The 288,358-nt window shown below is 38.0% G+C and overlaps 10 protein-coding genes and 1 long non-coding RNA gene across 20 annotated transcripts; 4 read left to right on the top strand and 7 right to left on the bottom strand.

Annotated features, from left to right (window-relative positions):
- Window positions 1-347: 347 nt before the first annotated feature.
- Window positions 348-19,053, top strand: LOC123321332 (protein patched). 5 transcript variants are annotated; one of them, XM_044908814.1, is made up of 5 exons: window positions 348-820; window positions 12,047-12,558; window positions 15,224-15,704; window positions 15,762-16,376; window positions 17,123-19,053. In XM_044908814.1, exons 1-5 carry the CDS (start codon window positions 698-700, stop codon window positions 18,926-18,928), a joined length of 3,537 nt encoding a protein of 1,178 aa, XP_044764749.1. In that variant the 5' UTR covers window positions 348-697; the 3' UTR covers window positions 18,929-19,053. The 5 variants fall into 5 exon arrangements, with proteins under 5 accessions (XP_044764749.1, XP_044764750.1, XP_044764751.1 ...); XM_044908815.1 differs by lacking the exon at window positions 348-820 and adding an exon at window positions 10,201-10,543; XM_044908816.1 differs by lacking the exons at window positions 348-820; window positions 12,047-12,558 and adding an exon at window positions 13,800-14,156.
- Window positions 19,054-19,083: 30 nt separating this feature from the next.
- LOC123321335 (very long-chain-fatty-acid--CoA ligase bubblegum) lies at window positions 19,084-31,704 on the bottom strand. The gene is made up of 9 exons (XM_044908825.1): window positions 31,588-31,704; window positions 29,502-29,554; window positions 22,027-22,237; window positions 21,726-21,860; window positions 21,478-21,673; window positions 21,320-21,421; window positions 20,307-20,701; window positions 19,408-20,249; window positions 19,084-19,200 (listed from the first exon to the last, which is right to left on the bottom strand). The coding sequence occupies exons 2-9, from the start codon at window positions 29,524-29,526 to the stop codon at window positions 19,127-19,129; spliced, it is 1,980 nt and encodes a 659-aa protein (XP_044764760.1). The 5' UTR covers window positions 29,527-29,554; window positions 31,588-31,704; the 3' UTR covers window positions 19,084-19,126.
- A 2,014-nt stretch (window positions 31,705-33,718) lies between these two features.
- LOC123321344 (tubulin beta chain-like) lies at window positions 33,719-37,693 on the top strand. The gene is made up of 3 exons (XM_044908839.1): window positions 33,719-33,887; window positions 35,497-36,717; window positions 37,491-37,693. Exons 1-3 carry the CDS (start codon window positions 33,831-33,833, stop codon window positions 37,533-37,535), a joined length of 1,323 nt encoding a protein of 440 aa, XP_044764774.1. The 5' UTR covers window positions 33,719-33,830; the 3' UTR covers window positions 37,536-37,693.
- Window positions 37,694-37,733: 40 nt separating this feature from the next.
- On the bottom strand, window positions 37,734-39,406 carry LOC123321343 (dolichyl-diphosphooligosaccharide--protein glycosyltransferase subunit 1). Its single transcript, XM_044908838.1, has one exon. It carries the CDS (start codon window positions 39,340-39,342, stop codon window positions 37,948-37,950), a length of 1,395 nt encoding a protein of 464 aa, XP_044764773.1. The 5' UTR covers window positions 39,343-39,406; the 3' UTR covers window positions 37,734-37,947.
- Window positions 39,407-40,626: 1,220 nt separating this feature from the next.
- Window positions 40,627-67,695, bottom strand: LOC123321333 (zinc finger protein 423 homolog). Of its 4 annotated transcripts, XM_044908821.1 has the most exons (9): window positions 67,502-67,695; window positions 61,837-62,031; window positions 51,115-51,200; window positions 50,869-51,011; window positions 49,014-49,224; window positions 43,737-44,136; window positions 43,396-43,607; window positions 43,185-43,337; window positions 40,627-42,783 (listed from the first exon to the last, which is right to left on the bottom strand). In XM_044908821.1, the coding sequence occupies exons 1-9, from the start codon at window positions 67,539-67,541 to the stop codon at window positions 41,416-41,418; spliced, it is 2,808 nt and encodes a 935-aa protein (XP_044764756.1). In that variant the 5' UTR covers window positions 67,542-67,695; the 3' UTR covers window positions 40,627-41,415. The 4 variants fall into 4 exon arrangements, with proteins under 4 accessions (XP_044764756.1, XP_044764755.1, XP_044764758.1 ...); XM_044908820.1 differs by having other exon boundaries at window positions 43,396-44,136; XM_044908823.1 differs by lacking the exons at window positions 49,014-49,224; window positions 50,869-51,011; window positions 51,115-51,200; window positions 61,837-62,031; window positions 67,502-67,695 and adding an exon at window positions 48,275-48,369 and having other exon boundaries at window positions 43,396-44,136.
- Window positions 67,696-69,485: 1,790 nt separating this feature from the next.
- On the bottom strand, window positions 69,486-82,258 carry LOC123321341 (ceramide kinase). The gene is made up of 6 exons (XM_044908837.1): window positions 81,680-82,258; window positions 79,406-79,627; window positions 76,014-76,352; window positions 74,560-74,790; window positions 73,211-73,667; window positions 69,486-70,188 (listed from the first exon to the last, which is right to left on the bottom strand). The coding sequence occupies exons 1-6, from the start codon at window positions 81,789-81,791 to the stop codon at window positions 70,107-70,109; spliced, it is 1,443 nt and encodes a 480-aa protein (XP_044764772.1). The 5' UTR covers window positions 81,792-82,258; the 3' UTR covers window positions 69,486-70,106.
- Window positions 82,259-87,092: 4,834 nt separating this feature from the next.
- On the bottom strand, window positions 87,093-107,533 carry LOC123321349 (bone morphogenetic protein 7-like). Of its 2 annotated transcripts, XM_044908852.1 has the most exons (3): window positions 104,883-107,533; window positions 101,058-101,166; window positions 87,093-88,064 (listed from the first exon to the last, which is right to left on the bottom strand). In XM_044908852.1, the coding sequence occupies exons 1-3, from the start codon at window positions 105,009-105,011 to the stop codon at window positions 87,271-87,273; spliced, it is 1,032 nt and encodes a 343-aa protein (XP_044764787.1). In that variant the 5' UTR covers window positions 105,012-107,533; the 3' UTR covers window positions 87,093-87,270. The 2 variants fall into 2 exon arrangements, with proteins under 2 accessions (XP_044764787.1, XP_044764788.1); XM_044908853.1 differs by lacking the exons at window positions 101,058-101,166; window positions 104,883-107,533 and adding an exon at window positions 92,503-92,605.
- Window positions 107,534-112,455: 4,922 nt separating this feature from the next.
- LOC123321338 (deoxyribodipyrimidine photo-lyase-like) lies at window positions 112,456-115,301 on the top strand. The gene is made up of 7 exons (XM_044908829.1): window positions 112,456-112,919; window positions 113,047-113,246; window positions 113,302-113,451; window positions 113,786-113,990; window positions 114,051-114,243; window positions 114,377-114,618; window positions 114,675-115,301. Exons 1-7 carry the CDS (start codon window positions 112,592-112,594, stop codon window positions 115,049-115,051), a joined length of 1,695 nt encoding a protein of 564 aa, XP_044764764.1. The 5' UTR covers window positions 112,456-112,591; the 3' UTR covers window positions 115,052-115,301.
- Window positions 115,302-115,859: 558 nt separating this feature from the next.
- On the top strand, window positions 115,860-119,014 carry LOC123321334 (exostosin-1). Its single transcript, XM_044908824.1, has 2 exons — window positions 115,860-117,327; window positions 117,495-119,014. The coding sequence occupies exons 1-2, from the start codon at window positions 116,122-116,124 to the stop codon at window positions 118,446-118,448; spliced, it is 2,160 nt and encodes a 719-aa protein (XP_044764759.1). The 5' UTR covers window positions 115,860-116,121; the 3' UTR covers window positions 118,449-119,014.
- Window positions 119,015-119,567: 553 nt separating this feature from the next.
- Window positions 119,568-145,173, bottom strand: LOC123321330 (VWFA and cache domain-containing protein 1). Of its 2 annotated transcripts, XM_044908813.1 has the most exons (11): window positions 144,989-145,173; window positions 139,704-139,734; window positions 123,860-124,127; window positions 123,557-123,805; window positions 123,312-123,497; window positions 123,057-123,248; window positions 122,771-123,001; window positions 122,565-122,714; window positions 122,357-122,505; window positions 122,102-122,297; window positions 119,568-121,772 (listed from the first exon to the last, which is right to left on the bottom strand). In XM_044908813.1, the coding sequence occupies exons 3-11, from the start codon at window positions 123,891-123,893 to the stop codon at window positions 120,031-120,033; spliced, it is 3,129 nt and encodes a 1,042-aa protein (XP_044764748.1). In that variant the 5' UTR covers window positions 123,894-124,127; window positions 139,704-139,734; window positions 144,989-145,173; the 3' UTR covers window positions 119,568-120,030. The 2 variants fall into 2 exon arrangements, with proteins under 2 accessions (XP_044764748.1, XP_044764747.1); XM_044908812.1 differs by lacking the exons at window positions 139,704-139,734; window positions 144,989-145,173 and adding an exon at window positions 124,181-124,665.
- Window positions 145,174-205,511: 60,338 nt separating this feature from the next.
- LOC123321651 lies at window positions 205,512-247,539 on the bottom strand. Its single transcript, XR_006538901.1, has 3 exons — window positions 247,456-247,539; window positions 247,239-247,299; window positions 205,512-205,551 (listed from the first exon to the last, which is right to left on the bottom strand). It is a non-coding gene; the product is annotated as an uncharacterized LOC123321651 (long non-coding RNA).
- Between the last annotated feature and the right edge of the window lie 40,819 nt (window positions 247,540-288,358).

Consider the following 288,358-nt stretch of genomic DNA (forward strand, 5'->3'; position numbering starts at 1 on the left):
CATCTCAAGGATATCTTGTGGATATCTTATGGATATCCATGGGATATTATTTTAAGGATATCTTGTGGATATCTTATGGATATCTATGGGATATAATTTTAAGGATATACTGTGGATATGGTATGGCAATCCATGGGATATTATTTTGAGGATATCTTGTGGATATCTCAGTCAAAATCTCGAATATATGATAATGTATAGTTTTTTTGACGAATCGGAATGGAGGCTGGGTTCTTTCGGTGAATCGCTCGATACGTAAAAGCGGCAGTGGTCCATCCCCAATACCGGGTGGAAGCCGTGAATGTGGCAACAGCGCGAAGTAGTAAAGCTATGTAGTAAAATAGAATCGGCAGCGTACGGTCAGTTTACTGAGTGAAACGATGCTAAGAAGGTTGTGTGTCGGCTTGGTCCGTCTGAATTCGTGAGTCTCTCGCTTGTCAATTGTTTATATTTACAACGCCGTCCAAACATGCTCAAGTTGAATGGACCGTTCGATAGTGCGGTGTAGTGACTTGAAAACGCAACAACCCCCCCGAAACCGAAGATTTGTTAAGTCCAGGAAGGTGTTTTCTTGGACCATGTTCGTATTACCAGTGTTACGTTTAGATGGATCGAAAAGATCGTTCTTATGATGGAATGCAGAGAATGCCAGTGCTGGTGGTAATGGGAACGAGAATGTCGGGGGCCTAGAGCCAGAATGGCCTCAGTGGTGTCTTCAGAAACGGCCCAGGAGCTCACAGATCGCCAAAGGCACGAGTCAGATCTCTACATCAGGCCTGGATGGGTGGATGCAAATGTTGCCCTTCATCAGCTGGACCAGGTGAGTCACTCTCCTCCCTTATCAAACCATTTATGACTACGGGGACACACACAAACACACACGTGTACTATGCCATGTGCCGCGCAAGTTGAATAAACGATTGACGTTTACAAACACGCTGTTCCATTTAAACCGACTTGTTTACCTCTTCCATATCATACAGCTTAAACGGTCATACATACACTATCCTTTTTAACTTCATACACAAATCGCGACAATTTAAGCTGAAAAATTCAAATTCGGCCAGACATTCTGAAAATGATACTATTCATGCTACTTTCACTTGGATGTCGTGCGTCTAATGTATCTCGAGCTCTTCTCTCGTTGACCTGATTGATCTATCAGATGGAAATCGAAAAACCTGTGAAATCTGAGAGGTACCCAAGCTCTCACACAAAATAGTTCTGCGTTAAGGTACTAAAGATCGGTTTACGAGTATGCAGCATTAAGTCATTGAGAAACTGGGTTCCTATCAGTACCTATTGGTGATAATTCGTAGAAAACTAGTAAAACCACCAGGAAGTATGAAGTAACTGATGAGTAACCTCCAAAAATTTTAATTGAGGACTGGTAAATTAAACTTGCTCAACTTATCAGATTGGATGTCATGAAGATAAGTCCATTTTCACTTAACGGCATCTATTGTAGTTATTCGTGTGCGGTCCTTCTCAGCAGTTTCCCCACGATAAATACCATTAGATCGTTGCGGAAGCTTGACATATCAGCTTTCCGGCAAAAACTGATATAATTGAGTGTACGAGTGAGATTAAAACCCCGAAATTTATCGTTTCCGAGGATTGCCTGCATTCGAATTTGAATAATACGGTCGTGAAGGCGATCCATCTCTTTCAGTTCACGCGAGTCCTTTATCGGCATTGAAATCTCCATTGATCTTACCACCACCCACGTTGTCGGCTCTCATTATACCTTTTTGTTGGGGTTGGCCGAGAAATTTTTACGATTTCAGGGAAAGCGGCCTATTCGACCGGTATGAATTGACATGACGGATCTACAATGCGAGCCTAATCAGCTGGATGGAAGCGGTTGAAACAGTTGTTCCATAATTTTCGCGTAACTTGGTACGGGAGGAAGATTTGACGTATCGGAGAGGTTGCCAACCCTGATCAGGTGTGATAGATGGATCTATAGCCAGACCTGATCTCAGAATTCTGTGGGCGAAGGAGAGATGTGCCGAAGAGTTACGCTAGCCTTGGCCGCGCTAAAGACCACACACGCCGCGATCTTGGTGGTCCCAGGCTAGCTAAGCTGCTTAGCTTTACCTGTCCCCTCTACACCCCACCCCCCGCGTATGACTGGCGCGCTGCCTCTTTTGTCCCACACGGGCATTTCCGGGCTATGCCACCCTTTCGGCTATCCTGTTCTATGGTCCGCGTGGCCCGGGTCTTAATCTGGCCGGCTTCTGTGCGTTTACGCGCATCGTGTGCTCTACCACGTCTTCCTCCATTACCGCTCATCTGCTACCATTATGTCATGAATATTAATTTCAGGAAATTGAGTTATTACCGACCTTATTATTCGATCTGGATAGGTTTGCTGGGATTCGTTTCGAATGATCCGACTCGAAAGAATTCGTAGAGAAAAACTCGTGAATAGTAGATAAAGGAGGTGGTTTATCTTTGAACTTCAACGATGATAAGGCTGTCGTCGGTTATCGTATACGTTTCACTCTTCATCTTTAAAAATAATTCTATTTAGATTTCGATTTTTCGTCGACTGAGAAGAAATGATGATCCACCCTTAATCTGATGAAATTGAGGAAGACACTTCCCCTATACATTTTTCTTACAAAAAAGACAGATGAAAATAGGATATTCGCTCTGAAGTAGCATTTTTGAGGTTATCGCAAATTTTGGGAGTGGTCATTTAACATTTTGTAGTCGTGAAATTTCCGCGAATTTTTTCTACTATTCAAACGAAAACCAGATACCTACAACGCCGAAACCATCGAATGGATGTTGCCCTTTGAAAAACTCTACCTAAAAGACTGCTTTCGGACAAACAGAACTTATTTTGAGTAAAAATAAATCAAAATTTGAACGTATGGTTTCGCTAGTGCGCTAGATTCATGCAGTGGCTACAGAATGTGACTACTCATACGCAAAACTAACAAGAAGCGGTCACATTCTGTTGTACTGCACCACACTGCTGCAGTGCACTGCTATAGAATGTGACTGTTTATTGGTAGTTTTGCGTATGAGTGGTCACATTCTGCAGCCATCGCATGTATCCGACGCACTATCGAAACCATTCCTTTCGACGTAGATAATTACGATTGCTCTGATAAGTGGCAGTGCATCTCAGTTGCACTTCAGGAAACATAATTCAAGACTGCACTACACTGCGAATTTTTTCGACTATTCAAACATAAACCAGATACCTACAACGCTGAAACCATCGAATGGATGTTGCCCTTTGAAAAATTCAACCTAAAAGACTGCTTTCGGACAAACAGAACTTATTTTGAGGAAAAATAAATCAAAATTTGAACGTATGGTTTCGCTAGTGCGCCAGATTCATGCACTGGCTGCAGAATGTGACTACTCAAACGCAAAACTAACAAGAAGCGGTCACATTCTCTAGGACTGCACCACACTGCTGCAGTGCACTGCTTTAGAATGTGACTGTTTATTGGTAGTTTTGCGTATGGATGGTCACATTCTGTATTCACCGCATGCATCCGACGCACTAGCGAAACCATTCCTTTCGACGTAGATAATTACGATTGCTCTGATAAGTGGCAGTGCATCTCAGTTGCACTTCAGGAAACATAATTCAAGACTGCACTACACTGCGAATTTTTTCGACTATTCAAACAAAAACCAGATACCTACAACGCCGAAACCATCGAATGGATGTTCCCTTTGAAAAACTCAACCTAAAAGACTGCTTTCGGACAAACAGAACTTATTTTGAGGAAAAATAAATCAAAATTTGAACGTATGGTTTCGCTAGTGCGCCAGATTCATGCACCGGCTGCAGAATGTGACTACTCAAACGCAAAACTACCAAGAAGCGGTCACATTCTATAGGACTGCACTACTCTGATGCAGTGCACTGCTTTAGAATGTGACTGTTTATTGGTAGTTTTGCTTATGAGTGGTCACATTCTGCAGACACCGCATGCATCCGTCGCACTAGCGAAACCATTCCTTTCGACGTAGATAATTACGATTGCTCTGATAAGTGGCAGTGCATCTCAGTTGCACTTCAGGAAACATAATTCAAGACTGCACTACACTGCGAATTTTTTCGACTATTCAAACAAAAACCAGATACCTACAACGCCGAAACCATCGAATGGATGTTCCCTTTGAAAAACTCAACCTAAAAGACTGCTTTCGGACAAACAGAACTTATTTTGAGGAAAAATAAATCAAAATTTGAACGTATGGTTTCGCTAGTGCGCCAGATTCATGCACTGGCTGCAGAATGTGACTACTCAAACACAAAACTAACAAGAAACGGTCACATTCTATAGGACTGCACTACTCTGATGCAGTGCACTGCTTTAGAATGTGACAGTTTATTGGTAGTTTTGCGTATGAGTGGTCACATTCTGCAGCCACCGCATGCATCCGTCGCACTAGCGAAACCATTCCTTTCGACGTAGATAATTACGATTGCTCTGATAAGTGGCAGTGCATCTCAGTTGCACTTCAGGAAACATAATTCAAGACTGCACTACACTGCGAATTTTTTCGACTATTCAAACATAAACCAGATACCTACAACGCTGAAACCATCGAATGGATGTTGCCCTTTGAAAAACTCAACCTAAAAGACTGCTTCCGGACAAACAGAACTTATTTTGAGGAAAAATAAATCAAAATTTGAACGTACTTTATAGACAATTTTTTTGGGCACTGAGGAGAATCAGATATGTTAAGAGTGGGTGGTTTCGCCTTTGGGTATATTGCAAATCAAATTTGTCAACTCCAGCCTGCATAATTATTTTATAACATCGAGAGGGATATGTATACATAGTTTATAATTGATCAGTAGCCTAGTAAGGACCTGTCCTACCAGAATCGTTATAAAAATATCTCTCAAGGCGACAATAATCAGTTTCAGATCGTAAAATAATTTTACCGTTGGTCAGTATCTTTTCATTTGACAGTAATAAATATTGGATGCGGTTAATGATTATAACAAATATATTCGTAATTGCTTTATTGCCCCTTCCTTTTTGAAGACATCGTCCTGTTAGAGATCCGCTCTGAGCTAATTTGAATAAGTAGAAGTTCACGAACTGATTACATTATTCTAACTGTATTTACAGTGATCATTTCGATGTTATATACGGGATCGACTGTTGAAAATTCGGTTTCTAACATCTGGCAGAGTCGGAAAATGGAAGAAACCTAGTTTTTGCTTCCATTCATCATTGGATCATATATCATTTTCCAAATAATTGGTTTCGGAATTCCTGATCGTTTTTACAGTGACAACCGTCGACATCTGCAGAAATTTATGGTCGAATTCCGGTTTATTCGGCAAAATCTGAAATAACATCAATCCGGCGGTGTCCCATCATCAACATGTTTTTGCGGAATATGTTACCTATCTCCACCATGGAATGTACCCTCCCCTTGATCCCAAATGTGAGGGATTATCGCCATCTGTCCCTCTATTAGTGGCACATCGTTGCCACGGTTCCCCCAATGCTCTCGGGGAAACTTTCAAAGACCCAAGATATTCTTGTTGATCTCGGACTGAAAATTAAACAAACATGTCAAAAAAATCGGTAATGTATCTGGTTTAATTTTCGATTTCAATAGGAATTCTGAGAAAAAATGCCAACTTGTTGTCTGCATCTACAAATCTGACAGGTAAACATAAAAGGGTAGAAGATACCCTCGAAATTCCATAACCTACTCAACGAAGAATTTTTTGAACGTCCGTTATTTGAACATTCCGTAGCATTGCACTGCACTTGCTGGTTTCGTTTGTGCGCCAGTGGCTGCAGAATGTGACTACTCATACGCAAAACTACGAAGAAGCGGTCACATTCTAAAGGACTGCACTACACTGCTGCAGTGCACTGCTATAGAATGTGACTGTGTGTTGGTAGTTTTGCGTATGAGTGGTCACATTCTGCAGCCACCGCATGCATCCGACGCACTAGCGAAACCATTCCTTCAGACGTAGACAAATTTAAAACATGTTAAAAAAATCGGTAATGTATCTGGTTTAATTTTCGATTTCAATAGGAATTCTGAGAAAAAACGCAAACTTGTTGTCTGCATCTACAAATCTGACAGATAAACATATAAGGGTAGAAGATACCCTCAAAATTCCTTAACCTACTCAACGAAGAATTTTTTGAACGTTCGTTATCTGAACTTGTTAACAGAAATATTCTGTCGATAGACCATTTTTCCCACAATCTTGCAGTTACCACGGCGCTTTTGAAAAAAAAACTTCATCTTCACATTTCTGTATGGAATATATGTGGTTTATTTTTTTTTCCGTAGATTTTACTACTAAATAACCTAGGTACCATATTTTGGGGATGGATAATGATCTTAAAATGATTTGACCTTGATCTGAATATCTCTAAGCATAATTTGACGTCTTCTAGAAGTTCCGAAATATCCAACTAAATTTTTAAAAATCAGTTATCACCCCCTCCCCAATTTCGTTCATTTCAAAGATCATCATAAAATCATCATGATCCTAGAATCAACCCGTTAATTTGAAGGCATTAATTAGACTCGTAACAATATTGTGGGATGAAAGAGAATTGAATGACATTGAACATAATTTCAGAATGCCTGCGAATTTCTCCAATATTGAAAATAAATGCTGCTTCGTCCGGTATAAATCGCTTCTGTTTTAGACCACCTCTGGTCAACCAGCCGGATGGTTCATGCCAACTATTCAATTTTTATTGGTGCGTAAAAAGACCTCCAGCGAGGTGTCACTTTTGAAATTCCAATTAACTCTTAATTCTCATAAAGTTGTTTCTCAATTTTATCGGTGGCCCCCCTTGCAAACGTTCGACTTTAATTGAACCGTCTTCCTCAACAATGAGTTTTCTAGTTTGTAAATGTCGCGCACAGTGGGTGTATAGGTTAAGAATTCTATTCACCATTGTGCCAACTGAACAGGTAGATTTTCCTTCGTGGAACTGATTTCGTTGCTTAGAAAGTAACATCTCTCTCTCCGACTCTGACAGCAGAACAAATTGTACCGATTTGTCCTTTGCGGGGAATTCTTAGACGATGGTGTTACGAAGATCGAGGGGCTATAGATTGCTGTTTTTGATTTATCGATCACCTTTTTCGAGTTTCGATTCTGTTGCTCGTTTTCCTGATGTCCATTTAACGATTCGACCGTTTTTTATCGAAAGGAATTGATGTATTCAGTAAATTAGAAATATTTCGCATTCTGTCTTCGACTTCTCCGAAAATAAATATTTAATTCTTGAAATAAATATCGATTCATTTCTTTGAATATTAATACGAAACGTTATGATCTGAAATTAATAAAGAAAGAAATTTTGAAACATTTTTCTTCGATTTGAAAATATTCTATTTTGGAATTGAAATTTTCAGGAAAAAAGAAGACCTGAACAAAAAAATTCTGTTTATTTTAACGGATCTTTCTTATCTTAATAATTTTTTAATTGTCATTATTTTAAATGAAAATTGAAGAAAAAAAATTACCGTTATTATACAGTAATATAGAATTTTAATTCATTAAAAATAATAAGAATAAATAAAATTAAATTTTGATTCTCCAAATCTTTCGACTCGAAAGCAAAAAATTGCCCCCTGCTATTTTTAGTTTATTTACTTAACAGACTTTTGTATTTTTCTGAACGTCAGGGTTCGTGAATATCTTGAAAATAATATAAATCCGATTTTTTCTTAGCGTATAATTTTTTTTAATTAAAAAAAAAATAAAAATCCAAATTCGAAAAATAAAAATTTCTATTTCGATTATTCGTGAAAAAAATCATAATTCAAGTTTATTTTAGTGAGAATTTGAGTGTTATTAATTTCGGCGGATATAAGTAGTATACGGCGAAACCTGATAAAATTTGCTGCGTTTTCTTGGCAGTTGGACACAATACGGTGTAGATTTCAAAATTGATTTTTGTTGTTGTTGTTGTTGCTCGTCGTTCGACGAAGTCAACCGTGCGTTTCTTGGAAATGTTTCCGGACAAAAAGAAGTACCTTGAAGATAAAGTCGCAGTTTGTGTGGCATTTTGGTGCGTCTAATGATAATGGCCGAATAACCTGTCGCATGCAACATAAATCTCCAAATATAAACATCCATCACAAAATGTCACAGCGGGCAATCTGACAGCCGTCCCAGTGTTCTCGTGGCTTTATTCTATACAAGGTGTCAGAAACCGGCATGCTGAATAGTGGACTTCCAAGAAGTCATCACACAGATGGAATAATTGAAACGAGAACTATTTGACTACTTTAGTGTCAATTTGGTGTTTCGAGAAGAAACCTTGCAAATTTTATGGCTCTATTTTCGTTCATTTTGAATGGGTTTAGTCTTGAGCGAATTAATTCTGAATACCAAGCTGTCAGCCGTTTTTGCGAAATATTTCTTTATCTTAGAAAGCACATATTTATATTTATCTTGAAATTGTTGAAATTTTACTCAATTCCAATGGTTTATCACTGAAGATGAAAAGTCAACAAGAATTCCAGTGATAAATTGGTAGATTTTCAAAAACATCACATGTGGAATTTGGCCTCCAAAAACTGTAGTTTTCAGTTGAATTTCGTAAAACAATCATAAACCTTTTTTGAAATGGAACAACAAAAACTCATCCTGATAGATGACTTGGATAGGATTTTGCAGTGATAACAAAAAAAATATATTGCCTCACTCTGTAAAAGCAGAAGTATAAAAGCTCGAATCAAAGGGGGACTCTTTGTATTATTATTCCATTATCATTTTACTATTCCGTTGGTGTTCTTCGTGACAAAGTAGCTGATGATCGAACGTGAAAAACGTTAATAGCATACAATGGACGCAATAAAATATGTCATAAAACGTCCGATAATACCTGCACAGCTGAGATTTAACAATTAAATTCGTTGCCGTGGAACTTTTTTTAAGTTTCCCGATTGAAAATATTTCTCAACGAGAAATGTTTTTTGACAGAAACATTTTCGAAATTCCAGTTAATAATTCATTATAAATTCCTAATAACTTATATTTTTCCGGTGATTGTCAACGTTGAGTAGTAATCTAATAGGTTCATTAAATTTGTGATTATATGGCATGAGACCAAATACCATTTTCGTGTCAGGTATCATTCTACATATTCTATATTTTGAATACAATAATGGTTCTTCGATTATAATAGGCAAGTTGAAAAAAATTTCCCTGAAATTCTCTGCAGATGGGTGCTAACTCCATCACTGTGTTACTTGAACATCGTTGTCGGTTGACAGTGCTTCGTTTTAGTAAAAGTAATTAAGACGTTATGACACAGAATCGTATTACGGTAATAATACAAATGTCTAATTTGATTTGCGAACCAGTCCGAGACATTCTTTACAAAAACGCAATTCAGGAAACGCAAACCACACTGTTGCCACGTTCGAGAGTGTTCACATTTAAAGAGCCTCACATTTGCTACTATGTATTTTTTTCTCGAAAAATTTTCACTACCCTTTTTCACTCTTAGAAGAAGAAATTTTTTTAATTCAATTAGTTTCTTTCATAGCTTGTCAATTACAACTTCGATTTCTGAAAATTATTTGAATTAATGGAGGAATTTGAATTTTATTTTTTATTCATGACTCCACAGCTTATGATTTTTTTTCGCAGGCAAATGAATGAATATCTTTATTATAAATATTGAAAAAAATATCATTTTTAATTACGTTACATTGTTCACTCTTAAATATTTCCAATTTTATACTGGCAATTACTTTCTGCAATAATTATTTTGAACACCTGGTTTATTACGTATTTTACGATTGAAAAATCCTCATTGATCTCAGCTAGCCCCAAACCAAACTTTCACAAAATCACATCGTGTAGTACCCCCAATAATCTAGTTTTGTTCGTAGTAGGGGCAGCCAGCAATTCGTGCGGATTTATGACCACTTGACTTTTTCTGCCCTTTCGTTTGAAGGGTTGATTTATTGTGGTATAGCCTCGGACAACTGAATTGTGGAGGGGTTTCAAAAAGTAACGAGAGCTGGCGCGCTTCTTTGGATGCGTAACGTGATTTTTAAAGCAAACAAATTTCCTCGTAATACAAGGTTCTACTTCCGAAATTGGCGTATCGGCAACGCCGGGTGCTGCTAGGTTAGGTACACGGGGAACGGCTGTCCGATTGAAGGCGCTTGGTCCTTCCTAGAAGGACCTCGGAGAGAGGAGCTCGATGATCTGTACGGTACAACCTGGGTGGTCCCCGTGACGTCACTGCCTTCATCTTGGGTGGTCCACAGGGCCGTATCGAGGGCGTGGCGCGGGTTATTTTGAAGGCGCCAATTCAATTTCACTTACAAACAAAATAGTTTTCGGTTCTGTTCCGTCATAGAGCCTTCTGTTATTCCATGTCGACGACAACTTCTTCGGTGGTGAACTCAATTATAGGTGCCTTTTTGGACTTGTCAAAAATTCGGGAAAGTGTTCGTTTTCATCTTATCCAATTTCGATGTGTATTTGGCTATGTATGAGTGCACGTTTAAGAGGTGTGATGGGATAGATAAAGAGGTTCGTTGGATTTATATAATGTTTTTTTTTTCAATTTTTAATTTTTTTTATTGTATAATTGTTCTGACTCTGTAAATAATTAAATGGAACTAGAGTCAGGCATAATTTGTTTACATGTCTTTATTATTATTGTGCCTTCAGATGTAGAAAAGTTTAGGTGTTTTTTATTTTTAATTTTTATTTTATTGAAATATTTTATTATCAGTTTCTTTTTTTTTTCCGTAATTAAGATTGATTACTAGTGAAAATTTTAACGAAAATGGACATTTCTCATTCAGTATAAATTTACTTTTGCACAACAGATCACACAGTGGGTCAAAGGTTGCGTTTTATTTGCACACCCGGGTTAATAATTCTGTAGTGTCAATCTTGAAATCGAGCGTCAAATTATTGCAGTGCACTACGCGCCGTCCTGCAAAACGAACGAGGTGATAGACACCTCAAATCGCATCAAGCATATTGTGTAGTTCACTGCATATTGATAAACATGCTGACTAATTTAATTCGCAAATACGTATTATGCACTGCGGCCAATACCGCACTACGAACAGATGTGGACCATATCGCACTGCATGCGGACAGATGTTGCGGATATGCACTGGAGATTTCGCTCGAATATTTTCGAAGTAGTGCACTACGAATCGAACCACATGTTTTTATGGAGCATTGGTAATTTCTCATGAATGTGAATTAACGTTCCGTTGAAAGCGATTTTCATTGAATAATTAGTTATGCTGTGGAATGATTGAAAAGTTGGCGGCAAATTTTCGATTTGTTTTTTCACAAGACTCTCGATGTTTGGAAGAAGTAGTTTAGCAGAAATTTTTTTTAATTTTTGAAATAGACCAAAATGAGAAGATGAGATTATTCGACGAAGTTGCTTATAAAGACCAACTTTTCGTGAAATGACCATCTAAAAGTTGTGTTGGGCTCAAAAAAAGTTCTCTTTTGGATAGTATCAAAGTTTTAAAAATCTCTTCAAAAACTTTCCAAATTCAATTAGAACGCCTTTCATGCATTTTCTGGAAACTGCAGGAGGTAACTTGAGGAATTTTAATATAAAATCGACTACCACTGCAATAGTAAAAAGTGCAAAAATTAAGAATCATATACACGAAAAGCGTTGACTCTACATTCTAGAAATTCGATTTATGTATAACTTTAATGATATTTCATATGACAGTTTTAGTAGCTAAACTAGTTTTCAAAATGAATTTCCAAATTTGTGCCTTAATTAAAAAGTGCTTGTGTGGCAGAGAAATATAAGCTTTGGCCAAAAAACTGTCGCTTTTAAGTAGCTGCCAGGTTTGTGGCTGGATTTATTCTTCGATCATTTTCAAAGAGGAAATCTTTGAATTACAACGTGGCATAGTAAAAAAAATACAGTACACAAAAACTACACGAAATACACGTTGTGTCCTCGAAGAATTAATGAATTGAAAATAGGTTTCGCATAGTAGGTACGGCACTGATAGTCTAACGCGGTTCCGTATATTGTTTCAGGGCAAAGCACGCGGAGACAGAGGCGTCCTATGGTTGCGAGGCAGGACGCAACGTCAGCTGCACTCTCTCGGGACCATCTTAGACAACCACGCTGGAAAATTCCTCTTCGTCAGCTTGCTAGCGATCGCCACCTTTTCCGTAGGCCTGAAAAGTATGATGTTCCACACTGACATCGAGCTTCTGTGGGCAGAGCCCTACACCACGCAGGAGATGCTCTCCACCCACCAGATGATCATCCAGACGTCCAATGACCCCGATGTCAACCTGCTGCAGGAGCACAGCCTCCTGGAGCATCTAGATCTAGTCCAGAAAGCAACGCAGGTCACGGTCACGATGTACGAAATCACCTGGAGGCTGAAGGATTTCTGCCAGTCGCCCAGCATACCGAACATGGACGCCCAGTATATCGAGCAGATCTTCGAGAACATGATGCCCTGCTCCATAGTCACGCCGCTGGACTGCTTTTGGGAGGGCTCGAAACTGCTCGGACCCGACTATCCCGTGACGATACCGTAAGTTCCTTCCCTTCCTCTTGATACAGTGTGGCTCAGAATGCGACCGACGAAATTCGGATTTTTTTCAAGATTCAAAAAATACTAGTTCCATTGAATTGAAACCCATTAAAACTAGTTGTAGTTTAAAAGCTCAAAACCAAAAGAAAAATGAAACAACACATCAAAAATGTCCTTTTATCAGAGTTTATCAAAAAGAGCCAACCAATACGTCGATCGAAATTGTTGAAACCGTTGATGCTCAAAAAAATTCCCGTGGAATTCTAGGAAAATCTTTTGATATTTTTTTTCCCAAGAAATCGCCACGGTCAAAAATAATGAACCGAAAAAAGTAGACTTCTTTCTCAATCTTATTGTACGTCCATCAGACGAATTCGACCGACCTATGAAGCCGAAAGCGCGTAAAAAATCCCAAATAAATCCGCATCCGCCTCCCATTGTTGGATGGACCTTCGGTCCCCAGAAATAACTGGGAAACTGATTATCCCCGTAACTATTCTATAACACCGAAAGAATTCACCGGCCGGCCTTAGGTAACGTTGGGGTGGTCGTGGTAAACACCTGTCTTTTATGGCTTTGGTAAACGTGCCACCAGAATCGCTCAGCGCTAACAACTCTATAAACGCATTGACAGTCTTGGCCAACTTCACATTTGCGTCTTGTAAATTCAGCCGATTCTCGCTCCCGAGGATGATTGAATGATCACGGGAAAGTCTCGGAGATGCCACACAGCGACAGGGTTCTCGTAGTCGAAAAAAAATAATAGTCTTCTAACGATTTACATTCATTGAAAAACCTAAACTTGGATAACCTAACCTAACACTCCAATAGTGTAAGGACCTTCAAAAAATGATTTCCAGTTGAATTTAGGATGTATTATTATCGTAGAAAAATTTCAAACTATTGACTTGGTATTTTCAATAACAAATCTAGTAAATATCGAATATAAAAGCCACAAATCAGAGTAAGAAGCACTCGGCCATATAAAGACATAAATAGAAGACATGATTAAAAAAAAATAAGCAACCATTTAAACAGATTGAAAAATGAATCGTAAAGCGTCTTATCTCGTATTCTGAATTAACAGTCAACACAGTTGAAGTTCCGTACGGACAACGTAACAAAAAAAATTTCTAGTGCATCATGAATGGTATCAAAGTAATTCGAAACAAATACTGGATACGATAATGGAATCAATCTGTTACAAATTGTGTAGTAATTCGAGGTGTATAAATCTGTGAATAATTTGCCTTGATTCTGTATGATACAGTTGCCTTCATCTTATTTCGGACCACATTTTTACTCGATCTTGCCCCAGTCAAAACAACGCATCCCGTAGTTCCTGTTCGCCTGGTTATATTACAACAATATCGTCTGCGGTGCCAAACATTTGATGGCGCTCGCGATATGTTGGGAACACACAGTGGTGTGGACATTCACCTGGTGTTGTGAAATTTCCTCGGAATTTATAGTGCGAAGAGAACTGAACGCCGAAGACGCCAATGTATTTGGCCCAAGTCGAATCATATCGAAAAGTGAGTCGTTTGCCGCACTTCTGTGTGGTCTAAAGTGGAGTTGTGTTTGCATAAAGAAATTACGTATGCAGACTCGTATTGCAATTGATTCACGTGCAAATTAAGCTGTCTATGCGGGAAATTATCATCCAATTGACATATTTTTTTCGGAATAATGCCCAATGCATTCAGAATGAACAATCGTATTTTGAATCGTGAAGGAAACGCTTAACGACCTCAGCAATGCTCAAAACACGCCTTGCGAATCCGATGAAGGGATGAACCACGAATATTAATCGGTTCCGAACAAGAGAAAAAAAAAGAATAAAAATAAAAAATTCTATTCTCATGAAACATTCAAAACGTCATTAGAAAGTGCTCAAAAACTCTAGACTCACGACAGTATTTTTCTAATTTTTTCTGCTTTATCGTGAGGTATTTTGTATCGCTTAAATCCATAGGTCCTTCGCTCTTCTCTCCAAAGGTTCCTTTATTTTATGTCTATGAAAAATATGTTTTTATTAGACGGTTCCACGAGGAATTCCGGAATGGAACCGATTCTAAAACAGACTTTCTTTTCGACGCCGCCCGGTAATGTCTACCACCCGCATGATGTCATTATCCACTTCCGGTTTACGGCATGAAAGGAGACTAGTGTTCCCCGAGTCAATCAGTGCTTCGACAGCCAAAATTCTCGGTGGGACTTCCTTTTATCATCGAATCATAAATTGATTCATTATGGTAACGTGGACGGAAATATAAAACGGTATGAGTTTTGTGATAAGCGTAAAATGAATCCTTTTTTATCGTGATTCCTATAATTTTACTCTGAAAATCATAAATAAGGCCACGAATTCATCGATGGGTCAGCTATGATAAATTCCTGGAATTGGACGTAAATTTCAAATATCCAAAAATTAATATTGGATCAAATCACATATCGTCTTTTATGATTGGGAAATTGGGCTTGGAAACAGATTTTTACTCATAATTAAATCATTAAATGAAAAATCTGTTCGTTTCTGCCGAAAACATTTTCTCATGAAAATTGCTTCCATCATTGGAAAAAAATAAGGTCTGAATTTGTCGGTCCGTATTTCCTAAAAATCTTCGATTAAACGAAGTAGTAAAATCTATTTTATTATTTTCAGTTACGGAATAGGCGACAAAGTGACGTGGAAGAACTTGAACCCCGACCAGTTGGTGTACAAAATGAAGCAGAAGCAGCCCCATTTCGACTACCACTCGCTAGAGGACTATTTCAAGAGGGCCGGTATAACCTCGGGCTACCAGGAGAAGCCCTGCCTGGACCCGCTGGACGACGATTGCCCGAACACGGCGCCGAACATGAACTCGACGAACCATTTGGACATCGGCGCCATCATGACCAACGGCTGTTACGGTTTCGCCAACAATTACATGCACTGGCCCGCCGAACTGATTGCCGGCGGTATATCCAAGAACAAATCTGGTCATATTAGGGAAGCCAAAGCATTGCAGACTGTCGTTCAGTTGATGGGCGAGCACGAGGTGTACGAGTATTGGTCTGGTCATTACAAAGTCCATCACATAGGGTGGACGCAAGAGAAGGCGGCCATCGTGCTGAACGCCTGGCAGAAAAAGTTCGCTGAGGTAAGGAATTGTCACGAGGCTTTCACGAGCCGACGATTAAAATACGTTTTTTTGCAGGAAGTAGAGCGGTTCCAGCGTAGCAAGAGTCCATCGTCATCATACTCCTTCACCTCCTTCTCCACGGCCAACCTGAACAAAATTCTAAAAGAGCACTCCAAGACCGATCTGATCAAGATCGGCGTCGTTTTGGCCGTCGGTGTGATATACGGATGGATGGTGCATTCGGGTCTGGCGGGCATAGGCGTCGTTATGCTGGCAGCGGCTTCGGCAGCCGCCTTGGGAGTTTGCAGCCTCATCGGTTTGCCGATGAACCTCCTGAGCACGCACGTTCTACCCTTCATAACGGTCGGTCTGTCCATTAGGGAGATGTTCCTGATTCTGTCTACCCATACGAGGAATTTAACGCCCGCTGAGATATTGCAAAGGACTGGACCGACGATCATCGGTGCCGCTGCCATAAATTCGGCGGCTTTCCTGTCGGCTGCCATTCTGCCGATCCCGGCTTTACGCGTTTTCTCCCTACAATGTGCTGTGATGATTGTTTTTCAAGCTGCCTCGTTGCTGGTCATCTTTCCCACTCTCTTGGCGTTAGAGCAACGTTTCAGGAAGGCCGCAGTGCCCTGCTTTCAGGCCGATGTCAAGTTGCCGCAGAACATCAACAATAATGACCCGGTAAGTTCCGACACCTTGACAGCATTGACTCAAATGGTTTATTACACAATATCTTTGGGTTTGCGTGAGCTCTTGAAATATATGAGACATGAACTGCTCGTCAAAAGTTGAGGATATTGAATTAGTATGTGTTTTCCCTTCAGATAAACCTCACTAGAGTTATTCAGGTTAGAATGATAAGCTTTCAAAGAAATGATATACACACAGTAAGAATATTTCGAAAATGCAAAGATCTATTCACTCCTAATACAATGTTTGAGCTCCCCATACATCAATAAATGCTTGAAATCTTCTTTCCTTGCTTTTAACCAAGTTATTAGAAAAACCTACTCAATTTGTTGCCAATGTTGTGGCAGAAGATCACGGAGCTGTTCCCAGCTGTGACCTGTAGGCATCAAGGGCTCTCTGTAATTGGTCCCAAACGTGCTCGATTGTATTTAGGTTGTATTTAGGTTGTATTTCTCTAGCTGTAATCAACTTGTGGGGTTTATGTGGCCAACAGAATGTCTTCTCACCGAAATTGTTAAAAAACGGTCTTCTCCTAAAGCTGTAACACGTTGTCTACCACTTCTGAATCAATATCCTTAACTATCGACGAATCTGTATTTTCTACTGATCAATCATTTTCGTTTATGCAGACTCAAAGCGTTGTTTAAACCTTACATAGGGCTGAAGATTATAGTTTATAGCTTCAACCTGAATTGAACGAAAATTAGCTCATATTTATGCCCGTTTCTTCATTTCAGGAACATGGTGCCAATCTTCTGACTGCTGAAATGGTGTGCCAACAGAAGAAGAGCCTGCTCTGTTGGCTGGTGAATAGGTACTTGACCTCGGTGCTACTGCAGCCATTCATAAAGACTGTTCTCTGCCTGGCTTACGCCGCCCTAATTATATTTTGCATATTCAACGGACTTAAGCTGGAATTAGATGTGCGATTATCTACTTTCCTGCCCAAGAATACTCAAGAGTACAAATATTTAGAAGCACAAAATAAGTTTTTTGGATTTTATAATTTTTATTTAGTCACGACTGAACTGGAATATCCCCTGAACCAGCCACTTCTGTACGAGTACCATAACTCCCTGACCCAAGTGCCCCACGTTCTCAAAGACTCGAATGGCGGTTTGAACATGAACGATTTCTGGCTGGCGAATTTCAGGGATTACCTGACGGATCTCCAAGAGGAGTTCGACGTGAACAAAATGAACTACAGCTTGAACAACGAGAAATGGTTCCAGAACGCCACAGAGAAAGCAGTATTAGCCTTTAAGTTATTAGCCCAGACTGGAGTGGTGGAATTTCCAGTTGATAAAAGTCAGATATTCAAGAAAAGACTGGTTAAAAATGGTATTATAGATTCTAAAGCGTTTTATAACTATTTATCAGCGTGGAACAGCAACGACCAGATGTCTTATTCTAGTTCCCAGGCGAATTTCTCGCCGAAGCCGTTCCAGTACTACAGCTCAAAAGCAGAATACGATCTGAAAATTCCTAAATCTCAGCCCTTAGTGTATACTCAGATGCCGTTCTACCTCAAAAACTTGAAGACGTCAAAAAGCATCGTGAATACCCTGAAGCAGATAAAGCAAATCTGCGAGGACTTCAACAAGAGAGGCCTCAACAACTATCCCGTGGGACTCATATTCGCGTACTTCAACCAGTTCCTAATGCTAGATCAAATTCTGGCTAGTCAATTAGGTTTGACTTTGATCGGAGCAGCGTTCGTAGCTTGCCTACTTGTGCAATGGACAAAACTGTGGTGCCCGGCTATAAGTACAATATCATGCATGTTGTTGTTGACGTTTGTGAATATCAACGCTTTAACAGGGACTATAGGTGGATTACACTTTATTATAATTTCAAGGAACATTTTACTTCTCTTAACCGGGTTCCTCAGTGCCTTAGGTAGTCGAGAGAGAAGACTGCGTATGTCTTTAGAAATTAGTTCAGAAGCAATAATAAAAGGTGACGTAGGACTTTTGATTTGCGCTTCAGTATTAGCTACCTCTCAGTTTGAATTTATACATTATCATATATTTTATGCCTTGTTGATTTCTGTTGGAGGTTCCTTAGCGAATTCTTTGATATTTTTTCCGTTATTGCTTGCCTTGATGGGTCCAAAGTCAGAGTTACAGCCCATCGAACATATCGATAGGATTTCAACGCCTCCACCTCCCGTTCCTCCTCCTACTCCGATAAGGACACCCACCTATTCCAAACCTCCAAGGAGAACCACTACCACTAAAGCAACTCGGGAGCCAAGCTTGACCACAATAACCGAGGAAAGCTGCAACCAAAGCATCGTTGTGGAGCCGCAAGTTACTGTGGAATACAGCAGCCCGGAGTCAAGTTCTAGCGGTCCTTTCACTACCAAAGTAATGGCCACTGCCAATATCAAAGTAGAATTAGTTGCCAATGTACATAGATCCAAATGCAGTAAATGCCACCGTTCAAGGTGTAACCGAAGACGGCAGCAGTGCCGATGTTGTAAAAATGATTCTGATAGCAGCGACAGCAGTGCTGATCCGGACCACTGTCCTAGCAGCTAACACTTCGTTACCATTTAAGAATTTGTGTAAATTATGTCTATATTGCATATATGTGTACCATTTCATTTATTTATTTAAAACCAGTGTAAGATAGTGAATAAGTTAATTGTCTAATAACGATGGTATTATTTATTAATATAAGTAAAAAGTATTTAAAAAAAACGTGCTTTATTTCCCAAAATATAATTTTACAGTAATTCAACTGTACATTGAATCGACAAGGTGCTTGTATTTCTCTATCACAATTCTCCTCTTCAGTTTCATGGTTGGACCTGCAACAAAAATAATGTTTATTTTCAATTTCCAAATACAAGGTGTCACAACTGAGTTCAGTTGGGAAACCCTGTATAAACATGGTATATGCGCCCCATTCACATTCAAAACGCAATGCTTTCAGTTTTTTCTTCACCTTTTGGAGCCCTTTCAGGGAGCTTTGAAAGGTTAAGAATCAATCAGATGATTTATTATAGATAACTTACCCAATTCCCCAGTTGCAACTGAAAAGTCTGAAGGAAGTAATTTGAATTTCTGTATTTTTTGGGCGTTGGACGTGGCTTTTTCATTGACTTTATTGATGCCTTCTTGAATCGCATCCAATAACTTTTGATCGGGCCCCGCATTGAGCACTTCATCGATGGTTGTTGCTGGACATCCCAAACTCTTCAACCAGTTTTGCACAGCCGGTGTGAGAACTGCAGTCGGTGCCCCTGTTGAAGGGTCAACCTCCGTTTTGAGCGCTATCAGGAGCGAGAGGAATTTTTTCTTGTCGCCTATAAGCATTGCGTAACTGATATTCGGCAGTTGACTCTGGACCATGTGTTCGATTGGTACAGGAGGAACGTTTTCACCACCAGCAGTGATCAGCAATTCTTTCAATCTTCCTGTTATGTACAGGAATCCCTTATCGTCTTGCCGACCCAAATCGCCACTGTGCAACCAACCTTCAGAATCTAAGGTTTCCTTGGTTTTTTCTGGTTCGTCCAAGTAGCCCATGAACACGTGTCTTCCGTACATACAAATCTCCCCTTGGTCTTCCTCTGCGTTCGCAACTATTTTCGTTTTGACGCCAGGAATTGGTCCTCCGACGGTGTCCAAATTGAAAGCTGAGGGTATGCCCAAACAATGGGCTCCACTAGATTCAGACATTCCGAATGCGTCCATCAGCGGTATATCTAGACTAAGAAAATATTTCTTCACGTCCATTGATATTGGAGCGGCCGCTGATACAAACAGATCGCATCTGTCTAGTCCCAGCGCCTGTTTCACCTTACTTAAGATGAGGCTCGATGCTATGCTATATCCCCAACTGCTGGAAGTTTCGCTGAAACACAAAAATTAATCGTAGGATAACGATTGTTTATTAGTTTGTTTCGATTACCCCTGAATTTTTTTGAGATGATATTCTAATGCATGTGCTTTGGCCCAGCTCGCTATAGATTTCTTGAGAAAGCCACTCTGCGAACCAATATGCAGCATTTTCTCCTGTATCTTCTCCCACACCCTAGGTACGGCTATAAACTTGGTAGGTCTGGCTTCTTGCAGTGTTTTCAACAAGGAACCTTTCAGTGCATCCTTGTCGGCGAAGTATAAGGTGGCTGCTGCTGTTGTGGCAACGTACATGTCTATTATTTGAGCTGCTACATGACTGAATGGTAGATAGCTGACTAAAACTTCCTTTGGTCCTATATTGATACGTTCGAAAATCGATCTACTGTCAAATACCAAGTTATCGTGGCTTAACATAACAGCTTTCGGGTTACCCACTGTACCAGACTGCAAATAAATAATTATACATCTTGTGAAATGAATAAAGTAGAGATATTGAGAATATTAGGCAGTTAGTATTCATTGCGTTATGCACATCAAGACATTATTCCAACTGGATGACCGTGCTTGGGCATTAACTTGTTGGAAAAATGAGCTTGCGGAGGGTTCGTAGTAAACGACAAGCAGACGCCACTGCTTGCTTCGTGAAAGGCAACAGTGTGGCGCCCATGCCTCTCCATAACAGCTGAATAATAAAACGTTTAGCGATATTCCACAAAAACCGGTCGTTTAACATATGATTTCGGTAGTGTAGTGCATCGGATGAATGCAGTGAATGAATGTGATTGCTCATACGCAACTACCAATAAGCAATGCTGCATCAGTATCTGACTGCTGATTGGTAGTCGCGTATGGGCAATCACATTCCACAGTCACCGCACTACCGCGTCAGATACTGATGCGGCACTGCTGATTGGTAGTTGCTTATGAGTACTCTATTCGACAGGCGCAGCACTCACATTCTGCAGCCACTGAATTCATCCGACGCACTACCGAAACGATACCTTCAATTTATTTTGAAATGTGATGTTTTAATGTTTATATCGTTAAGGGTTGTATACTCACTGTGAAAATCAGGGTGCAGCATTGATTGATGGCAATTCTTTTCAAGGCATTGTCAAGAAGTGTGTCGTCTTGTTTGGCACCAATTTCCATCAGTTTATCCCACTGAAAAAATTAAATAAAATAGCTCTGGCTCTAAATTTGAAAATAATCCAACTTACGGTTAAGACGTCGGAATTTTTTGGGGTGCCGGAATATTGAACGACTGCCTTCAACAGGGGTAATTTCTCACGTATTTGTTCGATTTTCTCATATTGTTTCTCATCTTCTACAACGATTACGTTAGCCTTACTTAGCTGGGCGCAGTGCAAACAAGCTTCAGGTGAATTTGTAGCATAGATTCCTGTAGAGATGCCTCTGAAAATACTCGAAGTTGAATAAGGGAATAGGAGATATTTTTTTCACGTACCCTGCGAAAATAGTTGCCATATTTGATATGATCCATTCGGGTGAATTGAAACCTATTATTGCTACGCCATGGCGTGGTTCTAATCCTAGATGAATGAAAGCTTTCGCACAATCTCGGATTTTTTGCAGATATTCTCTGTAATCATAATTCAGAACTAATCATCTTGCATAAAAAGTTAGGGATTATATTGAAAAAAACCTCCCTAGTAGAGGATCCCTGAAAAACTCTTAATTTATCCATGAAAAGTCAAAATAAAAATTCATCGTGGTTAAGCATTTTTTTTCGGTGGCGAAATACTTACTTATAAGTGACTTCCACAGGTTTACCCTCCAAATTTTTATAGATATACGCTATGTTATCTGGATTTTTCTCGGCAGTAGTTGTTAATAGTCCTGGAATTGAAATTGGTTCGACAGTTTCCACAGCTGTGCCTGTTTTTGGAATCCTTAATTTCACGTATCCATATCTGTCTGTTGTTATTTCTTCTGTAGCCGGTACGACCTGACATGGACCTGTTTTGGAAAATAGAATTTATAATGGTTTATAACTTATAACCTGAATTTTACAATAGTTCATTTTATGAAATGAAAACAATTTTTATGTTATAGCAATCAAACATTTTAATGATGGAGATGTTTATTTGAATATGTGATTAAACTGTGACAGTTGATATGAGAACTCCTCATTACATGAATTTACGAATGAAAAATTGGATAAACTTGATTCCAAAAAAAATACGTCTCGAATTTGGTTCGAAGTAGGGTTTTTTTACGTATAGAAAAATAATAAAGGAATAATATATGATTGTTTATTTTTTATACGTAAAAATATCCAATACTTCGTAGAAGATTTTGAAAATTCCAAACTTCGTTCAGTATGAACTTAAAAGAACAAATATGTATTCAACTTTTTTTGTCCATTCATTCAAGCAAAGGTACTAATTGTTGACTATTCTGTTTCAGAAATAGTCGAAATTCTACTCCGTTGTTCCTATTTTTAGCAGAACGGCTGGAGAAACAACTTCAAGATCCTAAAGTGTATTGTGTAGATAATTGAATGAAAAATCGTGAACGGTGAGTTTTGAGCAGAATATTCCCCTTTTATGGACAGTTTTTATATGCACATAAATTAAAGGTTGAGGAATATAATTTTTCATGCAATGTACTGTTGAGAAATTACACGCACTTTGCAGAATTTCATATCCTGAATTACAAAGTTCATGAGATGGGGAAAAGTGCACTATTAAATTCCTTTCGAAATAAATAGAATCCTAAAAAAATACGACTAAGATATGTAATTACATAGAATTTATTCTTTTAAATTTCTACTTGTACTCGTAAACTCAATATTTCCTGAGATTGGAAATAATATTCAATTCCTCCCAAGTAGATCCAAATGTGATACATACTCTGAAAGAGCAACTTTTCTAGTGACAAATATCGAAATTTCATCGAGCTCGGTCCAACCGTTTTTAAGTTACCAAATCTTTTTCGGGATTTTTCGAAGGTCAAATTTTGGAACGCGTACCTGCCAGAAAAATGATCGTATACCTGAAAGTGTTACATATTCTAAAAGAGAAACTCTTCTTGTAATAAATCCCGAGATTTCATCGAGTTCAGTCGAACCGTTTGATTTTGACGAATATTTAAGTAACATGATTTCGGTAGTGCTTCGGATGCGAGCAGTGGCTGCAGAATGTGACTCCTCTCATACGCAACTACCAAGAAGCAGTCACATTCTGAGGCAGTGCACTGCGGCAGCCGTGGTGCAGTACTACAGAATGTAACTTTCTCTTGGTAGTTTCGTATGAGCGGTCACATTCTGAAGATTCTCACTGAATCCATACCAAAAGGAGTTTATACCACGGGACTTTCTTGCCATTCGTATAAGGCGTAAAGGGGAAAAGACTACCACAATGTGGAGTGTTGCAAGAACAATTGATCGATAAGTAGAAGTTAGGAATATTACAATAGTTTCCACTTTCGTCGACAATATGGCAGCACTCAACGCTTTTTTTCCGTTTCACCAGAATACGAATGGTCGCTGAAGGCGAGAATTTCGAGAAATTTTTTCATGTGGAAATTCATAGAAGAGATAATTTCACCTCGGAAAGTTAATCATAAATGAAAAAAAAAATTATTTTTCTTTCCGTTTGACGAATAAAAAAATGTCTGACTTTCCGAGATAACGAACTGATTGAATCTAATTATGATGAAAACCCCATATAAACTAGTGGTTTCTGACGTCAGATATTCATTTTCTCTTTTTGAACTGACCACTGAAACGGTATAGACCTCTTTAAACCCCATCTTTGTGAGAATTTTTCGAAGGTCAACTTATGACACGCGTATCTGCCAGAAAAATAATCGTAGACCTGAAAGTGATACATATTCTAAAAGAGAAACTCTTCTTGTAATAAATCCCGAGATTTCATCGAGTTCAGTCGAACCGTTTGATTTGGACGAATATTAAAGTAACATGAATTCGGTAGTGCTTCGGATGCGAGCAGTGGCTGCAGAATGTGACTGCTCTCATACGCAACTACCAAGAAGCAGTCACATTCTGAGGCACTGCACTGCGGCAGCGGTGGTGCAGTGCTACAGAATGTAACTTTCTCTTGGTAGTTTCGTATGAGCGGTCACATTCTGAAGATTCTCACCGAATCCATACCAAAAGGAGTTTATACCACGGGACTTTTTCTCCACCCGTATAAGGCGTAAAGGGGAAAAGACTACCAGAATGTGGAGTGTTGCCAGAACACTTGAACGATAAGTAGAAGTTACGAATATTACAATAGTTTCCACTTTCGTCGAAAAGATGGCAGCACTCAACGCTTTTTCTCCGTTTCACAAGGATACGAATCGTCGCCGAAGGCGAGAATTTCGAGAAATTTTTTCATGCGGAAATTCATAGAAGAGATAATTTCACCTAAGAAAGTTAATCATGAATGAAAAAAAAAAAAATTCCTTTCCGTTTGACGAATAAAAAAATTTGTCTGACTTTCCGAGATAACTGATTGAATTTAATTATGATGAAAACCCTATATAAATTAGTGGTTTCTGACGTCAGATATTCATTTTCTCATTTTGAACTGACCACTGAAACGGTATAGACCCCTTTAAACTCCATCTTCTTGAGAATTTTTCGAAGGTCAACTTTCGACACCCGTATCTGGCAGAAAAATAATCGTAGACCTGAAAGTCATACATATTCTAAAAGAGAAACTCTTCATGTAATAAATCCCGAGATTTCATCGAGTTCAGTCGAACCGTTTGATTTTGACGAACATTTAAGTAACATGATTTCGGTAGTGCTTCGGATGCGAGCGAGGCTGCAGAATGTGACTGCTCTCATACGCAACTACCAAGGAGGAGTCACATTCTGAGGCACTGCACTGCGGCAGCGGTGGTGCAGTACTACAGAATGTAACTTTCTCTTGGTAGTTTCGTATGAGCGGTCACATTCTGAAGATTCTCACCGAATCCATACCAAAAGGAGTTTATACCACGGGACTTTTTCTCCACCCGTATAAGGCGTAAAGGGGAAAAGACTACCAGAATGTGGGGTGTTGCCAGAACAATTGATCGATAAGTAGAAGTTACGAATATTACAATAGTTTCCACTTTCGTCGACAATATGGCAGCACTCAACGACTTTTTTTCAATTTCACCAGAATGGTCGCCAATGGCGAGAATTTCGAGAAATTTTTTCATGTGGAAATTCATAGAAGAGATAATTCCACCTCAGAAAGTTAATCATGAATGAAAAAAAAAATATTTTCCTCTCCGTTTGACGAATAAAAAAATGTCTGACTTTCCGAGATAACTGATTGAATGTAATTATGATGAAAACCCTATATAAATTAGTGGTTTCTGACGTCAGATATTTATTTTCTCATTTTGAACTGACCACTGAAACGGTAAGAACTTCTTTAAACCCCATCTTGTTGAGAATTTTTCGAAGGTCAAATTTCGACACGCGTATCTGGCAGAAAAATAATCGTAGACCTGGAAGTGATACATATTCTAAAGGAGAAACTTTTCTTGTAATAAATCCCGAGATTTCATCGAGCTCAGTCGAACCGTTTGATTTTGACGAATATTAAAGTAACATGAATTCGGTAGTGCTTCGGATGCGAGCGAGGCTGCAGAATGTGACTGCTCTCATACGCAACTACCAAGAAGCAGTCACATTCTGAGGCAGTGCACTGCGGCAGCGGTGGTGCAGTACTACAGAATGTAACTTTCTCTTGGTAGTTTCGTATGAGCGGTCACATTCTGAAGATTCTCACCGAATCCATACCAAAAGGAGTTTATACCACGGGACTTTTTCTCCACCCGTATAAGGCGTAAAGGGCAAAAGACTACCAGAATGCGGGGTGTTGCTAGATCACTTGATCGATAAGTAGAAGTTACGAATATTACAATATTTCCACTTTCGTCGAAAAGATGGCAGCACTCAACGCTTTTTTTCCGTTTCACCAGGAAACGAATTGTCGCCAATGGCGAGAATTGAAAAAAATAAATATTTTCCTTTCCGTTTGACGAATAAAAATATGTCTGACTTTCCGAGATAACGAACTGATTGAATTTAATTATGATGAAAACCCTATATAAATTAGTGGTTTCTGACGTCAGATATTCATTTTCTCTTTTTGAACTGACCACTGAAACGGTATAGACCCCTTTAAACCCCATCTTTTCGAGAATTTTTCGAAGGTCAACTTTCGACACGCGTATCTGGCAGAAAAATAATCGTAGACGTGGAATTGATACATATTCTAAAAGAGAAACTCTTCTTGTAATAAATCCCGAGATTTCATTGAGTTCAGTCGAACCGTTTGATTTTGACGAATATTTAAGTAACATGTTTTCGGTAGTGCTTCGGATGCGAGCAGTGGCTGCAGAATGTGACTGCTCTCATACGCAACTACCAAGGAGTAGTCACATTCTGAGGCACTGCACTGCGGCAGCGGTGGTGCAGTACTACAGAATGTGACTTTCTCTTGGTAGTTTCGTATGAGCGGTCACATTCTGAAGATTCTCACCGAATCCATACCAAAAGAAATTTATACCACGGGACTTTTTCTCCATCCGTATAAGGCGTAAAGGGGAAAAGACTACCAGAATGTGGGGTGATGCCTGAACAATTGATCGATAAGTACAAGTTACGAATATTACAATAGTTTCCACATTCGTCGAAAAGATGGCAGCACTCAACGCTTTTTCTCCGTTTCACCAGAATACGAATGGTCGCCAATGGCGAGAATTTCGAGAAATTTTTTCATGTGGAAATTCATAGAAGAGATAATTTCACCTCGGAAAGTTAATCATGAATGAAAAAAAAAAAATTTTTTCTTACCGTTTGACGAATAAAAAAATGTCTGACTTTCCGAGATGACGAACTGATTGAATTTAATTATGATGAAAACCCCATATAAACTAGTGGTTTCTAACGTCAGATATTCATTTTCTCTTTTTGAACTGACCACTGAAACGGTATAGACCCCTTTAAACCCCATCTTTATGAGAATTTTTCGAAGGTCAACTTTCGACACGCGTATCTGCCAGAAAAATTATCGTAGACCTGAAAATGATACATATTCTAAAAGAGAAACTCTTCTTGTAATAAATCCCGAGATTTCATCGAGTTCAGTCGAACCGTTTGATTTGGACGAATATTAAAGTAACATGAATTCGGTAGTGCTTCGGATGCGAGCAGTGGCTGCAGAATGTGACTGCTCTCATACGCAACTACCAAGAAGCAGTCACATTCTGAGGCACTGCACTGCGGCAGCGGTGGTGCAGTACTACAGAATGTAACTTTCTCTTGGTAGTTTCGTATGAGCGGTCACATTCTGAAGATTCTCACCGAATCCATACCAAAAGGAGTTTATATCACGGGACTTTCTTGCCATTCGTATAAGGCGTAAAGGGGAAAAGACTACCAGAATGTGGAGTGTTGCCAGAACAATTGATCGATAAGTAGAAGTTACGAATATTACAATAGTTTCCACTTTCGTCGACAATATGGCAGCACTCAACGACTTTTTTTCAATTTCACCAGAATACGAATGGTCGCCAATGGCGAGAATTCCGAGAAATTTTTTCATGTGGAAATTCATAGAAGAGATAATTCCACCTCGGAAAGTTAATCATGAATGAAAAAAAAATTATTTTCCTTTCCGTTTGACGAATAAAAAAATGTCTGGCTTTCCGAGATAACGAACTGATTGAATTTAATTATGATGAAAACCCTATATAAATTAGTGGTTTCTGACGTCAGATATTTATTTTCTCATTTTGAACTGACCACTGAAACGGTATAGACTTCTTTAAACCCCATCTTCTTGAGAATTTTTCGAAGATCAATTTTCGACACGCGTATCTGGCAAAAAAATAATCGTGGACCTGAAAGTGATACATATTCTAAAAGAGAAACTCTTCTTGTAATAAATCCCGAGATTTCATCGAGTTCAGTCGAACCGTTTGATTTTGACGAATATTTAAGTAACATGAATTCGGTAGTGCTTCGGATGCGAGCGAGGCTGCAGAATGTGACTGCTCTCATATGCAACTACCAAGAAGCAGTCACATTCTGAGGCAGTGCACTGCGGCAGCGGTGGTGCAGTACTACAGAATGTAACTTTCTCTTGGTAGTTTCGTATGAGCGATCACATTCTGAAGATTCTCACTGAATCCATACCAAAAGGAGTTTATACCACGGGACTTTTTCTCCATCCGTATAAGGCGTAAAGGGGAAAAGACTACCAGAATGTGGAGTGTTGCCAGAACAATTGATCGATAAGTAGAAGTTACGAATATTACAATAGTTTTCACTTTCGTCGAAAAGATGGCAGCACTCAACGCTTTTTCTCCGTTTCACCAGGATACGAATTGGAGCCATCAATGGCGAGACTTTCGAAAAATTTTTCATGTGGAAGCATTGAACTAAAGTTGAACTTTAGTTCAATGTGTGGAAGGGATAATTTCACCTCGGAAAGTTAATGACATGAATGAATATTTGTTCTGCAATGGCACCCATAGACCCAACTGGAACCGCCCTTGCTATTTCGAAGGATCTAAGCTGGCGAGACCATGATCAACTTTTGCCTTTTGCCAAGAAGCCTATTGCAGTGTTCATATCTGACTTCTCAAATTCAACCAATAATATAGAAATGCGGTTAATACGTCACGTGAGGCGCGGACTGAACATCGTTTGAATTTACACGTACGTTTGATATAAATCAATTTATCCTTATTGAAGGGGAATAGATAAAGTGGACTATATGTTTGACTGCATCATGCATTTCGTGAAAAACTAAGAATGCCTATCGTTGATCTGATATCAACATTTCACATGAAGTCGTTCAGTCAGTACGCGTTTCATCGTAAAATAACACGTGGTGGAAGAATGTAGATTAAAACTGAGTCGATATTTGAACAACGTTCAATATGTAGTAATCCTTCCCATGCTAAATAGGATCAGTCAAAACGATAACTCTGTTTATTAGATAACCTAGCAATCATTCAAAACAAGGAGGTTCGATGGAATAACGAAAAGTTGTACGATTTCTTGTTATTAATGAATGAACTGTTTATGGAATTCAGATGCCTTGGTATCAGGTGATTTACCCAGAATCACTTGTCAGGCAATTTACAGAATGCGAGTTATTCCAAGAAATTTCTTGTGTTCATCAACGTATAATAATTCAATGGGTATGAAAACAACATTTCGGAGAAATTTACATATAGAATGATAGATATTTGTACTCACCGTTCAAAAAGTTCATCTCCTCCATTCTAGTCCCTTAGATGTTTTTTAGGTTCCTGAAAACGAGAAACGTTTGTTGACAAAACAGCACCAAGAAGGAAAGCGTTTTGGGTCGCTCCAAAACCATTTGAAACGTTTCCGAAATTATCGGAAATGTTGAGCGCTTTGCCCGATTTCAAAGGTTGTTTGATTCTACAGTTCGCGCTCGACCACGTAAGAAAATTCGAAACATGATTCTGTCGCCGAACAGTTCAACTTTTAAACCGCGTCGCGAATAAACTGCACGGGTATATAGTGAGACCTTTCAGCCTAGAAATCGACGAATTAACAAGTTGCGCATAAAGTAGACATGAGCGTTTTATGTGCTTCCACTAATATTTATTGAAATTTGATTTAGGCGCGTATCGACGAAAATATTTCTCGAGAAGTGCGTTTTCATGGGCGACGACACGTTCTGGTAGAAGGGGATGATCCCTTCCACCTGGTCGAATACTACATGTTCAAATATACAGGAAAAGTGTTTTACCCGTAACTATTCCAAAAACCAGTATAGATAATGAAAAGCCACTATAAATATACCGTATGGTTATCATAATACTAAGCAGACTTAACTGGTTGACTTAACACGACATCGAAGATAAGATTATGTGCTCTTGCGCTCTGAAATAGGAGGTCATCCGATGTCCGTCCTGTTTTTCACTCGTTTCATGCAATCTTCGGATGGTCTCTGAGTGCGTTCTCCACATCCTAGTTCGGAAAAGTTCAGTATCTACACGTTTATCTTTATCGGTTTAGTTAACGATCGAAGCTTTCACGCTGTATCTTCTCCAACCCAACACCGATTGAATTTACCGATTCCCTTCACAAGGAGTCCAACTCCTTGTGAACCCTTAAATATCGCTTCGATAAATTGTCATAATTCCCCCAATTGGCAGCAGACCAAATAATACATCACGTAGAAAACACTCGACTGATACATGATCATCGAGAGTGGAGAGATTTACTAGAGACCCCCTGTATATCTGGGAACATAAGATCTCTCAGAAAAACTATTTTAGGCTGGGATTTCACGCAGCAACAGTTGTTATAATTAAAAAATTATTCCTTATTCCCTTTGTTTTGAGGGAAATCAAATTGGAAGAAAATTTTTCATAACACGCCTTATTTCATTCATCTGTCTGTTTTTTTTATTGAGAAAGTTTTAATCGCCTACCTTTCTGTCATCAAGATAATAAGTCTCATTATTTGAAAGATCATATCCCTTAAAATATCGCGTACATCTAAAAATCTCTTCTAGTTTTTTGTCTTCTCTTTTTATTTTTTGTTAAGTCAAGTTGAAAAAAATAGAACAGATTTTTAGATGTATGCGATATTTGGGAGAGAAAACCAATGAATTTCGAGAAAAAATCCCTGTTCACTATTTAAGAAATAGGTCTTCCATTATTCTTCAAGAATGTGTACAATGTGAAGACTTTTCAACCTTCAGTGCTTTCTAATGTGCAATTATGATAGTGATGACATTGAATCCACCTTCACCCGTCTCATGTTCATAAACCAAAAACTTGAAAGTGCTCTCGATGACCAAGTTTTCGCGAATTTTTCCATATTTCCGATAAATTTTCCGAATGAAAAATGTCGCGTATAGATACCATACTATTTCCGCAACCCACAAAAAATATAATCGACTAAAGTGTGCAGAATAATGTCAGCCAATTTCATTTGTGATAACATTCAATCGATTTGTTGATATGTACTCACCACGAAAAGTTATTGAATAGTTTAAATGTGGAACGAGGAAAACAGGATGCATTATTGCGTGTTGAGAACTTACCGAACAAATTTCCCCAATGATCACTTCAATATAAAAATATTGTGATCTGCTGAAAAAATTCCCATCACCTTGTATCATGAACTACAATTAAACTTTGCTCTTTTGCATAATTGATAAGAAATCAGAATTTTTTCAGTTAGTTAATGAATATTTTACTTCTTTGACTTCCGTACCTATGCTACTGATTATTAGAGGAGTAGCAATCGGTGTCACATGCATGCATTTTGTATTCAAAGGAGAAGACGTTTAAGTACATACCGTTATAACAAAAAGAAAGCACCAAACTGAGGATGAATGTATTGGTCATATTACAGATGATGCTATACTGTTTCTAATGTTGATAAACTGAAGGTTATGTTCAATTTTCAAAATGTAATCTTTAATGTTTACCACTAAGCAACAATATCAGAAATGCCGATATAATTAGATACCTATTGCTATTTCAGACTAATTGAGTTCAATATAAGTGCATATCATTTGATTATCGGCATGTGGAAATGTCTTCCAGGCAATTCGGAAGTTTGAAACTGTTCCTACTACCAGTGAAAGTTGAAAGTAATTACAAAAAGTTACCAGGTGGAAAAATTGCAAGGTTAGAGAAAGAACAAAATATCATCAAGTACATTTCCGAATCGGAACAAAATACAGAAGCATAAAAGAACTTGTTCAGCTTTTGATAATAAAAAAATTCAGCTTTCGATCATACATGAAAATTATTGAAAAACATGGTTTCATAAGTTCTTGTTCTCATTCACTTTTCCATTATTTTTTCCTTCACCTTAAAATTCTTGATTATCTTTCCTAATATTATTTTAATTTTGTGTTATACCTATGAAAGAAACATTTTCAACGGATTCCGCTATCGGTTATTCAAGAAGAAACTGTAAAATTTACTCACAGTGAATCAAGGAACAAAGCAACACTCTTAAGTCCTCTATGTAAAATGAAGAATTGAAGCTCGATACAAATTTCATATAATAGGTGTAATATTTATGATTCACTTAAATAGGTTGCTCATTTGCATTGTTTTAAGCGATGAAACATATAGATTCATAAAATAGGAACTTTTTTATCTGAATATTTCGCAGGACTGTACTGACATCCAACTGAACGAAGGTGTTAATAATGCAGTCATCATAAATCAGGCTGCCAATTTCACCTATCGGTTTGTTAATTTCGGAGTCTCTACTCCAAATTACTCCATTTTTTGCTGTACATACATGATTGATAGTTTCGGAGATACAGAAAGCTGAAAATTATTTTCTCATTTTTTTTACAATACCAGTGGAATTTGAACTTAGTTACTATGTAGTCGTAAAAGAAAAATACGAATAGGTACATTTGCGAAATTCCGTGAAGATCGTATCATGAGGAAATAAAAAAAATTGAAAAAAATTCTGAGAATTTTCTGTATCTTAAACACTATCCATCAGATAGCACTCAAATTTAAAACTAGAACTATCCTCAAAACCTTGTTTTAGAGCGAATAACTTGTTTTCAACTAGGATCTGAATTCTGGAATATTTGTAAAATATTTTAATTTTATGTTTTCAATTACCCTCTGTCAAATTTTCTGTGGTTAATGATTCGTGGAAATTCTGGGGTTAATTTTTGAATTTCGAGTAGGGATTCGTTCTTCCAAGTATTAAATTTGCCATGCTTCAATTCTGAAAAGGGTAAGTTCGTTCCTGTATTTTTGGAACAATACGTATTCGCTGATATTTCTTTCACGTGCTACATGATAATTTAATAATGGGGAAAATGGTCATGGGAAAAGATTGTCCATTATTAATTGACAATACAACGTTCCCAAAAATATTTCGTCACTTGTTTCCGCCCGAAGACATTGAAACTTTCATTTGGAGAAACAGCTAGTCGCATTAAATATTTTTTTTTGGATATTTCATCCACTCAGTGGAAGAAAATTTATTCCAGATAATTGGATAGGATTTAATGTGATGTATGACTAAGTAATCGCTTTTCTGGTACCTACTCCAACATTTATTCAGTAGCATAAAATGATTTACGTACAATAATTACTTTCTATACTGTTGTGTTGTTGACGATGGAACAACATGTCACTCTACTGAACACTGCACCCAATGAATTATGGAATTTTTCGAGCTATCTTTCTAATGGATTATACGAAAGCAATGAAAATGTGATTCAGTTTTAAATTAGCGACAATTGAACCCAATCTTTCCTCATAAGACAATCCTATCTCACCCTTAATAATAATCTATAAATTCCAACGTATATGTATGCTGAAAAATGTGTACAACCTAGGAGAGATCACTGAAATGATTTTTATATCAAACTCAAACAATGTCAGATAATCATAGTAGATTGTAGATTTTTATTTTTATAATGGTATCTCGAATGATAAGGTGAACGCAGGTATTTTATCATCATATACGAAAACAAATTTAATGCCTTCAAACATTGCAACTTCCAATTAAAAAATGTGTCAAGATATAACGTGTTGAGAAAGTTTTACCACGATGAGAGAAATAATTCAGATTCAAGCTGGCCAGTGCGGAAACCAAATAGGATGTAAGGTACGTATGGACATGAATAAATAGAATCAATATCGTGATGTATTGAATGGATTCATCAGGCTAATTTCACGAAACTAATGTAAATTTTCCATATTTTCAGCAGTTTTTGCCTTTAAACGCTTGAAATTATGGAATTTTAATCGTAAATCCTATTTAACATTGTTACATTTTGTAATTTTATTGCAACTCGTTGAGGTACAAGGGTTCAAATTCCAGATCGTTATATTTCTAGAAATGAATCATTCTGTCAATCAGGTGTGAGAAAATACCAATCAAGTTTTGATGTTCCATGGAATATGCATCTCGAAATGAGACCGTTTTCATTTTATGATGATTAAATTAGAATTGCTACAATTTTCATGGTCTATTTTGGTTCAATATTTCCAAAAATAACCTTTGGAAGCGAAGTTGAAAAAAAAACCCTCATTATGCCTAAGATAGTACTATATAGATTTTGTAACACATTATCGAGTATTTTTCGAGATATAATATTTGAATTTTATATGGGGGTTTTAATTTTTTTTCGGAATAGAATTCAAACATTCATTATTGGAAATAATGAACCAAAAACGACTACAAATACATTTCCGATTATTTTTCAGCCGTGCAGGTTGAAACTGAGATTATTCTGAGACCACTTGGTTTCCTCAGCTCTCAATAACCATTTGATCAATGATTTGGCCACCTATATCTCCAGATATACTGCCAGTGGTTTATATCACTATGTGAGTACCTGGAGCAAATGTTATCACTATTTCAAGACATAAATGGTCTCAGACCAAAGGGTTGGATTCATTGAAGAACCTGACCGTTCTAGTTATGAATTTGAGCAAACGCTCAAAATCTCCATCATCTTTGCTATTTCAAGAGCTCTAGGATACTGAACCTAGAGAAATATACTGAGATCGAGAATCTGACAGATGGAGACCCTTATTGTGGATTCTGTCAGCTTTGGGAGAATCCAATAAGAAATTCCTCAAAAATTCTTGAACGAAAACCCTCATCTAACAAAATGAGAACCTCATCACCAAGTGATAAAAGTAGTTCAGTAGAAAATGGCGAACGGAGCTTCTGTCATAGGGAATGCTCTGGATGTGCAATTGTAAGAGGTGTCCTTCTTTGGCATACTTTATTTTAGACCCGTCAAAATGAAAGGGATTAGGTTTATGTTTATGTTATAGTTATGGTTTGGTATGGGGGTTATATTTCACTGCGACCTCAAGGTCTATTGTGCCCCCATGGGAGCTGTTCTCACAACCATCACCATCTGCAGCTCACCAAGCTGTCTATGTTACTTTGTATCTTGAAGACTCTTCTACTTTCAATTTAGAGACGTTTTTCGTTAATTAAACAAGAAACGGAAAAGATCAGTACGTGAATTTGAAGCCATTTAGATAATCGCCAGCTATTGAGGCAAGCTGCCCACCATTGCCACCTGGCTACGCCCAGGGTGTCCTTGAAGCCATATGAGTTGCTGGTGGATGGAGCACTAGGTATCTCCTGAGAGTCCATCAGGCATCTCAAGAAAGAGACACTGTTGGATATCAGATCTCAAATCTTATTTTCACCAATTCGTGTACAATACAAGCTCAATTTTGGTGTTTTTCAGTTTTGGGAGACAATATCCCAGGAGCATGGCATAAACCCGGAAGGATTTTACGTCGGGGACAACCCTCAACAGCTGGAGCGACTCGAAGTCTACTTCAACGAAGGCCGCCAAGAGAATTATGTACCTCGCGCTGTCCTCGTGGATCTGGAGCCCGGAACCATGGCAGCTGCCAGGAGCGGGCCGTATGGCAGACTCTTCAAGCCCGACAATTTCATCTTCGGGTTGAACGGGGCAGGAAACAACTGGGCAAAGGGTCACTATACGGAGGGTGCCGAAATATCGGACGCCGTCTTGGATGTGATCAGGAGGGAAGCTGAGTACAGCGATTGCCTGCAGGGCTTCCAGCTGACCCATTCCCTTGGCGGCGGCACCGGCTCCGGTTTCGGGTCGCTCCTTTGCAGCAAACTGCAGGAGGAGTATCCCGACCGGATTATATCGACGTTCAGCGTGGTGCCTTCGCCAAAAGTGTCCGAGGTGGTGCTCGAACCTTACAACGCTGTCCTATCCACGCACCAACTGGTCGACAGCAGCGATTTAACACAGTGCATCGACAACGAGGCTCTCTACGACATATGCTTCAGGACATTGAGGCAGACGAACCCAACGTACAGCGATCTGAACCATCTGATCTCCCTGACCATGTCCGGCATAACGACCTGCTTCAGATTTCCCGGACAGCTAAACGCTGATCTGAGAAAACTGGCGGTTAATATGGTTCCCTTCCCTTCTCTTCATTTTTTCGTGCCAGGCTTTGCACCCCTTTGCTCTAAATCTCACATGGTTTATCGAAAACTTTCGGTGAAGGACGTTACGGAGCAGATGTTCGATCCCAACACGATGATGGCGGCTTGTAACCCCATGCACGGGAGGTATTTGACGGTGGCGACGATCTACAGGGGTCTCATATCGACCAACGATGTCGAACAGGTGATAATGAACACCCAAATGAGGAATTCCTCGTATTTTGTCGAGTGGATACCTCACAATATCAAAGTTGCCGTCTGCGATATCCCTTCGCCCCATGCCAAACTTTCGGGAACTCTGATCGCTAACACGACGGCTGTTCAGGAACTGTTCAGGAGGATTCACGAACAATTCGTAGCCATGTTCAAAAGGAAAGCGTTCCTCCACTGGTATTTGGGCGAGGGAATGGACGAAATGGAGTTCAGTGAAGCGGAGAGTCATCTGATTGATCTCATATCCGAATATCAACAGTATCAGGTAACGATTTGTTTGGAAATTACATTGAGAACGCCCAGGAAAATATCAGCATTTTCGGTCTACATACATTTTTGTTTTATTCAAAACACTAATAATGGAGGTTGAGAAGGTTGCTTTGCACATAAAGTAAATAAACGGAGGTGTTCTTTGGCTTCGCAGATGATAAACTTGTCCACCTCTCCCTATTTTCGGTAGTTTTCTTCGAACAGAGCCTTCAGAATTGAGCAAGAATAGTGTAAAACCCACTTTTAGTACGACCCGACTTTTCATGAGCTTACTTTTTCAAAACATCCAAAATAAACTCTTCGTTAAAAGTTAGAGATGCATATTTTATCGAGTTTAATCACTTTTTGTCCATGTGTGTCAGAAATGCACATTTTAATGATTTTCTCTTCAGTCTGTATTTAGTTCTGAGCAATTATAAATCGAAAACGAGAGAAAAGTTCCCATTTCTTCACGAAATATTAATGTCTTGAAGCAACCATCATCTTTAATAAACACCCTGTGTATTATTCAATTATAAATCCATGCAATACTATCAAAAAATTTATCCCTAGATGAATATTGAATTTACACAAACCCCACAACGTTATTTTAGGGCGTAATATTAGTTTTTTTTGGGAGTGACCACTCCGTTTATGAATTTGAACAAGCGCCCAAAACCTCCACGTCAGTGCTTACCTCATTTTATTAATCTCGAATTCTGATATTACTGGTTGCTCTCATTGTAAAGCCAGTCAATATGGATAATTCATTCTGTGTATTATTTTCAGGAGGTAGAAGGTGAAGAATATGAGGATGAAGATACAGAACAATAAACATTTATTGACAAAAACTTAAACACATGAAGTCTGATCCATAATCTAAAATATTTATTTTGTGTTCAACGAATGAAAACTAGATTACACCAGATGGACTACAGGGAAAATCTTTCAATTTGAAAAACTAATTGAATCATAATAAATATTTTTTGTTATTAAACTGGTTTTATTGGGTTGTGTAAGAAAGTTATGAAATACATATAAATATATATTTGATCTATTCATATAAATGCTTTATTCATTTCGTATTTCAGTACAAAACCTACTATTACTAATGTCATCGAGGAAATTTTGTAATCTTCCTGAATTGTGATCACCGTTCTATAAAATAACGAAAGCTTTTATCAATCGGAACAAAACTAGAGTGTAACAAAACTGACACAATTTCATTCACTCTGTGAATGAACTACTATTCCTTCTTTTCAGACTTATGGATAGAAAAGTCTAATCTCACATAGATTATAACAATAATGAACAAAGCAAAAAGTGCCAATGCTAATAGTATAGGCTCGTGTATGAGAGTGATCGTATCCCATTGGTATGTGATTTCCAAATCTTGTATGTGCTGCTCCACTAAATTTGTTTTCTTCAGCCTTATAACAACACGACCAAGATTATCTAAGTATTTGTATGTCTTTCCATCTTCCAAACGATGAACGTCGTAAGGAGTTGATAATTTGACGTTTTGTACACCAACAGGAAGAACCACATCTGTTTGAAGTTCTTCAACATGCATATCATCGTATATGTGATCCAGAAGTCGCATGGAGAGTACGTATTCATTTCCTCCTTTCTTATACAGATACTGGTAACTAGGAACGTTGTATCCCAAAGTATAGGAACTTTTCCAACCTCCAAACAGGGGGAATCTTGGTCTGAGCTCTAGTTCAATGTAGTCTTTTCTGGGACGAACAGTTGATGTGGAAATATTTCCATTACTATCCCTATAGTAAATATTATAAGCTGCAGCTGGTAGAATGGTTTTATAGGACTTAATACTGTGGTGATTACTGCTTGTATCTCTTTGATAATCATATCTGGAGAAAGGTCCCTTCAATTTTGCTCCACTGTGCACAACATCGATATTTTCTTCAACTGCAATGTTTCCCCAGTGAGAAATTTCGATCAATCTGTATAAACGAGTGACAGTCAAGAACGGAGAATTGTTTTCATAATGAATACTCATTTCATCGAAACTGAAAGGTGCTATGTCAGTGTAAGGACCATAATTTATTGTGGAATCTGACTGTGATACTGGTTTCAATTTAGTGTGATTCTCAATATTCCTTGAACTCAACGTAACAGCAGTAGTTTGTTTATTCGTCTGATAAGGAGTGTAGAAGTAATGGCTTCCGAAGTACCTCACGAGTTGCTTGTCCTTTTGGGCAATTTCACTAGGATATGGAACTAGGGCTCCTGTGAGTACACTTTCCAAAAATATTACAGCAGTTCTAGATGCTCCAAGAGGCTGTTTCAACTGAACATTGTAGAACACCTTATCTTTGTGTCCAGCAACAACTACTGCTTTTATTTTCAATTCTTCTTTAAGGGCATCTTTAACGGATATAAAAGAGAGATTACCTGCAGTTTCAGGCTCAAGAACTACGAGATAATTGGAAATCGGCGATGATCCTGTGTTTTCTAAGGTTATCGTTGCTGTTAATTTGACCAAGTGAGAAGTTAAATCGATCGTACGTTCTACATTTTTGTTAACGAGCTTCGGTTCAATCTGAACCTGTGCATTTACTAACAATATCGATGAAAATACTAATAGGGAAAATCTAAGCATTTTATAAATCGTCATCACTTCTAACAACTTCCAACAACTCGAAGCTGAGCTGACCGGTTTGACTGACAAGATGACAAGTCAGGTTAGTGTCAGTGTTCGTAGCTTTCACATAGACTTTATTTACTTCTTTTTCTCGGATGATTCGAAGATGGGATTTTCAATCTTCAATTTTCATTTCCTTAATGAGAAAATGAACGTTTTAAATATCACTTTCTTCTTTTTGACTATTACTTAGAAAGAGCTGCCAGCAGAAGAGGGTCAGCTTTGTTAGCTATACTTCTTAGAAAGGGTACCCTCCAAAGCACTACTTGAATTTTTTTTGTTGGAACTTAATTTATAATTATTTTCAGTAAGAAGTATAGTATATATATTCAAGAAATCAGAAGAATTGAAGCTTATCATAGCTAATCGAAAAATTTTCGAATGTAGTGCCTACCTATCTACTACGTATTCTTGCCAAGGTTTCCTTGCTGAAAGTTTGATATTATTATCTCCAATTCAGATACGACTCTCCTGGAAAATACACTGAATATTCTTGAATTAAATAAAAATGCTTTGGTTGAATAATAGTTATATTTGTGGAAACATTACAAAACTATTTGAATATAAAAATTAAGTAGGAAAACCTAATTAAAAATCTTATCTACATACAACAGCAGACTCATGAAGAAGTATCATGTTTTGGCTTACATTGATATTTGGATCATTTTCCTTTATTTTTGTAGTGACACTTTCTTCATACGCCTGCCTAATGAATTAACAGTACTTAAAGTAAATAACTGGAAAATTTTGGACGGCAGTACAAGTTTCGTTCGAAAGCTATTTCATAATGTTCAACTTAAAATATATTCTTAATACCAATGAAAATCAACAAGTTTGTTATAAATATCAAGAAATTATTCCTTAAAATTTTCAAAGGATAATTTTTTGAAATTAAATATTCAGGGTTTGACTGGAACTTATAACAATTTCACATTTTAAGTACAATAACTAGAAATGCTAACTTATATACTGGAATGTTAAATCAACGAATAAATAAAATATTCGATTACATAAGTCTCATCATATCAGTCCTATTGGGTATACATATTCTTTGGGAAATGTTGAGGTATTCACATTTAAAAAAAATCAAGCGGAAATTTTTCTCCTGAAAAAAAGCGTTTTCGTTATTCTTTTATCCTAACTGTTGTTTCGGAATTGAAAAATAAAAAAATATCTGATGGCTGGATCTGTTCATTTCTGAATGAAGTTTTTGAGATCTTAAGGCTCTTTTCATCTAGATGTAAAAAAAAATTAAATTTTCGAAATGTATTCATTCATTTATAGCAGTCTTAAATTGAAATGATTCCGTTTTTTACGTGATGTATCTGCTTGTAATACTGAATAACCCAACAAAATCAACTTATGGATAATAAAAAAATGAATCCCCATAATAAAGAACAAAATTAAACCTAGATAATAATACAATGGTTGCATATTCAGCCAACACCTGCCCACTCTTCATTTTTTTCACTGTAAAAAAACAGAAATGAAATTAAATTAATAAGTAAAAATAATGAAATAATCAAAAAGTATTTGTAAATTGATGAAGAACTTTCGTGACAGTATGACCCAAATGATTGACTTGAATTTAGTAATGGTTATGGTAAACTATATACGGGGTTTTTAAGTGATTGTAACATCGTAGTGGGCGTCAATTTTGAAATTCTGTCCCATTTAGTAAACCCTTTAGCGAGGAGAAGTATAGAGTAATTCAAAGCCAACTGCTATGATACGATCACTTTTAAACACCCTGGACATATAATACGAAAAATTTTCCTTCAGATCCTTTCGGTTGCTTGAAGAAGAGGTTAAGGGTAAATCGAATACTGTTTACGATGAATTAGTTTCAATTTATCTTAATTCCATAAACGGAAAGGAAAAAACAGTAATCAAAGATTTTTTTCACCAGTGAATGTGTATACGCAATTCTCGCTAACACTTCATGTAATCAAAATATTTCGAATTTTTGGAACAATCGTTACTACATAGAAGTTTCTACAATTCTCTTCACTAAGTACAAAATATATATTTCGATCCACTACTCCCTCATTGTTTGTTACTAAAATCCGCAGGGTCAACATTTTCTTGTTTGATTTTATTGTCCTTGACTGCATTATTCATTTCTATTCTCACTGTACAGTTCTTAAGGTGATCGATAAAGAAGGAATTTTTCGAAAACACATTTCGGCAATACATGCATGTTTCGTACTTATTGGTTTCTTTGGCGTCCGTCAGAGATTGTCTGTCTAACGAAAAATTATTATTCGACGTATTGTTGGATGCTTGATCGTGTATAACGATGTGGTTATCTAGTTCAGTCCTAAAAAAATATTTCAGTTCGCAGAACGGACATTCGTAAGGCTTGCTCTGGAATCCATGTCCTAACATATGGTTCCTCAAACCATCGGCACCAGTAAAAACCGACGAACAAATGTAACAACTGTATTGGTTCATCCCGACGAAATTATGCTCGATTAGATGCGTTTGGAGTTTTCCAGGGGAGGGAAATACCTGTTTGCACGATCTACACTCCAAGTTGTTCTTTTCGTTAACAGAAACACTTTGGCCATTTTCGTAATTGTATCTTAATTTTCCTTTGGAATCCTTGGTATCGGTGTCTCTAACGGCTGGGAACCTCGGACCTTCTTCTGTCGAGCATTTGGAGCAAATCGAGAGCACATGGTTGAATATTTCCTTCTTCTGTTCGCCGTTCTGATTGGATGGGGCATCGAAGGTTTCGTTACAAACGGTACAAATGTGCTTCCGCAACAGATGCTTCAGGTGGAAACTGGCGTGGTTGTTCAACTCAATGGTGTTCTGCAAGGTCTGGCAGCAAATAACACAATTCGCTGGAAAACCGATTTGGGAGTTGGTTTTGGCCGGGTTGGTCGAGTGTAGCAACTGGTGGTCGTAGAATGACTGCTCGTCCTTCAGGGACCCCTTGCACTGGACGCAGATGCTACCCTCGATTATTTTGCAATGGGTCAGTTTGTGATCGGCTAAAGTGACAGAAGAAGGGAATATCGCGTCGCAAATGTTGCATTTATGCTTGCCTTTCCCATACACCACCTGGTGGTTCTTCATGTGGCTTTCCAGTTCGTTTCGTGACTTGAACGTCTCCTTGCAATAGGCACACTGCAAACTCAAGGCCCTAGTTTTCGATTTGGAATGCTGCAGTTTCTTGTGCGAGTGTAATTCAGCCTCAGATGGGATATCTGTGAGATTGCAAATATCACAAGTGTAATTTTTTGGGGGACTCCTCTGATATGCGCCATCTGGGGTATCTATATTAGCGTAGAGAACACCGGAAGATATTGACGATGGTTGGGTTAAAGGCTGAGGGGTTAACGATGGAGCAGGCAGCGCTTGAGGAGATTGGTGGTATATGTTATTTTCGGATGTGTAACTTTGCTCCTGAAAAAAGAAATTTGTGATGTTCATGACATCCGGATACCTGATAGAAAAATGCGTGATTTACAACTTGATATCCACAAGATGGATATTCAATGCATGAGGTTTGTTCGTAGAGTGGTTTGCAACGGTTGTGAACTGTACAGAGCAAGCGTAATTCCATTTTAGGGTAGCGAAAATCCATTTGCGCTTGCTCTGTACAGTTCACAACCGTTGTGAACCACTCTACGAACAAGCCTATGGTCAATGGTCATCCGAATACCTGATGGATACCAAATGGATATATGGAAAGGATGAAGGATTGTTGTTTGGAATGCAGGATCTACGATCTACGATCTTGAAAATCAGCATTTTAAAGTACGAGTTAAGGTGAATTTTTTGTGTTTTTCGGAGGGGATACTCACTTGGTCGTTGGCGTTTTGGTTCCTGAAGCACTGCTTGAAGTGGACCATCGAAATATGGAACTGGACAGAGAGCCTGTCTTGAAAAATCAAATTCGGACAGAGTTTGCAAGAAGAGTGGCTGCAGTATGCTTTATGATGCCTGCCGTAGTGTATCTTGAAGAATAGAGAATTCGTGAGCAGGCTCATAGAAGAGATAAATAGATAGAATTACCTGCAGGGCCATGCTGTTCTCCAAAACCTCGCCGCAAACGATACATCTGAACAGAGATATAACGTGAACTTCTTGATAGTGGTTGACGCTTTCCTCCTCTGTCTGAAAGAGTATTCTACAGATGGTACAGCAAAAACCGGTAGATTGCACGATGTAATGGTCAAAACAATGGGTAGTGTACGCCTCAACAGTTTCACTGGTTTCTCCACATGCTGGACAAACGATTAAATGGTTGTTTAGTCTTGTTATATGAGTTTCCATGTGACGGATGAAACTATGAAAGTTTGGATGTGGCGAACCACAACTGGGACAAATACAGGTTTGTAGATGAACATGCCTACCATAAGGAGACGCAACCATATCGCTGTCCGTTCTTCTCCGTTTCATAACTGTTGCTCCAGTATCATTGTCTAGCTTCGTTGTCAAGTCTGTTGGTTCCGTTTGAGGACGAAAATCAAGCGGTTTAGGTCTTGTTATCGTGCAAGGTCTTGGTGTGGCGTTTCTGACTGAATATAAGAAAGATTCTCTCGAACTGTTGTTCACTAAACCATTTCCCGTTTGCGGTTGACCAGAAGAAGCTGACGATGACGTTGGGGTAGCTCCGTTTCGACCATCCTGCGGGTGTCTCACGCATATGTGAGCTTGTAGTCTTTCTAGGGAGGAGAACTCTCTAGAACATAAGTAGCAACCGATTTTGATCGGAATTGCAGTGGCGCTTAGTGGTGTGAAATTCGGTGGGTCCTGGAAAGAATGAAAAAAATATAAAAATGAGAGGAATGAGAATAGACTAAGTGGTATTGGAGTAAGAAGGTGCTTCCTGAGGCGATAATGCCTTGTAAGGAGGTGAAGATTCCCTATACTTAGATTTTCGCAGTGTTACCAAGGAACTTTTTGGAGGGTTCCACAGTAATTCTTCTCCTGAAACTGTTTCTTGCAGGTTACCTTTGATTGCTAATAGACTAGGAACCCAGACTAAACAAACCTTGTTATTCTTGTCTATTTCGTTGTGTTTTCTTCGTAGCTCCCATACCATCTTAGAATCGATGACATGGGTGCTCTGACTGTCAGAATAGTTTTGTCTCATTTCTGATAGTTTTTTCTAGGTTTTCCACGCATTTTTCGATATTGCTGCCTGAAATACGCTTGTAGAGAGAGAGAGAGAGAGAGATAGCCAGCATCAGGTGCCAGTCCTTGTCGTGGTTTTCAAACCATCTGTTTAGTTTACCATTCAATGGTATGTCTTTTGAGGATATGGGGGTTGGGATCCCTTTCCCAATTCTCTTTTTTACTTAGCATCTCGTCACTGGTACCTTTATTCAAGAATATGTGACTAGATTCTAACTTATCGCTTACACATCCCTCTCTAAGAAAAGCTAAAGAAAATATATAAATGCCGAAATTTTCAACCTCACATTGTATGCCCTCCTAAAAATTCAGCTAAATCAACGTTTTGCAACAACTATAATTTTTGGGGAAACCTGGAGATGGCTTATTCCCACTCAGAACTATTTAAAATGTTTCAAAAAGTTTAATTCTGTTCAAAAATAAAATCTACTCTTTCAATGTTCAATTTCAGTTTTTACAACTGGCTTTTTCTATGTTCCATTCTGATGAAAAATACCATCGACTCAAAACTCTCAAAAGTGTCAACAATATTTTGCCACCCTTGCTTGAGATGATTAGTAATTGTTCCTCGTGCATTGGAATAAGCCCTCACGAAACAGAAATACTCGAATTGTTTATTTTCTCTCTAGCAAGAAACGGAAACGCATGAAAAAACTCGTTTTGCGTGAACTGATAACACTGATTCATTCGGCGATTCGTAGACGGGTTTGCTTAGAGCATCTGGCTGGTGATTTAAGTCAATCGATGTTTAGCCTACGTCGCAAATATTCATGATTTTCTGATAAATTGAGTTTTTTCTGTGGATGAACCTGTCAAAAATCTAGCTTTGATTGAAAGTGAAAACGAAGATTAATAAGTGGAAAACCAGTGTGTAAAATCTTGCAGGGTGAGTGATTGATCATGAATATGTACATATCTAGCTAATCCATTCTTTTATTTTGGAAATTGGGGTGGTACCAAAAAAACTTCTTTGTGGATGCTCACATAGTGCAAAATCGAACATTCGTTCTGGATTTCGAGCCATTTGGAGTAACTCAAAGGTGTCGAAGTACTCAGACCAAACGTTTTATTATATACAGGTGTCCCCAACTAACCCCCCTCTCCATTTTCGAACATTTTAATATCCCAGAACTTTTCAGAGTTTGGAGGGGCATGCGTTTTATCCACCTAGCGCCCAAAGGGGAACTCTAAGACAAGTTTTTATGTGGTTTGAGTGACATATGATTTCAAATATGTCTTTTGTATGCAAATGTACCTACTTTTTCACACTTTGATGTGTGAACGTTGAATGTTTGATTGTCAGGGGAAGGAAAAATTTCATCAGGTCTTCAGTATAAACAATTATCTTGGTAGTTGAATAGTTCTGATGATATTTTCATATATTTGTGGAATGTTCAGAAAGATAGATCATGTTTATATCTACTTTGGAGCCCGACCTTGTGTTAATGTCCAATGAAATAATTTCAATTCGTGAATGAATTGTTAATCAATATAATATCGTTTGTGAGTCAGATAAAAATATCCAACAAGAAAGAATGTCAGACCATGCGATGAATTGGAATCGATAGCAAAACTCATAGTCGATTCAAAAACTGCGTTATAATAAAGGGATAAGACGTTTATCATTATTCGTAAATGAAGATACCTTTGCAATGAAATACAATAAGTTGATAAAATACTGGCTGATAATATATGGAACCTTATCGGTTACTGAAAATTTAATTTCAATATTTTTGCTTCATTATTTCCAGTTATTATAATCGAACAAAAAAAAATTCGACGTTTGAAATTTTTACATTTCTTGTCATAAGGCATGTAGTTACCGAAAACCGTTGCCAATTTTATGCATTGCTATATCAACTGATTTTTCAATACAGGCTTCTTTTTAGTTAAGGTTTATATTTCTTCTTTAATTTTTCCTTTATTTGTCGAATTCACATAGGTTTTTATGTATTGAATGAAAAATAACGAGATTTCATAATTTGATCTGAGTAATTTCGACAATTATTAATTCTTTTTTTCTTATTTTCAGGCGAGTAGGCCGAAGTAGGAGTCCGACCAGCATTTCATCTATCGAGTAAGTTTCACCGAGTTTATTTTGTCTCATGTTCATAAGGGATTATTATAATTTTTGCACCACCACGCATTTCTACAAATTTGAAACAAATCACCAGTCGCTAGAATGTGTGCTGTGTTAACTAATTACTGTCCATTTCGAGATTTTCTTAATGTATAGGATGATACCATACTAAGTGTCCCTCTTATTCAGATTCAATTTGGAGATTTCCTATTAAGAACTCCTCCATATTTCTTTTTACGTTTTTATTAGACAGACAATTCATATAATCAAGAATAGTTAAATTGGGTATTCATACATCAAGCATGAGAGTTTTTGTATTCGGTGCTGTGCTAAGTGGTCGTGAGTTTATTCAACCGAAATTTTTTTGCAAAACTCCAAGCCAATGAAAATCGTCATTTTGTAACCAATGATCGAAAACAACCAATCATAACATAATTATACAGCGAATGCAGATTCCAAGGGTAGTTATCGCTTATTGACGTTACATGGAAATGTTTCGGTTCAGTTCAATAATAATAATAATTAATTAACCGTTCATAAATAAGAAATGTCACAATGTGGAACTGACACTTGCTAATTTGCTTTGTTCGACTTCGAATTCATCAAAACATCTTCTTACGAACAACCCTAGAAGGGTGACGAATGCACAATAATTCTATAATTACCCTCTCAAGCACGTTGCTTTGATGCAACAGATAGACGCAGTTTCCAAGCAACGTGCTCTCGAGTACTCATTTCGATTTTTAATATTCTTGGTTTCTCACTCGTGAAAATTAATGAACAGTTGTACTATAATAATATAAAGTTGAAAATCTATCGCGTATGGTGAATTCCCGATGAAAACTGCTGCATTTTCTGGTCTTGACTGTGGAAATTCAAATCGATATTTCAAAAACAACATATTTTTTACCTTATAAATGGGGTTGAGGCAGACGCGCTCCCTGAGGTTGATGATTTCAGTGCGGCAACTATTTTTTTCACGTCGATTGTTCATTGCGAAGAACCTGAATTTCAATTCTGGTAAGGGCCACTTGAGATTTCGACATTCGTTGGAATTCTTGCGAGGGAGTCGGAGCAACATTCAAATCTCAACTAGACGTTGGTACTTATGAAGAACCTAACCTGTTTCCTTACCCGATAAATGTTTATATTTGAGGAACAATAAGCGTTATCGCGACTTTTGCAGAGCAACCTCATTTATACTGTGTTATATTACAGTTATTTCATCGATATGTAGATTTTGTAATCTGATCCAACAGTAAAATGCTTCGAATTATTGAACTTCTGAAACTACCTGATTTTCGTTTGTATGAGCTTTTTTGGTGGTAAAAACTCATCCCTGGGGAAATCAGGTGCATACAGAGTGTGCAAGTTGTCTCTGGCCAAATATCACATATAGAGATATGAAATATACGATTTTCATTAACGACTACCAAACTACACGTGTTTCGGTATCCCTGTAGCTTCGTCAGGCTGATGAAGGTGTCGAACAGCCTGGTTTTTTCTTTAAAATACTGGATGATCAGATGTTGTGCAAATTTCACATTGAATTGGCATGAATTTGTTCCGGTTTGTAGGATTTGAAAGTTCGCAACTTTTTTGTGGCATGGTGTGGTTAGATTGATCTGTCAATAAATGGTGCGCATTCCAGGAAAACAAACCCATTCTACTCACCCTGCTGGTACTCGCTTCTTGATATAAAGGGTTCACGGTTATGCGTTGTCTTTTGCCATCAGTTTCTGGCTTCTCATTTTTGTTCTCCATTTTAGAAAAACCGGAAAGCAGTACTGATACAGTCCCGAATTCACCGCAAAATTTACACAACGACTCAGTTGAAAAGTCTTCGAATAAATTGCATATCTGAATTGAACACATCGAAGAACTGAATTTAGCCCCCTACCAATAAATTGTTTATATTGAAGAAACAATGGCTGTTATCGTATAGATTCGAGGAGCAACATAATTTTTCTTGGTACTTACGGTATCTATGACAGTTCCTCTGAAGGTAACATCGGAATGGCAATATTTTAGACTTTTCAGTATTCTGTATCACTAAAAGAATTCTCAAAAATATCTATATCTCAGCATCTATTTGCCAGATGACTCCCAAATTTTGTACGTACCTTCAAAACGTTATTTTAGAGCATAATTCTAGGATTTTGGCAAAAACTGATTGAATACCAATCACACATAACTTGGGGCTAGCAAGAAATGCAAGATTTGATAGAATTCAACCACACAGAACGTTTCAATTAGTTCAGTTATAGTTGAAATATACTGTTGCGAATTTTCCCCAAGAAAAATATAGAAATTATATACAAAATACGATGAGATGGTCCCTGGATACTCAATGTATCTAGAATCCTCTGGATAATTATTCCAGTTGGCTAAATATGAAGTTTTATCAACTTACCTGCGCAAATTCCTGCTTGACGAAGCTCTCAATGTTTGCACTTGGACTTGGTGTACTTCTACTGGTGCGGCTTCCAGAACTTGTTTCCAATTTTGTGTGAATTTGCAGATGCGTTGATAGAGCTGCCGCCGAGTTATATCCCCTATTGCATGTTTCACATCTGAAAGGTTTTTTACTATCATGGGTCCTCATGTGTATCTTTAAGTGGTCACTGAAAAATACAAGCCTTGCAGAAAGACGTTTAGTTCGAAGTAGGAGTATTGTTCGATCAACTTTTAACCTGCCTTGGAGTGTAGGAAAATGAATCCTTTTCGAGAGAGGATTCAGAAAGACAGCAACAGTTGAGATCTAGCTGAGAACTGAAACTGTTTCGTTACCTTCAATAATATTATGAATGTTAAAGACCGTGCAAGTTATTTTCATATTTTCCAATCTAGCAAAATCTTGCATGAGAGAATCTGCATTTCAATCTCAATAATTTATTCTGCTTACTTCCTATAGGCTTTTTGAGCATTCAAAAAAATTCAATCAAACAAATAATTGTTTGGGAGGTTTGTATCGGAGCAATCCTATGATTTGTTCGGCCGATAATGAGTGTTGAAAACACGCTTCGAAGACAAAGTATATTTGAACAGGCAGATGTTATTAACGAACCATAACCCACGAAGTGATCACCCATCTTCAGTCGACATCTGCCTTTTCGTCAAGCTTTGATTCTCCCAAAATCGCGTCCACAATATTGACTAGCACCAGACAATACTCGATATCTGATATATCGGAAATTGAAGGTGCATGTCATCACCGATCTCGGGTATATATCGAGACTGGTCAAGTTGCCCCATACTTTGGGCTCGGGCTCGCTCACCATCCAATTATTCAAATACGTTGTCCAATGTTTGAAAGGTTTTAATCGTTAATTCTCGAGGGGGAGAAGAATTTGAAGCCAGAGATTTCGACGACTGTAGGACGCAAATGTGTAGAGACTATGAGGAAAATCTTGGAAATACATACTGAGAAATTGAGGGAAAACTTTTTGGATAAAATGAAAAAACTACTTGCTGCTAAGAATACTGGTTTTTGGTTCTTCTGATCATAATATCGATATATTATTCAGGTTCAATAGAAATGGAATCACTGATTTTCAGTTTAGGCTTTCACCCTCATTCTTCGTTTGATGGTATCCTTAATTTTATTTCATCTTGATCATATTTCGAAATTGTTTCATTGCTTTTGAAAAGGGTGGTATGATATCTCAATTTTGGCTGACAATTGTCCAACAAAAAACTTCATATTATTATGATCTATTGTAACGATTCGTCATCCTGATAAATTTTTAGTCGTATATTATCATAATACCGTTTAATCGATTGCTATTCATAATTTAGGTTGTAACGATATTGAAAGAATGCCATTGAAAAAAGATATTCAGTATGATTTGAACATCGATAATTTCCCATAGTCAGAACGTGATTACACCTGAGAAAACGTAATAATTCCTGCATAATTTTTCGATCCAGTATAGGTCATTCTTCGAAGTCAATCCAGCATTTTTAAATTAGATGTTTTTTTTTCGGGAAATTGAATGAAAAACGATTTCATTGAAGGAATCAGATCCTGTGATTTTTCTCAGACATTCACTTCGGATATCTCGAGGAATTTTTATTCTTAGTAAGAATTGTATTAGGGGCAGTTCCAGAAAGAACTGACGATAGTTTGTGGACAGTGATTAGGTATAGCACGTTTTTCTTCTTGAATTTCATCGGTCCCATATGACAGGTGAAGATACCCCTCAATGAGTCGGCAGTACTGATCATCAGTTCTTCGTGAAACTTCTCTTGGAATCATAATTTCTTACCTTCTGGAAAATGCTGAATCGCAACTCGAACATTTATACTTTTTATCACCAGTATGTAGTTTCGTATGTCTATCTCTGGACCGTTTATGCTTGAAAAGCCTCGGGCAATAGGAACATGTGAACTGTAGATGGTCGGTATGACTCTATTAAAATAGAAATAGGGGTTTGAAAAAATGATTTACAGTTATTATTTTTGCCAAAGTTTATCTTCTCGTGTGAACGGTTTATGGAAATTGATAGGCTCACCTGCATATGTACGTCCAGAGCCGTGGATCTTGAGAATTTAAGGTAACAAACGCCGCATTCGTAGGGTTCCTCCAACCTCGACGTCTCTGCAACAGATTAATCGCAATTACTCCCTAAATTCGACAGTATGATTTACATATACATATCTCGTATACGCACACGTTGTATTGCAGTGAGGCGTGAGGATGCTATGAATGATTTAAAAATCCAATTTCCAATTTTGTCCGAAATGAGAATATCGCATAGCAAGTCAATCGGAATTTGCGAATAATTTTTTTTTTATTTGGGAATTGTAAATGGTCCATACCTGCATGGAACGTCATGATTTAAATGTTCCTATGCAGGTGACATTCCATCCGTTTCGTACGGTTATAATTATTAGGGAGTTGTTATTGTTTTCATTTCGACATATAGTGTGACACATTGAAAAAGGGGATATAGAAAAAAAATCTGGATTTCTTTGGGTAATCAACATTTCATTTTGCTCTTTCGCATAGAATAGAAAACCGTTCAAAGTTTTTTTCGGAATGTGAGATCCTTTTTTGGTGTTTTTCATTATATTCAAGGTATATTTGTTGATAATAAAGGGGGAAAAGTTGAGTACTTAGGGTAGAGCAAAATGGAATAAATACAAGCAAATAATCAAATTGTACTCCACTCTATTCCATATGAATAATACTGATCAAATTTTCACTTCGATTTGTAGAGCATTTCAGGACTGAAGCTGCATTAACAATAATAATCAATTATGAAAATTATTCGGATCGCAAATTCGAATTATTTGACAGGTAAATTTGCATTGTTAATTAACTAAAAGGTTGAATATGTTTTAGAGTTGAATAGTTCGAAAAATATAAACAAAGGTGAATCTCAACCCCTCGAAATATTTTAACAGGGTTAAAGTTGCGTAGTTCATTTATTATCTAGAGTTGAATAATCTGCGTATTTATGCAGTATTGACCGTTCATTATTGATTTTCAATTCTGAGACTCGACAGTTTTTATTATTTTTGGATTAATCCCATCGAAACTTGAAAAATGAAATTATTATTAGGAAACTATTGAGACTACAAAAAAAAAGAAATTTCCTTTGACATACCTTTTCCCTCTGGTAAAACTTCCTTATTGCCCTGTAATTTTTCAATCACTAGTTCCAGTCTTGTACTGTTTCCTTTGAAAAGCATTTTCATAACTACCCGAGAAGTGTTGAAACAATATCAAATCAGTTAAGACCGACTTAAAAAAAAAATTCACGAAAATTCACCAAAAATACATCTATCAACCTAACTAGGGCAAAACCCTACTGGGTTACTGAAGAGTACTTGATTAAAGCTGTTGATTTCAAGATTGTTTCTCCCACTATCGTGCGTAACACCCTTTTTTCAAGGCTGAGTAACTCCCATGGTGGTATTGTACACCTATTAGATTTCGGATTTGCTACCTTTATCTACAGGCTGTGCTCACAGTCGAACTCCGTCGCATAAATTCGTTTAGAATTATTCTTATCGATAGTTTCAGTTATTTGAAACCCTAAAAAAATTCATTTTTCATGGTCGGTTCCAAATTTTCATAATTGGAAATTGAATGATGTATTTTTTCAACGGATATCTCAGAAAATTACTGCGCATTTAGAAGTTCCTTTTGTGCTTGTCACATTTTAGAACAATATCGTTCATAATGTGGATAGTAATAGGTTTTCAAGACATAATTATAATCATTATTGTTCTAGGAAGATTTATCGATGATAATGAAATAATTAATAAGATATCATTGACAATTATTTTCAAAATGATGGGCGGTTTTAATAATAATACATTCCAAGTCGTTTTTCCTGACCTTTCAAATTCCTGTCTCGTTGAACTACGGGTAATATTCAAGTGGGTAAGTCTGAAGGAATTTTCTCCGATTCCTTAACTGAAACCGAATCCCACAGGACAACGTCAGTCCTATTCTCCCGATATGAAAATAACGTTTCTAATACGCTCATGCACCATTGAACCAAGGAAAGTATAGAATTACCACGTTCCCATTCTTTTTTTTTAATTGTAGTCAGGTGCAAAATGAATGGTTAATCCCTTCACCGAGGGATGAAGTAACACGACACCGGCTCAGTTGAATGGGGTGCTCGAAAAACAAGGATTAATTCCAAACAAAACTCCCACTATTATAGTTCGGGTTCAGTTTTCGAAACCGATTTAATCGGAAAATGCATCCGCGATCGTTATTTCTAACGCTGTTTGAAGTTCCGGAGACTATTTCGAATTTTCGATTAATTATTTCCACGTGAAAACATATTGAGTTGGACACATCCACGATTTAAGTTTTAAGAGTTAGATTCCGAAAAAAACCTGCTGATAGGAGATGGCAAACGTAAATTTTCCGTGAGGGTGTATCTCTCCTCATATCAAACGACCCGTGGGTGGGTTGACAAGGGCTGAAGACACCGGAATGAAAAAAACGATAGGTGAGGAATTGTTGAGGCTGCTTCCGTCGCAATCATGGAGAGATTCAATTATCTCGGAGATAGTTCAGCAGGCGCTAGGTGATATCTGCGTCAGGATAAAACTTAAAAAATTTATGGCTGTAAAGTTCAGGAAAATAGCATTGACAGGCTCGGATATGTGCTATCCGTAGCCCAAGGGGACCGATCGACCCGCTGTTGTATTACAGTCTAATTCAATGCATTACTGGTGCCTTGTAACTGGCCCCTTGGGTCGTATTGGCTCGTTTTGGGCATTGTGCAAATATACAGCGTTATCGACGCCATATAAAGGCGCCACCAACCATACTTAAAGACATAACCTGCTTTGGATATTCATGAAAGTGCAACTTGGGATGTCTTCATCTCGCGGATTAAGTCAAATGCTGAAAGCCGCAACGCCCTGCGCAAAACCGACATCTGTTATGATGCATCGACAATTCTGCGTTCTTTTTCTCAAGTCTCAACACTACCAAGTGTTTGGGGTAAAATTCTTAAAGAGAAGCTCTTCTAAGAATAAATCTTGAAATTTCATGGACCTCGGTGCAACCGTTTGGTCTTGAGGAGCTTCTAACTGAACCCAACTTTTTGGGAATTTTTCTGAGGTCAACTTACGAGTAGTTTTTCTTCCAGGAAAATAATCGTATAACTAAATGTGATACATATTCTGAAAGAGCAACTCTTCTAGTAATAAATCTGAGAACTTCATCCATTTCTGTAGCACCGCTCGCTCTTGACGAATTCTCAAGTGAAATTCGCAATTTTTTAAAAATGGCATTTCCGAGATGAAAATCTAAACGAAGGGAGATAGGGTTTCGAAATTGCTCGTAATAGATTCAGCGTGTTCGAAAACCTATATTTTCATACCAAATTTCAAATATCTGGCTCTATTTAGGAGAAAATAAGTTTTTTAGTTTTTCCACTTTTCATTTTCGAGTTGACTTCGAAGAGCTCTCTGGAGTGCAATTCTCGATTGAATAATTAACTGTTTGGTTTTCTAGAATCTTCGAAACAAATTCTATGCACTCCATATCCTAAGACAGTACTAGAACACCCTGGTTTTTAGACAGAGTAACAAATAGGTCATTTTAGGGGGGTCTAACCCCTTGCTCATTTTTGACCGAAAAAATCGAGATTTTCGAAATCGAGTTTTTGTGCTAGGGTGGAAGCCCTGGCAATGCTGATTATATAACTGAAAATCCCAATTGAATCAGACGAATATAACAGGAGATATCGCAGATTGAAAATTTGCAATTTTTGAAAAATGCCATTTCCGAGATGAAAATCTAAACGAAGGGAGATAGGGTTTCGAAATTGCTCGCAATAGATTCAGCGTGTTCGAAAACCTATATTTTCATACCAAAATTTCAAATATCTGGCTCTATTTAGGAGAAAATAAGTTTTTTAGTTTTTCCACTCTTCATTTTCGAGTTGACTTCGAAGAGCTCTCTGGAGTGCAATTCCCGGTTGAATAATTAACTCTTAGGTTTTCTAGAATCTTCGAAACAAATTCTATGCACTCCATATCCTAAGACAGTATTAGAGCCCCTCGATTTTTAGACAGAGTAGCAAATAGGTCATTTTAGGGGGGTCTAACCCCTTGCTCATTTTTGACCGAAAAAATCGAGATTTTCGAAATCGAGTTTTTGTGCTAGGGTGGAAGCCTTGGCAATGCTGATTATATAACTGAAAATCCCAATTGAATCAGACGAATATAACAGGAGATATCGCAGATTGAAAATTTGCAATTTTTGAAAAATGCCATTTCCGAGATGAAAATCTAAACGAAGGGAGATAGGGTTTCGAAATTGCTCGCAATAGATTCAGCGTGTTCGAAAACCTATATTTTCATACCAAAATTTCAAATATCTGGCTCTATTTAGGAGAAAATAAGTTTTTTAGTTTTTCCACTCTTCATTTTCGAGTTGACTTCGAAGAGCTCTCTGGAGTGCAATTCCCGGTTGAATAATTAACTCTTAGGTTTTCTAGAATCTTCGAAACAAATTCTATGCACTCCATATCCTAAGACAGTATTAGAGCCCCTCGATTTTTAGACAGAGTAGCAAATAGGTCATTTTAGGGGGGTCTAACCCCTTGCTCATTTTTGACCAAAAAAATCGAGATTTTCGAAATCGAGTTTTTATGCTAGGGTGGAAGCCTTGGCAATGCTGATTATATAACCGAAAATCCCAATTGGATCAGACGAATATAACAGGAGATATCGCAGATTGAAAATTGCAATTTTTGAAAAAATGCCATTTCCAAGATGAAAATCTAAACGAAAGGAGATAGGGTTTAGAAATTGCTCGCAATAGATTCAGCGTGTTCGAAAACCTATATTTTCATACCAAAATTTCAAATATCTGGCTCTATTTAGGAGAAAATAAGTTTTTTAGTTTTTCCACTTTTCATTTTCGAGTTGACTTCGAAGAGCTCTCTGGAGTGCAATTCTCGATTGAATAATTAACTGTTTGGTTTTCTAGAATCTTCAAAACAAATTCTATGCACTCCATATCCTAAGACAGTACTAGAACACCCTGGTTTTTAGACAGAGTAGCAAATAGGTCGTTTTAGGGGGGTCTAACCCCTTGCTCATTTTTGACCAAAAAAATCGAGATTTTCGAAATCGAGTTTTTATGCTAGGGTGGAAGCCTTGGCAATGCTGATTATATAACTGAAAATCCCAATTGAATCAGACGAATATAATAGGAGATATCGCAGATTGAAAATTTGCAATTTTTGAAAAATGCCATTTCCGAGATGAAAATCTAAACGAAGGGAGATAGGGTTTCGAAATTGCTCGCAATAGAATCAGCGTGTTCGAAAACCTATATTTTCATACCAAAATTTCAAATATCTGGCTCTATTTAGGAGAAAATAAGTTTTTTAATTTTTCCACTTTTCATTTTCGAGTTGACTTCGAAGAGCTCTCTGGAGTGCAATTCTCGGTTGAATAATTAACTGTTAGGTTTTCTAGAATCTTCGAAACAAATTCTATGCACTCCATATCCTAAGACAGTATTAGAGCCCCTCGATTTTTAGACAGAGTAGCAAATAGGTCATTTTAGGGGGGTCTAACCCCTTGCTCATTTTTGACCAAAAAAATCGAGATTTTCGAAATCGAGTTTTTGTGCTACGGTGGAAGCCTTGGCAATGCTGATTATATAACCGAAAATCTTATTTGGATGAGACGAATATAACAGGAGATATCGCAGATTGAAAATTTGCAATTTTTGAAAAATGCCATTTCCGAGATGAAAATCTAAACGAAGGGAGATAGGGTTTCGAAATTGCTCGCAATAGAATCAGCGTGTTGGAAAACCTATATTTTCATACCAAAATTTCAAATATCTGGCTCTATTTAGGAGAAAATAAGTTTTTTAGTTTTTCCACTTTTCATTTTCGAGTTGACTTCGAAGAGCTCTCTGGAGTGCAATTCTCGATTGAATAATTAACTGTTTGGTTTTCTAGAATCTTCAAAACAAATTCTATGCACTCCATATCCTAAGACAGTACTAGAACACCCTGGTTTTTAGACAGAGTAGCAAATAGGTCGTTTTAGGGGGGTCTAACCCCTTGCTCATTTTTGACCAAAAAAATCGAGATTTTCGAAATCGAGTTTTTATGCTAGGGTGGAAGCCTTGGCAATGCTGATTATATAACCGAAAATCCCAATTGGATCAGACGAATATAACAGGAGATATCGCAGATTGAAAATTGCAATTTTTGAAAAAATGCCATTTCCAAGATGAAAATCTAAACGAAGGGGGATAGGGTTTAGAAATTGCTCGCAATAGATTCAGCGTGTTCGAAAACCTATATTTTCATACCAAAATTTCAAATATCTGGCTCTATTTAGGAGAAAATAAGTTTTTTAGTTTTTCCACTTTTCATTTTCGAGTTGACTTCGAAGAGCTCTCTGGAGTGCAATTCTCGATTGAATAATTAACTGTTTGGTTTTCTAGAATCTTCAAAACAAATTCTATGCACTCTATATCCTAAGACAGTACTAGAACACCCTGGTTTTTAGACAGAGTAGCAAATAGGTCGTTTTAGGGGGGTCTAACCCCTTGCTCATTTTTGACCAAAAAAATCGAGATTTTCGAAATCGAGTTTTTGTGCTAGGGTGGAAGCCTTGGCAATGCTGATTATATAACTGAAAATCCCAATTGAATCAGACGAATATAACAGGAGATATCGCAGATTGAAAATCTGCAATTTTTGAAAAATGCCATTTCCGAGATGAAAATCTAAACGAAGGGAGATAGGGTTTCGAAATTGCTCGCAATAGATTCAGCGTGTTCGAAAACCTATATTTTCATACCAAAATTTCAAATATCTGGCTCTATTTAGGAGAAAATAAGTTTTTTAGTTTTTCCACTTTTCATTTTCGAGTTGACTTCGAAGAGCTCTCTGGAGTGCAATTCTCTATTGAAACATCAACTGTTTGGTTTTCTAGAATCTTCAAAACAAATTCTATGCAGTCCATATCCTAGGATAGTAATAGAACCTCCTGATTTTTAGACAGAGTAGCAAATAGGTCATTTTAGGGGGGTCTTACCCCTTGCTCATTTTTGACCCAAAAATTTGAGATTTTCGAAATCGAGTTTTTATGCTTGGGTGGAAGCCTAGGCAACGCTGATTATATAACCGGAAATCGCAATTGGATCAGACGAATATAACAGGAGATATCTCAGATTGAAAATTGCAATTTTTTGAAAAATGCCATTTCCAAGATGAAAATCTAAACGAAGGGAGATAGGGTTTCGAAATTGCTCGCAATAGATTCAGCGTGTTCGAAAACCTACATTTGCTCACCAAACCTTCGGATATCTAAGACTATTCAACAGAAAATCAAATTTTTCCATTTTTCAACTTTCGAGTTAGGTGGTGTCTAGCAGAAAAATCATATAGATTTTAACGTGATACATACCCTAAAAGAACAGCCTTTCTAGTGATAAATCTCGACAATTCATCCACCTCGGCGAACTGTTCGCCGGAAGTTTTAACTGAACCTAACTTTTTGGGAATTTTTCGAAGTTCCTCTTTCGAGTTATTTATCCGAGTAAATGTGTGAAGAAATCTCTTCTTTTTTCATCTGCGCAAACATAATTTCGAACGAATTGGTAATTACATATATTTTAGTGACAGAATAACATAGCGCATGTAAATATTTTTGCATCTTTCGGAATGAATGTCTTTCTCTGGAATCCGGGCGAACACCCTGTGCAGGGTGCGCATTATGAAGAATAACCCCGGAATATAAAGCGTAGCGGGAGGCCACCACAAGGAATTCCCGGACTCCCACCGCAGAATTACTTCGAATTCCCCCTACGCCAGTCTTATAAGGACAGTATAAGCTTTTTCAGGGAATCTGGCATGTTTTTGATTGGCCGGGCAGTCTGGCGGCCCCCCTAGCGACCATAACTGCCCAAACGGCCCTCCGAACACCCATAATACCGTTGCTAATGTTTTCTACCTTTGAATCAACCTGAGGAATACGGATGTTGGTAATTAGGGCGGCAATACTACTTTTTTCTCATTCTCGCAGAACGTCGGAGGACGGACAACTGCGCACAAATAGGAATTTCGGACTTTAGCGGTCCATTTTAATCTAGTCTAGACTGTGCTCAATTAAAATATACAGGATGTAAAGAGTGTAAAGAGACGAACTCGATACAAAACAACCCCATTGTTTTCAAAGGTGAGGCTTTTTTTGAGAGAAGGTAGAACTCATCAAAATGAGTCGTTTAACCGAAAATTGTCCATATAAAATATCCAAGATGGCTGAGATACAACCCCTAGAAGTTCTACAAAATTTCATTGAATTTCAAGTACTGTGGAAGGTGACTCTGGCTTCGGAGAAACGAAACAAAACATAAACATATGGCTGGACAATGAATGGTTCAGTACCAAGTTCATCGGATTAGATGCATCAGGTCACTTCTGAGAGAATCATAATTTTTTTATCGTGCAATTTAGGGTGAGAAAAAATGTTGAAAATCGAGGCAGTTTCTTGAAGTGCTTATATGTTAGTTATATTGAGAAAGTGCTATAATGTTTCCCTATTTCATCCCATTTTTACGACGATTGTTGGAATGTTCGAACAAGGAGATTGTGATGCCCATTGTGAAAAAAATCGTGAATGATTCAGACGAATTTTATCGGTGAGATTTTGAAGCATTATTCTATTTTTTACACTTGTGCCCTAAGTCTCTTCTGTCAGTTGGTATCGAAATGAGCCATTTCATAAAATCGTGTAAGTTACTAAAAAATAATGACAACAATTCGGCAATCCTAAGTTTCCATTTTCATTATAACGTAAAAATATCAAACGAGCCAATATCCTAAACGAAACCAGATGGTCGAATCAGGTGATAAGTTTTTTCCCACTGCTTTGCGATAATTCAGCTAACAAACGGTCTAGGGTCATGTTAGGATATATTTCAGTAATCATTTTCAACTTTGTCATTTTGAAAGTTTTGTATAGGTGATTTTTGGTGAAACGTTTCATTTTGACCAGTTCTACCTTCTGTTGGAAAAAAAGCCTCACCTTCAAATACAACCTGTATTTCTGCCTGAAAGACTCTTGGACAGTGGCATACATTGGACCCCTTAGGAAATTTCGATGATTAAAGATGTCGAGATGACCTTGGCTTACTGGGGAGATTTCAGAAGATGTTACGACAAGGACAGGAGGTTGAAGTGAATAAGCAGGGTATTGAGAAATTGACCGGAATAACAAGCTTTCGCAATGCGTCCTATTTTCTTACAAAAACAGCACTGGAGCTAGGAGAAGTACGTGAATTTAACTTCGAAATCTTCGTTCAACAATTTACGCTCAATACACATATACCATCCTGTTTTTTTGTTTTTGTCGTTGATAAATGCGAATGACGATGTGCCTGATTCATGGTGCATTCGAAAATTCACAGTCGAAAAACTATAATTCGAAATCTGACCCTGCACGCCATAACTCAGCTCGCCATCGAATCCCAAGGCCTTCTATCTGCGATTGTCCCAATGTATTCATAATGGAAAAAATTCTGAAAATTCCGTAATTCCCACAAGATTTCGCGTTCGGTAAGAAGGGGGTGTGCGGGTTGGTGGAACACTTGCATATCATCTTAAAGTTTAATTGAGTCTAGGTGCTTGGGGAGAAAGCGACCGAGATTGCTTGGAATTCCCCGGAGGATCGCCATGCCTGACACCCTCGCCTCTGTAGCTTCTGTTATCACTTATAGTAGATGCTACTCCGATTCCTTTTCCGCTCTTCTCTAATCAAACAAATTATAAAAGATGGCGAAGTTCATTTGATGCATGCGAAACTTGCATTATTCAGAATCGGGCATGATGCTTATGTCTAATTCATACAGTGCGAGTTTCTGACTTAGATATGTTTGGACAGGTCGATAGTTTTCGGCATTTAGATGAAATTTGCTTCTGAAATTGTCCCCTCTCGACTCTTGAGATATACAGGGTGAATCTTTGACTCGTACAAATATTTTAACAGTAGATTCTTGAGGTCAAAAGAAACGCTTTTTTAATTCACCATTTTTCCAGAATCGGCTCGGTTTGGAAGATACAAATCGTTCTCTCCAGGTTTTTACCCCCTTTTCAACCCTCCTGATGCCAAACTGATAAAATATCGGTACTATTCACGCTGTGATGTGCGGTGGCAAACACTTCATATTCGGGAATGGACATTAGTCTCATAGGGATCTACTGCCGGGCCCCTACACAGTTCAACACTTAATGTGTCTATTATACTTATATTCTTCATGTACATCCTTTCAGCATCTTCATTAATGCCGTGCCAACATATAACCGATCTTTATTCCTCCAGTTATTTAGGCACTAATGATGACTGACATTGAAATATTCCAATTTCAATCGAATACGGAATGTTTCTCGTTTATTGATCGAATTAATCATTCCCTAACTCATCGGGGATGTACGAATTTTGTGGCATGTAATATGTGCTATATAGATACTAAAAACCAAATATGATGAGCGAGAAAAATATTTTTCGGGGATCAAAAAATTGTTTCAGAGCTCAAAATTTCCCAGAAAATATTTTTTCTCCGGACTAGCAATATATTTTTCTCGGAGTTCGAAAACATCTCAGTTCATCATTCTTATAACACGAAGAAGATATTTAAACTCCCCTCTGAAATGTTCACACTATGCGTTTTGATATATCTGATTTAATTTTGAACTTCATTCATCATTATCAGTACTCACCGCCATCTGAGAAACTTTTATGAATATCCGCCCTTTCCCTCTTTATTGGTGGCGAGGAACTTTGACTTCTTGTGTGCCTCGTGCAGGTCCTGCACTGTCTTTCTTCCCGTTCGGTGAAAGTTCGAATCCTCAGGAGTGCTTCGATGTTTTCCTCAGCTCTGGATACGCCATCAGTCAGCTCGGAATAATCATCATCTGGAAAAAATTATATATACACAGGTTTTTTTCACTCTCTGTCTGATAATTAACGCTAAATCTAAATTTATGAGTCTAACAGATATACAGGGTTAGTCAACAGTGCTCGATCGGTCGATAACATCGTATTCTGGATCTGCATTAAATTCTTATTTCGGAATACCCCAAATGTCATAATTTATCTATGTGCCTTTTTGATGTTGGCCACTTTTTCAGACAAATTTCATGATTATGATGGTTTTAACTGGAGATTATCTTGAAAACCATTCTAGATAAATGTATAAGTTTTTGTTATTGAATTCCCGAGGAAATTTCAAGTCTTTCTCAGTGTGTTTCGTATCACTGTACAGGTGGTTCGAAAGAGACTGCAATTTTTCAGAAATGTAAAAATGTCAATAACTCTTTTTTGTCTGTTGGATACCCTACTGGGTAGTCTTGATTTTATGGAAACATTTTAGGCCTGAAATGAACAATTTTTGCAATTCATTTCAGCCTTGAAATACATATTTACATAAAAATGAAGACCTACTGTTCAGTCAGCCTCTATGACATTTTTTACGCTTCCCTAACGATTTTCGAACTTGCTGTTTAAGGCTTTTCAATTTCGGTTTTCAGATGCTCAGAAACGGTGCATTTTTCATGAAACTTCGTCTTAGAAGTACTACCGCTAGTCTTAAGCTGTTTCATAATTGGAACAGGAAGTCAGCTATCTCGAACAGAAAAATAATCTCGACATTTTCACCTATTCATTATATAATAAAATAGAACTCTTCAACATGAGGCATTTCACCAAAAACCTCCCCTTTGACTTATTCATGAGATGTAGCATGAGATGCGAACCACTGATGTAAAAAAAATTGTTTGATGAAGAAGCAAAGAAATATCCGTACAAGTTGAATTGATGAGATCACTAACAATATGTGAGAACAATTTAGATCCACATGTGGAAAATCGATAGATCACGCATGGCCCAGTCCGGTCCTGACTGTCCGGGAAATATATAGCAGGAATAACTTAGGGAATTCCAGTTATCCAAAGGGCAGTAAATGAAAGTATGTCAGCTGTATTGCCGGTAACTTATATTTCACCTTAATGAATACTCCCTGTATTTAGAAATTCATACAGAGCACGGTATAATACTTAACATTTTACGGGGAAAGAAGAATAAGTTATGACATGGAGCACCTCCAGGGAATATAGCAACTTGGGCAAGTATTCCCTAGGGCCCACTGTGCGCAAGGCAGCGTAAAATGAATGTATTCCCGAGGGAAATTGAAGCTTCTTTTCCCATGCGGCCCTGTCTGTTGGCAGTTGTACATCTTTGCCGTTTGAGCAACTCTTTGTTATATCTTTAACACGTTTAAGATATTTCTGTTTCGGATACATCCCACCCTCTCTGCGTAATGTATGTTTTTGAAAAACGTGTTTGAACTGCGAGCGGTCCTCCAATGTTTGCGCTCTTCCAGCGCGAAAATCCCTTTTCTACAGGATGTCCCACATTTCTCCCACTACAATTTCTGTTCCGAATTCGGGATTTCTGTGATTCTCTCAACACTTTAATTCTCGACGGAGTGGTTGCCTTCCTTCCTCCTAACATCCCCCACAGCAATATTTGCTTGTAACGTGATTTCACACCACTTTTATGCGGTTGTTTAAGATCCTGACGTCGCGATTACAGAGCTACGTAGTAGAAATAAGGAGGTTCTGATGAACTTACGGCTTATTTGTATTATTTATGGACTAAACTTTAGAGTACGAGTGGTAAAATCGAAAAAAAAATGGGTTTAGTTTTGATGAATATTGAAATTCTGGATAAGTATTGGACCACTGATTGCTGACGAATAAAGTCAACAAACTTTAAGGAATAACCCTAATTTAGTATATTTTTGTCCGCTCGTATTCATCGAGAGCTTGAGTGATGTATCATAAGTTGGGGGATGCCATTGATACTTTTTGTTTGGGGGTGGTTAGAGCTCAGGAGGTTGAATGAGGTGAGTGCCTAATGGTGCCATCATTGTTCCCCCTTCATCCTGTTGAAACATTTCTAAATGTTTTCTCCTACCTCCTATAAATTGTGAGATACACCAATGTCAAATTTTCGAAAACCACCTCATATTCTATTCTCTGGATCTGTGGTAGTCAAAGAAGTAAGTTATTTCGAATATTTCAATTTTTTGTCTGAAAATGAAGACTTGTATACATTCCTAACATCTCAAATGAAGCAAGACTTTATCAGCCTCTCGCTTCTTATAATGTGCAAAGCATGGCTTATCAGCTTGCAGTGCTGATGTATCCTACGTAGGAGCAAAACGTGTCGCACAAGAAGCTGTTACGCAGATGTTTGATGATTATGAATTCTGGAGAAAATAAAACGTTCCACGACACGCGAGTACAATTGTGATGGTAACAAAAGTGGTCGGACTTGAAAGTGAAATACAAATTGGGGATTGAAAAGCAGCATATACAGTGTCACTTAACACAGTGGTTATACTTGCATGAAAATGGCCAAGAAAGGTAATTTTTTCAAATTTGCGAGTCTTCAACAGTCCTCGAAACTTCAGCCCTCACGGTTTTGCCCTTTTAGCCTCCTCGCCTCTTCATTCTATGGTCCTTATTGCTTCTGTAGGAATCATTGATGAAACATACTCAGTGCTCAATGGGGAAGGTTTTGATTATCGAGCAACATGGGATTTCCGACGAATATTAGCATAAGTAGGGCTGTGGATTCTTGTCGTATATTTTTGAAAGGAAATATACGCTCCCAAATGACTTTGGCAAAACATCATCCGCGTTACGTATAGAAGGTAATCTCATCACACTCGATCATCTCCGAACGCGACGTTGCTCTGTGCAAACAGAAATAGCAATTCGTAATTTCCAATAATATTGTGGAAATGACAAAGTTGTTGCCGGTTTGAAACGCATATCTGTTAGTCAATGTGATTAATGGGAATATCCCTTGGGAATAGAGTTGGTACCCTCGCATGGCACGACAGACGGGTCCCGAGGGGGCACAGCAGCCCGCAGGGTATGAAGTTCTGTACTTTACCACCCATGGAAACATGTTATTCCAGCTACTCTTGCTTGTTACCTTCGTCTGGAAATATTGGAGCTTCCCGGCTTTTCTCTCAGACGAAAGCTGAATTCCTCTTTAATATTCCAATTATTGATCTGTGGATTTGTCGCTATACAGGCTGTTCTTCTTCCAGAATGTTTCAGACTACAACTCAGAAATGAGGAAGTCTGTTTTGAGTTTGAGAAAAGGTACTACAGCCAAAAATGCTCAGCTCAGAAAACAATTATGTCAGTTTTATTTTCAGTTTCGTGAGCATGAACAATTTTCAACCCTCAAAATGTAGATTACATTAACATATCACAAAAATGTTTGAAGATGGCCAGTGTTTCTTACTCTTACATTTAGTTGTTCAAGAACGTTTTAAGAGGTGTTTGCTTCATTCTGAGAGTACGAAATTGAGGAGTATAATCTGAAGGAGATTTTTGTTCCGAAAATCGAAGATTTTCCAAAAATTCAAAAATATGTTGTGGCTAGAGGGTTCATCTTCGCTATTCTTCGGTTTTTCGCTCTGAATGTCATAAAACCAAACAGGCGGACTACCAAACACCACATCGAGTAACTCCATCTCTACAATATGGTAAAACAGAGTCGAAAAATTCGAAAATTCCACGAGGGCTATCGATTATTCCGCACAAACAGGTCCGGGGCCGATTCTTCTGTTCCACACAAAACTTAATTCCCATAATTGGTCCCTAATTCCTTAAAATCTATGGTACGAAAGGGTCCATATTACAGCAACCCTTTCGTTTGATGGTCCCGTTGTGGTTTTGCAGCCCTTGAAGTGGAAAACGTTTTGAAACATATTTTCGATACATGAAGCATTAAAGGGATTGCGGTTTATCGTGGTGGGGATTAACCGAATCGGAATTGGTCTCGAAGTGTAGGTTGTCCCCTTTTAAAGGGGGGCTTTACCAGCCAAGATTCCACGATATGGGACCAATAGGATTGGCAGTTTTTAAGGATTTTGCGAATTAGTGAATAAACGTTGAAATGAATTGAAGGAGGAATATTCTCGATGATAAAACTAGCGGAGATGTGTGTTTATCAATGAATTTATTATATTTGGTGAAAATTATGGTAACTCTCTTGAAAATTTTCTTGTAGATGGAACGAATGTTACTCTTCGTAATAAACTGGAGTTTATGCCCAGAAATGAACATCATTATGCTGCTAGAACTCATTCTGTATGAAGAAGGATCACTTCATTGCATACCAAGTTTCCTGGTTGCCTTTTTGCAGGAAAAAGTTAGTTTAGTTGGGGACCAGGATCAAAGTTGGACTATAAATATCAAATTTCAGGATGTTCGACTTCAAATAACTTCTGAACAAAACAAATTGTCCTTATTTTTTTGAACATAGGAAGAAGGCACTCATATTAGAGGCTTCGAACTACTTTTCAACAATTTTCTCTGGAAAGGTTAGCGCTGATAATAATGATTAGTCAAAACAAATTTTTTCAAATGCTCCAGACAATAATAATTGTGGACATGAATCGTGTAAATGACGGTGAATATTGTTTGACTCAACGACCACTTAAAAATACTGATCTATATGGAACATATATAGGTGAGATTTATAAATCGTCAAACATTTGAAGATCGCAGCCTTCACTCGTATCAATTTAACCCACTGGTTTCGACTAAGAAGAAAAATAAGACGATATATGGGAATATTTTCCTTGTATAATCTATGTGAGGATGAATTTCGTTCACTTCAAGGAATTTTTCATCGATTTTGCTCCATCTATTACGCTAAATAACTGTACTTTTGTATGAAATTACTCGTAGTTTCAGCATAAAGACAACAAAAAATGATAATTTGTACCCTACTGTTTCGCGTTCACTGATTTAAGGATTTTCCTCGATACTCTACTAATATTTCTTTTATATTGCAAGAATTTTTGTATTCTGCGCTCAAGAAATCCCTTCATATCAACAAGTGAGAATCTTGAACGAGAATATCGATAATAATCGGACTAAGCACGTGGTAGTAGGTTCCCTCATTTTCAAACTAACAGAAGGGTAGAAAATGATATTTTTGAACTTCATATAGGCTAAATAAGAAAAATAATCAACATGTTCAATGGAATTTTCTGAATTTTGAGCGCTATAACAAAAAAAGTTGTGAAAAATGCTAGAGAATTTATCGCTGTCTACATCTACATGAGTTGTCTTGAATTTTCATCATTGATTTCGTATCCGGATGTTGATTTTCGCCAGTATTCAAATACTAGAATCTTCAGTTGTGAAAAATTTTTCGAATTTTCGAAAAAAAATCAAATCGTAACTGCAATATAATTTTTCTCAAGAATTTGAAGAGATGCTTAATTGGGCGATAGTTTTCGGTGAAAAAATGAATAGTCACCCTGTGGGACACAAAGATTGAATACATTACCTCCTAATTTGGCCGGATTGGCCTGTTTCCTTCTTGACATCTTGTCCACTCGCGTTGTCCAGCCAAAACAGGGGTGATCAATTCAGTCGGGACCCAAGTACCAGTTTGGCAGTTCTCACACATGTGACTTCCATCATTCACAAGGATGCAGCACGTTAAATCATTGGAGGCGGCGGCAACAATGTAACCCTCTGCTGGCGGCGAGGTTTGAACTGAACAAGTGTTGTCGAGTCCTACACAGTGGGTTAAAAATAGCGTGCGCAGTGGTTACCCTCTGGGAATAAGGATTCCAGGTGGATGTTTAGTTCCTGAGTCCCCCTGTTATAGCCACAGCGAGATTAATTAGGGATTATACAGGATGATTGGTCATTTGTTATTTCTTAGGATGATATTGGCCATCTAGGTGGCTGCGACCAGATTTATCCGCGGTAAATCCACTGAATATCGGTCGAAAGAGATTCTTCTCTAGGTCTTCTAGATACTTCTGACAGCAGGTTTGAAGAAACCGCAAAAACTTTTAAAACATCCTACTTTTCGTGTAATTTTATTTGGAGAGAGCTTTTCGTGAGGATTCAGCTCCCAAAGCTATGTAATAACATTATATGATCATTTAACTAATATGGCAAAGCAGTATTTTTGATATACAGTTACCTACATCTCAGAAATACATAAGAGGCCTTAGACCTTGCAATTTTTCTTCAGATGAATTTTTGGTTCATCATTTCCAATAAAAAAACCTTTGGAAATGAGCTCTTCTCAAAGTTTATGTTTTCAGGTATGCAAGTTTCGAGAAAAGAATGAAGAAAATCCTTCAGGCTGCTGTCCAGGCGTTTTCCTGAACCATCGATGAACGAAAAAAGGTAAAAGTCATATTTTTCGTATTCACGTGATATGCATCCAAACTTTCAAGTTTTTCTCGCTCGAAAATAATTTTTTTCCATATTTTTGATTTGAAATGGTGCAATACTGATTCGGATACTGTTTGCGCGCTTTTTTTATTGTCCAAATGTCTGTTATTTGCGAATTCGGAGTCCAAAATGGTCTCGTACCGATATGGTTTCTCTCATTGATGAATAATTCGTAGTAGGTAGATTGTATTATAACGGTAGAAAGTTTTTCAATATTCAGATAATGCCGATCCAATGGAATTTGAACTCGGTGGGTCGCTAAAGGATACCTTCTGAGACGTGTGCAAAATTTTGCGAGGATAGTATCGCTAGAAAATAGAAGAAAATCGCGAAAATATCTCTTCATCTCAGAAAGTGCTTACCCGTCAGATGGCGCTCAAAATTTGCATTACCGACGAAAAGTTTTCTCCTCTGCCAAATGCTTATTTTCAACTTGATCTGATCTGAATTTTTCTGAAGATCAAGCAGCGTTTAGCAAGTTCAATACCTGAACGGGTGGCCACGTTAGTAATAAATTTCTACAAGAACGCGAAAGCTCTTGACTTCACCTCAGTGATTCACCCATTTTCTCAGTTGAATTGTAATTTTGATGAATTTCAGATTGTTGTAAAGTAATCCCAGCCAAAGTACCCACCCCTAGCAATTTTCATTTTCAAAAATAATTGAACATTTCGAAGATTGAATTCTAAGTTTCATTTCAGAGCAATTTTCAGTAGGTGAAACATTCCATTCGAAGAAAAAAAATCATTTCTTGATATAATCTCGTTGATAGAATTCTTTAATGAAGTGGAAATTTTTCTTGTTTGAGTGAGCTCCACGCAAAGAAATTCATGAATTATAATATGGCGGAATAGGGAGGTTTCTAGGGTGCCTACTCTATCTGGCAATCCAATTCGATTTTTCGTCGGAAAACGCTAGATGTCGTTGGAAAAGTATTTTCCTGATTGTGAAACTCGTCAATTTTCATGGAATCTAAATTCTTAGTTGAAGCAGCATTTCTAATGGCTTTGTGAAAGTTGAATTGGGTACTCATTGAATAGTCTAAGGAGCGGGGTGGTTTTCATTGAAACAATTTGTAGGTATAAGGAAAATCTCTTTATTAAATAGGCATCAAAAACATCAAAAATTCGAACCTAAATAAATGCAGAATCAATCTTTAAAATTTCCACATTTAATTGAAGAACGTTTCTCGTCCCCAACAATGGATAAAATACAAAAGTTAGAGTTCATCTATATAAAAATTAGTAAAATGGAACATTGAGCTTGGATTGAGGCAAGAATATATAGCATTAAAAACATTCAATATACGTATTGGTATCATGTTAATCACAAGAGCGGTTGAGTGGAGAGCCTTGCGAAAATTACAGTTATAAACATTATGCAAACTCAAATTGGGAGGCAAATTCTTAAAAAATATATACATATAGATTGAAGGGATTTCCTCAATTATCTCAATCTCACAATAAATACTCTACTATCACATAAGTTCTTTTCTCAATACTGAGCAAATACTGTAACGTCCAATGTGGTCGAACAATTTAGCTTGTTACAAAATAAATATTGCCAATTCGTCATGGTGTGCATTTCAGAACGCGACTGCTATTGATATATCTTTTGTATCCTCTGCGAGAAATTTCATCGTCAACTCCATAACATACGATAAAATTTTAAATTGAGAACTACCAAAAAGAAAGGCCTCATATTCCACAGCATTTTGTCTCACGTTCTGCAACTACGGGCCTTCCTCTGCTGAAAATTGTCAAAAGTTGACGGCTCACCCTGAAACAGAAGGAGAATTTTTTTTATAGATAACACTGATCGACAAAATTATAGCTTTGTTCTCCCACCTAAGGAAAATATATATATTTTTAATCTTCGTAGCCGAGGTATGAACGCACGATAAATAAAAAGTGGAAGTTAGCTCTTGTTGTTTTTTACTAATTATATTCATGATTTTTAACAAAAACAATGCATTATAATATTTGCAATGGTGTAAAAGATTCCGATCGCTTAGATCTTTTGTCTTTTCTGCTGTAGGACGACTCCAGTATTTCTCTAATGATGGACCAACAATAATCAGCAAGCATAGAGGGTTCCCCTTTGCCTTGGTAGCGTTTTTCGAATGACGCGATGTCTTGATGGAATCGCTCTCCATGCTCGTCACTTAGAGCTCCCATATTTTGTGGAAAGACATTAATATGTGATTGCAAAAAGTCTATTTTTAAGCCCGTTTGCAACAGCCGAGAATTCTCTAGAGAATTTGCTCGAAAATTCATGCGCCGTGAATTATATACTGTTGCATACGCACTTTCGGTAGAATTCTCTGTTCAGTTGCATACAAAATAATCTCTGCCGTTTTCTTGCGAGAATTTTGTAGAGAATTCTCGGCTGTTGCAAACGGGCTTTAAGGACATGTTGCATCCCATTTTTTGATGAGCCTGTAACATCGTTTTGACGATATTTACATATTGCGGAGATTTGTGATTGCCAAGAAAATTTTTGGTCACTTCTACAAAGGACAACCAGGCTTCTTTTTCAAAGTCATTCAATGCTGTCAGAAACTGAACTTGTTTCAATAGTTTGTTTATTTTATAATGTATCGTAGGGTACAGAAGTGCGAACATGGACAATTCACGCATGTCTTTTATTTTGTTAACGGGAGCTAAACAAACGTAAGTACTATTATTTTTGTAATAAGGTGAGGGATACCTAACAAAACAAATATAAATCTCTTAGGTGGGAGAACCCTTGTTGAATAGTGTAATTAGAGCGAAAAAAATTCGGGTTCCCATAGTGAAGTTGGATGGGTCAAACGAACCGCGCTCGTAATTTCCATTAAAGCACATGTTCCTGCCACTTCAATCAATTTATTACCACTTATGTGTCCGCAGTAGGCACTTATCCTCCCAAAAGAAATATATGCACGTGTAAAAACGTTCGGTTTGTGCCAATTAGAGCCGTTATCTAAACGACATGCGTCAAGAGAAATTCCTTCGATGTGAAATATGAGGAAGAGTTTTCGCTGCATAGTTTATGGGACTTTAATGGCCATTAAGGAATCGTAAAAATTTGTAAGAATTTTTTGTCCTGCACTTGTCTTCTCTCCCATATATGAAGGATAATTTATGAGGTGCGAATTCAACCATAAAAACTTTTTTATAGCTGATTAGAGCGAAAAAAATTCGGATTCCTAGTAAAGGTGTATGGGTCAAACGAACCGTCTGGTAATTTCTATTGAAGCGCATGTTCCTGCCACTTCAATCAATTTATTACTACTTAGGTGTCGGTGATGATCGTAAATCTTCAGGTTAGGTTTCTGGCAATTGAAGCCGTTATCTAGAGGACATGCGTCGAGAGAAATTCCTTCGATGAAATATGAGGAAGTGCTTTTGTTGAACGTTTTATGGGACATTCATGACCATTAAGGAGTCGTTAAAATCTGTTTTTTTTTCCTGCCCTTGTCTGTCTCCCATACAATAAGGATAATTTATGAGGTGCGAATTTAACCATGAAAAAAATGCGGATTCCTCAAAGTTGTAGGGTCAAACAGACCGCGCTCGTAATTTTTTTTTGGAACATATGTTCCTGCCAATTCAATCAATTTATTACTACTTAGGTGTCGGTGATGATCGTAAATCTTCAGGTTAGGTTTCTGGCAATTGAAGCCGTTATCTAGAGGACATGCGTCGAGAGAAATTCCTTCGATGAAATATGAGGAAGTGCTTTTGTTGAACGTTTTATGGGACATTCATGACCATTAAGGAGTCGTTAAAATCTGTTTTTTTTCCTGCCCTTGTCTGTCTCCCATACAATAAGGATAATTTATGAGGTGCGAATTTAATTATGAAAAAAATGCGGATTCCTCAAAGTTGTAGGGTTAAACAGACCGCGCTCGTAATTTTTTTTTGGAACATATGTTCCTGCCACTTCAATCAATTTATTACCACTCACGTGTTTGCAGTAGGCGCCTATCGTAAATCCTTCCACAGGAAATATATGCACCTGCAGGCAGGGTTGGTTTGTAGCAGTTGAAACCGTTATCTAAACGACATGCGTCGACAGAAATTCCTTGAATGTGGAATATGAGGAATTGTTTTGTTGTATTTTTAATGGGACAATAGTTTTTTTAAGCACGTTTGTTCAAGAGGTTTGGTATGGCAATTGAATCCGTTATCCTACTTAATTCATTCGATTTAAAACATGAGGGATTTTTTTATGTTTCATAGTGACGTTTTCATTACAATTTATTACACCATGTCCACTTGCCATTTTTATAACTTTTGAAAGGCATATTTTTTTTAAGTATTATAATGAATTGTAGTCCAAATCTCATTTGGAAATGGCAAGTGTGATAAACTTCGGATATGGTGTAATAAAGTGTAATAGAAATGCAACAAATAGATCTATGCTTCGGGTTTTGGCAGGGAGAATTTGCTGTTGTAGCTTCAAATCACTTGCAATTATAGCGAAATTTGTGTGGGGTCTGTTTTAATTGGGATAGCACTATAATAGTTTCGAAAATTTGAACCAAAATAAAGTTTTGGGAGGTCTTTCTTGAAATGGTTCGTTTTGAGCCCCTTCTCCCTTTGGAAGTGCATGAAAATTCACTATTTCAGTGTATTCTCATTAATACCCTCTGGGAAATCGAATAACAGGAGTAAGAATATTGATCATAAATTGTTGACAGTCTCTATTACTCTCAATTTCGAAGGACAGTCACTTGTGGGCAAAGGGGCTCAAAAAAAATTACATATATGAAAGATCTCCCTTATCTATCTCAAAACTACCTATATATACCTACTTGGCGCGAATATTGGCTTGATGCTGTATCTCTCCATCGCAGTTCCATCTGCTGGTACTGCCCAAAGATCTGAAACAGAACTCTTTGGCCGAATACGTTTCGACAAATGGCAATTCCTCGATGTGTTTATTCTTGTTGGATAAGTTCAGGAGAAGTCTCAGATTGTTGATGAAAGAACCGTGTCTAACCAGTACCAAATGCATATTCCCATCACCAAGATGACTGTAGGGTGCAATTCCATTCGGACTTTTGCTGCAAGCGCAGCTAATGTTGGCACCGCTTATCATGAAAAATTTTCCCTTGATCGTTTTCCACTGCGCCTTCACTTTCTCATCGCCAGTTTCATTTTTGCAAGTGTCGCAGTTCTCGTAGCATTTCTGCGTGTTTATATCGTCATTATCAGTCAGTATTGCCACCTCCCCTTGATAACCTTTGTTCGCTACGAGTTTCTTGAAGCCTGAAAATGAACAGAATAAATCGGTACAGTTTCCAGAATGAATATCTTGAAAATTTACGGGAGCGCTGAGCTGATTAACTGGCAATTGAATCTAAAATCTAACTGCCAGTTTTACCTGACATTTATGGATATACATACCTAAGTAATTGCTAGTTTGATCTGGCAATTATGAACAGGTGTTATTGCCAGTTCAAACTGGCAATTATGATATTTTTCCTGCTCAGAGCTTCCGTGAAAATCAAGAGACAGAAAAACTCATTCACGGCAGTAAATTTTCCAATGCCGCAAATTTTCAAAGGCTTTTTTTCACTTCTACCACTTGAGGATTCAACTACCAGAACGGAATAAACCTGTCAAGTCCAGTGCAATTACTAGCGAAAATATTTTTATGTGGATTTTTTGTCCATTAAATAGACTTGACAGCCATTAAACTGTCATAGGTCCTAAGTGCATCGCTCGTATTTCACATTGAAGGAGCTATTTATGCAAATTTTTATTATGTGCGGACAGGAGGCATATGTTTCTAATCCTTCCGAGGAGATAAGGACGCACCTGCTCTCGGTATGTGAAATACGAGCGTGCATTATATTCTTATAAGGAGATAAGACGCCGGCGTTTTTTGCGGAAGGTATTTTTATTGTAATGGTTAGAAATTGGTAGGACATTCGTGAAGCCCTTCTCAAAACGATTTCATTAGTTAGACTTTATCTATCTACATCATTTTCACCAACTTTCATACGTCCGAATGATTTGAAATTTGGATGGTGTTCAGTTGAGTCTTTACTCAAGTAGTGTTTTTTTTTTTTTTGTGGAAAAAAATCTTTGCAGATTTTCAATCTATCAAGCATTTTCAGAAATCTAAGTGAATTTTTCACTTTTCCCATTTGTGTACCTGAATAATTGTAACGTTGAGGTCCCATCCACCTATGCCTATCACTATTATATGCCACATCCCCCAGATATCCGTAACTAAGTACACTTGCGTAGAGTTTAAGTAGCTGGTTCTCATTATAAACAGAGACTAAATCCAGTCCTACGGAGTCCCCGTAAATAATATGGAAAACAGCGGTAGTTGGGTCGGTTGTTCCATGAAGGCAATAAGCTATAGTATCCGTACTGCCACCTGAAAAATATTCACGTGTGAGCAAGCTTTATTACATAGTTTCATTAAAATTTGGGCATCGAGAAGGTCACAGAAGTATGACATTTCCGTCCGTAAAAAAATAATAATAAATTAATAAATCAGAAGAGCACGGCGTTTTGGAGGTAAAAATTCAGAGGAAAATTTGCATAATATCATGTAATTCATGATGAATAATTTATGAATGTTGAAATTCACTCGAAGGTGTTTCAGAAGGAACGTTTCGAATTTTCGTAGATTATTTCCAATGATGGACAGGATCTCCAAAACTTTCATAATAGATATATTCTTCCATTGGAAAACATGTTGAATATACATCCATTTTTTGGGGAAAATGTGACTTTTCTGAGTCTAAATTCTGAAATATAAGTCAGAATTCTGAGTTGCAGGAGAGAATATTCTGAGTTGCAAGTCGGAGTTCTGAGGTACAAGTCAGAATACCGAACTGCAAGATGGTTCTAAGATAAAGTCAGAATTCTGAGTTGCAAGTCGAAATTCTGAGATATTAGTCAGAATTCTGAGTTGTAATAAGTCGGAATTCTGAGTTATAGTCGGAATTCTGAGATACTAGTCAGAATTCCTAGTTGCAAGTCGGAATTCTGAGATATTAGTCAGAATTCTGAGTTGTAATAAGTCGGAATTCTGAGGTACAAGTCGGAATTCTGAGATATTAGTCAGAATTCTTAGTTGCAAGTCGGAATTCTGAGATATTAGTCAGAATTCTTAATTGCAAGTCGGAATTCTGAGATATTAGTCAGAATTCTGAGTTGTAATAAGTCGTAATTTTGAGTTATAGTCGGAATTCTGAGATACTAGTCAGAATTCTTAGTTGCAAGTCGGAATTCTGAGATATTAGTCAGAATTCTGAGTTGTAATAAGTCGTAATTCTGAGTTATAGTCGGAATTCTTAGATACTAAACAGAATTCTTAGTTGCAAGTCGGAATTCTGAGATATTAGTCAGAATTCTGAGTTGTAATAAGTCGGAATTCTGAGGTACAAGTCGGAATTCTGAGATACTAGTCAAAATTCTGAGTTCCAAGTGAGAATTGCAGCATATCACTGTAGTTGAAGTAAAGTGCCGACTTGCAACTCAGAATTCTGACTTGTATCTCAGGACTCCGACTTGCAGCGAAGAATTTAGCCTTTTGTGGGGCACTTATTCTTTTGTGTGTTGAACTGCAAACTGCTAGGTCCAAATACGTACCTGGAATGATACCGACTGGTATCCTTGGATTGGGCAGAGGTGTGTTGATATTATCGGCTTCGATTCCTTTGATCTTGCATTCCCTCAGAACGAGACCGTTGAACAGCTCGGAAACTGTGCCATCGCCGCCCACGCACGCGACCGAATCGAACATTTCCAAACTGCCGTTTATCAGGTAATCCCGAATTTGGTCCTTCCTCTGCGACACGTTGACTGTGACGTCCATCCCTGCTATTTCGAAGAGGGGCTTTCCGTACTTCGTGTAGATTTGCATCGAGTTCTTCCTGCCACCGAATGGGTTGATGAAGATGAGCAGTTTCTTTGGACGCTGACCGAGGTCTGAAAAAAATTCGATGGAGATTCAAACTTTTCGGAATAGGTATTCTTTTTTTGTCGCAAGGTGAATTGTTGTCGTAAATTTTTGTTCCCTTTTCGAAACGAACGAAATTAAGCAATTATGAAGGCTATTTTTATAGTTGACACTCAAGTGTATTCATTTTTCATGTAAGTTGGCTTGTGGAGTTTGGCGAGGATTGTTCGGTTTGGGAAAATAAAAATTTTAGGACCGATTTTACTGCATGTTGAAGAAATCACAATGTGTGATCTCCCATTTACTCATATTTGCGCGCATTTTTATGTAACTAACGATAGTTGAATAAAGACGCCTTGCCAGGGAATTTTTGTGATTGCTTCCAAGCCCTACTCGATTTTTCTAGAAAAATCTAGAAATTCTATATCCCAAAAACCTTCCACCAGATAGCAGCAAGTAGCATCTAACTAATAGTCTTTAGCTTCAAATCTGTATCGATAAAAAGAAAATGTATTGTCAAGTATTAATTAACGAAAGGCATTGAGTGTGGAGAGGCAAATGTACAGTTCTTCGTTTTAATTCACGGAATCAACATAACGGGCCAAAAATAGCCAGCACACAACAGTTTTCCTGGGATCAATATCCGAAAAAAATTACGTTACATTCAACATGCCGCATAAATAAATACTCGTAGTGTTTCTGCTTATACGATTAAAATTTTTTCAGGCCTTCTTACTGGAACAGTTTTACAATTAAATCAGACTGTTCCTCCCACGTTAATGAAATCCTCTCGTGATTTATTGATTGTTATCAACGTTACCCAGTAATTTGAGCACAATTCATACCTAGAAATTTCGCTTTCATATTATGTGTTATTATTATCTTTCTTTATTAATTTTCAGATAGAACCTGACACTATCCCTAAATGAAGCTACTGTGCTTATCTAAAAATCAGGTTCTACTTTATTATTGACAAATATACGTTACCCTTGACCTTTCGCAAGTTGAGTAAATTGTTCTGAACTGTAAACTGTTCATTTACAAGTGGACTCGCCAGTGGCTACCAGGAAATGGAGCAATTTTAATTGAAATTCATTTGGGCAAGCAGGATATGTTTTTACGTTCTTTGTTAGTGCTGGTTTCTTGTGAAAAACCTCTGTTCCTATACGATCACAGGAAGTGATTGTCAAGGATGGAGTGCGAGTTTCACGCATACTGAAATCAAATGGGGTCTTAAATGTAATTCGTCAATAAATAGTATCACTTGCAAACATAGCCATGGAGGCCATTTGGTTGATTATATTTTCGGCAAAATTTCCTCTATGGAATGAATTATTTTCCACGAAAAACGTGTTTTTCCCGTGAATTGGAAACCCCACAAATTAGTCGAGTTTGCAGCTTGGTGCAATTTTTATGAATTTCTTTTCATTTCCCGCATAACGCAATCTGAAAGGTGCATGCTATGTTTAAGCCTTGAAAGACTGCAATGAGCTGGGGTAAATAGCATTTCTCAAAGGAGGTTAACGACACTGTAATTTGTTGGAATATTGCGGAACTTAATAATGGGACATTGAGTCAGAGTTTTATTTCCATACAATTCTGTAGATCTTTGCGAAATAATGCACGATTTAGCTTTTGAATTTTCATGGAAATGAATTGGAAATATTTCGACTACATATTTGGAAATATCACACTCATGAGATTTTTGGTCAAATTTTCAGAATAATATGAAGTAAAGCTTAATATATTTTAGGTTTCCATTTTTTTTGCATAGGGATGACAACGTCATTGCTTAACCCCTCAATTTCAGCCAATATACAAGTATGTGGACTTGAGGCCATATTTGCGATGCATTTAGCGTTTGAATTTGCGTGTGCCAAAATCGTTTTCTCATTATCGTCGATATGCGTCCACTTATAATAATTTTATAATAATTATCGTTGAAAAAATTCACAAAAACGAATAGAAAAATACGTTTTCTTGCAGTCCAAGTAATTCCTTAGAAAATTCTAAAGGTAAATTGATGAAATTCGGTATTTTTTACATTATTTCCATTATAAGACTTGTGAACATTGCGTTGAAAAATTTACGAGGTGAATACAAAGAAAACAACATTAGTTTGTTTTCGGATCAGTAGTTATGGTCGATGGTACAAAGCTCATTTTTCCTGATGGCTTGTATGTTTTTGATCATCAATTAATTCAGGCTCATTAGAAACATTTTTTTTCTCCAGCGGATGTTTACGAGAAATTCCTAATTAATTACAGTTGGTTATTAGCATTGTGTTCGCTTTTTGAATTGGTTATTAACGTCATTTTAGGTCTCGTTGAATCCTTTTGGAGTGATATTCCCAATTGTGAGTTCATGACATGAAAATTTCCCATGAAATTTTCATTCTTAGGTTGTCTGATTAAATTTCTGTTTGTCTATCTTTTTCATCTGATTTTCATTCAGATTTGTGGTAGTGGAATGTAGAGCGTTGTTGGAAGTTTGCATTTTTTTGGATTTCAAAGGTTCGTTATTGGAAATTCGAATACAAATACTTGCTGTTTACAGTCGTAGCGGAACAAATATTTGTTGAATCACAATTCTGACCTAATAACCAACTTCAAAAGAGCATATCTAAAATTTCTTTGTCAGCTATTTATACCTTTGTACATCAAATATCTCGAGATCAACCTTAACGAAATGGAAACTGCTCGGATTCGCTCAAATGCTGGAATTGGCTTGTGAATGCAACACAATTTCAATAATATCCTATCGGTATGCGTCGTAGAATACCTATTTGTATTCAAAGCAGAATTGCTTTATTTCTTTTCACATAAACGTGAAAGAAAACTCCTATCTCACCCGGATAGGGAATTCTTTGTTCATATTGTATACATAAACGTCAACTTTCGTTGTACATTATTTCAGTATCTACATTATTTCTACAATGAATAACCTTTCGGAGACCATACAAAATTAAAATCGAGACATTTTTATGAAATATTTCGATCCAATTTCCCTGGTCAACTTTCTGGACGTTGTAATATTTCACCCAATTTTCCCAGTAAAGTTTGGCATGCCACAATAAACTTACCGCCAAGCTGCTTCTCCAAAGTTTTGATCCATGATGTAACTTGTAGGGGGTCGGTATGTTTCAAGTTCAAACTTTTATGCTTCCATTTACCACAGGACTCTCTGGAACCGTAGTGTATCGTGAATGAGAAGGGGTCAATCTCTGGATCCTTCGATGGATGACTGCATTTCAGATAGTCTGGTTTGACGGATATTATATTCTCCAATTTGACGCTCTTCTGTTCTGAAAAAAAAATGAAAATGGTTCAAGCTGCCCTTAGCGTTGGCTCTTCAACTGTTTTCCGAAATGCAGGTTCAAATTTTAGATAAATAGGGCGTTTCTCATAGCAAAAAGAAACATTTTTTCATGTTGGTTCTGTGGAAGATAAATTATGATTTTTTTTTAAACTTGTTTGCACGGTTTTCTAAGATTGTAATGGGTCTGCACGTGCACTTTATTCTGTGGAAACGTAATCTCGTAATTTTATGGTTTTAATGAGCGTGAAGTTGGAGAACGTATGTGAAATATTTAGTCAACACCTAATAAACTTCCGGTTTTCGTTAGGTGTTAACGGCTTGGTCAACTTCACTATGAATTTCTGCAACGGTTGAGAAATGATAGAGAGATAATGACTATATTACGGATTGAAAAATGCACCACCTAGGAAATTTTATCTGGCAGACATTCAGAATTTCGATATTTCTGGAAAAAGCCTCCACTCATTAATTTCCCATAGTTTGGTGAATGACTGTGTGATCATCACTACAATGGGTCCACATTCCTGAACAAGATTGACGAACGCAAGTTTATTTTCGTCCATATAACATTATGAAGTAATTTGAAATCGATGAGTTTTGATTTGAGATAAGACCACTTAATTTTCACCTGTAGAAATTTAAACTTTCACACTGTTACCGACCCAAGTTTATAAGTGGATGTTTCAGACGGAAAAATATTTCAATACTTCGATTTTCCATAGTGAAAACAATAGTAGTATTCTCTGGATCAGAATTTCTGTAAACCGTTTTGACAAATCCCAACCAATTTTCATAAGGCACAAAAAATCCCAGATACGGAACTGATTTGAAGTTAGTCACAATATAAATTGGGAAATTCAAATGTAAATCAGAATTGTAGGAAAATTCCTTGGATTGCTGATGAAAACCCAATCGATTCTGTACACATAATTGCAAATTGAGACGCTCAATAAATAGAAAATTGTGGTAGACCTTTGACGCCACGTGTTTTTCATCGCTTGGCTCTTACAATTTAATTGGAGAACATAAAAATAAAAGACCTCATTTCAGGCACGTATTGGTAAATCCAATATTTCTTTTCCTTGAATTGGGGAAAATATCGAAATTGTCGTATTGTTCTGTCCTTTGAAGGAGAGTCTATCTCAAAAGGGGATGATAGTACTAGACAAACTCTCTTTTTGGCTATGAGGAATCCGCTAACAAAGTGAATACATCTACTATTTATGAATCGCCTTGTATACGTTTTTGATGCTAAAAAATTCGTCAAGACCAAACGGTTACACTGAGATCGATGAAATTTCGAGATTTATAACTGAAAGAGCTACTCTTTCAGAATATGTACCTATCGCTTTTAGATCTACGATAATTTTTCTGGGAGGTACGCGTGTCGAGAGTTGACAGTCGAAAAATTCAGAAAAAAGTCACTTGAAACGAACAACGGATTTTTCTTTCAATTTAAATTTAATTGGGAACTATTATTGAGCTTTCTATGAGTCAAAATTATAATCTTTATCCATGCTTAATAATTTGAATGCATGCCTTCTACATTCTCGAGTGGCATATCTCGCATATCTACAGGGCGATTATGTCCTCGTTTCACTTCAAAAGTTTGTAGTTATACAGGGAGGTTTCTCGAGATTTCACACGTATTTCGTGAGTACCTAAACCAATTAGCCGCCTTTGTGTTGTTTTTCCGTACGTTATTCATTTTATAGATGAGCATCAGTTTGGCGTTGAAGGAAAACTTCTTTTACGAATGTTCAGCAAGCGAAAGTTGTCTGAATCTTGCCTAAATCCACGCTGACCCAGAAACTAGACCAGCCAACGTTTCTTGTTGTAGAAATTACCTTTGGACTCCACGCATGAAATCGAAAACGAAAGAAATTTTCAGTCGCGCTACTCCACGTAAAAAAAAATTCCCGATTGGATGGTGTTTCCTCAGGTTGTGTAGTCATGCTAGATACGATATCGCCAAGCCGACAAACAAGTCGATTAAAATTCGAGTTCCCGAAATTTTCCAGAGTCGCAGATTACTTACCAAAGGGTGGTTTTTCGTAATCCCAGATCAGCACACTCTTGTGGAATATAACGCGAATTTTTTTCGATGCATTCGTGAATGTAGTTAACAATACGACATCCTCGGTCATCATTGATCGTATGCGAAACTCATTAAGAACCTGAATTAATAAACGCCCCTAAGGAGCAACAATACATAACTGTTGTCCCACTGAAATTCGAACAAATACCGGAAAAATCGATGACAATATGTATTTTCATCTGTACCTCATCACGAAATGGACAAATCTCGATTTGAGGGCAGGAGATTAGATATCTATCGTCAAGAATCCTATATAGTAGCGATTTCTGTTATCGGATAATTCATCTCGATACTAACTACCCGCATTTCCGGACTTCTGTTGACCACAACACTCGGAATATTGAACTCCGCGATTTTCATCACAGTAAAATCACAGCCAGGAAACATTCGAACATCGGTACATCTGTAATATTCAACTTTTAATTCTGAAAATGTATTATATTCGCTTTTGTTGTGAGGGAATGGAAGCGAAGCGTTTTTCCCCACACATTATATCCCAACAGCTGACTGGATTTGACTGAATGACAAGTCCGTCCTTGGTTTGGATGTGGGAGAATGATCAACAAACCGGAGTACTTAAAACTGGCTGTATAGTTTTCCACTCCTGCCCGAGCAGATCAGCTGCTGAATGCACTAGATGTCGCCAGTGATTTCAATAGGCATTTTCCTTCTCACGGTTTCAAAATCTCATTATTTCAGGGACTAAACCACTAGTGGTTCGATACTTGATTCAATAATTGCAACAGACTATTTCGTACCTAATCAAACAGTAAAACGCGACGTATAATAAAAGAAAATTTGGCCACTAAAACTTTCACATGAAGAATTATACAAGGTGGTTCTTTGCCTCGTACAAATATTTTAACTGTAGATTCTTGTAGTCAAAAGAAACACTTTTTTCCCATACCTTTTTTTCCGATTCGGTCCTGATAAAGAGATACATCCATTTTATGTTTTCATAATGAGCTGTGCCACCCCTAGAAAAACAAAATTACGTTCAGAATAACTAGCTAACCCTGTGACACTACACATCTGTAGATCTTTTAAAAAGAGTTGTTTTCTATCAAAATACCCAATTTTTCGAATTTCAAATCACTCGAAAACAGCGCATTATACGAGAAAATATGAGGAATACTTTTATTTTACAAAACGTTCAAATATTCATTAGATACCCATCGTCCAACTTAGTTTCAAGAGTTGGGTTCTTTGAATTTTTGAAATTTTCATGGTACGTAATGGTCATAATGAGAAAACTGAAAGACGTTGGTGATATCTTGTGTTCGAAAAAGATTTATAAAATAAATGAAAAACTATATTCCGAAATTCATTTCATTCCATAAAACAGTTTGTGAAATAGAACCAAAAATAATATTTTTTTTAAAGTTTTTCAACAGCCTGTATCTTTCTTTTGCAATTCCTTTTATCCAATATAAGGCCACCCTGCGTTGACACGAAACAGAAAGCTCAGTTATCTTGAAGATGAATTATCTGATGTCATTCTGCTCTTGCGTTCCCATACTGGTATCTGACAATCGCTTGATTCTTTATCAGCTCAACAAGTATGGTAAGAATATCTCCATATAACAACGTCTCAACCCTTTTTAATATGTTCGTGCTACACAAATATGTATCAACGTCAGCAATAATTATTCTTCTTAATACTCGCCATCTTGGACAGAAAGATACTCAGTCCAAGAATGAAGGTATACTCAGTGACTTTAGAAGTGTTACAGCTAGGAGAAATGAGTTCATCAACTCGATTTTTCGTCAACTGAATGGCTCTTTTGAAAGCGTGCATGATGATAATGTCAACCTTCAGTTATTTTTGTGAAGAAGTATTCTTTAAGACTTTATATGGTCTCCTATTACTGCGCTACTGTAGGCCAATTCTTCTGAAAGTATATGAATTTTGACACGCATGAAATCGATCTAAAAGGATTTTTTTTCTAACTACTTTTGTAGTCACCAAAATGAAATCTTTGTGGTATGAAATTTCTAGTAAAATGCGACGGTAACTCTTGTACTAATACAGATAACTGCTCCTGGCTACAGAATATAAAAATATTAATTTTTAATTTTTGTTTTTGTCTGGAAGCCTCTCTAGGCAAGATTATGCTGTAGAATGATTAATTAATGTAATCTTAGTCTTGTCAATTGGTTCTAAGTTGCCTGTTGCCTTCAAAATGGATTAAGTCTTCTACCTGTTGAACTCAAAAATATATATGAAGTATAACTCAGAATTAAGTCAAGTCGAGTCAATTTTCAGCTCAAAATGTTTCTGCACACTGAGTTTCTCATTCTTCTTTTTTGTGATCCTGCGGATGTTGATATTATAATCTATTCTTGACTATACTGTGTTGTTCTTCAAATCTAAAGAAAGTTATATATAACCCTCATGCCATAAATAGATTACTAATATTACTATTCATATTACATATTTTTTCGGAGAGGTGTCCTGAGTTCTACCACATTGTATCGAAAGTACATTCGTGTCAATCCTTTGTCGGCGAATTTCTCTATAAAAATGTTCACCTGATTCACACGGGCGTCTTTTGAAAGTCGGATACAAAATCATAACGACATTCTCGATCAAGATGAAAATATTATATAACCGATTATAATAGGTTAACTACCTATCCCATGAGACATTTCCGGTTTTTACCGGAGTGGACGATGATCGAAATGTAGTTCCGTGAACGCAGCCTTACGTTTCTAGAAACAATTATAACCGAAAGATAGCTGCGGGCGTAAAGAAGATGCGAATCACTCATGAAGTCCTATACTTACCTGAAGAATTCCGCATAGCACCGCGGTTTGCAAAATGCGACATCATTTATGCAAATTCATGGTGATTAATGCTAATCATCATCTGGAATTTCGACATATCACGGATAGTTTCTCCAGTGATGTTCGAAAGTAATTTCATATTCGAGTGCTTATAATATGCGGTCCGACAACAGAGAAAAATTGGTTGGATGAGTACGAGCGTGTATGTGGCCCTTTACCACTTTTTTTAACAGTTTTTATTGAACTACGACTTAATATCTGATCGTTGACCAATAACATGCTCAGAGAGGCAATTCAATATAACTCTTTTTTTATTGAATAAGCCTATGAGCACATTCTGTATACGGTGATGATTTATTTCTTATTTTATGTTATACAGTGAACACGTAAAGATGCGAACATATTTATCTTCTTGAAATCCATTAGATTTCAAGCGAAATTCCTGAATTGTGCCAATTTTCCATCTTTCTCAAACATGTCATGTGAAATATCTTTATGTCATCTTTTCTTCAGTTTAATTATTCTGAAACTTTGAACAAATACTTACCTCTTTAGACACATTTATATAAAAAAAATTGTTGTAAATTCTGGGTACTGGGTGGCCTGTTTTCAGAGTCACTTAGTATAGTGTGGAAAAATTATAGCATCAGATGCATTATACAGTATTAATTAATTAATAGGGCTTGAAGTTTTTGACACAATCCACTTGGGACTCAAATTTGCATTTCACTTCTTCAAAATCGAAATGATTTCTTCTTTCTCCACAAAATTAACTGATGCATGTATGAGTATAATCGTTCAAGAAAACAAGTGTTCGGTATTTCAATCTTTTTATTCGATCTCTGCATTATAAAATATAAATAAATCAGTACCATGCATAAAAATGACTCTCTATTAGTATAAATAGAATTTACAAATTCTCCTATTTCGAATGCTAGCTTAACATTGAATAGCTTCAGCTGTTTTGGGCGATATGTATTTGGGAAGATACAGGGCTGCCTTTGAGGGGGGACACGTTAAATGTCGAACCTCGTGATCGAAAACTGAAAATTCCAGTTTTTAGTCATGCGTTTAATTCTGTCAGCGTTTTTTTGCCGAAGTGGCCCTTTGTTTGTTTACATATAAAGTTTCCTATGGATTCCTAACCCACGTGAATGACGTACCATTCAAAAACGGAACATGTGACCAGATCAAAAATACACATGCGTACGGGGGAACAAAAATAGATCTGAGTGATGGGAGCCGAAAAGGTTTATTGCTACACATCTTCAGAGGTATAAATTGAAATTGGAATGTTGAGAAAATTTCACCTTGACTTAGGCCGCCAAAGAAGGGGGTTTTCACTAATCGACACGTTGACGCCAAACTAGCAATTAGCTGCTCATTTAATGAATTTTACGAGCTATATTTTCTGCCTTTGAGAGTGAATCTGCCATTGATGGAAGGGTTATTTGTATATTCAAAAATTTTGTTTCAAGAGCGCGTTATTTTAAACACCAACGATTTTCGATATTCTCTAAATTTATTTCATTATGTTAATCGTATTTCCTATAAATTTTTAAAAAGTTTAAATGCGTCTGAAAAATTTTGTCAATTCTAAAATTTATTAGCCGACCTTTTCAATATCCTACCACCAAGAGAAAATAGAGGAGATAGATTAATACTCCCACAAATCTTGCGTTAAAAGTACACAATGATGGTTATTCGAACAATTTAACAATAACAATATGAGTTAGTGTATTTGTCCTGAAATTACCTACACTTTCATGTGATTGACAATTTTGCTTATTCTCGTACACAAAAATTCAATTAGAAATTTGCTATATTATGACTACTTTATGATATTTTCATTCATCTCAAAGTGAGTCCGCAATTTTTGATATGCAACTACCTGAAATAACGTAATAATGTTGATAGTTATCCTGATGATTCATTCATTCGCTAATTATGCACCATTTAAAATCCAGAGCCGATCAGAGAATAGGAAAACATATCAAAAATTAAAAAATGTATTATCAAAATTTCAAAAAGTCTTCTCACAATTCGAGGTAAACTGAGTGTTTTTTAATTTGCGTTCAAACATTTTCTGCAAAAGATATCGTTCATTTCTTCTTGAACTGCTTTCGGTAAAATTAATCTGAGGAATTTCTTCAACATTATTCGATTATTTCTGTTTTCAAAGTTTCGAAACATTTCACAATGAATGAGGTCTGAATCGATCCTAAATTAAAATGCTCTTTTCAAATATTTTACTCCATTACTTCCAATTTACCATACCCCCGAATTATTAGATGGTCCTGAAACGACAGGAATTTCCCTTGAAAAAATGTCTGATTTTTCGAAATAGCCAATTTTAGTCAATTCCACTTTGATTGATTTAGTGGAATTTTAAGTTGAGCTGAAGGTTTTTGTGGATTCGACTACTCTGAAGTATTTTGATCCCTTTCTAATGAGGTTCAACATTCTTAAGGGGATATTTTGGAAATAATGAAGCTAAAACATTTTGATCCTCTAATACTTGGAACGCACGTTTAAGTATAATCTGTTGAGTTCCTATCAACATTGAATCAAATCACACGTTATAATTTAACTTTGGTGAAGCTTCGATATTTACATTAAAATCTGAATACAAAAAATATAAATCGTTAACAGATGAACCTACAGTATAATATCACAGTAAAACAGAACATATATAACTTAATAGAATCTAAATTCAACCCGTATTAGGATGTCTTCAACAGAAGCTACGAACAAGCACATTCTGTCACTTGCATATTCTCCCATTTTTCCACGATCAGCTTGGAGGTGTTGTAAGGGTCCACTCTGATGATCTCCAGAGGGGCCAGTTTGGAGGGCGAACAGCAAGCCTTAGGAATGGCCCTTCGACTCATCTGCTTGGCAACTTTTTTATCCATCTGATGGACCAGAGTTTGTATTCGGGAATGGTTTGTTGCGTAGTTATAATTCGGTGGGCATCTTCCCTGACAATAACCAGCCTCGTACGATTTTGGCTGGACGATGGACGCCATCTCTGGAAATCTCAAGTCTTTGAACGTAACGGTCATATTATGTCTACAACACTTCATCCTGTGGCTGCCGCCGCCCGTATATCTACAGTCTGTTCGACGGGTCTGATCGAACGGCGACACGGACCTCTTCATTCTGACGGCTTCCCGGAAAACTAAAGCGTTCACGAAGGCCTCGCGCACACTCAATGCACCACCCTTACAGTTCGAACATACCAGCTCCAGTTTGGAGTTGATCTTATCGTTAAGCCACCATTGCGCAGAATCGGTCAGATCGAATTCGCACCATTTCGTCTGATTGCGCGATAGGTATAACTTTTTCTCGTCTATGAACTGTCTCTGTTTGGGACCGAACGTTTCGTACAGTCGGACGTGGACGACGTCAGGATCTGAGGGCGATACGGGGTCGATCAGCAGCTTCAATTCGCCACTGTCTACTTCCAGCTCGCCGGGGAGGTTGTTGGCTCGTAGATCGATCATATTTCTTCTAGAAGTGTCCCGGAAGTGATGACCTGAAAGGAGAAATTGATTAGTCTCGGACGAAATCGAACATAATCATGGGTTCTGAAGGTATATCATCGGAACTGGTTTAGATGCATTAAATTCGTGCGGTATTTTGCGTTGGTATGGAGATTTAGTAGAGTTGAATCGGAAAAAAAATAGTAATTCAAACCCTGAATCACGAATTTTGCATAGCAACATGAGATTTGTGTGCAGGGGCATTGTCCTGCAAAAATAGAACACCTTTGGATAGCTTTCCGCGTTTTTTCTCTTCAATTTTTTCCCGTAGAGTGGTCAGTAATGTCGAATAGTAATCTCCGGTTATTGTTCTACCCTAATCCAAAAAATCGATCATGATTACTTCATGGCAATCCCAAAAAACTGAAGCAAGAACTTTTCCAGCAGATTTTTGGACACGAAACTTGGAGAACCAGAGTGTCGCCATTCCATCGATTGTTGCTTTGTTTCTGGATCGTAGAAATGTACCCAAGTCTCATCCATAGTAACAATTCGGTTAAAGAAGTCTACATTGTCGTCAAATCGAGCACAGATCGAACGCGATGCATCTACCCTTGCACGCTTTTGGTCAACATTCAAACATTTGGGGATCCATTTTGCAGCAATTTTTCCCATGTACAAATTGACGTGAACTATATGACGAACGCCTTCGTTTGAAATATTCAGTCCTTCAGATATCCGTTTTAGCCTAATTCGACGGTCTGATAAAATCATGTCATGAACTGCATCGATATTTTCGGGGACTGACACAGAAACTGGCCTTCCCAATCGGTCATCATCTTCAATGGAAAATTTACCTCTTTTGAAGCTTGCAGTCCAATTTTTCACGGTCGCATATGAAGGACATTGATCACCAAGGGTATTAAGCATATCTTCGTAAATCTGCTTACCTCTTAACCCTTTTAAATACAGGTACTTGATGATGGCTCGATACTCCAATTTTTCGATTTTCACAATTTCGGTGGACATCTTCTTTCTTTTAATTTATTGCGTAACTCTGGTTTACTTTTTTGACCTCAAACTTCACACTCGCACTTCTAATGAGTTATTGTTCGTTGCTATGGTAACGCAATATTTTTTTATGCATGGAACTGGTCTAGACTAACTAGATATCAAAAGATCCTCGTACCTATCTAATTCAAAAAGTCACAGTTATTTGGCGATATTTGGTTACCTCGTCGATTAAGTCGATTTAACCAATCATTTTCCATCTAACACGAAGGTGAAAATTTCTTTTGGATTTTCAAAAAAAAGTAAACAATCTGAATCATTTTGCATCAAAAAGCATTCCTGAAATACTTGACCACCCCGAGATATGTGAAAAATCGGGAGCAACTTAACATATTATAAATTAATTTGGATTCCTGTATAAGTATGGTCGTGTTTACCTAAATGTTTGGGATCTATTTCAATCTTCTAGGTGGAAGAATGTAATTAATCAAACGTGGTTCGCAAAGCACATGTTCTGAGAGTTTGATACATTTGTAAACTATGTTAACGTTCGAAATTTATTTACGAAGATTTTTCAAAGCGGGATTGATCAATAACTGATGACAGTTGATCTCGATGTGATTCATACCTGCGTGGAAAAACATTCCTGGCATTTTTGTGAGGGGAAATATCGGAGATTTTTCTCGATGATCGACCGCAGATATATACTTCCACGGGTGTTTTCTTAACGACTTTTCGGAACAAGGTATGCCTGTTTCCGAATCGTGTCTATATTGAGATGTATTTCGGTCAACGAACGAATGAGGATTCATTTTATATCTGTTATTGTTTATGCTGTATGAATGAAGACCGGAGGATAATATATTCCTGAAATCCTCGAAACTGATTCAACCTCTTCTGGTCACGAAGACACTCTAATATTTTCTGCTTCCTGGCTTGAGATCAATCCAGTATTTTTTAAGGGTCTGAGACTGAGAATTCATTCGTATTTTTATTATCACGTTGCTTACACATTTCAAAAGTCTCTAAAGAACTATGACAATGGCTTTTTCAGGTGGTAATTCAGTATTACCTTCACTTACCTAAAGGAGCTATTGTGATAGCCAAAGACGTGCATTGGTGGAAAACTCATTCTAGTGAAAACCATGTAAATAAGTTTCTTCAGTGGAAAAATTCAACGAAGGCTCTAGTATAATAATCCAGTCTCTCTCATTTCCATCTGAGAGACGCAAGCACGTCTGTGCACCTAGTCAACCACTCTGTCGGATGGTGCCTTTGTGAAAGAACTTGAAATTTCGCCGACACAAATCGACCAGTTTTTTGGGCAGGCCTTAGGACCGAGGCAATATTGTTAATTTTCAACGGTTCTCCCTTTCGTTCTTGGAAAACGACAATTTCGAAATGCACTTCGCTGAAAAGCATTCAATTATTACAATGTTCCACACGGATATAATTACAGGCCTCAGATTCGAGCCGATGGTTTTACCGAGGGTCAAGAAATGGCTGAACAGTTTTTCCTCTTGATTGGCGTTTAAACGAAAGGTGGTGGTATCGTGGAATCCATTCTCTCCAGCGTTCTGAAGTTCTATGAAAGATTTATGTTTAATCGTAGGAATAAACCAAACACTCCACCCACTGTAACTGGTTACATAATTCATTTTTAAAAGCTCGTTATTTGTTCCTATTTGCTCGTTCAGATTTTCAGTTATGCAAATTTTTGATTAGAGAATGCAGGTTGGAATATTTCTATCTATTCTTTATCCCAATTCCAATTTGGAATTGTTTAGGGATTCAGAAAATAGTTCTGTGGAATCTTCAACGTTTTCTACTTGGATGGAGAAGTGTTTTCATGTAGATTCAACTTTAACTGCCAATCTCAAAAGATATACGATGGTGTTGTATGGTCTAAATGTGTGCTGAAGAATTATTCGAAATATTTCTACTATTTCTGATGGTCTTGATTCCTTAAAGTCGCATCTACGAACGGGGAGGTGAATGAATGGCAGCATTCTTTCACATCTGAACGAAAATCTGCCAAAACGGTCGAGATCATCCTCTCTTCCGTTGGTTCAAGGGGAATCAGGATGTTTTCAGTTCTCGCAACAGGAAGTACGTGTAGTCATGGGAAATATATTTCTACGCGAATATATATATATTTTTTGTGGAGTTGCGAGCAGTTCGAAATATCTGGGCCAAAAATATACCGACTAATTGGTGTTTTACATGTATCCCGCTATATAGTGCCGCATCTGTACGCGTGCACCTTTGAGGCGCCACTGTTCCGGGAGTTGTTCGAATTGATGCCAGGATTCCTCCAGCTATTTCTCGGAAAGTCCTTCTAGTCAAATGTTCGCTACTTAATGAAATGCCATAAACAATCTGTGTGAATTGGAGAATCCAATCAGCGCGAAGTCTTCGGGCAAACATAAAAGTAGCAGATTAGAGGATAACGAGTTGAAAGGTTAATGAGGGAATTAACGATGAAGAAATCGATGTAACTCGGTGATTGATTGGACGAACATACTGTTATTTTTCTCCATATTCCGTCAATTATAAACAGTTTGCAGTTTTTTTCTAAGGGTGGAAACGACTATGCCAATTCAAGTTCATCTGATGCTGTAGGCATCCGTCATGATATGTGTAGAACTCATTCAACTTCATAATAAGGTGACTCCTGCCACTGTTTTTTCATCCATGGTACGTGAGAGGTGGAAACTTCTTCTCAGGGGTTGCCAGGAAAGGCGCACAAATTTTTATATAATATAGTATATTAAACCTATAAAAAATAGTTTCTGGAAAAGGAAAAACCAGAAGAGAAACGCTGGCAGAAGTGGCAGAATCTTCCTGGGTTGGATAGTTCCAGAAAGTTTCTTAGAAATTGTAATATTGCAAGATCTAAGAAGTATCTGGATCTTAGCAAGGTTACACCTCCTTACTGGACTCCTTACAAAGCATTGCCGCCTCAAGATGCACCTAATGTGTATCAGGTTCTGTGGGGAGGACAAAACTCCAGAGCAACTGATCACAGAATGCCTTGATTGCCTTGCCATTGCTAGCCGGACAAAAAACCTGTAGATACTGGAGTCTATGACTCTAGAACTGGAGGGCAGGCTGTAGACTACGTAGTGGCGAAAACAGCTCTAATGGGGTGCACAATAGACCTTAAGGTCGCAGTGTGATTAAAAATCTACAATCTAGGGGTTGTGGAGATGGAGATCCATCAGTCAGTTGAGTGTACCCTCGAGAGGAAAGTTGACGCCAAGTTTTTCTACTTTGCAAAACATGGTGAAGCTGAGTGAGGTTAGATCGTCGGTGTTGACTGAGTCAAAGGTAGCTATTCCAGCGATTTCCACATATCGAAAACATAATAATTCACGAAATAAAAATAGTGAAATCGCCCACACTTCCTACATCAAACTAAATACAGATCGATTCGTGAACCGTAAACAAAATCTCATTGAAATCTCGTGGTAGGTGTACCTTTTCTTGTGCTTTCCCACTGCCACGTGAATAATACGCACAGATGTTCTAGAAGATGCACTGTTTGCATTCCGATCGATTCTTAACGCAAAATGAATGTGGTGAACCTGGTCAGATAAGTAGGTGGTTGGTATGTACACAAATCGTTCAATTTGAACTTCGGCAGTGTCAGCGGGGGGGCAATCATGTTCCATTTTTAAACGTTCGCGTAAATTTGAATAGGATAAAGATAGAGGACGATATACGAAAATAGTTTTTATTCTTGATTGCGAATCCCTATATTTAGAACGGGGTTTTGGGTGGTCATTGGATGAAAAAGATTGAGCGTCTTATTGCTAGCTGAAATACGTGGTGTAGATTGATTTATTACAGATGCTCAGGAACTAGTGGAACCTGAGAGGCAATTCGCAGAAATCTATACAAAGTGACAGAAAAAATGAGAAGTTATAAAATTCATTTGATATGCTTTTTATTGTTGTTTACAAGAAACCTGGCTCGAATCCTTGAGTAATTTTACGCATTATGTGTACAGAGTGATTATAAATGTCCCCCTTTAACTGTTTTGTACCACGTGCTTTGTCGAAACCATTTTTGTACGAAAGATTTGCGATTCATAAAGAATTTGAAAAAATTAACATACATTTCATACATTACTGGCTTTTCTTTCTCGAAATGGATCAAAATTATAGATATTAAAGTATTTTGTTTGACGTGAAGGTCACCTCACAATATTTTGCAGTTACAGTAATGAATGGTTCAACTTCATTTAACGACCTTTGGATGACATATCAATACTTTTTGTGACTATGGATCGAAAATGTTTTTTGAATTGGGGCACACTGTATATTTGACTTAAAAGAGTCATTAGGACAGGATCTCCTTGTTCCATATCAATCAGTATATATCGAAATAATGATAAATTTTCGGAAGAATGGGAGCCCTGCCAGAAGTATATATGTCCATTAATTTTTTTGGTCATCTGCCAGACTATTACGCAAAAAACTAAACAATTTGAATTCTCAACATAATATTGAATCATTTTACAAACGACCTATTTAATAAGGCATTTTAATATCTACATTAATTTCGATATATTTATTAGGCAGCTGGGGAATGCGGAATTATATGGTTCCTATAATATCGACATGTTTCTCTCGTAATTCGAACATTCGGTACATAATTTCTTTAGGATGTAATGTTAGACGGTTTCAAGGCTTGTTACGCATTCAGCGCCAAGTGAGATTAGCCTAGAAATATTAATTGATTAGATCTGTAACTCTCAACCAAAAAGCTCACGAAGTTAAAATAAGTTCGGGATGAAAACAAACTATGAAATAATCCATTAAGCGTTGCCCAACTGAAAACCATATGTGGAAGATATTGCTTTATTCTGCTTCAATAATCTACCTTGGAGTCGTATAATAAATTTTTTCAAATGTCAATATTAATGATGGCCTAGTCGTTGCTGAAATCTGACACGTCCTACGCAGAAATTCGATTCCTCATTAATTCGGTATATTGTCTAGATTATTACTGAAAACTGGCATCTCGTTATTGATGGCATCCTTCCGTTATTGTCAACAGGACCAAGGTGAAGAGCTTCTTCTCATTTTATAGAGAAAAAAGCTCAATAGAAACCGAAAATTTTAAATATGATTCGCTAGAAGAACCATTGTTGGATGTCACGCGATAAGAGTACTAAATCTCATCTACTTATCTCCAGAACATGTCTGCATGTCCAGAAATATAAGCGATTTGTATTCCACCGATGATCAAATTTCTATCTCTGGGCTAAATGAGATTCCAAGAGTTCCATTATTCGTATTGATGAACAAAACTCAAATTTCACGTTTTAAAAAACGTATAAAATAATTCTTTCTCTGTCATCTTGGCTCCAGATCACAGGAGTTGAATTGAAAATACATATTTCTTCTAAAAATGATATCCAACAGTACCATTTGACATTTTACTGATGGATACCTTATAATTCGTCAATTCAACGGGCAGTAAAAAGTGAATGCTACTTCATTAACCAGAAATAATTCTTGTACGTACAGTTCCAATCAAGATAACCATTTACGGTAAGCGTTATATCAACATGTATTCAGCCTGTACGAACATTTAAGTGAGTTGTATCAAAAACAGTATATTAACGATTGAATTCTGAAAATCATTAGTTAGATCTTCAGGCAAAGTCTATAGGTCAATAAAATATGTCAACGTGCGAATAGTATGAAGTAGTAAACAATGGACTCCTTTACTCATTTGAAACAATCTCTCCATAACCTGCGAGTATAGTCAATTGATTATAGCTGCTATATGTATGTGATAAAACCCAGTTCCCTTTTTTATCCACGGTTCAATTAAAGCATCATTAATCCTAAATTCCGACCTCTGCCACACCATTGAAAGTGTGTTATAATAGTATAAGCATCAATTCAGCATCTTGTTTCTATGCACGAAAAGTTCTACTGGAAGAATGTTGGAATATTGGGAAATCCTCGTATATGATTTTAAATAGATTGTATCATTTTGATGAAATTTCCCATCGTCAGAGATTTTTTTTTTCTGTATTTCGTTTGCGTGGTATTTCTGTAATTGTTCTTCTGTACATCATGATCAAATACTATAATTTATCTTGCGGTTTCAACGCAATAGTACTATTTTTCCTTAATAACACCAACATTCCACTGTGATAGATCTATTCCATCGTACTGTTATGTGCTATTACAGAAGGTTATACATGACAGCTTTTCAACGATGGTATATTATTATCATGCGGAATTAGAAAATTCCTACCTCCCGATATAGTACTGACGAATTTAAAATGTTTCGATCATCGAGATATTCAATCTCGACTATCTTAAAATAACTTTGGTTCACCTGTTAATTTCGTGTTTGTCGATTTCGAGACTGTCTGTCAAAGTTGACTTTGAAATATCGGTACAGTATTTTCATTCACTGCATACGTGATTCTGAATATCACAAACAAATTCAAAGCAATATTAGGATCTTAAGTTTGAAATTTGAAGGGGTATTTTAGGAGATCCATTTGAATTTTTTTGAATTGTCTGTGACAACCTATATTCTTCATTTTTTCGAAATTTTTGAGCCATTTGTACGTGGAAATATTCTTGAATATGTTTTGGAAAAGAAACACAGATGCTTGGTGCCCTAGGAATATTTTCATCTTATAATAAGGACCACAATACCAACGTAAAAAGGGTTGTGCCAGTAAGTGTTTGTGATATTGTCCCAGATCGATGAATAATTTGAATAATGAACTATGTCACTTGATCAACCATACCTTTTCAACATCGTTCAGATATTGAAAGGGTTACCATATGGTATGAGTGTGTTTGTATCAGAGTTTAAACAACAGGATTTTTTAAATTACACCAATAGGAACTCAAGTAGGTACCTCGTTGTCCGTATGTTACTCTGTTTATACAGAAACAAGCGGAAGTGAACCACCCCTAGATATATCATAAACAATGGAAAATCCGCTTCATTTTCAACACACTCTTCCATTTTTTTCATACATCGTGTTAAAGAACTACTGCAAGAGATTTCAGGAGATGATCCATTGGCCAAAATCAAAAACTAGTTTAGTTATTTGAAAAATTTTCGAATAGATTTTTGAGTTTTCTGAATTTTTGAATGGATGGACCTTATGTGCTAATCACTCCTATCCAGCAGCTCAAAAACATTTATAGGAATCGTAATTGAAATAAAAAATGTGCCATTTTCCAATAGGCTCGGTGCGAACTGAATTTCACGTAATTAATTCAATTGATAAAACACTTAATGATGGAGACCATTTAGGGGACATATATCTGTTAGCGTTCAAACAAGTGTGGCAGTTCCGGTCAAGCCCTTTTCCAACGTTGGAATCGTGATTATGAAGTGATTAGTGTTATTAGTTTTCCACGAAAAAAATATTTCATCGGAAAGGGCAGGAAGTTCCTAGAAGACTATATCGTTTTGGGGAATTAATGATTCAGCTGTTACGCAAGGATTTCTAGGAAACTATCCCCCTCAACTGATGGAACATAACAAACCAAGAATACTAGGCCGATCTAATCAATATCGGATAGAGAACACATTATTGCCGAATTCCTGGTAACGTTGCTGCAAATTTTCCGAAGTTTTTTCCGTCTGTTGGAAGGTTTCTTTTTTACCGAGCGGAGGTCAGTAAAGGCAGTAGTTTTTCGAATACTCTTAGTGATTTTTCGGTCAAAATTTTTCATTTTTCTTCATCAAAATTGTTGCATAATACGGGGTGTTCCATTATCAGGAATAATGAGATAAATCAAACTTATTGAATTGTTGCAAAGTTCAAAGGCATTCAGACACCCATTTCATTCTGTCAATTGTAACAATGCTTCGATCATGAGCTGTCAATGGTCCGGTTATGTGGAATATGGAAATTTCAAACAATACTTAAAGACCTGAACTTAATGAGATAATAAACTATAGACCGCTTCACACCATTTGATGTTGACCTCGTTCATTGCGACTCAACAATACGCAATATTTGTAATACTAAATGTTTGTCGTGAGGGGAATGATTGGAAGTAACAAAACGAAGAAAATTCCATCTACCGGTTCGAGGTATTCATCTGGTTGCCAGCGTCTAGCTCTAGCGAAATAATTCATAGTTATATGATGCAAAAGTTCAATTATCGCCTTTTATGTAGGATTTTTCGCTTCTATGAATGTTCTATATGCCACCGTTAGTTTTAATTCAAATAAAAATCTAATGGTTTTTTAATTTCAAAACATCATGGTTATGCTGGTTTCAACAAGATATCGTATCTCAATTTCCATCAAAATCCCGAAGAGTTTTCAAGTATTTTGGATCACTCCATAGGTGAAAAACGCCCAAAAGTCAAGTTTTTCAAATGGTATGCCCTGCATTTTTCGTCTGTTGGATACCCAAGTGAAGAGTTCTCATTTTCATGAAAACAACATAATCTGGTTGCACTCACTTCCAAAAAAAAACTTGGCCTGATAAGAACGAGTCATCATTGGTTTACATAATGCAATATTCGTAAACTAACATATCAGTTTGAAACGAATGCTCTGTAGATCACCACCTCTTTCAATTATACTTAAGAACAGAGTATTTTAAAAATGTAACTTTGTGATTTTTAAAATTAGATAAGTAAGTGAGGTAATTTTGGGCGTATTCTGTAATTTTCGAGTGCGTGACAAGTAGCGAAGTGTGGGGTGGTCTGGTTGGGGCGCCCTGTATAACAAGTAGTGCCAGACATTCGGTTCCATTAAAATTACACATACTAGACGTGGACTATTCTGCATATGAAAAACATACTTCAGCGTTGAACGTGTCAACTAGTAAGTACGCATAGTCAACGATGACAAAAGATCTTGATTCTATTTGTTCGTTTCATATATTATGCTAGGTATTCTCAGAAACCACTCGGGTGATTTCGAATAATGTTGTATTAGTGGATGGTCTGAAACATCGTGGGAGTTCTGTCGATGTGGAATGTCCATAAAGTGGGGCAATAAATAAGAATTAGACATTTTGTAACTCTTGTGTAGATTGTTTTCTGAATGTACCCCTGAGAAATCGGATGAAGATTTATACACATTGATTCGGAATTATTCTAGTGCTTTTTCACTTAACTAATCAAAATTAATAAATATCAAGATGAGAAATACTTCGTATTACAATCAAACATCACTTGAATATTGTAAATACAAAAAAATAAAGAAACTTTTTGGGAATTTTTCGAAGCTCATATATTTCGAGTCGTTTAACTTTCAGGAATTATCGTAGATCTGAACGTGAAACATATTCTGAAAGAGTAACTCTTCTTGTAATAAATCTGGGAAGTTCATCCATTTCGACGCAACCGTTAGGTCTTGAGGAAGTTTTAACTGGACTCAACTTTTTGGGAATTTTTCGAAAGTCAGCTTTCGAGTAGTTTTTCTTCCAGGTTAATTACCGTAGATCTAAATATGATACATATTATGGAAGGGCAACTCTTCTGGTAATAAATCTGAGAATTTCATACATATAGGCACGACCGTTCGGTCTTGACGAATTCTTAAGTGAAATTCGCCATTTATGAAAAACGCCATTTCTGAGATGAAAATCTAAACGAAGGGATATAGGCTTTCGAAATTACTCGCAATAGATTCATCGCGTTCGAAAACCTATATTTTCATACCAAAATTTAAAATATCCGGCTCAGTTCGGGAGAAAATAATTTTTTTTGTTTTTCCACTTTTCATTTTCGAGTTGACTTCGAAGAGCTCTCTGGAGTGCAATTCTCTATTGAATCATCAACTGTTTGGTTTTCTAGAGTCTTCAGAACAAATTGTATGCAATCCATATCCGAGGACACTCATAGAACATCCTGTTTTTTAGACAGTGTAGCAAATAGGTCATTTTAGGGGGGTCTTACCCCTTGCTCATTTTTGACCCAAAAAATCGAGATTTTCGAAATCGAGTTTTTATGTAAGGGTGGAAGCCTAGGCAAGGCTGATTATATAACCGGAAATCCCAATTGGATCAGACGAATATAACAGGAGATATCGCAGATTGAAAATTGCAATTTTCGAAAAATGCCATTTCCAAGATGAAAATCTAAACGAACGGAGATAGGCTTTCGAAATTGCTTGCAATAGATTCAGCGTGGTCGAAAACCTATATTTTCATACCGAACTTTCCAATATCTGACACTGTTTAGGAGAAAATATTTTTTTTTGTTTTTCCACTTTTCATTTTCGAGTTGATTTCGAAGAGCTCTCTGGCGTGCAATTCTCTATTGAATCATCAACGGTTTGGTTTTACAGAATCTTCAGAACAAATTTAATGCACTCCATATCCGAGGACAGTCATAGAACATCCTGTTTTTCAGACAGGGTAGCAAATAAGTCATTTTAGGGGGGTCTTACCCCTTGCTCATTTTTGACCCAAAAAATCGAGATTTTCGAAATCGAGTTTTTGTGCTTGGGTGGAAGCTTAGGCAACGCTGATTATATAACCGGAAATCCCAATTGGATCAGACGAATGTAACAGGAGATATCGCAGATTGGAATTCGCAATTTTTGAAAAATGCCATTTCCAAGATTAAAATCTAAACGGAGGGAAATAGGCTCTCGTAATTGCTCGCAATAGATTCAGCGTGTTCGAAAACCTATATTTTAATACCAGACAGTGTATATTATTGCAGTGCAATATCGAATAACAGGTAATTGTCCTTTGATAGAATGAGTAAATAGAGTAAAAGAGAAAATGTTGTATTAACTGACAAGTTTTCTGTTCGAATCTTAAGTTTCGAATCGGATTTCATAATTTTCCAGTCTGATGGACCTTGGAATTAGATCTACCCAGACCTACCCAACAACCTACCCATTGGGTGTTACTTATTACGAAGAATATTCGCGGAATCTTAAATTTTACCGGATGTAAAAATTGGTGTATTGCAAGAAATTGAGACAAATCGAAACATCACATTTCCAGACGTTCTGAAATATTTTTTTTAAATTTGTATGTTGGAAATGTATGGGCATTATGAATTTTGTTGCTCAGCTCAGCCCCCCTTGCTTGTATTTGAAATTAGAATTGACCTGTTTGAGCATTTTTCCGTAAAATACTAAATACCTACCGAATGTGTATGTACTTCGTGCGGTACTTCTTACTCACTCTGTAGAAACGTAAATGGTCAAGTCTAAAACTTAGTGTAAAGTGCAAATTATCCATCGTATGTCAGATGGGCTTCGTTTACTTCCGAGGCTAATGACCTTTTGGCAATCAATATCGAATAAGGAAAAGTTTGTCCAGGAATTCTTTGCTCATCAGAAAATCGATCGGCTCTGAACGCATGCCGTCGTGTCGCACAGTTGGAATTTCTGCCAATTCGAACTTGGCCAACAACGGAAAGTATCGCATTATGGGCTTAGGGTTGGCGCACACTTCACCCAACGGCTGCAGTCTTGGTGACCAAAGGTGGTTAGATAGATGTCCGCGCTTCTAATGAACCATACGGTATATTCGTATCCGATTTAAAAAGCCGAATCTGCCCTATATCACTTGGACTCAAGATAATAAAATCGAGAATAAAATTTCTCGTCTTATCTGCAAGTTCATCTAATAATTTCTGTCTCTTTTACATTTGCAGGGAACGCTCAAGATGTAGGACTATTTTTGCCTGGATGCAGAGTATTTTTTGTGTGGTTGTACAGGGTAAGTCCTTCAATTTTACCTAAATTTTGTGAGTGGATTTCTCTCGTGGATATAAACGTTTTTTTATTAAAATTTTTCGAATCAAAAGTCACTTTTCACCGCGATAAAACAACAAGTTTAAATTTTCATGCTAACTGATCTGCTACCCTACCAAACATTTGGTATTAAGTGAATAATTTTAGAAAAATTGAACGAGTCGCCCTGTATAGCGAATCTTGGCGAAATTACGCGTTCGGCTTCCGCAGTTCTGATCGTCAGCATCCGGAAGGAACTTACGACTACGCTCAAAATTTAATGCGACATTAAATAGTTGTAGAAAGATTTACGTACATACCTACATCAAGTGTTACAAGGTGCGGGACATGATTGTTACTGGGTGACGATCGACGTGTAGATAGGTAAACTTCCATCATCTGCTTATACTCATCTTGGCTCACGTTGATCTACGAAAATAAAACAATGAATCAACAGGTGTTGTAAACATAAGGCCCAGGATATTTCGATTCCTGCCGGCTTTGAGTTACGCTAATGTATTCAAATCTCGCTCGACCGAATATTATTGGGGCCATATACTCGTTTTATTTTGAGACGGCAGACGTTCAAAGGGCGTTAACTAAAAAAAGGCCGAATAACTGCAGATCTGATAAAATGCTGTAGATGTTTCATCGTCTTCGATCTGTTCCTGATTATTTCCAATGATGAGCCTCAAATTTCTGTTGTTGGCATTTTGAGACACGTGAATTACGAAAGAAAATGATCAATTTGGGCTTTTTTTCAGAAACCACCAGAGGTAATTCGGTAAAATTTGGTACGACATCGCGAGATATTTTTTTTACAACTGATTCAGTCGTAATTCAAGCTGTTGCTAAAAGATTGCTTATTTCTCTACTATTTTTCATGCTTCTGATCTTTTATCCCATTAGCAGTGTATAATTTTCATTAGCCTTTGAATTTATTTATCAGCTAGTTACCACTGATGTTCTTTCTTTAGAAAAATTAGACAATGTCAGCAGCCTTCAGGTGTAATGAATAGTATCTCGTCAAATTTGATGCTCATTAAAGAGATATGTTTACAATTGACAAGATTTGCATTTTCACAAGTAAATCCGCGTTTAGAGTGACTTCCAGTCAATTATGAGACTAGATTGTTAGCAGATTATATGGATAACATAAATAAGCCTAGATGATCCAAAAATTTCTATAGTCACTTTTCAAATTTGACACTCATTAAAGAAATATGCGTGCGTTTGTCGGGATTAAACTGCATACTTGAGCATCCACGTCAACGTATGGAGATATATTTCAATCAATTATGGACCTTGAATGATATACATGAATCTAGGGATGAAATAAGATGCATTGAAAATGTTCTGGTTTCATTGAAAAAAGAATACAATCTTCCGTAACTCATGCTGTAGATAAAACATAATGGCACGATTTATGGGCGACACATTCAAAGCGATCTTTAACTGGCAACAGTGGGATACCTGAACACCCATTGTGAAGATGATTTTGGTGAAGAATTGAGTTATTATGGTTCGATTTTCAGTCGTGTAGTTGTGGATTTTTTCAACGAAGCTAAACAGTTCATGTGTTTCCTAATATAGATAGATGTAACAACCTCCAGAATTTTGTATCAATATTCATGAGAATAATTGGATATACTCAGTGCGTGACTGCCAATTAACGCTTTTTCAGAGGTAAAAAGCTTAAATGGAAGACTTATTGATTGACCAATTACAGTTGAAAATTAGTTGTTCGAAACTACAATATCCCTGAATAATACGGGTTCTTCTGTATGCTTTGGGGCATTTTTAAAATCTCGAAAGAATCTGGTCAATCAACGATCCTCCTAGTTTCTTTACACTGAGGTTAAAGTAAATAAATTTCAACTAATGAAATGAAAGTATGAATCTGCGAAAATGGTATTTATTATACTTGTGTTAGTTCTCGGTCATAAAATTTTATATAATTTGGGGTAGAGTGACGTATGGAACAGAAATGTCCGAATAAGAAACTTCTGAAGTGATAACTCATCGTGTAAAATGCGCAGTGTTTCATTCTTCAATAATGTAACCGAAAGAATGCGGAAGTTATTTATTGAAAGAATACCTTGTGGAGTTACAAGAATAGAGAAAAATTATCGGAAGGAATTCCACATGTCATGAGTGAAATACCTATTGATCCGATGGAATTACATAATTTGAATCATTTTGTGTCCTTCTCGAATGAATCACTGATTGTTTTAGATAAAAATCTGGCCTGGTACTATTGGAATTTCTACGTTCCGCTCAGATGAGGTTGGGTTTTTCTATTCTAGAGGGGAAATCCCACCTTGTACCGGAACTGATATTAAAATTTAGACTTGATATGGCAGTTTTTATAAGTTAATTAAAGTAAAAGGTTCAATGACGGCTAATAACAATACCTCTCAATTTCTCCTCACAGATTCAGAGACGTCCTAGAGGCTAGACTATCTCTCTCTCGCACGGATATGAATTGGAATGAACGAAAATAATCCTGAGACGATCATCAATCATTTTCAGGTAAGCGTAAACGTTGTTCTTAATTTTTGCCGCTATTATTTTTTATTAATCACACGCATCCGTGTTTGTTTCTCCTGAAGCATTTATGTGACTCCTCCTAACCTTACACTATACAAATTGGTAACTGATAATTATTGTTTCGATACTCTCGAGTCAGCATAATCGATTCACCATGCTTCGTTGTAACTTTTATTGCCTTTTCAATGGAAAGCGAGATAAAAAGACAATTCTATTCGTGGATATGAAAAGTCGTGAAAATCTAATGAAAAAGGCGGTCGAACTCGTTCAAATGGGGGTTGAGTTTCTTCATCATTCGTGAGCGGAAGCGTAAGATCAAATTGCATTAATAATTTTTATCGAATTGATTTTAATAGTAGGTTATGATAATTGATCAAAAAAAGTCCTTTCACATCACAATTTTTTTTTTGAGAAGATATCAAAGACATAGGTCCAAAGCATTTCAGGTCCAACTTTAGTCAGAGTACATTTTTGTCTGAATTTGAATTTTGAAAACGATCAAATAATAAATTTCCCAAATGAAGTTTGGAATCGTTCAAAGTTGTACCAGTTTTTCCTTTTCCCTAAGGAGTGGTTTGGGCATTTGAGCTCATTTAAGGAGTTAACTTTCCCATTGACTTCATTGAATTTTTTATGTTATGGATATTTTTAAGTATACCTAGCGGATTATCCAACGAAAAGCGCGTCAAAATTGAATTCCACCCATCTCTGCTCATATCGAAAGAGTTGTCACAGAAATTATAAATATCTGAATTCCTTACCGATAAATCATTGGTGAATGTCAAGTATGCTTTGATCGAATGAGAAAAAGGTTAGCCACTCGATATTTATCTGCAAATGATAGAAAAAAAGAATTTTTTACGTTGGAGTAAAAGACGATGGAATTTGTGCTATTCATTGAATTTGTAAACGAAAATTTTTATGATGTTATGATACGTGAATCGAAATAGCTCGAGAACTCGTAAAATCGTGCTTCCTTCATTTTCGGTTTGTCGCTCATGATTCATTCCACAATTTACCACCCTGAAAAAAATTCAGGACAGCCTTTTCGAATGGGTGGAAAATTTCAGTGTTCTTTTCTATGAATGAATTTTGTTTCAAGAAACATAATCCTTCTACATATGATAAATTAAATCAGTTAAAATAGAGGAAGGAGAGTTTTTTATAAAAAAATTCACAGATTTGTTAGGGTTTCACATTGGGAAGAAATTAGAATATCTTGATATACTTGAAATTTTTCAATCAACACCACGTCCTGAAAAAAACTATGTACTGGATATATTTCAATCAAATCTCATACAAAAATCGAGTCTATATAATATGACAACGATCCTCCCAGGATTTAAAAGGTCGGAAGCTCGGGAATGATTTGAAAAAATATAATTCAGATCGTATTTCAACCAGACTCGTTGAAGACTTTTCAATATCCACTGCATCTTCAACGCTATTAACAGGTCGCGGCTTCATAACTCGCTGAGCATCAGGGATGAATAGGGGGAGTTTTTCGGAAATAATAAACCAACCTGTGAAATTTGGGTTAGATGATGAATGGGATGAAAGTTCGGAGAAGTGCTAGGTTAGAAGAAATGGGGTACCTTGGCAATATCGGGAAGCGCTCCCAAGCCTAGGTCCTGCAAGAAGTTGCCAGACCCCGAGGAGAAGGTCTGGAGGAGACACAGAAAAAACGTCCAAGCGGCTGGCTCAAGAAGAAACTGATAGCCCATAGCCAGGTGATGCAGCGGGCATCAGTGAACGGATGCTCCGGTCCAGGTACGGCCAACAAAAACAGAACGAAAACAACGTGGTTTTGTGCACTCTCGGAGTATTCTGTCAGCGCTCAGTCGCCGATCTTTGCGCTGTCGCGGCTCGACAAGTTTACGGACGCGGCGTGCTCGGTTTCAACATTTCAACTCGCCACACGGTCCTCGTGCACACTTTTATACCGACCTAGAGGAGACCCACTTTTAGGAATCCACAACTCGGAACCCTTTGCTGCAACCGTGGGGTGGGAAATTCTTGGAGCCAGTTTGTTAGGTTCAACACGTAGGCGGGATGACGAATCCAAATTCTGATCGATAATTTCTTCAAACTTTTCATTTATTACCCTAATGCTCATTAGAAGAAAAAACTAGCCTGTGCGTGTCTCCCGTTCAATGTGGGATTTCGTGGGATCGCTGAATTATTCCTTGTCATTCTGCATCTCGTGAACTGAAAAGTCTTTGCGAATTCCACACATCACCCTTAATTGTTTCTGGATATTTTTTTTAACCAATGTTATCTCCTCTTGGGGCATTGCGAGCTGCGTTTTCGTGGCAAATAGATTTTTTCCGGATTGAAACGATATTTCGAAAATATGTTGATAACTTTGTACACATTGAGTCATTTTACTTTTTTGAATTTTATGTAATTTGTGAATAATACATATTAACACTTCCATTACGTTATTAACAAAAAGGCATTATATACTTTGGACATCAATAATTGTTTCACTGTTTCACATCTCAATTTTCAACTCTCGTGTTCAAGTCAAGTCAAGTTTCACTCCCAGCAACTGAAACACAGGAAAAACACAAGAAATTGTAGAAAATGCCTTTACTTTTCTCAGTATCAACACAGCTCCTGACATATTTTGAGACTCGAAACGCTGAAAATTATTTTTTGTTTATTATTCCTCAATTTCCATCCTTCGAATTTGTGGTGAAGTCGTTGTTAGTTGGTGCTCCATTTTTATATCTCGGTTTATCGATTAACAGTGGAAAGATTTCGCGAAAATGACTGAACAGATTACTTGTCGTTTTGTGAAACCACGAAAGCTTTCAATTTTTTACGTTTTCGCTGCCAGAAGTACATTTTTAGAAAAAATGAACTTCAATGACTAGTTAAACTGAACACGAACTATTTTTTTTTCTTGATATGGATTTCGACTCCAAATATCTGAAACACAGGGAAACATTTATAATAACAAGATGAAAAATGGTTTATATAAAGGGTTTATGCTATTCGCTCTAATAACACTGTTTTTGACAGATTGTGTAAATCATTTAACGCAGAAGCATTTCCTACAAACAATTTCTCACTTTTATTCCTTGTGTTTCGAAGGTTGGGGAAAACCCATGATAAGTTTCAAGAAAAATTCAAGCACCTCCAGGAATATCGTTCAATCGATAGCACTACTTCTCCAATTTATATTTCGATTAGATTTATTTCGGAAAATGGCTTGCCTTAAAATACTGCCTAGCTCAACTGGTTATTCAGTAATTGAAATTTCAATTTTGGGTCTCAATATTTTCTTTTCAATTTCCATTTGGAATAGTTGAATTTGGGTTAATTAGAATTATTCGGAAGAAAATAAGCCTTCGTGTAAAATTCATATCGTCTTTTCTAATAATATTCCCTACTCTAAATTTTTTTTATTTTACCAATAAGGGGAATCGATCTATAATCGTATTGCTACTCGGACTCGTTCTATACTTCGGAAACAGTTCTTGCTTCAACGTAATAATATACAATCACATAATTACCATTTCAAAACATTGGATGAATCATATAGGAGTTCCTGAAGGAGCGCGGGAATTTTCCCCTGAATTAATTTAATTTTTCAATTGAATCATAGCAGTTCCTTGGAATACTTACGCCACAAATTCGTGTTTATATTGTCTTTAAAAAACTGCAATTATCCACTTTATTCGAGGCGTAATTTCATTTTCATGTTACAAATTCGTTACACGAGCAATGAAATGTACAACTGAACGACCATCATATTCAAACTTTATAGTTTTGCAGGAGATGATTCTTAACATTTTTTTTCTTTCCGTGATCTCTATCAAACTAGGAAAATTCAGTATCGTTTTCTATTCTTCCTATCATTTTTCATCTGTACTGAAATATTGTTTTAGATAACTGTGTTGAATTTTCCTTCGAAAATAATAATGGTTCTATGAAAAATATTTCTTACTACAGTATTTCAATGAATTCCATTGATCGAAAAGTCGTGCATTAATATGTTAGGTGAAAAATGAGGAAAGAAAGTATTCAAATTCATAACCAGAGCGGCCATCCATCCAAATAGCGGAGTCGTCTACGCTGCTTGCATCCCAAAAAAATAATTTTTGCAAAATTTCTAATTATACGATACCACGAAATTTTGCAAGATACATTTGAAGTAAAAACAACGTCTTCGACGTCCTTATATCAAACTTCTCTTTTTTTTATCTATTCTTGTTCAACCACATTTTGAATTTGCTAATAAGTTAATTACTGCTTTAGCATTTTCAATGAGTAGTAAACTTTTTACTGTGTAGGACATGTATCTTTTTTTTTGGCATCTAAGAAATATCTTGTTTGACCCATCCTCGATTGAAATAACGTATTCTAGAACTACCGAAAAAAAACTTAAATGTTATCACATGCACTAATATAACCTGTCCTGGTACACTTTGATTACACAACGCTCATAATTTTCTTTGCGAAGTGCCCAATAGAATTTGGTTTTAATGGTTTGCCAAGAATCGATATCTGAGTACGTTTGATTCCAAGAATGGACCTATATATTTTATACTAAAGGGAATGAATGTGACAGTCCGGCTTTACATGAGATGATTTCTCTGAAAAACTAATAAATTTCTTTTTCCACTAACTGGTTAGTTTTTCTCTTCTTCGCGTTTGAATCACTTCCAAGAGGAGTAGTATTTTCAGGTGGATATTAACTAGTTCGAGCGTTTCTTTTCACATCCACCATAAGAAACTAGATAACATTATATAATGATGAAACTACAGAATTGAAAACCAAAATTCTAGATCTGGAAAAGTTATGTACATATGTTTTCTGAATATTTCAAGTCGCTGATTCCGATCTCCTTTATCAGAAAAAAATTATTTTTAACGCTATGGCTCTTTCAATTCGATGCCTAACAAGGAGGTTAATAAATTCTGCCTCTTGCAAAGATCAAATGCCTTACGATTTGAAAATTTTTTGCAGAATCGGAATCAGCATGACAACATTGATTTATAAACCCAATTTGAACGAGATACGACAAAAAAAAAATTCTCGCAAATTTTATCCTGATGTATAGTAAGGAAAAATTTTCGGTCAGAATTGAAAATCGAAATTTCAGATCTGGCAAGGTTAAATAGGTTTTCTGCATATTTCAAGGTCGCTGATTCTGATTCTGAACTCATTTTTCAGAAAAAACAATTATTTTCAACGAGTTGGTTCATTCCATTCGATTCCTCCATTCCATACCATCTTACAGGGAGGTTATTAAATTTTGCCCATTGCAGAATCGGAATCGGCATGATTTATAAACCCAATTTAAAGGAGATACGACACAAAAAAAGGCCTCCTTTCATCGACGATTAACAAAAAATTTTTTTTACAGGTACATTTATAACTCGACTGCAAGAGAATATTTCCAAATGGACAATAGAAGAAGGCAAATGGAAAATGGACCAAATCTATTCAAACTTGAAGAATTATATTTTTTGTGATATTTTCCCCAATATATTCGAATAAATTTTCTTGATTTTCTATTGCTTTTTGTTACCCAAATTTTACACTGGTGAACTACAGAAACATTTTTTGAAAATGCACTATGAAATGGAGCACTGCGTTTACAGCCCCTCTTTAGTTGCAATTCAACTATTTTCAAAGTCGCCAAAATCAGGAGTGCTGCTGCACTACTCCGGCAAATTCAAGGGGCACTGTAATTGCAAAAATTTCGAGGCCGAGCACTGCAGTTCCCAGCGATACGTTTAGTTCCGAAAACACCCGCCAAAGGGCGCCACAGTCGCTCGAAAAATTTTTGAATTTAGTTCCGAAAACACCCGCCAGAGGGCGCTATTTTTAAAGTGGCAAAATCACGACTTTCGCTGCACTACTCTTGCGATTTCAGGGGGCACTGTAATTGCAAAAATTTTGAGCCCGAGCACTGCAGTTCCCAGAGATACTTTTAGTACTGCACTACACCGCCAGGGGGCGCCACAGTCGCTCGAAAAATTTTTGAATTTAGTTCCGAAAACACCCGCCAGAGGGCGCTATTTTTAAAGTGGCAAAATCACGACTTTCGCTGCACTACTCTTGCGATTTCAGGGGGCACTGTAATTGCAAAAATTTTGAGCCCGAGCACTGCAGTTCCCAGAGATACTTTTAGTACTGCACTACACCGCCAGGGGGCGCCACAGTCGCTCGAAAAATTTTTGAATTTAGTTCCGAAAACACCCGCCAGGGGGCGCCACAGTCGCTCGAAAAATTTTTGAATTTAGTTCCGAAAACACCCGCCAGGGGGCTACAAAAATTTCAAAAGTTGCTGTAGCCCCCTGGCGGGTGTTTTTGGAACTAAATTCAAAAATTTTTCGAGCGACTGTGGCGCCCCCTGGCGGTGTAGTGCAGTACTAAAAGTATCTCTGGGAACTGCAGTGCTCGGGCTCAAAATTTTTGCAATTACAGTGCCCCCTGAAATCGCAAGAGTAGTGCAGCGAAAGTCGTGATTTTGCCACTTTAAAAATAGCGCCCTCTGGCGGGTGTTTTCGGAACTAAATTCAAAAATTTTTCGAGCGACTGTGGCGCCCCCTGGCGGTGTAGTGCAGTACTAAAAGTATCTCTGGGAACTGCAGTGCTCGGGCTCAAAATTTTTGCAATTACAGTGCCCCCTGAAATCGCAAGAGTAGTGCAGCGAAAGTCGTGATTTTGCCACTTTAAAAATAGCGCCCTCTGGCGGGTGTTTTCGGAACTAAATTCAAAAATTTTTCGAGCGACTGTGGCGCCCCCTGGCGGGTGTTTTCGGAACTAAATTCGAAAATTTTTCGAGTGGCCGCAGCGCCCCCTGGCGGCGCAGTTCAGTACTAAACGTATCGCTGGGAACTGCAGTGCTCGGGCTCGAAATTTTTGCAATTACTTTGCAACTAAAGAGGAGCTGTAAACGCAGTGCTGCACTACGATTGGGGCGCCCCTGGCGGTGCACAACAGAAACAAACAAAAAATTCCGCAGTACAACGAAAGGGGACGCTGTTGCGCAGTGGTGCACTGCAACGATGGCTCAAAATTGAAATTGAAATTTATTTAAATTTACAAAAAACTCGGAAATGAAAAATCGATAATTTTTCAACGTTTATTATTTTTCCTAAGAAAATACACTACCAAAACTTCTGACTGAAATTAACATTTACAATATGTTGTGAAAGGAAATTATGAATAACACATTAGACAATGAAAAGGGCTTAATGTTAAGGCGGAAAGCGATAACTGAAATTGATTGAGAAATTTATGATCTAAGCGATATGTGTTATGCATCTAAATTGATTCCGGCCTTTCGAACATTCAACCTGCTGTCCTCAAAAAGGAATATAATTTTCTTTCGATGAGTTTGTGAGTGCCTGGACGACGATTAATATCCGTTGGCTTTCTTCTTTCCATGCCTGAACCAATATGGAAAAATCTTTTCACAGGACTCTGAAGTAGGTAGGACGAGTATCCAGATTAACCTATGAAAAAAAGAAAAAAAAGGGACAGGTTATGTTGAAAATAGCGAAAATTCAGAAATCGAAAAACTATATTCTTTCCAATAGTCCAATATTCTGTCATGACCAGAGGCATAAACGTTCTGCTTCATTATCTTTAATTCAATTTCGATATGACCATGGATCATAAAAGTCTTTTTAGAAAATCTTTAGTGGTGCCTAAAGAGAAATAGTGGCGGATTTGCTTTAAGGCCAATAGGCCCGTCCTAGGGCAGCCAAATATTTCTTAGGGGGCGGCAAATCGTAACAAACCAATTTCTGATGATAAAAGGAAATCATTCAAAGTGCCTACATACAGAGTGAGTGAAAATTATTATATTTCACATTATTCAACATTCTACAATCAGGCTTTCATATTACCCATGTAATGAAGTTGATTTGTTGATTCCAGAAAACCAAACAGTTTATGCTTGAATGGAGAATTGCGCTCTAGAGAGCCTTTCAAAGTGAACTCTAAAATGAAAAGTGAAAAAGAAAAAAATTTGATTTTCTGTTTGACAGTTTGGTTTGTAAATATACGTTTTCGAATACGCTTAATCTGTTCCGAACAATTTCGTGAAACTATCGCCCTTCTTTAACATCTTCATCGTTGAAATGGCATTTTTCAAAAATTGCAAATTTCAGTTGAAAATTCGTCAAGACCGAACGGTTACAGAGAGGTCGGTGAAACTGCCGGATTAATTACTAAAAGAGTTGCTTTGTCAGAATATGTGTCGCATTCAGATCTACGCTGATTTTCCTCGGAGACGCGTATCGAAAGCCGATCGTCGAAAAATTGCCAAAAAGATGGGTTCAGTTAAAAATTCGTCATGACCGAACAGTTGCGCCGAAGTGAATGAAATCCCGAGATTTATTACGAGAATAGTTGCTCTTTCAGAAAATGTATCGCATTAAGATCTACGGTGATTATGGTGATATTTCTGGGAAATACGCGTTTCGATAGCCGGTATACGCGATGGGGTCAGAACTTCGTCAAGACCGAACGGTTGCATCGAGGTAGATGGAATTTCGAGATTTATTACGAGAAGTGTTTCTCTTTCAGAATACATATTGCATTGAGATCTGCGGTAATTTTGTGAGTGAAAATTACTTGGTTGAATTCAACATTCTACATGGCGAAGGGCCTAAGGCGGCCAAGACTGCTAATACGCCACTGCAGAAAAAAATTGTGATTTTAATCAGAATTCAGAATCGATATATTAGATCATGGAAAATAAATGGAGCAATAATTAGAGAAATGAACAGTCTAGAAATCCTAGAAGAAATGTTCTTTCCAGTTCGTGACAGTTTCTAAGAAATTTGATGAATCAACCCACCTGTTTTGTGATGAGAAACGCAGCATCATCTCCGTCTTGTCCATAGCTAGAAGAGGCTAGGCCAGTTGCATCATTTAGAATTGACCTGAAAGAAAAGATCATACTTCTAAATTCAAAACTATTCATATTATATTTGCATGAATCATGGAAGGAAAAATCACTTCCTTGAAACGTTGTCGACACCACTGGCGATCGCTATTTCTGGTAAGGATGCCGGATTCCTTGGGGTTGATCTTATCCACTCTGTAATCTGTGATCTTATAAGTGTTCTATGGGGATACCATAGAAAATCTTTTCTAGAAGTTCTACGCTCAGATCAGAGCACAGATTACAGTAATCTGTGGATCAGAGGCAGGTTATCTCTGATTTGTGTTGTTGCTTGGTTTTGACAACCAAACACAACCAGTTTTGGCAGTTTTATAAAAGACGAAATTTCATTCTCTAGAGTGTTGTTACTGTTGTTGCACAAGAAAATGGCTCCTAACGTTTTGAAAGATTTAGCTAAGGAAATATTTGCTAAGAACATAGCTACACAAAGGAGTGAAGCTGGTAAAAGTATCAAAGAATTCAAATTCAAGAAAGATAGATGTAGACTGCTTTCTAAATATGAAGATCTAAGGGAAGATAGCAAAGGAATAATTTATTGGATGAGCAGGGAATCTAGAGTTAACGATAACTGGGCTCTCCTTTTCGCCCAAAAGTTATGTTTTAAATATGAGGTACCTCTACATGTATGTTTTTTTTTGGACGATTACAAAGAACTCTATCCAACTACAAGACAAGCTGGATTTTTGCGTAAAGGTGAATAAGTCATTCAGGTTTTGATGAATGCAGCATGAGAAGCATTCAATTTAATAATCTTATTTAAATTATTAGATGTAAAAATTTTCAATCTCAATTATTCACATATGATTGTTCAATACTGTAGGACTCGAACATGTTAGGAAGGACTTGGAGAAGTTAAATATTCCATTTTATTTATTGAAGAAATCTCCTCTAGAATTGGTTGATATAATTCAGGCTAATGATATTGGATGTTTGGTGTGCGATTTCTTTCCTCTTAGGATTGTCACAAACTGGCAGGAAAAACTGAAAGAATTATTGCCTAGCAACGTAGCTATTGTTCAGGTAATTTCAAATCATAACTTTCAAGATAATCGTACATTCTTGAACGATCCTGCAGGTAGATGCCCACAATATTGTACCCTGTTGGATTGCTTCTGATAAACTTGAAAGGGCAGCAAGATCCATTCGTCCCAAAATATTAAAACAACTTCCTACTTACCTCACTGAATTCCCTGCAGTGAGCAAACAAAAGGAGAAGAAAGAACTGGTATGTCAAAAAATTCGATGTCATGTAGACTGTGGAATTTTAAAGGTTAATTTTCTCTTGACAATAATGCTTAGCTTTTACTAGAACATTTTAAGTTAGATGAAACTATCTTACAAATGTTCCACTCCACATATAGTTTTCATATTGAAAATTACTCTAGTGACTGAAACATCTATTCTCACTTTTCAGGTTTCACTCTCTCAGTGGTACAAACTGAGTACAATGTTTAGACACAAAACATTCCACAGCTTACTTCAATACGAATGTTATAAGCTGTCTATTGAATTTTGTAACTATATCATTAGAATGTTATAATATGTGGATTTAATTACAGGTGATCAAACCAGGCTTAGAGTGGTCCAAAAATGACAAATTAGATATTGAGTTTGTTGAAGAAATAACTTGGGCTGAACCTGGCGAAGAAGGTGGTATCGAGATGCTGAGAACCTTCCTTTTAGAACGGTTACAATACTATGGTATCAGTAGCAATGAACCTTCAAAAAAACATCAATCTAATCTGTCTCCATGGTTGCATTTTGGTTGGTTCAGTATGCCTTATTAAAAAGACAAAATGGGGGTTTCAATTATCAATATTTTAGGTCAGATATCTGCTCAGAGGATTGCATTGGAGGTATCTAAACTGAAGAAAACATGGACTACTCAATGCGAGAGATTCTTAGAAGAAGCTATCATAAGGAAAGAAATATGTGATAATTTTTGCCTGTACAACCCTAATTATGACAGTTTCGAAGGGGCTGATAAATGGGCTAAAGAAACTTTGAACCTGCATAGGTAATTCTGCTACATTGAATTTTTGATTAACTTGAAAAGTAACTTGCAGTTTTAGCTTTCAGACAATTTCAATCAACTCTTTGAACAAATTATGTGATTATTTATCTATATACTCAGCTTTATGAACTTGCAGGGACGATAAAAGAGATTTTCTTTATACGCCTGAACAGTTTGAGAACTGTTTAACACATGATCCAATATGGAATTCCGCACAGTTTCAGTTAGTTACAGAGGGAAAACTTCAAGGATATATGAGAATGTATTGGTGTAAGAAGATATTGGAGTGGACAGAATCTCCAGAGAAAGCAATTAAAACAGCCTTATGGTTGAATGACAAATACAGCATCGACGGAAGTGATCCTAACGGCTTTGTTGGTAAGTAGGTATTGATTTTGTGACAAATTGTAAAAACTATAATCACATTTTATCAGGTGTCATGTGGTCCATATGTGGTATTCATGACCAGGGTTTCAAAGAGAGGCCTGTGTTTGGTAAGATACGTTTTATGGTGGACTACAGTCTGAGCAGAAAATATGACATCAAAACTTATTGTGCAAAATATAGACCAAACGCTAAAGTATCTGGAAACATCACAAAGTATTTACAGACCTCAAATAAAAAGAATGAGGACAAGGAATGTGATAGCAAGAGTCCAAACAAAACAGAAGGAAAAAATGGAAAGAATAAGGAAACTGAAACAGAGGACAAGGTTAAACCAGCAAAACAATCTTCAGATAAAAGTTGTGGCAAAAAGAGGACAGTAAAGAGTGAAACTCATGAAGAGTCGAAGAAAAAGAGGAAGGTTTAAGTGCCTGAAATTGAACCAACATTAAATACACCCTACACACACTCAAAGCTTTAAATGTTACTAGATAAACAGACATATGAAAGAGTCAAATGAACTTGGACATTGAAGAGTCCTTGTCAAGCTAAACATATGTTTATGCCTACATAAAATTTTCATAAAAGTTTTCTCATTAATGCTCTCTACCTCAAAATTTTTAAATGTTGATAGTTTTATTTTGATATTGTGTTTGATAATAAATACTTTTTTAAAACTGCTTGTATTAATTAATGTCTCAAATACAAAATATTAACTCTGCAGAATAAAAAAGGCATTCTATTAGGTGAGAACAAGCCAGGGGACAATACACTATTCTGTTATTCAGGCAATCTTTCTATTTTTCGTAAATTTTGCTTTTGTTTTGTGGAGTAATTAATTTACGCCGAAATTTTATTAAGCGCCCACTGATTAATCTATAGCCGGAAGTAAATAAATGATTTGCTGGAGCAGTTTGGCTATGCATGAAAAACGATGAGAAAATTTGGTGGATTTGTGCTCTCCCTGGTTGCATTCACAAACATACTTGGAGACTAGAGTACGGGCAAAGAGGATAGAGGAACCTCTTTGGTAGGAGTATGACTAATGCTCAGAGAACATACCCCGAGGAAGACGTTCGTAAACGCTTCGAATAATCGCTCAGAATAAGTTTGTGAATGCACAGCCCTCTTAACACAAGTGTTAAGTCTGAAGGCTGTGGTGAACCAAAGAGGAACGCAACAAAGGGTGAACGCAACCCTGAATCATAGAAAAGTCGTATCGCTAGCAGTAACCTCAAAAAACTTGTCATCTGTTTAGTGTCAAGTTTCTGTCATGTCAATATTTATCATAAATTATTGTATTTTGCTGCAAGAATCCAAGTTCCTGGTTCAATTCCTGGAATTAATCAAGTAAAAGTTAGGACCCACCATGTGACAGTTGTATAAATAAATTATAATGGATCTAAAGCACCGTTTTTACCTCAAAATATTGTCGAGTCATAGTGATGAACAACGGACGTTTTATACAGAAAATAATGTGAAACCTTAAATTTAAGAATGCAAGCCAAGAAGAAATACCTCCTTTTGGTATTTGTTTCATGTGCTTTCCTGGCTTATTGCTATTTTGGTGGATACAGATTGAAAAGTAGCTATGTATTTCCAGAAGAGGAGTTTGAAAGATTTGTTGACTTCAACAGTTTGCAAGGACTAACAGGAGGTGTTGGAGGTGCCAGACTGAAAGGGAGAATCAACTCTAATAATGCCGAATTGTGTAGAATGGAAACATGCTTCGATTTTAGCCGATGTCAGGGTTCATTTAAGGTGTACGTTTACCCTACAGAAGAAGGTACTACACCTAGTAGTTCCTATCAAAAGTTACTAAACGTGATTACAGAATCGCGTTATTATACTGCTGACCCAAAGGACGCGTGTCTATTTGTACTTAGTATGGATACACTAGACAGGGACAGGTTGAGTTCCGATTATGCTAGGAATCTTCAAACTAGGTTACATCGGCTACCTCATTGGAATAATGGTTTGAACCACGTTATATTCAATTTATACTCAGGAACATGGCCTAATTATACCGAGCATAGTCTGGATTTCGACTTTGGATTGGCCATATTAGCCAAAGCAAGTATGTCCAAGAGTCATGTGCGAACAGGTTTTGATGTCAGTTTTCCACTGTTTCACAAAGGTCATCCTGAAAAGGGAGGTGAACCCGGTTCGGTAACTTCTAACTCGTTTCCACTCCAAAAAAGTTACCTTTTAGCTTTCAAAGGAAAAAGGTATGTGCATGGTATAGGTTCAGACACAAGAAATTCTCTGCATCATTTGCATAATGCCAGAGATATGATTATGGTAACGACATGTAGACATGGCAAAAGTTGGCGCGACATGCAAGATGAAAGATGCGATCAAGATAACAAAGACTATGACAAATACGACTACAACATCCTCCTGCATAATTCTACATTTTGCTTGGTTCCTCGTGGTAGGAGGCTGGGCTCCTATAGATTCTTGGAAGCACTTCAAGCGGGTTGTATACCTGTTTTACTTTCTAATGACTGGGCATTGCCCTTTGACGAAGTAATCGACTGGACTCAAGCTGTAATTTGGGCAGATGAAAGGCTTTTACTTCAAGTACCTTCGGTTATTCGTTCAGTAACTCCAGACAGAATATTGAAGCTTAGGCAGCAGAGTCAAATTATTTGGGAGAAATACTTCTCATCTATAGAAAAAATTGTTTATACTAGTTTGGAGGTGAGTTGACCAATGAATATAACAAAAAATATCATGAAGTAACAGACCACTTAACCTAATCTTACTGTAAATTGGAAAAATATTACAGAAAGCTCAACCTAACCTTGATGATATATTACAAAATAGCGACTGCTCCATTCAATATTTGATATTTATACACATTGCAGATTATCAGAGAGAGGCTTCCAGAACAGCTGGTGAGGGATGGATCAATTTGGAATAACTTGCCTGGAGCTTTACTCACCCTCACAACGTTTTCGGATGTTTGCGATGATTTTCCGTCAGCGACGTCTGTAGAAAATGCTTTTACTGCTGTTATATACTGCCAAATGGGTTCAGCTCCGATGCCTTCAAATTCATTACATCGTTTAGTGGCTAATGTAGCGAAAAGCCATTACATATCAAGTATAGTCATAGTATGGGCTAGTGAAAAAAGAACTCCAAGTCGTTCCAGATGGCCTGTTTTGCCATCCAATGTTTCATTTCATATAGTGCAAGCATCTGCAGATGAGAGTATCTCTCAACGCTTCAGACCATTGGCTGAAATCAAAACGGCTGCTGTGTTATCTCTAGATGAAGATTCTGTACTTACTACAGATGAAATAGATTTTGCTTTCCTGGTATGGCAAAGGTTTCCCGATCGTATTGTAGGTTATCCAGCCAGATCGCATTACTGGGACGATTCGAAAGCGACATGGGGATACACATCCAAATGGACTAATGACTATTCTATAGTGCTAACAGGTGCGGCTTTTTATCATAAATATTATAACGTTTTGTATACTGAATGGTTGAGTCCTTTACTTCATAAAACTGTTGAGCAGAGTCAAAATTGTGAAGATATTTTAATGAATTTCTTGGTTAGTCATATTACTCGGCGCCCTCCAATAAAAGTTACACAACGTAAGCAATATAAAGAGCAACCAATTTCTGGTAGCCGTTCCCCATGGAACGATCCAGATCATTTTGTACAGAGACAGACTTGTCTGAACACTTTTGCAGCTGTCTTCGGTTATATGCCATTGTTACGTTCTAACTTACGGTTAGATCCTGTCTTATTCAAAGATCCAGTATCTAACAAACGAAAAAAATATAGACGGATTGAGTTAGTTGGCAATTAATGGTTTGGGGAGTTTTTATACTGTTTGTACTTTTCATATCACACTGTTGATGAGTTAGGTCTGATTTTAATACAACATTTCTGTTTCAAACAGTTTTCATACAATAATTGTATTCTGCTTTTTTTACTCTGGAGTTTTATCTGTGTAACATTCATGATATCCGTTGATAATAGTGATTTTTAATTCAACATTAACAACATTCTTCTCCCCGGGAGGACATCTTGAAATGTTTTTTAGGCTGTACATATTTTCTTATAGTTTACTGTAGATTGTTTATATTCAAATATTAATTATATTAATTTTTATATATTGGAATCCAAATTTTTACATCTCTTCATCAATAATTTTGTTACATTTTCTGAAAATGCAAACGTTTTATATCGAATACCAGTCACAATTGTTTAGCAAAGAAATTACGAATGAGTCATTTTGTAAAATAGTCAATGTGAGAAGTCTGATGTAAATGGTTATATTTATATTATATATATATATATATATATGTAAATTAAAAGTCAATATGAATTATATCACCAAAAATTTATAATTTATGTACTGATTTTTATTGAAATAATTTTTTTAGTAAACTTATCATCAATTTTAATTTGTATCATTGAATTAGAATTTAAGTGCGTGCTCATGATATTTCAACACAGGATGTGCTGACTTGTATATTCTATAATTGAAACTGAATCACGTATTAATGGAAAAACTAATTGAATTTCGGCGGAGAGGGGGGAACATTCTCTAAAACGGATAAATTCAAAAACAGAAACATGAATCTGAAATGAAGAATGGATGTAAAATCGAAGAAAGTATTGGTATGCAAAGTCGTGTGAATCTTTTATAAATAAAAATGAAGCCATGTTTTACGTTGTCGTCGTACCAAGAAACGGCTGAAACAATTTCTTCGTAGAAGGTTCTTATGGAAGAAGAATTCTAAAAATAGGCCTGAGAAACTGGCAAAATCAAGACATCTGAAGGAATTCAAATTTCGCGCACAATTTCGGAATGGTGGGTTGTTTACCCTCCACGGACTAGTTGCAGATAATTGAATTAGAGAATATTTTTCGAGATTTCGAGCCCTACTACAAACGTTTCATGCTCAATAAAAATCACAAAGCATTATGAAAATATTATTGATAATATAAAATATATACATTATTTACAAACACCATAAGACACAAATTTTAAAGTTACGTCAACATTCGAAGGTTTCATAAATTTATTTAAATATGTTGATTTTGTACACATTGGTTCTGTAATTTCAAAGTTTGTCAATTGCCTCTGCATTAATGTTACGACATAAAAAAACCTTCATTAAAAAAATATATATCCAAAAAAAACAAGCTGCCAATTCGCTTCATATAACAGAGGCAAAAAACATAGTCAGTCAATAAGGCGATAATTTTATCGATAAAAATATCTGAAACGGCAGTGATGACTGATTGGTAATAATTTAATAGGGGAATAAAATGCACGATTAGTAACGATAAATAACAGACATCCAAAACGACAGATAACCGTCAAAATGATCATGCAGTTAATCTCAATTTATACAGGTTCGTATCAGTTTTGAAACGAATCAAGACGCGTCAACGTGTCGGTGCACGGTCACCGGAACAATAATACAATTCTTAAGCGGTATCCTCGTCATTTGTGCCCTGTGCTTAATAGGCGGCGTGGCTCTGTCCGAAGACAGGTCCTCCTCCAACGAATCGATCTCGATCGGAGCCAAAGACAGATGTTCGGACTCATCGTGAGGCGTCATGGTCGAATAGCCGTGGTCAGAATCGGCCGCCGTTGTCGGTCTCGAGTAATTCGAGGTTACGCAATACGGAGATATCGGAGTCCTCTTTTTCTCCTCTATCAACAACTTATCGCTGTGGTTACCCTGTTCCAGGAAGTCGTCGTTGATGCGCAGATCGCTCATGTGCAAGTGCTCCTGTCTGGCGGACAGGTAAACCCTCGAACTGCGTGGCACATTGTTGTACGAACGCAGGCAGAAGATAATTAAGACGAAGACGACCCCGAACGCGGCTATCAAACCCAGCGCTACGCCCGTGTTCCTGATCGACGAGAACACGCGCGCACCCCCTGTATTACCATCTCTGTAGGGACTCGGCCCTCCCAAGACGCCGTTGAAGCAGGAGGACATGCCGGTGCAGAAGGGCGTCTCCAAGGTGAATCCGTAAGTGTCTTTCCTGCACCACTCGCAACCGGCAACGCCCAGGCAAGAAAGGTACGAGTACCTACTTTCGCAATTCGGATTAAAGCAAGGGGAAACGTCATCTTGTACGTCATGTTTGAATATAGGTTCTGACGAGGATCCCGCGAGCGCCGTGTGGCAAATACTGTAATCGTCATGCGTCGTATAGTTGCTGCAACTGCTGCGCCGGATCTGACACTCGCACGGGCACTCGCACTCCTGCTTCTCCATTGTGCCGCAATTCAGGCATATCCTGTCGACTACGCTGCAAGGGCAGAAGGTTCTGGTGATCGGGCAGGCGGCTTTGACGATCCCGAAAAACAGATTGGTACCCCCGATCGCGCCGATAGAATAGGAAACGCAAGGTTCGCCGAGAACTGAACTGGTCAGCACGTCCGGGAAGCTAAGGTTGAACTGGTAGTATCTCTGAATAGTGGCGGAAGCGTAATCGTTGCAGGCCTTTTTCTGGACCAACTCCTCGTGGTTCAGAAGGTCGTTAGCTACCGACGACTCCTTATGCACTATGTGCAGCTGTTCCACCGGTTCGTTCTCGTTTTCCAGCGAGGTTATTATGTCCGGGTGAGAGACGAGATACCCCCTGTCGTCTACCAAGAAGCAGGTGTTATTGAAACAATCGAAATTTTGCTCTAGGATCATCTTCAGAATGAAACCGTATGTAACATCTATACCTATCACGAGGAAAGGGGTGGCGTAAGAAATGGTCACAATGTAACCTGCACCGCCGGCGTCTAAATATGGCGGACTGACAACTGCCCTTCCTCTCATTTCGTCAGCGCGGAGGAACCACAGCCTTTTGGATGGTTCGAAATTCGTTTCCAAAGACGCTCCCGGAAATATGTGAGCGATGCCGGTCTTGGTGGCCACGTATCTCCTGATAACGTAATCGACGTTGACGCTCTTCAGGTGTTTTTTCTTCAGCGAATCGGCGGCTTGTACCAAGCCCGCCAATTCGTCCCTGATACCGTCCTGTAATCCCTCGTGTTTCATTAATATGTTATCCCGTTGGAAGTATGGCAAGAGTTTTAATGTTATGGATTCGTTGGTTTTCTGGGATATGTGGTGGAAGCAGCTTTGGCTTAGGTACAGTGATGGTGACTCTGGAAACAGCTATAATGAGTAAATATTCGGAGCAACGCGGAAAATTTAAGAATAGAACTAGAAACTGAATTGTCTGATTTTCGACTTAATCCCCTTTCAAAAGGGATGATACATAATAACGCAGATCACGGCATTAAAAGATATCTGTATATTCATAAGAATCTTTGAAATCTAAAAAAGATGATCGACTGGGCATTAAAACTGACTAATGACGTGTCGTTTTCGCATCCTTCAAGGTTCAAAAAGATTTCTTAGCGTTAGTTTTTAAGGAATGGTACATACTAATTGTTCACACCAAATAGCAATTAAAGAAACTGGGGTGTCTTACCCATGTTGGCGATTTGACCAAACTGTTTACAGACTGCGCTGCTGCCTGCAAGATCGATGAGATACGACAGAAGTTGACTATTTGCCAAACTCGGTAACCAATTTAGTTTTGACGGAATTAGCGAAACATCTTCAATGTTATTCACAGCCAAACATATCACATAAATATTATCTATATGTTTCCAGATATAAGATTTCTAAAAAAAAAGTTTACATATAAGCATAACTGATGAATAACTATAACTGAAAAACCTACAGATGTTATTTCTGAATAAAAAGTGCCTTCTGTAGCTTTAAAGAACATGTCGGTATCAAAATCTTGAGGTAGATATTTGGAGATGTGTGCAAATTTGACTTGCCTCTCTAGTTTTCTTGCAGGGATAGATGGATGTATAAGAACAGTTCCTAAAATTTCAGAGAGAATGGTTAAATGTCGATACTCAGTTTGTAATTCTGGAATTTACCTGCAGAATCCATAAGAATTGCGGTAATATTTTGCTGATAATTGCTGTAATAAATGATGTCCCTCAAAAATGTCGGAAAATATAAATCGACTCCTATTACAATGAACCTATTACCAATAGGAAAACCAATACTGAACGTAGTTGTTAGATCTACAAAAAAGCTTTAATCATTCCTTGTCTGTATGATTGGAAATTTGAGTACATACCATGTGAAACTGAATCCCATGTTGGAAGAGAAACTTTGATAGTTGTTCGATGAAGTCGGCTATTGTACATTTCATAGAATCGAGCAACAGCAGGACCAATTGAGGACTGATCATTTATAAAAGCTAAATGCCCCCTTGAAATTCGGTGTTTACTGTTAATATTTTTTTCTATGAAGAAGTCATTCATAATATTCGATAATATATTCATATCATTGATATCAGGTAAGGCACCTAAAAGTATAATTTTTGAATAAGGCATACTTCTTTGTGGACAATTTCATATTACCGGATGACACAGAACATGTGTTGACAATGAGAGGAGATGAAATATCGCTGACTGTTATAATATCCATAGCTTCAGACATAGAAAATTGCATACCAGGACTTATATATACCAACATAACCGTTTCTTCACCAGCATAAAATAACCTAGCCATTTTCATTGCTGTTTTGATGCCTATACTATGATCTGTGATTTCTGCAAAATAACAAAAAAATACATATTTCACAATAGAAAATGTGTTTAATTCAAAATGCCTACCGCTTTTACTACTTAATTCATCGATGAAACTGTAACTGAGTTCTTTATTATTATCTGTTGCCGTCAGAATCGAAGGTAAATGCTCATTGCCACAGGGTTCAGATACAGTAAGAGATGACCATTTTGAAGCAATTGCAATGATAGTAAATTTATCATTTTCGTTCAAGACAGATATCATCTGTTTAGCTGGAAATCCAAAATGATTAGATATTCTAAGTTCAACCATTATAAAAGGTTCAGCTTACCGAAAAGTTTACTCAAGAAAAGCAAATTGTCATCAATCGAATTTCCATGGTCTATCAAAAGAATGACTCTTCTCGTTTTATATATGTTATGCGACATATAAGTCTTCCATAATTTTGAATGATCAATCTGACAAAAGTTGTCGATAATTTCTGCGTTCTCAGAAAATGGTGTACTTGTGAGAGAAAGAAAATAAACTTTCTTCAAAGCATTTTTGAGTCCCCAGAGGTCATAATATAGGATGCGTAGGACTAAAAAAATTGTATATTAGAGAAACTCAAGTTTGTAATCAAACTGCTTCTTACTTTCTCCAACGGAATTCTCAGAAGCATCATTCATCAAAGAGTCTGTAATCTCTGATACATCTTCAGTTGTATCGTCTTTACAAGGCACAATCACAGATTGCTTATACTTAGCAATACTCGTACTGTTGTGAGTTTTGAAACTACTTTTAGCTCTCTCAAGAACAGCATTGATAATGTCTATGTTAATTTTTAGTTTCTCAGACAAACTCTCTAATTTGATCCTTGGGTCAGAACGTTTATTTAAGATGTTGAGGGAGCCATATAAATTCTGAAATGAAACAATCTGTGAGCAAATGCTTTCGAAATATGTACTTGCCTTACATTAATGAGGGACACTTGCAATTCTTCATTTTTGAGAATTTCAAATCTATTTCGAAAATTCTCAAAAACTGGTCTGAGGACTGCATTAGTTTCATTCACAACCGAATCATTTGTACTAGTCGAGTCAACTGAACCACAACAAAATAAACCAAGGATATAAAGCACTCTCTTAATAAAAATCCCGTGAAATATCATGTTTTCTTCCTTCTTTCCATCTCGTTCTATAAAACTTTTTGATTTGCCATGTTTATCTACAATTTAACACACAAATTTCCATATTCTCTTCTCAAATTTATCATTCAGCTGAATGAAAGTTTTCAGAGCAGCGAGATGTGATGTAGAATTGAGAAATTGGAAAGTGGCTGTTTATTGCTGAATCTCGATGGAAGTGGAGATAATTCGAGTGGAGGTTGTAGAAATAAGAAACCAAAACCTAGGCCAAAACAAACAACACGTTTTTTCTGTTTTTATCGCAGCAGAATGTCATTTCATGCACGAAGGAAACCAAAAATAACCCTTCGAATTGTACAAGTCAGATGGCGCGCAGCGTCGAAAACCAAAAACTTCGTAGTGTTGATAACAGAGTTCGCCTCCATACATAATTTGAACAAAGCGCCAAATGCGGGGAAATTCAATTCAGAAATTTTGGGAAAAATGATTGTCGTAGAATCTGGATGTAAAAGGTCTGAGCATTATTTTCTTAGTTCAAAAACGTCCTCTTTTTCGAATACAACAAATCTTATTCTGATTAAATCATCAGTACGTGTTAGATTCGCGTCTTCTTATTTTCCTTAAAGGGAATTTTAAATTCCAAGAACCCGTTGGAAAGATTCTCCTTTATCTTATTTATTAGCTAAATGGGGGACACCACCGTCAAAAGCTTGGCGACTCTTACGCGGAAAATCTTAACGAGAATCCATTTCCAATTTTCCCATCTGTCATTCAGAAAGCAACAGCCATTTATCAACGGCGCTAAAATACGAAGGGTCTCGATAGCGTGAATTTGATTTAAAATCCGCTCCTCCAGATGAATATCTATTAAATCCGGGGCCGTAAACCGAAATAAGTTAAATTGCAGGGTATAAAATGCCCGGGAGCCATTTAAACTTGGCAAACCGGAACAATGGGCCAGAATTCCGTCTTGTGTGTCAACGGGCATTTTCCGGAGATCAAACAAAGGGCATTAATTTATTTAATGCGGAGTCCAGTTGAAATTACGGAACTTAATGCCCTCTATCATCGTAAAATCAGGTGGCGCAATAAAATGACTTGATATCAGCGTATTCAGCTCCTGTGTTCATGCCTCAGAATAATTACTTATCCGTGAAATCGCTACATTTCGCTATGGTATTACCGTATTATATGGGCGTTTCCAACGAGTTGATCCATTTTTAATCTTGCTAAGGGTCCTTTTATTGATGTTGAAGTTCAGGACTACGGTAATAATTAGCCGTATTCAGCACGTATAAGCTTCGCTTCTACCTTGTATCACGTTTAAAAACATCACTCAGTGAATTTGATTCCAGATATTCTCTTCAGTGCGGGATGGACGAAAATTTTCAAAGTGCATGTGAAAAGTGTTCCAAAATTCAACCCGTCATCAGCGGATCCTATAAGCTAAATGATTTATCAAACACTTAAATTGTTTCAGATTATTTCTGTAGCTTCATTTTGTCACTGAAATTATTATCATTGAATTTTCTTAAAATAAAACAAAACCGCATGGTTCAAGTTTCTACCGGAGGGTAATAACCCCTTTTGCCCCCCTTAGAACAGCCCATGCTCACTGTCCTCTCTTTTCATCAGAACTAAGAGATGTGTTGCTTTTAATGCACCAAGAATAATTGATACAGAAAAGGGCGACAGAGAGAGAACGGTCCTCCCCACGAACTATTAATTTCGTAGACTAACTAGTCCATAAATATGGCAGTGTCATAAGTTCAGCGAGGAATCCAAGACCAGAATGGGAGCGGAAACACATAACCAAGGAATGGCAGATGAAACACCGTCGAATTCGACTGTGGCCCCTCGTAAAGTTCCTTCCGGTTTTTCCTTCAGTGAATTTGCTTTCCCGATGATGACCTAATGAAATTCTATGAGGCATGTCGGTGATATATGCGTCACTACGGTTGGCCATTATCATGTTTGCGAAATTTAAGGGACTTATGGAAAGGTCAAAAGGAATAAAGGTTCAATTGTTTCTGGATGTTTTTCACTCTCATTTAATCCATTCGTTTTCGAAATATTCACATTTAAATTTCAAACAACGTTCGTTTTCCCTTCGTCCATCGAATTTTCACTCATTTAATCTGCAATTTTCATGATAAAACTGCTGTACGGTTAAGCACTGGTTATTTTTGGGAAAAAAAACTTTTTCAATTCTTTCTACCAATGAATAAACTAATTTTAACTCAATAGTCGAGAAAAAAAACAAATAGTAATATTTTGATGTCTGGTGTCTTGCAGTTAATGATTTTATTGTCGAAACCATACGATAAATAAGTGAAAATTTGATCGAGTCACACTGCAAGTTTAACGAAATGATCAATTCTGTACAAAATTTGAATTTGAATATCTCAAAAACGATTACCCCTTTTAAAAATTATGTTTTCCATCTGTTTATACTTCGTAACAGATCACCGAGACTACATTGACGTTCATGAGAATCAATAACACGCTGCCGAAAAACCATATGGAAAATCGTTGTCAGAATCGAGAGTCGCAGATGCATTTAGCCATATACAGTTGTCCCGAACAGAATAGCACAATAAAGAAAGGTGATTTCAAGACAGATCACTTAAAGTGTAAAGCTTATTTGCAATAAAATCAATACAGTAAAATTTACGAGGCGTTTGCTGAAGTTATCTGGAGACGCATTTGGGATCCCATTCTTATAGCTGGCACTAAAAGCCTACTTGATTTTACATCATAAGGGAACTCATTTGACAGTTGACGATCCGGAGGAAACAGGAAATCGGATGAATGGGGCAATTCTCCTCCATGCTGAGTGTTATCGCGAAGGTTTCACTCAAAAACGAGCAGATATATATCACGCCAATCACGAACTGACTTCTTGCTGGCTTCTGCTGCGTATGAAATATATAGGGAGGTTAATAATGTCTCTACAGTTCTTCCTTCCTATTGCTTTCGAGAAAAATGACTTTTCCTTCGAGACACGTTCGCATATTATCAACTGTACGAAAGAATCAGGAGAAAATTGAGGAAAAATTCAAAAATATAGACTTGGAATTTTGGCGTGAAATTTGTAGCGTAATTCACGAAGTTAATCTTGCTCTTGAAAAACATTGAAAAAAGGCAAGAGCCATTGTTCCCGAATGAAACAAGTAATTGAAAAAATGTTAAGGATCAGGAATAGTGGTGTTCCAAAACAATGAATTTTTATTTCTGCGGCAGAATTTGATTTCGAATGAAAAACTGAAATATTTTTGCATTACTGGACTTCTGGGTAAAATAAGCAGGGTCCTCGGTAAGTAAATACTTATTTTAATAAGGGATGGCTATTAAGCACAGTGAAATTATCGCCCATCTTGGCGAAGAAAGGGCGAACATACCGTTGAATCGTTTTATGCGCGTTCATTACTTGACCCTATAATTTCATAGTTTCCTCGGCCATTATCAAGAAAGGACCATCCAGGATAACGAATTTATCTCGCTCCAGACATTTCGGGCATGCAGTTTCCGAAATATACTGCCGGCATTGTTCTAGAAGGGCAATACTATATGGTGTAATTATTCTCAGTCCAAGTACAAGGAACGTCTCCTCCGACTGACTTCCGACTTCCTTCTTGTTTCACTTCGAGCTTCCGGGGAAAGCACGTTTGTTCCCGAACCGGATGATGCGTATTTGGAAGTCTTTATTTATTAGAACGGAGATTACGGCAATATCTTGTTTTCAGCAAGTCCTTAACTGCTACAATCATTGCGCTTTCGCAGGTTTATTCGAGCGAGAATTTTACAACGGGATCATTTCGCTCCCGAACATCCTTCAGGAAAAACGATTTTGTTTTCACAGTGGATATTTGTTGAATACACAGGGGGTCGCAACGAAAACCCCACCCCCAAATAAGTATTCACCTAATCAATTTTCAAACAACTTACTACTGATGGTTTTTCCTGCCAATATTTGATACAAACGAATAAACAAATTAAAATTGTTTGTAAAAAATGCTTCTGCTTTATTAGTTTTACATTATTTGTCAAAAGCATTTTTTCAATCAATGATTCGATAATGACATCAATGAAAAGGAGACACAATATGGTATAAAAACAAGTGAAGCATCATTTCAAATGATGGCCTCTCCCAGCTATGTATAAGAACAGAGCAGTTTAAGAATTTAATCGAATGAAAAACTGATGTTTTCACAACAGAATAAATTCAAAATTTGCCCCCACTTTTTTCAGAAAAATTGAAACTTTGTTTCAATCTTTACGACTCAAAAAATAAACCATTTAAATTTCAGAGGGCGAAATATCATGAAAAGAAATAATTTTCTAACTAGTTTCTAACTCTTTTGATGAAAAGACAGTCTCATTGCATATTTCGAGTCATCGACTACGAGACGCTACATCAATTTCCCTAGGCACAGTCAGAAGACGTTTCCATGAAGTCAATGCAACATAGAGACGCTAGTTAAGAAGAGTTCCACTCACATTCAGAATTACTGTTTTTCTACGACATAATTGTGCTGGTTCAAGAATGATGAAGTTGTATTTCCGCTGCTCCCTCATTTTATGAACTGTTTCCACTGCTGCACTTTCGACCATGGCAAATATCCATTTGACTCTTCCTCTTATACTATCCGCATAAACTTCTCCAAAAATTCCCTCGATATCGTATTCATAAAAATAATGTATATCACGTCGAATGAATACCATCGTTCATCTTTTCTCGTGGATATAGTCAGTTAGTCCGAAATACCGGAAGCCCTAGCTTTCATATATTCCGAGTTAAAGGTTATGCTAACTCCTGAATGGAAATGCGAGTTATTGGACCATAGTGCAATATCTCTGGTCAGTGTAAAACAGATTATGTCGCGACGTCTACGAGGCGCCATGCTTTCCGTTTGGACCTCTTCCCTTCCTGCCCGTCTGCCCCCACACCAGTTGATTTCTCCCTGAAAGACTCGCACCTTCTCCATCAGAAGACCTTTGATCCACCTGGGAACTTTTCGCAGAAAAGTGACTGAAATTGATATCACTACCGCCACATCATAAAATGTGACGATTTTCTGATTTGGTGTCCTGGATCTTGATCATGTCATTGGGTGCTAATCGGCGAGAAGCCTCCCTTTGATTTGTGATCCTATTGACCTTAACATGATTCATGAATTTTGAATTGGAGGATCGGATACTCCCTTGACCTGATAGGAGCGCAAATCCAAAATCAATAAATACCATTAGAATTATCTGCACATACAATAGACCCCTAATCCAATAATACCATTCGAATGATGAATTACTTATGCCTAGATAGATTTTCCTATCAATACCGCAGGTTATTATGATTGTGCCACTAAACCTGGCGGTTTCATTACAGAAATTATTTATCACCAACCATTTAATCCTTTCATTCAAACACGTGATGTATGCGGCTTGAACTCGGGCTGAAATTGTGCTTTCAACTGTGCACATTGTTAGTTTTGAATTACATCAATGCACGTCCAGTACGAAATTTTATTCAGTAACAAATTGCATTTTATAGAAGGGTAAACAATTGCTCGTGAACAGAATGCATTTTTCACAGGTTTCATCAAGCTAATGGCAGGTCGTACATTTCGCGGGGGAGAAGTTTGGGGAAAAAATTGTTATTTTGCAGCCCCATCCCACGTTATTCTGGGCCAGTTCAGCCTCTCAATGATGGATGTTTTAGATGAAAATGCCCAATATATCCAGTTGATATATTTTTCACGAATTGACATCACTTTCGATGACGAAACAGGTCGAAAAAATGACATAGATATGCACTTTCCACTCAATGAAGACACCTGAACTTCAGGACACTTGGAAAAAATGAAACTTGGCTGGAAAATTACTGTCGCTGAATCTTCACTTAAAGGTGGATTCATGTAGAGTTCCCTAGAACTAAAACCTAAAAAAGGAACCAATGAGATTGCCAATGAGATTAATTTTCTCTTAGATCTCAGTTATAGTTTAGAAAAAAATGTTGAATGCGTTTGTCAGGAGGGTATTCTTAGGGGAATGCTTTCCCAATTAGTGTGGAAAATATTGAAGAGGAATACAACTTTCTGGCTTTCGTACGTGGATTCTTTATAGAGGGCTTTCCTGACCAACAGGTAGATTCGCCTCAAGATATACTTGTTGGATTTTTTCACGAGAAATGATAAACCAGGACATAATGAGGAAAACGCGGTCGTGGAGTGAATAATTGCGGCCTGGTACATCGGAACAAACCCCTCCCGATCCGTACAAAATGCCGCTGAAAAGAATCAATCAATCACGTACGTGTTTGGCGGCCTGTCAATAGGGGGCCCGGGGCCAGCGTGCCTAGAGCCCGAACAATGCCCACCGCATTGCCTTCCTGGCCCCCAGAGAGACTGTCACGTTCCAAATCCAAATTCATTGACCAATCTACAAATTGAAACGTAATTAAAATAAAATTCTACCCGATGAGAATTTGCGCTTTTATGCGTAAACTCTTTTTAGCTGATTGAACCACCTTGATTCGTCGGCTATCTGCAAATGCGGAGGAAAATTCTGAACGGTAGCAATGCCCCCAATCGGATACTCTCCGAGATGAGAATGTGAATTATTCAACTACGTTTGTTCAAAATCGTCGCTCGCCAATCCCCAACGATACAGTATCTTCCCCTAAATTTACATGGTTGACGTTGAAATCGGTCAACACTGAACATCACTGGGAAATATAACAATTTGGTTTACAGAGGTTGCTTCAGTATTATCCCAGAAAACAAGAGGTTAAGTAGATGAACGTTGGATTCCAAAGATCTGAATATTTTGTGCACTGACTAGGACACAGTGCATATTTCACCCTGTACACTTCTGAGAGTACATCGATGTCACAGATGGCCAGCTGGAAAGCAAAAAATCCCCATTTTTGCTATTATGAAATGCACAGAAAATGTCGTTAATAAAACAACGTATTGATTTTAGTTCACTCATATAAGAGTATACAGATACGCCCTCAATCGAGTTATGTATATACTAAACGGAATTTCTGTCTTCGCGTACTGAATAAGAATCGAATTACCGTAATAAAGTGGATAACCTTACGCAATTCCCACATCACCCTCATCCCTCAAACGAAAATCCTTGTTATCAATCCTAATAATTACATTTTCCTGCAAATATTTGAGACATTGTTAGACTCGAGCCGTCTTTACGAGGGGGATGAAGAGCCTATTAGCCACTTCTATAACAAGCTCAGGATATCCCGGGAATGCCGAATTATATAAAAATCACGTTCCAATTTAATTGAGGAGGTTTGAGTCTCGCATTCTGCAGGACCATTCTTCCGGCATTAGTTTGATGATTGTTTGATATTGCCTGATTTCGCCTGTAATTGGTGTAGCGGCATCTTCAGCACACAAACATGACATCGGCGACCGACGAAATAAACGAGACAAATTGGGGATTGGTCAATGGAACGTGCCAAAAAAACTAGCTCATTCGGAAAAACACCAACAGCAGAAGATAACGTTAAGGCGACCAGAGAAATAGGACTTTCAACTATCTAAACTGAAAGTTAAAAAGAAAGAACATGCCATTTATTGATCGTCATCGTTGGTTGAGTTATGCGGTACTGATAAGCTCCAATATGATAAACTTTGACATTGCTAGTGTCATTTCTCTTGTTTTGAATATACACATTTCAAAATTTTGTTGTCCTGAAGAGGTAACACAAATTATCCGACTATTCTTTTGACTAGCAGTTTATTTTGGTGCAGGATCGTTGCCTACGGAGGAACGGCAAGAATCTGAACCTTCCTAATCTGAAGCGCTCACTTCTGAACACTTGTGGAAAACGTAAATAAAGATTATGGCATAATATTATAAGGGGTAGCAGGTTACACAACTGTCGTATGTGAAAGGGCACAACAGATGGAAAGAACCCCCGTTTCGCGTGCGTTCACCCCCGCTTATGTTAATTCGAGAAGTGAACGACGATGTTCCACGACAATCCGTCGAATTTAGCTCCATTATGCCCATGAATCACAGGTATATAATTCTCACTAGAACACCTGTTTTCAATGTTAATCTTGATGCACCCCGCCCACGGGGAGGGTGGGATTGGAATAATGCGACGGGTCAAGTTTTTCATTTCAGGTATCGAAAGCAAAATTATTCGTTCGATTCGAGTAGGGATGAAGATGGAAACAAAAATTTAAAAATCTTATAGGATTTTTTACAACACGAAGCAAGAAGCATGAAGCAAAACTTCCCTTAAGCTCGTAACACTATTGAATTGAATTTTCTGAAGGGATAATTGAGGCCCTCTTGATTTAAGATTGCCAACAGATGATTTATAATAATATTATGTGAGTATAGAGAACTGTATGGTGGTCTCTATGATGACTCGCCCATCCTGAACTTTTTTCTGTCATAAAATTTCAATCCTTGTTGAGAAATTAAAACAAATCTTTACGGCAGTACGAGTATAACCGCTAAATCAACCCTTCCTCTGATGTAAACCCCCACGTAATCAATTTATTGCTTCCGTGAGTTACCGGTTGCATTCAACAAGGCGATGGACTATAAATTTTTATTTTAACGTAGACCAGCTAACTGTTTCCCCGTTATTTATTGCCTCGCATTCATGAACAATCCATCTAATTTCATTTCTACAGCGAAAACCGAATTATATTCGCATTGTCTGTCGTGATCATATCTAGAATTAACGAATGGTGCTTCTTTCATTTGAATCAGGAATGCGGTATTGGAGAAATTTATAGGTCCATTTGCGTTATTGCGATAGGGTGGGTCGTGGGAATCTACATTACACAGGTTTACCACAAGGAATCAAGAGATATACAGAGTATTTCTTCAATTTTGTAATTTCAACCCTACAGTTGGAGTCCTGTGATAAAATATCCAAATTTGCCTAACAATTGTGTACGTGTCATCAACATAAGTTCGCATGGGCTCCATTTGCGGACACCCAGAACATGTTGCCATGCTAATCTAACATTGTTAGACCTAATTACTGGAATAAATTGACATTAATTATAAGGTCCTGTTGCTTGCACTACCAATCACCGATTAATAAGGGATGTGGTGCAACTGGAGATCATAAATAAAACTCGACGTTGGCTACGCGCTAATAACGGCGTTTTATTAAAACCGAATTTATTGGCAGTAAAAGTATAATAAACGGCCGGTGTGTCTAGCACTGCCATTATGGACTGGACGAATCGACTTCTGTATTTTGACAAACCGATAATGGGGAAATTTTAATGACCTTTCTAATACCCCGTTTTTTCAATGAAATGACCTAGTATCGATTACATAATTTCATGAAATATCCCCTTGGTTGTTTATCCAATAAAAAATGTTATTAATTCGAAGGGAGAGAAAGTGGATATATAATAAGCAGTATACTGTTTATACCCTGTCAAGAGCAAGTTAACACTATTGCATATAAACTGGTCGAAAATACTTTGGACGCACAGCGAAAGTGATACAATGTAAATCCCAACTAACGTCCCTCAAAAGATTTATACGCCCAACTAAAATTATCCGACCCATTCAAATATTCAATTTGAACATGAAATATACGGTTGCCGCTCAAAACTAACGATAATTGCCGTCTCCCCTAAGCAGTGGCGGATTCTTTATTCAATTATTTCGGTTTTGTCCAGAAATAGAAGTGATAAATTCAGAAACGCCGAAGTTGACAAATATTGAGTGCGAAGCGGTGTCAGGTGTCACCGTCTGGATGGCGAGCAGGACTCAATTAGGGGTTGATACATGCGTCCTCTCTCCCAAACTGCCATTTTACTCCATCACCTAAAGTCTTATCATTAGTTTAATTTCGGGGAAACGTAAAAAATTCATGTGTTGCATTCGTTCACGTCAGTTACTTCCCCATTTTGGGAAACAGGAAATTCTTCCGTCATTTTGACAAGAACATGCCATTATGCGATTTGGAAGTCATAAGTGTTGAACCGTTATCAATGACAATTTGTCCACGACTTGTAGAATAATTCAGTTACTGATAGTATGTTCATTGGAGGAATTTTTCAATATGTAGTGACTTTTCGAGCAATATTTCATTTCATTCTAGAGTTAGAGACTTTTTTCAGTACATTTGATGGAAATCCTGATCTGGTGACGATTAATTCAAATTCAAGTTAACTTCAGAGTTATTCTCGAGAAAAACTGAAGATGAATGACGAAATTTGATACAAAATTCAATTCTACACTATAAATTTCCAATATTTTGTCTTGAATAGACGAATTTCGAAGAATGAAAACTGAGAATAATTATTGGAGCTAGAGAAACCTTTTTTTTACTGTTTTGATGATTAATCACTAAGGTTGCAGATTCAGTGCTCGCTTATAAAATATTCATCACGAATATTTGGAAAAATACTCTTAATTGAATGAGAAGAGAGCGAACAAGTTGTTAAAAGAGTAAAATTTCAAAAAGTACTTCCAAATCTAATTGAATCAAAATGGGGGAGAAAGAGACCGACGAAATCCTATAATTGACTGGATAACGTTTCAAAAAGCCCCTATCCCAACCATCTCCTGCAGTTCGGTTATTTGTAGCCGGTTCTGTTGTCATGTCAACGTATGTAGTATATCCCTGAAAACTGACTTATCTCATAAACTTCCCCAGAATTCTGAAGGCTCTATTTGCTTGATTACTTAGTCCTTATACGCCCTTGCATCAAAATAATAACTTTTTGTGACCGTAGGGCACATATAATAATCCGTTTACGGTGTCTCCGGAAAAGATTATGCTCTATTAGATGTACAAACAGAAATTATGGGACCCCACCAAATAACGGCAGTCTTTAAAAAGCCGATATGCCATTAAGGGTTTTGTTATACTTTGTGCAAGGAAATAAAAGTCATAGTAAATAATTCCTTGGTTACTTTCCCTCGTATTATTACGTGCACATAAAAAAATTGAAAACTCACATCCTTCTAGACGTTCACATGACACATCGGCATTCTATTTTGGAATATCGCACAGTGAGGGAAAATAGTAAAAATTTTATTATAATCAAGCACTTCTGTCTGATTTTTTCACAGTTTTCATTCTTCAGTTTTAAATCTCCATCTTTTCTTCTATTTAGTAGAATAAACAATAATAAATGCACATAGTTCTACAGGTTGAAACCACAGATGATGATACCCAACACGAAGAATAAAAAACAAAATGAAAATTAGTCAAAAAGGAACCTCAAAATCGAAAATATAAACGAATAGCTGAATGAAACTATATGAAAGAACAACATTTTTGTGGCGAAATCCGATTTCGCATGATATTATCATCCCTTAAAAATTCTTCACGACTCCAAAGGATTACTTCTAATTACATAGCGCTCCTAGTGAGGGGAAATGTAAGCATCAAATCGCAAGGAAAAGTTACGACATTTATTTCTTTGCCGGTCGTGTTTTTCCTTTGTTTCATTCCATACACAGCGGGGAGGCTAATTATGATTGCTAGTTATATTTAGCTCGATATTAACAGGGATTATGAATATAATTTGCACTCGAATTTCTTTGGAGGGAGTAATTTGCGAGAAGGAATAAAATAAATTAGCAGATGAAAAAACAGGAGAGGCAATGAACATTTCGGATGTATTTTAAGACTCTTGATGAGTTTTAATCCCCCCTGTTTTTCACTAATACGTTAATCATTGTCGGATCTTGTCGAGAAAAACAGGGGGCTTTCATTAATATTCGCTGATATAGATTTTTAAGCAATACCAAATCACTTGAAGATTTGTATTTTTGAATGAAAATGAATATGAATATACATTAATACAGCTTTAAAAATTATTCAAACTCTGATCTACATGATACTCGAAAAGGAACTTATTCTTATTGTTTACTTCTGCAAAAGAGTACTTATAATAGATGATAAGACAACCACTCAAAGGAAAATTTTCGAGAATCATTCAAATTTGAATCATAAATTCTGTTTTTCTCAAAACTTGTAGAGTACTAGTGAGAGATAATTCTCTACGATGATTTTGAAACTCAAGCCCTGCTTTCTATTTTAATAATGTTGAATTTCTAGTTTCGGAATCAAGGACATCATATATTTTCAATCGAGTTAATGATGTCGAGTCATCATTACAGATGGGACATTGGAAATCCAATGAGATCGCAGCAGAAAATTATTTGGTGAGATGAAATCCCAGGTAGAGATTATGTTTCACGAAAATTCGTTAAAAACCAAATTAGACAGCGGTAAAAAAAGATCTCTCTTTCAAATTGGATCAGGGTGAGTAAGAGTGTGAATAGATTAGGATTATGGTGAAACTGCCCTCAAGATAGTAAAACTAGGGTAGTAAAAATCTAGAGAGATTTCAGCATGATTTACACGGTCCTATTCAAAGGCAGATCGTAACATTTTTATGGCGTATAACGAATCCAACTTAAGGGATGACTCTAGAGTATTTCTATATCGGTTTACTGTTCGATTTATACTTATTTTCGATTTTTCCAACCCTATCGGCGCGTATAAAATAATAATTTATGGCACGTTAAAAAGTATCGTTTGTAAATGGGATTAAAGACCCATTTACCTGGACGAGTGTGAACTAGAAAATGCCATGTTTTGATTATTTGTTCTTTGCTACTGTATAATAGCATTTTATTTGCAACTTTGTAATATTGAACCCCGATACTATGGACTGCTACCTAGAAATTTACAGGCAGTAAATACGACAGATGTACAGAATTTTTTACATTTTTATATCCACGCTCTGATGACAAGAATTTCTCTGATACGTGTACTACAAATACATTTTTCAAGAGGTAATTGGGTTTTCTGTAGAGAATAGCTTAGATAATGTTGACCAAATTTCGAAGAAAAGGAGGTGAAGTAATAATATTAAGAAATTCCTGCATTATTTTCTTTCGCACTTATATCCTGTTCCTTAGCCCTAACAAAGGAAAAATAGAAAGAGCCCTATAGACGTTGCAATATCTCGAAACGTAACATCGAAAATGAATATTCCATCCTGTAACTTCGCCCCCACACTCGAGAGTTATATAAAAAAAAACCATATCTATCACAGCTTATAAAAGAACAAAAATGACTAGCAGGAAGGCGTAAGCGGCGAAAACTCAAAGATAAGTATTTATTTAGATCCATTTCGCAGTCGAGATATGCAAATACGAGGGCATAATATAGATTGCGTGAATATTCCGCTCCCGAGTCCCAGGAGGCTGCGGCCGAATCCCTAATCTGAAAAGGCTGATCGTAAAAATGTAATAAGTAAGATTTTCCTTTCTTCAGGGGGATGAGAATTTCGTCACCGACGGGGAAGATTTATCAACACTGTATTCCGTGCCACATATGGAGATTGTCCGAGTTTTATTGTTATCCCTGAGCCGAGCACTGATAAAATGCCGGATTTTACTGCCAGGCAAATTTGATGTGAACCCTTTCAAACTGGTATTTCAAGTGCCGCAGCATGAAAGGGCGTTTCAACCCGAGGAGGAAAAAAGATCTTGAGAATCTATAACTCTGAAACCATCAAACAGATATTGTATTCGGAATTGTAAACCTACCCTACATAATTACTAGATTTTTTTCGGAAGTAATCAACCAAAAGATATTTGAACATTTACAATTCTTCTAGTGATAAGATTTCAATCTGGGACTTGAGGACGATGAAGTGACATAACCCTCGAATAACTACTGGCTGAAATCTTGACATTAAGCCAAGTCAAAAGCGACGATTAACGATAATCTGATTTTCTAAGAAATTCAATTTTGTGGGAGGTAATAATTCTGTTTGTTCGAAAGCGCGAGCCAAAATCGGATACAACCGCAATTGTGTTTTTTTTAACGCCGGCCCAGATGATGCGGTTTTTCATCTGCAATCGACTTCTTCTTAGAACATGGAACTCCTCTTATTATGTCTGTGAGACCCGGGAATAATAATTATATATCTCGGTATTGGTGTTGAATATTTCAAGCTTCCCTGAACATTATTTGTCATAAAATTGGTCTCTGAATTATTAATGAAGTAATGAAGACCGCATATTCTCGGTTCTCTCTTCAATTCCCGTTGTTGTAAGAAATTTAATTACTCCGTTATTCTTATTCTGGGAAAGGAAAACATGAATTTACGAGCGTCGCTCCTTTTTACGAGTACACTATATTCTATCCTTAGCAGATTTGATTTTTGGATCTGTGTGATCGAATTTTTCGTAAACATTATTCTGCGTAAATGGAGGAAGGACTAAAAGGAGTATTCTTGGCATGGACAGGTTTAATCTTCAAAATGATCCACCAATATGCATTCGAATATTTAGAAAAGGTCCAATGCCCTCTTCTAAGCCGTAGAACTAAACATATGCAAAAAGCCACGTGACGTTCCTACGGCGACGTTTCTCCTACGCCAAAGTGGCCGTTTATTATTGCACCGTAAGGACCCGTTTGCCTTTTTCAGCTAGAATGAAAATTTACAACGCTCTCATCTATTCGATGGTCCCCCATATAAATCTCTCGCGCCAATATTTAATATCTTAATGCAAGGAGATCTCTAAAGTTGACGTTTTTTACAACACGTTCAGGGTGATAAATCCGCAGTTGTCGAAATCGAAAGAACGTAAATATAGTGTTTTTCGGGAGATATTCGGGAAAATGATTAATTTCCCTTCTCGCGTTGTCTCCATTTAAATCATGGCTAAAGTTTACGTTGCTGCAGAGAAATATCCGATTCAATGGGTCTCTAGATATAATCCGGCTGTATCTATCTCGAAAAATTATAAAAGTTGAACAGTATCCAATAAACACACTAGCTTAATTTTTTAATAAATATTATAAAGGGTGCCCCAAGCCCCAAAATGAATAAGTAATCCTGAAACAACTCATATAAGAGCCACTGGGTGCTCTGAAATTTATTTTTCGTTTACTAATTTCTACTGAACTTTGTTGCGTTTCTGAATAGCACGGTTGCAAATAAATAAAATCCATCGATTTTTCGTACATAAGTATTCTTCATGAAATATGTCGATAGGTATGCAGAAATATGCAACATAAAGTTGTTGTCATTTTTTGTTGGAAATCTGAAGGACTTCTTCCAAATATACAACAGCCTATTAAACGGTTTTCTGTGAATCTATACGAAAACACCGATGTATGTGACTTATTTACAGCCTTGCTACAAAGAAATCAGTATTTTGAAAAAGACATTTCTGATGTGAATGAATTTTTTTTTCGTTTTTTTTTTCCATGAGATTTTTCAGAATTACTCTTTCATTCTGGGATTCCGAGAAATTCAGAAAAACAGAAAAGTTTACCTTTTATGTTAATAAAAAAAAGACTTACCACTTTGGTCAGGACCCATCATTTGTAGGACCTTGAAAAAAAAAAGAAATATGTTTATCTCACAGAAATATAGGTATCAGAATGAATATATTTATGACAAAATATGTTTTGGAAGGACACATGACTTAAAGAGTGTCTGGCATCAAAACTTAGGAAAAAACTTTCTCGCGTAGTACTAGATTCTTGTACCAAATTTCAAAGTTACGCATATTTTCCGACAAACATTATTATACGTTTCTTGAAAAGTTGGAAATTTCAGGTGGGGATAATTTAAAAACACGGTGTAGACTTTCTACTCGTTCTCAAGTAGCGCCAGGCGAAAACCCATCAAGAAATCCACTTCATCTTCGCCGTTCAAAAAAAAATATTCGACGAAATCGAATTATTAAATCCTTTAAACAAACATCGGCCCCGTATAAGATACCCCGCTGTCATTGTCAGTTTCCGACAGCATAAAGGAGGATTCCTCATGAAAAGGAGAAGAGCGAGAGTTCAAATATATTTAGGAAAAAAAAAGTTGAATAGGGTCCATGTCCCTCAATCCGAACTATAAAAAATAAATAAATTTTTTGGTATGCGTCATATCAATATCATATTATGTGAGATCTATCACCGAAAGAAATTGAATTGTCGAGTGAGGAGTCCCCCCCTTTTATTATTCCTTGGCTTTGCTGACCATTCGGTCGGGGACGGCCATTATAATGACATTTGAAGGGTGACAAAGATATCGGTCTGGTCGAGTCGTCAATGGCACTTATATTTCAAACCAATTTTACACGCTTCATATGCTCTCCCTAGCTCCGCGAAAAGACCCAAAATACTGACTTTAAATTCGAACAGCGATCCTCAAACCTAAGGAGCAGGGATTTTTTACTAGATGCTACTCTAACCACAGAAATGAGCCATATTCTAGCATTTTGGTTGTAATTCTAAAGTGGAATACTCTGGTTTCTTCTAGGGATCTATGTAGCAGTAGGTCATCATCCAGGAAAACGGAATTTTCGCCAATACTCCGTTGATAACTTCACCAACATATGTTTGAGAGTTCATGGTTCTTGGAAGAAGCAATCTTCGACAATTAATTTCCATAATCGAAATCAGTTTATGTGATTGAAAAAAAAGTAAAGATGATTCGGAAAATATGCCTCAAAAGTTTGTTACTTCCCCTCAAAGTATGAATTATTCTGCACATTGATCTTTCATTTTATACAAAAACAATATTTTGGGACTCTCATCCAGAGGTTCGATCATTCGCCAAAAACTAACATTCTGGGGACCGCTGTAGACGTGAAGTTACGGCTTGGTCCGCAGATAAAATTTTATTTACATCTTTCACCAACTGGATGGTCCATTATTTCAATTCCATGTCCATATTACACAATTTCAAAATAAATAGCAATAAAGTGGGGTGTACGGCCTTATTTATAGATAGGAAATTTATTACTCCAGCATCGATTTCGCATGGCGTTTCCCTATTTATGTGTTATGCTGACATTCTGCAGATAATGCTACATTTTATCCTTTTCGATAAGTTATATGTATCTTCATTTCGAAGCAAATTTATTTTTTATTGATCGTATTGCTGACTATTGGTTTATCATTTCGAATAACGTATTTTTGAAGTTGCATAAGAAAAAAATCAACATTCAGAGTTAACATTTGGGTAAGTGTGAAATTTGAATTGAAAAAGCCCTTATGACATGAATTGCTTATTTTACGCGAGGGTCTATTATGTCCAAACTCCAAAGACTTAATTCAAGACAGAAAAAATGCTCAAGCTTTGAATTTTCTTCGAATTTCCCGCTTTTTTCAATTCAGACTGTCGTTGCTTCATTTTTCTTCCAACCGAGCCCTATTCAGATATTCATGCATCTCCATGAATAGAGCACCCCATCCAGTTTATGCAAATCCGTATGCGGCCAGCTCACGAGGTGATTTTATTTTCATCTCCAGATTGATTACCGCAATTTTTCTAATAAATCTATACAGTTCGCGTCATCGAGACGAGTATGGAAAGAATGATGTCGGTTGTCACCCGAATCTAGGATGTATTATCACTAACCGAATATATTTCCACCGAGACAACGACCTCAGAGCATCAGGGACCTATATCTCAGACAAATATAATATTATGGAAATATGCGGCATCATTTTATTAGACAGGAATACGTAGGGACAGCCCAATCTGAAAACTAGACGAGGAAAAACAACAATAGTCATGGAAAAATTCAATTATTGTCTAAATATTGAAACGAAAGACGTGTTAAAATCATTTTTAATAGATAAGAAAGTTCATCAACCTCGAGTTATGATTGGGGTGACAGTCTCAACCAAAATATGTATATGGAAAAAGCATTGGTTGGTTGGTTGGTGATTTTTTTAACGATATTCAGTAACTATTCTGAGAATAAGCAAAAGCGATGGCAAAGGCAAATGTCCACAGAAGTTCGGCCAATCTGAATAAATTCTCCGCGTTTATTTTGACAGGATAATAATCGGAAAAATGAGCATAATTTCCGGTGACACTGTTAGTCCATTAGATCCCATATAATTAAGGCATCCGTAAATGCAAAACGATATGTGACCGAAAAATGTACCGATAAAGCGAAGACAAACAAACAGCACCTGAAACGAATTTATTAAAATTACGTTGGCGGTTCTACTAAGTGAGAGCAAACATTGAAAAATCATAAACATTACGTGCCGCTGTGGCCCCAGAAAGGAGGGTGCCATATCAAATATTGATGGTTCTAAATTGTCATTAGGGGAAACAATGGGTGATTGTCATTTTGCGTGATTGTGGAGTGGAGTTGAGAAGTACCAGTCACTAGAACTGGGAGAACGTCAAAACGATGCTCAAGACTCCCCCATATGCGTTGATTGCTCGAAACAGATAACGATTTTAGCTTTTCGAATTATAAAATAATCTATCGAAAAAATTGGAAGAAAAATAAAGGGCGAAGTGGAGTGGAGATGGACTTAATATTTTCATTAGAATATTATGAATCACTTTTTTTTCATTTATCCCTGAAAAATGTCTACTAGGTTATAGTTATTTCCACTGAATAGATACTCTCAGAGACTTCTGAAAATTTGCACTTGCTCAGGAAGATGACTGGAAAAATTACACACCTGTCCTTTCTAACATCATCAATGAAAAGTATTGTGGGTATACAAAGGGCAATACCGTTGAATTTTGGACAAAAAAGTTTAGAATCGTGGAAAATGACATTGTCAATGGGTTCAGATTTGTGAGCTTTAAAAAATTATGGCATTATCAGATTTTCGAGGAAAAATAAATTAGTTCGGTTTGGCTAGCTTAAATTCAAGCTAGCAGTGTAGATTGACCAGACAAAAATGTTGGTTTGGCCGAACTTGGCTCCTCAACTCCGTTTTTGTTGAACAAATATGTTACAACAAGAACAGACAGCATTTCGATCGAATCTTGGAAACTGCATGAGGCACTTATCATCTCAATGAAGGGAGTTACTTCGAATTGTATCCTCGATCGATCTAGCCGAGTTCACATAGATACCGACATCATTATTTGAACAAACCTTGTCTCTAGGCGATATCTGGAACTGTTTACACTTCATAGGGAACCTTTCGCAAATATTGACAATCAACAGTTCAAATGTCAAATTAGACTTAATGCTACATTAATATTCCGAACTAATTGACTGTTATCTATTAAATTATTGCATTCAGCCTCCTGGCTATTCAACTTATTGTACCCCATCCTTCAGGTTTTCACTGATTCATCACTGATTAGTCGGATCGATTGACAATTAACGTGATTACACCGTGGATCTTCAAGAATATCAATCGGTAACGGAGAGGTTCATTACGAATTATACATTATAATTTGTAATTATATATCTGGTAAGTGTTATAACGTGCGAACTACTTATGTGCTACCTCAAAGTTCTCGAGAATTTCATTCATTTGCATTCAGGCATCAGGCGTTGGAATTTATGTATGGGTGGAAAGGAAGCTGGTTATGAAGTTCACGAATAAATTTTTTTTCGAAATTTGATCGTGTTCTATCCAGCAATTTTTGACTGAAAGCCTGGACGGTAATTGCATAAATTTTTTGGTCGGTTTTAGAATGAGCAAAGTTACGATTTATTTAGATTCTTGCAGTAACAACGAAACGACCTATCATATTCAGGTGCATAAAATTCGGAATAGGCTTGAACCGTCTACAGAGAAAAAAACAAAGAACGAACCTAAGTGTCCGCAGATAAAACCGTTTAGGTGAGCGATGGTGATTGACTGCGACTCTCATTAAAACTGCCATTAAAAACCCGATGAAAATGAGTTGAAGGCACGTACGAAAGAACTGAAAATATATGTCCCTTCGAACAACGTGTCATGTATTGAATTTTATACCGTCGTATATCATTAAATGCCTATTCGCCATTATAACTGATTCTGATTTTTAAATTGATGCCCATAAACCTATTACTTCGGTGTTCTGGCTTATTATCGCTTCAAAGCGACCATAAACCATAATCATAGTTATCGCAGAGCGCAATGTTTATATGATATTTCATTGCAACCATTGTTTCTGTATCAGCATCCACAAGTCTTAATAAGTATTATTCGACGATCAGAAAACATTTTCGAAGAATTAATCACCAGAAAGTTTCAAACGATTTGTCCGGAAAACGTGATGTGATTCAGCTAGGAGGAAATTCAACACACCAAGAAAACCTTGAGAAGACTTAGTAACAACTTTGCTAGATATTATTATTCGAAATATTTAGTTGTAGTTACTCCAAAAAATGTTTTTCTTTTCAGAACATTACGTTTTATTCCAGATCTCTAAACACAGAGATAATCCTTTGTTGGAAGAAGCCCAATCTTTATATAGAAAATAGTTTTGAAATATCCGATTTATCAGTATGAAGTCATTTCGAGGATTTTTAATTTGTAGTGGACAAAAACACATGGTCCTTCTGAGAGCGCGTTAAAGATAATTTTTATGGATAAATCTCAATCTTCCGCCGAAACAGCAATTAACCCTTTGACATAATGGTATCGTAAAATCACATTCATAAATTTAATGGACATATTAGGTACGTCGTTTGTTTTCGACAATCGATGGTCTTAAATCATCGTTTTATGACTTAATGCATACGACTTAAAATTATTCGGAGAAAAGAACCGAACGAATTTACGCAATAAATAAAACCAGAAAGAGCATAGTCTCATTTACGAAAGGTAATTCAATCTTTGAAACATCCTCGCACGATCAATAATGATTCAGGCAATTCTCTCACCTCATATCTACAGCAGCCCCAACAGGAAGAGAGAGATTAGGGAATTCGAAATTTTCAATGGATTTCCATAAACAATCACAGTTATTTAACACCTACGGACCACCGCAATTGCACTCACTTGTAAAACAGGCATTCTTAACTGATTCAATAAACTTACAGCAGTACTGGCGCCACACTTATCGCATGAAGTTACAGGTTGAATGAATGAATGAATGGAATCAATCGTACCATTATTGGTATGACGATAACGCTGTTTATGGACTGTCCAGTCATTTTTTCGTGCACCTTATTGGTCAGTCTGACAGACATGAAGATTTCGAGTATGAAGAAAATTTTTGCTGTAGACTTCAAAATATTTTTCCTTGTGGTGAAGAATATTTTTCTTGCATCATGTTGGGGTATTTTTTGTAGAGTTTGAAATATTTCTTCTTAGCACGATGAATATTTGTGCAGTGGCTCGAAAATTCTCAGAAAATTGCGGAGTTTTCCTTTCGAACATAATGAGCAGTTATCTGCAATCGTTATCTCCCAGAATTCTAGTTTGTGTCCAGAAAATCCATGATTATACCAGATTGCGAGGAAGATCCGAACGATGAGATTTAAGATAAATAAGGATTTCACGCTAGGTAGGGGGAAAAATGCAGTTAGTTAGTTAGCAGTGTGTTATTACGGTTGAGCGAGAGCAACAGGCATAATTTGAGGCTCCAGGGTGGATTTAGACAACGCTCCATGCTGGAACTGAAGCTGTCTGTTTCAGATACGCACGCGATGTTGTTTTGATTCGCGAAAGAAAAAGTATCAACATGCCCGTTCATGCTGGCTGATGATCAATGTTTGAGCATCGGCGATTTTATTTGACTACCCTGTAAGTTCTCAAGTATTATCAATACAATGAGAATATTCGCATTTTCATGAAATAGCGCTATCCAATTAGTAATTGATGACTTCTTGCCTTTCAAACACATTCTGTTTAACCATATAGAACAATGATAAAAAAAAAATGAGAAGAAAAATTGATGATTTCCTGCCTAATGTTCTCCCATATTGTTATTGTATGGGTAAAAATGGCACAGGGAACATTCACGCTTGAATATCTTGCGTGTGCGACCAAAAGCAACGTTTTATCCGATCCACCTTGCATCTTTTCATCTTGAGCTGTCTCATAAAATCCAGAGAATTTTTTGGGCGAGGATATCCCGAAAGTAATGAGCCTTAAGGATGAAGCGAGGAGTGCTCCTTCTATTTGAGAGTCGTAAACCATCGCGGCGGAGCAGATAGCCTGTTGATTTTCCGCGGAAAAACCGTTGTAATTCCTCTTGCTTGTCTCATTCGGGGCATAAATCTTGGAACGTCTCCCTTTGTTCCGATCCGAAATGTTGCAGTTGCCAGCAACGTCCTTTCTCGTGCTTTGTTAATATCCTGCATTACAGCCATGTATTCTTGAACTTATAATGCCCGAAGGCATAAAGGAGTCCCGAATGATACGAAAGGAGCAGACTTGAGAAAAAAAACATCGGTGCAATTTCCTGGAAAACTGAAATTATTCCTCCATAAATTTCGCACTTGCTCCGGGAAATGGCCCCGACGAATGAGTATTAATTCCTCTGGAAGGCCATTAAAATGATTAAAAGTTATCGAAGGGAGATTTAATTCGCATAATTCGGTGATAAATCCTCCTCCGCTTCGTAATGCATCCGAACTGATACTAAACCCGACGCATAAGAGATTTAATTCGTCCAATACGTTTGTATTTTGAAAAATCATCCAATAGAAGGCGGAAAATAAATTTTTCCACTCAAGAATAACACTATACTCCACTCAATACAACACACAGAACAAGTAGAACGTTGATAAACGAAGAAAATTGTCAGTTGTTATTGAAAACTTACTGAAAAATTAAAAAATGACAAACGAAGAATATAATATAAAAAAAATTGTTTATATATCAAATCATAACTTTTTCCACATCAGTTTTTCTTGGTTCGTTATAGAATAGAAGAAACCTTCTAACGTCTCGATAGCTTTCGATATGCCTACAAGCTTTATATCAAGTTCAACAATAATATTACATCAAACATTGTCCTCATACATAAATTAATTAATCGAAACAACGAGCAGGTCAGCGTTTCATAGAACACGATATGATTGACCAGCTGGTATGAGGCTTCCTTCTGTGCTTCGAATTTTCCCTTATCGTGTTTCCTCTTCCTAATTAGGTGCTCATATCGAATAATGGGTATTTTGATTGATTTCGCACATAAAGGAGTTCGGAATTAACTAAATACCGTTAACGCTTCTACTCCTACGATTCTGAGCGCAAAAACTGAAGGAAAACATATTTCCCTGCAGGGTGATGGGGCACCCCTGTATTTCATATCAAAACATTTCGTTCTGAAAGATAAAAAAGTTTGTTGGGATATAATAATGGCGATATCAGGTTCATTGTCACGACATTGTCCTTGTCCCGTCCTTCATCCCCTCATCGATTTAACTTTGTTTCGAGTAAATATGGGTCATTCGGTCTGGCTTTCTCATAAATTATTTCAAGGTAAAGTATGAGTGCAGGCATACCATCAGGAGGGCTGCATTAACAGGGATTGCATAACAACGTTACTCCGCTTGCAGTTAGTTAGTTGTTCAATGGAACAACTCCATGTTTTATTGGGTTTTATGTCTGCACTTCCCGGGGTTGTCGATAAAAGTTCCTCAAGGATCCTGCAGTTCCAAGGACTTCCGCCAATACATAATATCGTTACACATCTGACCTTCCCGGGAATCATTTTTAATAACGATATATAAATAAAAGCTCTCAGTGTCGACCTTCCAAGAGTAATCCTTTTTATTGGTCTTTGTTTATGTTTTCGGAACTGTACCCGGGGTTGTTTTCACATCTTTTTTACATTTCCGAATTTATGTGACGCGCAATAAACATGTACCACTTTGTGCATGTGCATTCGGGAAATTCCGGATTCGAGGAGAAAGAGCTCTTTAAGTACCATCTATCTATTTTGTCCCGGTCGTTTGGCGACCGTTCGTTCGAATTGCGGAAATGATTCCATTTTTCTTTTCGAGTGGGAAATGGAGAACTTTGAATCGGCGCTATTATGAAAGGTGAAGAATGATCGGGTCGATTTCCACCAAGTTTCATGAGCAACTAACCACATATACAGTGAGCAAGGAACAGAAAAAACGATCCAGAAGAATCCCTCGAAAATGTCCATTATGTACGAGATGAAATCATGAAGGTATTTCAGTTTGGACACTCAAAATTACACATTCTATCGGTATAAGGAAGATTTTTCTACAGCTTCCATCATCAGGACCCAACGACATATATAAATTGCTTCAGTGTTGGATCAGCTACAGAAGTGACCCTTCCAAAAAACATCGAATAGGTCAATCTCCGATGTTTTCCATCTGTAAATTACCAAACTGCGTAATAAAGCTTCTTGTAGGAGCGATTACCAAATGGGTATGGCCACGTGTCAAACATTATTATATCTCTAAACTGCATTAGACTAAAATTAGAACAGCTCCAATATTATTTCATGTACGTTCTATGTTGGTTTACGAGTGATGAAAAAAAGTTTTATGAACTATAAATCCGATTCGTTATATCAGGTCATTAAAATTTAACCCCTCCGCATTTATCGGCTATCCCACAAACGGAATAACCCGTTATTTCTACTCATAAACGGTAATGGCACATCTTCAAGATGTTTCTAATGGAGGGAAGAGAGAAAACTAAATCATCCTCGTCATTATCCGAGAATTCGCCAATAACGATTCTTTTATTTTTAAGGATGTCTCAGGATAAAGAGGCCTGAAACCCATGGTAGAGCTATTGGTCGTTGAGAATGAAATTTAAAAAATAGTTAAATTAAAAAGTATGATAGCCTTAGTGGACACTTTTCGAAAGAAATGCGTCCTTCATTTGAATTTCCAAATGGTACAATGGATCTTTATGAGCATGAGGTGCTTCAGGATTATCCATTCCTTCTGGGACACCAAGTACACTCGATGCTTTTCGTCATATTTTTTCAATATAAAATGAAATATCCACAATATTACGATACTTTGCCATAAAAAACCATGTTTTATTGAACTCTTGTCGAGTCTTGCATTTTTATTGTTGATATACCCTTTATTGGCCAACTTTTACACTAATTGAAAGCGGAATCATTATCGGATATTACAACATGAAAGAAACGATTGAAAGCAAGAGCGACCCCTTTTTGTTTATCCTGTTAATGCCTCAAACAAATTGAAGATGATTTCCACGATTCCTTTATTGGTTCAATGATAAGAGAATGAATAGGATCGTGTATCTTCAACGATCAACAAACACGTCGATTACAATATCGTTCGAAAATGTCCAAACGAAACGGGGTACGCATATGAGCCGCAGTCAGGTTGTACGATAGTGACAACAATTATGTTGCATTTGTACCTACAAGAGATCTCGTGTAGATTAACTGTGCAAACTTTTCGCACACAATAGTTTTTCGTAATTGGCCAGTTCCACCACCCTCACATGCATGCGATTTCCACATATACCATCATAGCTCAGACGTTTCATCCAGATTATTTTCGAAAGGGGAATGTCGGAAGCAATCATTAGTTTCGGGCATTTTGTTCGTTTTTCCAAACCGAAGGGGTCAATTAACGATAAAACATTTCATATCGACCGCGTTCTGCGAATGAACGATAAGGTTGCCGAGCGAAAAAAACGCTGAAAATACCGCAGAATGGTTCGTTATTCTCGAAATACTTTTAATGATTTAATTGATTCATGATTCGACACTCGCTAGGGCTAAAACACTTTCTAATTTCAACTTTGCTTCAGAATGATTAAATTTGGACTATTTCAGACATTGTTTCCTTCAATTTTGATTTGGAATGGTGAAAGTTCGAATATTTCGATCGAGAAAGATAAACAAAGATAGAAAACTATTTTTTGGTTGGAATAAAGTGAAATACATCAGCAAGAAATGGAAACAAACAGAGTTAATTTGTCGTAGGAGAAAAACTATCGGGAAGCCAGAAACGGAACGAGGAGAGATAGAGCAAATTGCGGATCATCACGGAAAGACAACTACAAGGACAAAAACCCCAACGATAAGGGCCGGCAGACAAATACCCCAATTTGTAACGTTTCCGGACGACTACAAAAGATCGAGAGAGCGAAATCGGCATTATAATAAAAAAAACGCGATAATTTCAAATCAGCCGCCCCGTCCCTCTAATGTCGCCGATAAATTCCGATCCCGAGGAAACACAACAACGGCGCAGAAATTGGTGTGAAATTCATTTGTCCCCCAACGCCTTAATCAATCCTCATAACACAAAGATAAAGTGTCCGTAATCTTGGAGAGTTATTGTGGAGTTCGAACAAAAGTCGAGCGCGAAGGGCTGATTGGGTCTGAAAGAATACTTTCCACTTTATAAAAGAAGGTGAACCGGGATGACAAATAGGGCAGATTACGCCAGAGGGCGCTGTGTCGACGCCGGACGGCGGGACGCCGGCTCATCAATCATATACGTCGCTACAAAGGGCGACTTTTTCGGAAGATTGCGTCGTCCCATATATCCGGCCCCATAGATGATTGGATCTGGCTGCACATTATCTCTCATATTTTATTCAGATGATCTCCCATTCCCGGGTTATCAAAGGCGAAATTGCCAAAACAGATTGGATGTTATTCAGTCAGGTTGACTCTGTCATTTCACGGCATTAAAATCATCGCCTGATGCTTCATTTTCATTGGTCTCATTCGTTAATTCCAACCCAAAAAGTCTTGACGTCGAAAAGGCGCCTTTTTACATTTATTTAAATTTTCATGTCTGGACATGATGATTTGAAATTCCGAAAGAAATGTTTCCACAGTTTTGATTTAAAATCTTGGCGACGCTGCACTCAGTTCGGTACGTTCTTTATCGGACGCATGCAACTTGTAAAGCAACGCGAATAATACGAACGGCGCAGGCGTTAAAACCGATGTCAGCAGGCGACGCATGTCAAATGTTTACAGAGTTCTGATGAACCCAGCTAATGAACCAGGTGATCTGGCATTTCTTCCTCCTCCCAACAGAATATCCTGTTTCTGCTAGACCCATTCTCCTTAGGTGCTTCCTGAGGAGGCAATGCCCTGTAAAGAATCAGGGCCACTGAAGGGGCTTTGTGCTTCTGATGAGAAGGTGTGACATCTGTAATGATATCCAGTGTCCTAGTTGTTATCACACCTCCAGGCTAGCACTTGTTATTGCCCTTTGAAAAGTCGAGAAACCATACCAGCTACGCGTGCAAAGGTCGTGCTGCACCAGTGGAAGATGACTATCTCTCTGGGTGACACGGAGAAGCGAATCCTCTACGTCTGCCACACGCAGCAACGATCCATGCCCCGTGGCAGTTTCAAGCTGTATGAAAGGCTCTTGTACAAACGGAGTGACCGGACGAGAAATGAAGAGGTCAGAGCCTACACCACCTCCTTCGAAGACGTCGCGCTGACACGTGCCAGACGAAAGCAGTAATCGATATAATACTCGCTCAAAGATAAACAGATCAAGCGGGTTTCAATATTTACAGTGGAACGGGAATAAGGTGACGGAACGTGATAGGAATCTAAGCCCGGCCCGAGCGATAATCTCCTTGGTCCTCCTCTTCTTCCTCAACGCAAACACGCACGGATTCCTTAACGGCCGACCATATTGCGAATTCCGGTAATCCGATATCCGGACCGATTGAGTTATGTCGCCCCGGAACCGGTACACACCGAATAAACGAAAAATGTCATTAGGCCGGTGGCCATCGATTAGATTAGGGTCCGACGTAGACGAATTTGTCGCTTGTCTCGGAAACTGTATGCGATAGGAAATTCCGTAGGAAAAATATGCTGGAAAATCGATAAACGCCGACGTCCGAATACCAGGAATGTTCCCGACACCAAAAGGAAGATGCCAGTTGTCTCCTAGAAGAGGCAAGACTCATATTTGGTAATACACGCAGTTCTATTACTATCGTGAACTGATTCAGAGCTCTAAAACTATCGTGAACCGATTCAAAATTCTATAACTGTTGGAAACTGATTCAGGATTCCATAACAATCCCGAACTGATTCAAAACCGAAACATATCCACACACGTGTGTTGTGGATTCTGTATTTTTCTTCAGAACGTGTATGAAATCAAAATTTTCAGAAGCTAAACGTTTCTGCCAAGTTCAGTGAAAATATTTCCTCCTCCATAGTGTTGCAATTGCTATGTAAAGCCGTGTGTTTGTACGAAATTATCCGGACAACCCTCGTACACGTCCCTCAGACCCATTCGTTTCTCGAGATGGCGTTTAGTGGGAAATAAGTTTCAAGGGTACAATAAAGACGCGATAGTTTCTCGTTGGGGAAACTGATTTTTCCCCTGCATTGTCCTATTAGTGATAAAATCTCCACTTTTCAGAAATGCAATCATAGTATCAGATGAATTTTACAGGAACGACTTCAATTCCCTGGATTTTTATTACAACGTACGACGTACGTAGTTGAATTAAAAATTCAAACGATAGGACAGGGAAACGAAATGAATCGCCCTTACGTTCTGCTCGACGAGGACCAAATCAAGGAAATCGAGGTCAATTTCTTTTCATCTTTAGTAATTGTGTACACCAAGGTGGTTCGAAGGAAGATGGTCAATTTGGGGTTTCCAAGTTTGAAAATTATATAGGGTGGCGCACGTGAAACCATCTGAAATATTTCCATTCCATTTCTAAGGGTGGGAAAATAAATTTCATTTAATTTCTTTGTGTTACAGATGTTCACAGGGAAGTCTGATGTAGCAGTAAATGAGTATTGAAAATTTGGTTTTTAATCACGATATATCACAATTGTATAAAGACCTCCTTCAACACTGGTCTTTGTACAATAGTTTAATCGTTGCTCATTTGATTTTTTGGCTCAGTTCTCAACATCAGACTATTAGAGGTTCGCTAACTCAAATTTTTCAATTTCAAATGGTGAATGATCTTTTTTGTTCAATTCGCAGCGTTTTTTCATTCTGGGCGTCCGAATATCACTGGTCCCGATCGTAGTAGATGTCCTCCACGAGTGCAGACCGTATTGGTAGACCGGAGATAAGTTTCATAATAAAAAGATACGGTTTTCCGGATAACCATCCCCTGTGTAACGTCTGTATGGCGTTCCGCATAGGTGACGAGGGGCTGTGAAAGATCTTATCACGACGGTTGTAAATGCGAACCCGGAAGGACGTCATACACACTCAATATCGGTTTAAATGAACCGTGGTCCGACGCCTTTGTTCTTTCGTGGTGACTTACCGTCCGTTGACGGCCCTCGAACGGTCATTGTCGTGAATCGGTTAGCCGAATTTATCTAATTTATTTTCTACGACGGTTCGAACTACGTTCCGAAGGGCTTTTTTGTGTTACGTGGGACCTTTATGCGAGACTCGTTTGTTTATAAATTATTGACCAGTTATAATGGACATCTGGGTACGCGAGGTTCTGTATCATTACGGTTTCCATTCCGAAATGCAACATTGTATTAATCATATATTATAGGAACGGCCTAACGATTCCACAGGTATTGTTAAAAGAGGAGGTAATCGATGTAATACACGTGCAAGTTATATATTATGACAACAGGCGCGGTCATATGAAAACTAAATAGATGCCCGAAGATAATCAGGTAGCGGAATCATTTCCAGGACGTTGATTAAATTTCAACAGAGGACTTCCAAAGTAGCCCCTCCAAAACAGTCAGTTATCGGTTAATTTAGGGTTTCTCTTTTCCCCTTTGGGAAAGTTTACGAACAAAAAAAAATCAGTTTGGAGAATGAGACTCGATTCATTCATGAAAATAATGTATTCGATTTTATTTCTCAACGATGTCAATCGATAAAATCTACGGAGAATTCATTATCTATAAAAAGAAACCTAGTGTAGTAACAATACCAGAAATACAATATTTTTCAGGCGTCCTCTGTTTAAAACCTCAAGCTTGTATTCTGTTATCTGTAGTAAGCCTTTGTAAATCCGATAGAATGACAGAAGGTTGTGTTGGGTCGGAAAAATCAACATCATTAAGTTTTATGGGATAATTCCCACTCGAACATTTAATTGACGGTATCAATCAAGCATCATCGCAGTCTCGAGTATATTAAATTAAATTTATAAGAGAAATGAACCATAATTTAGACAATCTGGCTCGTTCAATCATGAGACTGACAAGCCACTCACTTCCATCTATCCCAAGGATTTTAATGTTTCGTCATTGTGGAGAGAAAATAAATACCGTTTCACCCGCAGCAACACTTGCAAGCTTATTCTCATTATCGAATTTAAAAATCGCTAATTACTGCACTATACAACACCTAATGCACATGGCAATTTACAACGATAAGGATGATGGTCACTTGAAAGTAGCCGTCAACAATTATGAACCATTATTCAGATATGGAACCTTCTATAAAGGCTGTGCTGGCTTCATTTTTCGAGATAACCATGTTTCTATGATTCATATGGATATTGAACATTTATAATGAATGAAAATAAAAAGATTTTATTGAAAAATACCTAAAAGAAAACATAGAACATAATTCATAAATACCAGAGTGAGGAGTTCCAGCATTATGTGTTATTTTAGGTCCATAATTTTAGCATTTTATGATTTTTCTCTCAGGTATTTTAAAATGAAAGATATATTTTCATGTGGTGGTAGGAGTGTGAAATGGGAACTAGGAATTGCCCGAGTTGTATGGCGGAATTGGACTGAGTAATAGTGATAAATACGGAACAAGTAGATGTCAAACCAAGAATAGCTGAGCTCGTGTGTGATTGGAAATTCAGATTACGTATCATGTGACAAAGGTCCCAGCCATTCGTTCTATTTCTGGAGATACCAATAATATTGCACCTGCGGATAGTAATCGAAGACAATCTCTTATATTTTACGAGATTTTAGTGGCTTGTAAACATACCCGAGTGCCCATAAATAGAGTTCTAGGTGTACAAGGAAGTTGCAAGTCGATTAACTCTTCATTTTTCTCACCTACCACGTCGTGTGTGGAAATGGCCTATTGGTTATGTCGCTGAAATAGATTTATTTCTGATTTACAGCCGCTATCTTCTCCTTCACAGTTGTCGGTCATTGACAATATTGCTTATTTCCCCGGTATGGAAAAGGGTACATAATTAAAATGAATCTTCGAACCAGTCTCGAATTCAAGATTTCAGATTTCCAGAAATTATCATTACAGCTATAGAAATCAGAACGATGAAAGGATGGATGTTTTTCGTTTATATTTTCCCAATCTAACCAGAGAAAAAGAAATTCAGACTACAGTTTTGGTCGACTATCGAAAATTCACGAAATATTTCTATTTCAATGTGAAATGTAGAGGCATTCCCTCATTTGAATCAGTTTCATGTGATCATAAATGCCTACACGCCTATGAGCAAATACCCCATTACGAGCTGGATCACGTAGGAAGGAGAAACCAGAAAAGGGCAAATTGAAAATGCGGAAGGAGCAGACAGAAAATGGATAACAGTAGAAAAGTAATTCGTCAAAGTAAAACCAAATAAAAATATCATTCCATTAATGCCGTCTCCGTACTTTGTGATCTTCAATAAAAGGCATATCCGGACGACTTTTCCTCAGTTCATTACATCGGTTCCTATTTAGCATGCCTCCTGTTTACCTTTGAGCCCGTCCCCGTTTGTTCCAACCTAAACAGAACGTTGTGTTATTGAAAGTCATTCGCGTATGTCTGAAATACCTCTCCGGGGATTTAATTTTACATGTGGATTGACAGTAATAACAATATATTCGGAAAGAAATGAGTTCCCGTATTCGCCGGGAAATTCTTTGATGTCGATATTAATAACCCGGAAATAAGAAGCGTATACCTTTTGTTATTTCGTCTGCACGTATAAAGAATTCTGCACTTTTATGCTAAGGCAGCATTGTAATGTTGGCTCACGATAACCTCAGCTTAAATAAAATTCAAATACAGATATAAAATTTCCAGGGCAATGCCATTTTTGATCTTGTTATTGTTGGATCCTGCGACCGGATTTACATCTTTATTGAATGTAAATGCTTTTCAGCGAAAAATGGGGCAGTAAACGCGATAAGGTGAAGCAGTCTAATTTCGGTTTTGCATAAGCATGCTGTCTCGCTCGTGTCCGACATCTCTCGGTAATGCAAATCGTTCAAAACTATGTCGAACTTCTCTGCATATTTACATTCGGTTGAATCACTTAAAAATCTCCCGGAAAAACCCAAATTTCCTTCAACGAGCTCTGATCCTGCTGGATATTATGGAAATTCCGTGACCTAACCTACAACTATAAATACCTCTGTAGTATACTTTGCTGGATCTATAAAAGGGTGTTTTGACAAATGATAGATAATTGAAGAAAACTCAAAATGAACAATTCTTCAAAATTCGCACGAATTTTTAACGATGGTAAAGGATTTGAATATAGAATTTGGGTATCCAAGAATCGTTGGAGCTATGTGGTTTTTCAATTTAAATTAAAAATAATGTTTTTTGGTCGAATTTAACTCCTTTTGCTACAGTTTACATAGGTCATGAAGACACAATGTACCATCTTGAATTCTGTATGAAAAACTCTTTTGGAATAGCTGACCAATGTATATATTTTATTTCCACCTGTCATAAACTTTTCTTGAATAAAATATTCATCACTATCCATGGTGCCAATTATTCAAGTTGAGAATTTCTACAAGGGATATATTTTTACTTGAGCCCTTCAATGGAATATTTCAGGCTTTTCTATTCGATCTGCAACACCTTGTATATTATTATATTTAGCGAGGGATGCAATAAATCGCCTTTAATCCCCATAATTCGATAATTAAAATATTCCAGCATTTGGTGTTCTTTTTCTGATGTCCCTCAGTATATCCTCGATTCGATAAAGAGCAAAGCAACTGAACGCCATAAATAATAATGATTTCGTAGTCGATATTTCGATATCCCCGTGCCCGGTATAAACACATTCATCCCCGCATTCCCGTCAATAAAAAGGCAAGAAAATTTTTCCGAAGGATAAAGTTCAGCTCAAATAGATTCCGATAATCGTCATTCAGGAATTTATGTTAGGAGAAAAGGATCCAGCATCTGCGAGTCATTTTAGGGGACGTGCCATTAATTCCGCGTTGTCGCAGAACACAGCACTCGTAATAACAATAAGAAAACTAGCAAGAACGTCTTGGAGTTAATATTAAGAATTCACGGGCATTACTTATAATGGTTTTCGCCATTCTGGCACCCACATAAACCATACGAACATCTAGCCGAATACGTCTGGGCGTATTTCAGTGGCGTAGATGGAGAGATTCCGCATTCTCCACTCATTGCTTCATTTCTTTCCTTCTTCGATATATATACACTGGCCAACCATTGAAGTGGATAAATTTCCAGGATATGATCGTTTGTATTTTTAACCCTTTCTGCAGTCTATGATTTGTTGAATGTTGATTGGTAGTGAAAAGTGGAATTTATATTGCATACACTTTTTTTTAATTATAGTAAATTCTCACTTCATTGTTGACTCTTTCAATTATTCAAATCTGACTTCGGTGATGAGGAATGAAGTGGAAGAATAGAATCTCACGATAAGTCAAATGTTTCAGTGAAACAGCCATCCTTACTGTAAAATCAAAATTGTTTAAGAGCTTTTTCTCCCAATGATGCCTCGTCCACTGGTGGTGTTTTCCTTCGAGGTATTCATAATTCTGTGTGCTGCCTATTCGAAATGATGAAAGATTTCCCGCTGCCACTGCCAAGCAATCAGCGGTAGTCCTAGGGACACTTTTTGATAACAGCACATTCGACTGAACCCATTTGTTCCACTTGGTCGCCTGCCTAACTGGATAGAACAAATAACACGGAGCTTCTATGCACATACACTTCGCTATTAGTAGGTGATAGAATGCCTCCTCTTTACTACGCCGACGTTACCAAATCTGACATTATCGAAAACGATGCCCGTATAAGAGGAAAAACGCTAAAAGGACTTGGAGGGAAGATCCGTACTAAGATAATTCGTCCGAATATTGGAGCTCCTTGGGGCAGTTAGGTCAACCGTGGCCCGAATTTCATATTCAGTGATTCATTAAAAGACAATAACTGAATGGTTTCCATTTAATTCCATGTCCCATTCCAAATTTCTGTCAAAAACCCCCTGTCGCCACCTAATAACTGTAAAATCATCGAAAAAAATTGTTTGCGCTTGCATCATTGAACAGATCACGGATTTACAACCCACCGCTACGAGTTTTAGAAACGGGAGGGTAGAATGAAATGTATTGTACGTTACACATTTATCTGCTTCGTCCATTTGTGCTCCTATTCGCACAAATTGAAGACATTAATAAAATATATTCGGTACAGCAAGCAAAAATGCGAACAGCAACGACAGAGTGAATGCGGATATCCGCGAATGGTTTTCGATGTGACAATTTAGGGGTTACATGGAAATTTCGATGTCGCATTTCGTGTTTTTACGGTTTATCAATCATCGAATTATTATGCACGATATGCTCTACAACAATCAGTGTTGTGGCCCGTGTGAAGCTATGGAATTAACAAAAACCAACCCTGGGAATCGAGCCCAAAAAATTTATAGAAACACCCATGCTCTCTCAGGATATTTTTATGCCCAGAAACAGTATTTTTCGAGCGAAGGATCAATTATTTTATGCCCTGAGAAAAACAAATTAAATCTGCTATTATTTTTCACGAAAAGAATTAATGTTCATCCAAGACTGTAGGAAATAAATTATTTCAACACAGGAAGAAAAGTTTCGAGCAAACAAAATATTAATAATCGAGTGAAAAATGCTCCTAAAAATATTTTCCGAGTGGAAGAAAAGTTTGTCTGAGTCCCGTGAAAAATATATAACAAAAAAATGTTCGAACGAAGGATGAGACACGACAACAGAATAATTCAATCCGAACCTGACCCCAGTTCATCGTGAAAAAGGTGGTGATTTAATTTAACACGAAATTAAATCGTGCAAAATACAATGACGTGAACGCAGCATAAGGGTTGACTCGTCCCAACTGCCACTTTTTATTACAAGTGTCACCCTAGAATGCAGTGATTCGATTGTGCCACAAATCAAACCGAGATCTTCGATGTAAACGTTTGGATGAGTTCAAGGGTTTCGGGTTTTTGTACGAACGCAGCAACGTGGACGGAGTTGCGACAGGGAGATTTGAGGGAATTGGAAGGATTCACTTCTCCTTGCGTCAAAATACCATTGTGGTACGATGTAGCGGAAGGATTGCTTTCTATTCGTGATCGATTATCTGGATGACAGTTGATATGAGGTGAGAAACGTCCACACAAGTGGCAACAAGAATTTGGGAGATTAGGAGACAATGTTAGGGTTTAAGAGATAACGATCGAATTCTTTGAGGGCGGTATGTGTAGGTATAGAAAGCTGTCTCGTAGAACACAGGTTTGTGAATTAATTCAGGATAATTTTTACGAACCCTTTTGATGCAAAATCGCTAAAATTATGAGTCCAACAAATGTTCTCATTGTGCCCAACAATCGGTGCACTATTTTTACATTGAGCTGAGAAAAATGCAATTTACACAAAAGTGCAACATTTGCACAGGCTTTCGAAGATCTTCAACAAGACTATGTCTCCATATGAATATAAAATTCGACACCTCTTTGTGCTCATTCATTTCATAGTAGCCAAAACCGAACGCATCTTTTTACACGCAGAGAAACTGAGTCGAATACCTCACTCCTCGGCCTCTCAATCATAGGCTCGTGATGAATAACCCGATGTTGATTATTTTAAATATAGCCCATAAAAAAACATCGAAGCGAGGCGTGTGTGGCATATTTTAAATATGTAATTTCACTAATGTATCTGGTGTTCTTTCTGGTTCGGCCTCATTAATCCTATTTGGGTGACGTAATTTTCGAATTTCAACACGTGACTTCAATGGAGCGAGAACTGCAGCGTCAGGTTTCATATAGGTATGCGGGGCTTCCCCATCCTTGTTGGTAAATATGTTACTCAAAAAAAATCGTAGCTTCAAAGAGTTGTTTATGTATCCGTGTCGAGAGATGGGTTGGGAAAGGCAAACAGATGTATAAATCAGATGGAGGAAGACCCTGACTCTCGACTCCTGCAGGAATTCGGTGTTTACATTCCATTTTAACTTCCAATTGACCACCCCTCATGAAGAAGCTGGTGAAAGATAAGTTTGATGCGAGGTATTACGGAGATTTTGTGGACTCCAGTTGAGATTTTTCATTTTATAACTAGTCAAGCATTTGAAATTAGTAGATTAGAAAAACACTTCGAATAGAGTAGGTAGACCCCATAATTTCTTTTAGTAAATTTTCGCTCAAGCTGGCTATAAGGAATTTAAAAGTGGACAAATGACGATTTCGGTATCATCAACCAAAATGAGGTTTCAGGAGGAACAGATTCCTCGCACAAAGGTTCTGTTCATCATTAAGGAGCCATATTTACCAAGGGTCCCTGACAAATGGAATGCTGGAGGCATACGCAAGCGATAAGAGAAATCTCGTTAAACAAAATTAACAGTATTTCGTGAAGACATAATAATTAATGAACAGTTTTGTAGTGCAGCAACAATTGCCTGATAACGCCCTTCCTTATCACAGGATTAATGGCAAAAGAGATTGAGTTACGTTGGCAAAGCTTCGCCGTGCCCACTCTGACACGCGCTATTCATTTGTTGATGCTGCGTGCGGATCGCTCCGATTTCCTCGTGCCAAATTGTCGGGCTCCATTGAAAAACTTGGAGGGTACAGGTCATTTATAACGCTCGCGCGCTTTGTCAAAGACCAATTAATCCGAAACTGCCCCGGTAATGCCATGAAAAATTGGAAGAAGTCTATGGTCTGCCTCCCGATGATGGCACGGTGATTTTCACTTTTCTCCCGACTTTCACCCAGGAGATTTCAGAGAACACGATGTAATACGAGGAGAAAACCGAAACGAAGAGGTTGACAGAGTTCATATGGCATGTATCTTGCCAGTACACCCTCTCTGTTGCCCAGTCTAATATTTGAAGCTTGTGTCTGCGAGTGAGTTGAACTCTTCTTAACAAGCATCCCGATATTAGATTTACTTCATAGAGACGTCTGCTAGCAGTGCTAAGTTAAAGCAACTGTGGCATCTCGAAGACATTGACCAAAGAGTTGCTTACTCTTTGCCTTGACCTGCCTTCTGCAATTGCTGAGAGGCTGTCCTCTAATCGAAGGAGTTAAAAAACTCTTCCTCTTCCACCTCCACTTGTCGTCCTCTGATGCAATCTAGGGACCCTATTGGCATCGTCATTGGTTAAAACTCTTGTTGGAAACGAAATACAGACTCAAGAAAAAATCTTTGAAATGTGCAATACTGACACACCTTTCAGGAATATGAATTCTCCATGATATACACCTCAAAATTGATTGGTTCTCAAATGCTGCCCAATTTCTTGCTAGATTCCGAAGATTAAACGCTAGAAATGATGAACCCCTAAAATGCTTCCACTCAAACATTCGTATAATTCCAACCACCGAAACTGCCGAAGGGTGAAATGATGGACCAGACATTCGTCATCGGCAAAATGCGAATTCGATAAAAATTTCCCGAACGCATTGTCGCGAGCCATAAAGGAGTAAATATCGTTTTCGGCCCGTCGAACATCGAATAGAAGAGATACGCCATAATGTTAGGGAGTTTAAACAGCGCGGCAGTCGACGCTTTCAAATCAAAATTAAACCATTAATTAAATTGAAAAGGACGCAGTTGACGGATTTCCTGGCAGATGTCATGACAATCTTAACAATGCCCATCGGATGACATTTCCGTGAAACCGAGTCTAAAATTGCACGGAATACACGACGCGCCACCCCAACCCCCTAACCATCGAATTTAAAAATTTTAAGTATTTGAATGCGATTTGTTTACAGTAGAATGGGCCGACGAGCGCGGGCGGAATTCAATTTGGTTACATCTTTCGACAATGCGTCGCAACCCCATCCCAACAGTGGCACCATCACTAATGCATTGATAACTTTCTGGTGGCTTGCGGCACCACTCAGATTGAAAAATAGAAATAGGATATGATATTAGGCCCTGATAATGTAACGGGGGGAACGAAACGATCCGCCATGCCAGTCTTTGACTACGTCGGAGCAATTTCACGATGTGCAACGATATGAATATAGCTCCCACTATATTTTTTTCAGTCAGTCGATGTTTGCTGCGCCCTATCGTACTTTTTGAGTTCATTCAATTTTCATAGCAGATACAGAATATTGAGAAGAGCGAAAAAAAATTGTTGACAAGAATACATACTCAGCAACAAAAGACCTATTAACTTCTGGCACAAAAACTCAACTAAATTGAGTATTCTGACATAACCTCTCAGAAGTCTGACTTGGAAGAAAATATTTTCGTGTGACACTTCTACGTTTTAGTACTTATGTGATCCACCAAGAATAAAGAGGTGTATTTCACGAACTCAGTAGGAGATTATTCTAGATCAATTTTATTGATGGAGAAATGATCAAGGCTTATCGGAAATGACCTAAACATCTCGAATATTGAAGAAAAATTCAAAGTTTCAAAAGGATTTATCGACTCCGTAGTAATCTCAGTTCGTATTGAACCAAAAAGGAATATATGAATATTAAATAAAACCTGATAGCTTAGCATTTCAGATAATCTAGAATGACATGCAAATCGCGAAAATGCAGTCGGCATTAGCATAACTAAATTACAAGGCAAATCTTGGAAATTGATTAAATTAACCAGATAAACACACCTTCAACCTTCGGCGAAGGGAAAACCACCCATTTTCCACATTTTCCATTCAGAAAAGCGCCGAGATGGATACTAGATACACTTAATTATATTTGAAGGGGGCCTGATTTATCGCAGCTTTTTTCGTTTGCCCTGTTCGCTTTCAGGATTGATGAAATATTCAAGGAAATCTTCTGGCACTCAGTCAGGCGATTTCCTAGAGGAAATTCGTCGATTCTTCGACAAGAAATGATGGAAACTCTACAGAGAGTTGCTAAACATATCCTTGAATATTTCAAGATGGCCAAATATTATTCCGAATTCATGTAGATAATTCACTTGTTCAATTATAACTTTGGAAAATTGTCCAAGTTCACAAAAGCTCCTAGGAGCGGTCCAACGTCTAGAGAAGTGGGTCAAACTCTTCGAATTCTATAAACTAAAGTCGTCCTGGATATATTCGTGAATATATTCATAAATCGTCGATTCTTGATAAGTTATACGGCTAATTCCCCTCCTCAATTAGCCCGACATAACGCAATTTCTATTCCGAAACCAATTATGATATAATTTCCCAATTTTCCATGGGAATTTCCCTCCATCCGACATGTGCGTTTGATATCGTGAAAGGAACGAGTGAAACGTACATAAGAATGACACGCTTTCCAGAACGACACGCCTAAAAGCTCTACAACTGATTGATTTTTCACGTAAGTTCCAAGTAGGTAAATAGTAGATCTTGAATTGGCTTCAGTTTTCGACGGCGTACAATGACTATTATATCACCTGTTATCAGATACCTTACAGAAAGTGTACATTATATCCCTCCGAATGTTAGCTTGTCTGTAAAACGCTGACAATATCGCATATCGTGACTTGCACTCGCCTTTGTGCTCTACCCATTAATTATGGAGGAAAAAAAGCAGCGTGCTGATAAATTTTCTCCTGATCTATCAGGTGATAAGAATTATCACCACATCGATCCGACAAAAGCTAGAATTGTCCGTGAAATCTTCTGTAGTCATGAAACAAGGGACATAAATTCCAGAATTCTGGTTGGTGGTAATAACTACTATTTCCAACAATAAATTTCTAAATAGGTCCCCAAAAATTGCTCTCAATTATTGTGAAACAGCCACAATTCACCCAAGATGTAAAATTCCGCAGGCGATAACTTAAATAGCACAGAATCTATGGCTGGACTACCGGTAATATATAATCATTAAGGGGAAATAGTCCAATGACGTCATCTGCAGAAGACTGTAAATCCTGTTGACAGATTCCGAGGATTCCTGGGCCAATATGCCCGTGGAAGCCATTGAGCCGCTTAAAAGGAGGAACAACACTGATCACCAATTTACCTCACAGATGGCAGTTACATGTGTCACTATAAATTTTCCGGTGCCCAATAAGAGATGCCGTTAAGTACTTCTAGAAGTTCGACTTCAAAGAGGCGCATTTCTACTAGAGAAAAAAGTTACGAGCTAGTCGCTCGTTCCAGACTTATTTCCAACATAATAACGTACTCGAGATGTGGACAAAGCGAATTGTTTAAGGGAGGGCCCCGTTCCCTGGGATTGAATATTGATTAATTCACCGTCCGCTATACTAGTTGCGGTAATTAACGAGCAATTTATCTTGGCTCATTTGCTAATGACAAAACAGCAAGAAGGTGAAACCAAACGAAGATTTAGTGGAGGCATATTTCTCTTTATTGAAATGATTTGTATGAATGTAGCATTTACTACGTTCCGATATTGAATATTCATGCCATTTGAACTTGAATATTTACGATGCTGAAGCAGAGGATAAGCTTCAACCACTCTCAGAGGAATAATGGTAAATAGATCTATACCTACATTATTGAATCAAGCCTGCACAAATCATCATGAAATTTCATTTTCTTGTATTTTGTTCAGAATACCCAGTAGCTCCACAAGAAGGCATTTCAGCCCTGTATATCTTCGAGAAACATTGTCATCTCGATTGAATTTTCGAGGAAGCATTACCTTCATTCTAGGAGAAGAACGCATTTCAGATGTCCAATAAAAATGATCCTCATGCAAATATATACGTACATTTAATAACTTATATGCATGCAGAATACCGAAGAGAACCGTAAAATATGATTTTTATTATTTCAGTCTAATTATCTTCGTGACGACTTTTATTTCAGCTCCACCTTTTACAACCAATCCCGTGATATGTAGATGTCGTGTTTTATATTTACTGAACGTCTCGTACGGATTCACAATAATTCCGTAAATTATTACCGACCGGAGTGGTGCCTTATTCATTTTCTTTCTCCGTTTTTACGGCCATTCAACGTGTTCATTTCGGATCGATATGCCGAAAGAGTTCGCAGTATTTCAGAAGCGAAAAAAATTGATCTGAGAGTAAATTTTCGAGAAAAATCTCCGAATTTAGAGGCTGATTGTTTAAAAATGCCCCTCTTGCGTTTTTTGTGCCACTGTGTACAAAGCAACTCTTGTAGAAATGTTTTACGATTCAAAATGAAAGTTCAAACTTCTAGGTACCATAATTTTATTCAATCTCTTTATTCTTTTGAAAATTCTGATTATTTTTCATCTGACATTCCTATCCCAGTTTTTTACCTGAGATGACTTAACATTTTGAAGAACACTCAGGCTTTCTGAAACACCCAGAATTCATGGAAACATTTCGAAATTTATTCAGAATCATAAAACTTCAGTGCGGCACTTTTTTTCGTAATACGTCACTGTTTTCTTGTCCGCGTTGTTTGCCCGATGTTTTCTGTCACAATCAGACCCGGACCTCTCGAGAATTTTCTTCTTATTTTCGTTTCTACAAAGGAGAGAGCTCCGCGATTCCTCCGAATAAAAAAAAGGGAAGCCTTGGGCCGCCACAAAGGCGAGCCCGTTTAAATATCAGTCGCTAGCTCACAGCGAAACAGCTTTTCGAGGGTGAAAACCGGGATTTTTCATTTTATTTTTTATCATAATCGCGCCTCGGATCGGGCAGGTCCATCAGAGATGCAAAAAAAAAATCGGACGGACGGGCTGAATGAGAAGAGACTGCACTCGGTAATTTATCCGAGCAATTTTCCACCAACGGTGCATTTTCCGGGAAGGATTTTCGGGGCCGCTGGGGGTCAAGGGGGAGGGGACACGTCGTTCAATGGTCCCGTAACAAATAAGAATGCCAAAAATGTGATCCCGTCGAGGTCCTTCTCCAAGTGCCCTCTAATGAAAGGAATCGAGACAAAAAGGTAATTGGGGTCTCGGAGGATGACTCTCCAAAGGACATCGACTGGCATTCCAGGGGTGGAAACATGGAGCAATTATTTTCTGTTGAAGAAAAAAATGATGAAGAAATTATTGTGCAATCTCCAATAGTTTTCCAGTTAAACTTAGGACGCCGAATCAAAGGCTTTTTCGAAATATTTCTTTGCTCGTACGAGACAACAGATCGGAATTAGTTCGAGCAGCAAATGGTACGAATCGGGGGTAAACCTTCCGTTCCGTTCGACAGGGCGATCGATCTGCGGGCCGAAATACAAATTAGGGGTGTCCCCAAGAAGGACCGGCGGGTGGAAGTTATCGACTGTCTTACAAATAGCGTTGCCCCGCTTTCCGGATTTCTTTACACGTCAACCGTCCGACCGTGAATAAACCAATTTTGAGGGAATAATTTTCAGCGTTCGACATTTACGAATATGTTCGCATACCGTGTACGAAGTTTTCCAGGATTTAGTTCCGAGCGAATAGGTTCGCGTCGCATAAATTTCAAGAAACTGAAAAGGATATATTGCGCCAGGAAGACGTCGAAGGGAGAGAAGCTGCGGAATCCGGTAAGATGCAGACGGCTCATATTTCGACGGATTTGAATACTACGATGTGGTATATAATTCAGTTTTGGCCGTGGAGCATATTTCACAGTCATTGAGTACGAAAAACATCGCGGATTCACTAGACGCGTCATTTTGGGCGACGGAAAACAACCCGAGTCCGAATAAACTTCACGAGATTCGCACGGTTACTTCCTAAAATATGCATAAATCTTCCTTAGGAGCAAAAAAATCGTTGTCGTGCAGAATACTGAAAATCTAAGGACACCATTAAAGAGAAAGAATCCTTCCACCAGATGAAACACCTCTTATAAATTGACGAAAATTTTTTCAGGATATATCAGCTGAAATTCCAACAGTAACCATGAAAAATCCCAATACATACCTAACTAAGTCTGTAGTCCGAGTAGTGCAGCTTCTCGAAGCGTACCTGAAAAAGATTTAATAATTAGTGATCTTTCCAGAATTATTCAAATAACAGAAGTTGAAGATGATCAAACGGAGGTGTAAGAACATTTCTGATATTTTCCAGTGTAGCAAGATGGTATGGGAATGCCAAAGAAAACCAGGCAAGAATAACAAGGTCTGCTTAGTCTTTGTTTCCGGTCACTCAGGAATCAAAGAAAATGAGGGTCAATACACTTGCCAGGAAAGGAGCACAATCTCCCTTCGTTGGCCTGTGTTTCCCAGAACTCCTTCTTTCGCCGAACTTTGAAAATTCACTCCTTGATGAAGGTTTTCTGTAGTTCTGAATGACACTGTTCATACTCAACAGAGTTGAAGCTTCATGTAAGTGCAGTGGTTACTCTGGCACTAAATACAGAGTGTCTTTACTGAAACTCGCCGATTCAAGTCAAGTCGCTCAATTTTGCAGGGTTGTCTCCTCATTAAATCGATGATTTCAGCACTTGCTGCTTCGAGAGCGAAGTAATTGATGGACTGTATCATTCGTGGAAAGGAAGCGATGAGACTTGAAAACCAGCAGTTTCAAGTGCCAGACACTGCCCCCGCTCACGCAAGTGAATTTCCTGTAGGGGATACTTCCGTAGCGAGTTTCCATCGCTGAAATTATCACACATCCACCCACTAAGAGAATTTCCCACCTCCCTCTAATCACCGACGAGGGTCAGAAAAGTACGAAGGACCTCATTATGACCACCCTGATTCCGCAAACGCTGATGGCATAATCCCGGCGCGGACTGTATCATTCAGAACAAAGTCGCGTAGACTCGACTCGAGAGGACACTCGAGAATATGCTCGCAGGTTTCGCCTCTAGAGGTCTAGAGTTTAAGTGCACCAACTAGACTGACCAATGACTCCACGACACTTTTCCACAACGGAACATGAATCATTTTTTTCCATCATCTTCTCCACTTGCAGCGGAACAAGTTGTGGCTTTTATACTTGAACAGCCCGTACAAAAGAGGAGTGGAATGCGAAATTTATTTCAGTTGTTTAACTACGATGTAATGATGCCGCAACAAACCACTCCAAGACGGTCCTTTCATGGGACACTCGAAAGCGGAAGATCTCGGAAGAATCGAGAAAGATGAGCGTCCCCAGATCATCCAATCAGGAGAAAAATCCGGCCTCCTTCAAAATAATCAAAGCAGTGGACGATCCCAACAATACTATGGAATTCATCGTGAATATACGAACATCGGATGTTTCTGCAAGCCTTCTATAATACTGGATGATTTTGAAAAACAAAGGGCGTTATTGTCCAGGCCGAAGTATAGTTTCAAACTTACTGTAATTGTTTTCTCAAATCAAAAATTGATATTTACTTAGTGCTAGCTAACTGCAAAGTTTCATTCTTCTAAATTATTGAATACACATTCTGAAGAACAATTCTTCTAGTAATAAAAAAGGGGTGAAGAGGCTTGGATCGAAAGATTATATGACGGACCCCCTTATTTTCTTTGGAGTATCACCTCCTAACACGACTGCACCAAAACGAAAGTAATCTACAGAAGGGTTTCGGAAAATGCAACTGTTTTTCTACCCACATTCGAAGAGCCCTCCAACACTTTTTCCAGTATGTGCAAAAAATCGGACCCAGAAGATCACATAAATAATCCGAACTCAACAATCTGTCCATAATTCATAACGGCAAGAGGAAAAGGCGTCGGAATCCGAAGATAGAAAGATAAGGGTGGGAACTGAATTAAACTGAAATAATGCGTGTCCTATCTGTAATCTTCGGAGGAGCAGCGGAATTTAGGAGGGCCATATTTAAAGCTTAGAACTGGTCTGGCTTTGTAATATGTGTAGATGATAGGAACGTTCACGGCTTAACGTGTGATAAATATATGTCAACATGTTGTTCATTTCATTTCTTGTTCCCTATTCGCCGGTTGCACCGAAAATAAACAGCGGGTCTATCAGATGAAGGATTGAATCGCTTAACAAATATCTAATGACACTGCCTGTCTTTATTGTTCTTGTTGAAATTATTCCATGTGAGATATCGTTGTGCTCATCTTACCGAACTGGGGAGCGATTCTATTTTAAGTAATTGACAAGTAGTCATGGGTTTTTTAAACGACCTGAATAAACAAGAGAACGGCCTCGGTGATTATTCAGAGCTAAAAGAAGATACGGCACAATCGATCAAAACTATAGCACTAATCATGTTCGTTTCATGTTTACAGAATGTTATTTTTTCTGTGACTTCCAGTACCTCATTTTACGTGAGATAAGGTGGATGAAGCATGCTTAGGACCATAAATATTAAAGAAAAGAATGAAATAAATGCTTCTTCGTGCTTCTTTCCGAGTGTGCTAGCATCTTCATTTCCTTCGATTTCCGAGAGACCCAGACCAAATTGTTTTTGTATGAGTCAATCGAGAAGATTTGGGTCTCCAATCCAGTGCAATGTGAAAATGATAAACTCAATTATCCGATACGTAGCTGGACAAAAACAGAGGAAACCTATTATTGCTTGGAGAAAAACGTCAAGAACACGAAAGATATCGACCAGATATCTCTTGGCAGCAGGAGCTTTATCCCTTGATCAGAAAACGTTTTTGTCCGGACGTGGCAGCGAAATAATCGTTTATTCCATAGAATGCCTCAATAAACCACCAGAGAACGTTAATAGGTTCTGACAAATTAATTGAATATACCTCGCAGCCATCTCATTGGATCGGATTCTTCTGCCATCTTCCTGCTTCAATTAATGCTCTACGTGGATGACAAATTATTACGTTATAAACTTATGGGCGATTGGCAATCACATTAAAGAGATAGTAGTAAACTGCTTTATATCTTCTCTGTAATTAACGCGGTAGTGATTATTGCGTTCGGCTCTAGCTCTGAAATTCTCAATGGGTCGAATTATCTAGTCCCCTTTCAGAGCTGATTTTCAGTCATGACTATTGGAATCGGAATTCTATTACAGTAATTTTTCTCTAATTGTTCCATTCCGTGTGCAACTGAACTTCAAATGGCCTGAATAAGAAATATTCTCCAGCTCATTTTATGGCGAAAATTCTGATTTCAAATGACCCCACTGAAAAGTCTGAAGGGGTAAGATCTTGAAATATAGGTGGCCATTGTCTAGCATCCCTTTAAAGAGATGCTTTAGTTCAGAAAATATGGTTTAGGTCAGAAAATGTCTTGATATTCTAAGAACTCCAGAATTCATCGAAAAATTTCGATGAATCATTTTCAGCATGTCACAGTAATTGTATCACAGATTTCATGAAATATTGAGTGGAATACGCAATCGGTTGTCATGAAAATTATTCCGTAAGATCGTAGATAAGTTCAACACTTTTATTATAAGCCTCGCTGGTTGGGTGTATTCGGTGAATTCAAGCGAAGTATTCATTATTATGGTACAAATTGTTACTTCACACGTAAATCGCATTACGGCGATAAACACCGAGTTCTTGGGAAAAGTGACATGTGCGCAACCTGTAAATCTATTTAATATAGCCGCTCTTTGTTTTACACCATGACTAACCGCGGATACGGTGTAAATCAGTTACGATGCAAGTGGATTTTAGCCGTATGACATATTATCCACCTGGTATCATATATTCACTCACCCCTTCGCCATTAGCTCCACGGCCGAACGAAGACAATGCGGCGCTATTGTGAAGAATGGTAGCCCATTCATCAATTTCAACGGAAATTCCTCATGACCACATGATTACTTAGCAGGAAGCTTCAACAATTGTCGAATCCGAGTTTTAGGATATCTCTATCATAGAATCATGTCCATATTTCGAATTTCCACACGCAACTGGCCCTACATTCACGCCCGCTCATTGTAAATGGATATTTCCACGAATTCCCGAACCTCGTGCCCATACTTCTAGAATTGTAGCTCCATTCGTGCTCTATTATTCGATATTATCTCGTTAATTCCACGGAAATGAGCTCTCTTTTTCTTAATTTCGCGCCCATTTCAATAAATTTCGCGCCCACATCCAGAAATGTCGCGCCCACATCCAGAGATGTCGCGCCCACTCCAAAAAAGTCGCGCCCATAGTTCTGAACTTCCTCTTCTAGACCAGATCGAAAATGGCGAAAATGAACGACATCGCCTCGTGCGAGAGGAGATATAACTGGAGTTATTTATATTTTGGCAATCAATAAAAGCGGTTATCCCATCCCCAGCTCTCCGTTGGTAACGACCATTCGTTACCCTTATCAGGGTAAGAAGCGATCCGTCCTGGATATAAATTTTGGGCGAAATCATAAAACATTTATTAGGACCGGGTGACGAAATGGCGCAAATAAAAGACTGCCCGAATTGAAACATTTAATTTGTTTTTAGACGGCACGATAGTGTTAACCACTTCCATACTTCCGGATGTAGAGCCCATAATATGATTCACCATATATTTTATGAGTAAACCGTGGTTTACGATAGATACAGCGGTGAATATTAATGTGTCCAGGTTATTCTCTTTTATCTTATAACGACTCATATAATGTGGCACATAAAATGTGCGCACAAATAATATTGGTCGATGGAAATTTCCTGAAATATTGAGTACTCCAGGAGATATGAAAACATCTAAACTCTCAAGGAATTTTGGTAAAAATTTTTTTGCAAGTGCATTGCATATTTTCAAAATATGATATATCATCCCCACATTGATCCCTAAGATCTCGAAAAGTTACATGAATGAGAATTATTGTTGAATGAGAGGTAGAAGCAATTGAAAATTTTTGTAACGAGACTTTGTCACTTCCAGTTCAGAAATATTCCGAGACAGAATTAACTCCATGAATGTCCTAGTGGAAAAATGATGGCCCCCAATACACTGTTTGCCTTGTCATTTTGCGGAGATCTCAATTGAACCAGAAGCGAGGTTATAAACTTTATGTGGGAGATAAAATGTTTACTGAAATAATCAAAGAGAATAATAATGACTGCTCGAAGAAATATAAGAAACCCGCATCAAAAAGTATATTATGACGGACAGTTAAAATGCAATAATATGATCTACACCTATCAACCCCGAGCTCAATTATAGCGAAAGATATTAATAATTTTATTACCCGGTATCACCGAGATAAGGAATCATAACTTACTTTCGGGGTGAATTTCGGCGAATGCACCCTCGTTTCTCTTCTTCCCCGCAAATGGAAGGAATAAAACCGTCGCTTCTTTTATTGAAGGTAGAAATTAGACGAATTTATCTCCACGGTACGTCTTCGTCAAATCCCGAGTTATTATAGTGGACCTTTAAGATTTGGGGTGGAATAATGGAAAATGCGAAAAACGTGGAATCACTCACAAACCTCAACCTCTGAGCCACATAAAGAGTTGTACGTAGAATTCGAAATTTCATTGCTGGAAAATTATTTGAGCTAAGAACGGCAAACGGAATTTTTCAATGTGGGTTGTTTCGTACCTATAGTTCTGTGAAAAAGAGCAAGTCACGTAAAAAACATCCCAAATTCCCTTTTCCATAACGAACTGACGCATCATCAAATCAGACGCTTATCTGCGACAGAAATCTGAGTGATGGTCTGGGAAATCAACAGCCCACCAGAGCCCCAGATACTCCCATGGTACCTCCTGCGTAAAACGTGGAAAACCTTGCGTGCAATCATCGGGCATTATGCATCGACGCAGTCACAATATCATAAATCTCGTACGATGATGATGATTCGCCCCAAGAGAAGCGACACAATTTAAATGCCCCCCTTTTTCCAACATCGAGTTCACGAGCTCTTGCTGTAATATAGTGATGATTCACATACGGTAATTGACCACTTCCGTTTGGTCTCACCTGGTTCCCAAGTTATGCTAATTCACGGAGGTTTTCATCAGATAGGTGGGCAGCGTTCGTTTGGAGCGCACCCATACACTGGCCGGAAAAAAGCCAGAGACAGACTCGCAGTCTTCACAAGATATATTAAGAGGACCCGACTTGATAAACCTTGAAGACTGAACGTGAAGAAAGCTGCGAATTCTGCCAAAGTTTCATGATTTTCAAAATATTCCCAAAACGGGGAGGTTTCTCCATGTGAAAGAATGACAAGATGATACCCAAGGTTTTCCCTTATTGGGGTCATCAAAGTGGATCTAATTTTCTTCAATAGTGACCGAATAATGCAGACAATCCTTTCTTTCGTGTCTGGCAAGCTGCTTCTCATATGTTTATGAAGAACATACAATTTTCTAGTTAAATTATTCAACAAATGGTTGAATTTATCGCATTCGAATATACTTATGTATTTTGAGATCAATGATACACACTTTAGGAGTGAGTGATGTTTCTGAAGTGATGTCGAAATCTCTTTTCTTCTTAGGGTAGAAGATTCACAGTCTATTCTCAACGATGGAAGCTTTCTCGATGAAACTGGCACACGTATGTGTCGCGCAGTGTATACCGAGGTTCGTTACTCTTTGCGCTTATGACTAATTGAATAATCAGAATGGATCTCCAATGTTTTCAGGCATTTAATTTCATATCATTCCGTTCCATCTCATCTGCGTTACGTCCGACGAAATTTCCATTAATTAAGTGCGTCCCTATGAAAAAAAAACGTAGGGAACGTGGGAAATGGTGGTTACGTTCCGTGACATTTTGCCTAACCATCGGCATACATTAGAATTATTGATTAACTTTGACCAGATAGCCAGCAGATTTGCACTCTAAAGGGAATACTCAAATACCGTGGGAAGATTTCTCGTAACAGACAATTACGTGATGTGGCATCAATGGATTTCATGATCAAAGGGCTCACTGGCTGACTATTATATCCCTGTAATTAATGCTAGCCAAGGATAGTGTCACAGCAGATAAAAGAATCCTCGTATGATAGATATTATTGTAGGTACATCACATGTTCAATATATACCTAACAGGATTTTGTGGATTCCCTGTATATCCTAAAAAAATCCTTGTTTTGCAGTGCCATTTGTAGATGCCAAAAGATTCATTACACATTACACAACCCTTTTATCACTACAGAACAAACAGGATGGAAATTCTAGCCCCCATTAGTTTAGCTAAGGTTAATTATTGAAAATTATAAACGAAAACGAGTAGACCCGATCCAATCACTAGCAGACTACGTAAAAACCAACGGCGTCCAGATGAAAATGTGCAGCTTAGAGCGATGATAAAATCGACGTAAATATATGTCATGCATTCCATAAAACCATATCTCCATAGTCCCTAATCAGAGTAGGAACTTGTTATAGTTCAAGTGAACTGCTCTCTCAGGTAGATCGCTCCATCAGGGGACATTAGGTCATAAAACTTTTACAGGCCAACCGAAAAATCTGTGCTCACTGCTCTCGGCTCTAATGTGTAGTGTCCTTACCCCACATAAAACTTCCTGGGAAGATTATGGGGAGTGATACATCGCTCCTGGCGACTTTCCTAGATTAATTAGTTTAGTTGCCATAGAGATAAGACCGTTGGATCCGTATAAAATGTTTTAGTGCAAAATTACCATAACTATTTATAATTCTAATATGCCCCTCCCTTCCAGAACACAAAACGTAATCCATTCCGTCGAGCAATCTCTTATTCAGTTTCGTCGAACATTAATTCAACTATAAAAAAGTTATATCGAAAAGAATAAAGCAGCATTACTACCGCAATTCTATCTGGAACAAAAAGCGATCCGTAATAAAAAGTGGCAATTTTATCAAAAGGCCCGCATTTTACGAAAACGTTTTCGCGTCGTGGCTTAAGTGCCAGAGATATTAACGAAAATTTTAATATTTTCCTTTAGGACTTTTCGAATATATCGTCTAACGTAGAATTTCCATATTCGATCTTCTTTTTTTTGGCTCCGTATCTCCAATAAGGAACCTTGATAATCGAGAATGATGCGTGATTAGAATTCGTAATCAAACCGAAGGAACTGAATTAATCAATTTACACTAGGACAACATAAATTTCCAAAAATTGCTTGAAAAATCAGTCTGAAGCTTTCCTCGAAAATATTCAGCGAAAATCGACAATGATCGACCCATTTTGATGATCGAGAATTGGGGTTGGCGGTCATCTTTCAACGAATAAATACTTTAGGACGATTCACCATTTAGGACTATTAGAGGCATGTAACTCATAAATAAAAGAGTGGCGTACGAAGAGAATAAAAACTACTACTGAAATAACAGCGCCGAGTGTATCCAAACAGCGCATCGGGCGGTGTAATAGGTGCATCGGAGTATTGAAAGCAAATTGAGCGATTAATTTATGCTGCATAAGAAATCGGCTTATCCGTTTTGCCCAACTAATTCACTGATCATTATTCATCGAAGATGAAAGGGTCCGTCATTCACGTCCAACTTCTGTAATATTTCATCCTTGATTTAGCCTCGTTCGAGACCAACGTTTACGACAGGAATGAGGAGATGCGAAGAGCGAAGAAAAAATTGATAGTTTCGGATTATTATTGGATCTATACAATATAAACTATAAGCCAGCATCGATACTCGAGAAATTGATTTATTTTTCATCAGTAGGTACGACTTTGACACAGAGATGTTTTAAAATCTGCGAAATGAACAAATATACAGGATGACCCCGTATTTTTTCGCACCATAATGGGTTTTATGGAAAACATTATGTTGTTTTTTTTATTATAAGGCAAGAACTGAACGTATCCGTGAGATTGGGGAACCAGTTCGATATAAGCAACCCCCAACTAAAAGCCACAATAAAGAAGATCGTCAACCGTGAAAGAGCATTTCTATAGATTCGAGTTTGGCAAGCAATTATAAGTTTGTAGCATTCGAATAATTGGATGGTCCTTTGTCGAATCACCTGACCCTGATGACCTCGAGATAATTCTCGTGAAACCTTTTAATGTAGCACAATGAGATGTACGAGTTAAATAAGACAATTATATGAAGTTGAAGTAATTCGTGAAAAATAGAAGAGTAGAAATGAATTTCGGTTACAATTTGAATACAATGGAGGTTTTTTCCAACTGTTCAAACAACTGGTTTTCATAAAAGTTAAGCAATCTGAATTAGTACAAGATCCAATCGTCCACAAACTACACGAAAATTCATGGGCACGAACAATTTCAGTGGAAAATTCGATTATAAGAATAATATCCTCTCCACTGTATTAGTTCGGGGTAGAAATCGTAGCTATGGCCGATTTTCATTCCGTATTCAGGATCCATATCGCCAACGATTTGTCAGGATTTGAGCGATCTGTCGTCCAACGGCCAGAAATGATTGATCGATCTAAAGTCAACTTTCACCCCTAAACAGTTCCATCAAAACACATACAAGATTCTTCCAATTCGGTAATTGTATTTACAGGGGCGGAAATTCATCTAGTTCCGCAGATTGAAGACGTCCAATTAATTTTCTCTCCTCATTTACTTTTGTTATTCGAAAAGAGCTGTTCAATTTCTTCATCATCCCCTCTTCGGATTTTTTACCAAAGGCCAAAATACAAACGTTTTTGAATTGACAGCCTACTCTACTAGATAAATTTCGAGCAGTAATTGTGTTCAACTAATTTCTTCCCAATATTCGAAGAATATTGATCCAATTCAGTTCATTCTCAGCAGATTGCGAGGTAGCAATGCGAAAACTTAATGAAAAAGGCCAACTATTTGTATTAAATTTGATCTGAGCTGTATTTTTTGGAATATTGGAAACATTTTTCTTAGAGCGTCGAATGCCGACGAGGAATTCCCTCAGGAAGATTGGAGGTTTTACGTGAATAGAAATCCGTTATAAACTGGAGAATTTTCAATGACTCCGGTGTTGAATTTGGCGAACAAAAAAGTTCCTAATGATCCACGTTCAGTTCAGAACGTATGTGCACTTTCATAAAGAAACTGAATTCGGTGTCGACAAATTGTATCCGTTATCTACTATACACGGGGGTTTAAAGTGTCCTAAACTCTTTTTTGGTTGAATGAAATTTGGAACCATTGTTGCTGACATTAAATGATAGTGTATTATGATCAAGCCTATGTTAATGCGGGACTATGGATACATTAAGGAGAATATAAAAGTCATCTTTAAATCCTTCTATACCTGGTGGAGAATGCCCCAGAGGCGACCCCTTTGTGGATTCACCTCATCGATAAACATAATGCTGCCTAGTCATGCCTGATAATCGTCTGATCCTGGATGAAATTTCAACAGATGCGTCTTGCAAAATATTAACTATTATTTTATACTGGGGGAGAAATCTATTGCGCGGAAGAATAACCCCTTCATTGTCGAGACTAACCGATTAAACTCTCCTTTTTTTTTCCATTCTCGGTCCGAGATTCGATTTCAATTCAGTCAATTTATTCCCACCTCCATTGTAATTATCGCAGTCGGCCAGGCTTGCGAATTTCATCCAGTCGGCTTCGCATTAAAAACAAATTTTATTTCGATCACACACATTTTTTGACGGGTGTAAATCGAATTCAAACGAATATTATGCAGCGAAACAAAGATCTGGATCGACGATAATGGGATTTCCATATAAATCGCGTCACGTACCGAAAAAAGGACCACAGCCGAGAAAAAGATGAATGAGCGTGGAGGACTGAATTTTTATTACTTTGTTGTCTTAATATTCAAGAGGTTGGTCCTTCGAATATCATTACACCTTCCAACGCTTCGCATCGGGATCGTCAGACACTTAATGTTCCTATACTACATGATGAATCCCTTTCGAACTATATCCGTTTGAAATGTAACACTTTGTCAACGACTTTTTGAAAAATAGGGGTAGATACTGTCTGCTTCCGGCTCTAATTAAGAAATGGGTCGAATTCGCATCGTTTTTGAATCTATATCGAGAAACTCCCATCGAAAAGTAAATCAATTAGGCAACAAAACAATTTCGCTAGCGTTGAAGCGTCAGAGGCGATACCCTTAATTACGGGGCATTTCGACAAGGACATTAGGGACCTCAAAAACCCCAAACTCCGTCGAAAATGCGCTCGTCCGACCGGAGTCGTCCCATGACAGGACAAATGGTTTGTTTGGCGTTACAAATGGACTCGTATTGTGTCCGCATAAATATTCAGTGGTCTATTATAGTCGTTCGGCTTTTTTTGCTCTGCCCAAATGAAGGTAATAAATGGGGTGTATTCGGTCAGTAAAGTAAAAAATAAATTACGTAATATCCTCGCGCATAGAATTCTTCAGGATGACGTATTAATACTGTCGAAAGGCAATATTGAAATGAAGGGGTGCATATGTATTTTTAGTGGCTTCAGTGCGATTCCTCTACAGATTTCCTGTTCGGGGTTGTATTTCACAGGATATTGAGACACTAATCACTGTCTCCTGGATAATAAAATATTGAAGGTGCCCATTTGAGTAATTAGCAGTTCTATATCGGTATCGGGAATTTTAATTTGCTTCTAAGCATGGAAATGACAACAACAATGAGTTTTGAATTGATTCTTATAAGTGATTTTGGTTCATAAAAATGGAACCTGGATTTATCTAGGTGACGAGGTACGATTTGTCAGTTGAGTGATTTGCATATCATACCCTAGCCAATTCGGGCGTTTATGTGCCACGTTGTTCCGGAGTTAAAAATAATAAAACGTTTCAGTGATATTAATACTTTTGTGCAGCGACGCGTCGATAGTGAGAGCGCGTCGTTAATCTTCCCAAAACTGACAGATAATAAAGTGCACCATGAGAATTTACAAACAACAACCAATCTGTATAATGTAACAATGCAATCCAAAAAACATATCCGTCCAGAATATAAAACCATAAAACGTGAAAACGGGTGCAATCGTTAAAAATATTATTGCCAAACCCGCATCTGTAGTATGTAAATGACGTAAAAAGAGTATGGCAATCGTAAAAAAGTTATTATTTTTCTTGCCTATGAAGGTAGGAATGTATTTAATGTTAATGTCGGTTACTATAAATATTATTACGATCTTTCAGATGAATTGATTTAGTACCAACCCCAATTGGACCATATCTCACCCTCCTCTTGTGCGAATCGATCCGACGCGCCAAAGGGTTTGAGAGCGTTTTAAGCGTGAAAAGCTCAAGAGTGTGAAATGTTGCGTTCATAAAATAACAGAGGAAAAAACTCAGTCGATTTCAATGATTCCTACATGGGTAGGAAGAAAACTGAATTGATAATATAATCTATAGTTTCTTCAGGACTTTTTTTAATATTCGAAGGACCGCAACTAGTTGTCAGGTACCCAGGCAAATTCTTAGGCAAAATGATCACTTTCTTCCAAAAAAAATCGCGTGGTCTAGAAATTTTTGAAGAAAGGATGGCGAGTTTTAGTGGTTGTGCACTTAAGTGGAGGGGCATAAACATACAGCGATATACGCAGGAGGATGCAAATTAGTGGGAGGAAGAGAATAGCTGATCATAAAAAATCGACTTCAATAAAAGAAGAGGAATAAGTCGCTTATATATACCATACGTTTTAGTACGCAGGAAATAAAGAAAGCATATCGTAAATATGGCTTCCAAATAAATAAAAATCCAAGTGCGTAGGTATTTATTCGATTGAACGACCCTTTTTTTATGTATGAAAGTTGAAGTGAATTTACTTGAAATAAATCTTTGCATCAATAGAATGGCACATAAATATTTTATTGGTTATACGCCAACATATTACGTTTCCACTCCTCATCATTTTATGCCGGTTCTAACTGATAGGAATCAAGGTTGCCGACGTGGATAAAAAGAGAGGAATATTCGGTTCGATCAGCATTTGCCTGGCTGAACAATGAATCACACCCTGGCTTATGGAAATAGCGATTTCTCTATTGATTGTGCATTGATGTTTAGTCAACTGACTGAATTTCCAATTGATACAAGGTTATCGGGCAGATTGAATCGATAGGGTTCTATCCCTATTGGATACCACAGTGATTTTCCGGAAAAAATTGACGACAAGCTAGAGTGGATTCATAGAGATTGATTTGGGGACATAGTAATTCTGAGAAGAAACAGCAGACCAAATTTTTTTTGGAAACAATCAGAGCACACATAAACGCCTGAAGAAGGACCATAAGGGCCACCTCCAAGGATTTCGTGATTCGTTTGAAGTGACACCTACTTTTGAAAGCGTTGGTCACTTTAATAAGAGGGTTCTCACTTTTCAGTGACATACGAGTACTTGCGCCTTCGCCATTTTGAGTCGATTCTATGGTGGACGATTGTCAAATCTGAATATGTATCATAGCAGTACTGAAAGGAGCCTTTCCTCTATCACTCTGAAAAAATTTAAGTCAACACTCATTTTTTTCGATCCACCGTGAAATTGTATGTAAGAACATGTGTAATACAGATGTAACACGTCCTATCTGATCAATTATCGGAGTGAATTCTACCAAATGAATATTACATTGTATCTGTTTCTACTTTCGGAGCATTAGGAAGAAATCGTCCGGATTATCTGCAATAAAATGGAAAATAAAGCCAACATCCAGCCACCCCAGGAGGGGTTACCTAAAACTACCCCACACGATAAACCCATAAGTCTGCAAGTCACTTAATGGCAACCATTCCGTTTTGTTTTAATTGCTCGTCAAATTTTGATTACAGGAAGGTTTCTTTATGTCTCGTTATTGCCGGCAACTTGTATATACGCCAGTTTTCTTGCTTTACCGACTTACAACGCCAAAATATATTGCCAATAATTCCACCACCGCTCCAATGATACCTCAAACAGTTTAATAGTATTAGTTCGACCTTTCTGTTATTTAAACATTGTAGCTCTCGGGAGAAATAAATTCCGGTTCAAACAAGAAAATGGCAGGTTTTAGATTCATGGACTGCAGACAATTGTTGGGAACGGAGTTAACAGCATATTGTTAGCGGCGTGAGAGAAATATGTGGAACTAAAACCGTGATTTATCGGTCGTAAAGTATGTTTCCAATTCTGGTGGCGCCCTATTTGTCAAATTTTAAAATTGAGGTCAGGTAATATTCGAAAATGACTCAATTGCGAATGACACTCAATTCGGGCGGGTTTTCTGCGAAACGCAGTTTATGTTCGTTTCACGCTGGAAGCTGGACGAAGAATAAAACTGTTCAGTTGGAATCCGCTTCAACGGGAGCCTACCAGGTCTCACTGAAGAGGGACAATAAGCTCGAAACCACAGTCTGCAAACTGCGTCCTACTATTTGGATGTTTCTGCGGTTATAATGATTTCGCTTCCGAACTTGGTCGAAAAATATACGAGTGTCATCGAATGTGCATTTCAAAGCGATTAATTAAGAAAATCTGCAGTGAACCAATGAATGGAACCATGCAGTGTGTTTAGTGAAGATGCTGCAAACAACGCAGGTGGAATCACCTTGTCAGAACCCCAACTTTTGATGAGTTTATTCGCTTCTGGTTCTTCAAAATCGTCGAATAGATCGAAGTACATTTTTCAACACCGGGAAAATTGTTTGAACTGATGAAACGGAAAATATGGCGAATACGATCTGACTGATATTATTCGAGATTAATCAGGATAATGCATTCCGAATGCTCGGTTATTTAATGTCAAGTATACGAGGGTATCAAAATATTCCTTTGTCCCGTTACGGCAGCACAGAAGAGGCCGGGGATATAACATTTTAGCAAGCTTTGATATCTGACTTCTTTGTCGCGCATTCTAGTGGATGCATTCAAATCCCCAAATTCTCAGTCATACTTTTTTGTTAACTTGGCTTTTCAATGGAGGAACGTCCATAATGCCAAGAAAGGCAAAAGGAAATACACGAATGAGAGCGATATTCTTCTTATGAGGCGCCGAAAGCTCTCTCGGTTATTGCCAAGGAAATATATTTATTTTAACGTCTAGAAATTAGAATTTCCAAGGGACGAAATTCAACTTCCCCAGATTTAAGAGCCGCGTTTAATTTGAAAAATTCTGAAGGAGGAATATTTCAGGGATCCGCGGGAATTGAATGGGAATTTTTATGTGCGACAGCGTGTCCAAATAAGGGCGGAATAATTATTATGGTAACTTAAGAGCAATCAATTCAGGGTAGGAAAGATTAGAAGAATTATTACTGATACTACCACACCTCAGAAAAATTCTGTGTTTGACAGTTGTAATAACTTAAGGAACCACCATTTGAAATTTTCGAGGCATCTGGAGGTAGTCCTGAATACTCCTGCTCCAATCCCTGTTGTGGGTTTCGAACCATCTGTATACCATTTAATGGTACTTCTTTTGGGGTGTGGTTCTGTTGCTCTGACGTTGTCAAATGAGACGAGAACCATGGTCAGCAGGTTGACTTCTGCTTCTGTATCAAAGTGTTGATTTCGCACCTTCGAATACATATGTTTTACGAGTATTTTGAGAGGATGAGCTGCCAAATTTTTCTATCGACGACGAGGTATGAAGCACAATTAATGAACGAAAAACTGTTGCGCATAAATTATGTGGATTCGAGATTCAGTAATTTCCTTAATAACGATATTTCCTGCTGGTCGTAATCCGAGATTATAGAAAACGACCTGAGGACAAACGGAGGCTTGCTCAGTGTAATAAATCGCGTGGACAACACGATTCCCCGGAGGAAAACGCACGGGATCGCTCAATCAAGATGAAGATGAATCCCTGAAAACGGATGGAAACGAGGATCAGAACGAGGCAAAGATAATGTTAATAATGGTTCGGTTTAATTTACGCAGGGAGAGTGCATCGAATAATGGTCGGTCCAGTTTAAATCCAACATCAGCAGCGATCATAATTTACTACGTCCGAAGTTAATCCTTGAAGAGAGCAATTTTAATTACATGTTTTCCCTGTGGAGATTTGAGACGCTCCAGGGAAACCCTCATTATAAAGTCGCACAGGGCCGAACTTCAGATACGATAATTGGCCAAGTATGAAGGTCCTAACGAAATGGGGAAGAGGACTCAGTTAATCAATCTACTAATTCGAATTGTGCTACACACTTATGAAGACGATCGTACTTGATACTCTTTAAAACCTACGACTATATCAATTTTTTTGATACATCAATAAATTGTTGTTGAGAAAAGTGCTGAGGTAATAAAGGAGGTTTTGAACGCTTGTTTCAATTAATAAACAGGGCAATCACCCATCCAGGTATTGAACTCACTCAGAGCTGCTTGTCTCCTGGAAAAATTTCCCTGACATTATAATTCTTGTAAAATTTTCTGGCAAATCCTTTCTGCTATACAGAATTCCTTATTTCCTATCGATGTGATCTCTGGAAAATGTTGCCCCAGACTTGTTATCCATACTTGAAAACCAGTAACTGTGTTGCAATTGACTTCACTGCCAAGTTTTTGAATATTGAAGCAAGAAACTCCAGTTATGTCGGAAATTAACACGAGGTTAGATGTTTCTTACATATTTTCAAGTACCAAATTTCCATATCATACCCGAATATGAATTCTGATAGACATCGGTTACGTTCATAATCGAATGAAGAGTCTCATATAAAACATCAACAGGAAGATGGGGTAATCTGCATGGTATATCCAGGATTTGCGGCCAATGGTTGCCGTAACACTAATCTGCATTGTGAACGGTATTCCAATCGCTCATTGTGACAGTTGTTCATCCTTCAACCCCATATATATACATATAGATAGAACCGACATCGCATCCACTGCTGCCACTGTTTCCTTTCACGAGTGGAACTGGGGAAAACAGGCGTCCAGATTCAGTATTTCAGAATCGGAAGAAACCCAACATTTAAGATATAACATTGATTGTAGGTTGAATCATAATATGTCCATGTGAAACTAAGAAAGAAAATGGAACGTGCAAAACAATACTCTCTATTAAAATCTATTGGGGTCGAAAACTCCTCGCCACAAATTCTCAGCTCAATATAGACACTAGTTCTAACGAGATTTCTAGTAGACAGTCTACCTAAACCATTGTGTACATCTGCAGGCTTAGAATTCATGACACCTAGCATCAATATCCGAGCAGAAATACTCGAAGGAAGAGTTCATAATTCTGCAGTCTAAATTTGGACCCCTTATCTACTGAAACATCTTTTCTCTTCTTTGTATGAGCGAATATTTCACAGAAATTTCACCAAAAAAAAAAACAATACGAATTGAAAACCCAATTTTGAAAATTCGTTACCGGAAAACCTATTCAGCTTTTCCGATGCGAGTTCCGGCAACGCCGTACGGTATCAGGATCCGGATTTCCATACCACCAATTCCCCCTGTCAATCATATTCCTCCAGCGATGGCATCGCTTTTAAATATGTTTGCTCGAAATTGTTTTTATTTCGAATTTAAAGTGGGTGTTTTGTACGACATGATGGATGCTTGTTTGCAAACCTCGTTTTCTTGTTATTTCGGGTTTCGGGATTTGAATTTCAGAACGTCCCTCTCGCCCCGTCTCGCTACCACCCTGGAGCCCTTTATTGGCGTTTCCGTGCACATCGGAATGATTTGTGTTTTTTTTTCTACAATGTGTGGAATACGAAGAATGCAACATCGAGAATGAGAATCTCGAGACGAGGTACTCTTCCAAAACTTTTCGAAATTGTTCGATCAAGAAAAATTGTACATAAAAAAGTGATTTTTCTCGAAAATTGTTGAGGTATTTTTTTCCCAAACACCTAGAACACAAGAAATACATTTTTCTTGTACTTTCAAGAATAGTTTCTTTAATCATTAGTCAAACTTTCATGAAGAAACAATCTTGAATCAATATTTCAATTATTTCCGGACGTGAAGCATTTCCAGCGTGAAAAATTACGCCACTGAAATCCTTTTCATTTAAAGCTGAAAATCTCGCGAGTTTATTCCATTAATTCAAACATTTTCCCTCATATTCCATAGTACGGGTGGCATTGACGAGGAAACTCCGAAAAATAAACAAGTCACAAAATGAGCAAAAGACCGAATAGCGTCAAGGACTCAAGACAGATGAGCTCGGAGAACACAGACATGTCAGCAGAGATAAGTTAGACACTAGACGTTCGAATCAGGGAACAAACGAGACAACGGATTGATAAGCGCTTTTCTTAAGAGAGGAAAAAGGAGGAACTAGTCCTCCGATAAGAGTTAATAGAAAAAGCTGCAGCAGATGGGTCACGGTCCATGGAGTCTGCAACGATCTCCCACGAGATTCAGCAACTGGAACAACTGAACAAACCACTTTCGGACACTTCAGTGCTTCCAAATAAATTATTATGGTAACACCTGTACACTTCGTACCAAATTTTTTTCAAATCGAGAATAATTGGAAGAAAAGTTAGGGGGGTTGGGATGTTTGTCTAGCGGACGATCAGTGAAGCTGACAGGATTGTAGGTTCAATTTACGTTTTAATTGGATCCTGCAAAATGGTTTTTTACTTATCACCATCTCCGATCGTCCAGAGCTTAGAGACAACAGAATTCTGGGTCTCTGTAAGCATTTCTGTTGATAGAATGCCCAGGGCAATGGGTGCCGCGTGTAAGTTGAGCCATAACCCACATAAAATCAAGTCCAAATATTTCCCTACTTCAACACTGGTCTCCAGAGGGCGTCAATTTAGAAGAGAAAGAAGCGGCACAGAGATATTCAAAACCAACTGCGATGAAGATACATTTTTAATTCTATCAAATTGCGAATCACTTAATATTTTTTCATTGGTGATTTTTCTTTTTTGAATAATGAGAACTATACTAGTACGATCCTCCACAGTGATCAATTCATTGATAATTTTCTTGTTCCATATCGAACAAATTCTTCAATATTCATTAGTATTGAATTAATAATAACATTTCCCAAGAGGATGCCACTGTACAACGATATTGATCAAAGGCAATTGGGAATAAAATGAATTGGTACTTCATTAAGTAACTATTGGACTTTGTTTTATTTATGACCCCTAATTAACATCCGTTCTAGTCAATCTTTAACGATTTCACGCGATGAAGTGACTTAATGAAACGTTATATTAGAGGGTAAAAGAATTGGACTTGTTGAGTATTTTTTCCGATAGGGAAGTGAGTTTCAGAAGTTTTTCTCCGATCACAGAAACTTGGAATGAAATGGAAATACATGATTTTATTTGGGTGATAGCGACGTAAATATTCGAATGGGCTGGTTTTCCTAAACATACCCTTATAAATCTTGTATGACAAAAATATTCCACCTGTCATTGGGTGTTTTTTTCGAAAAGAGTAAGGGAAACAAAATAAATATGAAAATATCCGAAATATTCAGTGTTATGAAGTACCGAAAATGAAGTCATTCTCGGAAAACGAAAGATAATAATCTCAACAGGCGAAGATTAGAAGCGAAATCGACAGGAACTGAACGAGCTCGGAGAACTTTTCCCATGCTAATTGCGTCGGGGCTTCGTTAGCAGTTTAGCATAGTACTTGTTGGACTCATTTTGAATTAGACGACTGAAATCTGCCCAGCGCTGAAGGAAATAAACGAAATTGCTATCTGCGAGGCAATATCTGGCCTAGTTTATTGCCACCGCAACTCGTTTCTTGTGCATAGGAGGTGCGCTCAGCTGAACCTAGAATTAGGAAAAGTTCATTAACGATAAACCTCCTCCTCGTTCCGTTGGCCTTTTAATTACAGGAGCTCGTTCACACACAGGTCTTTATTGAAATATTTGATTTCATTTGCTGCGAGAACTGAGCGCTTATAATGAGCATTTCTGTAGTTTGCCCGATAACGCAATCTATCTGATGAACACTAACCGTTATCCATAAAGCGTCTTGAATGGGCACGATCCCTTCTCATTAAATTCTGGGAGGACGAACGCTCCAAATGTGTTCAACCTATACATATACTAAGACTGTTACGAGGAGGCCTAACGCCTTTGGACATTTACTCAGTTACCTGAATAATCAATGAGTTGAACGTTTTTTCTCTTAGTCGAGCATGGCTCCTATGAGTCACGAAAAACTGGGAAACAGAAAAACTGCACCTTTATATCTGGTTTGAGCCTCGCTCAGTTTGGTTGGAACAAAAACTTTTAACGTGGTTGTATTTGTACAAATACGTCGACCCTGGTAGCGAGAAGCAAAACGCGAATAAAAGTGTGGGAAGTCTGCGACAAACAATTCGCAGAAGTTCATCCCTGCATCAAGTATAAAATGTTTGCTCTTGAACTCCAAACGAAATGGATACTACTTTCATCTTCTCAACGTTCCCATCCACTATCCATCTTTTATGATGTTTCCCTAGACCCTTTTTGATTCTTTCCATCGAAAAATTTCCAGCTACCTAAATCATTGTACCACTGTATTCCTTTCAAGGACGTTTGTTCCAGTCTGAATATTTACTTGAGCTGTGCGCTGTTTGTTTTTCCCCAATCTGTGGAAATTCCTTATATAGAAATGTAAACTCGGATCCGAAGCTCTGCTATCTTTGTTATTCTCCGGCGCGGTGAAGCAATTGAAAGGACGCTTTGATCTCATAAAGTGAAGGTATAACCCCGCAGTCTCCTCTTATAAATACACCACATATATACACACACACACACACTGGGGAAGATAAAACGAAGTTTCCAATTTTTGAAGCATTCGACACAAAGCTGTCCCTCCGCGTAATCAAAGCATACAATGTGATAACCATGAATGTTCACATGCAGCAAATGTTTCAGTGGTGGGGATGAGGGTTCAAAGGAGTTTACAGGATCAAAGTTGAGCCTTTGATTCGATCTGGGACAGGGATTTTCCTGATAACAAGGCTAATTTGAGACGGGGACGAATTTGAAAAACGGTAGTGAAAACTATTGAAGTTATTTCCTTTCAGGTCGTTCTACTGAAACAAAAGAAACATGAATATATGCACATGAGGCATATATGTGCCTTATTTGCGTGCCTCTAGGTATATTTTAATGATGCGTTCTGCAGCCGCTCATGTGGGCTATCTGCTTTCACCTCTCGCATGGCCCTCTAGGCTCTGAATTTTTTCAAGGATATTTATTTCATATTATTTTGTCCTGCTGATTGAGAATTTACGTTGATAGAATGGTCTCAAAATATATCTGTACATTTTTGGGAAATCATCATGTTTAAATGATTGAAAAAAAGCAATCCATCTAAATTTTTAACGGGATTCAAATACATAAACCTGATTTTCTCTAATGGATTTCTGTAATTGCGAATGAAAAAATTTCAATAAGAAAAATTAATCTATCTGGATTCTTTCTTGATCTCAGAGACATTATACATGATCGATTTTCACCCTACCAAACTCTGTACCCCTTTGTTGGACGAGAAAAAACAGCCTAAATTCTGGAACGGTGCAAAAAGATTATAAAAATCGCTATAACAAAGTCGAAGGGTCTACACGTGCCTCGTTATGCAAGAAGAATAGAATGACGCCGCCGAAAGCGATCAGCCGAAAAGACCGGGGGTGGTTTTCCGGAAACGCACGACGTAAGGAGAAAATAAGACTGAAAATTCGGTAACTACCACTGATTGGGGGTGTTTCGCCGGTTTGGAGTGCCCTTCAACAGAATACGATCATTACCTCGATTGAAATAACTGACCCTCAGAGATGAATAGGTTAGTTTGATTCGTTCGGAATATCTAGACGAACAAGGGATGATGCTTCCGTTCAAAATCCTATCCCAACTTGGGAGATATCACGTGGAGAATCTCAAAGGCATGAATTTATGTAGATTAGAGTGGATGAATCTTGAAAGAAATCTGTATTGTGTATTGAAAATGAGATATGTAGAAATTCAGGAAACAAAAGACCTATCATCATTCCCTCAAATATTGCCATTTCTTTTTTCAACACCCTATATATCACCCATCCAGAATGGAACGTGTCTCCTTGCAGAGGGAAACAAGCGGCAGCAAATATTTTCAAAGTGAATTGAGATGAGGAGATAAATAAATTATTCATAGAAACTCCATTGGAAGGTAAGAGGCTCGTATGAATCTGCCCTCCGTGTATATTTACTCCCTATTAATAAAGCACGATACAGATATCATTGGCTTCATTGAGCACTGAGGGAATTTAAATTCGTTTAACTTTGGGGGTTATATTGACATTTTCAAGCGTACGAGATCTGGAGCGATAAAAGCCCATATGATAGAGGATATATATCAAGATTCATTTTTTATTCAGGGGTTTCATTCCCGTTAGAGAGGACTCAAACAAAGCGAAGAAAGATACTAATAGAAGACATGAAAAGAAATCCAAAACTGTTGTTTGATCTACTAATATTGTTTCATTTCAACATTTACTCTTGATTTGCTTCCTTCAGTACAGGGTGTCCCATCTAAAACACACTACCCCTTTACTTCTTGACTTGCTCTAAATGCAGGCATTTCTCTTCCTAACATTTCCCTAGCCTCCATAAATTTTTGGATTTGGACACATCTATCCAGAAGTTTTTTCAATTCAGGTAGTCATGATTTACAACTATAAAATAAAAGGAGGAAATTTTCAACGTTTTCTCTATTCGTTCATCGAAATCAAGTTTTCCTGTGAAATTTTTTTTCGCTCGGAGATTGATTATGACAGTCATCATTTTCGAATTATAATGAACTTCTCGGAAGGCGAAAATAGTTCTAAAATCGTCCAACTGAACGCCTCATATACCCGGGGACTTTATAATGAAATAATATTTATCAAATATGTCGTAAAATTCAGAAGGCAGAAGGCCCTCCCTCCTAAGATTCATTTTCGCCCCACATCTAACTTGACGTTAATTTTTCTTTCCTTTTTTTTCCGCATCAATTGCTCCAATTCATAAACTCCAAAGAGGCCTTATACTACTAGACATTCATTCGCGAAAGGGCATCCCTGAATAATAATTAATATTCTCGCTAACTCATTTATTTGTCAATGAAACTTTATTATCACGTCAGAATTTTCTCCTGAATATTTATGATCATTAATCGCGCAAAAACTGCGGGGTTACGATGAGCGAAGTTTAACGTTGCGAAAATTTACGGGGTAGAGCCGTTCGCTTGGAATTTCCATATTTCACGAATGAAAAATGAACGAACCCGGAACAGATTTGTCAGATAGCGCCTCATCAACTGACCAACTGACCGAACAAACTCGAAGAAATGGAGCAGAGAAAAAGGAATTGCCGCAAATGGGAACGCATCTGAGAGTCGTTTGTATGTTGTGCTTGATTAAGAAATAATATTTCAGCGTATTCGTGCATTCATTCGACTTTATCCTGTTGCTCGTTTGAGGAGTTCAAGAAAAAGGACACAAGATTTTCGCCATTCCGTTTCGGTACCGAATCAATCAGATTCCTGTTGACAAATCCGCATTATAGACCCCATTGATCATAGACGTGATTACGTTGCCCTTGGTGATACAGCCGGAGAGTTGGTCCTGACATAACTGCCGACTGTGTGTGGCTGTGTAGCCGTGGGCCTGCTGACAAAGTTTTCAGTACCTCATTAAGCCCATAGGCGCCCGCACTGCTTCCTGTTAATCAGTTATGTATGGGCGCAAACACCGACTGGTCAGTTGAACTTTTCTGATTGAACGAGCACAGACTCGCCACGGTCAACAAACATCCCCGCTGTCCCATTAAATATTTATATATGACTTATTAATCAGCTAACATGTCAATGTATGCTGATGGTCTTATGTAACGGAACATAATTAAACAGAAGCGTTGAAATGGATCATTCTGTCCAGTTGTGCATGTATCTTCCCTTCACGTGCAATATTGGTTGTCAATAAGGGATGTTCTGTTCGGTCATTATGACGCTATAGCTGCACGATGAACACGCACAGCATCACAATTGGTTATCATATTTCCGGGTATGCTCCTGTTTACGATGACCTCAAAATTTCACCTTGACCAAACAATGGGATTGCGTTGAAAGTAAGGTTTTAAAAAAACTCAACTAGTGCCCATCCTACGTAGAGGGCGCATGACAAACTACCCAATTACACATGAAAAGTTGAGTAATTTAAAAATAATTTTTTCGGAATGTTGGAGAAACATTTGTCGTGTGTAAGAGATTTCATTAAATATTCAGTGTGATAAATAAACTATTGAACGAGCTTTATCAGCCATCACTGAAGCTCTTCAGTACCCATGTTAAGACATTATTTATTAGTTATGCTAACAAAGCATGATGTGTGTTATCTTCTCCGAGAGTTTAATGATATATGTATTTGATCCTCATACAGATACTATTACACTAATTCATCCAATGCAAGCGTTCTGTTCGAGACAAGATCAATACCTTTATGAAAGTCATAGTTGAAAGGATATATTTTACATATTGATAACATTCTATGAGAAATTTCAAACAGTTTGTCCAAAGGCAATTACAATTCATTTTCACAGTGGCAGCAAATCCTTTTCAGACAGCACCACTTATCTATTTTCAATTTCAATACCCCTTTATAAAATTGCCGTTTCCTTCTCAATTATTTATTGAATATAATGAATACACTACGCATTATCTGATTGTGTTACGTTTCTCGTTAAGAAAATACGAGGAATATGATAATTTGTACGATTGCTTCAGTTGATCGAATCAAATCCTTCGACCTATAGAAGGAATCGACTATGCTTGCCAGGAAGGAAAAGTAAAATTGAAACATATAAACTTAGCATAGTAAAACTTCAAGATTCGACTTATTAAACATTAAAATTGAAAGAATGATTGAATATTAAAACTCTTACTGAATGTTCTTGTACTTCTCTTGGGATACATTAATTTCTTCTCTTATTGTGAGTGTAACAGATTCAATTGTTATGCTTTCATATTATTCTCTTCAATTGCTCTCCTGTATCGAACTTCGAACCATTTCATAAAGGTCTGATGATCAGTACTGATGCAGATGATCCATATGCGAGTGCCATAAGAAATAAGTCTTATCTTCACCCGCAACCGATCGTCAGTACTGATCATCAGCATTTTACGAAAGGGATTTCAATGGGCTACATGTACTAAGTACCAGATGCTTAATAACACATCCGAGGTTTATCTCCCGAGTGCCTAGCCTACAAAAAAATGCTCCCTAGGAAAATGAAATTTATGGTCGAGCATTTTATAGCGAGTTTCTTTTCCAAGAATTTCATCGAACACTAACTATCAGTTTACACTGCCAATCTTTTCCGTTTCGAAGCCGAGATGTAGCTTGTTCCATTAATAACAACACGGTTGGATAATAGGCCTATTACTTCTTCTTCAATTCGACATGAGTGAAGCTTTGGTCACGCTCATTGTTAAAATATAATAACGTCATCTTGTATGCGATACATCAAGGGCGTGTAGTAAATTTAAGGACCGTGGCAAAATTACCAAGTAAAGACTTTATCTGGCGAATGCGCTCGGAATTTACGAATATAAAATGAAATAATGTACACACTCGTATTTTTTATGACCTCCCTAATTGAGCGCATCTCTTGTAAACCGCCATCCCCAATAACCCGTTTTCAGGAATTTATGTTTCCAATGTTTTTTTTCTTTACCGAGCCACGTTTCCTGGAAACGAAGGTGGTGAGAATAGGTCTCGTGAAGTACTCCGAGGAAAAAAACTTAACTATAATACATCCGAATCATCCTGATCGAATACGATTATGATAATTCAAAAAGAATGGATCAAATTGAAAACTTCCCAAGGATATTTTCCTCTCAGGATCTAGACAGGTTATTTTGGAAGGCGAAACCTTCAAACAAGACCGCCCCTCATAAATTTCGGCATGAAGTCGATTTCGTACTATAGTTTTGAAGGGATGACGCTTTTTGATTGTGCCACCCTGTATGAACTGCGTCTCTTTTAGTTAAAGACTACTTCTGATATACATACAGCTTTTTCGTAGTCAAGTTAACAGAACGACACCCAAAACAAACTTATAACCATCCACAGAACCCAAGTCATTAAGATAAATTCCACCGAAAAGCGAGCATTTCCCCTGAAATGTGGAACATCAGGCACCGGATTGTCGAGCTCAATTCCCTAGGTCAGTTACATTCAACAACCTAAACTTGAACTCTGAACCCGGCATAAAATACTTTGAACCCTCTCTCGGCGCAAAAAAGCAACGACTCCAGTCTGCTTCTAGGAAAATAGGGGAGTGTTATGCAGGTTTGGGGATTTCCATGTCACATGCCATGGTATATTCCGCGATATCGTATCTCCGCCATTCATAAGAACGTAACGTCGCGTACCGTTTTCGATGGGGTCTGATTTGCAAGTCAATCGCTATTCGCCATCTTCATCGTAGTTGAAACAATGTAACTTTATTTCTTATCGTCGGTTCAAGATGGGATTACGACGAATGAATACATGAATTTTTAGGAATTCATCGAAGTGTGCAGTCGAATCAGAACGAAGAATAATTTTAATTTAACTGGAAACTATCAATGGTTTCTAAGGATGTGGTTGCTCATTCGAGAAAAGTACTTGAAATAAATTCCACTGTAGAATTAATGACAGAATATCAAAACGAGTAGTCACTTCGCTATATCGAAGTCAAAGGTGTTTTTGACCGAAAAATACACTAATTAGTTGTAGAGAGTAGCGTCTCTTAGTATTTTCAGAATCTTAATGCTGATGTACAAAATTATGCCCTTCAACCCCTGTGCAATGGGGTTTCTTAGCTGTAAGACGAACAAAGATACTGTTGCTCATGCAGCTGATGTACATCAGCTCCAAATGTAAATTGCTGGTGAGTAAATTGCAAGGAGTTGCGGAGAAATAGGTATCAATAAACGTAATCCATTTATAGGACGGGGAGACAAAGGAGGGTATGAGATCCTGAACAAATGAGGATTCTCCTTGTTTACGGCTGTTTTCATTGTTTAAGGTCGGTTCAATCCCCAAATTAAGACAAGTACAGTAACCGTATTTAGAGAGATAGGTAGTAAAGTTAAAGTTACCATTGTCGAAGAGGCTGAATGCTCCTTGCATGTTAATTCGCCAAAATGGCCTAAGCACCACATGATTGTCCCCTGACATAATTTACGCCTCAACCGTGGGATTTGCCGAGATCTAGTAAGCCGTGTTCGCTGCGGAATGTCATTTGCATTTCTGCAAAGGAGATTGCGGATTTCGTTAACGATGTCTTCGCTTCATTATCACCAAACTATAAAAGATTGATGTGACGGCTGTCGCTCATTCTGATCGCTATCCGGAGGCAGCGCTAGTCCCTTCCCTTCTGATCTCTACCTAAGCTTCAATTCCGGATAATGCATTCTAGACACCGCCATATCGAGAAATCTGGATTTCCAATTTTTGACGGAGTACCCACGAGCAGATTCAACATCCAACGATTCCCTCAGATTTGCTGTTCATTCTGACAAGCGATATCAATTGTCAAAATTACCTAGCCTGCTCGAGGACAAATTACTCTTTATGCCTGATGCGTGAAGAATTATTACACGGCGACGAGATAAATTTCAATCTGGCGAAATTCCCCCCGCCAGCAAACGAATGGAAATGATGTAGTGTGTCCTTTTCAATTAATAAAAGAAAATAACAACGGTTAAATGATACAGTTTCTTGGCAGTTACGGCCAGGAAGCCTCTATTCACGTCATCGCGATTAAAAATGATCCACGCTCCCGCCAAATTATGCATTGACACTTAACAAATACCTCGCCATTACCGCCATAAATCCGGACGCAAACATTGTTGGTCCTCTCGAGATAATCAAATCAAATTGCAGAGGGCGTAATGACTCGATTAAGTTTCGCCGAATGTCCTGGCCGCTCTCGGAACTTAATATTCACGTTATCAATCAACTCGAATTTTGTCGCAGGAGTTATATATCAATTTGCCGGCTCGAAAATAGAATTGCCAGGAGTCGTTATGGTTATGCGGTGCCCTCGGGGGCAGAACTCGGACGGTCTAAAATTGATATTCTTCGGCTGTCTGGCCGATCAGTATAGGACGCGTTGATGTGTTTTTTCGATTTTCCAGATTGACCATATGCAATATTACTTCTAGAATAAGTTTAATCTATCGATATGAATGCCTAAGCAATGCTGTTTGATTGTAACTCAGAAAGTTTCAATAGGATCGATGAAAAACTGAGCGAAAGGTAAGAGGCCTTAGATTCCCATATTTTTATAGCAATATCGGACACTATTTTCGAAAAATTTCCATTTTTCATTTCTCATTTCACTTAAGAGGGCCAGTTCCCACATCCTTCCGCGGAAATGGAGGTTCAGAAAACCTGAATCCGATAGGAGAAATAAATTATAATTATATACAAGGCGTCATAAACATGTAGGATCCAACCCACCGATTTATACATGCCCAATGTTATACCGAGTTACGACTTCAAAGTAGCTGAGTGGCGAACTGTCAGAAATAAATTACAACAATGTGTTCTTATCAAAAAAATTTTGTTAACGTGGTGGCGGAAGCACAATCCACGCATTCTCCACATTGGGGCTTAAATTATGAGCTTCTCTACAAGTTCAACCTCCAAGTCTGGCTGGAACAGGAGATCCGAACACACTGGTCAACACTAAGAAATCCCTCTTTATTTCTACCATCACCAATATAATCTACTTGTCCAACATCAACTTTCAAAAAAATATAAGAAGTCATATGAAGGATCTAACCCTTTGATTGTATATGAAAATAGTTACTGAAGATTCTGTACCCAAATGAGAGTCACACCATTACAATTTGTAATCAAAGATTCAAAACATGAAACTGTACTGTTTCCCCCAGCTCTGATGGAACAATTTTGAGGGTGACAAAGTCAAAAATAATAAATAAAAATATTTCCCACTTCCAAGATTGGTTCGAATGGAGTATTGTGTTTTAGTTGGGTTATAATAATTTTTTTGCAAGGATCACTCATAGGACGAAATTTTAATTGGATGCATGAAATCGGTAGACCATCTCCCCGGCTCAAAATTAATTTTCGCGACTCTCTCTTTGTCCAAAATCCGGTTCAGGTTTCAGATTGCGCGAGATAAGTGGCGAGCAGCATATACGTATGTTCCATCTCGAAATCGCGTAGGCCCTGCAGTGAAATGGCCATAATTATCACGGAGAACTGGCGTGTCAAAAATTAAAATGTATTATCAATTCAGTAGTGGTTCTGCTACCGTTGAACGTGATACCACGTACTTTATACTGTGGCATTTTTTTTGCACAGGAGCTTTTTGAAATCATCCAGGCATTGCAGTACTCGGAGTACAAGATCCCAATCAATCTTTTGATGATGCACATTTCTTGATTTCATTGTAATTGAAAAAATCATGAACAAATTCTAGGTTGAAATTAATTCGGAGAAATTAAAGGGAAAAACCTCGATAGTGGTCACCCATGTCAATATCGGAGTAAAAAACGCAAGCTGCACCCGAATCTTGGGCCTGATAACTGGCCTTATAAAAATGTTAATGGAAGCACGTATGGCCCCAGCTACTGTGAGGCTATTTGTTCGCAGTTATCTAAAAGTGGCCTCGAGAGAGGCGGTTTAAACCACCAGTTAACATCTTAAACACGAGACATTACATAGTCCATCAGTTCGGTCCCCAAACGATCCACGTTGTCCAGTGATTGATCACCGATATGGGCTGACCTCTCTCTCCCCCGAGCTGAACTCCTGTACCCCAATAAAAAGTGACGCGACTTATCTTCCCGACCCCTAGTTCGGCGTTTTACAAATTCGTTTTGTGCGAAAAAACACGCATTGAATAAGCGACGAGGAGAGAAGTGCATATAAATTAGTCTAGTCGGGTCCACTGGAGGATGATCTACGAAGATTTGTTTCGTTTTGTTCGAATTTTTGCCAGTTGATTTCGGTGTACATCTGAAGAATACAATAATTTCGGTTCAAGATCATTTCCATGGATAAATCTTTGGAGGAGAGTTAGAAGAAACCTCTGCTTGGAATTATCAAGTTTTTAGAAACAGGCAATTCAGGAAGACCATAAACCATGAACTCTCAGATGAATGTTGATGATGTTATCAACGGAGTAGTCCCACAATTTCTCATATCTTGATGATAATGCACATAGATTCCACCAGTTGACTACCTCCACCCTCCAAGGGTGGCTTTTTTTCTGAAAACTCGCATACATCCCATAAAGAAGTAACAAGTAACGCAACTCGAGCGTCATCCAACAAAATTAAGTGGTGGCGATAATCTTCAATAGCACCAACCGAACCCACCCCCTGCGAATTGATAAAGAATCGAATTCCAAAGCGCCACCCCAGATTAATCCGCCTCCAATAAACATCCTCCCGTCCAGCACCCGCATAATCGCCGATAAAAAATGATCCATCACTATCGCTCTTGTTGACGAGCCTACAAATGACATTTGCATACTCCGGGCGACGGAAAATGACTCACAACTCCGGAAACCCTTCCGCTGACGGCCGCCCCGGAACCGCTGGATCGATCAGCGAGCTCTCATCGGCGTTGCTGCATTTGCAATTGAATGGCTGATTAGGACCGAGGACGAGAAAAATTCCCTGTCAACTTTGATGGATCGCTCTACATCAAAATCCCATCATCGCCGCCGTATTGCTTTCTTGTTAAGGTTTCTAACTTCTTGAATGGGTTCATCCAGATTAATTGGGCGGGTTTGGATCGTTTCCATTTATTCATACGTTGGACCACGTATGAGGCACTGTGCCACAGTTACCCTCGTTAGCTATGCAAATAAACATCTTTCTCAACCACCAGCTGAACCCCACCACGATGGTTAGAGTAACGCGAAAATTGTAATCAGTACAACTTAACATAACTCTCAGAATCAAAAAAAAATGTGATTTACCCTCCTCACAAGCTCGCTAAATGCTGGGATCAATGTCATTCTATCCTTTTTTATCTTCTGAGTTGATGGGCAGACACAGATGGCGCATACTGAATGGCATTGACAGCGATCTCTTTGTTTATAAGCGTGCATCCTAGATGGCACTACCCAATTCAATCTTACACTCGAAGAGATTTGAATGAATTCGATGAATATTTTGGATATAACTTACTGTTTTTGCCGGAAGTGCCTGAACTGGCCTGATTAGACTCTGTGTTCCACTTTGTCATCGTACGTTTGGAATTTACAAAACCACTCACAGGACAAAAAAGTTTAACCTCAAATACAGAGGCTGATCCAATTTACGCTACTCTAATCGTACAAGAACGATATTTCAAGATAAAACGATTCGAACAATCGCGACACATAAAATGCAACTACATTACAGCTCCGCACATCTGCGCATGACTTGTCAAGGAGTTTGTTTACATAAGTTCGAATTCGATCATGCGCATTAGAAAAATGTGTATAGCGTGAGTTCCTTCAGTTGCATTCGAACAGTATAAACGATTGATATGGAAATTATTTATTAAAAACAGACTTTAACAATACGAATTAGAACAGGAACTTCAATGCATCACAAAATGAGTAAGGAACGGGGATAACGTCACAATTTCATTGATCGTTCAAAATTTCGAGGGCCGTTTTGCACAGATCGTAAAGTCCGTAGTAGCTGCAATGATTTTCGACCATAACGACGGTCCTGCCGGTCTTGATAATGTTGCAGACATCGTTTCCAGACGCGAAAACGTAATAGAGAATCCTGTTGTCAATGCACATTTGACTGACAGAATATGTGCTTTCCCCGGCGAAAAACACCAATCCTCTGATGCCACTCTCAATAGCATCCATCACGTTCCCTCTACCGGTATGGATAAGATCCAACCTTTGAGCTGCAACGGAATTAAAAGGGGAATGGACGCAACATAAAAAAATTACTAATCGTTTTACCTTCAGTTATCAGTTCCAGGAATTTTTCCTCCACGAATTCGCGGAAACTCTTCTCTGGAAGACGCGGAAGATCAACGCTGTCTTCATTCGCGGCTTGGAAAGGATTGAAGCGCGACAAGTCGATACCCATTTTCGCGAAATATTATTGAGTGAAACACGACGTTGACGGCGAGATGGCATTAATGAGAACTGTGACCATTGACCATCGAGTTGTATCGCGTTCCTGTTGTCGGGGTGAGTTCCACACGTATCAATAATATTGACATTATACTCGCTCGACTTGTTACACCTACGCCATCGATTGGTTATCGTGAGATTTGATCCTGAAATTTCATTTTCTGGCCGCGCATTCACGTGCTCAAGTGGATGTCGCCTGATTCATGAATAATGAAACAAACAATTACCAGTCACAATGAGATCAAATGACCGGGATGACCATTCTAGTCTCGCCTTTTGTTTCTCGCCACCCCTACTGGAACGCGACAACAAAAGATGGACTGCAACCCCCACGTTCGGGATTCCATTCAGACTTCAATTTTATTTAAAAACATCCACGTCGGTCAGCGCGATTCAGTAGACGTCGTTAGGATCGGAAGGGTCATAAAATGTTTGACTTGTCCTACTGTTAAATCATGGTGGTAGACATGGGAAAGTAACCCTCCATTAAATGAAAACGAGATTGATTGCATGGATGACCGAGAGGGCGGGGAAAATTTGATTTCACAAGTTTCGATTTGTTGAAATCGATCGATATAACCTACAAAATTGTACCAGCGAAAGTAGCCTTTCAATATTGACAAACGCCCTCTGCGCATCTTGAGGAAGAATTAGAAGGCGTACCGCTAGAACTCGCTGTCTCACTCTCTCTTCTGAGTTGATGTTTGTATGCAGACCGCGCATCCGATTGAAGTAAAACTTGCTCGATAGATGTCTCTGTTCGTATAAAGAAGAAAATTATGTCTTGAGTTGTTTTTCTCTGAAGACAATAGAGTTTAATCAGAAATGGAGAATGAGAAACGTTTATCATGTTATGATGACCCTATTTTCTTGTCTCAGTTGATGTCATACCTCCTTATATTCGAAAAAGCAAAGTAGCAGAACGTTTTGGAGGTTAGCTTGAGAATTTCTTGAAATTTTTTTGCGTGAAGCGTTAAAATCTTTGTTGTGATTTTTCTTGACGTTTGAGAATACTTTAGAGGAAATCTTCTGCGATTTCACCGATTTGGATTTCGTTTCCTCTGCCACGATATGAATTCCCGTGAACGTTTAGAAAAAATTTTACTGCCACGTGTGAATTCCACCATCGACCGCGATGTTAATCAGGTTTATATTTGAAACAAAGGGCCCCGCAAACAATCCGATGCCGTTTTTGGTCGAATAGAGGGGTTACGGGATATTGCAGTATACAAACTGCTTTCATTATGCAAAATTTATGTCAATCATTACCATTGGGTTTGACAGAGGGATATGATATTTCACGATAAATTGCTGGCTGCAATGAACTACCAGGCAGATTAGGCCAAGTTCGTGGTGTGGCAGCGGCGACGCTTATCCCTGTTATCGCCTACTTGGAGCCCTGTACACCTGAGCTTCATTCCAGACAACATAAAACCCAGCAAGTGTCATTTAGGCGCCTAACTTTCCCCTTTTCTGCGGGTTCTTACGGCATTTCGGCTTCTTAAATTTTGCACTTTATTGCAGCGACAACAAATCGTAGATTTTCCCCATGCCACCGTACCCATTCTACCGAAAAGCAACTGCTTTTTCGGGTCACATTTCATATATTGCCTTGAATATGTATTCTGGATATATTTTCGACAAGACTATGTTATCCCTTTGGCTCGAACCCATAAAGGACGATTGTAACGTTATAATAATTGATTTGATTGGGAATATTAATAGATTTCTGTTTCTCTGCGAGATATAAGCTTAATGGTGGGATTTTTGACCCGAAATTTGGAAATGTTCAGGTTGGATTTGGTAAATCCGAAATAGAAATAGATACGAACAGAAAAGAATTCAGTACACAAATAACTTTTCTCAATAGCCAAAGTCTTAGACTTAGAAATCGCCCTATATAATGATACTAGCAAATCACAAAAATCCCATCGTACTTGACTGATGATTTCCTTCGGCCTAATGATTACAGAGATAAGCCCTTTGAAGAAAAAGGAACGGAGCGAAACAAGGTAATTAAGTTTCGTAACAAGTCGCGAAGCGGGGCAAGTGACGCATAGAAAGGGTTGAAATCCATGCAAGCTATCGGTAATTAGTAACAGGGTAGCTGAATTCAGTAGGATTATAGCCCGTACCTCTCTCATTCACACATCTCCCTTTTGTCAATGGCAAGGGAGGGGGTTAGCAGAAAAATGTAGAATCGCTTTCAGGGTTTGACTAAGCTGATTTGTAAAATAAATTAATGATCTGGCGCGGCAAAAGTCACCTTCGAGCTGTCACATTGTCTGTTCGAAACCGTCAAGTCCGGATCCCCAGTTAATTGCCTTCGCCTTGCTAATGCTTCTAAACGAGATCTCTATGCAAAATATTCACGGCCAAAAATCGATGTTACCGCCGTTTCATTTGCCGCCTTTGATATATATTATTACTTCCATAAGCCTACCAAATTAATTCCTAATGCGATTATTCAATGAGGCCTCGCTCAGGAATCGTTCGCCATATGCAGATTTTGTTGCAATCCCTGATTTGAGATTCGCCATACGTGACAGCTTTGGTGCTTCCAGATTGCGGAAGAAAATTAAAATATCCCCCCCTGCTCGGAGAAGCGCCAGAAATTCATCACCGCAATGAAGAGAGCTAGAAAACCTGTATTATTCGATTCATTTCCTACACTACGTGACATAGAAAACAGAAGACCCAGTAATGATCAATTTATATCAAAAATTTCTTGTCTACACATGTCTCAGAGTGAGGAAAGGACTCGATAAACATAGGAAAAAAAATTACAATGTGTTGTACCCCCAGAATAAGATGGTACCAACTTGTACTCTAATTTTGCTATTATTGAGGGATATTTCTAGTTCGCAGGTGATGTTTTAGATGTGGGGCCAAAGTGTGGAACTGTCAGTATTGTCAGTCATATTCCTTGTAGAGTTTTCAAGTATTCATAGTCGCTTGTACGGTATTTTTTCACACAGTAAGTAACGAGGAAGTTTATCGATCTCACGTACAAATTGAATGGACCAAGCGTACATCAATTCGTTTCCCAAGTTATAATGGTGGACAAATACATGGATTACTTGAGTAAAACATTAATACGTACTATAATCGTAAACTGACTACGTGCTAACAGTATTACAACTCTGTATGGCAGTTTTATGGGTTGTTTATCCCCTTTTTGTCCAAAAGACACGAATACGCTGGTCGATAAATCAAACTTTATCATGTGAATTTTATATTTTCAATATCAGATTACTCCGTTTCCTTTTCAGGTTCTCTTGCTAGGAGAACAATGGTTAGTTTATAGCTGGGATTTTTCATTTCTACATTTCTAATCGATGTGAATCATAAGCCTCCATGCATAGGATAGCAGTGATTCATCTTAATTGTTCCGATAAGCATTCGAACAACATAAACAAGTTTATTTTTCTGTTGGGTTTATGCAAAGTTCTTAAAAGTGAGACCTATGAAATGAACCAATCTAATTCGCAGACAGCAATCACGCGTTCGGGATCTGCCAATTAAATTGTTCCTTTCTTAGATTATACATTGGTAAACTCACCATTGATTGTTTTCCACATCACAACACACTCTTGTATCAATAGAGACATAAAAAAAATGAATGAAATTCATCACGTCTTCCTTTCAGTTAATGTGACCCTTGAAAGTGCTTTTCCAAATAAACAGAGCAAAAGTGCCAGTTTTCGATAATTCACAGGGCAAGTAATCTCACATCGGGCCGGCCATAAATGCCGTTTCCAAGGAGTCTGCAGAAATTATCGGTGCAATCATTACGACGACAGTCCTCTCTCACATCGGGACCCACATTTGATAAAATTAATCGGTCCGTTGTGGAAAAGACCCTTCAAATTTTTATTAGAGTCGCTTTAAGTAATAATAAAATCGGAAATAGCAACCGTGACAAGATTCTAGAAGCGCAATAAAATCTAAATCGCATTTTCTAAACGGGCATATTAGAAAACCAAAGGGATGCGATAACGTTTTATTACCGCGATCAATTGTAGGGAGCACACGGCGATTTTACGCAAAATTACTTAGCGGAGCGATATACTTGGAGAAATTTTTTGGGAAAGAACGGTCTGCTGAATAGTGATACACCTAATGAAACATAATGGAATGTAAAGCTCAGTATTTATATACTTAAGTGATACAGATGATAGAACACCCTGTATCGATGCCTTAATCACATTGTATACATGTGTCTTAGGGTTTGGTATGACTAGGAAAAAATCAATTGTGTGCTAGACCTAAACGATGTCTTATTCTGAGGAGATCTAGAGGACTAAGGCTCCTCGAAGCAAAATGAGACCTATCTCTTCAGAATAGGAAATATATTTGGTTTTTTGATAGTGCAAGACTATACCCTCGAGTACGAAGGAAGATGTTCGTCGTATCATTCATCAGCGGTGTCGCAGGCACCAGCAAGTATTTGACAGAGGATGCGAGCGATTGGATCAACACTTCACCCCCAGCCTCACAGACGGTGTGAGCATAAAAGGTTTTTTTTTGTTCGGAAGAAGTGTTCGGTCGTCGCGAGAGAGTTGGCGGCAGACGGTTACGGCACCAAAACAATTTAATGAAGGAATATCCCGGATCCACAGGTTAAACAAAACCTCGAGTTTGTTGATTTATACGCGGAGGCAGGAGCGTCACCTAGAGCACAATGTGTCTCGGTATAACAATAACCCCTCTCGAGCGGTTGCTACTCGAGGACCAGAACGAGAAGGAGCTCGGCAGCCGACCTAGTACACTTAACTAGCACTGCAATTTAATTATCAAATGTTCCCTCTATTAGTCAACGTTGACTGGCATTGTTTCAGACATTTCAAATTGACCATACAGATTCGCTGATAAATATGTGGACGTTGCCTTTCACCAAGTCGAGCTACTCCAGCGAAACTTCCACGAGGAAGTTTCGTCTGTGGATTACGGTTAATTGCGAGGTATTGTATAGTGAATTAATTAAGGGTTGAATCGGAGGATGAACCATCTAGAACGGAAATTTTCTACACAATGTGAAGATCAGGCACAATACGAAAAAACAGAAAGTCTTTCCACTTTCCACAACCATTGAAATATATCCATTCTCACAATAATACCACATCAAAATTGAAAAAAAATTAAGTCCTAGGCCACTCAGAAACTGACAATACAATAATCGAAAAACCCAACTTTTTGTGCCTGAAATGGCTAGATATTTCAGTGCTAAGGATGATATTATAGGGATGAAATGACTAGACACGAATAATAAAGACACCCTTACTATCTTTGCTTCGAATAGGATTTTCCAACGAGCCAAATTTTCAGCAGGTTAACGCATGCATCGCTCCACATATTCGCGCTGGCGAATATGCAGGAAATAGACATGGGGGAGAGGAAGAGATGCTGATTGAAATAAATAGGGCGCATTGACATATCAGGAAGCCGTCGCAAGAGCAATATCCAGAATAATTTTTCATCGCCCGAAGCCACATTTATTTCGTTCGAGGAACTCTGTATGGTTTATGTATTCAGCCAATTTGAGGACCCGAATAATGGTTTCTCATATTTCATAATCAGATGTTTCGATGTTCGTATGTGGATTCGCTTTTTTATTATCTATCAAAACGTGAGGTTTGATTTATGGATACCCAGGAAGGAAGTTATATGGTGAATTCCAATTTTACGTTTTATTTTCTGGAGTCGATTGGATGAGGGTGAAGCGATATCGGTTTGCTGGTAGACAACGCTCTATCACTCAGTGTCGCATAAACTTTGTTTTTTCCCGAAACGACATGTCTATCATCTCGCCCTTCAATCTTTATTGTCGGGGATATTTTCATTTCTGTTCCCGATACAACGCAGATTAGATTCTTCCTATATAGAACCGAATTCGAATTCTATCCATGACGAAAATTTGAATACGCCGACATGTAAAAAACGTGCAGCGGGAGATTTGAGGAAAACAGACTCGAATTTCCAAATTTTTCAGATAATTGAATAGCTTGTAGTGAAATTAAACGAACAGGAATTTCTGAGGAAACTGCCAGAACTACACATTTTAGGCTTCTTTCAGAAATAAAGAGAAAATGTTGGTTTATTTATACCAATTCACACTTTTGAGGATGAATAATCTGTTCTGGAAATTGTGGGAATTCGTGAACCTGGAAGCCTCATCTTGTTTTAATCTTTTTATTTGTTTTTTTTTATGTAAATTTTGCCATCTACTGCTGAGTTCATTACCCGTTTGTCATCATTTCAACGAAGATAAATCTGTTTTAATTTTATTCTTATTCAATTCATTCTATGGAAATATTCACGATAGCCACGGAAAAAAATTTTTTTATGAGTAAATAACGGACAGTTGACGTGCAAACCGATATTTCAAATATCTTGAAATAGCGATAAAAACGATTTCCTTCATTGGAAAGTATCAACCATAAAAGTATTTAGGTTGATTTCTCGTAATAATTGCATTATTATATATTTCAGAATAGTTATTCGCAATTTTTTTCGATTTCAATGGGAAAATAGCAAATATCTGTCAACAACAAACACGAAAAATTCAATTCGAAACAAATATGAAGGTAAACTCACCATTTAGAAGACTCTGCATCAAATACTCAAGAGGGAATCTGCAATGAAAGAAAAATTGGTAAATCTCGAAACTTTCCACACAACTAATTACGGTTTATTATAATGGAATGCAACGAACACATTAAAGGACTCGGAGAATCAATTTTCGGGTTTCACTTGACACGGTGCGTACAGTTTCTGGGTTACGTAACAATGGAAACCCAAAACCAGGTGTCTAAAAGTAGCACGCGATTCCCGAAGAGGTGACAAACTTATTAACGATTTTCTGTCACAAGACAGATTATCTCATGTCAACGTCATTTACACGGTGACATTTGAAAGGAACAAATGTTCGTCTTCGGATATTTCCCCACTTTGAAGCATGTGTGTTCTAAGTTACTCCAAATTAACCTTCTTTTACCAACTGGCGACCCTGATGCCCTGAGAGAGAAATCAGGAATATTTTGTCTCTACGAGGACAGTGGATGAATCTTGCTTTACTTCTTGTACCGAGGATATGCTGAATTGAACCATTGAACCAACAGTTTCAAAGGTAGTTTATACAACAAATAAAATAAAATGGAATAAACTGAAAAATTAAATAAGAGATATAAACATGCACAACGGTAAACTCTTGGATATACAAGAAATAAGATGCTAAGGAATCAAGAAAAGAAGGATAGCCAAGAGTCTTTTTCGTCTTATTTTATTTTATTTGCTGCTTAAACACTCCTTCAATCCACACTGCTGTAAAACACTCTAATTCCTTAACTCCTGGGATTTTTCGAACGAAATTCGATTAGTCCATCTTGAATGTCCGCAGATAAACGTTTAATCAAGCGACAGACGCAATGAATATTCGAATACAATGTCCCTAATCCTTTGAAACTTTCGCCAGTCAGTATTTATCTGTTTAATCATTTCTATTGCCGGCGGTCCAGCTACGGCCAATGTCCATCATGGCCAGTTTGGCCCGACACTTTGCATGCATAATGTGGGGGAGCCCGGTTCAATTTTGCACGGCCATCGCCGGCCGCTCAACGGTAGTCCGTCTTAAATCCGTATAAATGGCACACGTGGGAATTGTCCGGGGTCAAAGATATAACAGCCTCGGAATGGACACCGGTCGTATCAAAATGAATGGAGGCGTTGATTGGGAGATTTAATTATACAGGAAGGGGGCTCGCCTACTTCCACCGTCATTCAATTTTTAAGGTTAGATCCGGATGAGGGGGTGATTTTGGGCATTCTCCTACGCTGATGTTGTTAAGGGTGGATGCAGCTTAGATTATAATAGAGGAAGTAGTATGCCCTTATCTGGAAGTACAAGTTTCAAGTGGTTTACGAAAAGCCAAGAAGAAAGCGTCAAGAACTCGAATATTTTTCGGATAAAGTCCACATGTCCAAAGGAGCATGTGGACTCTTCAGAACGCAGGAGTCCCAGGTCCATAGTCTGAATCTACCGAAATGTCACTAATTCATAAAAAATTGAAGATTCGAATCAGGAAATTTTCATTTTGTTCGATGAAAATTCGCGCGAGCCTAGCCGCGAGCAAAATTTGCCTCCAGAATCGTCGCCATCCAACCTGGATCGTCTGATTTTTGACTGGAAAATTCAATTAAACCCGATATGCGGTTCTCTCAAACGTTTCGCATCAGCCACAAATTCCAATTATACGGGTTTGTTTTGAATGACGTTCTACACGCCCTCAAACAAGAGGGCGACACTCTGAACTCATGACAAATTACCTTTCTGATTGCATGACTGCTCATTAATTTATTCGAATAAATAAGCTCAACAACTGCGAACCGTTTTTCTCGCTTTCCTCACGATCCATGTCCGGATGAATTGGCAGAGCAGAAATAGACCCTGGGATATTTTTTTAATTGATGCCGCCCGCTCTCGGCGGAAGATAAATAGTCCAGTAAACACAGCTCTGAAATCACTTTTCTCGGAATAAGCTGCATTTTTGATATAATGATTGTAACGGTGAAAGAAATACATGCTCAAAAATGCAGGTGTCAGAATTATCAGGAACATTGAAAAATTCGTGCAAATGTTAGAAAAATCACGTTTTTCTCGAAATTTTCGAAAATGAGGAGGTTTATCAAAAAAAGTTTCGAACAGAAGTTGTAGAGCGGAAAATTCTAGTGAGAATCAAGTATTTTCCCATACTCAAAGTGTTCATACCGACCGATTAGCAACGTATATCTGTATTTGAGCGAGGCAATCGAATTTTGAATTTCCCGCACGACGACAAGCCAGAAACGAGTGGTTTGTCGAGCGAACATCTGCCTGGAATACAGGGTTGGCTTCAAGTTATTTCGTCTGGAGAGTGCTTTCATAATTATTAAAATATTTTCGGAATAACATGAAATAACAGCTCTTGCTATAAAATTATTCGCTATGAATTAGGTATTGAGTCGACGTTTCCATCATACCGGGTGTCACAAAAGGTTTATTGAAATTCTAAGGGTAGTATGTCTCATAAGAATAAATAATTTTTTTTGAATGAACATATACCTGAAGACGCTTCGTTTTTAAGATAAAAGGTGAAAAACTTCTAAGAAAAAAAATTGAAATTTTGCGGAATACGCAATTGAAAAATAAAGTTAGTGACTATCACATGCCTGAAAATATTTTAATTGTTCTAATCGTTATTGGTCTACCAATTTTCATTCAGAATAGGTAAATTGAATAATGAAATGCTGCATTGCCTTTCAAAAACACGTTATTAGTTAAAGATGAGAACACAAAATTTCATAAGACAGTAGGGATGAAGAAAAAGTCAAAGCGTGAATATGAAAAAAAACCTAGTCAAATCTGTGAAAAATTGGGTTCACCAAACAGATTTCATAGACAGGACGTCTATTAAGAGAAAATAAAAGCAGTTAATAAAGCTGAACTTCATGAAAATCTGAATGATGAATTATCGAATTCAAAAAACTAGGAACGATATGAGATACCACTGATTCGACTGGACGTGTTGGTAAATAACCAGGAAAAGATTCAAGGTATATATGATACTGAAGCTGATATTGCAATGATAAATTATAAGATTTCGAAAAAATTGGGCAAAGAATTGATAGAATATAGGAGCACGTTCAGAGCAACCTGTGGTAGATATTGATAAAACAGATAGTATTGTAAGATTGAAAATGGAAGATCATTAATATTGAGGATTTCATTGAAGTTATTGTTATAAACAAAAGTATTTTGAATATGACCTGTTGATAAGTCTCGATTGTATTAAAAAATTTTGTTTAACTCCAGATGAAAACCTAAAAATTCTGCAGAAAAAGGAAGAAATTAATTAAATAAAACAAAATGAAATATACTAGATCCACAATATGAAGTTTATGAATTTTAATGAATTTAATGAAGAAGATTACAGAAAATCACGTTTATGCATAGAAATTCTATATTTTAACAAAATTATTGTTCCGGAATCTCAACCTTTTCTGTTAATTGGTGAAATGATAAAAAAACCTAGAGATTGTTAAGTAGTTTTCAGCGCTAGATATCAATTCGGCTTTCTCGTCGATTCCTATCAGAGTAAAAGATAGGTATAAAATAGCTTTTACTCAAAATTCAGTAAAATATCTGGAACATATCATAGAAAATAAAACCATTCGTCCGATTTATGATAACGTGAAAGCCATAAAATTCATTTATTCCAAAAACAAAGAATATCGAGCAATTTCTTGGAAAAATATATTTTTATCATAAATATATTTCCAATCGGTGTAGAATTCTAGAACCATTTCATAATTTACTGAGAAAAAATGTAGATTTCAAGTGGACGGATGCCTGCGAAAAATCGTTCAATGAAATGAAAGAAATATTTGTCTAGTTCTCCTATTTTGGCAATTTTTGCTCCAAACTCCCACATAATTTTACAAACTGATGCTAGTATCGAAAGGATTGGTGCTATATTGTAGCAATCTCAAAAAATAATTGAGCCTGTTGCAGTGTTGCATATTTGTGAAAAGTCGATTAGTTTAAACCTTTTTACAATATCTTCCTTTGTCTTGAAGATATAACCAAATTTTGATATTTTGTCGATTTAAAAAATGTGGCATAGCTTCTTTATTTTCGAAAACATCTTAAAAGGATCAAAACTCTTCTACTAAGGCTGAAAAAAAACTTCTTTATTTTGAATAGTATCTTTTTTTGATCTGAGGTTATGCAAAAAATGAATAGCTTTTCGAAAATATACAGGGTGTACCAAGTTCGAGGGCCTATATTATACGTTTCTGGAGAACTGGATTTTCCATGACCATGTATAATTGATATGAAACAGATTTTATTAATTTTACTCTTCGTACGACATAAATTCAGAAAATCCCATATAACTCAGGATTTATTCATTTTTAGAGCATTGACATATTAGAACACTGTCATTATTTTTTTTCGAAGAATCCTACGCAATCATAAAAAATTAGCGTTCTAATTTGAAAAACGAAATCTTGATTCCCATTTTTGACACAGCATTTGGAACACTCTGTGGAAAGTTTTTCATTTTTTTCTCAATATTATGAAAACAATTTGGACGAATGCAACGATTTGAACATAAATATATTCAAAATTGAATACTGTATCATATCAGAAACGAAAAAATAGAGAAAAAAAATTTATGAAAAATTTATTTCCATTCCCTGTATAACTGAAAGTGCTTGGGCTTCAAGAATATTTAAGGTCAGTAGATTATGTCGAACAATATCATAATCCAAATTTTCAGATTTCAAATAGGTTCATTTCTCCAGAAACGTCTAATAGACCCTTTTATATTCAAAGCAAAATCACCATTTCAAGGAAATTCCCATTTTCGACAGAATTCTATGAAACCATTGAACACAAAAATTTCCACTCAAAATAAATTTCCATCTCTATAATACGAATTAAAACTAAAATATCATTTGTTAGCTGGAACATCTATAAATTCAATAAAATCATGTGATTCATGTTACACTCAATTTGAATACATACCAAGCAGAATTTCTATAATCAATGTTAATATAAATATAACTCATAAAAAGTTCTCAAATTGAGCACCATCATTCTGCTAACAAATTCGAAATATTTTCCTAGCAGAATTCAGCAGCATAACGCAGAACCGTCTCTGATGGCGTTTCTGACTTTGCTCTTAATCAGCCCTATTTATAACTGAAGTCTTGAAATTCTGTTTTAATACATCCCCATTAAAAAATGAAACGATTGGGGATCTTGCTCTCTAGGTTGCCTATATCTATGGAAATGCTTCTTTTTGGAAATAATCTAGGGCAGAAAATTTATGAAAATTCACCGCATTGTATGACCTTACAATTACAATGTATTGAAGTATTCTATGTCCACTTTATTCATAGAATAATGTATGTGAGACTCAGAGATCAGTTGGTGATTATTTCACTTTTATGTTGATTTTGCCTTGAAGATATCGACATATGACATATCGATATGCGATCAGAAGAAGCACGTATTTGTATTTAAAGTAACTAAGCTGTTGTTTTTCCACCCTCAATACAGGAGATAAAAAAATTGAATATAGTATTGTATTCCCAGTGAAAAAGTGCCTGTGGAAAGTTTTTATCGTTGAAGATATTTTGGAAAATAAAGACGCCATCTAGTTTAGAAGAACCAGAAACAGCCAAAATCAAGCGACTTCGGATACCCTGTACTATAAAACAATTATTTTTCTAACGTGTTTTGAAATGAAAAATAAATGATGCTTGTTGTGGGGGCAAATAAATTTTATATACCCTAGTTTGGAGATATTCGCATTCGATGATATCCCTCACACTACTGAAATTTTTTGCATAGAGATATAATATTCCCCATTCCCCAATTTTTTATTCACCATAGAGATAAATAATATATAATGCCCAATTTTTTCAAAATTTAATTTTATTAATTTGACACGTTTCGATGCTACTCACAATCGCGTTGTTCGGGAGTATAGCGCTAGTCACAGTCGATATACGAAGTCTATTCATTTAAATTCAGTTAAATCATAAACATCTGGTTTCCCCGTCTAAGCTTCCGTCCAAGCCAGAAATTCGAGCGTTTAGAGCGTATATCGCAACAAGAATACAACCCTGGCCAAATAAGCTGCACCCCAAACTACACTTTCTGGTATCTTTTTGTCATGTAGCCGAGGGCGAAATTAAAAATACGAATATACGTTGATTATCATCTTTGAGGATGGAAAAAGACTTGATTCTTACTAGAATTTTCCGTTCTACAACTTTTGTTCGAAACTTTTTTTTGATAAACCTCCTCATTTTCGAAAATTTCGAGAAAAACGTGATTTTTCTAACATTTGCACGAATTTTTCAATGTTCCTGATAATTCTGACACCTGCATTTTTGAGCATGTATTTCTTTCACCGTTACAATCATTATATCAAAAATGCAGCTTATTCCGAGAAAAGTGATTTCAGAGCTCTGTTTACTGGACTAAAAAAGGGGGCTGCGATATGTTTAGAATATGGGATGAACCACTAGCTACGGTTTTCGGGTGCCTTACGCCAAAAATGGTCTTTAAACACTTTATTCTGACATTATAGAGGAATAAACGACTATATCATCTCATATACTCGTAATTATTGGTTTAGCGTTTGCGCAAATCACGCCGTTGCGTTCCGTTTGACCTGAGTAGTTGTTTCGCGGTATAAAGACCTTTTTTCAATGGTACTGCGCAACTCTTGGCATATTTAGTGACGTATTCAACTCCCATACTGTAAAATGGGAGTTTAACGATTCAAAACTTTTTCAAACTACTGAGCAAGCACCAAGAGAACAGTCACTACAGTGCTAAGTAGAAAGGGAGATTGGGAAAAAGAACTCATCCCCAAATCCTCAAAAGTGATACTAATGAATGTTATACAGATGGTTCAAAAACCATATATTATTCAGTTTACTGACATACCTAGCAATCAAGGACGATACTATGAAAACAATCAATCTAGTATATACAAAATCCTTACTTCCGTGAGCAGGGAAAAAAATTGAAACGATTTCACCCCTTTGATATAATCCAGACTACCAATAAAAGCCAGTGACTCGAGTGAAGGCGCTCTACCCCACGTCATTTCAGAGATGTCGAGTTAATCAAGCACTAGCTCTCTTTATGATTAATTGCCTGAATGATGCGAGCAACGCAACGTATTGTTCATCTTTTTACATCCTTTTCGCATCCATTATCCTCCTCTCTCGGTTAGATAAGGGCCAACAAACTGCTTTAGATGCTCAACCACTACATGATTGATTAAGTACATTAAGCCTCTGAATTAGAATCACATATTTAATTCCGTCCTCCTTGCAAATGATTGTAGGCGGAATTGAGTTAGTACAACGGCAGCCACTTTCTTGGCGTCAAAATGTCATAAATCAAAAGTCCTCCCCCGGAAGCTTTCCTGGTGCCCCCGTTCTTTTTTCATCCACGTCGCATCTTACACGGATTAATTGCGTTTTCGGTGATGAATAAACCCCCTCATACGATGCACGAATGAAAATTCGTCAACGAATAAGGACAAACAATTGGCCGCAGAATTAACATTTTGAAACCCAACTAGATGTACTTTTTACTAGCTCTGTAGATTTGAATCTTACGTTGACCGAATTTTCCCTCCGACGTCATTTAGAATAGCTTCGAATTTTCCGTAAGCATGTTCGTCATCTAGATCGATTACTGGCCGAATTTTCTCCGATGAACTTGTAAGTATTCCAACGGACTCGGAAACGTAACGAACCCCACTTTATTGATATCGATTACACGGCGAATCCGTCCGTCAAGCCGTGAACAACAGAAACAAAATAAAATACGAGAATTAATCATCCAGACGTTGGAAAACGGGCAAGGGACTACGTGTTTCCGAATAAATTGAATATTTTCTGGTTTCGCTTTAACAACGTGGCTCCGGGTGACGTTCGAACGAGGCTCTTTGAAGTGGACATGCCTCGAAAGAATCCTTCCTCCTTGCTGTCTCTCGGTTTCCGCGATTTTTATATTTAATGATGCTCGTGACATGTCGAAATTCGATAGCGGGGCTTCGACGGTCAAAGAATATTATGTTCTTCGCCAGTACCATATCGTATTATATACCCTTGTTGATATATCTGACGTGCCTTTAATGCCCCATGGACTCCCTATCGTATTCCGGATCCGATCTACGTGAAAACCGGGACACTCTAATGAGTTTTCACGCTACCTTTGAAAGTTATATCACTGACGGGTCGGACAGTAATTCATATTTCTGCGGAACTTCGGTTCATCATTTTCAATAATAAATCAATGGGACCCAGAAGGATAATTTGGGCAATTCCCGATTCATGTTGAAAAACGAATAAAAATATTTGTCCAGACTCTTGCTCGGCAGATGGTTTTGTGAAATGCACAGAGGGATATTTTTTTAAATAGCGACCATAACTTTTTGTGCCAGAAATGGATAGACCATTTCTTGCTGAGGTTTTTACTTTTTTTGTTAATTTTGAGGCCAATGATACAAACTTAAGGTGTGATTGATGATTCTGTAGGGAAATAATTGATGAATCACCTCAAACGTAATTGGAACAATATTTCAGCGTTGATAGAAACACATCAATGAGCAAAATCCCCTTCAACAAAGTGTCTATCCATTTTTGGCACAGAAAGCTAGGTTTGCCTTTCAAAACCCTCAATTATTCTCCATCACTTGTAGAGGATGAATGACAAACTTTTCAATCATACATGAAAACCTAACCTAACCATTTAATCCCTATAAAAGCGTTGATAAAAGACCTATCCTGAAAAAAAGGTCTATCAATTTCTAGCATAAGTTAATGTTGCCATTTAAAAAACTACCATCCGCATGACAAACTCCTCAATTACACATGGAAAGTAATTTTTAAGATGAATCAAAAAATTGTTCATTCCAATGTTGTTTTGCAATGTTGAAAATTGGTAATATGAAATGGAGAGAGTAAGAATTTGCGGCAATTTTCTGATAATGATTCTTCCCTATTCACAACTCATTAATTTCTCCATAATCTTTCAGTTCCCCCCTTATAAGTGGTAGTGTGAATGTTTTTTTGTTCGTACAGTTAAACGTGTGAAAGATCACGCAGAAAAGTATTCGAAAGCATCCGCGAACGAAGCAAAAACGAAGGACAAAGATTCCAGTACGAGTTTTTCTGTTGTAAATCAGACGAATCGCCGGGCAACCCGTTGAAAACCGAATGACGTGACGAGGGATTAAATAGAGAAATAAAAAAGTCATCCCTTACAATGTAAATGAAATATCGAGCAAGGAAATTAGTGTGCAAATTTAGTAAACCAACATAAAGGAGAAATCCCCCGAAATAGGACAGGTCACACACCTGTTAGTTTGGATCATAAAAATCAATTCATTCTTAACGGAAAACCAACAACACCCATGACATTACATTGTACGAAGGTATAGGGGAGATTCGTGATAGACCAACAAGGATCGAAAAAAATAAAACACAAGTCATCAATGTTATTGTCCTCTGGCTACAAAACAGGTCGGTTAATTTCGAACCGGAGTTGTATTTTTTGAACGTAATCTAGACATAATAAGCTCCAAACAAACCGGGATACCGTGGTAGAGGCCTTCCTCGGCCAACTACGACATTATTATGCACGTGTGCAGGTTGAATATATATGTGCCAGTCAACGTCAACCCTCCTTATTTCTTTCTTTGTCCCTCTTCTGCTTTCACCACGGTCATTTTCATCAAGTTTTCTGTTACATATACCTACTTCACTACACTGAATTGATGGTTATACGCTGGTAATACCAGGTGCGACTGATATAGCCAGAGTATCATTTTGTCCTGTCCGGAATCCTCATTATCATTACAATGGAACCAATTACTCGAAACTGCGTTAGGAAAGAGTGGAGAGAATCGACATGCTTACCCATTTTTTGCAATAAACAAACGAAATTAATTTTTGAACGCGATCATATAACCCAGGTGAAACTGATTACTGCCCTCATATTTATCACATACATATTTAGCTGCGAGTCTCATTATATCAACAATTCCTCATCAACTATTTAGAAGAGAAGGTAAATTTTTCTCAATTCGAAGAAGAAAACTGCCATTACCATAATTTGCAGCAATTCAATGAATTCACACAAAATTTTTTACAAATATTTTTGACCTTTTCATCAAATAGCACACCCTTTTGATAGACCATTTTCAACTCAATATTACTGAAAGCGGACTGGAATCGACGCACAAAAAATTCTGGAAACGCAGAATTGTTTTAGGGTTACCAATCGCTGTACGTTGCAATGCTGATTGCTGATCACTCGAAATGACAGTTCGCGTTCAGATGACACCGATTTCGAATTCAACGAACGCACAAAGCCTAGGACTCGCACCAGTAAATTAATTTCGGCAGATCACCGATTTTCCAATGTTGCGATTTGTTTGACGAATTGAAATTATGTTTACTTCGTAACATGCAACATTTCGTTTGAATTGCAGAATAAACTAATTAGTAAACCATATAAATAGTCCCCTTTTCATTATTCCAAAAACAATTGTTATTCGTTTCCTATGCTGGTCGAATGGCCATTGTTTGATCAACGGTCATTTTCCTGAAATCAGCTTCCAATAAATGCAAAACCGCTGCAAATGCCGGATTCGATTATGTAAATACAAAAATAGGCTCAACGTGCTAATACTTTTTTTTGAGCCAATGGAAATTGCGAATTGGTTACTGAACCAAAAAACTCTCAGCCATGTTGATTCCATGAAAAATCGTCCGACATGATATCCTATAGTTTCCCGAAAATCAGATAAAATTAGAGAAAAAAATGTGAACAGTTCCATGTTTCCGGAGTCATATTTCATAAGGTTTAAATAACAAGGATTCAAAAATTAATGAAATTCTAAAGAATTCATTTACATTGAAAATTTTATTGAATGATGTCACAAATAAGCTTTCTTGGAAAGTGCAGCCACAGTTTGGAAGAACACTCTCCAAAATGTGGTTTAGTTTAGCTTAAATGTACCGTAATTTTTCACCGAACTTTTTCTATTTCATACTCCAGAATTATTTCGACCAATTTTCATGCGAATTTTCGAGACTGAAACTGCACCTTTAGTGCTCTATATTAACACGATTTCAAAAGACAGCTTCGCCTTGAATAATGGGCTTAAAAAAACGAAAACAATGCCTTCACGATGAGTTATTTCGAATCCGAGGAATGTCGACAAATGACTCTAATTTTAACCGGAATATGTTGTTTCAACCACTAAAACAGCTGACATATCGTTTTTCCTTCTATAGGGGCGAGCAGCACAAGATTTCACCCACGTTAAAAATCTCCCTTATCCAAGGTAACTAATTTGCTCTTAGACCTTTTAACGCTAGATAAATAAAAGTCATCTTTGCAACGTGTCAAATGTGGTGGTGGAATACTAATACGCCCCTTCTTTTTGGCCATCCTCCTTGTCTAATTAGAACATTCGTGAGGAAATATGTCAAAACAAACACACGTGCTTTTTTAGGGAATTTTACGGTTCGAAGGAATTCGCTTTGTTCGAGCGCCGTGGGAGATGTATTATTTTAAGAGATCCACTTATCTTACGTGGAAACTGCCGGAGTCACATAACTAAGCCAATATATTTCAATACAATATGTTTCCGACGTAGGGTTTCTACGCTAAATTTATATTGATTTATGTAAAGAACGCAGTAGTTTATAGTCGATCGCTGAATAGTTCCATGACATTTTTATCCGTTCTACGAACTCCCGTCTCAATAACGATGTAAATTCGGTAAATTATTACATCGATTCGAAAAATATAATGGCATTATAGTCCTTCTCAAACTCTCTCACCTGTTGTGATCAGTTCACAAAGAGAATAGTGAAGGTTTTTTCAATCATCCAACAAATTCGAACATGTTTGCCGAAAATCATAAAAATATTAAATTAATTACACTTGATGCATACAATTCGTATCATTTTGGCTTGCTTTCTCCTCTTGACGAGGAAAAAACTACAAAAATAAAAAACATCGAAATGTTGGAGAGTTTTACATTAGTTTGTTGCACTGGTTATGGAGTCAACAATTTGAGGTTGATTGAATTAGTGATTTCATACATGGAATTCAAAGGAAAGTCCTTGGATAAGAAAGGACATTATACAGATCCTCTCACTGGGTAGCATCTATGCGTTTCACAAACCATGAAAACAGCAACAATAGGTATTTACTTCTTGGGAATGAATCATTTGTCGTAACTAAACGAACTATTTTCTTCGTCTTATCAGATCAGAATTCAGTGGTGCACATTGTAAAAAGCGCAGACAAAGGAGATCTACAGCCATAGAAAACTTGCCTAGGGCAAACTAGTTGAAGTTTATTTCGACATACATGAAAGATCAAAAAGCTACCATTCCTGTTCTATAAATTACGAACTACGAGTGCCTACCTTATTTAGCATTGTATTATTTCTAATTATGATTTAGTTCGCCCTTCGTAAATATGTTTCCTAACTGAATATATTGATGTTTGGTATTGTGACCAGTGAACAATTTGTAATGGTTGAGCGATCAAGCTTAATGCGACTTGCTTGAAGAGGTTGAGAGTCAATACCTATACAGCTTGTTCAATTCAACTACCACTAATTTTATATCGGGGTTAGAAATTCCCACAAGATACGAACGGCCAATCTGACAGCCAACATTCGAAATGGATAAGTAGCTGAAGAAGAATTCTTTAGAGTATTCCTTACGACTATCCAACAATTCTTCATACAAATCTGCAAATTTACAGGTGAAGCGAAACTTATTTTGTTTATTGACATTTTCTGAGCAAATGTTTGATATTTTTCTTCAATTCATCCTCGGGAAAACACCGGAAAGACCTAATCGTGATTAGCACTCAGAGTCCAACTTATTTTTCGATAGATATAAAGAAGGCAATTCTCGGTGACGAGTCACCGCCTAAAACGGAATCATTTCATTTCTCTAATAACAAAGAAGATTGATTGCGACCAGATAGATTCAAGACCGATTCATCAACGCCGCCGTATCTTCTGCTGCTCGAGAGATCGGATAAAGGGTCCGATCAATCAAGTCGAACTTCCAGAGAGCAAAAGTTGGAAAAAAATAGAATCAATTAATACGATGGATAAGCCAGTTACTCTGTCGCCTTCATAATAAATTATTTCGACAACTGGGAGAGTACTCGGAAAATTAGAGAATGGCGCGAGCGACAATCTGTAATTCTTGACATGCAGATAATTAGTGGAATCTTGGGTATAAATGATCTTGACACATTATATGAAGGAGGCGAGAAGGATAAATCGGGTATCCTCCCAGGAGAAATCTCTGGAAATTGTAACGAATTTTTCGACAATCAATTTATTATTCTATCGCACGAAACCAAGGAGCCTGCATTATTCATCTGTTGACTTCCCCATGTGGTACAAAAGATGGTTATACCGCCAGTGTTCTGTTGACAATCCTACTATTATCAGAAGCTCAGCTCGTGGTAGCTTCATCAGAAGTTGTCTGTGAGGACACCACTGAACCTTTTCCCTGTGCAAGTCCAGAAGAATGCTTCCAGAGGGTTGTTGGTCTTTCTCAAGCCCACCAAAGCGCTCAGGTCCAGCAGGTATTAACCTTGATAACCTTTTCACAAGTATATCGCTTTTTTCGTTTCCTTCAATACCACAATGCCCTCACCACTCACAGGAGAGCCACCTCATTTCCTCTGGCCAGCTTTATGGTATTACGGCATTCCCATGTCAGCAGGGGTTTTCTTTCTGAGGAAAGAAAAACTCGGACGCCGTCTCCAAGATATTTTTGGCAACTTTGTTAGTTTTGGGTTAGGTATTGACCCACGTAAATACTATGGGCCCCTCAAAACACAAATTTGCTGGTCATCAAGTCAGATCCTGATTTCTTCCAAAATTCTATGTTATGGCATTCCTCAGGAGTTCCTATTTTGCTGCTCCGAACACAGTTTTGTCTTGATAGCTGTGAAACTCTTGCTTAATAATTCTCTGCCACGAAGTAGATCCCGAATGGTTCTTCTTCATATAAGCTTGTTATTGACGATCATTAATTGTCTGAATTCTACAATGAAAAAAATCTGAGATGCGATACAAGAATCCAAACCTCGACAACTAAAGCTTGGGTATGTGTGCATGGTTTATTGGACTTTCAAAACAGTTCTTCAGAACAATTTTTTCAGTGTGTGTTGATCTGCTTTTCATCAATACTATTGATACTATCCTTTGCATAAATCACTCAAACTTTTCCTCATAAGGAACGCTGAGGGCCCCTGTAAAACCACGTATCGCATTTCCCAAGGGACCCATTGTGGCCGTAGATGTTGAACCCATATCCATTTATCAGATTTGTCCCGAATTTAGCGTGAATTGAAATCCAACTAAATTACATAAGGTCGAAATAGACCACTGTGGGTATAATTCACCTACTGAGATGATTGCACGTAGATTAGAGACGGGTCACCGACCTTCCTAATCATCCACTTCAGCTTATGCACGTCCTCTTTGATGTTAATCTTCAATTGACGTTGAATCGGTCCTTTCGGCGTAGAAAATGGCAAACCTCGCAGATAATATCAATTTAATCTCGTATAGTATATCATCTGTTTGAGGCTTACCAAAAGCGCTACACGAAGATACACTTTGAAGCAGATAGACTGGCCGAAATGAATTCATTCTGGCCCCCATTGGTAATTTCCAATAACGAAGCTTTGTCATCCATCGAAAAAATACAGTTTACGTTTAGCATCGTACAGATTCCGTAGTTGAATCGAAAACTCTCCTCGGATAGTACTCAAAAAAAAACATGGGCGCATGAATTGAATTTGATGTAAAGTAACAATATGCTGTGAAACTTGTAACGTGTTTTTCTGCTCATAATGTATAGCGCAATACCAGTGGAGCATAAGGGCTCCTTGTGACTTGCTGGAGCCGTCATTCAATGAGACCATCTGTGACTTGGCGATTGCTTCTGGAGTAAATCTGGGATTTCTGTTTAGAGCTCGCAAAGATTTTTCCTTCTCCCAACAGACCCGGTGTCATTAGGTCCTTCGGAGGAGACAAAATTCACAAGGAACTTTTTGAAGTGTTCAAGTCGCCGAAGTCTCCAGAGTAATTATCTGTTTTCTCCTTTTCCTGATACTCTTTCTTGTAGTGTTCTATAGGTACAACCATGGCCAATCTTCCTTAGATCTGACCTCTAGTATGCCACGTCTGGGAAAACTGTCAGAACAACTCGCTTAACAGCTGAAGTCCACCTGTCGAGCATCTGACATCTATATGTTTATTCGCGCTGATCTCAGAGACCGCATTTTTAGGTGAAATTTAAGAGGGAGGGATGCTTTCATTAATTTTGCAGAGTGTTAATGATCCAATTCTCCTCGTTCGGCAATGGCGTAGAGAAAATAACAATTAAAAGGTCGAAATTTTGGCGGGTCACAGATCGCGATAACGGAAAATTGAATAAACGGCCGGCATTTCCATTTATAACAGTCTCCTTCGCAATGGGCAATTTGCGGGGCCCCCCTTTTTTCATTCGCTCCGTCGGCGTCCGTGCGCACGTGGTGTCCATCAGGGGGCCCGTGCAAGACGGCGTTCGCAGCGTCTGACTTATGCTGGTCATCGTCATTGCCAATTATATTTAAATACGATCATGCGGGCATTGCTATATTGTTGAACGTATGCAAATTATTCTTGTATCGGTAAACGGTAGCGGTCACTGCGTGCTGGAGAGTAAATTGAGCACCTCCAGTTTTAATTTCGTGCGAGCACGATGTCCGCTTATTATTATTGTACGCCTGGAGATAGGGATTGGAAACGAGCCATGATGGTCGATCAGATTCAACATTTCATACTAACAGTATTCCTAACTTCCGCTACTTATTAATTTCCTTCCCTCGGAAGACAGGCCAGTTCGCTTTTCTCACGAGTAGTCCTTACTGTATCGAAGAAAAAGTATTGTCATGTTAGATCAGGGTACAATTCAAGTCTACTATGATAAACAAGAAGCAATCATCAACTGAAGAATGAAAGCTCTTACCGATGTAAATAAATCGTCCACGATCATATCTTTCCTTTCTATCTTTCAAAAACACGAAACATTTCTGCGTTTGGTCGAAGCTCGGAGCTGCGCGAAAAAAAAAACCGAACAGGATCTTCCAAATCGAAGGTTTCAAGAACTAACAACCACTTAACTTCATCTCTGGGAAGTGATAAAATGCGTTTTTGTCCGTACCTGCGCAATCGTTAAACCTTCTCGGAAAATGAGGGAATCGAAACGCTCAACTGAAAAAGAAGAATGTTGATCGCCTCCTCGTGTTCGCCGAAATCTAAATCAATGGTGGATTGTTTTATAATAGATGCTACGATTTGCGGGAAGACGAGGCAGATGGCACATCTCGTCCACCAGTTCAATACGACAGATTTCGTGTGGTTGTCACATCCCTGAGATTGCTCGCATAGAAGAAGCCGGAAAAAGCAATTTCTTCGCCGATAGAATTTCGATCTTATATTTTTATTGGTTCGATATGCTCATTTTTCATCTCCATTTCAACTGTAGATTAATGTTATAACGAGTTTTGAGAATATATACATAGACCAAGATTCACGAGTACGAAAAGTGAGATCTACGTTCTAAATAAACTGCTCGTCACAAGTTGAGGATATTGGATAATTTGTTTTTTTTTGTTAGAATGAGGAGATGTTACAGAAATGATGGAATATTGAAAGAGAATGTTATGTTTCCACAGATTGATCAGCCAGCAGACTTTGCGGTACGGTTATACATTTTAGAAAGCATGAATGGAGCATGAAGAGCAATGTCAACATTTCAGCGATCGAACCAATTTCCGATATCGTTCCTTAAACGCGGATATGGATCAGTTTCAATTACGGCTTATTTATGGGTTAAATCCCCCGGGAAGACGTGGATTGTTGTGCAAACGAAGACCTGGAAGTTTCAATCAAACTCGGAAAACAAGGGATGGTTACATAACGTACATATTGTCCGCAGGATCCCCTATAAGCTTCGGGATACCTGACATCGGGGCAACGGTTTCGTCAATCAAAAAGTAATGCGATCGGATAGAAAGCAATAGGCCACATCAAAAATAATGATGCTCCCTGAGTATACGGATTCCTCGACGGCATCAAACGGGCGAGCGGGTCATGTGAATCAGAACTTCTGATAGTTGGAAAAGGGACGACGCTTTGTGCCGCTAATATCCGGCAAATTGACACAAATACGTGGTGGGCCGGCAGCGGTGAAGCCATGTGGTCAGCCGTGGGGTCGGTTAACCCGAAAAGGGGTGACCTGTGGCCAGGATGACCGTGACAAGCGCACTCTTGAGGGATGTCCTCTTCTCTACTCGTTCGTATATAATTGTTTGTTTTCTCACGCTTCGTCTCTTACTCTAATTGATGTGCTGTATTAAAGCGCACTCGTGTGCGTTTACTTCCTGAGCCCTCAGTTCTTCATTACGCCGAAAATTGGGGAACTGTCCGAAAGGCCAATTCGCCCTGGTCGGATATGATTTTCGCTAATAAGCGCAAAGTGCCCTCTCTTCCACCGTATACACAGAATTCCTGAGTGACGTTTAATAGCCGATCGCTTCTATTAGGGATGCTGACCAATAGACCGTGCATTCGACACGCTTTCAGTGCATTTCTGCACGGATATGGTAATATTCTCGGATTCGGCGAATTGCCGCGAAGAGCCACCAAACCGAAAACAACAATGGACGAAAGGCACTAATTGAATTCCCTACCAAACCTTCCAATTGTACCAATGGTTTTCGGGTTCACCGAACACGAATCTACTCCGCTGTCCATAACAGCCAACATTTACCACGGATGAAGAAAAATCTCCCAACGATACCGAGCATGCTTTCTCCAATTATGACGATTTATATGCCATTTCTTCTACGTCACCTGTTTCTTCAGAATTTTCAACTAGATCGCTCACTTTTATACCACTCAACGTTTTCTCAAAATCTACGACGAATCAGAAAGCTTTGTTTAGCTTTATCCTTGAAGCATTGAGTATTCACTACTCAATGCCTGATACCAATTTGAATTGCAGTATCTTCTAAGACTAATAATAGCAATTCCACAGGCTCTTAAGGTGTTTGGAGAAACAAATATGTACTTCGCATTTCCTTGAACTTCCTTCAACTATAAGATGATAATTTCGTAATTTTCCTATATGCGACCTGTATTCCCTATAAGGAAAGTTGAGGCTGTAGCTATGAGAGTATCTGTATAGAATTTTTGAGGAAAAAGTGCCAATTTTCAACGTGATCTTCGAAAGGAACCCATATCATTATCCCCATCATGGTCTCCATCTCGAAGTGACCAGCAAAAGTCATTCGAGAGCACACCGAACGATCTATGGCATCTCATGCGTCCTTCAAGATAACGACACCCTGCAAACAAACGCAACCGACTCTCCAATTCAATTGGTCGGAAAAGTGTCACTCGAAATTGTCCGTGTCACTTTGAGCCCCCTCATTGACTACCGATAATTATTATTTGCGACAATCAATTGGTTGCAAATATTCACTGCGGGATATCACGGTGACGCACATGACGAATTTGCTAAGGCGAAGGGCGAGCACGTGTCGAAACTGTCGGTACATAGGACGTACGATTGTTTCAACTTCCATTGTCACACAACGATCTCGTTGCGAACGAAAGAAACTGGGGAAATTCGAAGGTTCCCACTGTATCCAGTTACGTTCTGAAGATCACTTAATTCGGTTGGGAGTATTGTGATTCGGGAGGAATAATAAACCATATTCTCACAATGGACCGATCTCTCGCTCAACTCAAGAGTTTTGGTCAATTCAGGTTTAGGATGTTCTGTCCTAGTTGAGCTCGTCTAGTTCTATTGAATATCGTACTCCATGTTTCAAAAACGTCAGGATACTGTGATGGCCAGAGTAGTGAACCAAAATTGACTTGCCTAGAAGTAAATGGTAATATTGCAAGCCCTGAGAATGACTGTGGCGTCTCTCTCACAAGAATTCGACCAAGTTCTATGAAACAGTGTGCACCAGGATATCTTGAAGGCCAGGGTAGTACACCAGTTTAGCATTGTATCAAAATAAATGGGTGAAATCTCAACTCTTCCAAAGTTGTTCATAAGAATTCGATGAAGGTCAATCGAAGGTGCTTGAGCTGTGAAACACCTTGCTGGCTAGGGCAGATAAAGACGATTTTGAGCTCGTACTCCATCAGTTGTGTTGTCCAACAAGATTCTGACTGGGAGAAAATCAAGCGGACTGAATCCGGTGAAACATGAATTAATGATGAAATTTCTTTCATTATTTTTCGAATGGCTCCGGTGGAGTCCTCAAAAGTGCTGTTAAGAATTAACAGACGGGATTCTCGTCCCATTGTCCCCGTCTTATCTTATTCATTATCGCGACAACGGTAATTAAGCAACCCGACGAACATCTTCTCCCGAATTGGTCTGGGGTCGAGGGTGGAAACATCGAATTATGAATTCAGCACGCATAGACGGGGTGGGTTGAGGGGGTGCGAGGGGAGAAAATCTTCATCCTTTACAAGTTGTGATCCGCGGAGAATCCGAATACACGCATTCCGTCCGGATTTGGTACGCCGCGCGACAATATTTCCGGTTAGCGGCGACACCGTCATTGACGGGGCGCGTGACAAGTAGCGTCAGGCGGAAATTAATTAATACCGAGGCATTCGTCGGCCGCATTAATTCGAATATCGCCGCCCGCATATTTTTAATCAGGCGCACGCAATTAGAAAATTCTGCGCTTATCGAACGCCGGATTGTTCAAATGTGGCCGAAATGAAAGGTTCAGCGTGGCTAATCGGCGAATGAATCTCCGCAGAAAAATCAGACAGCGGCCGCATACCAATTTGGTCTCGTCGAGATCCAAATATGAGGTTCAATCTAACGACAATTCACCTTTGTAATGGAACACAATAAAAATTATGTTATTTTACGTTTTGTGTCAGTCATATTCCAATAAGCAGATTGAAATTAATAGTTCAGCTACTGCGCAAATGAGTTTAAGCATATTCGAATATGAAAGACATTGTAAAATAGACTAAAATTAAAAATTTCACAATTTTAAAAACCGAGCACGTTCATCCTGATGCTCAGAATCGAAGAATAATTCTGAAGAGCTTTGACATAAAACAAAAATATAATCTATTCCGTGTTGACAACAAGATTCCACCAAATCAGATACACAAATTTACGAATGAGGCAAAAGAAGAATGAAACACACAAAAGTTAAGACATCTCAAAAAGTAGAAACTGTGGTAACCGTGATATAAATGATCTTCAAACACCTTCTAGATTCTAGAAGGGGGTTGCAAGGTCTTATGTGACCACCACAAGGGCTGTTTTAACCGTCCAGTTCCAGAGTTCCAATGAACTCTAGTATCTCGGATGGCCTCAGGTAGGTTACCTCCTCACTTCTAAAAGTTTCTCTTCTGAAGCAATATGTTGGATAGCAATGGCGAGGCATTCTGTCACCAGGTGATCTGGAGTTTCATTCTCCTCCCCACAGACTCTGCACTCGTCAGTTTCTGGTACTCCTCACACACCATGAGCACCATCGGATATCACCCCCATAGACGACAGCAAATCGATTCCTTGACAGAAGATCCCAAGAAGGTAAACGAATCTTCATCTTGATCTAGTAAAATTCACTGTTTCGAAGACCCAAACAACAATTTTTTTTTTGAAGGATTCGAATCTTCATCTCAATTTACTCAACCAAACTAGCTGGAAATGTTCAACGTTCACACTTACGATTCAAATAGCCCAGTGTAGGATCTTGTAAGGTGAATAGAAGATTCGTTTCTTGATCAATTTTAAATAACAGTTTTTCACGAAGGCAGAATCTTTCTCTTTCTGTCCTCGGACACAAAATAATGATGCACATTTCGGAACCAACGTCATACACCCCGAATGGAAACTTCTCAAGACAGTGAAAGACGGGAATGGTATACAAATAGACTTTCAGAATTTAATCAAAGTCGAAGAAATTCCCTTGTCATTGGCTCAAAGAAGGGAGAAATTAGCTAGAATATTGTCGAGCCACGAACGGGCACAAATTGACGAGATCATTTCTCTTCTTCATCTCGAGAGATCGATTAGAAGACGGGCGAAATACCCTCAAACATCTGCATCCTATTTAAAGCCAGAAATGAGCCTTCTGGCTCGACCCCTTCGAATAGGTCGAAGGCAAATACATGTCCCCACCAAATCCTTCCAATATTTCAGATATTTTTATGCAAACAGTGGTAGTGACAGTTATGTCCGACTAGATCTACGAAAGGGTAACCGCCGTATTTAGGGGAATGCGAATTGTCGCTAACTATCCCATTTGGAACCGGGACTCCAGTTACGCATTTCCACCTAATCCCTATATTACGGCCGGGTACGAAGCTATACGGCGCTCATTTTGCGAGCTCGCACTGCAAAATCATATTACTGGTACACTGGCGGCAATTTAAAACGATTTCGTCTTCCCGGGGCCGCTTTTGTTCGATGCCGAATAATGCACGTACACACATGCTAACAGAGACCGTGTTCAACCCGCCATGTGTCATTGCCTCCGTTGATCCGCGTTTTCAGCTATTGAGTCCGCAGTTCCCTAAGCCATAAATTCTCGAATAAAATTTAATGATTTTTCCTCTTAGAATCGTGATGTACTCGCCGTGATTAAAATGGTGTTCTCCGCAGATAGCGACGTTAATAACGCTTTCGCCAATGTGACATCGACTCATGGCATCGTAAAACAAATTAGGTAACTCGCTGTTATGAGCTATAGCTAGGCGGCAGTTAAATTCCAAATTGTCTAATTAGTATAGAAATCTCTATGATTATCGGGGTTGTTATCGAGGCTCACTCTGGACATTCCATTAATCACTCAATTACAGCACCTCTATACTTTCACCATCTCCGAAAAGACTCAATATCATCACCCATGCAAGAAAACACTGGGTCTTCAGTAAGAAACACCCACGTTCGAAGCAAACTCCGATGTTACAATAATTTCTATTTCGTACTACCAGTGGTACTACTGTAGTTTTTGTATTGGCCCTTCACAACCACTAACTGACAATTGGATTGTCGTTTTTATGGATACTGAGAAAGGAAATCAGATGCCAATAACACCAAAACCATCAAGCGGATTTTGGCCACAACTCTGAAAAATCCCTTAGCATCAAGCAAGAAAAAACCAACACAAACTTGGTTGTAGGTACATTACTCTTGCAACGTGTAGCTACTTGTCTGTAGTTGCGAGGTGCAGCAAAGCTCTGTTCGAAATTCCTAAAAATCTAGACGAACATATCCATCTTTACAATCGTAGTATAGCTGAAGAGCTGTTACCCATACTCCAGTGTACATCATTCAAAAAACACGATCAAGAACCTCTCGTGCACATCAGGTCGTCTCTGCTATGTTTGCAGATTGATTACCGTGTGGTGGTTGGACCTCTTCCCTGCAATCTAGAACTGCTGGAAGTTTTCCAGGGAAAATCAGATCGAGCAACATGTCGTACAGCAGGTGCTACTCGATTTTATGACATTGCCGTCAATCATCGTCAAGTGCTGCTTGATTACATCTGATAAAAGACTACGACCGTGTTATTATTGTAGTACTCGCTCGGTTACATGAACATATCCACTCTAATCATTCCATTATTTAACTACTGGCTGGCTGCTTTATCTTTATTGAGTTTAGTAGCCATCAGGAGCTATTTGTTACGGACGCCAGTAATCAGATCCAAATAAATTGAGTACGAACTGTGCGCTTTCGCATTAAAAACCAACTGGAATCTATAATGGATGCCCTGTCGATCAGAGATGGACGGGCCAATTTGATAAGACAGTTTTAACTCATTACATTTAAGCTTTGGAGTATTCTGTGCTGCAAAGCAGTCAGTCGTTGTTGAATTTTTTCTACGTTGGTTATAGGCCAACCCGATACGTGTACGTGGCTCAATTTGTCTCCAATATGGTGATATTCTGAACCTGCTATTACTCCTAATTTGACAGGAGTTCCTCTAGTCTATACTTCGAGTGATAAAAATTGATTTGACACAAGTCAAGCTTCTCCCACTAGAAGCCACATCTTATCGAACAAAAAAGTCGAAGAAATTATTAATCAATTTTGGTTCAAAGTATCAAAGAGCAAGAAAATTTTCAATGTTTCGAAAAAACCCCCATCATATTGTTCACCCCAATCATCCTTCTCTCGCATTTGAATGCGGCATTCCATACATGACAGGTCGCATGTCAATAATGCCCAATCCCAACGTTACATCTCTGTAGTAGCTTTCAGTGGAATTGGAAGCAATTTTCTGGTAATTTAACATCAGTCTGCTGGGACGAAGATTTGAATTTTAAAGTATCCACAAACCGCGAGCCGTATTGGCTGAGTGGTTTTCACCCTTCGATTCGTATACGAAAACATATTTCAATAAACTTATTGATATTGGTCTCACCGGGACACGGTCGGACAGGACGTCGTCATGACACGTGGTCCACCCTGCCCCGCTGACTTTTCGAGACCCCCGTTGGACCTTTCATCGAACGATCGAAATCTCCTACGGTTGTCATGACTGTGAATTATTAAAGCCATCGAATACGAGTGGATGTTATCACATCGGAACTCAGTTCTTTCATTTTTTTCAGAAAATATCACATAGCTCTAGGAAAACTCAATTAGCTATCAAAATTATCGAGGATTTCACACACCTAACTTATTATCTCTTTACTTAACTTCAAGACGAAAGGCTTTACGATGGTTATCACAAACCAGTAAAGGACACACAGCATGTGTTTTGCATATTTCGTTTCAATTGTATAAAGTACTATTTCTGTTCGACTCCTGATCAACAAGTTATCCATCGGCAAATCGGTAGTCAATTATGAAAGTTCGTCAGGTATTTTACAGTTATGAGCCAGTGTATATCGAGTAAAGGGTACGTGATTGTTTTAACCAACGATTCTACGCATACGGAATAATCAATTTTTACCTGGGTTATTTATACGACTTGAACCTATAGAGCCGTGATTTGTTTTATTTGAATTGTAAATATACTTTTAGCGTAGTACGAAGGTTATTTATTCGGATTCCCGAAGAGAATTTCCACCGATTTTATTGTTACAATAAATCTCAACATTAATATGATGTAGTTGGCTGTTCAGTATGCTCGGAATATGCGATATAGAGAGGACTTATGTGAATATTCTTTCGTACTCAGGAAATGCAAATTGTGAGCCAACCAGTGCGTTTACATTCTGATGTGTTCCATCACGAGTTTATCGACATATTAAAAAAGGAATGCACCCTTCGTACACGAGCATTATTTCTGATCGGAAACGTTTTAATTCGAGCAGGGAAAAAAAGGAACCCTAGGAGGCATTTGAAAAAAAATCAAAATGAAAATTTTAGCTAATTCCCCTCACTAACCTTGAAAATCTGCTCGAGAATTGAAATGTTTTTCTATTATGTTATTAAGTTCGATGTCTACATACGGTTAACCCGCCTGAAATTGCAACAGCAAGGCTGCTTTAGGGCGACAACTTAGTAGAGAAATGACCTGGTGGACTCTGCAGGCTTAAAAGTGATTCCTTCACCGTCAAATCAAGGTTTGATGTCAGGTGAGACCTTCTCTACCTCTTGGTAGTTCCGGTAGCTTGCCGGAATGAGCTATTGATTCCGGATAGATGAGTTGCAATAGAACATTCTCCCAGATACATACAACAACACAGAAATGGGTTGTAATTGTTTCGACCAAGCTATACGTGTCATGAGGACCATATTTTGCTCTTGTGCTTTCAAACATACGTCTCTCCACATGGTATATACAGCAATATGTACTGAAAATTTGATTCAAGTGCAAACAGTAAGTTTTCCTTCGAAATTCCACTTCAATTTTCGAGCAGTGTATTTCGCAGATAAGGTTGAATGGGAAGGCAGAAGAAAAAAATTTCAAACTTCAATTCCATTTGTATCGCACTGTGAATCCGAAGAAGGCTTAGCTACTAGCTAATTTACTACAAATTCTTCAAAATCTTTTCTAACCTAATTTTGGCGATAGCACGGAATGATCGGTACCATCATCATCATCATCCGCAAACCGTCACTAAATAGTAACAACAGTTGGTACTAGATAGAATCTGAAACGTGTCGTCGGACGCGCGGTCACGGTTTTACGCACCGCTGGTGTAACATATTTTTCATAATTATTCAAAATGTACACGTCGTCCGAACGTTCGATTTCCAATTTCACTGTGTCGTCGATGTTGTATCGTAAAATCAAAACGGCCGTGGATAATGGCGGACACGAGTTTCGACCGGCAACAACCACGGGGTCCGGAGAAACGGGAAATTATAAATTTATAGATTTACGAGTTGAAGCCAATTAATTTTATAGACGGCTATCCCGAGTCCAACTATATGGTCAGTGAAACAACAGTTGTAAATGGTTCATAAAAACTTGACTCCTTGGTAAATACTGTCGGAAAAGTGGGGCTATTGGGAACTTTTCTCTACTTTCTACTGCGTACCTGAATTTGTATCAACCTGTACAATAACAAGATTAAGCCCATTACATAAATTTTTTTGGCTTTTGAAACGACGAAGCGACTCAAAGATTTTGAATATCCATCACCTAATATGTGACAAGTTGGGCTGAACTGACAAAGACCGAAAAGGATGCCCGAGAAAATCTCGAATTTTCCGAAATTAAGAAATCTCGAACAATTTCCGACTCGCAACTCGATTCCGAAACACCAAAACAGTAGTAGATAATGCCACGTCCGCGTGCATTCAGGCGTTGGCGGGTAAATAAAATTAAAAAGTAAGTGCGTAACTCCCAGCTATCCGCTGGGGTGTGTAAATGAGTGAATAAGAGCATATGAATTTGCATATCGAGGATTATTTCGACTTCCGCCCCTATGCTGTTCATCATGTAACCCTTTAGGGTCGGTCATTACGAAATATTTCTGTTTTGCCGGCCGGGGAGGGGGTGAAATTGTAAGGGTGGGGGGGAGGGTGTTCGAAGTCGCTAACCGAGGACGCGGACAGGGCGACGCCAAGTCTGATTCATGCAAGTCACTCATGCGTGAACAGGGCCTTTCCGCGTCGCGTATGCGAACTGTCGAACTAGGGGGGATTTCCCGCATCGCATTTCAAAAGATGGGATAATCTCTGCTAGATCGAATGGATGCGTGTGCGCGAGCATTTCAAGTGTTCCCGATACGTTCATCAATGCCAACTTTAATTGCTTAGGCGGCTTTTCCTGCTGATGTCGACGGGCGTCGAGGCGTCTTCTGTTTGGTATTGGAAAATGTAGATGCATGATAATAAACTGAATGTAATTACGGAAAAACATCTTAACTATAGACAAAACAAGACCAATCATAACACTTCGAATTTATTGTTTGTCCATTTTTCTTTTCGGGAAATTTTCGATGGTCCACTTGCGAGTAGTTTTTCTTCCAGGAAAATCATCGTAGATCTGAATATGATACATATTCTGAGAGAGCAACTCGTCTAGTAGGAAATCTGAGAATTTCATCCAATTCGGAATAACCGTTCGGTCTTGACGAATTCTCAAGTGAAATTTGCACTTTTTGGAAAATCCCATTTCCAAGACGAAAATCTAAACGAAAGGGGATGGGCTTCCGAAATTGCTCGCAATATATTCAGCGTATTCGAAAACCTATATTTTCATACCAAAATTTCAAATATCTGACTCCGTTTAGGAGAAAATAAATTTTTTAGTTTTTCCACTTTTCATTTTCGAGTTGACTTTGAAGAGCTCTCTGGAGTGCAATTCTCTATTTAATTATCAAAAATTTGGTTTTTTGAATTCAACAAAGTAGATATTATACACTCCATATCCTAAGACGGTAGTAGGACACCCTCATTTTCAGGCAGAGGAGCAAATATGTCATTTTAGGGGGGTCTAACCCCTTGCTCATTTTTGACCCAAAAAATCGAGATTTTCGAAATTGAGTTTTTGTGCTAGGATGAAAGCCTTATCATCGCTGATTACGAAACTGGAAATCCCAATTGGATCAGACGAATATAACAGGAGATACCGCAGATTGAAATTTGCAATTTTTGAAAAACGCCATTTCCAAGATGAAAATCTAAACGGAGGGAGATAGGCCTTCGGAAATACTTGCAATAGATTCAGCGTATTCGAAAACCTATATTTTCATACCAAAATCTCAAATATCTGGCTCTGTTTAGGAGAAAATAATTTTTTTTGTTTTTCCACTTTTCATTTTCGAGTTGACTATGAAGAGCTCTCTGGAGTGCAATTCTCTATTGAATAATCAACAATTTGGTTTTTTGGATTCAAAAAAGTAGGTATTATACACTCCATATCCTAAGACGGTAGTAGGACACCCTCATTTTCAGGCAGAGGAGCAAATAGGTCATTTTAGGGGGGTCTAACCCCTTGCTCATTTTTGACCCAAAAAATCGAGATTTTCGAAATTGAGTTTTTGTGCTAGGATGAAAGCCTTATCATCGCTGATTACGAAACTGGAAATCCCAATTGGATCAGACGAATATAACAGGAGATATCGCAGATTGAAATTTGCAATTTTTGAAAAATGCCATTTCCAAGATGAAAATCTAAACGGAGGGAGATAGGCCTTCGGGAATGCTTGCAATAGATTCAGCGTATTCGAAAACCTATATTTTCATACCAAAATTTCAAATATCTGGCTCTGTTTAGGAGAAAATAATTTTTTTTGTTTTTCCACTTTTCATTTTCGAGTTGACTTTGAAGAGCTCTCTGGAGTGCAATTCTCTATTGAATAATCAACAATTTGGTTTTTTGGATTCAAAAAAGTAGGTATTATACACTCCATATCCTAAGACGGTAGTAGGACACCCTCATTTTCAGGCAGAGGAGCAAATAGGTCATTTTAGGGGGGTCTAACCCCTTGCTCATTTTTGACCCGAAAAATCGAGATTTTCGAAATTGAGTTTTTGTGCTAGGATGAAAGCCTTATCATCGCTGATTACGAAACTGGAAATCCCAATTGGATCAGACGAATATAACAGGAGATATCGCAGATTGAAATTTGCAATTTTTGAAAAATGCCATTTCCAAGATGAAAATCTAAACGGAGGGAGATAGGCCTTCGGGAATGCTTGCAATAGATTCAGCGTATTCGAAAACCTATATTTTCATACCAAAATTTCAAATATCTGGCTCTGTTTAGGAGAAAATAATTTTTTTTGTTTTTCCACTTTTCATTTTCGAGTTGACTTTGAAGAGCTCTCTGGAGTGCAATTCTCTATTGAATGAAAAAAAATTTGGTTTTTTGGATTCTACAAAGTAGGTATTATACACTCCATATCCTAAGACGGTAGTAGGACATCCTGATTTTCAGGCAGAGGAGCAAATAGGTCATTTTAGGGGGGTCTAACCCCTTGCTCATTTTTGACCCGAAAAATCGAGATTTTCGAAATTGAGTTTTTGTGCTAGGATGAAAGCCTTATCATTGCTGATTACGAAACTGGAAATCCCAATTGGATCAGACGAATATAACAGGAGATATCGCAGATTGAAATTTGCAATTTTTGAAAAATGCCATTTCCAAGATGAAAATCTAAACGGAGGGAGATAGGCCTTCGGAAATGCTTGCAATAGATTCAGCGTATTCGAAAACCTATATTTTCATACCAAAATCTCAAATATCTGGCTCTGTTTAGGAGAAAATAATTTTTTTTGTTTTTCCACTTTTCATTTTCGAGTTGACTTTGAAGAGCTCTCTGGAGTGCAATTCTCTATTGAATAATCAACAATTTGGTTTTTTGGATTCAAAAAAGTAGGTATTATACACTCCATATCCTAAGACGGTAGTAGGACACCCTCATTTTCAGGCAGAGGAGCAAATAGGTCATTTTAGGGGGGTCTAACCCCTTGCTCATTTTTGACCCAAAAAATCGAGATTTTCGAAATTGAGTTTTTGTGCTAGGATGAAAGCCTTATCATCGCTGATTACGAAACTGGAAATCCCAATTGGATCAGACGAATATAACAGGAGATATCGCAGATTGAAATTTGCAATTTTTGAAAAATGCCATTTCCAAGATGAAAATCTAAACGGAACTAGATAGGCCTTCGAAAATGCTTGCAATAGATTCAGCGTATTCGAAAACCTATATTTTCATACCAAAATTTCAAATATCTGGCTCTGTTTAGGAGAAAATAATTTTTTTTGTTTTTCCACTTTTCATTTTCGAGTTGACTTTGAAGAGCTCTCTGGAGTGCAATTCTCTATTGAATAATCAACAATTTGGTTTTTTGGATTCAAAAAAGTAGGTATTATACACTCCATATCCTAAGACGGTAGTAGGACACCCTCATTTTCAGGAAGAGGAGCAAATAGGTCATTTTAGGGGGGTCTAACCCCTTGCTCATTTTTGACCCAAAAAATCGAGATTTTCGAAATTGAGTTTTTGTGCTAGGATGAAAGCCTTATCATCGCTGATTACGAAACTGGAAATCCCAATTGGATCAGACGAATATAACAGGAGATATCGCAGATTGAAATTTGCAATTTTTGAAAAATGCCATTTCCAAGATGAAAATCTAAACGGAGGGAGATAGGCCTTCGGAAATGCTTGCAATAGATTCAGCGTATTCGAAAACCTATATTTTCATACCAAAATCTCAAATATCTGGCTCTGTTTAGGAGAAAATTATTTTTTTTTGTTTTTCCACTTTTCATTTTCGAGTTGACTTTGAAGAGCTCTCTTGAGTGCAATTCTCTATTGAATCATTAACTCTTTCGTTTTTTGGATTCTAAAAAGTGGGTTTTATACACTCCATATCCTAAGACGGTAGTAGGACATCCTGATTTTCAGGCAGAGGAGCAAATAGGTCATTTTAGGGGGGTCTAACCCCTTGCTCATTTTTGACCCAAAAAATCGAGATTTTCGAAATTGAGTTTTTGTGCTAGGGTGAAAGCCCCATCATCGCTGATTACGAAACTGGAAATCCCAATTGGATCAGACGAAAATAACAGGAGATATCGCAGATTGAAATTTGCAATTTTTGAAAAATGCCATTTCCAAGATGAAAATCTAAACGGAGGGAGATAGGCCTTCGGAAATGCTTGCAATAGATTCAGCGTATTCGAAAACCTATATTTTCATAGCAAAATTTCGAATATCTGGCTCTGTTCAGGAGAAAATAATTTTTTTTGTTTTTCCACTTTTCTTTTTCGAGTTGACTTTGAAGAGCTCTCTGGAGTGCAATTCTCTATTGAATAAAAAAAAATTTGGTTTTTTGGATTCTACAAAGTAGGTATTATACACTCCATATCCTAAGACGGTAGTAGGACATCCTGATTTTCAGGCAGAGGAGCAAATAGGTCATTTTAGGGGGGTCTAACCCCTTGCTCATTTTTGACCCAAAAAATCGAGATTTTCGAAATTGAGTTTTTGTGCTAGGATGAAAGCCTTATCATCGCTGATTACGAAACTGGAAATCCCAATTGGATCAAACGAATATAACAGGAGATATCGCAGATTGAAATTTGCAATTTTTGAAAAATGCCATTTCCAAGATGAAAATCTAAACGGAGGGAGATAGGCCTTCGGAAATGCTTGCAATAGATTCAGCGTATTCGAAAACCTATATTCTCATACCAAACTTTCAGATATCTGACACTGTTTTGAAAAAAAATCGAAAGATTCCTCGAAAAACTGTGAAAAATTCCAATTTTTTCGCAGAAAAAATATCTCCATTTGACCTTGCTACCTCCTCTCTAAACTAGTCGCCCACTGGTTGTGGCACAAGCCAAACGCCTCAATTATAAGACGAATGAGAAAAAGACGGCATCGTATTTCGGCACATATAAACATCGGCAAAATGTGAATTGTATTTTTGCAAGACTGGAACCCGATATTTTTCCGACGAAGTTGCGGGACAAAGGTCGCGCATTGTCTTTGGTAACGATGTGATACGTTGAGTATTTTATTGTTGGCAGACCTACTGACTGAACAAAGTGCTCAAGCCTTTTTTATGGCAATAAATCACGGCAATGGATCGTGATACTGCCAGCATTTCATCTGGATGCAAAAAAAAGATTCTTGGACGATAATATGAACTGCCCAGCTGAAAGGGCCGAATTACATTTCTGTCGAATTGAAAGTTCCCACTTTTAACACAGTTTCAGCACATTCTCCTATTGAATCTTGAACCGCAGAATAATACATTCCGCTGAAATTCTGTCATAGATCCAAATCCCCAATGTACCACAAATAACCTTTCGAAATGTCACTTCTTTGCGACCTTTACATATTCAACCATTGATGCATTTCACCTATGCGGTAGGTTAACCTTTCCTATTGACATTATACACATGTCAATCATGTAGATTGATCTTCAGCGTAATAGGAAAATCTCGAGACCGTTTCAGTTTGGTTACTTCATTCGAATCACCGAGAAAAACTCGATTTCCCCATACTTATTTCCAAAAGTACAAGTATAATCCAGTTGAAAACTTGCACATAGTTTGCTAAAAAAAGACGTTTCGAATGTTCATGTAGAGTTCGACTGTTATCTTGCAGATCAATTCAAATTTATTATGATTTTATAGTGATGCGATCCCAGCCTCTAGCTAGTCGAGCGATACATCGTTTCAACGGTTTTTTCAATCCGCACACGGGTCATGCGCGATCGTCATAATCCATAATGTGATCCGAATAAATTCAGTTCGATATTTTATCTCAGTAACTTCTGGATGCACAACATAGTTAGGAATCTGACAGGTCACAGGCGGCTATGTTATGTAATCTTCACATAAGGGCCCGGCTTTGGGAACCGCATAGGTAATTAGAAGGGCCTTAGACTGACGCGTTCGGAATGCACTTTGAAGTGTAATTACACAAAATCATGTAGAGAAATTCCTGGCTTATGGATATTGACAATGACACTTGTATTACCGTTGCCGGGATTATGATAGATATTTCAACTGTGAGTGTACACAGCACGTATTATTATGGCAATCACGTCAAAGGATTCCATCAGCCGTCGCTCTAGCAAGGGCAATACAAAATCTATAGCCGAATCTATCAACAATGGGGAATTAGTAAGCGGTCAATGGAATTAGATCCACATACGTTCACCTATATAATATACACGGACATGGCGGCAAATTAAATTTCGAACAATGATCGTCCGAACTAATCAATATATTGATATAACCAATTAATTATACAATAACTGGAATTTCCCCCGTTCAATAGCGTAAAATATGAACAGTTCACCGAGCTCAAAAGGAGATTATGGACTAACAATTGTGGCCACAGAGAAATTATTTCATCATCTCTATTGTTTCATTTCAAATCCGTCCGATCTAGCATCCGAATAAGGGGGATTTCATATGTAATGACATTTTAATCTTTAATCTTGATACGATTGCCAATCGAAAAATTTATCGCAAAACTATAACGCGAATTGTCCCCCCTTTGAAGGAATCCCATTAAAGTTTCCTTGAAAAGAATGATGATGAAACAGGATTGCGCCGGAGTTGGAAATAATGAAACAGGATACCTCCTGTACGACACCTGCGAACCAGAAGCCCACACCAACAACTCGGGCTCAAGATATTCGGAATAGGCGTTGCCCTCCCCTGCTCGAAAATCGTCACCTAATGGTTATGTCTATGCTTTGTTCGCGTCACAAAAGCGGCCGTTTTTAATTTTTCCCGAAATGAAAAGGGTACATTCGAACGGGAGCGGGCCCAACGGCCCAAGAATTAATAGAAATTAAGGACGTGAGTTACGATACGAGCTCCTGGACTCCGCAACGATTTGCGTCCCGTAACTGCTTAGCAGGGCCCCACAATTGCCCCATTTCCATCCGCTAATGTCAACTTTATACAAATACGACCGCTCTAAATTCATAATCATTCTCGGCCGATTTATTGAAATAGCGAGATGAGGGTAGCTTCTATTCATTCCCAGCGCGAAGTAAAAATCATTAAATTATGTTTACGTATACGGTGGGGAATTTGAAATTGTTTTACCGAACCGTTTATCAAACACGTTAATTTCGAGAACTTCTGAAAAAAACTTTCTAGTTTACCTTCACCCACCTGAAGATGCTACTGTGGTTGAATAATTCACGTTAGTCGAAAGAGTGTTTTTAACTTTTTGTTTACCCTTGCCCTCGTCAACTTTCATTACTCGCACGACCTCAACATATTGAATTCCTTTAGCACCAATGAAAATCCATTGAAAGAAACAATGTTGCATTGGATTTTTGTCCAGTTTAAAATACATCGGTTCGTCTGTCACATAAATACTCAAAGCCACGTCAAACGCTTATGACTTTCTGAATTTATATCGCAGCAAATGTTCGGGATACTTAAACATAACCTGAAGTATAGCAGCTACCGATGTTTACGGGAATGAGATGGCTGAAAACAGATTATCTGTCATGGCTGTTATTGAAAATGTGACTTATTCTCTTCTTCAGTAGTTTTGCGAGGGAGCTTAATACTCGGCCAACTCCCTGAATAAGTGACTATTCGATCTTTTCAATTACGGCCACTATGCGTTATCGGTGTAATAAATAATGTACAATATTGTTCGATTTTTTTCGTCTGCCTCCCGGTAATTCTTCCCGTGATTTATGGTACAGTCAAACGGAAAATATGGGTGCCAACAGTTTTGAGGTTACATAAGATTGAACAGAAGGTCACTGGGAATATCGCGCTCTTGTGTTCTGACGTTTGGTTCAATTCTCTTTTCTTTCGAAATATTAACGGATCTTCCAGCCATAAAGAACGTCTGGTACTAGAATATTCAATCAACCAAATACTCCACAGATAACCCAGAAAAGACAAGACTCTCATCATAATGTTGAGGTGACTAGGCATAGGAAGCTAGGACCAAGTTGATCACTATCTCAGAATTTCTCTGCCATTTATGGTACAACTGTTGGGATCTCACAAAAAATTTCTGTTATCGAATAATTAATACAGTTCGACAAGAAACCAACTACTGCATTTATGCCGCATCTTCAGCATTCATATAAAGATATATACGACTTAATAGGTTTGTTCGTAGAGTGGTTCACAACGGTTGTGAACTGTACAGAGCAAGCGCCATTCCATTTTAGGAGGACGAAAATCCATTTGCGCTTGCTCTGTACAGTTCACAACCGTTAGGAACCACTCTACGAACAAACCTAATTATATCAACTCGTGCAAAACGCGTCTACATGACAAATTACGACGTGGTGAGACCTCACGTTGAAGCCAGTTAGCAGAATAAGCCCAGTTTATGTTCTCAACAGATTTCAAACGGTGGCTTTTCCGACGTTCATCCACCTGTTACAACTGGAAAAGATTTAGGGACCACTTAAAAGCGGGCGTGTACACGCATTGATATTCATTTTCACCGCCGGCGTGTCAGAAAAACGCCGCAGTATTAGGAGATTTGTTTGATATATGTTTTATTCGTGTAAATGGGGCAGTTATTAAGCATTGTTCGCGAAGGGAGGCTGAATTGGAAGCGATAACCTTGCCATCAATCTACGCCGATGCAACAACGTGTCGACACCCTGACAGACGATGCATCGGCGATACATCCACGGATTGCTAGGCTGCAGCTTGATTAACGCGGTAATGAAGCGCCGATGGTGATAAATGACCAATAATGACTCACTGTTATTAGCCAATGCAGTTATGCAGGTGAGTATCCGGGACAGTATTTACTTCTCGTCCACATTCGCATCAAACAATGCAGAATCCGGTAAATTACGCCGGACTGGGAACGGACAATTTGATAACACGATTTATCAAAACTATCAATTCCGGTCTAATCTCTTCACCCCAGTCGGAATTAAATTGAAACTGGAAACGGTTCAACGGTCGTTCCGCACAGATGCGTCGCGACGTACTTTCGCAGAGAGCGACGCTTCCAATCAGCGTGATTGGAATCAATCTGGATCGGGTCGGCATAAACGAAAAACAAACTGCCTTGTGATCAAGATAAACAAAGAAGAATTTCGAAGTTTCGTCATGTACCAGTAGTACAAAAAAGCAACATCTCTAACAGTTACCTTAAGAAGTTATAGGAAGTGGGTAGAAAAAGCAATGCACAAAATGCAAATCTTCAGTTTCACCATTTTGAAGAAAAATGCTCGAAGATGACAACTTTTATTTTAAATTGCATCTTTTACATACAGCTACCCCCATTAGGAAATGATAGGCTTCAGGCCTCCAAAAAGAAAATCCCAAATCAAACTATTCTACTTTGAGAGTGTTTTCATGGAGATTTTACTCTCAAAAGTTTTTCATGGTGGGCAGAATACCATGGAATTGAATGGAAGCTCTGTAGAGAGAGGAAAAATGGGCACCTCGATTATCAAAAGATGGATAAGAAACAGAACCGCATCCCTCTATCTTCTTTTGTGTTAAAGTTATAAGTATAAACTCTTGTCTCTATCTTGCAGCCTTAGTTATGACGAAAAACAAATGTTAAATTCTACAGGAACCTTTTTGTGTAGAATTCGGTGGCATAGTCACCTTCGAAAAAATTGAAGTTACGATTATATCACCAAGGTTGTGGACTAGAGAAATCTTCGACTCTGCCACTGAATCCTACAGAAAATTTCGATTTTCCATATTTTGAAAACCGAGGTCGAAAATGTCTCAAATGTCCTCAAATCCCAGCAATTCGATTAGACAGATCATCATAATAATGAATTGATGAAAGGGGTAATTAGTTTTAATGATTTCGAAGGACCTTAGGAGGAACCTATGCTGATAATGATAGCTGCGTACTAATATGAAAATAATAAACACTGCTGCAAAATTTGCGAGGTTCCAAGAAGATGTACACGTACGATTTATTCATCTCACATACATACTCCAAGAAAATGAATACATCTGACGAGTACCTGATCCCTTTTTCGATTAATTCTTCCCAATAGAATCTAAAAATATCATGAACCCATTAAAACGACAGGACCATTATTATTCCTTAATACACGATAATTACTTGGAAATCTCTTGTTGGTAATAAACGAAAGCTATTATAACTCCAGACAACAAGAGTTATTACTGGCGAAGGTAGATGTATGTATCACTGAAATTGTTGAGCTACCCTCCCGCTGTTGATAATACTCTATTAAAGCGTAAGATTAGTAATTAATAGCAGCATGAGGCACCCTCGCATTTCGCTCGGTATACCTACATGTGTCTCTCTTCCAAACCAGATAGATTTACAGGCAGGGAAAAAAACAAGCAAACAGCGGTCGGAATCAGAGCGTTTGAAAAATGTTCACATTAACACTTCAAATAAAATTAATAACGCAATTTTATGGTAACTTCTTTATTGCTGCTTTAAAGGAACAGATGGCTGCAAGCGGCTTATAGGAGGTTATCTCTAAGTTTAGAATTACGTACAGGGGTCTAAAGAATATAAAAGCCTAAGCCTGTATGTTCTCAACTGTGCAAATTCCAACTATACGAAGGAAAAGAGGGAGAATTTGGAATGATACCGCTGATTATCGGGCCCCATTTCATGAACGAACACTGAAACTTGTTCAGTTATTGAAGAGCTAATCGTAGTAAGTCGACACTACCTAAACCGAAAGTGAAACGATTCTGAAACTTTTTGAAACCGGTGAAAAAAGCGTGTGGAGTCTGCAAAAATGGAGGAACCATTTCAAGTTGGGCATCATTATATACTGATGATTGATTGTGAATAATCACTTGCGACCCTTTACTTCGATGGAAATCTCACTTAATAATGTGGCCAATTCCATATATGAATAGACATATCTGATGAATCATCTCCATTTTAGACGTCATAGCAAACATTTCCACGCTTCTGGCGTAAAGATAGCGCAAAGTTGCCTTTTCTATCTTAAAATATTCTGAAAAACCCCCATGAAATTCTTTCAACTTCACATTCTCATAATCCTTGGCAATTTCGCTGTTTTTCAATAAAAATACGCCTTCTGATAAGCAACGATCTCCACATATGCCGTCGCCCATCCATGCATCCCATCTCGGCATCATTCCCAAGATCGTCGTCATTACAATGAGGCCATCCCCTACGACTATCGAAGTAAAATTTGATGTACGAGACAGCAACCATTCCGACAGGAAGGAATAAGTTTTTACGATTATTGTCACCTCTTTCGTATGCGGATTATATGAACCGAGACGTGCGTCAAAATACGCATCAGATGCGCGCGCGTTTTAATTGATCGCCGCCGCTCGGTAAAACCTTACATATAAGCGGCGCTTTTCTTCAAGGGAAACGGAACGTTACACGGGGTGGGCGAATACGAACAACAAACGCCATAATCGTTTGGCGAAGAGCAAATATAACGGTGGAAAATAAACGACACGCGCACGCCGCCATAAATATAAAAGAATATGCGGCTTAATCGGCCAAGTATATGGAATGCATTAAGCAAATTTTCCTACGCTCGACTGACGGACAATCAGGACGGACGACTGTCGAGCATATCCCGTTTTTCGAGGATGAAAGAGAACAATCGATGGGCAAAATATAATCCGGTCATGATTTTATTGGGTTCCGGGCAATGAGGAAGCTCCAGCTCGGCTCGATACATCAGCGGTTCTCAAACGCTGCTCCGACAAGAACAGATTCGTTATCGTATCGGAGTAAGGGACATCCAGACTCAAGACGAACTCAACTTCTTGAGAATATCATCAGCACTTGAACCGCTGCATTCTCTAGAGTACACTCAAACACAATTTCGGATTGACGAAGGTCCTGAAAATGTGGGGTGCTTAATTTACTGTGGTCATTCAAAGCGGTAGTACGTCCCATTGCCACCTACGTGTGACCAAGCACGGTCAGCAAAAACCGATTGCAGAAAATGCAACGGCTGGCCTATATGGGTGTTACGAGGGGTAGTTATACAACTCCCACCGCCCCTATGATAGCAGTAGAACCAGGAAACCTCAGCAGAAGGTACCTGTCTCTCCTCGAAGGTGAAAGAGTCCATAGATTCTTAAGCTGTTGAGCGAACTTCAGTGCTAACAATTTCGAGTAATCCTGAAGAATACAGGAGTATTTTTTTATTGATTCTAGAAATAATTACTCGAAGTACACGATCCTGAAAGCCCTCCTCCATCATCTTAACGTAGGTGATTCCTCCCGTTGCGTATAATAAAGGTTTTATCGCATCTTGTACCGTCTTAAGTTCGAGCGAAATAAGAACACGAAATAAAGCGGGGCTTCCATTCGTTTTGTATACGGAGATTACGATTACAATCGCCTTAAATTTTTCCACTGCTTCGGAAATGATATTACGGGTGCCGGGATAGGAAAGTATAAAAGGTCGCAGGAAAAAACCATTTAGCGTTCGGTGATTATATTTCTTATATCTGGGGTATTTCCATAATGAGATCAACCGAAGATGGGAATATCTCGAATTATTTGCCCAAGAGATCGGAATTATGTTGCTAGATTCGGCGAAAGTGAAGAGAGACTGCTATGGAGGAAGACTTCTTTTAGGTGTGGTCTTAACCATGTAATTTCTGCTTTAGAAGGTGCAGATACCTTTGGTGAAAACTACAAGTATTTAGTGAATACATGAGAGAATGTTTACAGGAGCTTCCAACTGCAATACGCCAGCCTTCATAACAACTCACACTACAGAAAAATAATCGATACCAACTCAAGTTCAAGAACTCATGAGTGGAATAGGTTCAAATTATTTACCAGAATTTTCTTCAAAGTTGCCACCATTAGTTTAATATCCTCGCAGGCTTGCTCGGCGTGAAAATAGTGTGACAATATGGAAGCACATTTTGCCCACCAACCATACAGATAGTCTCGAATGTACTGCTGAAGTAAACAACTGAACCGTTGTAAAAAATTACAGTATTCTCGCATTGGACTTAAGGGGATGATGACTGATGACTGTGCATTTTTGGTGAAATCTTGAAAAACACAGCCTTATGTTTCAATGTGAGAGTTGCTGGTGTCATCCGAAGTCGAGTAAGTGCCTTCCCCACACAATTTCTTCCGGAATTTCCTCTTAATTAAGTCGCATTGTAACGCGAGTTCGATAATCGATTTTCGCTGGTCAGTAATCGTAACTCCACGGCTGCGGGTCAAGCCATCGCCCCAATCACCGATATAAAAACATATAGTGGACGAAGGGCCATCAAACTGCGGCGGCACCCCTAAGTGCCGATCTTTGGCGGCTGCCGGCTTGATGGCCCTCCCTAAGACAATTGACGCTGTTGATGCGTCCGGTAATATTGTTACGGTCCAGCTTGCGTCACATTATTAACGGTCGGGAGTGATATAGTTCGGCCATCGATAGCTTAATGCCCTGGATCACCCTCTACCCCCATATCGGTTTCTTATCATTAGTTCTAGAACTGGTGCCATTCAAAGTTCTTTCACTCCGGGGGATTTTATGGAATTTGTCATGAGTGCTGTAGCGAAAAGATTAAATTTCCTATTTTTTTCACAACAGTACTTGAAAAGTCTCCTAATAACGCGGAACACGATTCTGCAATCTATAAAAGGTGTTTCTGAAGGTGAGTCTATTTTAAACAGAGGGCAGAACTGGTCAAAACAAAATTCACCTGTACAAAACCTTCAGTATGTCAAAGATGGAGAAAACCATCGATATAATAGATCGTTATACGACCTTAGAGGTGTGATATGCTGTATCGGAACCCACAACAAAAATCCGAAAGCGAGGGACACTCTTTTCTTGTACCTTAGAACTTGGGAAACACCAGGGTGAAAGGAACTGAAAGAAATCAAGATAAATCGGTCTAAATCTTTCACAAAAACTATTCGAAGTTGTCACCATGAGTTCAATGTCCACAGAGCCTTGCTTGACGTAAGAATAGGATAAAAATATAGGGCAAATATGCACGAACTAAAGAATAACATCTTGTAAATGAAAACCCAGTATCTTTTCCCCGGCAAAAACATCCTCCTCTTCATAAACATGAAAATTTCGATCCTCACGAATGAACGATTCGTCAAATGATTCGAGAAGTCTCCCCGACGAAGGGCGATCATCGTGAATTACAAAAATAAAGCTTTTGTGCTTCATTACCCCCGAGAAAACGGCATACGAAATACACGGGAAGTGTGGAGAGGAGGAAACTCGTACACGACGAAGCTAGAGTGCCGGAAATTAGAGGATTCACATAATCAGAGATCATTTCTTACAGACAATACGAAGAGTATGAGACTTGAAGGGAGAAATATTTTCTACCCCCAAAAGACATGGAGGTGTGCTTCATTGTATCCAGAATTTTCCAAATATTGCACGAATTTCCTTCTTGTTTCAATAAGCAACGAATGTCCGCAGGATATTTTCCATAATTCATTTCGCAACGGATGAACCCCCTTCACAAACTCACAAAAGAAAATAATGTAAGGAGTTAATTCACTTTGTGGAGGTTTTTCGAGTATAAGATCAAATACTCCACCGATTTCAGATACAAAGCGAAACACCCTTTTTGAATCTTCCGCTCCAACGACATCGTGATAAGAGCATCTTTAATTTTCGTAACGACAGTCCTTATTCCATCGAATTTCTTGTGAGCTTTTACAATTCATGAGATATTCCTTCATCCAGAAATCCGTCAGTTTATTTTAATAATTCACTCAACACCACGCAAAAAAAAAGTTACTAACTTAAAATATCTAAATATCAACAGATTATGAGCTTTAACAAAGAGTCAGAATCTGAAATTTTACCGAAAGCCACTTCTGATTGGGATGGCGCTGAGCATAGAGTATCACCCCATATTTAATTCGCTCTACAGGAACCATATGGGACTTATTTTTCGGCCTCAGAATGCGATTATCCGATGATGCCAAATGGAATTCATTCGCGAACAAATGTGCTGTATATGTAAGCCAGAAGAATGTTTCAGCGAATTTATCACCTGCCAAAATGGCAATTAAAAACCTATTGTTGTTTAACAGAGATTTGTTTTCAGTGCTTCACAATGGACCAACGATTAATTTAAATGACCACAAATTTCTATTAATTCTACTGGAAATAAATTACGTTACCGGAAATTGGTTGTATTCAATTATATTCGAAAATATCGAATTGTCCTTTTTCATCAGCAGTCGAAAATGACAATCGATGGAAAGGAACGATGCAAATTTTTGTGAAATAAATCGTATATAAATATTTCACCCCATATTCGTTTTAAAATGAAAAAAAAGATATTGATGATCACGAAAGAATTCACATTTTCATTTAAAATAAACCGATGTGGCGAGAAATGGTCCATTCGGAAAAACTGAAGCATTTTAAATAAAAGACCTCAACTTGACATAATTCACCGATTTTGCATACAGATGGGTAGCATTCGTAAACATGAATTTAATATTCATATTGAGCAATATAAATCATTTAAGAACAATTAGTTTGTCGTCACCTTTAGCTTTGGTGTGTGTGAAGGGGTGAAAATTCTCATTTACATACGCGCAATCGACGATTTTATATTCACAGATAATTGAATTTCAGCTTAGTTCCCCCAAATTTCGCGATAACTACTATATTTCAGTTTCATCAGATTGAACAAATTCTCACTCTTTGCACAAGGGATTAGATATTCAAAGTGTTACTTTATGAAGGGGCGAAATGCGGTTCATATCTCAGGAAAATATGAAAATAACTCACCTAGTATATTTGTGGAGATGGTGCTTCAATTCAGTGATACCCCCATCGTTGATGTTGAAGCCTTGAAAAAGAAGAAAAGATTGAAATTAATTCTTCCCTTCCAATTCATATTGAAAGTTGAAGTGAATCATCCACTACACACAAGATCGTCATTTGAAACATCTCTGAAGCTTAGGCACAAGAAAATCTTGAATTTTTAATGAAACAAATTAAATACCTTCATTAATTATCTATTTCGAGTTGCATTTTCCGAATTCATAATAACTAGACGAGAGGTTGGAATCAACTGACTCAAACGGATGTGGCGAAAAACAAGCTCAAGTCAAGCATCTTGATTTTAGCGATAATGGACGAAGCACGTGTTTACGAATGAATCCAGTTCTCTTTCCATTCGCAGTATGAATAATATTTGTATTGTTTTTTGGAATCGAATATTCTCCTGAAAATCTCTGAGGGAAAGGGATATGAAATGAAGGCCATATTTTCATGGTTCATCTAGATTTTCTATTTTTCACCTTTTAGGTAGTTAATTTCTTCTGGGTTCTGATTTGAATTTTACAGTTTTTGAGATATGAAAGAAGTAACCAAATGCACATTATCATAGATTCAAGTTACAATGCATTGTTGAGCCATATACACATACACGCTTATCAAAATTGAAATAACAAGAGATATGATCCAAGCAAATCTTGAACGTTTTTTCTATATACCATTCAGGCTGTTTTTCTTCGAAACGGTTGGGCTTAGAGAAGTGTGGGGATCCTTTAAACCAAAAAGAACCCCTATAAACACCACCTCATTACCTTATTTTTCTGTTTGGAATAATTGTAATCTGCCATATTGAAAATCTCAACGAAATATCTCTTGCCCTTTCAATTTTATCGATAAAAATGTGAGAAAAGTTCCCATTTTTAACACTCTACGTTTCTTCACGAAATATTAATTTTACAAGGAATCACCTCCTGAATTTTCTAGCATCTAACATCGTGAATATTATACACTAATAGAATTGAATTTATATCCCTATATGACTATTTCAAATGAATCCTGTAAGTAATTGGATATTAGTGTGTCAACAATATTACGAGCTCCACTTTAAGACATATGTTTTTTTTTAATGTTTTCACTTCATTTTCCACCTTCGAAATAAGTGAACGGGTCCAAAAACTAGGAGAGCCGTTGTAGGTTAGCTCTCGATTTTGTAAGTTTCACTGACATATTCTATTAGTTCGTAGAAAAGGTCTGGACTGCAAACATAGTTTCAGTTCATCAGTTCCAATTTCTACTGACAGAATTCATTATTTTGCGACCGAATCGAAAGAATTTTTCCCTCGGAAATCTCTGTACGTATAATATGAAATACGATTCAGGATTGAATCAGAGTGGGATTATTTCTGCTAAGCCTACAGCATTCGGTTTCCATTTGAGCGACAAAGTAGCACAATTGACGTGCTAATTTCCCATGTTCTACTCCGAAATATGGTAGAGGAACCAATTAAATTTTGAATGATCCGAATCTGTTTATACAACATATGCATTGTGCACCTACTGCAAATGCAGGACTAGCACGGATGCGATTTTAGCGGTGAATGTGTTAGTAACTGATGGTGTATTGTGGGAGTGGGTGGCGCATGAAAGGGGGTGGGAAATCCGATCAGAACGCTGAAGCTACCCCTAAACAGCTCGCCTCAATAACGCTCCCTCTGCACTGTACATACTAGAAATTGAATCTGGCCAATAACTAACGCATAGTGTTCCAGTTGTTGATGCATATTCATACAAAATTCCAGGGACTACCATTACCTTTGTGAATTTCAATAAAACTGCGTTTGGGCTTTCACCATATTTTCCGGCAGTTATCCCATTGTAGACTGGGTCCGTTCGCAATATATTTCAATTTCTCTCAGCGACGAAGCCCGATTTACCGCGTAAAACCGAAATCCCCGTTCGATAACAGTTTTTTTCACTCCTACCCTATTTGGGATGCAGGAACTGATAATAGCCCTTTCGAAGGCTGAGCCTTTATTGCATATTACCGCAACGAATAGTCACTACCTCTTTACCATTTATTCTTTTTATAATCATCATCAATTTGTACTTTTTGAATCGATATTAAGCTTTTTTTGTCTAAATCATGTTTTCAAAGTTGTGTTCAAAATGAAGGTTCGTATTTTTTCTGGTCCCGAATAATTTTCGAGATAACTTCGAAAAACTGAATGAAAACCATGTTTCTCGAAAATATCCACTCTGATAGGAAATCTTCATCCCGAGTACGTTGCCTAATTTTTTCGACACGTTTCAAAATACTTCATTGTATGAAAAAATCTGAATTCCACTTCTTATAAAGCAATTAACAAGGTCGTGCTAATAAATCAATGCATAAAAGTCTAGATGCTTTTTCCCAAGAGTAGATTATGGGGTCAGCATGAATAATAAGATATTGACTCCGGAATTACACCATCCTAGGCGAATGATTAGCAAAAACTGTGAGAGAACCCTCGCATTAATTCCTGGAGAGTCGAAATATAGCTACCCTTATCCACGGTCGAACGCTTTCCAACGTAGGATGCTGGCGACTGAACGGAGCCAATCCGGAAAATGCTAATGCAGTTTCCTTGACTTCCCTTCATTGACGGGATACATATCTTCATTAACGATATTTGATCCCCGAACATAATGCCTTCTCCATATATGCCATTTTATGGCCCCGGCATTCAAGACGTACCACTATCGTAGAAAGGTCCATAAAATCCCTGTCAGAATATAAAGTTGGAGCGATGGTTATTTCCCGTATCGGCTTGATTATGGTGAAGTACTCGATATAAAATGTTTATTTCTTACTTAACATTCAACTTGTTGTTGCGCTGATCGAACCCGTACGCGAACGTCCATAAACGTTGGAGATATGAAAATCGGGAACCTAAAAAATAACAGCGATCCCGTGCCTCGGGTGGATTTTTCAACGTCATTTATCGGAGGCCATATTGTCCTGCTAGACATTCATACTAAGTTATTGAATGTCTTCCTCCAGAACGTAGATAATAACTGGTTGTGACGCCTAGATGCCAGCACAATGTAATAACTTCTCGAAAGATATAAACTATTGATTTTAAGTGCAGAGAGGAAGAGCAGTCCTCTTTAGAAATAGAAAATATTACCCTTCCTGGATGAAAGATTCACTACCTCTTCGAATAATCCTCAGTTTCTTCAGATGAAAACTGAGGGATGGAATAGAGGAATGGAAGACCTTCATCATACGACACAACGACATGAAGTCAGCATAAAATGTTTCTTGGGAAAAACCAACTAAATTTTAACTCACTTCTTCTTAAGAGAGTCAGTGTTTCGGTACTTTTACTTGGTTCAAACAACTCTTAGTTAAAAGCTTACCTAGACAAAGAGCCATACTATCCCTTTGTATGTGCAGGAGAATCAGTGGGAACACATGGGACAATAATTCCAAAAAGATACTCTAGTGATACTCTATGATCATGTGCCAAAAGAGGATAAGACCCAGCTTGTAAGCGTTCAAGAGGTCTAAGGTCAGTATTTCACTCTATCTGAGACTATATGCCTGCTGCTGATAAAACGCCAGGTCCAATCCAGTATTCAGCTACAGTTAATTTTCTATGAAAGGTCTAAAATCCAAGAGCTGTTCCTCCTTCCTTTGGGAAGACTGCGTGATCAACAGAGTCACAGGATCTTCTGGATGAGGTCTCATTGAGAGTCCGAGATTCTGCCCATAAAGGAGAATTGACAAGACCACAAGTCATAAATGGCAGCAGTCTTACATTATTGCCAAGGGTTATGTTATGACTTTTAAAGCATGCACTCATGACGAGGTTGACCGAGCTTTTTCTATGGGTGATTTCATTTCCTGTGCTCATGCCAGTCCTCTTTGATTACTCTTCTGGCCTAATTTCAATCCACAAAAACTCAATTCTGAATGTGAACAGAAAATCTGGATGATACCTCTCCTTCACATTTGATCATTCTCGATTTTCCATTATTTTCAGATGTCCACAATTCAGATCGGCAATAAATTCGTATCATTACGAAAGCGGCCCTTTTCATATCTACATATCGAAGTGATAAACATGCAGAGACGAATTGGTCGTATAAATCATGCTAAACGAATCGTGAATAGGAAAACTTTATTCACGAGGCTACTGTCAGATACACCATCATCTTGAATTATGCAATATACCGGAGGGTCGTTTCGAGTGGTCAGTTTCGGGGAGAGCCCGAGGCCTAAACGCATTCTTATACTCGACTTCCGACCTTTATGGCCCGCTCTTTTCTATTCAAAACTTGCCCAAATATGTCCGGGTCCACTGGAGTCACTTCCTTTTTTCCTAATAGCCCTGCCATAAACACTCGTCCGTTATTTTATAGCTATTCTCATGTTGTTTTGATCCCATGCATTGATTTAGAGAGTTTTGGTTCCAACATAAAATTGCTGATATATTTTTTTTCTTGCGGGGGAGTACGCTAGAACGCATTTCGTGGGTGTTATGGATGAAATTCGTCATTTGACATAAAGGTCTACCACGACTACCGAAAAGAAAACACTTTTATTGAATTCGATTATGAGGGTGTTACATGGCCAAAGTTATGATTATGATTAGTTAGCCCATCTTTCGAATGAAAAAATGGTGGCACTGAATTTTCAATCCTTATTCCAGGCCGGACGTGAAATTTCGAGTTCGTATTACTTCAAGGTTCAGTAACACCGACACTGGCTCTACATATATATTCAGCCTCCGTGATAGGATGGATACAATAGTCTGAGGGGCATTGCATATATAATTATAAGTGAGAATAGGCTCTGCAGTAGCAGGTTATCCGAAGACTATAATTGAGTTTTTGTTTTGATACCGATAGTTGCTGCCGCTTCTAGCAAGCGCTCTGATTTGATGCCGTTAGTTCTGATCAACTACTGTATACGCAGTAGGAAGTTAAAATGGATGGATGCATGGATAGACTCTTCCGAGTATCATTTGGTAAAAGGCTATCGGTATAGCAGTCTTGGAGTTTCAATAAAATATGTGTTGCATTTAACATTTTGACATTCGAAATTCAAATCTCACCCCATCACTCATACACCATTCATAAAATCATTATCACTGTGCGGACATATTAGAAGATCCTTCAAAAAGTATAAATTATCACGTGTTCAAAGAAAATTTCTCACACATATTGATGTGTGGTTGACGAGAAACTTCAAAATAACTTCTACCCCTTTCATATCTTAGAAGCGTATTATAATGCCCAGTTTGAAACATGACGGATGTTGGTATCGCCGAACATAAAGTTGTTGATAACAAAGAAATTGTTCAATAATGATAAATTATACGCCCATACACTCGACACTCATGAGATTACGTCTGGGACATATTTTGAAAGGATATTCACTTAAGAGATTCCAATTGGTACCTAATCACCACCATGAAGTTTAATTTTACGTTCACGACCTGATGTGCATAATAAACATCCGAAGGTGGTCGTAAATCTCTCTACAATATTATTTTAATCTCTCGGACTATCTTCGTCCCGCTACCAGTTTTACGTGTCCGTAAACTGTGGATATACAAAGGTTAAGTTTCCTCTTTCAGTCTTGCCCGTTCGTTGGTTCGATAATCACCGAAAACTGTTACCATAACTCTATGAAATTTTACATGTTCAGACTAACAGCAAATAGAAAAAAATTTACACATGGAATGCATTTTGAAAAGACAATTATTTTCCTTTGTTTCCAACACTTCAATGGATTGTTAATAGTATCGAAATTAGTATAATAACCACCCAATTCCAATTCCTATCATCACCTGTTCGAAATAAATTTCATATGGGCCAAGTTTCCATAACAGTATGAAGGATTATCATCATTGGAAACGAAAAAAAAAATCAATAACGTACATACCAAAATTACAACAGGCATACCATAGATAAGAATCTTAAAGGCTCGATCTGATGGATGCCACAATTCCAAGATGATATACACAAGTGCCATTTGTAGAAACTTTCCACGGGGATTATCATTAGGGTCTGAATCTCTCAGCTCGAGATACTGAAAGGATGATTTCTCATGCTTGGACATCTATTATGGGAACTTTGGGTCATCAAAATCACACAATGGTACACAAGGATGAGACGTGAAAATGACAGAATGCCAGGAATGTAAAGTACCTCAATCCCTTCATGTAGTAATGTTGAGACGAAGTTATCCTATGTAATCAATCTTACACTCGAGAGGAGATTCGATTCAATTTGACATGATATTCAGAAAGAACAAGAGTACAAGAGAAATCCCCTTTTCACCTGAGATATTTTCACTAGAATTACTAGATGAAAGAGCTTACCTCGTCGAAGCCTAACAGTTCATTTTGGGCAAATATATGAGTCATTCACATTGAAGGATTGTAGGTAAAAATTTCAGGATAATACTTTTAGATATGTTTCAATATCTAATTTGTTAAAAAGACAAAGATTGTCCTGTATAAAGTGTAATGCACTTTATATATGTGAACATTTGGATACGTTTGGTACCCGAATGGAACCATTATGAAATACTGTTGAGTGATCGAGTGAATCCTTGATTATTTTGCGTGATTCCAACGATAACAATTTGCGTGGCTTCTCGAAAAAGTTTTACCGTTATGGCGAAACTGTACAGTCCTGCAGGGCTGCAGGATGGTTTTCCTGTATGCGTACTACGGTAATATAAGTATTACTTGTTTATTGTGTCACTTTACGCAAAGTGCCTGAGATATAATTACTCCACTGCAAATTATATGAAATGCATAATTGGCACGAGCGTTGCCGATTAACTGAAATAGCCCTGACCTACCTTCCTCAGGCTACATCGTAGTGCATCTCATACAACCACTGCGTAGATCGCCATCAGGCGTACACACACAGAACGACAAACATCGTTCGATTTGAAAATCACCTTGTAAAATTCTAAAAAAATTGACAGTAGATAATCTAGTAGTGAAAAAAACATACTGACAAAGCATTCACTCTTCTAACACAAAAAATTAAGGATGCCATGAAAAAACTCAACTACCCTTCATCTCTCGATGCATTTTTTCTTTTCACAAAATAGTACATACCGATGATATGAATTTTGTGCGTCACTTTTTACTCACTCTGTATATGCTTATTTGGTGTCAACCACAAGGAAAAGTTATTGACCTGACAGAATGGCTCTCGTGTACTCATTGCATCATTTGAAATATTCATTTACAGCGGTCATACCATCGATCGAATGAGCCTCACATTCGATCTGATGAATCAACCTTTTCAGTTATGTAATCTATGTGAAATGGGTAAATATTCTGTGATAAAAATCATTAGCCAGAAATTTCCACTGATCGTTAAACATTTTATTGCACTATTTCGCGGTGCATTAGCAATTGTCGAATTGTATGTAACAACGAAAAGAAGCGAGTGTTCAACGAATCAAGGCCAGAGATTTCATTGATATTTCGAGCTAGGGCAAACACAAATTAAAATATTGAGTCCTCAAAACGAGAATGTGAAAATGTTGAGGTTATAAAATTCTGAATCCATCTTGTTCTTTTCGAAGGAAAAAGACTGAACCAAGAGTACGAAATTTACCACTCTTATCGATATTGTCGCGTCGGTAAGATCTTCCAGTGTGTACTTTCCCTTGGAGAACTAAACCTGACTTACACTTGGTAACCGATTAAGTACTGGTAGTAACCCACTACCGTAAGTTTAATTTTACGTTAGATTCAGTACAAGCTGGACTTGGGGCGTTGTAACTATCAGAATGTACTCGTAAATCACCTAGCAATATTGCTTTATTACCAGCGTTCATATTTAGTTACCCACTCCGACTTATTACTCTCCGTAACAGTACAATGCTATTTTCATATGCCTAATGGATGTTTAGTAGAAAAATTGTAACTTGAAGCTCCAGTTGAAAACACCTCATGTTCCTGCCATAGAGGAAAACTAGGCCATCGTACACTCAAAATACCAAACAAAAAGAATGAGGTGAGGAGGAAATACACTTTAAACGACCCTGAATTACAGAGGAAACAAAAAAGTACAAAAAGACTCAAAATATTGAGTTGAAAAATTATCAAGTGTTCAGTGATTTTTCTGTTGAATGCCATAACGTACATTCTCCACATGGCCAAGAATGTGAAAGCAGCAGAAATCGAGAGCCTGGAGCATCAAATCATAACATTTATTGACTGGAGATATTCTGGACAAGATCGTTCAGAGCTACTGTATGCCCGAAGCCTCGTTTTTATGTTTACGTTATTGCAAACTAGTTAAGGAGCAATAAAATATAATACAAAACGTTCGTAAATCACTCTTCAATATAATTTCAATCATGTCTTATATTTCGCTACCAGCATTACACCATTCGCACATGATGCGACCTAGAAGGCATTTCCTACGCAATTAACTTTCAAATGGGAAACTTAGCACCTACATATGTACGTTTGACCTCCGAGATGAAAAAATCGTACACATTGAACGTGACCGATTCAGCACGGGGTACTTCAACTTGGATCGACTCAAAGAAGTTGCACAGAATAGTTTTTTTCTATTGATATGAATTGTTTGATTTTTCTAAGATGATCCTGATTTCATCAGTGGTGTTTGCTGAAGCCTTTCCATCAAAAAGCAAGACCTTATTTTGATAAAATAGCTCAGAAAGAACTTAAAAGCCTTTCTACATGAGACAGGATTCTTCTGTATCAATAAAAACGACTTCTTGCCAGTAGAAGATAACTAAGAGTTTCACTGCTATACAGACAAAACAAAATATATCGATCAGTTTGACTTTCTGGAGCTGTGGAGGACAAGCCAGGCTTCAGAAGGCTGAATCCAATTCGAAATGAAAGCATTACCTCTGGATATTTCAAGCCAACAGTATGCCAAGAGAAATAACTTTTAATCATCATGCAACAAGTTCAAATGGGCAGTTTTGGTACATTCAATGAAAATTGGGAGATGCCTTTGGAGAGGCTCTGTTCTCCATTAACTGGATCATTTGTAGGATTGTCATTTTTTTCAAACCATGATGAAGTTTTAGTTTAGTCTAACTAGTGATCAGTCCAGACCACACTTTCTGTTCTTGTGTTTCGTATTAGATCAACATCGATCCAGCCGGAAATTCGACGATTGTACTGGCAAGGATAACAGAATGTTACTGCCATCTTCAGAGCACGAAACAATGGTCCAGTTGAGATGAGAGCGAATCTTGACCTACATTACATTGCCGGGATGCAAATGTTGTAATCAATACAGAGTACACGAAGGGGTTGATGACAGCGTAGTGCGTGCACGTAAATGCAACAAGAGGAGTAGTCATAGGCGGGGAAGTTCATGACGTACTGGGAGATAATTCGTAGCGCTGTGGCATTTTTAAGTTTTTCCCCAATAGATAGGATGCATCGACTTGTTTCCCTCTGTTTCTGTGGTCAAAGTAGATAGTAGGGACAGCAACCAAATTAAGTGGTTTTTTGTCCATCGTAGGATACACACTGGACTGTGACTTTTTGGTGTTGGCTATACTGCTACTGGCATTTCTCGTCAAACCTCAGATTCAAACACTAGATACAAATATGGCTCATGAATATTGTTTTAGTTTGGAAACCGGTTTCGAAAAGAACACCTAATATTCAAGATTTTCATAGAGTGAATTATGGGAGATACATCATCATGAGACAATTAAATAATGTGAACCTTGACCCAGACATGGCAGTTCGATGAATCGAAATTCAACAGACCTACTGAACCGTAAGTAATAGACGATGAAGGAAAAGTAGTTACAAACTCGCCCATATATTAAAGTCATCACATGGTTCACACGAGTTCCTTTCAAGTGGAACATCTTGTTATTAGCCAAAGTATAATTATTTACGTATACGATTATTATAGGCATCTCTTATGTTACGGCATACACACGAAATACTGTTGAACTTCGAGATAGGATAACTCTCCATAATAATCATACATTTCTTGAAGTTGTAATACTGCAATTACAACGTTAAACGCGTACGCCAAACAGAAATAGCTTCTGGATACTTCGATTCCTCGGAGAGATTATTCCATTTACGCCAACATAACATTTAGTAATTGTTATCTCACCAATCTGAGGGAATAAACGAGGAAATACCACTTCATTCGATATTTTTGCATGAATGTTAATCTACGAGCCTTTCGAACGTACGAATCAATCCTGCGCTCGTTCTCGACCCAATTCGATTTCAAAAACTGGACGCCCATGGATACAGCCTCGAAATCTCGTATCCTCTTGCCTCTCCGTCCCTCTGCCTACGTCCTACGGGAGCATTATCCTAAGATGCAGCACCGTTTCAGGCCTGATCGTCATGAAATCGGTCGAATAAAACAACACGGTATCCTATAAATCTGTAGGAGATTTATATATAGTGTCCGTTTGCTTGCTATTGGGGTATTTTGGTTGGAACAAGTGTTTGTTGTTTTTCCGATAGGCCCTAAAAATTCTGATATGATTTTTTCGTATCTGGACGTTATTCACGTCTTCTGAAGACCTCATTCTCGCTATTCTTGAGCAATACTAAGCAATACGAAGATTCTTCTTATCTAGGCCTTTTCCTGTCGTAATCATGGACAGTTCTGTTCACAATTTGCTGGAACGCGAGCTTTTTGTGTAGATATAAGCATCTCTTCAGCAAGAATTGAGAGAAAACACCAGTATGGACTGGGAAATACCTTTTTCCAGAGTTTCCTGTCAAAACTTGTTGAAGATGCAACGTGGAACCAACTGGCATCAAATTGGTAGTCATTTTTCCATAGAATAGTCGAAAGTTTCATTTTGCTATGGTCATCATACAAAAATATGTTCTAGAATCTGCCACTCTTCAGTTCAGAAAACCCCCGAGTTGGCAGATAAAAATTGAGTCTTCTAAATTTAGCTCCATGGTCACCAATCGCTTAGAATTGACCCTGATGATTCATCCTTCTGAGGTCTACATTAAAATAGATTTGTCACAACGATGAAGGTATTGATAATGTACTCCCAAGTGATTGGTGAAAGAAAACAACAAATTACTGTCATTCACGAAGCTGATGCCTGGTCAAATGGAAAAAACTAAACAAGTTCATCTCAGGAAGAACGTAGGTAACAAAACTGAGCCCAGAGGAACAGCTACGATGATTCAAAAACGAGAACAAATATTCTGACCGTAATCATGCCAAATTAACCATCATCATGTTAATCGATTCTGTTCAAAATAATGGAATACGAGCCTGTCTGACGCTGCTACCGTAACCTCCATCTCGCTCCTCGATGACAATAAGTGTGCTCTTTCTGCGAGCCACCTGGCCACTTGCACTCAACTTTCTTGGCTTGTCTAATGTCTCAAATCATTACTTGCGTTTTCAATGTGTCGTAACGGTCCCGTACGCTAAATGGTGTTATTTGCCACTCCCTACCCATTTTAAAACCACCGCCGATATGCTATTATGACAACAAATAAAAATTGCCTCCCTGATCATTAGCAGTTGTTGTTATCAATTGCGCTGGACCAAGATTAACAGTTGTTTTATGACACGACGAAATGACTTCAAGACTACTGAACGGATTATCTCACAATTTCTCGCTTTTGCGTTACCGATTTTCACCAGCTAGCCGTTTAGCTTTCGATTTTTGAGATAAATCACCGTTTGATTTCATGCTCTGATACCTGAAAGGGTTAGTTTGCTTTTTTATCAGCCTACGAACGATATCTGGCGACTTGATATGCCCATAAGTCAATCAGTTTCAATACAAGGACTCAAATCGTCGATTCCAACTGTCTTAGAGGCCATCGAGATTAGAGAAGTGATTATTTCGAAGTTTCTTGGTTTGGCATTGTCGATATCGATAACTTGAAACAGCTCCAACGTGTCCATTTTTACTTTTTCGGCGATGAATGACCATTTGATTTCATGCTCTGATTCCCCGAAGGGTTGGGTTGCTTTTTCACCATCCCACGAATGCGGCCCCATATGGACACTTCAAAACAACTGGATTTATTGACACCCTCAAGCGCATTGTCATTCAATTTCGATCAGAACATAATCAACAATTGAAGTTGTGCAAATTTTTTCTTCATGAATACGTTAATGTAGACGCAAAGATTCTCAATATTCAAAACTAACTGAAATTCACGCATTTCGAACTTGAATTACCTCCATATAAGAAAAGATGAATCTGTCTCTTCTCTTCATGGGATATAAAGTTTTCCCAAGAAGAGTTGCAGCGTCATCTAGCAGGCGAAGAGGGTTATGAAAAATCTCCGTGATGTCAACGATCCATTCTCTTCAGATGTCGAGCTAATTCTTAATTGTGTAATAATAATAATAGTCTAATGCAATAATACCGTCATCATTGTCATGACCTTGCATGGAGCAGCATTTGGTTCGCTCTGAACGTTCTCTGCGCAACAAACTCTCATTGCACGCATGGTACCCCAAGATACAATAAGACAAGTACTATGCAGGAGCTCGTAAAACTGTCCTTGATCTGTGGGTCGCGTAGTACAAGCCTTAAAGGGGGACACCCAGTATCAGGATCCAACCAAGTCGGCTTCAACGTACCCAAATCTACGTTGTTCATAATCCTCTGAAAAAGGTTTTTGGATGTACCTTTTCGTATCTCCTAACCCTTTTTTCCTCCGAAGATTCCTCACAAATTTCCATTTCTAATAGACAACATCGGAACTATAATCCTACCCTTGGAAATACGTCTCATATACGAAATTTCCGAGTCTGTAACAAGATCCGGCTCTTCGATTTGAACGCTAATAGGTCAAGAATAGGTATCCCCGCAACTTAAATATCCTAGTCGCTCCTCTTCTTTAGCGAAGCGAGACCACAGCCGGTCCGATCCGAAGGAACACGTGGCCGAAGCTGTGCCCCCTTTCCCTTGCCCCCCTGATGACGTCACGACATCACGCCATGCTGCGCCCCCGCGACCGCCGATGCACCCAGCTCTGATTAAATGCGCAGATAGTCGCTGCAACACGACTAAGATCTGACAATTCCAACGTTGTCGAGTTGCCAGTATTCAGTCGCTTTCGACGATCTCGATAACTGTGTGCTCAGCCGAATAGATGGACTTCAAATAATATATGAGCGTCAAGCGAATATTAAATGTGGAAAAGGAAAACGCACGCATTTACGAGGGTCCTGCACCTTGGCGATAGTGGACCTGCGCGAAATTTGGTCAGTGTCATATTTCGACGTTCATGGGACCTGCGCGTGGGAATAATTTATGCGAATCTAGGACTTGGTTGGTATGGATATCATGGCGTAATTCAAGAATCAAAAACGAACCGAAAAAGATTATTTTGTCGCCACCAATTCACTGCTGGAATCAAAGAGGATTGTGGAAAATATTCACAGTTTTATGGAGCCTTTTATGGTCATTGTTGCAAATGATTCGGACTAGGATCTTCGATAAAAAATGAAATATAGAAATGATAACGGGCATGATAACATATAGTGGGCCTGCGCGAAATTCGAGCAGTATAATATACGCCGTCATTCAAGAGACCTGCGCAGTTGCAGTAGCAGAAAACTATGCGTTTATGTGATTCTCAACAGAATGGCTTAGAAATCTCGACAATCTGAAGTCGATATGTTTTTGAAATTGAGAGGATGATGAAACTTACAATATTCAAATAGAATTCTCGAAAGATAATTGATGAGAGTATAGAACAAACAAGTCTACTGATTCTCTACATTTAAATTATAGATATTTCACAAGTTGAATCTAATTCTGAGTGGAAATAGGGTAGAGTAGAAAAAGGCTTAGTTATAAGATACAATAATGGTAATTGTGTTACCTTCAAGATTCCAAAAAAGGTAAACAGGATGCACAAATTCCAGGAAGGCCCAGATAAGGAATCGAAATTGATTGAATTTTGAATTTGTATCGATGGGGAATGACTTGGGAAGTATTATTCAGGGATTAACTTCTGGAAGTTCAATGTTAACGATGGAAATTAGTGTTGGGGCAACAATAACGACTATTCGTGATGGAGAAATTGTATGAGCCTGGCTTCCTGGTTGTACAAAAATCTGAACCGCAATCCGACAACGTTGTAAAACTACGAGCAAGAGATGATTACAGTGTGTATATCTTGGTCGTGTCTATGGGATTTGTGATGGTAGGTGGGGGAGGGACGGTCGCGAGCGTGGCGAGTGCATGGCTCGGTGTAGCTACCTCCTCCCGCCCCCGCACAGATACACGCTGCAGGTGTCAGCTGAGGAGAGCGATGCTCTATTGCCAAGTCGATCCTTGTTTACACATGATTCGACGAGTTGCTTCTTCTTCTGTTCTGGTTTCGATTAGGGTCGATTCCAATGCGATATGCGTTGGGTTACCTTCGATTCGTCGAGAATCCAAAGTACCAACTAATGGGTGCCGCCATCACAAACTCTTGCCAGGTGTCTCTCGATGCGCCAGTACAGGTACTACTGAGGTTCTTTGCAAATCCCGAGTTTTTCTGAACGACTTTTTCCACCTGTGCCGTATCCATTTGTGCTGCCTTCCATTACCATCTTATGCATGAATGGAAAGATTCCGAAAATGGATTTTTCCATGCCAATTTGTCCCGCATATACGGCGACAAAAAACATCTCGACCTGCTAAAGGAAGAGGAGGCTTTTCGAACGACTTTAAGTTTTGAATGCATAGAGCAAGTCTGAGAGAAGACTCCAATTTTCATTTTTCGTTTTACTTCAGATTGAAGAGAGATCAATGATCGGATTTAAAACTCCTGAATTGGCAGCGACGTGCTAATCTTAATCCAACTTGGAACTTCCATAACAGCAAAAAGTTATTACAGTCAAGACATTGGGAAATCACCTACATATTTCGATTCATAAGACTTCCACAGTGGATGTTCTAGTTTTCATTTCGGAATTAGCTAATCGTAAAGTATTTTCATGCTGGACCCATACGTTTACTATTGTAAATATTGAAGGATACAGTATATTCTGATGAAATTCAATCCCATGTACTCATGCAGGAGGAACATAAATCATTTTCATCTAAATCCGCATTCGCTAATACCTTGCATTTCAGGAATATTCCATCGCCCTTTCATAAATGAACCCTACCGGTTTTTTCCATATTAAATTTGTTTTTCAGTGGAAGTGCAGCACAAAGGCACACCTGTGACTCTGAAGGCATATTCACTTTTCAGTCCAGACCTGAGCTTAAACTTCCCTTTTGTTCGAAAGGAACGAGCAAGCGTGCAACCAAATGAAAGATTAATGTAGGGCGCCCTTGAAAGGAGAGAAATAGTCTAGGTTAGTTAAACCACCTTGTGCCTTGCTTTTATCCGGGCAAAGGGCCCTATAGAATGACCTCACGACTTGTAGGGTGCAATCTTGGGGCTCTGTACATCGACATGTGAATTATCCCGTCTGGAGAGCAGGTAGAAGATCAAGAGCACCTGTTGCTGTCTTATTCCCCATCACATAACATACGTGTACAACGTCAATTCCGCTCCGTAACTCGAGTGAGTAAACATATTACCACCGCACTTGTTTGCTCAACTTTTGACGAAATGTCCGCGAAAGTTGCCCTGTTCAGGAAATTTGTCTTCTTGAATAAATCAGCCTCTTGATTGGAAGGTCGATTGGGCTATTTAGGTTCATTATTTATAGCGAAGAACTGCACATCTCTGTTGTTGAATCAAAAACTGGAACTGGAAAATTGTGGAACACTCTTCATGAAAAATGGCGTAATTTGAGAAGAAAATTTACCCCTTCTAGCATTGTCGAATATGATGTTATGTGATGCTCATGTGGAGCTGAGGTTCATGCTTTGAAAATAAACGGATGATTCTCGCCCAGGTCTAAATTATTTTTTTACAATATCGATAGAGGAAATCTTCGGATGATTCAGAAAATAATGGAGTGCAATTGACCAATATCTGCCGGATCGGTGTTTGGAACGCAAATCGAAAAATCCGAGTAGCGGAAGTGAACACAGAATTATCTATTCGTATATATATAAGCAAGACCTGGTGACGAAACGAGCACGCTATCCTTCGTCGACAGAGGTGGATGACCATAATACGTATGCAGGCAGGCCCTTTTCTATTATAAGATCTTCGTTGCAGTTCACCTTGCACATTGGCCGATTGACAATGGTACCAACTCTATTACCTTTCACATCTGAAACATTATTATACGACACACAGGTAGCTCTGAGCGGTTGTTGTCCTTCCCCATATCAGCCTGGAGCAATTCTTCGTAAATATTTACTTATCGTCATAATAAAATATGTACATAAGAACAATTAAGACGTAGTAAGTCGTAGTATCGATGCATAGTTGACGCAGCTGATATAGACACATCCTCAGATATGGTATCAGATACTATTGGCTTCTGATCAACAAATAAATCTAAAGTGATCAATTATTTACTCGTTGCAGGAAGAATCACAAAATTTTCGACATTTTTTCAGGTCATCTGAAAGGATGCACAGAATTCCATAAGCTCTGCTACGTCTCCTAATTCAAACTTATAAACGTTCATCATACACGTCACGGTTTTCCAACCCCAAAATTAGTTTTCAAAATTTTTCAACCCTCTACACCATAAACCAAAAAAACTTCCTAGGTTTAATGAGAAACGACGTCTCAATCAAGCCAGATATATTCGTATAAATGACGAAATATGGATGCAAATATAGCTGTTATAATTTCTTGTTCAATCCCTGGTTTAATCTTATAATTGTGTTTTAGTGTTTCCATGTTCCATGTTGGAGATACTGAATAAGTCTGTTCACTCAGTCGAAATCAGAGGATTCGTTCGTGAAATTCTTCTTGCACCTGTTGAAGATCGAAAAATGAATTCTTTACCCGAAATTTTGGGTGGTACTGTATCAAATTATTCATTCTTATTGAAATTGAGATACGGAAACCAAAATATAAGGAGGAATCGACCAATTCTGGGATTTCCTTGGAGTGATAACCGACATCGGAGACAATTTGCCGGCCTGTATTCGTAGGCACATCCAACATCCAACAATTCGACATGAAAGCAAGCTTCAATCCCATTACCTGTATCAATTTACAAGTAAATACTAAATGAAATGAATTATTTATACCATGTTTCGAAATGAATCGAAAACTATAAAATTTTCTGAATCTCCCAGGATGGCATATAAATTATTTCTGTATTCACGCCGTTGATGGCGCCACAGCAGGCTAATGAATATTTATTGATGATGATTAAAACAATATTACGATTATACTGGATTTGCTCTACTCGTATTTACATACAGGTTTAACTTCTGGTGCTAGATATACGTTCGTGAAACATCGAAAATAGGCGTAGGTCAACACTAATTCTTCAGGATAATAAATATTTCCTAAGACTTATACAAAAGGCGAAAGCTACGACGCTGCAGAGGTAATTTTTTTGTTCTGCGATTTTCTTCTCTATTTTGGAAATCGATTTTATCATTTATTGAAGAAGCTATCAAATAACTCTTGTGTATTGAAGTAGGCCTTCCTAGTTTTCATTTCCATTATACATATATGATTATATATGATTTTTCTTGTTGTTGAAGAACGAAAAAAAAGTAGCAGCCGATGAAAAACCGCGTTCAAATATCGTGTTTCAGCTTCTTTTCATCGCCGAACCAATTTGTAACATTTTTTCTTCGTTTCGTTTGAGCGAGAACGTGATCAACTGAAAAGGTAACCCTATACGCGAATTGTGGATGAGATGAAGAAGAGGACTTGAACAGAACTGGGACAACAGGTGGGGGTAATCCTTAACAGCTCCGTGAAATCGAACCCGATTATCTTTCGTGAGACCATTGAAATTTTGTACGTTGAAAATCACCCCAGGCTACGGTGCAATTTTTTATTTATAGGGAGATTTTAATCGAATTTGTTCCTATCAAATCCTCCAGTTACTCAGATTTTTCGTTATTTGTTGAATGACATGAACTTTGATTATGGAAACCCCTGATCAGGGTAGTTTGAGGTGAAAATCCATTTCCAGATTTCGTCATGCAAAATGCCCCAATTTCTCTGAATGGAAATCTTTATTGTGATTCCAACTCCTTAATTGACTCTGACAGACGGAATAATAATGGATTTCCAGATGAGTGAACCCAATCTGTGACAATAACACAGCTTGACAAACTCGAAATGGGTCACCTAACCATAAGCACGCCAAGGAATAAATAAGTTCCACAATTTTTCTAAATTCAGAATTCAATTTATACTGAACGACAATGCTAGTTCTAGTGGTGACTAATAATTAATACGCCACTGTAATGAAATATAGGAAAAAGAGCATTTCTCCTTGAGTCGATGCTTGTGCAATACCGATATATTTCTTTGTTTGAAGTCGTCTGAAACGTTAAATAGTGTTATTATCTATTGACACGTATAACTGAACGACATGTTCGACTTCATTTACCGCGTTTGTGTGGAAAGATTGTTTGTTTTGGTATACGATTTCGAAGAGTTGGAATTCTTGAAGGAAATACACCTATTACATTATGAGATTCCATTTTTTCGTCCCTTGTACGCTCAATTCAGATCTCCTTGAGAGAATAATGGTTGATCGGTGCCGAACAACATAAACCATCATTTCAGGTTGATGTTCCAATAAAGTATGATCAAAAACGTATTGGTTTTCAATTTTCAAACATTTTCTGCAGATAAATCTTTAACAAAATCCAGATAACTCAAAACGTGCAATGACTTGACCTATTTTCGACCCTGAGCTCGCAAAGAAACAAGATTTGAGCATAGGATCAATAAGCTAAAGTGTTTTTTATACTGTGCAACATCCTGTCAAGACATATTTTCACATTTACAAGCCAAACCTTTTTAGTTTATCGAACATAGTTATTTTCTTTGTGTTATTTCCTACTAATTCTCAACTATCGAACGGAAAAATTGGTAGGATTACCGTCAGATGGTAGTCAATATTTGTATTGAATTTCATAAACTGATTTTCAACAGTTATCGACAAAAAACGATATTGGTCTGAATTTTTCCAAGCGGTAACTGAACAATTCAGGAGCGTTCCAATTTTTTCTCTTTCAATTCCAAAGGTACAACACGGTAAATAATGAACCACGATAAATAATCTTCATGCGGTAGAGTGGTCCATCGTTTCCGAAATGATATTTTGGATAGGAAGTGCTGTGCAGCGTATTCTGAAAGGGCACGATATTGCGTTCTTAGAGAAGCAACGGGGTTCGTGTGTAAGGTCATCAACATCTTAAGCAAAGGCAACTCAGAATCAAGTTCTTCGTATCGCTACACTTATAAATGATGGCTGTTCCAACTTGCCCCCAGGCTATCACAGGCAAGCAAGCTAACACCGGGAGCTGCAACAAATAAACAAAAAAACGGCTACGCAGGCCCGTATCTCCGGATCTAATTTTGTTTTCGAGCACTCGGCAATTATGGAAGCGAAGAGAAAACTCATTGTCTATAATTTCATTTATTCTAGATTCTGTCCGATGAAAAAGGTCACAATTTTTTTGACTCAAATGAATTAGACAGAAAAGACTATGTGACGGCAAAACAGCTGAGGAAGTTGAAGAACGAATTCCAAATATGAAAAGGTTTGACTTGATTTTGAGCAATCCATCGAAACAAACGAACCACAAGTTGGAAGATGCAACAAAATTTGCATTTCCCAATTTCCCCTAAGCGAATCATTGTTCGTAAAACATTGCCAATCGATTTCAAAATATTCACCATAAACATAAAAAAAACAGAAAACTATTTTAGAAATAAATGCAGGATTTTTATGTTCATGTTCATGTTTGGGAGTGCTGAATCCGTTTCTGTATAATTCAAAGTTGAAATCAGATTATCTTCGGCCATAGTACTCATATGTGTAGATCCACAGGTTTTTTTGTATAGTCTCTGCGGATCGGACCTTTTTTATGTTTACAGGATGGCGTGTGTGATTTAAGAATTGACCTGCGTCCGTAAACGTAACCAAATTAATATTATCCGGATTTTGGAACTTCATTTATACATCGACTTTTTGAGTTTCATCACAATATTGAGATTATTTTGTCAACCAGAAAAATTCTGAAGTTGGACAAACAAATTGTACTGAAAAACGAATCCCACAATTGTTCTCGGATTTCTTCAAACATAGTCAACTAGATATCCTATCGTGGATGCAGAATAAAAAATTTCCATTCGTTTCCCCTTCGCAATACTAATAAACACCTACTGCATTGTCGCTTCGTACAGACGCAGCTGATTCGTGTTGACTTCGATGTACAAGGACATCAGATTGTTGAAAAAAAAATTCGAAGTAAAGTTTTCAGCTGCAGTAATACGTTGAGTATTGTTAATGAGTTGAATGATGATAAGCGCATTTACAACGTAATAATCTCTTGTTGCGTCTCTCGATATTTGTGGTTTTATCTCGTCTTTGAATTTAATAGTTCTACACTGAATTTTATGGATTATGATTGGACGATTTAAATGAATTTTATCTACGGTTCATCATAAAAGAGCATCGATTTGACGCTTAGAGTCATTTTCATATAAATTGGACTTACCGGAAGGAATTGTATGGCCTCCGATCTTTTGAATTCCTTTTGTAGGAATGATAAGAAAGTCTAGTGGAGAACTTTTGTGGTATTTCTTTCCTGAAAAAAAAAAACATTATGTTCAGAAGATGCTCTCGATTCTAATGATGAGAGGTATCCATATTATTATAATATTCATTGAATACCAACACAATGTAAAAAGTACACCAAGCTTATCTAAATATATCAGTTTCAAATCGATATCAAAACTCATGTCGTTTTTAAAAATACCTGGGTTATATTAGTTTTTATCCACATAGGATATTTCATTTTATTCGAGTATATTTCTCAGTAATATTAATAATAACATATATTCCGACCACAATATGAAGAAATTTGATTGAAATAAAGAACAAGCCAAAATACGAAAAGATGTGAAACGTTTTTAACTTGGCCACCAATATTACAGGAACAGAGTTTTATTCTTCGAGCTGTCTTCATTATACTATTAATCTTTTAATTCTCCAAATGCTATTTACTCTTCAGTTCATTCTCATGCTAAACTTGAGAGATTTCAAAAGGTATACTTGATAAACTTCCATGAAATGAATATACACGTTCTCGATTGGGATGAATTCGAACGAAGGCTGGAAACTGCAGAGGAAACCTTGAACGTCTTCATGATTTCGGTGCCAAGATTCGCATTATTGAGTGAGAACAAGATTTCCGTGATATAATAATTACATGAAACGTACTCGCTTATATTAAAGCAGGTTGGTATTGTTCAACCTTGCACACAACTTGTTATGTTAACAATATGCGTGCTTTGTGCATTCATTATAATACATGAGTGGCAGAGCTCTCGACGCAGAAGTTCGAAAAGACGTGAACTTCCCTTTCATGATATTATCGATATCGAGGAACATACCCAATTACAGATTGCCATCTTTCATCAAGTGATGATAAACTAAAAGAATATGTCAAATATCTTCAGCGATTCGGTTAACGCTCCAAGTAAGACAACAAGAAATGTAGGTGAACGACTCTGGGTTCATTTTGAAATGCTGCAATGATTTCTGAACATTTCGATCTGTGGCATATCTTGATACACTACGGCTGGAGGTAATAAAGTGTAGACTCAGTTTTTGCATTAACATGTATCAAATACATGACAGATTTACAAGATCCCTCCGGAGGAAATCATGACCGTGGCTCGAGCTTGTCACGTGCTGTCCTTGGTCATCGCTAAATAATAACCAGCGTGTGCGAGACTGAAGAAACTTCCTCATAAAAACTTGCCTCTATAGAATCTATATCCATTTTTCAATTTCCCAACGCAAACGAGGAATAAACAGCATAATTACATGTAATCGGGGTTTTTATCACGAGAAGAATTGACATTTTATCTTCCACCACGCCGGAGCAATTTCTGCATGTTAACATCGGCCTGACCTCGAAATCATTTTGCGATTTACATAAACGGTGTCGGTTTTCTTCCATTCCTTCATTTCCATTCAAAACGTGGAGGAAGACCAGAAGGAAATGTGCACACCTCGACGATCACTCGATCGATGTACTGTCCCAACGTTGGACGAATCATATTCAAAAGATTTCAAGACTCCAGGGGGTACTTTAAAGATTTTGATCCTGGAGAACCGGGGTAACTTTCAGACTGGTGATTAAGTTTAGGGTCAAGATTTTTATTCTGATGAAGCTCTAGGGAAGCCAGGGAACCAGGGGATCCACTTAATGTCAGAAAGTTTATCAAGCAGGAGAAAATATTTGGAGTGTGACGGTCAACTGTGTGTTTTGATTATTCAGGTATATTAAAAGTAATACTAAGCGGACTAAGCAAATGTCTTGGGATAAAATGACGTGAATTTTTCGTCGGGTGAATCAAAATCAACCAATCGCTCTGTATACATATGTAAATCAATCTTGAAAGTGAACCCTGAATAGCTTGTCGTATAATGGTCTTCAGGGCATAATTATAATGAATTCTTTTCAATAGGCATCTGATGCGTAATAGTGAAGTAGTTGTGAGATATAAGGTGATATAATTTTATGACGTTTTCCAGCAGAGATACCATTTCGTGTTCGCCTATAGATCCGAAGACTTGAAGAGACCTAGGCGCCTCTTTCATAGGTGGGGAGACATCTGGTAGAACAAGACACGGCCGGCTATCATGGAATACAGAATACAGAAGCCAGACATTGAATAATGACAAAGGCTTTGAATGTGATTTGTTCTAATATCTACACATAATCTTTATCCATGTGGAGTCAAAGAGAGTCACGATTCTTCGTTCTTTATGGGCCGTTCGTAGCAGGGTCCGCCATACAACATCAAATAATTTCATTCGACGTTCAATCGTTAGAAGCAACGGAGGAATATTTGACAACGCCTGAAAACGTTCAATTTCGATGTCTTCTACGACCTTTCTTCACACTTGATGTTTCGAAACGCAATGAATTCAGAAGCAGGCAGAAGAAGTCCAAGGGGTTTAGGTAAAGAAACGAGTTTACCCAAGAAGAAAACACAAAAATACTCCTGTAAGGGTACGGAAACTGAAGAAGAATATGATGGATTGTTTCCACGAAGAATAGAAGAACCATACAAATCAATATCAGTACTCCTCCATAATGACCAAGCCATACAAACACCTGCAGCTTCATGCAGTGACATCATTATTTATTATCTGCAAAAACCGTGCAATGCATATAATTACCGCAGTAATAGATAATTTCCCTTCCTCTATTCTAGTAAAGTGCGTTTCAAGGTCCCCGACGAACGTTTATTTGGGTTATTAAGTTACAAAAAAATCACCAATTATGATGTCTCCTTTAGATTTGTCGTCAATTATATAAACAATGAAGTCCTGTTTTCACCGCAAATAACATATGAGCAGTCGATCATTACTATAATTGATCAGTCTGGGATTTTCTCCGAGTCAATGACAGCATTTTTTCCGCTACAAACTGTATTTTTATCGTCCATTGTCCTGTTAGCTTTTTGTCCCCTGGCCATCAATAATTCCGCTTCGCATTTATTCCTCACCGGAATCCTTCGTTGTGAATGGAAATCGATATATGGCGGTTCCACGTTATTAATATTAAATTCGGATTGGCGAAACAAAAAACTACTGGATGTTGTTGACTCATTAATGGATATCGGTGAATGGAGCAGCAAAATCTACATTTTTATGTTACCATAATATTGATCCTATGATCCTCTTGGTCAATCTTCCATATATCGACGAAAAATTATCGGACACTAATATTAGTGCTTTTATGACATTAATATTCAGACGTTGCTGATGAGTTGATAATCACATTACATACACATACACATAACATTATTCCGCTATTAGATTCGTGATGAGAATCCTCAAAGAAGTAAACATAATTCAAAATTAACTTCATCCAATGAGGAACTTGTTTTCAACAGGGAATCATTTCTGTAAACTTCAAAGTTGTTTCAGGAACTGATGCTGCAGATATACATACAGTTTGTGGATTGGAAATTATAGGATTTCCTTTCCAAATTATGATTCCACCCCTAAAGTTCACCGTTCTCCCTTTATATTTCAGAATCTGTTAAACAGCCTTCGGCTCATCCATGTCTTCTGCATCACTAGAAGTAAGACATTATGCAATCTTCTATCGGTCAATTTCATCGCTGCCAATGCCATACTGATCCATCGAGTGTGTTTTTCTGGATAGTTGTGGACCTCTCGATTGTTGTGATGCTCTAAGACGCTGATAGTTTTCACCAATGCGCTGTTTCATATTGCTGTTAGAACTTGTCGTAAAGTTATTCTAGCTTCTCGGTCCAAAAAAACGCTTTCTCTTCTTTTCACCTGATGTGAAAAACCTACCTTTTCTACTAGAATTATTAGGTATCCTCTTCTAATATGGAATGAACTTTCACCACAAGTCAAGGATTATTATCGATCCTGTTCAAATCATCCGAACGCAGAATCCCAAGTCGATCAGTAGGACGATGCAACGCCCAGCATAGCATCTTTCGCAACAGAAAATCTGAATATGAAAGCATCCTCTCGCACTGACGCATCGTGTACAAGAATAAGTTGGCTCAATTATTCCCAGGTCATTTCAGATTACTCTACATGCACGAAGTGGGCATGCATCCATAAAAAATAAAAAACTATCGACATAAAAAGCACATCAGCTGGAAATCTTAACCGGTTTGTTGTCTCTCCTTCCTTGTCTAAGCCCGCGACTGTACTACAACTACTGCTACTACGTAGTACATTTGATTTGTTGATGTTTACGCCTCGGGCCGTCTATTTTTCGGTGAATGCGGCCTAAGCTAGTGACATAATGGTCGCAGTTAGAGAAGGCAACGAGAAGATACTCTCTGTTGCACTTCTGCGGCCGCAAATCGGATGCGGTTTCGGAGCTCGATGGACGAGATTTTATCCAGGAGATTCGAAACGCCCTGAAGGGAATTAGAAGATACTGCAAAGATTCACGAAATCTCCTCGACATGTCAACGTTGCTGGGGTGGGCTTCATGCTGAATTTCTTCAATAAATCCCTTGATTTCCTCATTAAAACCCCCAAATATCTGTGTACCAATGAATTCTTTAACTTTTTCTCGTCATAACTGAAAAATTTTGAAGGTGATTAAGATTGGAAAGCAGGCAATCCAGGCTTATACCTTAACATTGTTACTCTTGGAATTCTCGAAGAGTCAACCGTCTATTCTTCATAATTAAAAATTTTCCGAGCATACTGAAGGCTGATATAATTCCTCAAACCCACAAAGCATGAATTTATTGGTCATCATAGTTTGGCCTTAAAATTTTGCCATTCTTCCTTCATCCTTTTGGTTCTCCAAACATAACCACGCAAGTTAGTCCATCAGCTGGGGGACAAATATTCTTCTCCGATCCATCTAAGTTAGGGTAAAGTGTAACTCGCGATTGAAAAATTTAAAAATGAACCGTCGATCGGACGAAACGGCTTTACGAGCGCATTATTACCGCATTTAAAAATTCAGCAAGCGTCCAGCGGCCTCACAATATTTTTCCTCGTGCAACTTCTGCAAAGTCATTGTCCTCGGAACCCAGTCACCACACTGATACACTGTCGAAGAGCGAGCAAGCTGCGTATTCTATGGAAATAATTATTAATGCTTGAAAGGTACATCTTTCCGTGTATTTTAAAAACGGGTAATTAATTAAACTGGCGCCAGTCTTAAAACTGCGGTCTCTATTTGTTTTGTAAAGTACAAGTTCGTATATGACCACTTCGCACAACAGGCGCAGCTGGCGTAATCTGCTTTTACGATATCTGATCGAGGTTTTCCTGGCTGTCCTGCCTGGGTTCCAGTTCTCCAGCGCAGGGGTATACCGCTGAAAAAGTGAGTCGAAATCTCGGCATTTTATATCGGCAATTTGTGACTTGAATCCATAAATTGTGTTGATCGTTTTAAAGCCCTTTCAATCTTAAATTCATTGGAAGAGCTTCTAAGGGATAGGTATAATTCAGGGTACCTGAACCTGATTTTTTCGTTTCAAGAGAGGCATATTTCAATAAGAATTTCAAATTATCATTTCAAGTTGAGAAAGTAAAGTTGGGTATGTGGAATCCTGAACAAAACCCTTTCAAGGGTTTTGAACAATGAAATTTGTAAAATTTTTAGCTTATTATGAAGTGATGTGTTTTTCAGTGAGGTATCCTGTGTATGGATCTATGGGTGCTCTTTTCAGAGAAGCGTTTTCGCTGTTCTCAATATTATGACGAATTGTTACGAAAAATGAAGAGGAGAATTTTTCTGTAATGCAGAAAGAAAGTAAAACTTCCCTCCATCTTATTGCTCATCTGAAATGTCTTTTCATTAATTGATCTCACTTCAACTTAAAGGTCTATTTTATGAAAAGGAAACATTGGTCAGCTAGAAGGTCAACTATAAACGTTTCGAAATGAAAAAGTATTTCCATTAATTGAACATTGAGCATAACTCAACTTCTTTGGTTTGGCTAAAGGAAGGATTAGTGTTCATCGGTATCGAAAATCTCCAAGGAGTCATTCTGTGGCGATTGTCTGAACATTTAAAGAAATACGGGCCTGTGGCGAGGGGTCAAGAGGCTGTGATGGCTACCTGACTACTGTACTACGTCTTCTACGCGAAAACAGAACCAGCCAGAGCGACTGCCCCAGGTCCTAATCAGCGGATAATGACAACGGGACGGTGCACTCCGTAGTCAGGAGATAGGAACGGGTTTTCCTAAGCCGTGATAACATGCTACGCGATTTTTTACGCACTAGTAATAACTCATACCAATTTTTTTTCCATTCAGTTCATCCACGTGACCATTCTGTATGCAAACATTCGAAATAGAGCCCATCTTGGAATAACCAAACAAAACTTTAGGAGTTATTCAAAGATAGTGACAGACAGTGTTCTACTCTACTGTGCCAATGATTTGCATCCAAATAGCAACCAGCAGAAAATTTTGGATTTCTTGCTCCAACTTCGATGGTGATATCTATCTACGAAAGGGGGGTGCAACAAAGCTTGCACACTCAAGTCATGGTTTTCCTCATCTCGAGGGCCTTCTTCCTAAGCAACTTGAATCTTATCTGAGGGTTCCAAACAGTTACCAGTGCTTCTCATGCGTTGGAGTCTAGTAAGACCCATTGCTGCAGTTACCGTGGTGGACGAGCCTTTGCAACTTATGCACTGACGGGTCTTTTCCGGAAAAAAGGTTGACTTTTTGAGAAGCTCTTTAAAAAAGTGCGTTCTTCTGTATTCCTGCTATTTCATTCACTTGAATGAAGGAATTCAATTGTCTCCAAAGGAGTATTTGTTTCCTACACATCCTGCATGTCATCTTTGCACATAACTTAATGATGCATCTACGAGTTTTTTGCTCAACATAAAAATAACTCGGTGGTGAGGAAGCAGTAATGGTGGGCTTCATACTGAAGAAGTCTCGGGCTCTCAGATCATGGACTGGGTGGAGAGGAAGATAAGGCCTTTAATATCAGGACCATGATCTTAGTTGTCCAATCGAATTTTGCCCTGTTAGACCAAATACAGTACCAGAATCGTTGAACGAAAGAGCAATAAAATTTTAGCGGCAGCATGAAGAAGAAGAAGAAGGGTCGCGGCCAGGGTCACTAGAACGGCCGCGTTCGCGAGATATAGATATCGTTAAATATTCGTTTTCACGAGAAACGTTACCCTCGCGTAGATCAACAATGGTTTAACAAACCTGTTTCAGTTCCAAGAGAGAACATCGGGAATAAAAAAAAAGTAAACGAAAATAAAACCAAATTATAAATAAAACTCAAGTAGAAAGAGAGGGAGAGCGGGTCCAGAGTGACCTGAGGTCAACAACTCTTGTTGTCTCCGCCCACTCCGTGTCTGCCGCGGCGGCCAGCGCACAGCAGCGAGGGTCAGGGTGCCGAGCGCAACGGGTTCCTCCGATCCTGCGGGTCCGCTGCACTGCAGGAAAGTGCAAGTGCGGCTCCGATAGTACGTGTGATCGTTCAAGGCCGTCGAGTGCAACGCTAGCCTTGGAAGCAGCGCGCGCTCGGCTCGCGTCGCTCCGACTCTCCCCCGCTCCACGACTTAACACGCTTCAAGCCTCTCCTGCTACCGCTCTCATAGATCCCGATGTCATACGCTATCGCATTCGAATCGGCTCAACTGATTGCTACCAAACTTAGCCCAGCATGTCAACACCTCCAACCCCGGGCCCGCTCCACCTCTCTCTTCCTCAGTGACATCGGCATGGTCGCGTTCGCGATGCCTCTTCCGGATCTCCTTACACCTCCAGGCTGCATTTCGCTCAGTTTTTCGGCTTTCTTCGGGTTACCCAGAGAATTGCAGCTTTCAGAGAGCATCAGCCCATTGAAAAACTGCATCAATGCCTCGTCGAAAAAAATTCAAATGGACATTTTGGATTGGCACCTCAGAAACATTGACTGAACCCATCAATGATCGAGCAGCTTTGTTTCTTCTGGTTCGCAGTGTTTTTTCATCGGAAAATATTAGCCCTATAGCTCTGAACACTCACATACTATGTCTTGAGATGTTTCTTTTTCTGATTCACAGAGCCTGCATGACTTGCCTATACCTTACAAAAGATATTTGTACCAGAAGTGTCTCGTAGGTAGTCCCACCATTACCCTAAACTCAGCTAGTGGCAGCCTCAGGAGCTTTCTGGTCGGCGAAGGCATCTGTTAGCTCATGCAAGTCCAGAAGCGTTCCTCCAGAGTATTGATCTATTGTTCACTTTACATTGTTGAATGCAGCCTTATCTTTCCCAAGCCCACAAAAGGGTTCGGGTCCAGCAGATTGACCTTCAAGCGATTTTCGCGAGTTCATAGGCCTTTTTTATTTTCTTCTACAATACCCAGGTCCATAGGAGGGGCACCTCATTGTCTCTGGTGAAACTGCTCCTTTTCTGCCAAGTTTGGCCAGAAAACTGGACTGATCTCCAATAAATCCAAGCCTTATCATCAAGTTTCCATCAAAATCGAGTCCACGAGTTGGAAATTTCCTGGATATAACAAGTTTCTTATACTCTTGAATGAGACACCATACAGCGAAATGGACTGTCTCTTAACATCGATTGAATATTCATAGATTCTCATAGACTGGTAACTTGATATCCGATATGGATCCCGAGATTTGCAACAATACTAATTAAACCCAACAAGATGTCGCAGAGCGGGTCCGGCAACATCCCACGTCTTATATCAGAGGCGTAGAAAGATGGCAGTGTTATCTGACCTTGCTAAAAGAATCATCAGCGTCGCACTGATGATGCGGCGATAGGATTAGAAGTAGTGCCACCTCATGTTCCTCCTTCATCAATAAAAATGAGAGTCCAGATGTAGAGCAAAACATTATTCATTGATTCTTCTCGCATCCATCACGTTTGAGATATCAAGGAGAAGGGATTACTCAATTTGCCATATCCTCAACAATTTTTTCCTGGAGGTAAGATGATATGGAAGAAACCTATCACGTCCTCACACAGGTATGCTTACCAAGGGTTCAAGAAGATTAGCAGAAATGAACTCAGCTAGGAAGGAGTATTTTTCTACATGTCGACGAACTTGTTGACTGGCTGTTTCTCGAGAACAGCTCTGATAGGGGCAAAATAAAGCTCGCATTCCAATGTAATCCCTCAAATAGTATACTCCACTACTGCGAATTTGAATTGTGGTGCCCAAACGGCACGTACGCCACTGAAAGACGGTTATGGCTCGCAACCGGATGACCACCTGTGGAAGCGCGTGGCCGTCTTCAGATTGTAATCTACTTCGACCTATGTGACCCCAATGAAATATTTCCTCCTACACTGTAACTGGTTTCGGTTCAACTTTTTTGTAATATTCTGTAATTGCCGTAAATGCTACAAACACAATCACGTGCACCATCCATTTTAGGCGTTTTTGTCCTTTCATACCGCATCACGTGTTTGAAGAGATTCGACGAATCTCGAAAAAACATGCAGGATTTAAAACAATAGGATAGTTTCGGAAGGAGAATAAGGAGACGTAATCAGAAATACATCAGAGTGAAGAAGCTCCCATTATAAAGGTCACAACATACGAAAGTACTAGACCATAAAATCAATTTCAATGAAGGAATAATCTTTTCGTGTTTGGGCCATCAATAATTATTCCAACTATACCTACTTCAGAATCAAATACATTCATCGAAATATATCTATCAGTCCGATACAAACACGGTTGAATAAAATGGGGCTAGAATAATTTTCCACCCTCGCAAATTAACAAATGTATGTTTATCTGAGGAAAGGTAATTATTAACACATTTGTAGTTCTTTAACATTAACATAATGGTTCTGAACCTTATCGATGTATCGCATTCTGGCATGAATTAAAAGATAGGGCTAATTTTTTTCATGTAACGATGAGCTCGGATGGGGTGTTTTTTTTTCAATTCAGCGATTTAGGGCAGGTCTGTTATTTCCATGGTCGGTTCTGGTGAAGTGCCCATTGTGAAAATTTGAATAAGGCTTTTGATTATCTGATCGCCATTGTGATTGATGTATGATTTATTATTACTACAGATTATAACAGCGTTTGTGTATATGAAACACCTGGACCTGCTTTGTTGCCCATTGTGTAGAATAATTATAGGATGTGTCCCATTGACGACAGAAATTGCTACACTATATTTAATTGCTGCGAAAGGAAGTGGTGATTTTCTAACGTATTCGATGACAAGTAAGTATAGCTTTGGAAATTGTAGGTTGAACAGACAGATTTCACGAACTGAAAATGGCTAATCATGACGCACTACTACATTGGATTGGGGCAGTGAACCTTATCACCTCTAAAAAAATTAATACGAAGGGTGTTCGATAAAATGAACTGAAGAAATTTTGCAATGTAAATTCTTTCGTAGACTTTGTATTATCAAATGGGAGTAGAGTTTGATTCTTCTTCGACATAACCAGTGACCACATCTAAAGCAACAAATAGTTTGTCATTCAACTTGCGAGAAAAATCCTCTGAATTCATTCAATAAGTAGATGGTTGCCATAAATCACCGTGGAATGTCAATCCGTTGGCGCCAGTCCAGTGAAAAAAAGCTGAAACTCTTGGTTTCCATAGAATGCAAAAAATTAGCGCCAATTGAGTAACGTTATAGATGCGAGAATCTTCTGAAACGTAAACAATGCCTTATTCTTCAGGTTAATGTTCTTAGGTAGCTACTTCGATAAATAACGCCAGAACCGTATTCAGCAAAGAGCTGTATTTCTATACAACTTGAAACAGTTCTCTTTTTCCACTGATGATCGAATGAAAGGTTCGAGTTTCATTCGAATCTGTTTCGGAGAGCATCGAGGTCTTCAACAGTTCCGATCATTTCTGACAGCTCGTCCGCATGCTTTTGTAACAATCAATTAATATCCACTTATTGCGCTCATTGTTTGTTTTAATGTTACAATTATATCTCATTAACCCATGGCGAATAATTCGTTTTAACCGAGACGATAATGATTCTAACCTCACTTCAACAACTACTAATGATTAATACCGCGGTCAAGTAGTATTATTAGGAGTATTTTGTAATTGAATGATACTAGATCAAGTTCAAACTTGTTATTGTTGTAGCAGCTGGAGATTTACTACGACATTTGATCATAGTGAAATATCAATAAGGAATGAAAGACGTAAACAAACCTTATATCGCACATTGAATACAAAATTTGATCTGAATAGGGCTTTTTCAGGAATATTCCTTGATTCTTGCCTTTTCAACTTCACCCTGCGCTTCTTCATTTGTTTCACATCTGAATACATAATTTTGCAGGCCCTTAAACATTGGGATTCATCTGATTATAATATTTGATCAAATTTCAGTGAATTTATCGTACTGATATACCACCTAATAGCCACGGTTTGTTGAATTTTGGTTCAATAAATCCCCAAAATTCCCATCCAACACAGAATTCGAATAGTTTCTAGATTTCCAGTCCTAATTCGGGCTTCAATCAGCACAGTAACCAAAAACTGAAAGAACCTGGTGGCATTTGTGCACCAAAGATCCCTGTTCCTTTGTTGGGGTCTCAATTTAACATCGTCATTCTGTGATCCAATTTCGAAGGGCGATATGCCCTCTCCCACCTCCAAAAAGCACTCAAACCATTTGTCCGTCGACCTCTCCAAGAGAATACGGCTCAATAATTGATTCCGACTGGATTTCATTAAGGCCGGACTCGACGAACGACGTTAAACATTTTACGTCCTGTCCAGGAAGTCCTGATAGATTTATCGCCAAATGCAATTCGAGGATTGTCTTTCTGATGCCCGCGAAAACTGAAGTGGGGGGGTCGTAAAAATCGCAAGTTATTCGGCAACCTTTCAGCGCCTGGGAATCCGGAAAAGTTAACTTCATAAACCGACACGATACCAGTCTCTAATCCCGTCTGGACAATTCCCGACGGTACGGGAAATAATAAAATTGTTTGCGACATAAACAGGCTGAATGTCAGGACATCTTGACTCGGAATACTGCAGTCGGTGAAGTTCCTCAAAGTTCAACATGTAATTATAATCACCACGAGAAATTTGATGAACAACATAAGTGAGAGACGATAAACTTTCAAGGGTTGGCTTATAAAAATCTAGGAGGGATTTGAGAAACCTGTCTGAAATTTGGAAGATCAACCCTCATCTGATGAAATTCTCGTTTAACTTGACTGAAAGCCGTTGAAATAGCTGTGGGATTGCCAAAAAACGATTAACCAGCGTAACAAATTTCAATTTTATAAATCACATTAAGCTGACATGAATTAATAGTCCCATGTCACTTTATCATATTTAATTCGTGTTGATTAGGTGAAAGATAATAATACAATTAGCAGTAAATAGGCAGGTAAATGATTTTTATAATTGAATGTTTGGGACTTCCGCCCTTTCATTAAAGGCCCCTATATTTTGATGAGGAGAGCACTTTTCTAGACAGTCGAAATGCATGCTTTCATGAGAGTGAAAGAAAGTATTGTTCCGAAGTGCAGTTTTTTAGGTACAGCAGAATTCTTCCAACTCCTCTCTCATTTCCAACAAGAAAGTTATTATCAAATGAAAAAATGGATGGAACATGTAATTTCTCTTAAACATGAAAAAATATTATTGGTCGAATTAAACACGATCGTTAATCCCCGTTTGTAATAATGTCAGTAATGAAATTATATAGTGGCATATGTCATAGTAGGGGTTAAGCCATTAATTTAGCATGTTCCACGGTATTCGACTGATCAATATGTCATGTTGACTTCGATGACTAATCGACCAAAAATTATGACTACCTATGGACAGATGGATAGGTGATATTGGTAAGAGTTCTCCCTAAATATCTGCGGACCCTTTTATTATTCCCAGTACTCATCTTCTGAATGAATACAAACGATGTCTTCATGAATTGGATTATTAAAATGGTTGTGGGGAGATATGGATAAACTTTTTGAGGATCGAGAGAATCCACGAACAGTAGAAAACTGGAGCATGTCGAGAAATGAACGAAAATGTTTTTATGAAACTTAAAACATACATTGGTTGATTCAAATTTCAATATATAAGGCAGGAATCGTCCAGAAAATCACAGTATTTTCACTCGCTTCAAGTAAATCTAAAAGTCTTGGAAACATATTCATACCAGTATACCAAATAAGGAACTCGGAATTAAGAATGCAATATCCGATAGCACTAAAACCCCAAGAGAATCCGAGAAGTCAAATATCATCAGAGCTCGCATAAAACACAGATTTTTAGTTCGGTAGAGAAGCGAGTGAACCGTTAGAGTGAAAACGATGATTCGCATCATTATTTCACGTTGAACAGTTTGATGTTTAAAAATGTATGATTACAGTATAATGTAATTTATTAACAAGATTTAATTGCAACTGCGATTATCGGTTATTAAATTACAGCAGGTATATTATAGTGCTCGACCTGGACAATCTAACATATGAGATCGATGTAGCGGTATACCGTGATAATTATACTAAAATGAGTTCGGAACTTAGTTATCGTTACTATTTATATTTTTCACGTAAAAATTGAAATCAATCCACAGCTTTGATTTCGAAAAAAATAAATAAATTATTAAAAAAAATCCTTACAAAAGTTTACCTCGTTTCCCTCATCTCTCGAGAATTTCTACTCGTGTTTCAAGATAAGTTTATTATTAGATAAGATTTCATCAGAACTACTATGACGCTGAATTGAAGGAAACGTTGGAGGAGCCACACAGTCTACACAGATTCGACTTATCATTGTTTATGTTTATTACAGGTAAATCTATGCCTGTATTGATAAATGCCACACAGAGGTAGCTGAGATATCAGGTTTATCGGTTATCATATTATTGTTTGGTTATTCTGACGAAATCTGGGCAGTGTGAGTCCATATTATATCTATTGTTTGTTCGAGAACTTGAAATTGAAATACGATCAACTGAACTTATATGCGGACTAAACCACTATCCATAAGTCGCTACGGAAATATAACTCGATGACGAAAAAACGAAAAAAACGTTCATTATATTGACGACAGAGAATAAAAGATCATGTAGATGTTATGAATTTCACAGATTCCCAGCAGTTTGCATAAAAACCTGTTGAAATTTGTATCGCTTCCGATATTACCTGAAAAAATGGAACCAGGAAAACAGGATAGGAGGAAAAAACAATTTCCATGCAGAATAATATTCAAATTCAATTCATTATCGACCGTTTTATTACTACCTTCATGTTTTTCATTAATTGAGGAATATAACTTCCTCACTTTTCATAAGATAAGATCTGAAAAACTGGTTATGATTTACGTCTCAATAGGTGGGTAATGAATCGTGACATAACTGACATAATATCTGATCTTTGGCAAGATATCGAAAACGCAGTTGAATTTTAAACTTTAATTGCACTTCAAAACTGGAAATTCACTGCTGTTATGATTTTTTTAATGAACCTCTTTACATAGATAATGGGATTCAATGTGGATTCAAAATTGATCAATCAGCTGAATGAAATTTGAGAAAGAGTGACCCAGAAGATCTATTCCATGAATATGAATGTGCCTTATCATAAGTAAACTTAATTCCACCTGAAGTCTATCTACCAAATCGGATAATGACCTCTGAAAGAAGTGTGTAATTGTTATTCTGGACGAAAAAGTTGAACATTTGGAGTAATATAAAACGTATAGAATTAACATATAAATTTTCACATCTGTGACACCCCAGGTCTGATTGTTCGAATCGCCTATCGAATTATACGAAAATCTACACAGGTGTACGAGTAAATTAGGCGGGGTAAGCGTTCTCTTTTTCATGAATAATGCCAGGTCATAATGATCGTATTCTTCGCATGTTCGAAAATAAGTTTCCGGAGTGCCACATGTTCGACCTTTTTTCCCATTTGTAATTAAATGGTTATAATCAGTTTACACCGAAACTTGTAAACAGTGTCATTTCACCTCCTTTCGTTGGTGATTTGCCGACAATCGGGCTAACGCGAAAAACTCATTAGTCCTAGGCCCCCAATCATGAACTTTGGAATAACGAAAGAAGCCCACCCAAACATTTCTCTGAACAACGCAATGAGAACCAACAATCGAGATTTAGACCAGAAATCTGCTCGACATAACAATATGAATTCCTAGAGGGAAGTTTAATGGGAAAAACCGAAAGAAACTGGACGAAACAAAAAACAAGCATCAATGAACACACGACAGGAAAAGAATTAGGAAATATGTACTACAGGTATACACTGATCAATTGGTAAATTAGCCAACAAGAAGAAAATATGACCTGTTGCATGAAGCACAATGAAATTGACAAACACAGAAGAAATTGACAGGGTATATCAGGCTACCAGCAAGCGCTTTTAAGTACCTCAAGTATAACATGAGGTTTTCACTATTTAAACTTCATCTCCTTCGTAGCTCATGCTACCACACCACCTAGTTCATCACATCATCTCGAACATTTCAAACCTGCACAATATTTCAGGAATGCATTCTACTAACTCTATACTCCTTTCCGGGATGAATTAACGTTTGGTAACAACGATGGACGAAATACGTTAGCAGTGACGTGTTCGCTCAAAGCAAATAACATCGAACGCCATAGCGTTAGTATTCAAGTCAGAAGGGATTTTGGGCGATGGTGAAGCGCCTCACCTGGATCCCTAAACCAAGACCATGGATCATTACCCACAGGTGCACCGTCGACGCGTCTCTCTGTCAACAGGTTTTTTTTTTCACGTTTTTCCTAACAGCTATCCGGGGCCGTCATCAAATTGTCCGACACTGGAGTATTCGGCCATGCGTGAACCGAGGTAATCACCCCGACCAATTAGCGAAAAACCATCTTGGTCCGTGGTAATTCACACGCTGATTCCTTCCGCCCATCTGGTTCTGTGTCGACTCTGGATTCCGGAAGTACTTCATTAACGAATCAGGCTGTATTAAAATGAATAACAGGTAATGATGTTTAGTGGTTGGGCTTATGAACTGAGGGTGCGATATAATCGTTGACCGTTGAGAGTGAGCGTGAAGAAAGCAACAGTTGGAGCGAGAAATGAAGAATTGTCGTTTTTGTTGCAACGCCCTCGTTTTCATCGGAAAAATGTTTGATTGATGATCGGCAATCTCGGGACCGTTATAGCCGTTTTGGGTCAGTTTGAGCACTGACAATTATTCAGAAATTGGATGAAAGATTCCACACACAAACTCATATTCCTAGCGTACGTAACCTCAATCACCTCTGCGATGTATATCATCGGAAACTACACGAAAGATCTCTCCAGTTTTGCACAAGAAGTAACTGTTGCCATTTGAAGAAACTCAAGTTCCTTCCACTTAGAGGGTGTATGACTAACTCCACAATTATACGGAACTATCAAGGAAACCTTGCGGCTCTCTTCATTTGACTATCTATAATAACGCCAAAAATGAAGTAAAAAGAACGTTGTTATCTGTGGCCGAATTAATCGAATATGTCGGCAATACGTCCTTTAACAAAGACGTGAAAAGCTCGATTGTAGCATATGTTGACACATCGAATTAGAAACTCGAAATACTAAATGTGTGTGCTTATCTGCAGTGCCCTGAAATAAAAACGTTAGGGAGGAACGTTTTAATCCTGTTTGTCTAATACTTTGGAGGGAAAGAAAGCTCGCCGCTTATCCAACTTTATGGATCGAAGGAGAGCATTATGCATAGAAGGCGTAATTTTTAAATTTTACGACTTTGGGTCCCTCAAATTTGGAACGTTTATTTTTATATGTTTATGTTGCGAGATTTACGGCCGAATAGATACGGAACAAAGGGTTCACTACTCAGGGCGTCAAGATTTAAAACGTGGCTACCAGATAAACTTCTTATTTCTGCTGATTTATTTATTGAGCAGCGCAGATAAGTTTCGAGGCTCTCTAGATAGGAAACCAGTAAGGTACAACATACTAATAAACGGTTGATAAATTGACTATATTGAATGCATTATCGGCGTGTCTACGGATATAGTGGGTGGTTTACAGTCGGTCTCCAACACTTACGGCTACATTGTATAAGTTGTGAAACCTAGAGAATTTATAGCGACAGTTTGCAAACCTAAACAGTGGAATAAAAATTGGAGAAAAGCACTGACGGGAAATAAAATTCATAACCAGAGTGATCAAGTTGAAAACTAATGCTCGATTTAAAAAAAATCAGAAGCCCTTCAACAAACTAAACTTATTCGGACCCTGAAACTACCCTGACATGAAGTCGTGAAGTTTGTCTACTTCCATTCAACTTTATTTGAGGAGTTTTTCACTGAGCCTGATGTGGTAGCTTCTGCTCTGTTTCAGAGATTGGGAACAGTGAATCCACGGTCTGGGTATGTCTCGATTATTTCGTTATGAGCCCTGAAATCCGCTCCATGAACGAAGAAAACCCTTATGAAATAACAAAGCCACTTCATCGAACGTTGAAGAAGTCACTGCTGTCCTGAAATGATCGTTTTTCACATAACAAGTGTTCGCCTGTAGTGGTACTGGCCTATCCACCCCCACTTCATTCAACCATAGCTTCTTATCGCCCGATCTCATAGATACCTGCCCTTCTTCAACGGCTCATTTATTAACGTCTGAATACGTGCTGGTACCATCATAACATCCTCTCTCAGCAGTTTAAAAACGGGGTTGATACAGTTACGGATGATCGGATTCATAGGTATTAATTATAGATGTTATTTTAAAGGTGTTTTTTCGGGTTAATCCGATGAACTGCCCTTACGCGATCAACGGGAGGTGGTGCCGTTTAATGAATTGCATTCAAATCTGTGAGAATCCCCATCAACCTACCTGCATCATCCAGAAGCCTTTGAGACTATTGAATTTAAGGATGAACAGAGAAATGGGCCCCTATATATTATTCACTCTACATTAATCCTGATTAAACTGTATTAAATCACACCTTAATTTCTCATCATTTGCACATGAGAGATGATGATCAACAGCTGAAGAACGTTTCAAGCTCACATTCCTCGGAACTGACTCTTCAGATCATCTTACCGAAATATTGGGTAAAGACTCTCTGGATAGGTGACAGTCGTCTTCAAGTTCGAAGATGCATGCAAAATTTCCTGATGCAAAAATTTACATTTAACAGTCTTTCGTTATCGGTGAATCCTCTGATCACTTTCAGCTGATCCAGTTCGACTCGTGCTGTGTCGTCTGAACTGTATAAATAGCCGAGTCGCCTCCACAATAGAATAATTTGTCATAAGTATCATTCCATGCTACCGGTCTTGAAGAAATCGCATGCACGCCTCGGGTCCCATCCCAAATTGTACCTTAGGGAAACTTAATTAAATCCAAATTGGATATCTCCCGAAGACAGAAAGCATGTTTCTGAGGATGTGATTTAGAAGCTGAAAGTTTTTTTTTATGAATTTTTCATCAGTTTTGAGACGTTTTGCTCCAAATCTCCGGGTTTAAATTACATGTTAGCGTTCTCGAGATTGCCCTGGGTGAAAGCAGGCTGAGGACGTTCATAATTAAAATTGATTTTGTGGTGTTTTCGAACAATGAAGGATCCCGCATATTAAGAGGATACCAGAAGATCATCAAACTGCTATTATTTTCTGAAAACCGTAGATCAGATGGTGCAGCTGGAGGCAATGGGAAATTACTTATTGGTCCATAATATTTACAATATATTGTTCTAGAATACGTGATCTGAACACTGATGAAAGAATAGATGTATAAAGGCCTGCAATGGTTTCAGGAGGGTTGCTTTCATACTTTGGCATCTTGAATTATGTGGTCATTTCATTTATTGAAGTATCAAGACTTGAAAAATTCAGCATATTGTGTAATTTCAGTAATTTCCTCGCTATTTCCTAGGATTTTCTCTCAAATCTACCTTCGAATCCTTTCGCGAGTTATGATTTCATATTGCTTTGTTTTATCTGACAAGTTGAAAGGTTCAAGTATCAGCCTGAAAGAGATTGATGTTTTTTTTTTTGAGTATTCATTCCGATTCGGTGTTTCATTATCAATTTTGAAATGGAAGTGAAAATTCTTTAGAAAAATATGCTAAGAATGAATTCAATCGAAGAATGCAAATGGTAAATGTTTCGATGGTTTTAGAATAACCAACGAAACGAACGAGGGAGCAAAAAATTGAGAAAAAACCTCAGCCGTTGTCAGATATGTGTGAAAAATGACTTGGCAAATTAGTCTCAGCCTCATGGATTAAGGATGACATAGGTTCAATGGAATAATCTTCGTCGAATTTACACCAATAAGTAGCACGTGTTGAAGTTCTTCGGAGCAAAAACTGAATATATGACACTAAGCTAATTAGTCATTGTTCCTATGAATAATGCAGAAGGTACGTTCTCCTCTTGTAACGTTCGCTTCTACCCGAAAATATTCAATTATAAGGGTCTGATCATGACGACACGGATAAAAACTCAACTCCACTAATTGTTTGCATTGAAATCAAGCACCTGAAAAGGATTATCAAGGAACGTTATGAAAAAATCACAGCGCAAAAAGTCCATCAGTTTTCCCAATCTGAACGAAAAAAAGGCGACAAAAAAGACCATCGTGGCAAATATTTTTGCTCATTTTTTGTTGTCGAGACAAGAAGACAGATCGACTGGTATTAACATCCATATACATTGTATTTTAGAAGGGTAAATATATTCAGGTAAGGTCGCGACGGTCTTCAGGTGTTCCTACTATAAAGAAGAGCAGGTTGAAGTTTTTCGTCGACAGTACGTCACTTGTTCTGAACGATTTGACGTGTAGAAGCGAAACGGGTTTTGACGTTTTTTTTTGCGAGCATTAACGGTCGGGACTCAGCGTGAAGAAAAGGGTATGGGGTTGAAGTAATGATCTAGTGAAAATAATAAAAGTTAGTCGACAATAGACGCAAATTAAGGAGCATCGTTTTCTTTAGTACTCTAGTGTACACAAGGATTACGCACATCGGGTTATTGAAATGAGGCTTCTATAATCGTGAGAATCACGTTCTACAGCTCAATTTATTATTGTGGGAAATTTGACACCAATGAGGTGAAAATAATTGGTTGTTTTCTTTTGTTGTCCCCATCGCGAACACGGATAAACTGGATCAGCAATAGAAAAAAATGTTTTTTTCATCATTCGAAAAACAGAACAAATCATCTATGGAAAAATGTAATTCGTTGAAGGAAATCTGTGGAAATTCCAGTGGTAGTATCAATTTTCATCGAGCTCAAGTTGCTTCATGAGTATATTCCCAAAAAACGAGGACCATTCAACGCTCCAATTACAGGCATAATACATTGAACCTTCAATTTTTTCCCGATCCGATGTTACCCACTCGTTTTTGATTTTCTCATGTCAATAGACGATAGTTCGTCGTAGACTGATAAAACGTATCGGAATTAATTCGAACTAACGATTACTTCCGCTACGTAGTCATTAAAACCAGATAGTGAAATTACCTATTCTCTTATCTCTACTAGGTCCCGTCAGATCATTAGCACCAGTTTTTCT

The sequence above is a fragment of the Coccinella septempunctata genome, chromosome X, assembly GCF_907165205.1.
Source record: "Coccinella septempunctata chromosome X, icCocSept1.1, whole genome shotgun sequence".
Classification (NCBI taxonomy): Eukaryota; Metazoa; Arthropoda; class Insecta; order Coleoptera; family Coccinellidae; genus Coccinella; species Coccinella septempunctata.

Excerpts from the sequence above, each read along its gene's own strand:
- LOC123321330 (XM_044908812.1), bottom strand. The coding sequence starts at position 124,375 with ATGATATTTCACGGGATTTTTATTAAGAGAGTGCTTTATATCCTTGGT. Across the intron at positions 124,128-124,180 it reads TGCAAGTGTCCCTCATTAAT|AATTTATATGGCTCCCTCAA; the intron begins GTAAGGCAAGTA and ends GTTTCATTTCAG. Across the intron at positions 123,249-123,311 it reads TGAATTAAGTAGTAAAAGCG|AAATCACAGATCATAGTATA; the intron begins GTAGGCATTTTG and ends GTTATTTTGCAG.
- LOC123321334 (XM_044908824.1), top strand. The coding sequence starts at position 116,122 with ATGCAAGCCAAGAAGAAATACCTCCTTTTGGTATTTGTTTCATGTGCT. Across the intron at positions 117,328-117,494 it reads TTGTTTATACTAGTTTGGAG|ATTATCAGAGAGAGGCTTCC; the intron begins GTGAGTTGACCA and ends TACACATTGCAG.
- LOC123321343 (XM_044908838.1), bottom strand. The coding sequence starts at position 39,342 with ATGACGATTTATAAAATGCTTAGATTTTCCCTATTAGTATTTTCATCG.
- LOC123321332 (XM_044908814.1), top strand. The coding sequence starts at position 698 with ATGGCCTCAGTGGTGTCTTCAGAAACGGCCCAGGAGCTCACAGATCGC. Across the intron at positions 12,559-15,223 it reads GACTATCCCGTGACGATACC|TTACGGAATAGGCGACAAAG; the intron begins GTAAGTTCCTTC and ends TATTATTTTCAG. Across the intron at positions 15,705-15,761 it reads GGCAGAAAAAGTTCGCTGAG|GAAGTAGAGCGGTTCCAGCG; the intron begins GTAAGGAATTGT and ends GTTTTTTTGCAG.
- LOC123321341 (XM_044908837.1), bottom strand. The coding sequence starts at position 81,791 with ATGATGACCGAGGATGTCGTATTGTTAACTACATTCACGAATGCATCG. Across the intron at positions 79,628-81,679 it reads TTACGAAAAACCACCCTTTG|AACAGAAGAGCGTCAAATTG; the intron begins GTAAGTAATCTG and ends TTTTTTTTTCAG. Across the intron at positions 76,353-79,405 it reads TTTGGAGAAGCAGCTTGGCG|ACCTCGGTCAGCGTCCAAAG; the intron begins GTAAGTTTATTG and ends AATTTTTTTCAG.
- LOC123321349 (XM_044908852.1), bottom strand. The coding sequence starts at position 105,011 with ATGGGCTATCAGTTTCTTCTTGAGCCAGCCGCTTGGACGTTTTTTCTG. Across the intron at positions 101,167-104,882 it reads CGCTTCCCGATATTGCCAAG|ATCAACGTGAGCCAAGATGA; the intron begins GTACCCCATTTC and ends TTATTTTCGTAG. Across the intron at positions 88,065-101,057 it reads CCTTGTAACACTTGATGTAG|GTCATCACTTCCGGGACACT; the intron begins GTATGTACGTAA and ends TTCTCCTTTCAG.
- LOC123321333 (XM_044908820.1), bottom strand. The coding sequence starts at position 67,541 with ATGTCAAGAAGGAAACAGGCCAATCCGGCCAAATTAGGAG. Across the intron at positions 43,338-43,395 it reads AGAACAGCATGGCCCTGCAG|ATACACTACGGCAGGCATCA; the intron begins GTAATTCTATCT and ends CTATTCTTCAAG. Across the intron at positions 42,784-43,184 it reads ACCAAAACGCCAACGACCAA|GAGCAAAGTTACACATCCGA; the intron begins GTGAGTATCCCC and ends TTCTTTTTTCAG.
- LOC123321344 (XM_044908839.1), top strand. The coding sequence starts at position 33,831 with ATGAGAGAAATAATTCAGATTCAAGCTGGCCAGTGCGGAAACCAAATA. Across the intron at positions 33,888-35,496 it reads GAAACCAAATAGGATGTAAG|TTTTGGGAGACAATATCCCA; the intron begins GTACGTATGGAC and ends GGTGTTTTTCAG. Across the intron at positions 36,718-37,490 it reads CCGAATATCAACAGTATCAG|GAGGTAGAAGGTGAAGAATA; the intron begins GTAACGATTTGT and ends TATTATTTTCAG.
- LOC123321335 (XM_044908825.1), bottom strand. The coding sequence starts at position 29,526 with ATGGAGGAGATGAACTTTTTGAACG. Across the intron at positions 22,238-29,501 it reads GGAGATGAACTTTTTGAACG|GTCCATGTCAGGTCGTACCG; the intron begins GTGAGTACAAAT and ends TTTCCAAAACAG. Across the intron at positions 19,201-19,407 it reads AGTTGCAACTGGGGAATTGG|GTCCAACCATGAAACTGAAG; the intron begins GTAAGTTATCTA and ends TTTTTGTTGCAG.
- LOC123321338 (XM_044908829.1), top strand. The coding sequence starts at position 112,592 with ATGGCTCCTAACGTTTTGAAAGATTTAGCTAAGGAAATATTTGCTAAG. Across the intron at positions 113,452-113,785 it reads AAAAGGAGAAGAAAGAACTG|GTGATCAAACCAGGCTTAGA; the intron begins GTATGTCAAAAA and ends ATTTAATTACAG. Across the intron at positions 114,619-114,674 it reads TGATCCTAACGGCTTTGTTG|GTGTCATGTGGTCCATATGT; the intron begins GTAAGTAGGTAT and ends ACATTTTATCAG.